Below are 205,712 nucleotides of genomic sequence, written 5' to 3'. Positions count from 1 at the left end.
AATCATTTCAGGGGAGCCTCCGGAGAAAATCCTTGCTTCTCCGATTCGACCGAAGAGCCCCTCGGGTCCAACGGATGTTCCGCAGACCTCTCTCTCCGGCTCCGACCAAAAGGTCGACCCTATAGAACGGTCAGCAGACTCGAAAGAGGGCAGTGATCCTAGCTCAGCATCGGACTAAGAGGCAGAAGGGAAACCAAGTTTTCTTCTTTTTCCTCACATATGGGAAAATCTAAGGCTGCAGGAATCCCAAGCAGGGACTTTGACTCTGGTATCCTCCTTTCTTTCCCCCCCTCCTCGGGACCCACCCGCCTCCACAGCTTCTTGCAAGCCTGGTGGCAGATTACCACCGACAAGTGGGTCTTGTCCATCATACAGGAGGGTTATGCAATAGAATTTGTTCAGCCCCCTTCATATCCCAGATTAGTGATCACACACCCTACAGCAGTTTTGCTGGAAGTAGTCCAAAATCTGCTCAGCAAGCGAGCGATAGAACCCGTTCCAAATCATCTCAAGGGCCAGGGGTTCTACTCCAGGTACTTCACGGTTCCCAAGCAGGACAGCGGACTTCGTCCGATCATGGATCTGAGGGGCCTGAACTAATTCATCGCTTATCAGAAGTTCAGAATGCTGACTCTGCAAAGTATCCTTCCACTCATCAACTAAGGAGATTGGATGGCTACCCTGGACTTGAAGGATGCCTACTTCCACATCAGCATCCTCCCCAGGAGGTTTCTTCGGTTTGCCATTGGATGCACCATTTTCAATATCAGGTGTTCCCTTTTAGGCTCTCTATGGCCCCCAGGGTCTTCACAAAGACCATGGTTGTTGTGGTGGCTTACCTTCGGCTCCAAGTATCATCCTTTTCCCCTACATAGATGATTGGTTGATGGTTGCTGTATCCGAAGCTTCTCTCAGAGCACATCTACAGGTGGTTCTCAGCCTCTTGAGTGCACTAGGACTTCTGGTGAATGAGAAGAAATCTCACCTGGTCCCAACGCAAAGAGTTCAGTTTATCGGAGCAATTTTGGACACCACCCAGCATCTGGCGTTTCTTCCGGATTCCCGGGCGTTGGATATCATCTCCCTGGTCCAGCTCCTTCAGACGGTGAGATGCGCTTCTGTTCTGCAGATCCAACGTCTCTTGGGCCTCATGGCAGCTACTACCAATGTTCTGTGCTTTGCGAGGCTGAGGATGCGAGTCCTCCAGCTCTGGTTCATCAGGAACTACAATCCGGTGAGAGATCATCCCGCCAAGATTCTGCAAGTTCCTTCGCTGGTGCTTCAATCTCTGGATTGGTGGAAGATGAAGTCCAATCTTTGTGGAGCAGCTCCATTTCATCTCTCTCTCCCCTCGCTCACGGTAACAACAGATGCCTCGCTGTGGGGGTGGGGAGCGGATCTCAGAGATCTCTTCATAGGTGGCCCATGGCCCCCATCGATGGCTCACCATCATATCAACTTTCTAGAGCTCATGGCAGTTCATCTGGCCTTGAGGTCATTTCTACCCCTAATCAGCGGTCAGACCATAGCTGTGATGTCAGACAACACGACAGCTGTCAGTTATATAAATCACCAAGGGGGGACTGTGTCCAGAAGGCTGTGTCCTCTGGCAATGCAGCTTTGGGAAACCTGCATAGCTTCGCAGACTTTCATTGTAGCCACCCACCTACCAGGGGAGCTAAATGTTCAAGCAGACTCCCTGAGCAGGGGAGAGGTCTCCCATCACGAATGGGAACTGAACTGGAGACACCTCAGGTTAAAACAATTTTACTGGTAACATATGGTAATAAATCTATATCTTACATCTTTTTTAAAAAAACTTCTTTTATCTACCCCATATATTACTTTCTACCCACCCCTCCCCCCGTTACTTGACCCCTGCCGGTGTTATTTACTTAAAATACAAATATTTAAAGGTACCCTTAACTATTAAAACAAAAATTTATATTCTTCTTCTTTTTAAAACTTAATCATTATCAAAGATTGTCCAATGTCCTTTTATTTTCCACTCTTTTTCTACATATCTTCTAAACTTTTTCCATTCTGTCTTAAAAACTTCTAAATCGTAGTCTCTTAATATTCTTGTTAATTTGTCCATTTCACTCCATGTCATAACTTTTATAATCCAATCCCATTTCTCTGGTATTTTTTCTTGCTTCCACAACTGTGCATACAATGTCCTAGCAGCTGAGAGCAAGTACCAGATTAAAGTTCTATCTTCTTTTGGAATTTTTTCCATTTGTAGTCCCAACAGAAAAGTCTCTGCAACTTTGTTAAACTCATATCCCATGATCTTAGAAATCTCTTGCTGAATCATCTGCCAAAACATTTTAGCTCTTTCACAAGTTCACCACATATGGTAGAAAGAACCTTCATGCTTTTTACATTTCCAACATCTGTCTGGCATCTTATTATTCATCTTTGTCAATTTTTTAGGAGTTATATACCATCTATACATCATCTTAAAACAGTTTTCTTTAATACTTGCCAGGGCCACTCCGTGCACATTCCACTAGGGCTATGGCTATGTCCACAGCGTTTCTGAAGGGTGCTTCCTTGGCGGACATCTGCTTGGCTGCAACCTGGGCATCTCCTGTTTTCATGCGACATTATGCCCTGAATGTCCGGAAGCGTCGCAGAGCACAGCTGGGTACCCTGGTCCTTCAAGCCGCTACTTCTGCATAACCGCCAGAGACCACGAAGAAGATAAACAGGTTTCCTACCTGTAACTGATTATCTTCGAGTGGTCATCTATGCATTCACACTACCCACCCTCTTTCCCCTCTGCTGCCGGTCATGGTACTCTTGATAGGTGGCAGCGGGAAGGAACTGGCGGGATATTCGCGCCTACCAGGTGGGCATGCACCCTGGGGCTGTCGCGCATGCCTACTGGGGTCGGGCAGAGAAAAATCCCGGATTTTGGAATTACTGCTCGGGGATCGGCGCTGCCACTTCATCCCATGAGTGTGAATGCACAGATGACCACTCGAAAATCATCAGTTACAGGTAGAATACCTGTTTTTTTCCCTCCAAAAACCTCTAATATAAAACCCAGTTTCCGCCCAAGAGCTGGTTTTCCCTTCTGCAGCCTTCTGGGAGACCAGCCTAAAAGACCCCTAGAAGGCCTCCTCAGAAGTGCTGCTACCAGACAAGAGGGGAGGGGGAAGGAGGAATAGACTAGGCCAAAGCCTTGCTTAGAGTTTAAGACTCCTCTAGCCAACACCCAGACAAGCACAGGCCTAAAATGGTGTTTCTCCACACCCTGCAAAATTAAAACTGCCTGTGACACTTTTTAAAACTGACAAACTCAGCCGTGTTGGTATGAAGCAATAGAACAAAGTTTTGAGTCCAGTAACATCTTTAAGTTTAACAAAGCTTAACAAAGCATCTGAAGAAGTGTGCGTGCACATGAAAGCTTATACTCAGAAGTAAACTTTGTTGGTCTTAAAGGTGCTGCTAGATTCAAACTTTATTCTATGACAAATACACACTTTTGGGAGGCAACAGTCTTATCAGAGGCATTCAGTGAAGAATGTAATGCTCTTTTTAATGCTTCAGGAAGAGTAACAAGACACCTATAACTATTGCACAGAAATAATTTACACCTCAATCCATTATGCACACCACTATTTCCAATAAATGTGCACAGGACTGCAGTCTGAGGTCAGGCATGCAGGACAATAATGAGGAATCATTATGGAAGTTCACCAGATCACCATTTGGAATGCCTTCTGGTGTGTAAAATGGAAAAATTAATTCACCTAACGTGTTTCAAGGTTGCTGTGGGGATAAAATGGAGAAGAAGAGAGCAAAGTAAGCCACCATGACCCCCCCCCCCAATTAAGGAGAGTGAAGTAAATAATTAAGCAGAGATGGTGGAACTTTTTTTGCATTGAGTTTTATTAGAAAGGAATATTCAAAGCTGGAATCCAGGTCTGCAATCTGAGTGATGCAGTCCATTATCTCCACATTATTTCTTAATTTCATTTAGTTTAATTTTATTTGATTTATATCCCACCCTAGCCCACCAAAGTGGACTCAGGGCGGCTCACAACATAAACTTTCTAACAATAAAATTCAAGAATTAAAATACAATAATAATTTACATAATTAAAACAACTAATATATCAATACATCAATCAGTCTCAGTGTGCTATCTTATAGTCTTCCGTCAGAATATTTCAATATTTCAATGCCGGTCAGTTATAAGCCAACCGGAAGAGGACTGTCTTACAGGCCCTGCGGAACTGTCCAATGTCCCACAGGGCCCTGACCTCTTCCGGTAACTGGTTCCACCAGCAGCATTTACAGTCCCAGAACACTGATTGTATAAATGGAACCTGTCTTTTCACTTGGGGGCTGTCATTCCAGTCTCAGAATGGTCATGCTATTTAGGGTTACCAGGTCCTCCCTACCCACTGGCAGGGGACAAGAGGCATAAGGTCACCAGATCTAGGTTGGGAAACCCATGGAGAAGGACTGGGACTTTAGTGGGGTACAATGCCATAGAGTCCATCCTCCAAAGCATCCGTTTTCTCCAGGGGAACTGATCTCTGGAGATGAGCTGTAATATCAGGGGATGCCCAGGCCCCACCTGAAGGCTGCCATCCCTAACAGGGGCCATCATTCCACCCTGGGAGCTGTTGTGGCAGTTGCAGAACACTCCTGCTACTCTCAGGGGCCATCATTCCACTATGGAAGCTGTCATTGCAGTCCTAGAACATTGACTCTGTACCTAGGGAGTGGGACTGTCATCCACTCTAGGAGCCATCATTCCAGTCCCTGAGCACTAGTTCTGTTCCTAGAGATTGTCATTTCAGAGCACTTCTGCTACTCCCTGGGGGCACTCATGTAGGGTTGCCAGATCTGTGTTGGAACATACCTGGAGACTTTGGGGGTAGAGCTGGGAGAGGGTGGGGTTTGGGAAGGGGAGGGGCCTCAGCATGGTACAATGCCATAGAGTCTCCCCTTCAAAGCAGCCATATTCTCCAGGGGAGCTGATCTCTGCCAGCTGGAGATGAGTTCTAAAAACAGGAGATCTCCAGGCCCCACCTGGAGGCTGGCAACCCTAGCTTGGAGAAGTGATTTTAAGAGAGAAATGCCTTCTACTCTACCCTCATGCCACTTGGGTGGCTGTCATTCAGTCTATCTGGGACGACCAAAGATCTTCATTCAGAATCCATACTGCATTTCAATTTCATCTTTTGTATGCTGCAACATTTAAATGGAATGGCATTCCATTTAAATGTTGGCATGTCTGGTTCTAAAAATATCCAGTGAGAATACCAGCATCTACCATTGTTCCCATTCCTTTTAGTACATACTCCTCACGCAGTCACATTCTCTGCAATCGAAACTTTTCTATTCCTCTTAGAGCCTTAGGGGCTGGCGGTAGTCATGCCACGGCAGAAAAGTACTCTTCACATGCTCAAGAGTAGTCTCTCTCGGCTTGGCTTCGCGAACGAAGATTTAAGAAGGGTGCAATAGTCCACGTTTGCTGCAGGCTCGCTGGTGGCTGACAAGACCAATGTGGGACAGGCAGGTCCGGCCACAGCGGCTGCAGGGAAAAGTCTGATTTAGGGTTGGTCCTGTAGCAGTGCGATTCTTCCTCAATCTCCTTTTGTCCTCAAGACCAGCTATGCGTGCGTTCTCAAAGGAAGAGACAGCCTGGTGGATGGTGTGCCTCCATGCTTTGCTCAAGAGTAGTACTAAAAGACAAATTATTAGAAATAGTCTTGTGGCACTTAAAAGACTTAACACAGTTTATTCTCGCCCAAAATTTCGTGGCCACGTCATATCTGGCATATGAAACAGTGTTTTTAGTCCACGAAAGCTTATAACTGACCCCTGTTATTCAAATCAATTAATATGGAATCGTCCTGTGCTGCGCAAGAGGGCGCCCGTGCTCTTTTTAGGTGATCGATTGTTCGGTTCGCATCTGCAACCAATTGCTAATTTGTGGTTGGGAGGCTGGGCTGTCGAGAGAGGCTGCGCAGTCGCTTTCGAGAACTTCGCCTTGTCAAAGAGAACCGGGAAGTGTCTGCAGGACTACGATTGCCGTGCCTCCCAGGTGCGTAATTTTTCCTGTTCCGCCCTTGATTTTTCGAACAAAATCGGGATCATCTCTCGCGCAGACTGGGGTTGCCAGCTGACCCCTTCTGTTCTTCTAGCAGGGCTCCTCTTCCAGTTTTACTTCCAGAATTTCGGCTTGTCGTTCAGTGGGGCTCCGGAGAGTAGCCTTGACGACCCGACTGGGAAAGCAAAAGAAAAGAGATTTCCTTTGGCATTACAGACGTTAACTAGTTAGTAGAACTAGGGAAATTGCCAATTGCCGCTAATGATATTTGTACTTTTAAAAATTACACTTGCATTTTACGTTTTGCAGACGTAATGTCATTTTCCTGGGAGTAAGCCGCATTTAAAAATATTGGACTTACTTCTGAGTAGGCCTGCTTAGAGTTGGTCGCTTAGTCACAGCCAAGTATTTCTGCATTTTATAGGCCCTGTGGTCCTGATGTTTGCAGCTTTTTCTCTTCCACAAACTCTCTGTGGGTGGATCTAAGTTTGAGTCCAGTGGCACCTTTAAGACCAACAGTTTTATTCAATGTATGAACTTTCCTGTGCATGCACACTTCCTCAGATACATTGAAATCAAAGTTACCACTCCACACATAGAAGTAGAGGTTGAGCAGCTAATTAGCAAACAACATCATGAAAATGTTTTAACAGATGCAAAAAAGAAATAACAAACTAAGTTTATACAGTCGCCATTTGTTTGACTTTAATTCCAGGTGAGGTGAAATGAAGCAAATAAGTACGTCACAATTGGAGACAGATGTGTAAATCCAAGGACATAAGATAAACCATGTTGGATCAGGGCAATGGCCCATCCAATCCAACACTCTGTGTCACAGTGTGGCCAAAACCCAGGAGCCACATTAGAAGTCCTCACAATGTTTCCCCTCCCAAGCACCAAGAATACAGAGCATCACTTGCTCCAGACAGAGTTCCAACAATATACTGTGGCTAATAGCCATTGATGGAATCAATGGCTATTAGTTAAGACTGAGACACTGTTGTTACATTACTTTCCAATATTGATTGCATTACATTACAATCAGTATTCAAAGGGATTTTTTTGAGCAGGAACACAGTTCTGGCTGGCTTGGTGTCAGGGTGTGTGGCTTAATATGCAAATGAGTTCCTGTGTGAAACAATGGTGACATCAGGGGTGTGGCCTAGTATACAAATGAGTTCCTGCTGGGATGTTTCTTCCAAAAAAGCCTTGACGATTCTAATTGTATCTGAGGATGGATCTGCCAAAACATATACTGGAATAAAAACTTGTTGCTAGTATTAGAAGTGTCATAACACTAAGCTGAGAGAAAGGAAATGGCCCTGGATTGCCCAGGGACCATCATGGATTTTAACTTCTTTCTCTCCATTATAAATTTTTCTATTCCCTTTTGGTTTTGCTTTGCTTTTTCTGTCACTTTATGACAGTAGAACCTGTTCTTCCCAAACCATGCTTGTCAAGCATTAAGACAAAAGACTTGAGGTTGTTTGATTCTTCACAATTTGTGATCTTCTTGCTACACCAGTCCTGTACATTGCCACTCCTGTAGTCCTGTTTTTAAAAGTGTGATTTTATAATCAAGGAAATGAACTCTTGTCTGGTTCCGCGTTGTTTATTTTAGGATCAGGAATGGCTGATGAGTCATTTCTTTCAGGCCTTTTGAGAGCTGATTCCATTATAAGGTTTGGCCTTCATGCAGTGACTTTTAAAGATGAAAAACAGCAAGAAAAGGATTTTCTGGGGGCATTTGATGAACAGGACCTTGTTGAGACTGCAATCCTGAAAACACATTCTTGGGAGTAAACCACATCAAATAAAATGGGACTCACCCTCTTGCTTCTTCAGTATAATGTTTTAAAAATCACATTTGGAAGAGTCCATATTACAAGAAAATCCATGTTGCAAGAGTCCATCTTCCTTTGGGCAAGCCCTGTGTCACATAGGAGCTTGTGCTATCTTCAGAGCTGAAATTTACCGTAGGTAGGTAGGTAGGTAGGTAGGTAGGTAGGTAGGTAGGTAGATAGATAGATAGATAGATAGATAGATAGATAGATAGATAGATAGATAGATAGATAGATAGATAGATAGATAGATAGATAGTGAAGGACCCGGATGTGAAGGGTCCTTTAAGATCATTTGTATCTTCCTTTTACATCCCATATTATACAGATCCACCAATGATCCAATTGCATAAATTACTATGGCTTAGATTCAGAAGCATTGTTTACAAATGCAGACATCAACACTGACCCCTCTGAATATACAAAACAGCATAGGTGAAATGTCACTGGGATGGCCAAATGCAAACAGGACAAAGCTCCTGTACTTTTAACAGTTCATTAATAGAGAACTTCAACAGGTGTACTTTTGTTGCCAGATGTGACAGTCAACACCTGCTAATCCCCTTGGCTATACATACAGAAACTCTTATTTCCCTTATATTTATATTCAGTGTATATTATTACATTTTATCCTGCCCTTTCCAACAAGGAACTCAGGTTTCCCCATTCCTCCATTTTATTTTTACAATAGCTCTTTCTGTTTCTTCCTTTCTATCATTTCTCCCAGAAAGAGGTGTATTATTAATTTAGGAAACATAACAATTAAAGATATATTAACGTTCTTTTGTCCAGTCCTGAACTCCATTCCAGCATCACCTCAGTTAAGGGAAAACCACAGGGATAGACGTATTCAGAGTGATCTGATGCCAGAGTCACAGCATGCAACCGTTTCAATTTGACATTTACCTTTGCAGGATGCCAGAGCCAATTTTCACCAACTGTGGGTTCTTCTTGAAACTGAAAAAAATAACTATTCAGGAGAAAAACAAGCTGAAGGACTGCATTAAAGGAAATGGTGGGCAGATAACATTTGCAATAAATGATAAGGTAAGTCTTGTATTGATTTCTGGACAGATCAGGTTGCTTTGGGTTGAGGGGGGATGGCTGTGTGTCTCAAAGACTCTTGTGGCATCTTCAGATCGTATTGTAGTGTTCATAGAAATGTATTGCGGTGTTAAGTTTTTATGTGTTAAAACTCAGGAAGGCTTCTGCAGTGGTAGATGTTAGTCTTTAAAATGCTACAAGACTGTTGAGTCTTTCAAACTGCAGTTGAAGGAGACAGAACTTAAATAGGAGCAGTTTGCACCTGTATGTGTTCTGTGTGCCTTGCAAACAAGAGTTCTACAAATGAGCAATTCTGCATTCTGAACTCCATATCCTAATGTAATTTCAGTGTACTCATGTTGTCACCGATGATGCTGATGCACTCAGTTCTGTCCACCTGAAAGCCATCAAGAAGAAACAGCTTCCCATTGTTGGGGTCAATTTCATATGGGACTCAGTCAAAGAAAACAGACTTTTACCACCTTCTAAATGGGAGCCCCTCAAGGCCTTGGAAAGTGCACCTGGTAAGAGAACTCTTTGTAGATTAGTAACCTCGATTTGACAAATATTTCCACTTAGAAATAAACATTTTTAAATATTTCTGAACAAAACAACAGGGACTGCAAACTTCTGACACCACAGATCATCTCTGTCCACTTATGAGTATGTGATATTAGCGTTTCATTGGAGGCTTTTAAATTATCATTGTCGTACTGAAGATTTCATGACCTTTGTGCATGCTACATTGTTTACATGCATTTTTAAAAATCTGTATTATGTATGCAAATGTTTATTATGTATCATCATTTATTTATTTAATTTATATCCTGCTCTCCCTGCCAAAGCAGGCTCAAGACGGCTTACAAAGCCAGTTGGCAGAACAGTAGGATTAAAACACTAAATGACTATAAACAATAAAACAATAGAGGCGCTATTAATACCATATTAATATTAATAAAGATGGAGTACAGCAGATCTTTTCATAGTTATCATTCCCAAGTGCTCCAAATGGAAATAGAACCACACTTCATTGTGTTCCGGATGGAAACAGGATCTAGGTCCACGCTTCAGGTGGTCAGTCGGTGTAGTCATTTACTGTTTGGGACCACAGTTGCTTAGCTTCAGTAGTTCTCTAGCATTTGGAGTTGTCCCACTATTCTCATGGTCCTTTTAAATCCTTTCAAAAAAATGCAAGAACAGTGCTGGGGTTGATTTCTTTAATATGTTAGACTTTTTCACACTGAGCTGTAAGCAGAATTTAAGTGGGGATTCCACACAGCACTTAAATTACGTCTGTATTCCTCTTAAAACTGTGGCATTGGCCATCCCCAAGGGCAAGATCCTGTAAATGTACTTGACGGTAAACCCCCTTCAGCAAATTACAGTTGTCCCTTTAAGCTCATATCTGTCCAGCTCCTGCTGCTCAGTTAGATTCCCCAGCATTCGTGAAATGGATCCATTACTTTATTGAGATGGAGAGGCTTAAATACTCTTGTTTTCCTTTGCATGGATTGTGATGGATCATTAATTTTTCATTGCCCTAATTCTGCAATTACCATATAATTATACACATTTCAAATGAGTATACTTCGCAGCAAAGATCAATGCAATAATCAACCCATCTCATCTCTTTGTCTTGTTAAAAGCCCTCTAAATCCTCCATTTGTGTCTGTTTGTTTAGAGCATTTTAGCCTTGCTTTCTCTGAAACCTGATGGAAAGAGGGCTACAGTGGTAATAGAAACAATATGCAAGTAAGAATCTTTACAGAAGTTAAGAACGTATAAAGTTAAAAATTAGGTGGCTGTGTCAAAAGGCCTCCTCGATAATTGTGCCTTATTCAACTTGTGGAATCTCTACAAAGGAGATGCTAACAAGTTCCGTAAAATAGCAGCAGCCACTGACAAAGCCCTAGATTTAACAGTGACCATCCTGAATACTGTAAGGAAGGAGCTAAGCAGAGATCTGAGGAGCATAGCTGCTACACAGAAGAAGTGGTCCTGCAAGTATATGGGTCTGAATAGCTTTAAAGGGAAAAACCTACACATTAAATCATTTAGGAATGCTTGGTATGAGCTGGTAAGTGGGCTGATTATTTCGTACAAGGTGAAATTTCCACATTGTCTGCAAGGGCACTCCCAATAGTGTTACAATAGTCTAGCTTGAAGGTTACTGTTGCATGGGTAAATGTGGTCAGATTCTTTGGAGGTAAAAACAATGGTCAAATATGGTAATTCTGTATTAAACCAATGAATGGAATCAATCAGGCTTGAAACAGTAGCCAAAAACATGAGCCTGTAAGTTACATGCTTAACCTGTTGGATACTGACAGCACCCTGTATCTATAGCCATCTCTTGTCTGGCTTTGTATACTTTTGTTTTTAAAACAAACATGCAGAAATGTAAAATGGGAATTGGCTAGGGAGGTTATACCCATCATGACTCCTGGGTTTCTCCTTGATTTTGTCGTTTTAAGTATGGATGTTGGTTGCTCTGCTTCTCTTTGGCAGAGGCAAAGTTAAAGAATTCAGAGGCAAGATTAATTGCAAAAATATTCTTAAGGTGCCCACCAGATGCATATCTGTGTTTTTGAAATAAGGTAGGGCTAGGCCTAGCCACTGCTTAGAAGATCTTGTGTATTCAGTCTGGTTTCCCAGAAAGTCCTGGTATAAATATAACAAAGGAATGCAGACTGCTGCCAGTACTCAGATTTTTCAAGTGTAGCAATCTTTTTGTGTGTGGTAAGCTGCATACAGTGCAATCCTGTGCTGAGTAACTGTAGTCTAAAGCCCATTGAAACAAGTGAGTTACAGTCAATTTTATATGCTATGTAGCCTACTTGCCTCTCGAGCTTGATCATTCGACATAATCTTGTTAGCATTTAGCTTTCCAAATTATGAGAAAACACCCAGTTCAGAGAACTCCAGAGTTTATTATAAGCTTATGCAGTATAATTTCTAATGCAGGACAGGCATTCTGTTGGCAGAATTTTGTTGTTGTTGTTAACATTCTGTTGCTAAAAGGATGGTGTACAGCATTCAAAATACAGTTTTAAATAGTTAAAAACAAATAGAATAACCATTTCTGATGGCATCTAAGATCAAATTATCCTAACCCCAAGGGGGAAATGAATAAGCCTGGCAGAGAACCTCTGCCTTTCAAGCCCTGTGGAACTGCACTAGAAGAAGAAGAATTGCAGATTTATACTCTGCCCTTCTCCCTGAATCAGAGACTCAGAGTAGTTTACAATATCCTATATCTTCTCCCCCCACAGCAGACATCCTGTGAGGTGGGTGGGGCTGAGAAAGCTTTAACAGCAGCTGCCCTTTCAAGGACAACTCCTGCGATAGCTATGGCTAACCCAAGGCCATTCCAGCAGGTGCAAGTGGAGGAGTGGGGAATCAAACTCAGTTCTCCCAGATAAGAGTCGGCACACTTAACCACGACACCAAACTGGCTTCACCAAACTGACACCAAACTAGGTCCTGCAGGGTATCAATGTCATTTGGCAGAGTATTCCCCCAGGTTGGGGTTGGGGCCAAAAAGGCCCTGGTTCTGGTTGAGGATAGCCAGATGTTTTTTAGGCCAGGGGTCTCCAGAAGTTTTTTCTCAGCTGAACGTAGTGCTCTTTGAGGGGTATACCTGGAGAGGCAGTCCCAAAGGCATGTTGGTCCCAGACCATTTAGGACATTGAAGGCGAGTACCAGAACCTTGAACCTGATCTGGTATTCAACCTGATAATATATAGACAACATATGTATTTACAGAATATAAAGCAGAAAACTTGAATGCTTTCTCTGTGCATTGCAAAGTAATGCGCATCGGGGCCAAAAATCCTAGCTATAAATACGTTGATGGGGTGTGAACTGGCAGAGACTGACCAAGAGAGAGATATTGGGGTTGTGGTAGATAACTCACTGAAAATTTTGAGAGAGTGTGCAATTGCAATAAAAAAGGCCAACGCCATGCTGGGAATTATTAGGAAAGGATTGAAAACAAATCAGCTAGTATCATAATGCCCCTGTATAAATTGATGGTGTGGCCTCATTTGGAGTACTGTGTACAATTCTGGTCCCCGCACCTCAAAAAAAGATATAGCATTGGAAAAAGTGCAGAAAAGGGCAAGTAGAATGATTAAAGGGTTGGAACTCTTTCCCTGTGAATAAAGGTTCAAATGCTTGGGGCTATTTAGCTTGGAGAAATATCAACTGAGGGGTGACATGATAGAGGTTTACAAGATTATGCATGGGATAGAGAAGGCAAAGAAAGAACTACTTTTCTCCCTTTCTCACAATACGAGAACTCATTGATATTCAATGAAATTGCTGAGCAGTCAGGTTAGAACTGATAAAAGGAAGTACTACTTCACCCAAAGGGTGATTAACATGTGGAATTCACTGCCACAGGAGGTGGTGGCGGCTACAAGCACAGACAGAGGGGATTGGATAAGTATATGGACAAGAGGTCCAGCAGTGGCTATTAGCTGCATCATATTGTTGGAACTCTCTGTCTGGGGCAGTGATGCTCTGTATTTTTGGTGCTTGGGTGTGGGGGGCACAGTGGAAGGTCTTCTAGCCCCCTGGTGGACCTCCTGATGGCACTTGGGTTTTTTGGCCACTGTGACACAGAGTGTTGGACTAGATGAGCCATTGGTCTGATCCAACATGGTTTCTCTTATGTTCTTATGCTTTTATATTCCAAACAGTTTTAACCATCAAGAAAATTAGTTTTTTCAAATACCAAATGTTCTTCTTGATATTGAGATTTACCAGTATGCAAATATGTGCATACCTAACTCTGTCAAACTTATGGGAAATATTTATTGTCATAACAATAGATGTGAAGGTTGTCTCTGTTTGCGAGGAGGACAGTCAGAAGGTAAATGTCTGTGCTAAAACCGGCCTGTCCTGCAAGACCAACCATGAGAGCGAGTCTGATGACAGCAACATTGACAAACTCAGGTAACTTGGCCGATCTATTTAAACAAAACAAAGCAATCTTTGGGGGAAGTGGACAGTGACTGGCTCAGCCACAGCTCCCAACTCAGCTGTGAATCCTACTGAGTGACACTGAGCCTATCGTCACCTCTCAGCCTAACTCACCTTAAAAGTAGGCTGTGACAAAGAGAAAAAATGTCCTGCCCCTTTGATAGCAGCTTAAGTTGTGAAAACATTTACTAAAATGGAGGTCTGATTTTCCCAGGAAAGTAGGAACAAAAAAATCCAGAGTGGAAGACCTCAAACAGTTTCCTACTGTTCTGGCCTCCTGTGCTCCCTTCTTCCTATTGCTCTTTCCTTCTACTTCCTTCCAACCCAAGTCTATACCTCTCTTTGTCTTTATTATTAAAAATGCCAGGTGCAAAGAGACTTTTGATTCCTGTCAGCTCTGATGATCTATGTGATGTTATGCATGAGAGCAGGAAAGCTCCTACCTAGCCTTTCCAGAGTCTGTCTGTAGACTGTGTTTTCAGAATTAAAAACCTTGACCTTGTGTGGTGGGGTTAAAAAACCCTTAGTATTGCCTCTAAATCTATATGTTACTTATTGTGCTACATGAAGTTGTCCTCATGGGACAAGTTAGATCCAAACAGTCATGCATAGATATTCTTGATCTGTAAACATCTTTAAGCAAAAATAAAATATGAATTCCATATTCCTTCCATGGAAACCAGTTGCAGCGTTGCCATTTCTCTTTATCCAGGCTTTTATACATCTTTTAAAGTGGGAGGGAGGACGGTTTATGGACCACTTTTGTCCATAGGGCTATGACAGTCACATTAAAAAGTTACAAAAAATGGATGTTTTTAATATTGACAATTTAATGATGGTTTTTATGGTTTTATTGTATTTGCTTTTTCTTTGTGATCTACCTTGAGCAGGTCTCTGAAGAGACAACATATGTATCTTCTAAATAAATGGGCTTTAGAAGAATGCATGGTAGTGTTGCCAACAACCTGGAGGAAAAAAATGGGTGGAAAGGGGCACTTCAAGTTTCCATGGCTCATTTAAAGGAACAGAACATTAAGATTCTATTAAAGGAACAGGACATTCTTTTCTCCAGGCTATAGGCAGCCCTAGTACATGATTAAAACTGAAGCTATATTGTTTCAGTTGGACCACTGGTTTTCATGCAATAGGTTTCTTTGCGTTCAGTAACAATGCAGTGGTTTTTTTATTGGTTTCAGGTGGTTTTCAAATAATGATAAGAATATCCCTTATTTTCCTGAAGATTTTGAGGTTGCAAAGTATGATGTCCTTGAAAAGGTAAGAACTTGGTTTTGTGGCTTTAACAGAAATCATGTCTGTGTTCAGCTTCAGCAGAGGCTCCACCAAACTGACCCTTAATAACATAGTCTCAGGGAACCTTAAATTCTTATTATTTACAAATTTATTATGACATAAGTTTATGGGAGACATAGTCTACTGCATGCTGACCTTCAATGCCAGGCCTTCTTGCAAAGTATTTCCCACAGTTCATAATTATCCCTGATATTATTCCATCAGTAAAGAAGCTGGTATTTAAATGACAAATAGATCTCTCACCAGTGTTACCTCTCACACTGTGTATCAAATGTCTCACGTTTCTCTGGAATGACATATGATACAGTAAAATGTTGTAAGCACAATGGTGATTGAAGTTTACACATGAGCATTGATGGTCCTTGGCAACTTTAGGGAAGGTTGGAAAATTCAAGGCCATATCAGATACACTTTGGTTAACATTCACAGCCACCTCAAGGTGATTGCCAGAATTAATTTGAGCATGTCCAAAAAGCTGGGAAATAACATTCATTCAGGACTTGAAGCATTCTCATGTGACAGTATTCACTGCATTCTCAACAATTACTGTGACATGTAATTAGTAGGGAAGGGGGGGGAAATCTATTTTTCTTAACCATGATATTTGGGGAAACTATTCAGCAAAGTTGATGATCGATCCCAAAAAATACCCAACCCTCCATATCAACTCCTTTGGTTGGTGATTGCATAGAAGCTCAATGTTCTATAATGGATGTTTCATTGTGTGAGGGGCATCTCATTAGGCCAAGTTTTATGTGATGGGCAGCTACGTATTGGAAACTAACAAAATCACCGTTTTTCCCAGGGTGAAGTATTTAAGGAATGTGTTGTTGTTGAACTACAGTGTGCTTTGCAGTGTTGTGATTATCCTTTCCGCATACGCACACACGGCATGTCTGAAGACGTCAAGGTAGGTCAGAATTAATGCCATAATCAGTTTCTTTCTTCACTGGCTTCGGTGCAATATTCAACACACTGTAGTTGTTGCTGTGTCTTTTTTTTTTTTTTGCATTAAAATTCCTAGCAGCAGTAAACAGAAAGATGACATAGTACTGTGTTAGGGCGTGAGCTGCCAATCACCATAAGGATGTGAACTGTAAATCGGAGCTTGTACATCATTTGTTATTAGCACTGTTCAGATATTTTAACTAGTTAGAATGGACATATGTGGGGGAGGGAGCAGTATTGGAGCAGCAATCTCCACTTCAGCTGTGTGTGCTTATTGAAACATATTTCTATAGCCTGTGTGGATACTTGTATGTGTGCATATGCTCAGTATGTACACCCCAGTGATGCCATGTAGGTCAGATAGTCAGGGTTTACCACTGTGATGCTGCTTCTCCACTCCAGCCATCAGAGTATCTTGTTAGAGTATATGAATAAGGACCATTGCATTCATTTGTATTCCGTTCACATATATCAAAATTTGACTGATAACCTATCCTCTATTTATACCAATTCAGCTGCAGCATGAACTGTATCACTGCAGCTGAAACAGCCTATTATTATGGCTGGTATACAAGATAAAACCAGAATGCTCTGACCCTGCTACTTCAGTGTACCCCTGTCTCAATTTCTATTTCAGTTGGGGACAGGCTTGTGCAAGGTCTACTGCTCTCATAGTACTAACACTCTTAGGATGCTCTGCTTGTATCATTCCTGACTCATAAGCTTGAAGAGGAGCCGTGCTTGGATCAGATCAGCATCCTGTTTCATGCTGAGCCAAATTGGTGTTCCAGGAGGGGCTACAGTAGGACACAGAGTCCCAACTCCTGTTTCCCCTCAGGAGTGTTATTCAGAGATTTATTGCCACTGACTAGTAACTGCTGTTTCATCTGCCCTATGTGGATTTTTATAATCTCCTTTTAAAGCTGTCTAAGTTAGTGGCCACAATTACATCCTGTTACAGTGAACTCCATGTTAATTACATAATAATTTGAAGAAGTACTTTCTTCTTTTAGTTCTGAATCAATCACCTGTCGATTTTAGTGGATGTCCCCAAATTCTAATATTATAGGAGAGGTAAAAAAAGTTCTCACTTCTCACTTTCTATACCATTTCATTTGTCTTCACAAGTGTTGCTCGAATTCCCTTTTATGACACTGTTTTAGAGAACATCAGTGCTGTGAAGTGGGCTGGGGCTATTTTCCTGCCTAGCTCTGTAGCCATGGTACTCTGTTGATGTAGTTAAGTTTGATCTTAAGCTTCAAAGCATGATTGTAGAGTGCATCCATAACTTATACACCTTCTCGCTAAGCTCATTAAAAGCTCAGTTGCTCAGAAGCATATCCAGATAATCTTAAACTGGCTTGAATCCAGCTGACATGACTTTCTTAAAAGAAATAAGGTAATTCGGTGAGTGTGCTCAATGTTATTGTTGAATGTCTCGAGATCTCTAACAGAGCTACATTTCTGAGGGTTTGCTGCATAAGAACTCTGACTGTTAAAGAGGGTTGGAGTGGGCTTACTTACCTTTCAAACCACAGCCAGTTACATCATAGCACAAGATGAACTAGAATTTCTGTGACCTGTTTGTTTTTGGTATTGTGTAAAAAGGTACAGTGGGCTCTAATTAAGACTTCTGAGGAGGCCCGAAGAGTCTATGAGCATTGTACTGAACAGCTGAAGAAAGCAGATTTTGAATTAAGCCATGATTTTCCATATTATGCAGAACATTTAGCTTCAACTAAGTTACAAGAGGTTAGTGTAATTCTTAACTCTTGTCCTGATAATTAATCTTTTTATCTGGAAATGTGAGTCCTCTCACATGTGAGAGCCAGTTTGGTGTAGTGGTTAAGTGTGTGGACTCTTATCTGGGAGAACCGGGTTTGATTCCCCACTCCTCCACTTGCACCTGCTGGAATGGCCTTGGGTTAGCCATAGCCCTGGCAGAGGTTGTCCTTGAAAGGGCAGCTGCTGTAAGAGCTCTCTTAGCCCCACCCACCTCACAGGGTGTCTGTTGTGGGGGAGGAAGGTAAAGGAGATTGTGAGCCGCTCTGAGACTCTTCGGAGTGGAGGGCGGGATATAAATCCAATATCTTATCTTATCTCTCTCTTCAACTGGAATTTCATTGGCACATGCCTCCCATGCACGATGCAGTCAAAGAAGATGTCTGTTTTGGTGACTCCATCTTTTTTGTTGACAGGAACAACTTGGGGTATCAGAGTCTTTAATCAGTCACATTCTAACTATCTGAAATGAGAATAGAAGTAGTTAATTAGGAAGAACTGCATGCAGAATATGCTAGGTATTTTTCAAGATGGAACATGCACTTTTTGTTTCCAAATGTATGTTTTACAAATGTTTTGAGAGAAAAGGGTGAGACGAACAAACTGCTTTTTTGTAGCATATCCACTTGATGATCAAGGCTGTAGAAAAATGCCCTTTTAAGAGAGACCTATGTATGGAAATGGGCAGTTGAAGCTTTTCTTGGCAAGAGAGTAAATAACATTAGCTGATCAATAATTTTCCGTTGTATGTGTTAATTGCCATCATGTCACTTCTCACTTATGGTAACCGTATTAATTAATGTCCTCCAAAACGTCCTATCCTTAACAGCCTTGCTCAGGTGTTGCGAACTGAAGGCCACGGCTTCCTTTATAGAGTCATTCCATTTTATGCTGGGTTTTCCTCTTTTCCTGATCTTTCAATTTTCCTAATCCTCTGTTAAAGGGGCAGGACATTTTTCTCCAGGCCTGTTAACGAACCCTAAATAGCTCCAAAAATATATTTTAACCACCTTAATTGACTGATGCTTCCCTATGATGGGATTGTTTGTAATACAAACTGCTGATTAACAATGATGACTTCATGGTGACTTGATCACTGTGGTGTATTTGCAGATACTTGTAGCAGAAGCCATCAGTTGCGGCAACTTGTCTGAAGAAGTTGGTGTTTTTGTGGAACTGCTCTGGGCTGAAGCTCTTGGGTTCTTGAAAGATCTGTTACATAAACCAGTGACCAGCATCAGCCTGAATGATGTAAGGACATTCCTCCTGAAAATATCTGATCCTTGGCAAACATGTATTCCATTGAATATTAACACCAATGCTATGTCAGGTGAATGCATTTTCCTTTTCTAGATGGCAGAGTCCAACTGGGCTGGGATGAAATGGAGCAATACTTTGCTTGCATAAAGAGCCCTGTTTTTCCTTTTCTGTTCTGGCTAAAGCCTTCTTCAAGTGTATGCAGTGCAGTGCTTCATAGGAGTGTGTTTTTGTGCTGTGATCCCATGAGGCTGTGGGATTTGTGAGATCACTACAATCAAATGGGCAGGGCTTGGTTGTATTGGTTTTTCTAACCCAGTGGTTGCACATCCAAGCAAAGTGCTGATTGGATGAAAGAAGAACAACAAATCACCTTCACCTGCATAGGTACCATATTCTTGCACATACTTGCAGCCACCTGGAATTGGGGCTTGGAGAAATGGCTGTCACCTGGAATGCCCCCTCAGAATTTCAGAAAAGATGAAAGGTCTACCTAAGGATGTGGCTTTCTTTTTTTTCAGGATGTGGTAAACTTGCTGGCTAATAAAACTGGAAAATCCTATGGTCTTACTGAGGTAGCATTAATGACACCAAAAATGTGTATTTTGGGGTTTTAAGTATAAACCAACTGTAAACCGAATACCTTTTTTTCTTAAAAGGTTACCAAAGCGGAGGGTGTTCTGCTTCGAGCCAAGGAGGCATTGTTTGAATCCCGCTTTCCAGAAGAGCTGAAAACAATGATAGCAGAGTTCTACACAATCATACCTCATAAAACCGGGATAGACTATAATGTTTGTGCAAAGCTGTTGTGTGACAAGCAGGATCTCTGCCAGGTAACATTTAGATAGGTGGCCAGCATTTGATCCCTATTTTCAGTACCTTTAGCTGTGAAGATTTGTTGTAATCATAATCACAAGTGCAGTGAGTTTCACAATACTGAATTATTCTTTCATTTTGGAGTACAAAAAAATTCCAACACTCAAGAATTTCCATGAACTTTGGCCAAAATCACCAATGTGAAAATACTGTCCGGGTGAACTACTTATTTCCTAATTGTGGTTTCACTGTGAGCACGTTTCATATGAGGCTGATTTCAAGAGTCAGTATATTCTGTATATTTAGACAGACTATTTCTCCATTTTGGGGAAGGGGGACAACCCTCACTGATTTTGCAACCCTGTTACTTTTTGATTGTCAGACTGATGTATTTCTCCTTTGAAACCAAGTGATATTCTTTACACTGTCAACATCATTCAGCTTGCTAGGAAGTGTCACATGGGAGTTCTTTCACATTTGCATAGATTATGTTTATTATGTCTCAGGCAACCAATAGTTGAGAACAGTTGAGAAATTTTTAAAATGCAGGTAATTACAATAACATACATACTTAAGATATGAAATTCAGCCAAACAGTTCAAGAAGACAGCTGCCATCATCCTTTTTTCTTTATTCAACTCCAAGGTCTTCCAAAACAAAAACATCTTCAGTTTGCTTTGAAAGGCCTGTAGGGAGGGCACTCATCTCCTTTCAGAGAGAGAGAGAATTTAAGTCTGTGTCCTTCCCAAATATTCTTTCACTGTAATATCTAAAGCTATTACTGCTTTTATATGCTCTCCAGACTATTGTTTTCTATCTTTTTCTGAGTTTTGTTAAAACACAAAAAATACCTTGTCACAGCTAATTTTAAATTGCACTCTCTGCATGGCAGGGATCTTTTAAAAATGATACATTAGTAATTTTTTTTGGATGATACATGCTAGTAACGTTTAGCCTAATTGTTAACTCTGTCTAGAAAATGAACATCTCTGTTATATTTATAGCTAATCAGGGACATGCTGAATGTACATGAAATAAGTATGTCGCATCCTAACCCATCATCCCTCTCCAAGTACCGGTCTTTGGGGTGCAAGATAGATGTTCTGGATGCAAATAGTGAAGAGTTTAGTAACATTAAACAGCAAGTTGTCCAAAATAACTCCAGGTAAGTTTTAATACTGAGACCTTGTTTCTAGTGTTGTAGTGCCCACATTCTAAGTCTTTTTTCGCCCAAGCCATAGTTTTATAAAATAAGTTCTGAAAGACTTGTAAGAACTATTTTTTAAAGAGCATATAAGAGGAGAATTCAGGAGTGATGACTTGCTTCACTCCTGGGTATTCCTTGTCTCGTAAGTCCTTCTGTCAGCATCTCTGCTCAGTACTTCTTGGCCAGAGCAGTCTCACACCCCTGGGTACCGATGTTAGGTGAGGCAGGATATTATATCACATATGTGTTTCTGTGTAGTTTACTGCAGTGGTTAGGAGCATGGACTCTCATCTAGGAGGACCGGGTTTGATTCCCCACTCCTCCACATGCAACTGCTAGCATTGGGTCAGTCAGAACTCTTTTAGAGCTGTTCTCTCAAGAGCAGTTCTCTGAGAGCTCTCTCAGCCCCACCTACCTCACAGGGTGTCTGTTGTGGGCAGAGGAAGGGAAAGAGATTGTAGCTCTGAGTGAAGGGCAGGGTATAAATCCAGTCTCCTCTTCTTTTTGTTGGCTTTGAAATTAAAATGTGTCTCCTGTAAAAATTCATACGATCTCTGTATCCCTTTTAAAATGTCTTTCAGCAAATGTTCCGTAGAAGTTCTGCAGATATATAAGGTCAGCCGAAAAACAGAAACAGCTGCTTTTGAGAGTTCTCTTGGCAATGTTCAGACCTTACTCCATGGTTCAACTCCTTCCAACTTCGTGGGCATCCTTTCTCGGTAGTGGCTTGAGTTATATTCTCCCTAAAATTATGTACCTGCTTTTGTGTTCTGTGTATTTCCAGCTGTGAACAGGAGAGTTCAGTGGCAACTATTTAGCCATTCATTAGAGAGAGATAAAAGTTTTTCTTAATTAATAGCCAAAACAATGTCAAGGTGACTTGCTGTTTAGGGTTCTTGGCAAGGGAGAGGTTGACCGTTGCCTCTTTCTCACAGCTGCAGTAGCAAGCAGCTGGGATGAGGAACAGCGGCCCTTTCTCCTTGTGGCCTGTTCAATCAATATGGGTATAAAAGTGGTAAGCTACAGGCTGAGAGGTGGGATGAGAGCTTTTTTCATGTCATGTAGTTCTTATTCATTGATGGTGGTGATGGTAGAGGCAGAGGTAGGGCATGAATCCTTCTTGCTCGCTTATCCTCACTGCACCCCCCATTCATGACAGTCCTGGTATAGAAGCTAGAGACCATGTATCTGTGCACCAGGATGCTTCACATTGTTAATACTTCTTTTGTAGGGGCCTCCTCCTGCCAAAGATGGTAGCTGAAGAACTCGGCATCCAAAGAACTGATTCTGGATACTTGGGCTGTGGCATTTATTTCAGCGATTCCATAAGGTCTGGAATATTTAATGATATTGATGTCTCTTTTTATGGTGGAAAACAAAATCATTCTGCTTCCTGCACTTTCAAGAGAGAGAAAAGTGATAAAATGTCCAAAAATATGTGACTTGGACTGAGGAGAGCTCAATTCAAATCCCTGCTCAGCCATAAATCTCTCTACATGGCTTTGGGCTAATCACTCACTCTCTCAGCTTAACCTCTTTCATTAATTTGTTGAGTAGATAAAATGAATTGGAAGAAGAATGGGATAAAAATCTAATTAAATAGGAAAGCCAGATGAAGAGCATATATATCTGTTCTGCAGAAAGAAATGTCTGTCTGAGAGCAAGTACAATACTGTGGTTGTGGGACTAGGGTATGGATGATCCAGGTTCGAATCCTCACTGTGCTGTGGAAGCTTGCTGGGTGACCTCAAACCTGTGACACCCTGTCAGCTTAACTTGCCAGTTTGTTAGAAGGATAAAATGGAAGAGAGAACAGTGTAAGTCTCTGTTGAGTCCCTGTTGAGGAGAAAGTTGTGATATAAATGAAGTAAAACAATAAATAAATGCTTGAGCCCAGTGGCACCTTTAAGACCTTTAAGTTTTGTTCACAGTATAAGCTTTCATGTGCATCCACGAAAGTTTGATCTCTGGATGTGAGAAGTGAGTGACTTAGAATGTGTAGTGAGATAAGAAGCCAATATCTCTGTTAAGTTCTGGGGGTTCCAATGTTTCTGAGTGTTCTAATAACTTGTAATTCTACGATCTCATGTTCCCTTCTGTTTCTGAAGTTCCTCAGTCACTCAGTTCTCATTTATACCCAGAAATCAAACTTTGTTAGTCTTAAAATTAATTCTCACATCTGTTAACTGCTTGATTATCATCTATATACCAATGTACTGCAATTTACATGTCTTACCTAATGTGTTATTCCAATCAGTTACTTATGCATCTTGACTCCAATTAGCTCTGCCTGGCAACTAACCCCCTCCCCCTTACCTATATGTAATATCTGAGGAACTCTGCTTCAATTAATCTTAAAGAGTGCACATACCAAGTCTCTCAGCTCTCGCTTGTAGTCAGAATTGAACTTTATTTGGCTTGTAGATACCACCAGACTCAACTCCTGGTTCCCACATCTGTTTGTTAACTCTTGTATTTATATGCATCTTGACTCTAAATAGACCTTGCTGACAACCACCCACCTGCTATCAGTAAAGGGTTGAAGAAATTCTGTTTTCACTTATATCTGAAGAAGTGTGTGTGCACATGAAAGCTTATATCATGAACAGTGTTTCCTCCAAGCTGAATTAGTGTGAAGTAACTAACAGATTTTTAGCATCTGGCTCACACATTTTTGTTTTAGCTCAGAAAGCAAGCCCAGACCAAACAAATTTATGCAGTAGTCAAATCGCTTGCTCACAACTTTAATGCTAGTAGCTCTCAAAGTAGAATTTTTGCTCACAAGACTCCACAGCTTAGAGGGAACATTGATCATGAATAAAACTTAGTCAGTCTTGAAGGTGCCACTGGACTGAAAGCTTGTTCTGCCGCTTCAGACCAACATGGCTACCCCATCTGAATAAATAAACATGTATGTTTGTCACATGGTACAGAATGGAAGGGTTGAAAATGGTCTTGCCTGAAACAGTCTTTGGTTCTGAAAGTGGCTGGTCCCAAAGATGGAGAGGCCTTGGGCGGAGTGGTTCAGATCTTGTATTATGGTGGAATAACTGTATTAATGCAGTGTGTTAAAGCAGAGTTAAAATGTTCTAATCCTGTTGTCTTCAGTGGACTTAAAGCAGTGTAACTCTGTTCAGGAGTGCACTCTTAAAATATGCAGTATTTTGTTGTTTTTTAATTTCATTCTGTTTTGGCTAATTAAAACTTTTAAACAAAAAATTAAAATATGCACCATGAGTGCCTTCTGTACCATCCTGCATTGCCCTTCTTCAGCAAAAAATGAAATCCCCTTTCACCACCTGTTTATACATGAATGGGGCAACCATGGCTATCCTGTCATGTACAGCTTGATCAGACCCCAGAGATCAGAGATCAGACCCCACACTCCCCCCATGGCTCACATGCAGACTCAAACTGTTTAAACCATGGGCTAAGGAATGCTACTTAAAAATTTTTAAACAGTACTCTTACAAATGTTTCAACAGTACAAGCATCAGGTTCTCTCAGCCTAATAAGATAGATGGAACGCGACTGCTGGTGATTTGTGACGTAGCACTTGGAAGGTGCTGGGATACTTATTATACAGATCCTTTCTTAACTGCTGCCCCATCTGGCTATGACAGCGTGCACGGAATCTGCAAGGCAAAAGACAAAGATTCAATTTTCCAGGTATAGAGCCAAATAAGCACACTGTTCTGCTGGTATGGAAAACAAAAAGAAGCACCTCCTCCCCCCCCCCCCTGAAAGAACCCAGTATGGGACTTATCACAGTGACATACTTTGCAGGGTATTTGCAAGGACTGCTGAAATCATGTGACTATAGATCACCATATATCAGGGGTGGCCAAACTATGGCTCTGGAGCCACATGTGGCTCTTTCACACATATTGTGTGGTTCTTGAAGACCCCATCACACCATCAGCCAGCGTAGAGAAGGCATTTCGCTCTTTAAATTACTTCGCTAAGCCAAGCCAGCTAGTGGCTTGGGGAATGCATTTAAAGTTGCTTTCCTCCCTCCCTCCCTCCTACATCTGACAGTCATGTCTTGGAGCTCTTATATTAAGCAAGTTTGGCCACCCCCGCTTGTTGGCGTATTCGCTAGTATGCTCTGGATTTGTGAGGCTTAATGATAGCACACTGACTTGTTCTAACTACATTTATTTACAAGTTTATAGTTGTTCTGGTATACACTTTAACAAAGTGCTTCGTCAGGCACACATTTGAGAGCAGAGAAAACACTGTACAGGCTTTTCCCAGTTATATACATATAGCTGTATACAAGCACCAATCAGTACACAGAGCTGAGTCATTCTGCATAGGCACAAGTACTCTGGACAGAACCAGCATGCACTTGCTAAGGGAAGCTGTCAGGAACTGTCACAGATCATGAACTGTCATTTGCATAAGACTCCAGCCTGAAGTCTTACTAGCAAGTATATGCTGACACTGCTATGTATTCTGGGAGAATGTTTATATATATGAAGTGCATTGAATACCATAAAGCACTCTATATACATTTATCTTGATGAGAGAGGTTCACTTTGTCAATATTTGCATTCAATTAATGCATTCCTATCCAGGGTATAGGAGGTTCAGACATCACAACATTGTGAAACACCTCATTTATGTTGGCACAGTGATTAAGTAGTTGTTAACCAGAGTAGTAAAATCTTCAACAGAAGTTAAGTAGACTTGTAGCGATTCCTCGTCCCTCTTACAGAGCGTCCAGCTAGGGTTGCCAACCTCCAGGTGGCACCTGGAGATCTGTTATTACATTTTATTTATTTTTATTTACATTTATGAATGACTTAATCCCTACTGTCATAGGGTCCTAAGCAATGTACAGTACTATAAAAAATTAAAAACCATAAAAAACAGTACAAACCATATCAATTAATTTGAAAAGTCAAGTGGCGAAATTTATAGTGTCTTCCCATTTCCGATTTGTGGACACCTCGGAGGTGGGGGAGAGAAAGTAAGTCAGTCTGAGGGGGCTGATCTCCAAACAACCAAGATCAGTTCTCTTGGTGAAAATAGCTGCTTTGGAGGGTGAACTCTATGGCCTTATACTCTGCTGAGATCCCTCTCCAGGCTCCATCCCCAAAATCTCCAGATATTTCCCAACCTAGATCTGGCAACCCTACTTCCAACTAAGGCATTGGTTCTTGTACCTCTTCTTGGTTCACCAGGTCACCTTGGCCCATTCTGGATCTCTCTCTCCTGCTGGCAATACTTTTGCCATGACCAGCTCTCAGCAGCTGCCTGAGTGAGACATTAGTGCAAAATGAGCTCATAAATTGGTTTATTGCTCTGGCAAAACTCTTAAAGTTTCCTTTCTGTTTTCTTCCACAAGGATGATGAGTTTGCGGTGTACAGAACAAGTCAGGTCAAAATCAGATATGTGGTGAAGTTTTGCCTCTCTGATGACAAAGTAAATGAATTCAATCCCACAATTCAGTCTGAGCTAGAAGACCAGGCACCTGTCCCAGAGCATCAGTCCAAGCCTGAAGGTGAGAAACATTTTCTGTAGGGGCCAATCCATGCATGTTCTAAAATGTAATGCCAGATAGCAGAGATATAGACTATATAGAGGACAGAGGCCAACACTATTAAAGATATCATTTTTTAAATTAAAATACGAACGTGCTTAAAACTCTTGCAATATTTTGTTTAAAATGGAAAGGTAGAATAGTGGGATTTTGCAATGCATTTTTAAAAATAAAAATCAAGAAAAAGTACAAGGATCACACAGCAGAAAACAAAAAATATAAAATGCTCTCAACCTGGGAAAACATGAAATGGCAGGGTATTTCAAGCTTCTTCTCCCCCCCCCCACCCCCCGGGTCTACTCAGATTAGCAATGACTCACCAGTGTAATATCCCCCTTTGGCTGTGCGTTGTGTCAGATCTGGCCCTCCTAACAAACAGGTTTGACACCCCTGTTTTAGAGAGCCTCGCTAAGGTTTATTTCTTTAAATACTGGGAAGCCACCCTGAACCTGATAGTTTACATTTAGTCTAATCTTTTCCTGAAAATTTTCTAATTTAGATTATAAAATACCAAGCCAAAAAATGCTGGATGATATAGCTGCTGGACTTCTGGACAGATCTGGAAACCCAATTCCTCTGAAAGATGTCCATATCAAGGGAAGAATAATAGACTTTGTAGCACAGGTAATACCTTATAGTATTGAAGATTTTGTTGGGTTAAAGTTTTGTTCATTTTAAAAAAGGACAATGTTCATTTTTAGAGGATATAGTTCAACTTTTTTTTAAAGATGTTGATTTTAGGAGGGAAAATACTTTTTTTCAAACTTAGCACCTGAGTGAAAGTACTTCCATTAGAAATCTTTTATTGGAAACCATACCTTTCTTTTGCTTTGATTTATACACACATACGCACACAAAAGTAATATCTATAATATCTATTCAATCCATCAAACGCAGATTACTAGACATCCAGTTGCAACGTCTAACTGAGGCAGCTCGGAAAACTTGCTCCCCAAGCTATCTGGGTCTATCCCAGACTCCTGGGCTTTTAGCTCCCTATTTCCTCTTTTTAACTGATCCTCACCAAAGAAGAGCACTCATGCTGGCTAGATTTAATGCACTACCATCGGCCATCCTCTCCGGAAGATACCACAGAATCCCCCGCAATCTTAGACGATGCCCTTGTAGCCAAGGAGTCATCGAAACGGTCCCTCATGTTCTTCTGGACTGCCCGTTCTATAGCAGCCCACGAGCAAAATACCTAGATGCTCTGCTCTCTGACCATCAAGGCCCTTCTGATAATGCCGAGGTCCGCTTTTTACTCCACGGGAAACACAACTTTGTCACTACTCACGTTGCTTGTTTTTTACAGGTTGCGATCCGAATCAGAGAGGCTTTTACTCATGCATAGCCCACAGCTATTTTATGCCATTTAACTTTTGCTGGTTTTTTTATTATATTATATTTTTATTATATTTTATGACATTTAACTTTTGCTGGTTTTATATTATATAATTTTTATTATATTCTATAGTGTCACTGCTGGTTTTAAAGTATACTGTATCCTTATATTAATGCCAATAAAGGTCTATGATGATGATGATGATGATATCTATAAACATTTCAGGTGGTAGTATTTCAGACCTATGAAAATACATCTGACAACCCCATTGAAGCCAAATACGTCTTTCCTTTGGATGACACAGCTGCTGTATGTGGATTTGAGGCTTTCATCAAAGGGAAACATATAATAGGAGAGGTAAGATAATGTGGAGGTAGAAGGTCATGGGGGTAGACTAGGCAGGGTTGGCTCCAGATTGTCCTGGATCCCGGCAAGCATCTTGCTTGAAACCTCTCCCAGGTAAAAGACTTCCTGTTCTTCCAGGAACAGCATATTGTTTGCTCACTTCCTCCATTCTCGCATCACTTCCTTGTCCTTAATTCTCACCCAGTAAACTTTCAAGTGCTAGGAAAGTACCACGGAGAGTAAGATCCTTAGTTTGATAGGCCATTCAGCCCTCCAAGGGCTCAGGCAGCAGCCCTGCTATCATGGGTGCTGATGCCAGTTATGAGGATAAGGGGAAGGAAGGCAACTTCCTGGATATGTATTATCTTTGCTGGTGCAAACTTAAAAACAAAACCTGTTCCAGAAATAAGGAGGTGTAACATCTAGATTGCAAGATGTCACAGTTCCACTGTACTCTGCATTGGCCAGGCCACACCTAGAGTATTGTGTGCAGTTCTGGAGGCCTCACTTCAAGAAGGATGTGGACAGAATAGAGTGGGGTGGAGGGGAGGACAATGAGGATGATCAGAGCCCTGGAGACAAAGCCCTGTGAGGAAACGCTGAGGGACTTGGAAATGTTCAATCTGGAGAAGAGGAAATTGAGGGGGGACGATTGCTCTCTGTAAGTATTAGAAGGGATCTCACTTAAAGGAGGGCAGGGAGCTGTTCCTATTGGCAGCAGAGGATAGGACTCGTAATAATGGGTTTAAATTAAAGGTGGGAAGGTATGGACTGGATATTAGGAAAAACTTTTTTACAGTAATAGTTGTTCAACAGTGGGATCAGCTATCTAGGAGCTCCACCTCACTGGCAATCTTTAAGCAGCAGCTGGACAAACACTGGTCAGGGATGCTGTAGGCTGATCCTGCATTGAGCAGGGGGTTGGACTAGATGGCCTGTCTGGCCGCAATCATAGTTCTATGATTCTCCCAGTAAAATAACTTGGTCTTTCCAGGGCCACTTTATTGCCAGAGTAACTGCTCGGGATGTCAATGGCTGGCTGGTGTTGACATGGGAGGAGTCAACAGATACAGCTTGTGTCCCTTGGTACCTCCTGCACTGGTGCCAATCCTGTCTGGGATCCCGGGGTGGGAATTATGGAGATGCTTTCTGAGCCCTGTGCCTTAGCTACTCTGGGGCAGCATGGGAGCAAAGACTTTGGGATACCCAAATAACTTGATCTGATTTTCTTGCCTTAAAGAACTACTGGCCCTTTAAGGTCAAAAGCTAAATACAGTCCATAATTGACCAAGTTAATTTACAACAAAGAACTTCTAATTATTTGGAAAGCTCGCTGCTTATATCACCTTGCCAAAAAGTGAGGACAGTTCTACCATACCTGTTTCTCCGGATTTCCTTCCAAATGCAGGCCTACAGTAAAAGTGACTTTTAAAAAATTTTTATCAGTTACACTGATTTTGAAATTATTTCTATAGGTGAAGGAAAAAGAAGTAGCTCACCGGGAATACAGAGATGCTGTCATTCGAGGTGATGGAGCTTATTTGATGGATCAGGATGCACCTGTAAGGAGAACAGGATGGTTTATCATACTTTATATTAGATCAGAATGCATGGAGCTCCATTCATTTCCTGAAATAATACAAGTATCTGATTTTAAAGCAGTAATGTGCAGATGCTCATACTCTGGGAGCCTCCAGTTGATTCTATGGATTTCTCTAATCCTATCTTGAATTAATAACATAAATAAAAGTTTCTGCATGGTAGCATCCTTTAAAATGAAGTTGACTCGCTTGTAAAAATGTATTTTGATTAGTATATTTTTCCCCATAGGACATTTTTACTGTTTCTGTTGGAAACCTGCCACCTTCAACCAGGGTTCTAATCAAAATCACCTACATTACGGAGCTGGCTTATGACCATGGCAGTCTTTCCTTCCTCCTTCCTGCAGCTGTGGCACCTTGGCAACAAGACAAAGCATTAAATGAAAATACACAGGTTGGTCTGTTTAAATTAGAAGCTCAGAACTCCTGAAATATTTCTAATCAAAATGTTTTCAAGTGGATGTCTCTGGGAGTCAGACCCTTTCTTCATAATAAATTATTACAAAGTTAATGTGTGTTTGTGGCACATTTTACGCAGGTAGCACAAAATATTATGTTTTCTCAACAGCAAGAAGGTTGGATTTCATGCCTGCTTGAGTATGACGGGTATATGGTGGATGTGTGTAGTAAAGTGACAATTCTTCTCTTTCCACTTTGCCACATTCAATATTTTCTCAAATGCTGTGCATCATTTCCTTTATGAAGTTGTTCTAAAGGTTCTCTGCATCTATGTGTATGTGAAAGAGAGTTGAGTGACTGATGATTTTAGTTTGTTTCACATGGTTGCTGCCAGCTTGTGTTGCCCAAACTCCATTTGGGGAGGTTGCAAAACTGGTATATGTCCAGGACTTTTTTTGTAGAAAAAGACTAGCAGGAACTCATTTGCATATTAGGCCACACCCTCTGATAATATCATTGCTTCACACGGGGCTTTTTTGTAGGAAAGAAACAGCAGGGAACTCATTTGCCTATTAGTCCACACCCCCTGATGCCAAGCCGGCTGGAATTGTGTTGCTGTGCATCGCACACAAAAAAGCTCTGTATATGCCTAAAAATGAGCAGATTCCTATAGTTCCATCCTTCTAGGTGGCAATCCTTTTCTGCTACTGGAAATGGAATCCAAAGATCTGTCTGCATTTACATGTTTGGCAGGGGAGAAAGCCAGGACTATAGTGAGAATGATCCACTCTTTCCTTACCCTTTATTTATTTCCATTGTGCCTGTAGAAACCAAGTACAGTGGGCTAAAAACAATTTTAAGTACTTACCTTATGGAAACAATAAGAGCACATTTGTCAGGAAACTGTAAGGAAGCTGTGGGAGTTTATTTCCCAGGGTCTTTGTAAAAGCATAAGATTGCACAAGTGCTCTCTTGTAGCACTTAGAAATCATTTGCAGTGCCCAGAAAAGCACTCCCAGTAGCATTTTATGCCACACAGAGAAAGCTCATTGTGGCAGGACCACTTCTTGAAAACATAATTGTGGGGTTTTGTTAATAGCAGAAATGCTTCCTGGGGTTTGCAGTTTTGCTTGCAGCAGTGACTCTGACCATGAAGGCTGTCAGTCAGCATCTCTGCTTGGAGTACAGTTGTGGGCTTCAGGACATGATTGTGCCACAGGGAGCCCTCTGTAAGTGGCAGAACTGCTGCTAGGTTTAGGATTCAAGGGAGATAGACATGGAAGATCTGCCTTACATTTACTTAAGGATACACTGCATGTCTCCTGTAAAGGCAAGAAAGCATGGTGGATAGATAAGGAAATGACTTGTGACAAAATATTGTAATTAATTAGGTAATTGATTAGGTTTACTATGGTTGAACCTGATGGTAATTACATTTCTGTAATTCAATATTACTTGCTTTTATATCTTATCTTCTAACTGATTTCTTTTTATGATGCTTTTAGTCTTTTTTAATCATTAAGTTCTTAATTTTGTATTGTGATGGCCTTTGGCTATAAACAATAAATATTTCTGCTCTGCTCTTGTGACAAAATAACATTTTTGGATCACATATGAGACTCTCCAGGCCTGGCATGATGATATAGCATATCAAACCAATCAGAAGCATGTCTGCTGAAAAGCTGTTTTTATGCTATTCTGTCTGCTTCCCTCCTACTTACTAATTAAGCATTAAAAGGGTATAAGTTTCCACCCATGTTTTTACAATGGAGCCCGCACAGATAATTTGATATGGGGACCAGAGAACAAATTCTTTCTCCAAGTCTGGTCTTTCTTTTAAAAAGGTAAAGGTAGTCCCCTGTGCAAGCACCAGTCGTTTCCGACTCTGGGTTGATGTTGCTTTCACAGCGTTTTCATGGCAGACTTTTAACAGGGTGGTTTGCCATTGCCTTCCCCAGTTATCTACACTTTCCCCCCAGCAAGCTGGGTACTCATTTTACCGACCTTGGAAGGATGGAAGGCTGAGTCAACCTCAAGCCGGCTACCTGAACCCAGCTTCCACCAGGATTGAACTCAGGTCGTGAGCAGAGCTTAGGACTGCAGTACTGCAGCTTTACCACTCTGCACCACAGGGCTCTTGTCTTTCTTTTAGGACAACATAAACAACTTGGTGGTGGTAGTTATGGAGAAATAGATCTTCCGACCGGACTAAAATATCACACAGTCTGGGACAGCATGCTTTTCTCCCATGCAAATACAACTGGGAGTTTAAGAGCTGTTTAAAAGGGGGGGTACCCTTTGCAGTACATTACAGGACTGACCTGTGTGATTTGCTGAACTGGCAAAATGTCGGTGCATTATGCTGTGAAGCATCAACAACACCAACTCTTGCAATATCTTGGAGACACAAATTAATGAAAGAAAGATATCTTTTACTAAGTGCTTTTTAACACATGCATACAGTTATTTCATTCCACTTTATTTCAATGTAATGATATATTTTTCCCTTAATAGGACACAGTAACTAAAGTTGCAGTTAAGCAAATAGGGACAAAACCAGGGTGAGTAGTTTTAATTATCTGTTGGCATGATACATTTTTTTTAAATGTTTCACTTTTAAAAAAATCCACAATATAAGCATAATAGGTTAAATGGACCTTTGCTGTGTTGACAAAAGAAGTGCAGAGTCTATAGCTGGTTCCACACTAACCATTTAGTCCACAATTGCCACTGTTCATTTATTCTTTACAAATTATTCAGATGTGGTCACCATGTTACATTCCAGCATTTTCTGGATTGTTTTCCTTTTTTTTTCCAGATACAATTTCTGGGAATGTTTGTTAAACTTCAGATATAGTTTCATTGCATGGCTGTGGCATGGGGATTTTCTTAAATGCTGTGCCCCTTTTAATCTCATTCTGTTTTATATTAAAGTGGAACATATCATGATTAATTCAGAATGTATAATAAAAAAGAAACATGACTGTCATTTTAAGGCACATATTTATGGTATATTATGAGGCTGAAGTTTTCCATCTAGCACCAGAATCATTTTACAGTAAAACTTGAGAAAATACCCCAAAACTTTTCTCATGGTATAATAATGGCAGCTGTTGAGTACATATGGTTTCTTTTTATCTAACAACAGTGGGTTCTCTTTGGAGATGTCGGTTGAAATGCCCTTTAAGATTGATTACATTGACAGCTGGACACATCAACTTAAAATAAAAGTATGTAAATCCTCCTGGTATCTGGTTTGTTTGTTTTTTTTGGGGGGGGGGGGGAGGCGTGTGGCAGTGGTAATTAAAGAATTTTAAAAGGAAATTTTCAAAGGATCTGGCAAAGGATTGTCAAATAAATGGTTCCAATTTGAGCTTGTAACCATATTCCTTTTCATTAACTTCTAACTTGTCCCTTCAAATAATCAGAGTGGCATGCAATAATGTTAAAATATATTTAATTGAAAAGCACTATATGGTACTGCATGGTTGTAAAAAATACTTTGGGTTGGATCCTGTGATGTCTTTCCACTGACTGGTTCTTATTACTCCCCCTTCAACCAAGACTTCCTTTAACGTATTTTTTTTTCATTGGAGGAAGCCTTTTTCCTTCCCAGGAAGTCATTCTGTGTTTGCAAAAGACTTAGTGGAAAAGAGTCATAGAATCCAACTTACCTGAAGGGTCCAAGCCTTTGTCTCCTGCCCAGCTAAATCACACACACACACACAAATCTCTTCTGTAATATGCACAATGCACAATGATCAGTTCTAGCCATTCTTACCAACTAAAAGGATTAGCTTTGACAGTTGTTTCAATGCCAATACTCATGTAGCTGATCTTGTATGTTCTTATGCCAGCCATTTCAAACTCAGGTGAAAATAAGTTGGGCTTTTCCATTGACACTAACAAACATCCCCTTCCCCACACACCAATTCAGAAAACAGACTGTAAAGCCGTGATCTGTACTGCAAAGGACAGTTCCTTGGATGTCACTGGATTTGCAATGGAAATTGGAATTGGTGATGCTCATTTGCCCAGAATGTGGATAGAGAAGCATCCAGACAAAGAGACTGAGGTAAGTCTGCTCTGATAAACTTAACCAGTGAGTATCAAAGCAACTCTTCAGTTGTAGTCTAATTTGATAACTAACTTCTACGGTTCCAAGGACACACAAGACTATTGGATCTTTTATGGTTGCCAGTCTCCAAGTGGTGGCTGGATATCTCCTGGGATTACAACTGATCTCCAGGTGACAGATTAGTTCACCTAAATAAAATGGCCACCACCGCTATGGCATCATTCCCTATTTAAGTGCCTCCCCTCCCCAAGCCTTGCCCTCCTCAGGCTCCACCTCCACAATCTCCTCCTCCAATCCCAACCCACGACTGGCAATCTTAAACTATATATAAAGTTTACTGACAACAACTACTGTGTAGTGGGAAAACAGCAGATCACACTTGTATTTGTGCAGTATTTGTGTGGGTTCAGATTTTCAGTGATTCTGTGCAAGGGTAGATGGCTTGGGCCAGTGAGAAGGGTTTGGACAATTCTGCCCCCCCCACCCCAGTTCTTTCACCATTTTCCGTATGCAGCAAATAACTCCTGGGTAGCCAGGCAAGCCTGATCTTGTCAAATCTCGGAAGCTAACCAGGGCCAGCCCTGGCTTGTATTTGGAAAGGTGACCTCCAAAGATTACCAGGGTCGTGATGCAGAGGCAGGCAGTGGTAAGCCACCTCTGAACATCCCTTTGCCTTCAAGCCCCACTAGGGGTCACCGGAAGTCAGCTTGACTTTGCATCAACAACAACAAAAAGCAGTTTAATTCCTTGTATTGGCTCATTCATTGCACTGTTGGCAGAGGTCAGGGCAAAAGCATCAGGTATCCATTCAAGGATGCACTCCAGCCACAGCTAAGCCTGTTCAGGTTGCATTGATTTTCTTGAGAGTTACGTCTGTGCCTTGTGTCTTCTCGAAATAAAAGCATCTTAATTTTGTCTGAACTGCACCCTGATTTAGTGAAAGAAACCCAAATGGTTTGACTGTGTAAACCATGGAAGATGTTACAAGAGAATATGAGGACAGGGAGTGGAAGAAACAACAAAGTCAATTAACTTCATTTTGGGTACCCTAACCTTTTGGGTACCCTACTTTGGTTTCTATTCCCTTTCCCACCCACTTGTTCTGTATATACTTAGGTTTATCTATTCCCTGTTGCCAACTCCAGATTTGGGGAGCCCTGAAACAAGATGGGTCCCTTTATATGTAAGGAACAGGGCCAACACCCACCTTGTTCTCTTAGTGAATCCACCTCTTCAAGTGATGAGGCCTCTAAGCCACTCCCAACATGCAGCAGCACATACAATTTTTCATGTGTTGAAAATGTTGTTACTGTTATCATTATTACTGAAATCATTGACTCCTGCTGCTGTCACCTCTCCCTTCTCTCTCATTGCGACCATCTACCTGGTTTCTCTAGCCATGTCTACTTAATCAGTGTTTTTCAATCTTCTTCCTTTAGGCTTGCATGCTTGTGTTTCAGCCACAGTTTGCTGCGCTGTATGAACCTTCCAGCTCCTGTGGAGAAATAATCATCTGCCTGGACTGCTCCAATTCCATGGCAGGTCCAGAAATGCAGCAAGCCAAGCAGATTGCATTATGTGCTCTGAACTCATGCCATGGTGCACCACGGCTAAGTGTTATAAAATTTGGCACAAGTAAGAAGTTCTCTCAATTTTTTGTGATGTTACTTATCCCTCCCCCAAAAAAATTATGTTTTTCTTTAACATTTTTCCATGGGGTCTGTTATTGGACTGGTGGGGGGACCAGCTCGTTTCTGAAATTCAGGGTTAGTCTGGTGAATAAGCAAGACAGTGGTGTTTTTGTTTCTTTGGTGGAATATAAACTATGATTATTATAAATTTATTATTTTCCATCTGGACTTTCACTGTTATAGTCGAATATGAACACAGTTTGAACTTTGACATATTTACCATTAGGGAGAAGGAAACAAGACATTCCAAGCTGTCACTAGCTCTACCTTTTTGACTGTTCTTTTTTGCTGGTGAGCAAAAAGAGACATAACTAGGGAGAAAAATATCCTCGGCAGCCATATTTCTTGTAAGAGTATATTATTGCATTGAATTAGATATTCTGTAACCTCAAAGGAATTGTACTTACTAACCCACTTCACAGTATTCCATGAGCACATCTTTAGTATGAATTTAGGTTGATTCTTGATTCATACATCATTAGCCGCATCTAAGGAGACAACATCATGATCAAGGAGAATGCTAACATTTGAGACTATCCTAGGTTTTCCATGCAGGTTTCCTGTGCTTGGATTTGGATCACCAGATTTCTCAATTCCAGAACTTCTATTTTCCTTTGATCTAAATACTTGGCTAGTAGATATAAACACATTTATTGTTTTTAGAGTTTCCATTAATAATATTATCATGTTGCCTAATCCCTGCAAAAGTCTGTTGTGGGTTTCCTAATTCTTATTTAATATAGATCCAGGTGGGTAGCTATGTTGGTCTGAAACAGTAGAGCAAAGTTGGAGTCCAGTGGCATCTTTGAGACTAATGAAGTTTTATTCAGGGTGTGAGCTTTTGTGTGCCACGCCCTGAATAAAACTTTGTTGATCTTAAAGGTGCCATTAGACTCCTAACTTTTTTCTTTTTTTTAATGTTGTTGTTCCTTCATCAGAAGATGACTAAAGATAGGTAGCAGGCTTTGTCCCAGAAGATCTATTTTTCCCCACTTCCTTCTCTATATCTATTTCAGTGTCTCTCAAAGGGTTATTTTTATCCATCTGCTGCAGGAGAGAGTGGTTTGAATTTTGATTATAACCTGTCCTCTGGTCTAAAGGGATTTCTAGATAAATTAATGGGGGCTCTACCGTCTTTTCTGCCTTTCTCTGTAAGGGTGATTGTTCTAGCTTTGATTTAATCAAGGACTTTCTTATTAGTTTGTTAAAAGCTCTTGTCAAGTGAATTCCAAAACTCCTTATATTGGAAAAGATCATAGAAGAGATTTTTGGTGAAACAAAGGTCAGAATATACTGTTCTCCATAAATGGGGCCCTGAATTTTTCCTATGTATTTCAGATTTATGTAGAGGACCCAGGACAGGCAGGCCCAACAAATAACAGAGAGGGTGCAAATTAGTTCTTTCCCCCCACCAATTTATCCATCTACCCTGATAGGGAAAGATCATAATCACCATTTTTGCTGGGATGTTTTCCATTGACTTCCTTGGAGTAGGGGGCACTTCCCCAAATTTTGAGCTGGATCATCCTGCTTCTTTATAGTTACTCAGTTATAAACTCTAATTTTTCATATATCAGTTTTAAAGTATCAGCTATAAGGATTGTCTGGCTAATAAATCAAGTTCATCTGTTTTTCTTTTCATTTGGGATTCCGTACCTAGGCGTAAGCAGAGAAGGCCTATCTTCTGGATCCTGATTTAAACTAAGCCCTCATTCATATCAGATCATTCTCCAAAACCTCAAACCAATTTTTTTTAGTGGCATGGAGAGCAGTTTATTTATTAAAAAGTTTTTCAATTTACTTGCTTAGTATTTATAAAAGGTTCACCATCAATCTGTTGTGCTCTTGTTTTACTCATTTTAAAAACTGAAAAGGAAGAGAACACACACACCCCTTCTTACCTAGGTAATAAACTAATCAAACTCACAGTCTTCAAGGAGGAGGGAGGAATGAGGAAATAACCAGAAAGGCCAAGGTGAGCTGCCTAGCTTAACCTCCCCCCCCACACAAAACACACTTTCAAACCACAAAGAATAATATAATAAAATACTAAATAGAACATAATAGAACTCTAATAAAATAAAAACAAACTAATAGGCCTGAACCAACTTAAACTAAATTCAATTTAAAAGAGTTAAAGTAAACCTGCACACAGCTGCAGTCTCCCTTCCCGACATTCCTTCACCTGGAAATAATGAGGGAGAAAACAAAAAAAGATTGTCAGAGTCTAAGCTAATAAATCTTCAAGGCCTTCTGGAAGGTCAAAATAGTCAGAAGACCACAAAAAGAAAAAAGATAAAATAACTAAAGCTAAAGAACAACTAGAAATGCCCCTGCCATTCTCTTCATGATTTAATCCAATAGGGAGTGAGACAAGGGAAACTATAACACAGAAAATAATCACCCTCAAAGCAGTCCACATAAAATGAGGAGGGGGAAGGGAGTGAAAAGAGCATCTAAAATAGACTTATAATGAACAGAAAGAAAAGATAACAGAAGCAAATAGAAACTGAAAATTAGAGATTAAAGCTCCTTGAGGCACAGCATAACCTGAATTGTCAACCAGACTACCACTAGAAACCAGAACTCTGCTTTCACTACCCTGGCTCTCATTAGCCCTGGGCTCAGGAAAGTTGTAGTCTGAAGGTAGATAAAAGAGCATCAATATTAAATTGTAACTGTAATGATAGCTTGAAAAAAAACAATTGTTCCCTAGTCAGGGGGTTCCATTTTTTAAAGGCCTTTTTGCAATTAAATAAACTCAGTACCAAAACCTCACTGGAAATGACTCTATGAGGATAAAGGGTGGGGGACCATAAGATGAGTTACAAATTAATAATTAATAAAATCTACAACTCCCTTTTAGAGGAAAAAGCCATTTTAAGGGTGTTTTAGTGAAAGGAAGTCATAGGATCCAGCCCTAAATGGTTAGTCCACTGATTCAACTTTGCAGCCCTAATAATTATAATATTGTCAATCTTTGGAGAGGCAGAAGGTATTTTCAAAAGTAATTTTTTCATTGTATAGGCTTTGTACATTTTCCTTTCAATCCTGAAAAGTGCACAACAGATCTCACTGCTCTGGAGGAGTTTGTTTTGGTAAGTAAATTTAATAATGTTCTATTCTGTTTGTTGCCTACCCCACACCATAAAGCATTGCCCAGATTCCCTGTCCCTATTTGGTGACATAGCCCTTTTCCAGGTCAAATCACCACACAAAAGGAAACAGGGATAGCAAGAAAAGAAGAAAGAAGCAAATTAAGACACTTGCAGTTAGATAATTTAGGGAGCAATCATAACCAGTTCTGTGGTCAGAAGGCAGGCTTGGTGCAGTCTGGCTGCACCTCTATTTTATCTGATGTTATTTGTTCCAGAGAGATTTGTCCAGCATACCACCATTAACCCACTTCACCACATACTCTGTGGTTGAAAGTTCAGATTATTGCTGCACAGTAACCACGGAGTGGGTGGTCAGGCAACACCTTTAAAAAAAAAAAATTGCCTTTCATGCATGTGCGGAGGCACTCATTGAAAGCAACCTTCCATTTTGACAGCTCCACAATCCCTTTGCCAATTACTGCAGCCCCTCTCAGCCTCCTCTGCTTTGCCTTTCTTTTGGGGAAAGTGCAGATGTACATGAGAGTAGCCCTGTTAACATCAGTGCATTTACTCTTATGTCAATCATGGGATGCTCTGAAGCAGACAACCTTTCTGCTAACACTGTTTGCTTGGGGGGAAGTGGAATGGGGAGTAGGGTTGCCTGGTCCAGGCAGGCAGCCTAACTAGGAACTATTTATATGGCTTTCCAACCCCAAGGAACAGGAGAGAGGGCTTTTGGGGGGAAATTTGTTGCTCAAAAACAACTCCTTGGGGACTCCTGAACCTATCAGAATGTTTGGGCACAGAAATGCACAAGCTATGATCCACAATCCTGGGATGAAGATCTGCTTATGTGCATATAGTTAACTGAATTTTTTAAAAATGGCGCTAATCTGGAAGTGTGACTGCCCAAATGACTTGAGAGCGCAATGGATTGATCAGGCATCTGGAAGTGCAGGGTGAAAATAGTGACACCCACTAAGACTGGACTTTCTCCAGGGTCAGATAACTCAAAGATGGGTGAGAATGGGATGCCAACAACAAGGGCTCTCTGGCCAATATTATTAATCTATCCTTGGAAACAGGGACTTTTCCGGCTAAACTTAAAGAGGCAGTGGTCTGTCCACTTTTGAAAAAGCCAGCTTTGGACCCAATGGTTCTGGCCAATTACTGCCCAGTTTCAAATTTACCATTCCTGGGCAAGGTAATTGAGAAAGCGGTGGCAGAGCAGTTTCAAGCTTACCTGGAAGATACCTCAACCCTTAATCCCTTCCAGACCGGCTTCCGTCCTGGTCATGAGACGGAGACTGCCTTGGTTGCCCTCACAGATGACCTTAGACGGCATCTGGATCAGGGTAAGTCAGCGCTGCTGGTGCTGTTAGATCTCTCAGCAGCGTTTGACCCACCTTGCCGACACTGGAGTTCAAGGGGTAGCCTTGCAGTGGCTGTTCTCCTTTCTCCATGGTCGGGGACAAAGGGTGGCAATTGGTGAGCAGACCTCTATACGACACCCACTTGAATGCGGTGTGCCACAGGGAGCTATTCTCTCACCAATGATGTTTAACATCTATATGTGCCCCCTTGCCCAGATTGCCCAAGGTTTTGGGCTGGGTTGTCACCATATGACACCCAGCTCTATCTGTTGATGGATGGCCAGCTGGACACCACCCCAGAACACCTGACCAGGGCCTTAGAAGCCATGGCTGGATGGCTGCAGTTAAGCCGGCTGAAGCTTAATCCAACTAAGACAGAGGTCCTGTACCTGGGTTGGAGGGGATTTGGATTGGGCGTCTGACTTCCCACCCTAGATGGTGCCCCTTTGGTGCCCCAGAGTCTGGGGGTGATACTGGATGCCTCCCTTTCCATGGAGGCCCAGGTCACTGCAGTTGTACGATCTGCCTTTCATCATCTTCGGCAGGCCAAACAGCTGGTGCCCTATCTGATGCCCCAGGACCTAGCTACAGTGATCCATGCAACAGTCACTTCCAGGTTGGACTACTGTAACTCGCTCTACGCAGGCTTGCCCAAGACTGATCCAGAAACTCCCAACGAGTGCAAGGCACAGCAGCACAGCTCCTGACTGGATTGCCTGTACAATCTAATATTGACATTCAGAGCCTTACGTGGCCTGCGACCAACATACCTGAGGGACTGCCTCTCCCCATATGAGCTCCGAAGGCAGTTACAATCTGCCAACCAACATCTTCTGGTTATCCCTGGCCCAAGGGACGTCCGTCTTGCCTTAACAAGGGCCAGGGCTTCTTCGGCCCTGGCCCCAACCTGGTGGAATCAGCTCCTGGTGGAGATATGGGCCCTACTGGATTTGTTACCTTTCCGGAGGGCCTGTAAGACGGAGCTGTTCCGCCAGGCGTTCAACTGAGGCGGGCGAATGCCTATTGCCTGTACCATTGGCTATCCTCCCCCACAGTGATCGGAACTATGGTATCTGGGCCGCTAACTATACCCTAATCTGTACTATGAGCCCACCGCCTATGTCATACTGTATTGGGCTGTGTCGTCGTTTTAACTGTATATTGATTTTATTGATTTTGTTGTACTGTATTTGTTTAATTTTACCTGTATGTGATCCGCCCTGAGCCCATTTGGGATAGGGTGGAGTATAAATCAACCAGATAATAAAATAAATAAATAAGATGTTGCTGTCTAAACCTGTGTTTTAAAACCATAGGACAAATAGCTACAACATAGGATCAAACAGCTCATCTGTTTGCAGCCCAGGTCTCCTATGAAATAATGCTGATTTTATTCAGTGGGGCTTACCACCAGGAAAGTGTTCTTACTTTCCCTCTAAAAGTAACAGTGCACTCAGATGAGAACCTCTGATATTAGATACAATCATTTACTTATTATATACAATACCAAAGTTAAAATACACATACAAAAAACATAAGAATAACAATTAAAAGAGGGTTGGGTCACTGAGGGAATTCCAGAGCGGTGAGGTGGAGGGGCATAAAGGCTAAACAGACCCATAGAGAAGTTCGTATTTTATGTATTCTGCTCCCAAGTTATTTAAAACTTTCAAAATAAGAACCAGCACTTTTAATTAGTCCTAGAAACAAAAGGAAAGCCAGCAGAGCTGTTTAAGAATCGGTAAGGTATATTCCCTGTAGTACAGCCATCTTGCTTTATTGTGGCATTCAGAACTAAATGGTATTTCCAGACCAGCTTCCAAGATAGATCTATACAGAATATAGATCCAGGAAGGCAGCTGTGTTGGTCTGAAGCAACAGAATAAAGTTAGAGTCCAGTAGCACCTTTAAGACCAACATAGTTTTATTAATGGTATAAGCTTTCTTCAGATACAATGAAATGAGAGAAAAGCATTCAGAATTAAAGACAAGACTGAGAAAAAACTGTTGACCCTGTGCACTTTGCTCGTCCCTGCTTTGTCTCAAAATGTCTGCGTCGTTATATGCTCATTTAGGGTTTTTTTCCTCAACCCTGTGTATAAGTTTGGATGCTTTTCTCCCATTTCATTGTATCTGAAGAAGTGTGTGCATGCACACACAGTCTTATACCTTGAATAAAGCTTTGTGGTCTTAAAGGTGCTACTGGTCTCTAACTTTATTCTTATGGAGTATGTTAGTCATCTTAAACTGAGGGGGCTAACCATCAGGTAGATAGCTGAGCTTATATTCAAAGTCTGTATGGTTTGATGTTGTGCGATTAGGTGGCAACCAGACAAACAAGGCCTCACTCAAGTATACTCAGGCTTCATAACCAGCAGATCAAAAGCCAGACAATTGTACTAGGTAGATCCAGGGTGGCCAGACTTGCTTAACATAAGAGCAACATAGAATAAACGTCAGATGTTTGAGAGCCACAAGACAGGAATGTTAGATGTTTGAGAGCTGCAAGACGAAGGAAGGCAAATAGATGGTGAAAGGTGGAAAGAAAGCAACTTTAACTGCATTCTCTAAGCCACTGGGCTGACTTGGCTTGGTGAAGTGATTTAAAGAGACAAATGCCTTCTCCAAACAAGTTGACAGGGCAGTGGGAATTTTGAGAGCCACACAATATGCGTGAAAGAGCCACATGTGGCTCCTGAGCCACAGTTTGGCCACCCCTGAGGTAGAGGATTTCAGCCATTTAATAATACCCCTTTATCATTATCACTTCTTTGTTTCCTAGTCTGCTACCCCTTCAATGGGAAACACGGACTTGTGGAAGACATTGCATTATCTGAGTCTGCTGTGCCCTTCTAAAGCCAAACGCAACATTCTTCTAATATCTGATGGACATATCGAGAACGAAGCCATGACCTTGCAGACTGTGAAGGAAAATGCCCAGCACACCAGAATATTCACATGTGGAGTTGGGCAAGTGCTTATTGGATAATCTACTGCAGGGTTTCCCAAACTTTTCTTTCCCGTGGCCCAGTTATTTTTATACTTCTCCTTCGTGGCCCACTAAAATTTGGGGGTGGAGCCAGGAGACTTTGGGGGTGGAGCCGGGAATTATGTCATTTCCTGTGGCGTCAAGGACCAAGTGATGTCACTTCCGGGGCACACTGAACCAAAACTCCACCTTTTCCTGTGATGTCACTTCCAGGGCACTCCCCCAAACCTGTCTCTTCTTTGGAAGTAAATTCATTTTCAGAAAAATCTCTCTGAAACTCATGCTGAGCCAAAATGGGGGTGGAAAGTGGGTGGTCTTCTCTTTCCACCCCCACATCTGCATGCACCTATCTGTTTGTGTGTTCTTCTCCAGCTTGCAAGCACTCCTAATGCCCATGTTCAATTGCCCGCACCACCTACACATCCCTTCCTCAACAGCACTGGCCAGTGTATGCAGTTGGGAGTGCTGTTGCCATTACCATCAGCTGCCAGCTGGGCCCTGGCAGCTGCTCTAACTCGAAATATGCTGACACATTTAGTAGGCCCTTCCTTCAGCTGCTACTACTGGAACCCTGCCTCAAGTTACAACCAAGCTTGCTTGGTTTCAAGAAAAAATTTTGACAGCTATTTTTCATACTTTTCTTTGGTTGAAATACGGGGAAATTGCTGTGAAAGGTAGCAGAAAATTGTATTGCAATTAATGAATTAATTTCAAGTTATATGAAGTTCATACAAGCTTTTCTGCAGTTATCCCAAAAGGGATATTTATGAGGGGCTTGCAGTTTTTTACTGGCTGGTGTTTCCCATGCCTTTAAAAGCAACCTGTTGTGCAGATACTTAGCCAGTGAACTACTTTCTTTCTTTTTAATATCTACAGGAGGAGTTTAATTTTGGTGTCAGATAAAAGTAGGACCAGTAAAATGGTGCCAAGTTCATAGTACCATCTCTTCCAGTGCTGTTGAGATATAAAGCAGTAATCTCCAATAATCTCTTTCTGCCCCACACCTCTTACTCTCACTCACACAGAAATCTCATAGAAGGCCACCTGGCTACAACTGGGGGTGCCAAGTTTTCATTGGCAGAGCTCTTATGTCAGCAACAACAGTATGATGAACAGAAAAGTTTCATCCAGTAAAAATGGAAGGAAGGAGGAAGGGAAGGAGAGAGAGAGAAAAGAAAGAAAAGACAGGGAAGACATGGAAAGGAAAGATATGGAAAGAAAAAAAACATAAACATAAGAGGAGCCATGTTGGATCAGGCCAGTGGACCATCCAGTCCAAAATTCCCTCATACAATGCCCAAAAAGCACCAGGGCACTAGAAGTCCTCCCACTGTTGCTTCCCCCCCTCCCAGCACCAAGAATACAGAAGGAAGGAAGGAAGGAAGGAAGGGAGGGAGGGCAAAGAAAAAAAAAAGCCTTCCTCATTATCAGATGATTCCAGCCAGCAAAAATTCTGCCCAGAGTTTGTTTGGTAAAAAAAAAATAGCTACTGGAATGTCCACTCCCCACCCTTCCTGGCTGAAAAAAACACACACACCCTTCTTTGCCACCCAGGCCTCCCGGGGAAAAGAACATACTGCAAGGCACATGAAAGCTCATACCTTGAAGAACACTTCATGGGTCTAAAATGCCAGTGGATGCTAGCTTTTCTCTCAAACACTGGGAGTGGGGGAGAAGGAAGGAGAGGCAGCCCATCTCCTCTCTGCACAACACAGAGATGGGGCGGGGCTAGCTTTGCTGTGGGTGGGGCTAGCTTTGGTTTTTCTTGTGACCTGGTAATGAGGCTTCCATGGCCCGGTACCAGGTCACGACCCTGTAAATGGGAAACACTGATCTACTACATTCACAAGAAACCACATGCAGTGAATAACATAGATGAATTCTGTAGTGCAGTCAAAGTGGCATAGCATTCCAGAATCAGACTGCAAGGAGATAGGCCTCCCACTCCAAGAAACATACAGTCTAGTATTTGAAACCAGGGAAGGCGGGGCTAGGGCTGCCAAGCCTCCGGGCCGGGTGGGGGTTCTTCCATCTTGGAGGTTCTCAACCTGCTGGCCCACATTGGGCCGGCAGGGGGAACCTCCCCAGACATCACCAGCACGATGACATCACCCAGAAGTGACATCATCATGCAGGTAACGTTGCTCACTGACCACTCTAGCTGTTTCCAGGAAAAGTCTATGTTTTTCCCAGATGCTGTAGCAATTTGGGAGGTAAAACTCTATGGTACAAAAGGCCAGGGGCTGCAGAGGACTTGGGAACCCTAGGCAGGGCTATGGTAGTGAGAATAAATAGGGGAGTATCACTGATCCATGCTACAATAATCTCCAGACTAGATCATCGAAACCCACCGCACATGGAAGTGCCATTGAAAACTGTTTGGCAGCCGTTTTGTTCAAAATTGTTTTTCAGTCTTTTAGTGACTGGTGCGGCTCTTCTATTTTCTCTACGCAACACGCAACCATACGAGGTTGTGCGCTTCACCCATGTTTTGGGAGGATTCTGGTTGAAAGCAGCTGAATCATAGAGTTGGAAGGGATCTCCAGGGTCATCTAGTCCAACCCCCGGCTGAGTGTGTGCTCATCAGTATGCATGTATATCATTTGGATTGCTCCTGCAGGTGCCACAGTATTTTGGCCATCCATGGCCAATTTCCACTGAATATTATGAGAACAGACTTGCCACTTTGGATCCAGGGACCAGCTGAAGTATGTCCAGGGCACACTAAGGAAAATACTAAACTGGGTTTGCTTGGGTTGCTTCTTTGTGGTGGTGGTGGTTGTTGTTTTTTAAGCAGTTAACTCTTTAAAAAAAATACTTGGCCATATATTTAAAGTTTTTCCTACTTTTGTATTAGCTATGCAGCAAATCGTCACATGCTGAGATCTTTGTCCCAATATGGAGCTGGAGCCTTTGAATATTTTGACATGAAATCAAAGTATAACTGGGAGAGAAAGGCAAGTACAATTTTGTACTGTTTCCCTTGAATCAATTGGAATTTTGACTTCTCACATTCAAGTGTTCATACAACCCAACAAAGGAAACAGGCAGTAGGAAAAACTACCCAATGAAAAGCTATACACAGAAGAATGTGTGTAAGAGTGTGTGTGTGTTTAATTGTATAATTCTGTTTTCTGATCTGCAGAAAGTGCAAAGTGGAACAAACATTAATTGTCTTTTTTTCGGTCTATGCATCCAGATACAATGTCAGACCTCCCGAATGTATTCACCAGGATGCAGCGCTGTTTCAGTTAAATGGCAGCAATTTGACGTGATTAAACCTGAGCTAATGTACACTCCTGCTCAAATACAGTCTTTATTTGATAATGAGCGCCTTCTTGTCTATGGATTTATCTCCCATTGTACTCAGGTAAGAAGACACACAAAGAAATTTGTTCTGTCCCTAGTGAGAAAGAGAGTTGTGATTAATCTGAAGGTCTTACATATGTCCAAGAATGATGTAGTTTGTGTCGCATAATAAAAATTACATGGATCCCATGGAATTATGTGTGTTAAATTTTGTAGAGAAGGAAAATGCCACACAGAGTTTACAGGAAAGATCCACCAACAGAGCAGTAGATAGATCCTGCTTGTTCCTTCTCCTGGGACTTTTTCTACAAAAACTGCATTTTGTGGAATTTATCCAAGAGTTGATGACTTTTGGGGCAGACTTGCCTAGGGCATTGAGTTGTTGGCCCAACCCATGACTGAATCTCCTGTGATGTGTAACAGCCCTGGAGAAACGGGTATGGCTAGCACAGTTCCTGGTCCAAAATCGAGAAGTCCATCCCTGCCTAAAAGAATGGATTTGACTGTATGGACGAGACCAAAAAACATGAACTAAATTGGGATTTAGCTTCTTGGGAAGGACACTATGCTTAACCTGTAAGTGATATCGTGTGTCCTGTTGCATTATGAGAGACTGTGAGAAAAATATATATATTTAAATATGCGAGCTCATTGATGCTTTGGTTGGCAGAGAGTCTGGCAAAGAAGAAGAAGAAGAATTGCAGATTTATGACCCACCTTTCTCTCTGAATCAGAGACCCAGAGCGGCTCACAATCTCCTTTATCTTCTCCCCCCACAACAGACACCCTGTGAGGTGGGTGGGGCTGAGAGGGCTTTCACAGCAGCTGCCCTTTCAAGGACAACCTCTGTTAGAGCTATGACTAACCCAAGGCCATTCCATAGCTATAGCAGAAGACACCATTGTAGCATAGAAGAATGAGGGGGGAGGTTAAAATAAGGGCATCACTTTCTTCATTCTTTCTTTCAGGCCACTTTAAATGCACTAATAGATAACCAAGAATTGCAAACAATGGTATCTACAACTGATCTGCAGAAGATAACAGGAACTGTGAGTAGGCCAGGGCTGTGGAGTTTCCGACTGTTTTACTGCAGGGATGTGAGGCCTGCAGTGGGATCACAGGATGTGGAAAGACAGTGTATGTGTGCAAGCAGAAACATATGGCTCCCTCTGTTGGCCCAGTAGTGGAGACATCTCCAAGCTCAGCTCATTAGGCTCCTGTAGAACAAAGAAACATGGCAGCACTGATTTGCAAAGGGGTAGCCATGTTAGTCTTTTATATCAAAACAAAAGTCTAAAGGTACCGTACCTTAAAGAATAGCAACATTTGTTTCAGTATGAACTTTCATGGGTCAAGGCAGACTTAGACAGATATGTGATGGAAACTTTTACTGAGGAATTTTTAGGAAGAGAGGGAAACACGGCCAGGGCACAGCAAGGGCCTCCTTTCCCCAGCTCTCCCCACCACAATCCATCAAAGTGATAACACAGTTTTCTAGACCATAAGGAAGACCACCATTTTGAAACCAGAGCTCTTGATATCTGCCTTATGCAGTCATAAGATCTACTAAATAAAAAATCTTAGATACATGTGATGATATTGACTTTGTCCCTTCTCTTCTGTTTACATAGATGCTCCACAAACTTGCAGCAAGAGCCTTCATTAGGGATTATGAACAAGGGATTCTTCATGAGGACAAAACAAAACATGAAGTATGTTACCAAAGAAAATGGGAAATGTGATCCATAAAACTGGGCTTGTAGTCCTAATTGGGTCATCACCTTGTCATGATTCAGTCCTGCCAGAGGGGTGAATTTGTTTATTTAAAAGTCGCTTGGAAGCTTGATTAATCTTTTGACTTTATGCAGGCAATTATCACTCAGTTTAGGGGCCTGAAGAGTGAACGAATCCAGCATATGGAATCCACGTGTATGCTGTATAATCTGCCGTGACTCACAGTGAGAAAGGCAGGTTATAGAATAAAGTAATTCAAATGAAACAAAGATTAGTATACATCTGATAAACTCAGGCATGCAGGCACTTCTCAACTAAATCTCCGGATAAAGATTTTCAAAGGGCTTCATTTATAGTGCTTCAAACAAAGAAAGGAAGGGAGCTCTTTGGAAAATCCAGATCTTCACCATAACTTTCTCTCTGACAGCTTTGCACCCCAAAAATGTATTTTATCCCCCCCCTTCCCATAACATTGGTATGTGTGGTTAGAGATGAAGGCCTGTTTCCCAAAGCTTAATTGTCCATAAATTCAGTTGCTTTGTTATGTTTTGAGACAAACACTCCTCCCTTAGACATCCAAAGATTCATTTGCAGTCCAGTGACAGATAACTACTTTAGAATGCAGCCTCTGACTAAATAGGAGGAGGACACCAAGTCGCTGACTTCTAATTAGACCATACATTGTTAGCGAAAGTTAGCACATATCAACTATGCTAACTTAGCTGAAGTTGTCATATATCAGTTATATATAAATAATATTTTGATTACATGGATAATTGAATATGAATACATATGTCCGTATATTAAAATTACATATGAAATATGATTAAATGAGATGTACCTGGTTAATGAGTCAGTTAAATCAGCATAAATTTGCATATGGACAAAACTGCAATTCTGAAAAAAAAATTAGATTCATGACTATCTCAGGAAGCATCATCTCGGTGGTGTCGTTTCCACTTGTATGAGAAAATCAGCCTGCCAATGCAAAGCTGGCACTTGTACTTTTTGGAAGTATTTTTATTAAAGATAATTAACTTTTTATTTTTTTAAAAATCTAATTAGCTGGAGCACCTTTTTAATCAGTGAAAACTTTTAACTAATAGCACAGACTGCAGTGGACGGAAGGCTACAGCCCTGTTCAGGATCGCACTACAAGCATTCCAACCTTAATTTATATGTTAAAAGCCTAGTTTATTAAGACAGTAATAACATCAGTGCACTTTTGCTTTTGAGAAAGAATTTCTTTATTATTGTTGTTCAAGACGTTTTATTATTTATTATTATTATTATTAATTTGATTTATATCCCGCCCTACCCCACCAAGGCGGGCTCAGGGCGGCTCACAATACAAAGATTCTAACATAAAATTCAATTTAAATATAATAACAATTTACATAATTAAGAAATTAAAACATTAAAAACATTAAAAGCAGTGCATCCGTCCAACAACGTGCAATCCAAGCACTTCCTTCAGTTTTTGGTACTTTAGTGGTTTGGTGCCGGTCAGTTATAGGCCAACCGGAAGAGGACTGTCTTACAGGCCCTGCGGAATTGTCCAATATCCCGCAGGGCCCTGACCTCTTCCGGTAACTGGTTCCACCAGCAAGGGGCTGTTATTGAGAAGGCCCTGTTCCTGGTTAACTTCAACCGGGCCTCTTTAGGTCCAGGGATTACGAGCAGATTTTGGGAGTCAGATCGCAGTACTCTCTGGGGAACATATGGGAAGAGACGGTCCCTAAGGTAGGCAGGTCCTACCTTGAGAAGGCCCTGTCCCTGGTTGACTTCAACCGGGCCTCCTTAGGTCCGAGGATTACGAGCAGATTTTGGGAGCCAGATCGCAGTACTCTCTGGGGAACATATGGGAAGAGACGGTCCCTAAGGTAGGCAGGTCCTAGACCATATAGGGCCTTAAAGGTAATAACCAGCACCTTGTACCGGACACCTTTTAATCTCAACCTCCCTCCAAGGAGTTCTTGTCATCTGCATTTCATTCTTACAACAATCCGTTGAGGTAGGTCAGGCTGAGACAGAGTGCCTGGCTTAATCTCACCCAAGATTTAACTGACTCATTAAGATATTGGATTTATATCCCACCCTCCACTCAGAGTCTCAGAGTGGCTCACAATCTCCTTTACCTTCCTCCCTCATAACAGACACCCTTTATGGGTAGGGCTGAGAGGACTCTCACAGCAGCTGCCCTTTCAAGGACAACCTCTGCCAGAGCTATGACTGACCCAAGGCCATTCTAAGCAGGTGCAAGTGGAGGAGTGGGGAATCAAACCCGGTTTTCCCAGATAAGAGTCTGCACACTTAAGCACTACACCAAACTGGCTCTCATATTTATTGCTACAGTGTAGCAATAAATACGTCAACATAGGAGACAGATGTGTAAAACAATATTTAAGTGTTTAAGGGTGTGATTCTACCTTTGCTTTCTGTGATTCCTCTCTAGACAGGATTTTATATTACCAACTCTAATGTTTGGTTTTGCTTTTGTTTGGACTTCAGGAGAGGGAGAATCTCCCCCCCCCTCCAAAAAAAAATCATTGGTGGTAGCAGGGGAAAGGGGGGAAATTAGGTTCATTTGGTCAAATTTAAAAACTCAAGCTTGGGATAAGCCTTTTGCTGCAGGGATTGGAATGTAACCAGGTTGACCATCCTTGGAAGTATTTTTTTTTTTAATGGGGCCCAGTGAATAGCCTTGGAAACCAAGTGCTGGGCTTTTGTTTAAAGCCAGGCTGGCCTGGACATGCTCTGGGAAGAGAACTTCACAGGCCCAAGTAAGAGCATCATAAATCAACATTTATGACCGAGGAAAGCATATGCAGAGCATAGTATAGTGTCTTCATATTTTAAGAAATGTATTTCTGCTTCAACAATCGTTTGAGCCATGTATACAGTGTTTTAAAATTCCATCTCCATCTCTCTCTCCCTTCCTCCCCCCTCCCACTTAGATGAAGAAACAACAGTTGAAATCCCTGATTATTCAACTCAGTCTGGAGAATTCCATTGTGACTCAGTTTACAAGTTTTGTGGCAATTGAGAGAAGGGTAGGTGTGTTTGATTAAAACATTCTGTGCATGCTAGCTGTCACTTAAAAGCCTTCTGGAAAATTAACTGCAGAGGTAAAGATTCCTGTTGCTTTTATTAATTTAATATGAATGGGTGCCTTTCTTGAAACTTATGCCACCAACATATAAAGTGCTACTCAAAACAGATAAGTGACCTAAATCATAGTGGGCTTTACAAACCAAAAGACTGATCCATTGAATCAACAATGCTGTCCTTTCTTTTTTCCCCTTTTCTAATTTTACTAGATATGTTTGCTGTGTTCATAACTATTTAATGCACCCTCTTCCTCTGTGCCATATAGATTATTCATTATCTAAAGCATAACATATCATGATGTTGACCACTTTGGCTGCTCTGCCTGTCTGTTGGAAAACAAATGTTCACCTGGTTTGGTCAGTTTTCAGTCAGCTACTTAGATATGTGTAAATGATGCAATGAATCCACCATGGAATGACTTCTTTAGGAGGCATGACTTTTAGAGAGGATGTTATGAGATATTACAGATGCTTAACGAGATTGAGACTTACTGTGTCATCGTTCAAGGAATATATCATAAATTTCCAGGTTGTGACCGACTCTGAATCTAAAGTAAACAGACACTCCTGAAGTATGAACTTGTCTATAAATACTCTTGGCACACATATTTTGTTTCCAAAATGAAACATCTATTTAGTTACCTCGGGTTACCTAGGGATTGAGGAAGCCACAGCCCTCCATTTTCAAGATCTGTGAAAGGGTGTAATTGGGAGTGTGTTTTGGAGGTCATTAATTCATAAGGTCACCATAAGCCAGAAGTGACTTAATGGCACTTACACACACACACACACACACCTGTTACCAAGGATGATGTTCCTTTTTGTGTAGCAGAAGAGCCCATGTTTCCTCTTCCTCTGTACCATGCAGATGATAAAACAAATCATCTCGTTGTTCCATGCCATTGTGTAAAAGAGCTGCTTGCATGATTTCTCCTTTCCCTGGGTGCTCCATGCGAGGTGTGGAATGTCCATGATCTACATGACCTCATCTGCATGGTGAGGGAGCATGCCCAGTTCTTCAAGTGAAGAGAAGTATTATTACACGTAATGTTTGAATTCAAGCTAACGAGAAATATAGTGTAGACAAACAAGGCAGCACATTAATTTTGTACAACCAATAATATGCTGACTCTTCATGTTTTTATCATTGGAAGAAGACAGGTGTTTTTTCTTAGGATTTCCCCACCTCAAATGAATTCCAGTCTTTATTCTCATATCTTGGAGCATACACATACTGCATTTATCTGACATTGCAATGTTAAACAAGCATATTTCCAATACTGAAATTCTGTGGCACTTTTCATTCAGGATGTGGATGAAGACCAGGTGGCTGACACTCTGAACATTTCAGAACTTGTAGCCAAGGAGGACGTAGACATCTTACCCTACATGCAATATCAAGTAGAAGAGCCCCATCCTGTTTTTGTAAATGCATACCACCCATGTATGGTAATCATTTTTGTTTTCTAAGGCTAAAGTATGCAATCTGTGATCAGATCTCTGAGTGTTATTATTTTAGCAATTAAATGCAGTCATGATGATGAAGGGGCACTTGGAATTGATGCCCTGGCATGAAGGGACTAAACGCACACTTTGTGTGGGAGGTAGGGGAAACTGTAAGTCCATGCAGAAGTGCTGAATAGAAATAGTCTAATATTTATGTGAAAGGCTTAATAAATTTAGACTTCAGTAAAATAAGCACCAAATGGCCATGTAGGAAACATCAATTGGTTTGACTGTATAATGTAGTGCCTGTCCCCGACCTTAGTAACATACAGATTGGATTATTGTAACATTGACACTGTGGGAAATGTGCCTGGAAACCTCAAAATGCTCAATAGTCTGGTAGCGGGTTACCTTTATTTTATTTGTTTCTCCTTGAGACTCAAGGTAGATTACAGAATATAAACCAATACAATCAGGCACCAAAAGACAATCATGGTCCAATGCAGTAGGGCTAGGAGTACAGCCTGAATCAGCCTGGACATTGAGATAACCTTTTTTTGTATCCCCCTGCTGTTTGAAGCAGGGACGCAGCAACCTTCCCTCTCTCTCACACACACACCCCTCTGAAAAAGTGGCCAGCTTTACACACAGACTTCAAAAGCAATCAGCTTGAAACAACTTGTTTGCAGTGTCCTTTTCATGCTGAGTCAAACATAAAACATAAGACAAGCCTGAGGATTTATTCCCGGTCTCTGCAAAACTCCAAGAACAGGTGCCTCAGAGACTTCCAGTGGTTACCAGCACCAGCACCAGTCACAGAGAAAGAAGTAGATTTTGAAGCACATCTCAGCAATGTTGTTAAGTAGACTGCCTGTGCCTTGGAAAGGAGGAGATATTCTCCACCTTCCCTGTCTGTGTTTTCTCCACTTTACTGACTTCTAGCCAAGTAAGCTGTCACTTCTGTGCCAAATAACAGAGGGATGTTCTGGAGTTATTCTGTTGCAATTACCTTCATTTTTGGTACTGCAACTCCCACCATCACCATTAAGTTGTTGGCCAACTTTGAGTCTCATTTTCGGATGAGTAATGCCAGTCACAGACAGGCAAACATTCCCATCCCATTGTTATTACAGTTGTCCAGGCTGGATGAAGAAACAGATCATTCTTCCACCAGTGTTGACAGCCAGGTAAGAGAGAACTTTCACCTTCCATAAACCATGTCTGTAGCGGCCTTGATATTTGTGAGATGGGAGCAAGAATTCTGCTTTTATAGGAGGGATTTCCATCGCGCCCCCGCCCCTGCCCTGTCAGCAGAATGCATGGGCTAATTTGCACTAACTTGTATGGGCTAATCTGGGCTAATTAGGACCACTACAGAGAGAGAAGCAGGGAGGTACCCAGATGAATCCTGGGAAGGCGGCAGAAGAAAGAAGCCTGAGAGCAGACTGCTCAGGTGGGGAATTCCTTTGATACAGTCTGTGATGTTGGCAGCTATTCCATTAGAACAGATTTAGGGGTGCAGAGAAAGGGGAGCCAAGCTAGACAGAGGCCAAGCATCTTTCTTCCCCCCCACAGGGAAACAGGGTGTTGGCAAGGGCAGATTCTCCACAGGATGTCTCCCCCCCATTAAAATGTTTTATTGTTTTCCCACATAAGATAGTAAATATAACAACAAACTCATTGTAACCTTGCCACTCACCCTCTCTCCCTCCTCCTCTCCAAGTCTAGAGTTGGGAAATTCCTGGAGATTTGTGCGTGGAGCCTGGAAAGGGAGAGATTTGGGAAGGGGAGGGACCTCAGTGGGGTATAATGCCATAGAGTCCACTTGTACAGCTGCCGTTTTCTCCAAGGGAGCAGATCTCTGTAATCTGAAGATGAGTAGTAATTCTAGGAGATCTCCAGGCTGTACCTGGAGAATGACAAGTCCATCCCCAACATAGCCCATCAGCAAAAGAATAGTGGAACTCCATACACTCAGGCAGCTAGAATAGAAATTAAGATGAAAGGAAAAGAGAGGCAGTAATATGGATCCAGGTAAGCAAGGAAGTGAAGATCTCAGGAGCTTCTCCTCTCTTGTATGTGATTGGCCCAGTCATCCACAGAGGGAGGAATGCAAGATTTCCAGCTCTGCAAGATAATTTGTTTGGCAAACAGCGCTGCCCTTTGAGTGATGTTTGGCCCTACCAGAAATGTCTTAACAGAATTCTGATTTTTAAAGTAAAAATCATGTTGAATCTTATTGTCCCTAATTTATATGCTTTTCTGAGCCATCCTCTACAGAGGCTTCTCTAGTTGTTTCCCACAAGCCTGGGAAATTCTGGGGAACTTTCTTACCAGGCATACAGGCCCCTTGTAGGCACATGATTCACGAGTCTGAGACGGGACATTTCCAGCTAACCTGTCCATTTTTGTGATTGGGGAAATACAGTAAACAGGATTTGTGAACCCAGACTGATCAATTCTCGCTCCTCAGGTATCTGTCAGTGATCTCAGAGGACAGAACTTTTTAAAAGCCACAGAGGTGTCTTTGGACCTCCTGAACCTCCGGGAGCAATATCCAGGATTACTCCCTCTTCCCACTGCTCGTATATCCAGGGAAACAGCTAAACAGTTCTCCATCTCATTCGACTCCGGCCCGTCAATTTCATCACCATCAACTATCCCAACCAGTTTGGGTACCGTGTTTGGTTTCAGTGATGCTGCGCCAGAAGTTCCTGACTTTCCTGTGCAGAGGATGAATTTGGAAGGTGGATATCCTACACCTCTTCAGGGTACCAGCCTATCATTGACTAGCGAGCAGATTTCACTGCCACTAAAAGCTACAGGCTTTGGTTCTGCTTTTACACCTGCTTCGGAAGACCTCCCTGGCACCTGTGAGCATGGGTTTGTTCTGCAAAGTGGTCCTCCTGGGGCCTTAAAAACATCATTTTCTGCACCATCATTACCACCAGCACCACCTTCCACGAGTGTTTCTGTTCCTGCTGCCACAAGTTTAGGCCCCATCTTCTCTATGCAAAGTGCAAGGATGAAAGATAGCCTTCCCATGCCTCTGCTAGATCAGCAGTTGCCACCATCTAGCCCGCAGTTATTGTTTTCCAGGCCCTTATTTGGCTCTCGTCCTGCGCCTGCAGCTGCACCACCCTTTTTACCAGCACCACCTTCCACAAGCGTTTCTGTTCCTGCTGTTGCAATTTCAGGCCCTGTCTTCCCTATGCAAAGGGCAAGGATGAAAGGTAGCCTTTCTGTGCCTCTGCAACATCAGCTGTCGCCACCGTCGGGCCCGCAGTTATTGCCTTCCAGGCCCTTAATTGGCTCTTGTCCTGTGTTTGCAGCTGCACCACCATTTTTACCAGCACCACCTTCCACGAAAGTTTCTGTTCCTGCTGCCGCAGGTTCAGCCCCCAGCTTCCCTATGCAAAGAGCAAGGATGAAAGATAGCATTCCTGTGCCTCTGCAATATCATCAGTCACCACCGTCTGGCCCGCAGTTATTGCCTTCCAGGCCCTGCTTTGGCTCTCGTCCTGCGCCTGCAGCTCCTCCACCAGTTGTCCAATTTGAGCCTGGGTCGGGGATACGCACAGCAGCTGACCGTGCTGTGCCTTTGCCAGAAGACCAATGGCCACTTCTCTCTCCAGCCAGTTCATTCAAGAAGAGACTTCCTGCTGCTTTTTACAGTCATTATCTTGAAAAGGCATTTACAGAACTGGAAAGCAAAGAATTGTTTAGAAAACAACCAGAGGAGACTGTACAGGTTTGTCATGAGATGACGTCTCCCTCCTTTGCATGCTGTTTGACAGCTAGATCTCTTATTTATGGATGACCAGTTTAATTTAAAAAAAAAAAGGTTATCCCGAAGCCTGCTGTCTTTGTGCCCTTATATTACCATTATTCTTTGTAAAAACGTGGGATGGGGTGGGGTTTGGGTCATAATTCTTACTAAGACTATAGTGGATGGTTGTTTGGGAGAGACCAAAGGTGACAGGATCCATCTTATGAATTCTGAGTGCCAGAACAGTGGCTGATGCTGGGATTCCTCTTCCTTTCCTCCACTGGCCCAAGAAGATCCTTTTTCTCTTTAAGTGGGCAGCTGTGCTCTTCCTGCTTCTCCGGCTTCAGTACTGCCGTGCAGTTGGGGCATTTAGCAAAGTGCTGCTGCCTACTGAAAGCACTGAATCTATGGATAGTTTTCTCTGATTTCTCTCTTTTTACACTACTCCACTTGTGAGAGCCAGTATGGTGTAGTGGCTAAGAGCAGCAGACTCTGATTTGGAGAGCCAGGTTTGATCCCCCACTTCTCCACATGAAGTCTGCTGGATGACCTTAGATCAATCACAGCTTCCTCAGAACTCTCTCAGCCCCACCTGTCTCACAAGGTGCCTGATGTGGGGAGAGGAAGGGAAAGTGATTGTAAGCCACTCCAAGTCTCCTTTGGGTAGAGAAAAGCAGGGTATACAAATGAACAACTAATAGTCCTATCTGATGAAGGGAATTTTGACTCTCAAAAGCATGTACCCTGAAACTCTAGTTGGTCTCTAAGGTGCTATGGGTCTTGAATCTAATGGTTCTCTCTCTCTCCAAAGAATATCATTGGGAAGAGGAAGTTTAAAAAGAAAGTCTGCAGGATGCGTGTTGCAGAACAACCACTGAGTGCTGTATCGTGGCCTCAGCTCTCTGAGCTGCAGCATCAGGTATAGAATCCTTTTTCTACAGCTGTTGCAAGAAAAGGCCAAGATGGTTTCACTTCCTGACCACAGAGACCAAAGAGGGATCGACCCAGTTGCTCTGCCACTGAAGGGAGGGAAGGATTTGTCAAATAGCAGCCTTTTTATTTTTGGTTTTAAAAACCCCCCTTGTGACAAGAAGTTAGCTAGCAGGATTTAGAGATTAGATGAATATCAGCCTAGGAGTGGGGAGACCCAGGTTTGAATCCCTAATTTGCTATGGAAACTTGCTGCATGGTCATGAGCCAGTCACTCTCTTTCTGCCCAGCCTACTTTACAGGGTAATTCTTGTGAGGCTGAAATAGAGGAGGCTTTAAGTTAATTTGGATCCCCTTCAAGAAAAAAAGTGGAGCCTAAATACCTAAGTAAATAAATTTCTAGCCAGCAAAAGATTGCTCATCAGGGAGCTGTAAAGTGACTCAAGAAAATTATGTTATAGAAATTAAAAACATTTCTTTCAAAATGTGCCAGTACCAGCACCTATAATAATTTGCATTTCTTTAAAATTCCATAGTTTTAATTGTGGAAGTATGCATATATTCAGTACACACCATAGACTAGAAAAACCCTTCTGTTTCCTTCTTCTTATAGGCCCAGTTTATGGTCCCAGATTAACCTTACAATCAATTAGATCCAAGAACCCATGAACAGGCCAAGTTCCTGGAGTGGATTATTTTCCCCACAACCTCCTGTATTTGAGGGCTGGAATAACTGCAGGACCAGACAAGGGATACATTGCGGGAGGGGGGCAGTACCAAGACAGGGAAATAGGCAGAAATTGCTGCTCCACACTTTTGCCAGAGCCTGTCACTCCTTTTGTGGAAGAGCTTGGGCAAAGATGATTTCTGCAGCTGTCAAAATGAATTGCATTGCCCCTGGAAAGGAAAAGGAGGTGTGATCCATTCCACAGACACTCCCCCCCCCCCCAAGGTTAATTGGATCTATCCATCATCAGGGCAGTGTGTAATTCCACTCCTACAGTCTTAAGTTCTAGTGCTGATTACAGAGTGGGGCTGTCTCTTCCTATCAAAGAATACAAGGCCTTTCTTGTCACTTTTGTTCTTGTTAAAAAGAATTTCTGGAAGTGGTGGAGAAGAGACTAAAATGGAGAAGAGACTAAAATGGGGTCCTCTTCCCAGGTCGCATGCCAGTGTGAAAACAGGGTTCCCTGCAGTTGACTTTGAGGGTTATCCCATAAATGTTTTTCTTTAAACAATTAAATCTATTTTGAAATAATTAAGATTCCATCAGCATTTTTAAAATGATTTAACCAACTGAATATCATTTCCAATTTAAACACCTGCACAAAATGATTTGTTCACCTTGCTTTCTTTTTTAGGATGCTGTTTTACTTTTACTTTTCTTCTACAGGATGGTTTTTGGCAGCTCACAGCTGAACTTGGGACCATTTTGGATCTAGATGTGAATGATTTAGTCAGCGTCTCACTAACAAAAAGAGGGATTCAATCTCTTGGTAAATCCATTTGTTCTTTCATTTATACAGCAGCTTTTACTTCAGAATATCTAGTACAGGAGTGTCAAGCATGTGGCCCGAGGGCTGAATCAGGCCGCTGGAGGGCTCCTATCAGCCCCCCCAAGCAAGTGGCTCTTGTCTGCTTCCTTCTCCCTCTCTCTTGCTGCCTTCTGCATCTCAGCTTGCTTTACAAGGCTTGCTGAATCGCACAGGAGCTACAGAGCAAAACCTCAATTTTCTCCATTGGTCCCCTGGGAAGGGGGGAAAGAGCCAGAGCTTTCTTTGCCCAGTTCCCTGGATCCCATGGGAGAAATACAAAGAAAGCACCTTTAAGACCAACAAGTGCTAATATTTTAAGCATGTTTTATTTTAAGTTTTTTTTTAAAAAAAATTTGTAGTCATGTTTGTCTGTGTCCTTTGAAAAGTTCATATCTCTGCTAGCTAATCTTAAATAAGTACACATATGGCCCGGCCCAACAAGGTCTCATTTATGTCAGATCCAGCCTTCATAACAAATGAGCTCAACACCCCTGATCTAGTATTTAAAAGCAAAGTGTTCGCAGGTGTTTCTGTTAAGGCATGGATCCGGCTTATACTTCAAATGTTTCCATGCTACCTGTTCAGTCTGGAATGGACATCATTTGTTTGTTTAGTTTCTGCAAAGAATCCAGACAACTTTGTTCAATGTTGATGTTTTCTGTGTTGTCTTCCCATCTTTTTTCAGACTCGATTTGTGCCTTTGTGTGTGCTTAAAATAAAATTATAGTACCAACTTGTTTTTAGGGCACTAGCAAAGTACCAGCTACTTGGAGAAGCTGGTATCCACCGCTACTGTCTATTTGATTTACCTTATTGCCCCTTTCTTTTAAATTAATATTTCTCCTTTGTTAATAGCATTCCTGAGTGAGCCCTTGATTAGTTCTTATTTATTTTCTATTTGCCTTATTTATAGTCCACCTTTCTCATTGAGACTCAAGGCAGATTACACATACATGTGTGTCACTGACTTCCTTGATGTAGTCATAGAAAGTTCTCATTTAAAAAAAAATCATTCATGACCTCAATTTCTGCAACTGAAAGCATAAAAAAGGGGGGGGGGAAGCTTCTCCCAGAACCTGTTGATTGTTTCAATGCAGTAAGAAGTCATAGCATCATCATCTTCTTACATATATTCAGGATTCCCTGGCATACCATTTTCATCACATCCAGCCTTATGTTTAATGCTTGCTTCCAGAATTGTTAAGAATCACACCATTCCATACGAAAGGTGCACAAGCCCTGACCTGGATAGCCCACGCAAGTTTGATCTCAATCACATCGTGGAAGCTAAACAAGGCCAACCCTGGCAAGTACTTGGATGGGAGGCCTCCAAGGAATACCAGGGTCAAGAAGCAGAGGCAGGCAGCAAGCCACCTCTCTAAATGCCCTTGCCTTCCAGCCCTGTCAGGGGTTGCCACACATCAGCCATGACTTCCAGGCACTCATACGCGCGCGCACACACACACACACACACACACACTATATATATATATATATATTTTTATATATGTATATATAAATAAAGTATAAATTATATATATAAATATTTTAAAGGAGTATGCACTGGAGTATAATATTTTGTCTAAACCTAAGAACACTTGAAATTTTGGCAACAGCAGTCTCAAACCTCAGCATCTTCTCTCCTTTATACTTCACATACTTAATGAGAATCAAATATTGATTTCTGACAAGACTTAATCCTAATGCCAATATAATGAGGGTTTGGAGGTTTTTTTTTTTTTAAAGCATTGGTTGTAAATACTTCCCATGATCAAAGGCCTTCGATATCTAACAGAGAGAGCTGCCACTGGACATCATATAGAGCACCAAGTAGAGTACTGGTGGTCACTACCGAATTTTCAGAACCGCCTGTATTGTATTAATACAGCACCATGAAATGGTTTTAAATAATTTTTAAAAATTAAATATGTAATTATGTTTTATATGTTTTATTGGTTTAATGGTAGTAATGTAATGTTGCGAGCCGCCCTGAGTCCGCTTGCGGAGAGGGCGGGATATAAGCTTAATGTAATAAATAAATAAAGGTCCTTGCATGCGAGACAGAACACTGCTGGTATTTCACAGGGCTTAATATACTGCTGATGACCTTCCACAGCTTTGGCTAACGATTCCACAGTAGGTATCGCTGCATGGCAACCCAAGGGAAATTGTGGTATTGAAGCCCTTGTGTAGGAAAACCAACTGTCAAGGCTGTTCCTTTGACTTACGGTTGGAGACAACCTATTCAAGTTCTGTATCTGAGCCTGAGTAAGCTATTAAAATAATTTAGGACAAAATGTTGTGATTCCCTGAAGTGCTGCTAGCTCAGGCCTACACCTGCTAGAAAGCTATGCCATTGATGGGGCATTGGGGCTTTCAGTGGGAAAACAGAGCACCCAGGCTTCCATCCATCATGTCTTGATCCCTCTCCAGGGATCACTTAAATTAAATGTTTGTTGTCATTTGTGTTTCCTCTGAGCTGCTTTGAGAGCCAACTGCAACTGAAAAATGAAGGGAAAATACAGCAGAATGCATGCAGGGATGACACCAGCACTCTGATAAGAAAATTTTGGATATTTAAAATAAGAATTCTTTTCTCAGTATATGCAATAGCAGAGCAATAACACTCCCTGTGCCATTAGCAATGAGCTTTTTAATGTAGAACACACACACAAAAAATGCTGGTTCTTTCCAATATTTGTTTCAATTTATTTAGGTCCCAAGGGGAAAGAAAAGCTGTTGCAATTGATTGCTACACTTCTGGTACTGCAGGTTATACGATTCAAGCAACTGGAAGGCATCACTTTCAAATCACTAATGAAACTGAATGACTCTCCCCCATCACGGTATGTTTGACAAGTAAAGTTTGAGGCCGTTTATGTACAGACAGGGGGAAAAAACATAAATCAGTTGCTCCCAGCTCACTGATTAGTTACAGCACTTCATGTGGACAAAGCAGGTAATGACTGAAGAAAAAGATGAGTAGTAACTACTGAATTTTGACATGTCCTTTATGGACATTAGACTGTGATTTTGGTTCCTTCCAAAAATTATTAAGCTTAGATTTTGCTTTTTATTCAAATCACTGTTGCAGGTTCCAATATTTATAGACAGATCTTCTGTTCAGGTTTGCAGCTTGGTTGATATTCCTTTTCTTCCTTCCCTATGCCTTAAGGTCCTCTAAAGCTAGCTTTTTCCAAATTGCTGTTTGCTGTAATTCTTTGGTGAACACTGTATAGTACCCATAATCCACTAGCAGTCCCCTGCATGATGACATTAAAACAAGCAGGACTTGGGAAAGAGCATGTAATGGGGTATTGGGGAGCAGTCTTTGTTCCAGTGAGGTCTGCAAAAGGGAAACTCCCAGTATCTAATAGCTACAAATGGCCCCCATTTGCAGATTATCTAAATGCACATATCAGGGCCACAAGAAAAGAAAAATTTCTGCCAACTTGTGGAATCCCCCCCCCAACACAGAAAAATCTGAAATCTTTAAAGAAGAAGAAGATGATATTGGATTTATATCCCGCCCTCCACTCCAAAGAGTCTCAGAGCGGCTCACAATCTCCTTTACCTTCCTCCCCCACAACAGACACCCAGTGAGGTGGGTGGGGCTGTAGAGGGCTCTCCCAGCAGCTGCCCTTTCAAGGACAACCTCTGCCAGAGCTATGGCTGACCCAAGGCCATGCCAGCAGGTGCAAGTGGAGGAGTAGGGAATCAAACCCGGTTCTCCCAGATAAGAGTCCGCACACCCACACCAAACTGGCTCTCCAGTTTGATTACATTGGGGGTGTAATTGCCCCCCCCCCCAAAGTTGTCTAGGCAAGTTTTTATGTTATCCACGCATGCCCAGACAACACTTTTTGTGTGGTCTGGGCATGCGTGGGTGACATAAAAACTTAACATCTCTTCACCTGGGAGCCTGGTGAGGCCCAGGGGTGGCAGCAGTAGCAAACCATGGCAGCCCAGCAACAGAGGCTGGGAGCCTCACTAGACCCAGGATCAGCAGTAGCAGCTGTTGGGGGGGGGGAGTGGCAGAGGCTGGGAGACTCACTGGGCCTTAGTTTAGCAGTTAGTGACAGTGGGGGGAAGGATGCTGCAGGAGGCCCAGCAGCAGAGGCCTGAAGGCTTGCTGGGCCCGGGACCAGCAGCAGCAATTGGGGGGGGGGGGGGGGGCAGCATTAGAAAACTGCAACAGCCCAGTGTGGGAGAACGATTAAAAGATGGAAGGGATCCCCCAAGAGTATCACAGGTCCCCACTTGTGTGGTTGAACATTTTAAAGTGGTACCCATGTTTGTTACAGCAAAATAAAAGTCCAGTAACACCGTAACAACATTTACTTCAGTATAGGCTTCTGAGAGTCACAGTTCACTTACTCAGACAATAAAGTGCCACTGGACTTTTGTTTAGTTTTCCTAGAGTTTGTAGGTGACTCTCTTGCTCCTTTAAAGCAAACAACAAAAGGAAACCAGCCGTTTGTTAAGATCAGGAGTGGCCAAACTTGCTTAACATAAGAGCCACATAGAATAAACAACATTCATGTGTTATGTTAGAAGTCTGAGAGCTGCAAGGAAGAAAGGAAGGCAAATAGATGGGGGGAGGGAGGTGTTTGGCTTGGCGAAGTGATTTAGAGAAATGCCTTCTGTAAGCAGGCCAACAGGGCCACTCAATATGTGTGAAAGAGCCACAATTTGGCCACCTCTGATTAAGATCAACCACAGTGTCACAGATGAGTGAACAAGCTTTCCTGGATCCCCAGAGTTGTCATCCAGCTGGATGCTGAGCAAAAGGGAAAAGCGTAGGTGGCTGTGATAAAAACACTCATCTGTCTGCCACTTCCTACAGATGGAGTGCACAAAACCTTGTTTAGACTTAATTAAGCCATGATAATTGTGGAGGGAGGGAGAGTTCTCAGGTTTAAAATAGTTTTGTGCTGTTTTTCCTTCCTTAAAGGGGCTTAAATCAGCTTACAAAATAATTAAAAGATACGTGCAGATTTAAACATAAAGAAAAACTATAAAAACATGCGACAGCCAGCCGGTCGACATCTTACTGTTATGACAGTAAGACAAAGATGCAGTGACTATTCTTCTTCTTAAGTGCAGTGGCATCTTAAAGGTTTTATTTCTGGGTATAAGCTTGCACACAAAAGCTTGTATGAGGAATAAAGCCTTATTAGTCTTAAAGGTGCCACTGGATTCAAACATCATTTTGCTGCTTCAGACCAACATGGCTACTCACCTGAATGTATTCTCCTTTTTGTATCTTTGAAGATGGTATCTCTGTGGTCAAGATAACTGTACTCAGATCTTTTCTGCTTCTACTGTTGTTCACAGGGCATTTGATGCAGTGAAGAAAGCAGTTGAATGGGCAAAAAGAACTAACCGACAATTCCCTTCTATCTGCCAGCGACTTGAACTTGGAAAAGACTGGGACTTTGCCACTAAGAAGCTATTGGGTATCAAAATAATGGGAACCCTTGCCAACAGTAAATAAAAGAATTCCTTCCTCAACCTCACAACCCATCTCTACAACAATGGGATTTTACTAGTGGGAAAAGATCCTGTAGTACATTTCTTTGATTACAATCACTAAATTACCTTAACTGATTAAGCTTTTCTTAACTATCAGCAGTACACATATCATTTAGCTTTGACATTCTACATTGTAACCACAAATACGTTATTGTAGCTGCTTCTTCCAGTGTAACACATCTCTGGGGTTTAGATTAAACTTCCATGAAACTAGACTGTGTGATCTCCCTCTACCAGAATACAACATTACCACTTGTTCAGTTGGTATGATATGGACATTTTATTAATGTTTGCCAAAAATTTACAAGACTTTACTTTTTTTCTCTTAAGTATAGGATGGACAATCATTGCACAGCATGCAAAGATCTTTAGGAGTTTAAGAATTAAAGAGTGGACTGGTATTACTGTGATTTAAAACTTTTTTTTATTCTAGGATCTTTCCACCCACCAGTGGGGTTTTCACAGAGTGAGGCACTGAATTTGATATGCCTGGCTTCTACCAGGCTCACCAGTCAATTTGATGAAACATGCGGCTCAGGGGCTGAATCAGGCCTCCAGAGGGCTCCTATCAGGCCCACAAGCAACTGGCTGTCTTCTTCCTTCTCCCTCTCTTGCTTCCTTCTGCATCACAGCTTGCTTTGCCAAACCCTCTCAATTGCACAGCTACTGAGACAAGCCTCTCTTCCTTCTATTGGCTGAGGCTCCTTCCCATCCTGGTCCCCTGGGGAAGGAAGGAAAGCGCCTGAGCTGCTTTTGCCCAGTTCCATGGATTGCACGGAAGAGATACGAAGACCAACAAGTGGTAATGTTTTAAGCATGCTTTATTTTACGGGGGGGGGGGGGTTATAAAAAAAAATCTCTGTGTTTGTCTGTGTCCTTTATAAAATTTATATCTCTGCTACCTGGCATTACATATTATGATACACATGGCTCAGCCCAGCAAGGTCTCATTTATGTGAGATCTGGCCATCATAACAAATGAGTTGGACACTGCTGACCTAGACAAAGAAAAAGGCAACTCATCTTTTTTACAGTCTTCAAACTTAAGACCCTCAAAATGTTATCCTACTTTTTGGTGTAAGAGTTCTTTCCCCCTAAAACATAAATATTTTCTCCAATCCCCTTAATGATTCCCAGTAGATACATGAGAGTGTACTACATCAGTATGACTTTTTCCTGTTTTAACTTCTTGGTGTCTTTTCTATTGAACCATCAGTTGAGTGAAATATAAAAGCACAGAAGATCTTAAAGGGGATTAGATCAATTCTAACAGACCCCTCCAGATACTAGCCATGATGAGTAAAGGGAACCTCCACACATTTACAGACAGAAAGCCTCTGAGCACCAATGCTAGGAAGCAACATCAGGGGAAGGCCTCTATGCTCTGTTGTTGGCTCTCCATAGTAAACACTTGTGTGAGACAGGATGCTGGATTAGATGGACCACTGGTTTGATCCAGCAGAGCTCTTCTTACATTCTTAAAACTTGCTAAAGAGTCATTCTCAGGCTTGTAACAAATTAATCAGACTGAACCATTTTGAGCTAAGAAAAATTAATAGGCTTAAATGTTCTAAAAACAGGAAAAGTAGAATAAAGAGGTACCGTCATTTTTTTTTTTTTGCACTAGTAGGCACATACATACTTATTCAGAATTCAGACATCCTCAGCAGCTTAAATTTAGTTCAGAAAGCATGAGTTGCTGAGACTATGGCTTATTACTCTGTTTATTTTCTGCCAAATGATGTTCACAGTGCCCTTAAGTGGCTTGGGAGTTAACAAAAACCTAGGAATCACAGTAACAGTCTTGCAAGACGAAAAAATAAACTGTGATTGGTAGCACAAAAAGTGAAGGATAAAGAACAAATAATTATCAAAAATATGTGTGCGTTATTAATAAATACAAGGGAAAGTGAAAAACATTTACAAACTAATAAACGTTCTACACAAGACCAGGGCTTCTTGGGAGCACGAATGCACAGGAATGCAGTTCTGGCTGGCTTGGTGTCAGGGGGTGTGGCCCAATATGCAAATGAGTTCCTGCTGGGCTTTTTCTGCAAAAAAAACATGACAAAGACAAGAAATATCACATATGTAAGTAATGTGACAACTGCACAAAATCTCAGTCCAAATCAAGTACAAAAAGTCCATGAGACCTTATAGTGGTCAAAAGTTCCAAGGCTTCTTGGATATTTAAATCCAAAAGTTAACGAACCTGGCAAGAAATGAGGAATCCAGAATTGCAGTCACTCATTTCAAAGATTTAAATATTTTTCCTCAGCACAGATAGGGCCTTTGATATGCAGAAAAAGTTAATGCAGGGCAAAAGCCTCCACGTTCTATTGAATTGGTGGTGGGGTGCTAAGCCAAACAACTCTGTTGTAGGATTTACTCTATTGTAAGATAAGTAAATTTTCAATGATTGTACAGAGATAGAGACCACTCATAAACATCATGCTCAGTATTTCTCAAACGTGGTCATCATCTCAGTGGTGCAGTGGGTACCAAAAGTATTCTGAATCACCAAAGCTGTGATGACAACTTAACCAACTATGCACTTGTTTCATGCAAGGTTTTCTTCCTGGTTGATACAGCTTCCCAAAACAACACTTATCATTACATTCCAAAAGGGAACCAATGTTTTTAATAACTAATCACCTGTAAATCTTCAAGCCATGCAAAAGCCTTTAAGTTTCTACACCACTGGCACAGGAAACCTGTGTTTGCCTTAACAAGTATCTCTGTAAATCTTCAAACCATGCAAAAGCTTTTAAGTCTCTACACCACTGTGTTTGCCTTAATATCTCTGGTTCCGTTCAATTTTCTTGCATGGTCAAAATAAGTAACTCCTTTCTTACTTTTGCATTCTTCCGTGGAAGTGTGGATTGATGAGAAACATCCCCACTTTAGGAAAAATGAGTATGTTTGGGGCATATTCAGTTGTAAGAAAAAAATGTCCCCCACAGTGGGTCAGATAGGATAAATTCTGGGCAAAGACTCTAGAAAATGAATACAAATACCTCCTTTGCAAGCAGTACAAATTGCTACTTGAATAACTGATGGAGTATCACACCACGTAGAAAGCTTCAGAGTTGTCTTGGCCCTGCAGGATTTAAGAAGTGCGATTATTTTTCTGCTAGAACTGAGTTTTATGCTTTTTTTGTACTAAATTAAGATTTCAAGGGTATGTTGTGTGATTTTATTGGCTTCTTGATAAAACATTCTATTCCTGTGTCTTGTAACAAGCTGTGTATTTGATTGTGGTCATGTTTTACTGAGAGATATCTCTGAGTTACTGTGAATGCAGGCTTTCAAATATCAATAAAGCTAAACAGTTTCCTCCCTATTTATTTACTTCGGGTTTAGCTTGGCTGTCTCACTGAAACCTAACGCAGATTACAAAATATTTAGAATATCAGAAGTAATGCAAGATAAAAGCATAGAAAATCAATTCCAAAGTAGAAGACAGGGAACCCCACCTCCCCATGAAGCTACCAGTATAGTTCTCTTAAAAGGGGAAGGTGATAGGGAGAAATGTCCTGTTTTCCCATGGTGTGCATGGGGTATCTCACAACCTGTTGTAACTCTGATGGGGAGAAAAATGCACCACAAAAGCTTTTTAAAATCATAATTATGCACAATTTGACCTTCTACTCTCAGTCCCTCTATAGCTTGTTTCTGAGGTGACCTGCTTGGAATTGAGCTACATTTAATAGGGTTGCCAGCTCTTGGATGGGAAACAGGGTTGCCAGCCTTCAGGTGGGGCCTGGAGATCTCTCACTGTTACAGCTGATCTCCAGCTGGCAGAGATCAACTCCCCTGGAGAAAATGGCTACTTTGAAGGGTGGACTTTATGGCATAGTACCATGTTGAGGCCTCTCCTCTCTCCAAACCCCATCCTCTCCCGGGTCCACCCGGAAAGTTCACAGGTATTTTCCAACACAGACCTGACAATCCTAGTAGGAAGCAGCTGGAAATGTTGGGGTGGAATCTGAGAGAACAGAGTCTTGTGAGGTACAATGTCATGGAGTCTACCTTCCAAAGTATTCACATTCTCCAAGGAAACTGATCTCTGGATATAAACTGTAATTCCAGGCCTCACTGGAGGCTGGGATCCCTAGCTAAAAACCTGCAGGAGTAGCTTCACACCACCTCACTGCAAACTAGGGCTTTTGCATTCATTCTTAGTAGCATTTAGCCTGGGCATTCTCCCCACCCCTTAGGAACAATTTAAACAACCCCTTTTATTTTTAATGATTTCTGAGCGGCTCCTAATAAAGCTGCTTATACCACCGGTGAGTTCGCCTTAAACAACCACCCTCTAATTCCTGCCCAGCGGTCAGACTTTTTCCCCACTACGAACACGCCCTACATCTGCATCCCCACCCCTTTCAAGAGGCTTCCGGAACGAGCTCCTCTTTCAGCCGCTGCCCTCCGATTGGTTTCTCAAGCACCCTGCTCTATTGGCTGCCTCTCCCCAGGACGGCTCTGATTGGTTATCGTTGACCTTGACGCCACGAGCTCGCGGGGAGCTGATTGGCCCCCGCGAGTCTGCGCCGCTAACCAAGCTATCCACTAGGCCGTTTGGCTTAGGTGACCCGGGTGTGTGTAGGGGGGAGGGGAGTGAATGTCGCAGCGGCTTTAGACTGTCGACGTTTGGGGGTGGTGGTGTTGGGGGGGAACTGGCCCTAACATGGCGGCAGCCGTGAGTGAGGCTGCGGCGGCGAAGGAGAAGGCAGAGGCCGCCGGTGAGAAGGGAGGCGACGACAGCGAGGAGGACGAGGATGATGTCTTCGAAGTGGAGAAGATCCTGGACGTGAAGACTGAAGGGGTGAGGCTGGAGGGGGGCGGGCCTGGCGAGGAAAAAGCGGACCGCGCAGGATCCTTTCCCTCCTGAGGAGGAGGACAGCGGCGTAGCGTTTCGCCTTCTTCCTGGGTGGGAGGGAGATGATAGCATGGGAGTGGGGAGAGCATAAACGGTGCACTGCGGGGAGGCAGCCGCTCAGTGATTTGTTCCTGTGGTTGTGAGGGAAATCGAGGGTCCGTTTTTTCAGAAGAGCTTTTCATACCTCTCAGATCCCTTACCACATGTGAAGTAATTAGAAGACGAAGAAGAACATCAAGGTTACCAGTGCAGTCGACTAAGCTGATGAAATGTGTACCGCTTATTCCAAAACTTGGGTGCTTGGGAGCAAATTCTTCAGTGTCCCACCTAATAAATAAGCGGAAATTTCCAAGTGGGTAGGCACACTTGTCTGTACCAGTAAAATTAAGCGTGAGTTTGGTGGCCCTTTCAAAATTAGCAACATTTGTTCAGACGTAAACTTCGCTCAGTTATCTCCCTTTCTGTCAGGTGCCTGAAGTGTTTATATGTGTATGTGCTTTATAAATATGTTTGCCTCACGAGCCCGATGAAGTAAGTCTGAGGTAAAAGCTTATGCTGAAATTTTAGATAGATTCATGGAGGATAGGTCTATCAGTATCTACTAGCCTTCTGTTTAATTTTAGCTGCAACAGACCAACATGGCAGCTCTGGAGTTATCTTGTTGAGTTTAAGTTAGTCATCCCATGGAAAATAGTAATTCCTCCTTTAGAAGAAATCCTTGGGCCTCTAGGACTTCTTTTTAAAATGAATAATTGCCCATTGTGTGAAACTGTTGCAATATTATATACATTACTTCCATTAGAAAATTAATATATACATTTGGCTGTAATGTTATTGCCAATGTTCTCTCTAAGCTGCAGTCTTGTGAACAAAAATTCTATTTTGTGAGCTACTGGCATTACAGTTGTGAGCTGCTGCATAAATTATTGTGCTCTGGGGTTATTCTTCCTGAGCTAAGACATGTGTGAGCTGGAGGCTAAAAATCTGTGAGCTAGCTCACACTAACTCAGCTTAGAGGGAACATTGGTTATTATCCCATTAAAAGATGTAAGGCTTGATCATGTTTTATTGCAGAGGCAAAGTTATTTCAGTCCAATCATTCCCCCCACACACACTAATTTGCCTCCACAAATAAATGAATTTGATTATACACTCCAGCTTCATTATTATTTCATTTTTCTTTCTCTGTCTTGCAGCCAACATGTCAATTTAAAATATTTAATGATCAACCAGTTCTGCATTTCCCAGTGTTTCATTGTTGCAATCTCTTGAGGGAGTAGTGTAATAGGAATTCCCTAACAGCATTCAGCAATCAAGTGGCACCTTTAAAACTAACCAAGTGTATTCCAGCATAAAATTTGATGAATCTAAAAGGTGCCATTTGATTTCACATCCCTCTTTCCCCCTCTTGCACTTGTAGGCAAAGTTGGTTGAGTCTTATCACTGAGATGTAAAAATCAGTAGTTGAAAATAGCACTGTCTTTGTGCTGGCTATCTGTTCCCAGAGATGCATACTGCTGTGTTATTGCTGCACAAACTAGATAGCACAAATACCTTCCACTTCTGCTCCAAATCTGCCTACTCCACTTACTAAAAGCTTTTCACTGTCCAGTGCCAACATTGCTCACAGCTGTGATCTGTGAATAAATGCCTACATTTGCCCTTGCTTTCCTGCTATTTTATTATAAAGTGGAGCCCCATGAGGAATTGTATATGTGTGTGGGGGGACCTAAATTATACTGGAATTTTGACCCTGTTATGCACACTCAGCTTTCTCCCTCTAGGATTCTTTGAGTCTCAGGGCAGCAATTTACCCTTCCCTCTACTTTTGTTTTTTTAACTGAATAATCAACTCTCAACATTACAGATTTCCTGGAGCTCAGTTGGTCCTCACTGGACTATTTGGGGTATTTTTCTCTCTGTTCATATATTTTTCAACATACCTGGAGAAACCCCCCAAGTATATGGAATCCTATATTTGGGTCATTTGGTGGTGGTGTGTTTTTGCTGTTGTGATTGGTTTGAGCCACCCAGTTTTACTATTAGACATTTAATTGTAATTCTGGAAGGATCTATTTTGTTGTTGAACAATTCCCCTTAATTGTATGTGTATATCACTGTCTTTGCTTAACAGGGCAAAATACTATACAAAGTGCGATGGAAAGGATATACATCAGATGATGATACATGGGAACCTGAGGTTCATTTAGAAGACTGTAAAGAAGTACTTCTTGAATTCCGAAAGAAAATAGTGGATACTAAGCCTAAACCCGTAAAAAAAGACACACAGGTACGTTTGATTTCATCTTTGATCATCCACTCTGATTTTTAGATTGGGTCTGTGGTTTAGTGATAGAGCACATACTTTACATAGGAAAGGTCTGAGATTCAGTCCCTCATGGGACATCTACAGTTAAAGGGACTGGGAAGCAGAGGATGTGAAAGGTTGATCCCATGGAGTGCTACTACCAGTCAGAGTATGGAGCACTGACCCTGATAGATCTCAGGTCTCTGTATAAAGTAGCTTCATGTTCACTCAGTAACTAATTTTTAGGTCTGTTTTCTGTGGTTACTGTTGGCAGCCATTTAACTGCACTCTGGTTGTATTAAGTCTGATTACTTCTGAGTTAGGCTGATGATCCAGGAGGTAATTTATTTTACTGTAAAATGCCTTCTTCTCTTTCTGTCTTCCCTGCAGAAGCTGCCTTTAAATGATGATTTATTTGAAGCAGATTCTGAAGCAGACAGTGACTGGCAAAGTGATGCAAAAGGAGACCTGTCTCCAAAGAAGAAAAAGAAAAAATCTAAAGAGAGGGAGGACAGAAACCAAGATGAGATAAGAAAGAAAAAATCTAAATCGCTAAAAGGCAAAGAGAGACCTGGACTAGAATGTGAAAATTCCTCTGACAGTTTGGCTTCAGATTCAAAACCAAAGAAAAGGACTTCGGAGGTGAAAGAGGAAGCAAAAGATTCCAAAAAACAGAGGCGAGAAGATTCAAAAGACAGCAGTAAAAAAAAAGAGTATAAAGACATAAAGAAAAAAATAAAAGACGATTCTAGAGAAAGTAAACACTTTCAAAAGGATAAATCCAGTGCCCTGCAGTTAAATATTGAACCCAGTACACCAGATGATTCTTTTTTTCGAGGCATTGATAATGAAACTCTGGGTTTTGACTCTGACAGCAGTGAGGAGAGGCAGAAAATATTTCCTGGAAAAGATCGGGCAGAAGGGGAAAGGGTGCCACGGGTTCTAGCTATTGAAAAGCAGCTGGACAGTTCAACAAGCACAGACAATAGTTCTGAAGTGATGAAGGTGAAGAGAAAGAAGAAGAAACACAAAAGGGCTGAGGAATCTGAGGACAATAGAAAAGTGGACACCAAAGACAAACACCTGGAGAAGAAAAGCATGCACAAAAAGCAGAAGCCACCAGAAAAAGCAAAATTGGCTGCTGAGTTGGAGAATAAGAGACCCATTACGCCTGCCCCAGTGCAGAAAGGCTCAAAATTGTCCACTGATGAGCGAGGGCGCAAATCTACGGACTCTGTAGGGGAGGCAAGCCATCACATGAAGCAGAAGAACAAAGAGGCAAAATTGGGCCAGCCCCATGCAAGGGATGTGCTACTGCAAAAGTCTGCCATTTCGGATGGCAAAGATAAAAGTATCAACTGGAGAGCTGATGAGGAGAAAATGAAAGAGAGGCATTCTGTAGGGGAGAGTCTGTTTGAAAAGTTTGTCCTTGATTCCGACTGCAGTAAAGGAGGGAGCAAAGTCAGCAAGAAGGGGCTCTCTAAAAATGATCTCAATGCAGAGGACATACCAAAAGACAGAAGCACGTTATCTAAGGTAACTGCAGTTACTTTCTTTTCTGGGTATCTCTTTCTACCCTGTATTCCTATTGTTAGGTAGGGGAGGATTTCAAATCATGTTACATCTATCATTTTTCCTCTTAAGTGTCTTCAGAAATTGTCCTAATTTTTTGAATGGTTTAAATTATTATAGTCAACATAAAATTGAAAATCTTGGTTGCTGCAGATCCTTTGATCCATGTTATTTCATTGAATGAAGAACTAACTGATAACACATTTCCAACATAATAAGCACCTAAAGGCTTTGTTTCAAAAAATATAGGAATTGCTTTTGTACCTCTTTTTAGATTTTTTATATGTATTCTCTTATACATATGTAAAGGAAACTGATCGGTCACTACTGTGTTAGAAAAGAAATTCATGGAAATTATTGTGAAAGCTAGAGGGCAAGAACTGCCTCGGAACCTTGCATTTTGAGTTACCATTGAAATTCTAAGCAGGGTGAGGATGTGAGAATTAATTAGAAATCTCCTTTGTGTAAATATTTGCAGAAAAATCTAAATGTGGTCAATACTATGAGTTCAGGCAATGAACGATAAGTACTGGTTGAAAGCTTTTGGTTTGGAGCTCATTTAAAATTTCTGCTGGGGTGAGGAGCTGATTTCCTCTGTCCTGTGGCAGGCCTCCAGCTCCTTCCCCCAAGATATGTGGCAGGTGGTGGATGTCTACTGTCTCCCAGAATCAGCATTTTGGGGTGTTTCAAGGCTGTAGCAGGAGGGGAGAGACATGGAAATTGCACTTCTGCTGATGGAGATCCTTCTGCCCACAGAAATTTTAGGTAGATTCGAAGCTATATTTAAAAGGTGATTAAGCTGCACCTTTTGCCAGAGGCTGAGCACATTTCAGAGAGCTCTGAGAGAGAGCAGATAAGAAGTGCTATAAGGGTGAGGTTTGGCTTTCTAAACAGCTGGGGGACTTGCTGAGAATTTCTGAGTTTGTGTGATTGCTGAAATTTCTGTGGTTGCTGGGGAACTGCTGTTTGTTTGGTTTGAGTGGGCTGAGGGTGATTGTTGCTGATTGATTAGGAGTGGCTGTGTTCCAGGGCAGACTGAGGCCCCACCCTCTTTGCATTATTAAGCTGCACCTTTTGCCAGAGGTGCGAGCCAAAGGGCTCTTGGCCTGTGGCTCTTAGCCTGGGGGCTGTGTAAGGACCAGGAACCCAGATCCCTATTTTCCTTGTGTTCCCAATAAGGTAAGTAGATCCTCCAGAAGGAGAGCCACATAAAAAAAACAGGATTTAAAAGTATATTTAAAAAAAAGCTATCATGAAGGTAGAATGCCAGCAGGGGGGGGGGCGGCTTTCCAGTGTTTTGCACTGAGTGTCACATGTATGACTATCTGGCCACAGGACAGAAGTCTTGGGTGTGTGCTCAATGCAAGGAGCTCCTGGTCCTCAGGGAACGAGTTCATACCTTTGAGGCCAAAGTGACTGACCTGCAGAAGCAGAGACAGTCAGTTAGGCACTGAAAGACTCTCGGGAATGTATTAGATGAGCCCCACACTGAACGTGGCAGCCACATTGCTGCCAAGGAGCATGACAGTCAAGAGGGAACAGGGCACCGTGCTGAGGATAAGGGGAATGCGCCCTCAATAGGAACCACCTCTTCTGTTGGTGAGCGAGTATCCTTTCACGCCAAGGAACCATCCCTGGGCAGGGAGGGGGGGGTCTTGGTAGTTGGTGATTCGATCTTTAGGCAAGTAGACAGCTGGGTGGCAAAACCGCATACTGACCTTATGGTGACTTGCCTGCCTGGTGTGAAGGTAGCGGACATGACACGTGTTGCAGATAGGCTGATAGACAGTGCTGGAGAGGAGCCAGTGGTCGTGGTGCATTTTGGCACCAATGATGTGGGGAAATGCAGTCATGAGATCCTGGAGGAAAAATTTAGGCTGCTAGGCAGGAGACTTAAGGCCAGGACCTCCAAGGTAGCCTTCTAAGAAGTGCTACCTGTTCCTGGAGAGACAGGCACAAATTAGAAGTCTCAATGTGTGAATGAAACGATGGTGTAGGGAGGAAGGGTTTAAGTTTGTTAGGCACTGGGATACTCTCTGGAACAAGCGAGAGCTGTACAAAAGAGACGGTCTCCACTTGTCCCCAGGTGGAAACAGCCTGTTGGTGCTTAAAATCAAAAAGGTGGCAGAGCAGTTTTTAAACTAAATCTTGGGGGAAAGCCGACAGGAGTTGAAATGTCTCTGGTTCGGAAGAACTCATCTCAAAGAGATGAAGGGCTAATTGTTACTTTTCTACCGGGTAATGGATCAGAGTTGTCCACTGAGATGGTGACAAACAGTACAGACTGTCTGCCAAAGTCTCAAGGCAGCAGGAGGAAGGTTGTGGGCCTAAATTGCCTGGGAAATTATAGATGTTTGTATATAAATGCTAGAAGTGTTCAAAGTAAAATTGGTAAGTTGGAATGTTTTGTGTTGGGAAAAAACATAGACATTGTGGGAATTTCAGAAACTTGTTGTAATAAGGAGAATCAGTGGGACACAGCGATTCCTGGAAGGATAGGGAGGGAAGGGTTGGAGGTGGGGTGGCTCTGTATGTCAGAGAGGGTATACAGTCCAATAAGACTGAGGTCAAAGAATTAGATTCCCTTCTAGAAATGCTTTGGGTCGAAACAGGGCCCAAAAGGAAATTTAACTATGGGAGTTTGTTATTGCCCACCAAACCAAAAGATAGAGGACGATTATAATATGATGGAAGGATTAAAGAGTGACTAAACGTAAAAACTGTGTCATAATAGGTGATTTTAACTACCCGCAGATTGATTGGTTCAATATGTGTTCTGGTCGAGAGAAAGAGATTTGCGTTTCTAGACGCTCTCAATGACTGTGCTATGGAGCAGATGGTCACAGAACCTACCAGGGGTGGGGGGATCCTGGATTTGGTCCTAAGTAATGCCCAAGACTTGGTGAGAGATGTAAAAGTGATTGCACCACTTGAGAGCAGTGACCATAACATTATTGATTTCACCATTTATATAAACAAGAAGTTGCCCCAAAAGACCAGCACAACCACTTTTAACTTTAAAAGGGGCAGATTCTCTGAGATAAGGAGGCATGTGAAGAGGAAACTGAAAATAAAGGTAAATACAGTCAAACTCCTTGGGGAAGCTTGGAGGCTATTTAAAACTACAATCCTAGAAGCTCAGATAAAATATATACCACAAGTTAGGAAAGGCACAAACAGACATAAGAAAAGGCCTGCATGGTTAACAAACAAAGTAATGGAAGCTGTAAAATGTAAGAAGGTCTCCTTTAAGCAGTGGAAAGCTAGTCCAAGTGAGATTAATAAAAGGGAACACAGGCTGTGGCAAATCAAATGCAAAACTATGATCAGGCAGGCAAAAAGAGACTATGAGGAGCATATTGCAAAAAACATAAAGATCAACAATAAAAATTTCTTCAAATATATTAGAAGCAGGAAACCAGCCAGGGAGGCAGTGGGGCCCTTGGATGACCAAGGGGTGAAAGGATTCCTGAAGGAAGATAGGGAAATGGCTGAGAAGCTGAATGCATTTTTTGCCTCCGTCTTCACTGTGGAAGATGAGAACTTTTTGCCCACTCCAGAACCACTAATTTTGGAAGGGGTGTTTAAAGACCTGAGTCAGATTGAGGTGACAAGAGAGGAGGTCCTACAACTGACTGATGAATTAAAAACTAATAAGTCACCAGGTCCGGATGGCATACATCCAAGAGTTCTGAAAGAACTCAAAGATGAACTTCTGGATCTCCTGACTAAAATATGTAATCTTTCATTGAAATCTGCCTCCGTTCCTGAGGACTGGAAGGTAGCAAATGTCACCCCCATATTTAAAAAGAGTTCCAGAGGAGATCCGGGAAACTACAGGCCAGTCAGTCTGATTTCAATACCGGGAAAGTTGGTAGAAACCATTATCAAGGACAGAATGAGTAGGCACATTGATGAACACAAGTTATTGAGGAAGTCTCAGCATGGGTTCTGTAAGGGAAGATCTTGCCTCACTAACCTATTACAGTTCTTTGAGGGGGTGAACAAACATGTGGACAAAGGGGACCCAATAGATGTTGTTTACCTTGACTTCCAGAAAGCTTTTGATAAAGTTCCTCATCAAAGTCTCCTTAGAAAGCTCGAGAGTCATGGAGTAAAAGGACAGGTCCTCTTGTGGATCAAAAACTGGCTAATTAATAGGAAGCAGAGAGTGAGTATAAATGGGCAGTCTTCGCAGTGGAGGACGGTAAGCAGTGGGGTGCCACAGGGCTCAGTACTGGGTCCCATGCTCTTTAACTTGTTCATTAATGATTTGGAGTTGGGAGTAAGCAGTGAAGTGGCCAAGTTTGCGGATGACACTAAATTGTTCAGGGTGGTAAGAACCAGAGAGGATTGTGAGGAACGCCAAAGGGATCTGTTGAGGCTGGGTGAGTGGGTGTCAACGTGGCAGATGAGGTTCAATGTGGCCAAGTGCAAAGTAATGCACATTGGGGCCAAAAATCCCAGCTAGAAATACAAGTTGATGGGTTGTGAACTGGCAGAGACTGACAAAGAGAATGATCTTGGGGTCATGGTAGATAACTCACTGAAAATGTCAAGACAGTGTGCGGTTGCAGTAAAAACGGCCAACACCATGCTGGGAATTATTAGGAAGGGAATTGAAAATAAATCAGCTGGTATCATAATGGTATAAATCGATGGTGCAGTCTCATTTGGAATACTGTGTACAATTTTGGTCACCGCACCTCAAAAAGGATATTCTAGCACTGGAAAAAGTGCAAAAAAGGGCAACTAGAATGATTAAAGGTTTGGAACACTTTCCCTATGAAGAAAGGTTAAAACGCTTGGGGCTCTTTAGCTTGGAGAAACGTCGACTGTGGGTTGACATGATAGAAGTTTACAAAATTATGCATGGGATGGAGAAAGTAGAGAAAGAAGTACTTTTCTCCCTTTCTCACAATACAAGAACTCACGGGCATTCAATGAAATTGCTGAGCAGTCAGGTTAAAATGGGTAAAAGGAAGTACTGCTTCACCCAAAGGGTGGTTAACATATGGCTACAAGCATAGACAGCTTCAAGAGGGGATTGGATAAAAATATGGAGCAGAGGTCCATCTGTGGCTATTAGGCACAGTATATTACTCGAACTGTCCGGGGCAGTGATGCTCTGTATTCTTGGTGCCTGGGGTGAGGCAAAATGGAAGGGCTTCTAGACCCACTTGTGAACCTTCTGACGGCACTTGGGGTTTTAATTTTGGCCGCTGTGATAGAGTGTTGGACTGAATGGGCCATTGGCCTGATCCAACATGACTTCTCTTAAGTTCTTGTGTTTATTGTTATAGAATGTGACTAATAAACTTGCTTTGTCCAATGTATTGTTTGCCTGCCTAGTCTACCTTTGTAATTCACAGGAGGTTTGTTTTTTCCAGTGCTCCCCAAGATTTCTGATTTTTTTTTATAGTGTAGTGGTTAGAGTGTCTGGCTAGCATCTGGGAGGTACGTTAAGCAATCAAGATCTCTAGAAAAGATGGATAGCTGTGTTATTTAGGAGGATGTATTGATACAGGTTGGTATGTGAGCCAAGATTTTTATAAAATGTACTAGGGTTAAGTTCCAACATTTAAAAAAAAATTTACAGGCAATTTTAATTGTTGCCTTGTATATTCTGTGATCTGTCTTGAGCCATCTGGCGGAAAGAAAGGAGGGATATAAATATTTTAACTAAAGCAACTGATTGCCTTCTAGAAGTCAAAACATAGCTATTTTCTATTCCTCAGTCATGTCCAAATCCTTCTGTGTACTTTAAAGTAGCTTTGAATCTTGGCCCAAATCTTTGAAGTTGTGATTTTATGTGTATTCTTTCATTAGCTGTCTGCTTCAGTTTGGAACAGGTGGGCTACATTTGTATTGGTTCGTAGACTATCTGCAAATTTGCATCCAAACTGTTAACATAAGAATAAGTACAATAGTGCTGAAGTTTGGAAGTTGTTTCAACATAACTGTTTAAGAATAGTGCTTTTGGCACAAGTCTGTGCAGAAAATAAATATGGTGCCAGGAAATGTTCTTTTCTCAAACCTCACCCCAAAAAGGGTGAGGTGGGATTTGGAAGGGGTGTCATCAAGTCACAGGTTCTGGTGCTGACCTTTAAGACCCTGAATGATCCAAGACCTACGTATCTTCAGCACTGCCTCTTCTGGTATACCCCCAGGAGGGCATTGCGCTCAACAGACCAAAATCTATTGGTGGTCCCCAGCTTGAGCGATACCCGGCTATCCTCAACCAGAGCCAGGGGGGTTTTTGCCTTAGCTCCAACCTGGTGGAACTTTTTGCTGAATAATGTGATGCAGTTCTACACAGTCTGTAAGGCATGTTCAGCCAGGTGTTTGGTTGAAGGCAGTGATGGTTCCATCTTCCTGGCACTCCCACCCCCCTGCCTTCCCATGAGGCAGTGGCAGCATTAGAATTTTTGGCACCGTCTTTATGCTGTGGCTGCTTTATGGATTTCAATCTGTTTTTTATTATGTGATATTGTGTTATGCACCATTCTGAAACCTGTCCTTCGGGGGGGGGGTGGAGTTCAGAAGCATACCTGTAGGGTTTTTAAGGGATTCAGAGGTGGCTTTCAATTGTCTGCTTCTGTGTAATGACCCTGGTATTCCTTGATGGTCCCCCATCCAAATATTGACCAGGGCTGAGTGTGCTTAGCTTCCAATCAGCCTAGCCTGGGCTATCCAGGTCAGGGTGGGAAAAGAATACTGTTTTTATATTTAGCTTTCATTTCCAGGACAAAGAATCCAAAAAAAGTGAAGTGAAAGACAAACCTCAAAAGAGACATGACTCTGAAAAGGAAGAAAAGAGCAGGAAAGAGCAGAAGGGAATCAAAAGTAAGTGTGCAACTCTTAAGGCATCTGCATGAACCATGTAACATTTCTAGAACCTTAATCTGCCTCCCACTGCTGTAATACAGGATGTAGTGTTTGTTTCTAGAGATATGGTGTATACCTCAAACATATTTAAACTCAGGTATAATATGTCCTAACATATTTAGTGCTAATATCTTAGGGAAGTGCTGGTCTAGCAAAGATTATTTTTGGTATTTGGCAGTGTTTTACTTTCTTCACATTCATTCTTCTTATAGCAACACTTGCACCATTTGGCTACTGAATAAATTGGGCCATACTGCAATATGCCATAAATGGATGATTTTAGGGAAATCTCAATCTCAGCAGCCTTCTTTAGGAGTGATCCCATGACCACCTTCTCCAGTGTAGCTTCCTCCTTAAAAAATTAAATTCCATTGTGGGTGTTCAGGAAGTCTTTCTCCAGCAATTGTTATAGACTGTGCTTTATGCCATCCATAGTAATTGTAATAATTCTCCATTCTAGGTTTGAAGGAGATAAAAAGTGCATTTGATGTGTTTAGCATCTCTTCAGAAGAAAAAAACGAATACTTGGAGAATCGAAAGAAGGAAGAATCTGTGCAGGACTATCGATCTACAGAGGAACTGAAATCAAGAGATAGGTATAAGGACAGTAGGAGCACAAGAGATGAGACAGATACCTGGGCTTACATTGCTGCAGAGGGTGACCGTGATGCCATTGAGGATTGTTCAGGTAATTGACATCGTTGCTGGGAGTAAGTGCTAGATGCAGCTAGGAATTTAGAATACTTAAGACTAGTACCTTTAAGAATTCCTACATACTTGAATCCCAAGCACTCAGTACAATATACTCCCCCCCCCCCCCCCGCTCACTCTTTTTATCTCTTTCTATCCCCAGACCCATAACAGCGCTGTACAGTCCTGCAGCCCATTTTTATCAGGAATGGCATGTGTTAGCCTTCCTGCATCTGCATTTCTAGGGGTGGTTAGACTAATCACTCAGAAGCCTTTTTTAATCTTGAACCGGCAGAACTTCTAAAGCCCAAAATTTAAGTGATGCTGCTGAATATTCTAGGGAGTCCATCAGGCTATGTGAAAATGGCTTCAGTTCCAAAAATGGGGTTCCAAGGGCATCTTGTATGAGCCAGAGGCGCTTCTGCACCCATGTGTTTCACAACGCTGTTTTAGAGCATCTTCTGAGCATGTTGAGGCACAGGGAGAAGCAGTAGTAGGTTTGCAGCTGGTAGGAGTTTCAGCCCAAATAAAAAGCTATGGCAAAAAAAAAAAAAGAGTTGGCTAAAAAACCCTGTTTGCTGTGAAATTATGCACACGATTAATTATCCATACTGAGGGGGTGGAAATCTGGTTTAAAAGGTACCACCACTGTTATATAGCAGTTATTTTGTTTGGCAGAACAGAACTCCCTGCGTGCAGTTTTCTATTCATCCCAACATCAGCAAAAGATGGTGACTTATTGATGAAAAAACTGATAAGGGTCTTCCTCCCCTTCTTTTCCTCCTGAAAATTCCAACTTGGTAGAGACAAAGCAGCAGACTGTGAATTTGGGGATGGACATGCAACTGGAGTGGCTGACACTAGAAGATTTTCAGAAGCACCTTGATGGAGAAGATGAGAACCATTTGCCAGTGGAAGCAGTATCCTCCAGTGAGTAAATGTTACAGAGATGGAGCAGCTTCATTCGGCTGCATTTGCAACTGGCTTATTTCTGTCAAACTTGCTCTCTTTTAGCTCAGCTGCGTGATGCTGTTAAAAATGGACATTATGCTACAGTAAAGATGGCACTTAATTCCAGTGAAGAATATAATCTCGATCAGGAGGTAACTAATTTTTTGTGTGTATGAAAATAAACATAGTGTACTTTGGGTAAAAATACAGCAGGGATTTAGAAATTTGAGCCAGTAAATGAAATAATGTACAAACCGCTGGCTGACTACATCATTCTTCTGTCCTGTTAAATTGAATGTGGCATGTAATATCCCCATTGGATCTGTGCTGTGGAAGTGAACTAGAATTATTGTTTAACCCTTTGGAGTGAGATCATCACTTATCCCCATTGACATTGCTATAGGATTAGTATTTGCTTCCATGATGGATTACTTGTCTCCGTGACATCTTTGAACCACATTGTGGTTTATTCATTGACTGAAGATGGGAATTTTTTTCTTTATCTGTGCTAACAGAAGCAGGAGTACAAACTTGGGCTGGCCTCTATTTTTTCCACAGCTAGTCATGCACATGACCTGTGTGAAAAATGTTAAGAGTTGGATAGCTCAGGCAAGCCTGATCTTGTCAGATCTTGGAAGCTAAGCAGGGTGAATTATACTTGGTGCTTGGATGGGAGACTTCCTTGAAATACCCAGTTGAGAAGACAGGGGCAGGCTGTATTCAGCCACCTCTCTGAATTTTTTTTTTTAAAAGGTTGCTAGCCAGTATGAACCTTCTGGGTAAGGCGGGTCATAAACAACATAAGATGAGCACTTCCACGCTGTACATGAAATATTTTCTTGAAGAATGGAAAAATTCCTTAACCACAATGACTGCCTAAAAAAAAAAGTTAAGTCTGGCTATATGGCTTCATGAATGACCCCTCAGCATCTAGGTTGTACCTCTTCTGTACCATAACAATCATAGCTGTAATACAGGAACATTTTTGACCTTGGAAACCAAACATTAATGGACCACTGTTGCAGGATTCTAGTGGAATGACTCTTGTGATGCTCGCTGCTGCAGGAGGTCATGATGACATCCTTCGACTTCTCATCCGGAAAGGAGCTAAAGTGAACTGTAGGCAGAAAAATGGAACGACTGCACTGATTCATGCTGCAGAAAAGGTTGGTTGCTTTTCTGCCTTTTCTTCCTCCAGAACTTCTGTTGGAACTTTTTCTCCCGGCTTGCTTGGAAGAAGGTGTTAAATAAAGTGGCAGCTGGCAGTCTGGTTAGCTGCTTGGATTGTGAAGCTTCCGAATCTTCACAATTTTACTTGTCGTAATAGATTATGGAAGCCTGAATAATCTGAATTTCTGATGCCTTATGGAACACGGTGCTTACAAGGGCCTGATTTTGACATCTAACTGAGGAAAAAGCGCTAATGTTGATAGCTTGTTATTTTCAGCATTGTCATTGCAGCGCTTTATGAGAGAGGACCAGCAGTCTATTTCATGTCAGATTCATTAGTGTTAATAGGCTGCTTTTCTTGAATGTGGAGTTAAAGATGTGGAATGCACCTGACCTATTTTAATGCAGATCTTATTACTCCAAGGGGCAGCAATGCAGTATTAGTATAAGCAGAGCTTTTTTCTTTAAAAAAAAGCCAGCAGGAACTCATTTATATAGTAGGCCACACCCTCTGATGTTACCATTGTTTCATATAGGGCTTTTCTGTAGAAAAAGCCCAGTGGGAATTAATTTGCTTATTAAGCCACATTTCTGATGCCAAGCCAGCCGGAACTACGTTCCTGTGCATTCCTGCTCAAAAAAAAAAGCCCTGAGTATAAGAGTATCAGGAATTGATTGAGATGGCACATTACTTTGATACAATTCAATGTTTATCTAGCTTTCTGTATTCTGTGCATATTTTAGAATATTTATATTTTAACATCATTGTTTGTGTTCTTGTAGAACTACCTAACAACAGTTGCCATCCTTTTGGAAGCTGGGGCATGTGTGAATTTGCAGCAGAATAGTGGGGAAACTGCTTTAATGAAGGTATGTGTCATTCTGTTGCTTATGTGACTTGTAAGCCCAAAGGACTGCAGTTAATCTGAGCATGTCTGTTCAGACAACATTCCTTCTGAAAACACCTTTACATGAATCACATCTCAAATGCAAACTTATCTGTAGTGCTGGAAGACTTCGGATCTGTTGCTAAAACCCATATCTCATTGTTGAATAACACACTGCTTTGTGTAAAGAAGTGTATCATGAATGAACTCATTAGATTTGAACTTGGCCCTCTCTTTGCTTCTGTTGATCCATGAAGTTAATGTTTGTTTTGCCAGGCTCAGACTAGGAAAGGAAGGTAGCAAGGAAGCAGGTCAGGAGAAGACAAGTACTTCTCTTTTTGCTTCTTCTGAGCCTGGTACTGATTTTATTTAAATACATTTATACCCCACCTTTCTTTCCAACAAGGATTAATAGTGGTTTACATAATTCTCTCTTTTGTTTTCTGGATAGATTATTCCCTGAACAGCTTGGCCATAGTTATCTGCCCATAAGGACTGGGTTCCAAAAATACAGCAATACAAACTATTGTGCACAAGCAAACACTCTAAACTGGTGTATATAAAGTTCTATTATAATGAAATGAACAGCCTACAACAGTGGGCATACATTCATACAGTATAAATAGAAAACAACAGTCTCAAAACAATATACCAAGGAGGACCCCACACAGTCACTGAGTTTTCCAAAATGAGTACACAGACTCAAAAATAATGTTCCTCAGGAGTCCCTCCGTTGTTTGTTGACTTCTGAAGGACAAATTCTAGCCTTCATGCAAACCCCGGATTTGATTGCGTTCCGCTGCTCCTGCAGCTTCCTCGTAAGTCAACTGAAAACTTCAGCCAAGTTCTTTCTCAAATGCCCATTTTGATATCTTAATTTTCCATTTGTAATCCCAACAGAAAAGTCTCTGCACCTTTCGTAAATTCATATCCCAAGATCTTAGTAATTTCTTGTTGAATCATCTGCCAATACTTTTTTCGCCCTTTCACAAGTCCACCACATATGGTAGAAAGAACCTTCATGCTTTTTACATTTCCAACATCTAACTGGCATCTTGTTATTCATCTTCGCCAATTTTTTAGGAGTCGTGTACCATCTGTATATCACTTTAAAACAGTTCTCTTTAATACTATGACACATCGAAAGCTTCATAGAATTTTTTCACAAGTGTTCCCAAGTTTCCATCTGTATTTCTTTATTTACATTAATTGCCCACTTAATAATTTGAGATTTCACTACTTCATCTTCCGTAGACCATTTTAACAGTAATTTATATATTTTTGAAATTAATTTTTCATTATCTCCAAGCAGAACTATTTCCATTTCCGTTTGTTCTTTTCTTATCCCTTCAGTTTTAATATCATTATCCACCAAGCTCTTAATTTGTTGCATTTGAAACCAATCATATTTATTGTTCAACTCTTCAGCAGTTTTCAATTCTACTTTGCCACTCTGTATTTTTAATAATTGATTATATGACAACCACTTTTCTTCACCTATTTCAGCCGCTATTTTAATTACTTCCGCCGGCACTATCCATAACGGTTTCCTCTCATCCCCATATTTCTTGTACTTCATCTATGTATTTAACAAGTTATTTCTTATATAATGGTGAGAGAAGAAACCGTCCATCTTTTTTCCATAATACAAATACGCGTGCCAGCCAAATTTGTTTCCGTGACCTTCCAACACTAAGAGTTTTTTGTTTAACAGTGTTATCCATTCTTTTATCCACACCAAACAAACTGCTTCTTGATATAATTTTAAATTTGGTAGTTGAAATCCACCTCTCTTTTGCATCTGTCAAAACTTTCATTTTAATCCTTGGTTTCTTCCCAGCCCCCACAAATTCTGAAATTTTCCTTCACCATTTATCAAATTGTTTACTTTCTTTCACAATGGGGATAGTTTGAAACAAATACATTATTCTTGGTAGAATATTCATTTTAATTGCAGCAATTCTACCCAGCAATGACAAATTAAGTTTGTTCCATTTTAACATATCTTCATTTTATGCCATAGCTTCTCATAATTATTTTTAAATAAATCAATATTCTTCATCGTTATCTCCACACCCAAATATTTTACTTTGGAGGTAACTTCATAACCCGTTAGTCTCTGTAATTCTTGTTGCTTATTTAATTGCATATTTTTGCATAGAAATTTTGATTTTTCTTTATTAATACAAAGTCCCGCCAACTCTCCATATTCTTGTATTTTAGCTAGGTGTAACTTCTATGGGGTTTTCATTTATAAACATTATGTCATCTGCAAATGATCTATATTTGTAAGTAAATCCTTTTATTTTTAATCCTTCTATTTCTTTGTCTTCTTGAATCTGCATCAGTAATATTTCAAGAGTCATTATAAACAACAATGGGGAAAGTGGACAACCTTGTCTTGTGCCTTTGCTAATTATCATATCTTCTGTAAGGTCTGCATTTATACATAGCCTTGCACGTTGTTCAGTATATATTGCTTTTATCATTCTAATAAAGCTTTCTCCCAATTCCATCTTCTCCATTACTGCAAACATAAAGTCCCAGTTTAAATTGTCAAACGCTTTCTCTGCATCCGCAAAGCATAATGCTACTTCCTTTTCTGGATGTCTTTCATAATATTCTACAATATTTACAACAGTTCTAATATTGTCTCTTATTTGCCTTTTGGGAAGAAACGCTGCTTGATCCTCCTTTATAAAATTTATCAAATGTTGTTTAAACCATTCTGCCAAGATTCTTGTATATATTTTATAGTCATTATTTAATAACGAAATTGGTCTATAATTTTTTACATTCGTGACATCTCTATCTTCCTTTGGTATCAACGAAATAACAGCTTCCTTTCATGTGTTTGGTATTTTCCCTTTTATTCTTACCATGTTCATCAATTTATGCAATTAACTCATCTTTAAAAGTTTTAAAATATTTATTATTATTATTATTACATTTTATTTGTATCCCGCCCTCCCCGCCTAGGCAGGCTCAGGGCAGCTGTATATCCTATATATATATATACTATATATTTAGCTGTATATCCATCTGACCCAGGTGCCTTTCCAATTTTCATTGCATTAATTGCAGCCTCAATTTCATTTTTTTCAATTGGATCATTCAAAACTTTTCGCATATTTTCTATTAAGGATTCTATTTTTATCTTTTGTAAATACTCGTCCATCTTTTCTTTATTTATTTTAACACCTTTAAACAACATGGCATAATACTTAAAAATTCTCTTTTTATTTCCTCTTGGTTAACCACCTCTCTTCCATCTACCACAATTTTATTAATTTTATTTTCTCTCCTTCAATTGCCAAGCCAAATATTTTCCAGGTTTGTTTGCACCCTCAAAAAATTTATGCAGCAATCTTTTCAAATTCCATTCCAATTCTTTATTTAACAAATGTCTCATTTGCGTTTGTAATATTGTAATTTCCCTTATAATTTTCTTTTTCCCTGGCCTTTTTTTCAACTCCCCTTCTTTTTTCTTTATTTCATTCTGAATGTCCAACAACTTTTTCTTTTGCTCTCTTATCTTTATTATTCAAAGTAATCAATAGTCCTCTCATTACTGCTTTATAGGCATCCCAGACCATCCGAAAATCTATATCCTCTTTTTCATTCACTTGAAAGAAAGCTTTAGTTTCATTTTCTAAAAATGTCATTATTTCTTTATTCTGTAGTAAATCTTCATTCAATCTCCATCTTCTCAACTTCTTGGATAATTTTGTAATCCACATTATTGGGCTATGATCAGCCCCAATTTTGGGTAAAATCTTTATTTTCCTTGTTATAAGACCTAAATCTTTAGTGCCCCACAACATGTCAATTCTGGAAAAAGTTTTATGTCTTGCTGAAAAAAAGGTATAATCCCGCACCTCAGGGTTAAATTTCCTCCATATATCCTCCAAATTTTCTTGTTTAACCAGTTCAAAAAAAGACTTTGGCAGTTTTCCTTCTTTGTTATTATTCCCCCCCCCCCCCCCGATCTATCCGGAGAGTTCTTAATTGTTCCATTAAAATCTCCCATTATCAAAACTTGGTCATACGTCAGTTCATCAAATTGTTGTGTAATGTCTTTTTAAAAAGCATCCTTTTCACCATTAGGTGCATACAATCCCAATAACGTTTTCTTTGCATTTAATATTATTTCTACTGCTACAAATCTTCCATCTTTGTCTTTAAACACTAATTTTGGCTCCAATTTTTGTTTAATATAAAAAATCACTCCCCTTTTCTTCTGTTCAGCCAATGAAAAAAATTCTAACCCCAGTTGTTTATTCCATAAAAATTTGTAATCCTTTTGTTTAATATGCACTTCTTGTAGACAAACCTATATTACAATTTTGTTTTTTAATCCAATGAAACGTTGCCCTTCTTTTTTGTGGTGAATTTAGTCCATTTACATTCCAAGACAATAATTTGTAATCCATCATGGTGCAGATTCTTTCTGTTTTTCATAAAAACTACGCAGTTCCTGTTCATTTGTGATTGTGATTCTTTTCCCCTGAAGTTCAAAACTCAAACCTTCAGGTATTATCCGCCTAAACTTCATTTCATTGTCCCGTAATTTTTCTGTCAGTTTTTTATATGTTCTTCTATCATTTATCACTTACCTTGGCAACTCCTTCATAATTCTTACTCTGCTGCCTCCCACTATCAATGTCTTTTCAAAGTTTTTACTCATGATCTTTCCCACCGTTTCTTTTGTCATATATCTTATAACAACATCTCTTGGTAGATTATTTTTCTTGGCATAAAGTGAGTTCACTCTATACATATAGTCATACATATTTTTAGTCCCTTCAGGATCTTCCTCTAAAAATTCTGCAATTATTTTTATTATATATTCTTTTAGGTCACCATCTTCCTTTTCAGGTAATTCTCTCAGACGTATCTGAGTCTCCATCAATTTTCAGTCATGGATTGTCACTTTTTCTTGCATTTTCAACCAGGTGGAATCATATATTTTCATTCTACCTTCTACGTCCTGCACTTTCTTAGATGCTTCCTCTGTTTCCTTTCTGAGATCTTCCATATCTTTTTTAATCTTTTCAATAATTTCTTTTTAGATTCATTTATCATCTCTCTCATACCTCTCATCATTCTGTCCTCCATTGCTTCTAATTGGTCCTGCATTTTTTCCAATGAAGTAGCCCTTGTACGGGGTTGCTTGTGTTCTGACATTTAAAAAACAGCGAAAATTTGGACCTCACCAATTTCAAATTCAACTATCAGATTCAAAAGAATAGGACTTGCGCTTTATAACAAGCCTAATTTCGCCGTCCTCAGAGCTCCCACAACCAAGATATTTATTTTTAATTTTTTTAAATCTTTCAAAATGGTGGTCGCAACTTTTTTCTGCTCCTTACATTTTTCCCCCTTTTAAAAACGTCTAAAGTCCACAGAAATAATATGTCCAATAGTACTTATCTTCTTGTCCTCTTCTCAATTAATTCCAACAATTTTTAATGTCCCGAACACTTTAAAAACTTTATTTTAATTTTGACCTCCAAGCAATGGCCGCTGCTATTTCTCAGTGGTGTTATATTCCTAAAGTAGGTTTTCCATCCGGTACTTCCTGCTTTACTTGCCACGAAGTCTCATTCACACTGGTAAGGAGATCTCACGATACTTGACGTACTTCCTGTATTGCTTGAATATGCTGCAGGTCTGTGACGATGGTGGTCTTTTTTCAAAACCGCAAGTAGACCAAACAATAAATTCCTTTCCACTTTTTAGCACTGTCCTTTATATTTACAAAGTCCAAATTTCACCTTTTCTTCCCTTCTTCTTCCAAACTTTTTAAATTTTCATTTCCCACTTTTGAAATTTACTCCATTAAACAGTAAATAGTCCCGGAGTGAAAGATCTGTACCTTCTCTTCCACTTATCCAAGTTCTCACCGGTCTTGTGTAGCTTTAGATATTTAGCAATGTCCAAGAAGGTTAGGATTCTGTCGAGCTTATGTCAAATAAATGACTCTGAAAACTTCTGCAGATGATGAAAATGCAACTCTTCCCGGAGACCCCTCAAAGGAGCCCCCCCCCCCCCCCCGGGACTCCCTTTTAGCCAAGGTAAATCTCCTCAAAGTTTCCTGTGCATATCTTGGACTAATCTCTGACTGAGAAAAATAGGCAGTGGGCATTTATTTGCCTTCCACTACCCCGAACAGAAGTTCCAGCCTGCTCCCGTTATGAGAAGTAGCTCAGCTCGACATTTTCCTCCCCCAGAAGTCAGCAAGGCTAGGTTTTTCTTTGCTAGGACAAGGGCATGCATGGGAAAGATCAGAGCGGCATCCTCCTATGTCCAGTGCTAGCCCATTCCCCAGGCTCTCTTAGAAAAGTACATGAGAAAACCATTCTTGAGGAATGGGAAAAAGGATTGAAGGTGTGGAGGCATGGCTGTTTCTGCTGCTCAGGCCACTGTTGTCTCCATGGTGGTTAAGCATCTCACAAGAGTCACTTTGGACTCCTTTTCATGGTAGTTTCTACTCCAATATGTTCATATCCAGCAAATATTTGAATGCCTTTTTGTATTTACCAGTTTGCTTCCTTAACTTTTGCATGTAGGCTTGTAAGAGAGGAAATTACGATATTGTCCGTCTTATGATTGAAAACGGAGCAGACTGCAACATTTCATCAAAGCATCAGAGCAATGCCCTTCATTTCGCTAAACAGTGTAATAACTTGCACGTGTATGAGCACCTAAGGAGTCACTTGGCTACGTAAGTACTTGTTTGAGGAGAGCGCCAAACTGTAGTTAAGCAGGCATTTTGTTTTCGGGGTGGGGGAGAGAAGGCAACAAACAGCTTTTGAACTCATTTCTTGCACAAGTTCAGGCAGTGCTTCCAGTGGAATATGGTCAGGAACTGTGATAAATTTAGAAGATTTGTTGCACCACCAACCCCGAACTAAAGTAGGGGTTACAAGCATCTGGACAAAGCTTCAGGTGCTGCTGGTGTCAGTCTCTCATAAGGGACACTGCCTATATTTATACGTTTTCCTCCTTCAGATGAGAAATGAGCCCTTCCTTTGTTATAGGAAGATTTTTTTTTTTAATTCAGTTGTGCAGTACACACAAACTGATACTGCATTTCTTCCAAAATCTCTGATCAGGCTGCTGCAGTCGGTGTTAAAAGTAAAAATCCATCCACACCTTTTGATGGGTTATTGTAATACATCTGAACTAGACATAGTTGCAAACAAAATCCTTAGAATGTGTATCTGCCCCTTACTAAGAACTGAACTAGCAAAATCTTCAGTTATGAAGGTTTGGATTTTTAGAATTGCCATAATTAGAAGTAGCAGCAACCTCTAAAATTCTAACAGGAGTTAATATTCCTTAATAACAAAGGATATTCTTCTACTGTTGAAAGAATGATTGGTTGAGGAGTACAAGTCCTTGGACCCGTTTTCCCTGGTTCCTCAGGACATTTCTGGGGGAGGAGGTAGACTTTAGAGACATGCATCCTCAGAGCCCAGTTCTCACTTTCCCATGGTCTTGGGTACAAAAGGACAATGCCCTACATAGCCGCAAAGAGGTAAGTCCTTCAGTGGCTTCAAGGAGTGAGTAGCAAGGAGAACTCTGAGAAAGCAGTGCCATATTTCAGGAACTCTTTCTGTTGAATGTGTGAACCAACTCAGTCAGTTTGTTCCCCTACATGCTTCCCTCAGCAGCAAGGAATATTCTGCATTGCACAAGAAAAATGCCCATGTGTAATCATCATCGTGACAGAGGTGGATTTACGGGGGTGGGGGGGCATCATAATAGCCCATGTGTCTCCATCACCCCAAACCGTTTTTCTACAACAGTGAAGGATATGCAGTGTGTAGATACTCTCACCTACACTGCAGAAATCCATGGATTTGTGGTGCCTATGTATTTCAGCTCTTGAGTTTCAACAAGAAGCTGAGGTTTTCTGTTTTTAGTAAGTCAGTTACAGGTCTGTGTAAGAATTAGCTTGCAGCAGGCACAGTAACGGTTAGTTGCTCAAAAAGTTGATAGTTTTCTGTTCTCTGTTTTAGGCTATCACGTGTAGCAGAAGAGACAATCAGGGAATACTTTGAAGCCCGCCTTAGTTTGATGGAACCCGTGTTTGATATTGCTTGCCATCGACTTTGTGAGGGACCAGATTATTCTTTGGATTTCACCTATAAGCCTCCACAGAATGTGCCAGAAGGTTGTATTTTGAATTCCGCCCCCGCCCTCCCCAAAAAACCCCTCTACATTGAAAATCTGAGTGTTAAACTTGTACAGATGTCTCTGATGTTGTCCATTGAGAGTGAGAAAAGAGCCGTGCCCAATGGTGACGTTTATTCTGTTGATGGCTGGAATGTTGATACAGTTCTTGTGGAAGTTGGGAGATGGGGCTGTGAGAGTATGGAAGTGTATCCAAAAATTACAGTGTAATTACTGGAATCAAAGCGTTGGATCCCACAGATCAGTTGCACTGATGGTCCTCCCCTCTGGCTCAGGGAGCCTTCTGAAGGTGCCAGAGGCTCTCCAACTAATGCCTAACACCACTCTTAGAGGGGATCCAACCCAAAATCTAGGAAGGGCAACTGCTTTTCAGAATAAGATGCCAGTATTTGGAAGCGTCTCTATATTTGAAACTTTATTTTCCAAGATTACTTCTAACGAACTGAATCTTCTAAAACAGTCTTGATTTAAGCTAAGAGAAAAGCAGGCAGTGGCCATCTCATCTCTGTGGCACTCACATTCTGTGAAGTTAGTAGAAGAGTTTTATAAACCGAGCTCTGTTGCTATGTTCCAGGATGCTGATGTTCCAGCTGTTGAAACAGTTGCAACCTAAAGGCAGCTTTTATGGATTTTTTCCATGAGGTCAAGTTTCCATGACTCATTGTTTTTGCTGTGCTTTCTAATAATGCTCTATTGATTCCGCTCCTCACAGGATCTGGAATTCTTTTATTCATTTTCCACGCAAACTTCTTTGGAAAAGACGTCGTTGCTCGGCTCTGTGGACCATGCAGTGTGCAAGCTGTGATTTTGAATGACATATTCCAGCTGCCTGTGTTCTTGGTAAATTCTGTTCTTTCTCTGTGTTCTTGGTAAATCCTGTTCTTTCTCTCACATCATAACTTCAAAAATGTAACTTTAGAAAAAAAAATTGGGTTTTATTTGAATCTCTGGCCCTGCCTGCCCACACAGCTGTTGGTCCCTGCAGGTCCCACAACTCTGGGAACAATCTTCCTAGGGATCAGAATGGATTGCAGAACCAGAGAGGAACATGGAAAGCAAGGTGTTCTGTGCCCAGAATAGCAGGATAGTGCCTCATTGTGCTAATTTAGCTTTTGGACCCATTTTTTAGAGGCTAACTTTAACCTGCAAAGCTCTAAAGGTTTTAATGGTGGTGGTATCTTTTTCCCAACGTGAGCTTCTTTTAATTAATATTTAAGAATGATTCAAATAATTTAATAGGAACGCACAGTTCTGACTGGCTGAATTCAGGCTGTGGCAACTCTGCCTCTTGGGATTTCCCCCCATGGTTACACCTGTGTGTGTATTTATCATCTAAGTATATGAGAAGTGCATTCAGCTTCCTGTTTGGAAGTGGTATCTCTGTAGGAAAGTCATCATACTTAGAGCAGCCTCCCTGAGAATGTAGATTTTGGAGTTCAGTGACAAGTAAATATTTTTCCAGTGACTTATTAAAATGGCAGGGGATGTGCATTTGGTATATTGTAGACATATTTGGGTACATTTACTGCACTGCTTAGCATTCAGATCTTGCCTAAATTATTTTAGTTATCAAATCAGCATTCCAGATATTGAAGGCAAGAGTGAATGAACTCAAGTAACATGTCTTATACTTCCTGCTAAGCCATATGATTGGTCAAGGTTTAGTTGATTGAGTTGTCATGGTGTTCTGCAGAAATATATTCCCAGTTTTAAAAGCTGAAACACAATTTACCGAGTTCATAAAATATCATGTGTCCTAGCAGGCAGCAGGACTCTTCTTTATGTATTTAAGTCTAGGATCTTATTCTGGAGAGAACCTTCAAGGTGCTAAAAGTGCTGTGACTTAGGGGAGCGATCTGCTTAAAGACAAGCAGCAATTTATCTGCTAGGAGTATGTTCTTGGTACCCTGGGCTACAAGTTATTGTTGGAGGGAGTTAGCATTTCCGATAAGTTGTTGTTGGAGGGAGTTAGCATTTACTTCCTATCCTTCAGGTCAATAACTAGATAAGCCAGGTTTCCCGTTATGTCCTTCTCATCCTCTCTGCTCCCTCCAAGCCCCGCAGACCCTGCCATTCTACCTGGACAGAGCAGCTCACCCAACGGATCTTCCAGGTGAGTGGATGATGCTAACCACTCCTGGCATCTGTGTCAGTCCTAGCCACTCTCATGACTTCCTTCTCTTTGGCTCGCTTTGTGAGGGTAGCTACAAAGGCACCCACTTCATTATGAGCCTCAGTCATTCTCCTTTGCTGTTTTTTGCCCATCAGAAGCCACAGGGAACCCCCAGTCCTTTGCTACTCTTATGTAGACTTACCCAGAAATGCCAAACTCGTTTGCTAGGAGGGCAAGATCTGACATAAATGTGACTTTATCAGGCTGGGCCATGAGTGCCATAAAGCGTAATGCCAGATACCAGAGAAGTAAACTTTTTAAAGGACTGCAGCTGGGAAGCTGCGAGTTGATGTGACCTCACTGCAAGGTCCTGTGGGTTGATGGGGTGCAGAGGTAAATCTGGGCAGTGCTGGGCAGACGCTCCAGTGCTTCCTGGAGTGGGGGGGGGGAGGGCAAACCCCTTCCCCAGCCCACTCCCACTGGCAATGCTGTGAACCTGGGTCCCAGGGAAAAACATGAAGCAGCTGGGTGTTATGAGCTTCCCCCCCTACCGCCAAGCCACCAGGGATTGGGAAAGACAAGTTGAACTAACACATCTGCCTGCGGAAGCAGGGGGGGGCCAAGACCACGTGTACGGCGGGACCCATGCCAAGCAAAGCCCAATAAGCTGGAGATGTCTGTGCAGTGGCAGCAGCCTCTGACCAAGGCTACTAGGTGATCCACGGTGAAGCCAGAGATAATTGGCAAGTTATGCAGACCCCTTGTGGCAGCAGTTGCCCCAGTCTAAGGCCACCAGATGGGGGAGTGAGTACTCCATGCACAAGGCCAAGCATATGGAGATGCTCAAGGCCACCCAGCAACCAGTATAACAAGCTCAGCAGCACTGACATCACACCAAGGCGGCAGCCATCTATGACTAAAGGCTGCCGGGTGGTCCATGGGTTAGGGAGGCCTGGCCCCCAAGTCGTGGCAGGACTAGGCCCGATGTGTGGAAGGAACTGTCAAAGAGCATCCCTCCATGAGCCAAAGTACAGTTGCTGCATGGGGAGGTGCACGAACATGGCAGTGGCACTGGCTGCCAACAAACCACAGCAGAGTATCATCTGCATATACACACCCCATGTGCAAACACCAATTCCCAGTCATCTGGGGCAACATCCCCAGAGCTGCAGGCTGAGTAGAGAGGTGTGCAACCTCACTTGAAAACCCCCGTCAGCATGAATGTGGCCCCCAGCTTAACAATGAGGCTGCCACAGAAGCGAAGGGATTCTGGCTTCACAGTTGCAGATGAAGTTGTTCTGCTGTTCTTAAGCTACAGTGACTCTGCCCACTCCCCCAGGCAGCCTCCTGTTCCCACCATTGCATGTTGCTTGTGGACCAGAGAAGAACCTTAAATGGGTCAGTTCTGGCCCCTGGGCCTTATGTTTGACACCCCTGAGTGTTACACAGTGAGTCTTCTCATCTTACTCACCTTAAGATGGCCATATTGGAATAATGTGCAGACTTATTCTCATCATATATGTGTATTATGGAATTAACTAAAATGGCTTTAAAAGAGAATCATGGAAGATATGTTTGCCAGGGGCTATTAACTATGATGACTAAATGGAACTTGTGTGTTTGGAGGTCATAACCCCTCTACATTTCAGTGCTGGGGGGTAGGGGTTGATCTTCATGCCCAGCTTGTAGGCATGTGGCTGGCCATTGTGTGAAACAAGATGCTGGATTAAATGGAGTGGCTGCTTTTATGATTCCATGAGTAGAACAGTAGTGTATTGATCTATACCAGGGGTGGGGAACCTTATTTCTGCCAAGGGCCATATGGATATTTATAACATCATTCTTGGGCCATAAAAAATTATCAACTTAAAAAAAAGTGCTCCACAGAGAGGGAATGATTCAGGCCAGCAAAATTAATACAAATAATTGTTTTTCTATTTGAAGTCATGTGAGGAGAGGCTGATCTGGTGCGCACACACACACACCGGGCCCATTGCCCTAGGCAAATGCATAGGTCCAGAGCTTTTTTTGTAGAAAAAGCCCAGCAGGAACTCAGTAGCATATTAGGTCACACACTCATTAGCATATTAGGCCGCACCATCTGGGATAATCAAGTGCAAACTGAACTGTGAGAGTAACTTTTCCATGCCCTGCAGCAATTCTGGCTGGCCAGCCAGGCCCCAGGGATTCTGCCGTACAGTACATCTGGGGCCTGTGATCCCTGCCTGGCCCTGGGGAGGCTGCCACATGGCTTGGTTCGGCCCAGCAATCCCTGAGGGCCACACCAAGTGACCTCACGGCCCTCGGGACGGAGGTTCCCCACCCCTGATCTACACAATTCAATTCAATATTTAGCAAATTAGTGGGACTGAAAATGAAGCCATGAAAGAGTGCTGGGGTGAGGGAAAGCAGGATGTTTGCAGTTGAACATGAGGACTTCTGCATTGTTGCTTGTTAAAACGCGTGGTTGACGAGTGGATTTGGGGGCTTATAGCCAAAACAACTTACTTGAATCCTATCCTCCCTCCCATTTCAACATGCTTGAGAACTATTGCTGCAAAGATGTCATAAAATACATGAAAAGTGCTTGGATATATCTGAGTGACCAGGAGCTTGCTAATGATACATTTGGGACATTCTTTTTTCTTTATTTTAGGATAGTCACTTTATTTACTCCTTCAGCCCTGTTTCTGGCCCTAACAAACTCTTCATACGGTTGGTAGAAGCTCCTACTGCCAAGGTGAGTAACCCAAGCATGTGATGTGTGCAGCTGCAGTCCTTTTTTGCAATGTGAAGTGCCTTTAAAGACTTAATCTTTGTGGGACAGAGTTAAGTGTTTTGGGGCAGGGGGGAGGTCTGCTATGATGTCCTGTGGTGACAAATGGCAGGAAGGGCTGAGGTTTGAGAGAGGCTTTCTCTTGACAAGGAGCCGCCCTATGAAATTTAAGGTCTACTTGGAAAACATGTTACATGTGTGACCATTGGCAGGCACTTGCTTTGAATTTGTATTGCCTAGGACAGGGATCCTCAACCTCCCGGACCACGGCCTGTTAGTAACCGGGCTGCCCAGCCTTGCCGCCTCCTCCTCCCTCCGTTTTCAGTGTTAAGGCTGGGGAAGGGGCTGCGAAATGCCTTCCAGACTCTGTAAAGGCCAACCCCCCCCCCCCCCGGCCAATCAGCTGATTCGGGAAAGCACGGCAAAACCATGGTGGCAGCCCGCTAAAAAAGCCGTGCTGCCCTTGCCTCCTTCCCACTTCCTTCCTGGGTGGGTGGGGGAAGTGGGAAGGAGGCAAGTGCAGCGCAGCTTTTTCAGCAGGCTGCTGGCCACTGTTGCCATGGTTTCATCGCTGTTTCCCCACCAATCAACTGATTAGCTGGGGGGTCGGTCAGTCCTTACAGAGCCTGGAAGGCACTTCATTGCAAAAACGGAGGAGGCACTGTGGGGGGACGGAATTCAGTGCCCCCACCCTGCCAGCTAGCCTGAGTGCCGGTCCCTGGTGCCAAAAAGGTTAGGAACCACTGGCCTAGGACAATCCTTGTGAACTTCTGAGGAATCCTAGCTTAATCGCCATTGAAGACAGCCAAGGTGGCTTTATTGAGAAACCATACACTTACTGTAGTGAGAAACTGATCAGAATCACATCAGTTGTATCAGGCATAATCAATGGAATTTTTTTTCCTTACAGGTTAAGCTGCTCATAGGTGCATACAGAGTACAGTTGCAGTGACCTCACAAAACTAATATTGATGCAATTCATTTATTGGAGTACTTTTTCAATTTTTTTATCAGTTTGAGTCTGATAAAGCAGTTTGGAACTCTTGTTGCATTCAGTACTCCAATAGCGTGCTTCAACCTTGGTTTCTCTTTCTTGGACTCCACTTACACGTGAACCTGCGTGCTAGCTAGCAGATCTGCTGCTCAAGAATACTGGGTTGGGATGATTTTATTTTGTGTAGGTATAGCTGTATTTGTGCCAATGACTGTAACTCCATTTTTAAGCTGTAACATCCAGACTGCGTATCTCAGCATTTCCACAATGTGGAATGGTGCAAAGACCTTAAGGTGACCTTTTTTAAAAAGCCAAGATCTTGATTATTTGTAAAAACTTAAATTTTGTTGTAACTACAGTGTTTATATTTAAGCTTCTATTCCCTTCTCCATGAACTCTACTTGCTGCTAATGTAAAGGTGGCAAGACAGGCGGCACTTCTGTTTGATACGACCGTGTTGCAAGCAAGCTATTGAGCAAAGGCAAAATGTGGGGGGAGGGGTCATTGATGGTGAGTTAGAAGGCATGAATTTATTGGGCATAATTGTAAAAAAGTTTCTAGCGCTCCTGATTTATAGTTAACAGTTGCAGGGGAGAAAACATAGTTTTGCAAATACTTTCCTGTTATTTTTGTAAGAACAGCCACCTTTATAGATACATTCTGATCTGCATCCATGTAATTTCCTCCCAAAATGTACACCTGTTGCCCTATACGAGACCCATTTTTATTGGCTGACAAGGGTTCTGTGCTAATAAAAATGTAAAACATCTGCATGGCTTATAGAAAACTACTTGTTTGTAACATTAAACATCGTGAAACAAACTTTTAAGATTGTGCCTTTTTGCTATGTTGAATGGCAGTTTCAGAACTGGCAGAATGTTTGCTACAGATTTTAAATGAATGTTCTGTACCTGCAGAAAAGAGCAAGAGTCCAATAGCCCTTAAAGACTAACAAACTTTGTGGCGGGGTGTGAGTTTTCATGAGTCACTGCTCACTTCTTTAGATACAGCTGGTATGCAAGTCCATATATTATTGGAAAGATTTCAGATCACTCCATTTTCCAATATACAGGACACACTGTTAGTCTTTAAGGTGCTACTGCAGACAGACTAACAGGGCTACTCATCTTGTTCTGTATCTAGTTTATAGATTTAAGGAAAGTAGTACCTTTTTTTGTCCTTCATGCTATAAAGCTGGAAGTAATCAAAAGCTCCGTGGAGCAGAACATCCTATTCTATGAAAGGGGATCACAGAAGGAAAAGAGCACCCTGGATTAGGTGATGCTTTCTAGCCATTGCAGAAGCAGTGTGACTCAGTGCCAGAGTACGTACTTTACAAGGAAATAGTCTCAGATTCAGTTCTCAGCATCTCCGAGTCATGGTGATGCAGTAGTCTCCTTCAGCTGAGGGCCTGCCAATTTCCTGTAGCATAATTCCAACTAACTGCCACGCCAACTGAGTATTTTCATTAGGGAAAGCATATTTAAACAACTTTATGCCTTAAATACACATTCAGCAGCAGGTACAAAAAAAATTTAGCTGGTTGTGCTATTTTGAAAACTTTCGGGTCTGCCTGTTGTGAACTACTAGATGAAATTATAATTTCCTTCCAACCAGAGCTCAGAAAGACATACTTTTGTTGCAGATATGACCTTGCTTTAGAAAGATGGAGGGTTCAGCAGTAACAATTGTAATATTAAGCAATATGTATTTTCATGTGCTGCAGAACTGTATGCACAGTTTGCAGGTTTTGTGAAGAGATGTATGAAGTATTATCTGAAGCACAGAGAATACAAAAAAGAGGTCAAAATTACAGCTAACTTTTGCTACCCCGTGGTGCAGAGCGGTAAAGCAGCAGTACTGCAGTATTGTGGTCTGAACTCTCTGTTCACGACCCGAGTTCGATTCCAGCAGAAGCTGGATTCAGGTAGCCGGCCCAAGGTTGACTCAGCCTTCCATCCTTCCGAGGTCGGTAAAATGAGGACCCAGCTTGCTGGGGGAAAGTGTAAAAGACGGGAAGGCAATGGCAAACCACCCCGTAAAAAGTCTGCTGTGAAAATGTCGTGAAAGCAACGTCACCCCAGAGTCAGAAATGACTGGTGCTTGCACAGGGGACCTTTCCTTTGCTAAAGATGGAAAATGCAAGGTGTACCTATCACTGCAGCATGACTAAATTAGGAAGATTCAGGTTTAATGTCCCACCTTGCCTTGGACTTGGCTAAGCACCTGCCACCTATAAAATAGGAATACTTACTGTGACATGTTAGAATAACAGTATCAGCATGCATACCAAATTTCAAGCTTGTAGGTCTTTGAGAAAAATCAATTTTACTTTACACACCTATTGTGTAATTTGTTGAAATGTTTATTGCACTTAAATATTCATAAGGGGGGTGGTTTACTACAAATGTAGGAACACAGGAATACAATTATCCGAATTAGGTTACAGCTTCATGAGCTATAAAAATTACACACCCAGCAAAAGGATCTTATTGAACCTTGAAGGCTACCAAAGTCTATTTGGCTGTTTAAAATTTAATTTACAATATTGCACCAAGAAGTACTGCATTTCTTCCACACTCCTGCCGGAATGCACAAACAAGTGCAAGTCTACTCAGAAGCTAAATGCCTGTATTCTATAGGGCATATTGCCAGCTAAACTGGCATACGATTGCTTTGTAAGAGAGCCCTATTGACTCAAATGGGCTTTACTACAGAGAAAGCACACAGAAACTGGAGGGGTTTGGTCTCACCAGGACAGCCTCTGCCACTCCACTTCTCTAAAGCAGAGATTAAGAAAGCAAATCATGGGAAAGAAGTCAAAGTTTACTTGGATTGCTCAAATCAGAGTAGAAAATAGTACTATACTCAAGTAATTAAACTGGAATTCACTGCCAGTGGAGGTAGAGATGGCTATGAACACAGATAGCCAATGATAGACTTCTCCATGAATCAATCTAACCTTTTAAAGCTACTAGCCACACGGAGCCTCCAAGAGACAGCAAACCTCTGAATAGCAGTGCTGGGTGGCAATACCACCAGGTAAGACATTGGTTTCTATATCCTCTCTGCTGGCCCTCCAGGGTAACTAGTTGGCCGCTATCAAGATCCAAACCTGGGTTCTCTTGAGCCATTGTCCCTCTCACATCTATGGAGCATTGAAGCTATGTGCACACAAAACCCGACCTTTTTCTTAAAAGAATGAGAAAAGGTTTATTAAATAACAAACAGGACAAAAAAGAAAAACCATTAGGCAATACAGTGATTGACTAAACTGCATAAAAACAATAAAAGTTAACTTTCTTTGTCCAGCACATTGATACCTCACAGTAGATGGCAGAGTCAAAGAGCTTCAGAGTCCAAAACGTGAGACTTAAGTGTTCTTCTATGGTGACAGTCCAAATTCCAGTTTAGGGAAAAACACAATCAGCTCACCCCCCCAACCCAAAAAACCCTCTAGCTCAGGGGTGGCCAACGGTAGCTCTCCTGATGTTTTTTGCCTACAACTCCCATCAGCCCCAGCCATTGGCCATGCTGGCTGGGGCTGATGGGAGTTGTAGGCAAAAAACATCGGGAGAGCTACCACTGGCCACCCCTGCTCTAGCTTCATTATACTTTTTAGTCCTCTGGTGTCAGGTGGTATCCCAGATCCTATCAGTGTCTGCATTCAGAGGAATTCTCTGGAAGATTGCCTCATCAGTCCTGCTCCCAGCTACCAAAATTACGGAAATTGCCACATTCTTGGCTCTGACCTTGGCAGAGAAAACAGCCTGTGGACAAGAGGGATTAATTACAGACATCTGTAAAGTTGGGTATATCTATCAAAATTCACATTAACTTCTGAGAGGAAGCAGGGCTTTGCTTCACAAACACCACATGAAGCAGTATGCTGGGCTAGATGGACCACTGGTATGATCCGGCAGACTCTTATGTTCATTTTTTACTATGTTTTTTCAAGAGAATTGTTCCAGAAACTGCTCAGAAGTGTTCCATGAAGGTTTCTTCGGAACAAAAGTTGAATCAACTTCTTTGTAATCCAACCTAAAAAAAAAACAAAAACAAGCATGATTAAATCACTGGCAAGTATATCTAAAGTCTTTCTTGTACCAAACTGAAAAACTTGACCATATTTCTAGAGAGGAACTGAACTTTCCACCATGTATAATTATTTTGTACTACTGCCTGGAGTCAAACAGGCTTGATAGTTTTTTTGGAAGGGAAATGCAGTCCCCTTCTGAGAAATGTGCTTATCAAAAGCTACTGTCCTTTCAAACTACCTTTAAAATTCTGAAAAATATGGGTTTTTTGTTAGTTTATATGCACATATAAAATGTACATTTGAAATGGGAAAGGTTATTCTTTCTTACATCAGGGGCTTGCCCTTGCTTGCTTCACTCACCAACTCCATAGGTTGCTGCACGAGCAATATTTAATAGTAATCTGAATTGTAAACAAGCAGTTCTGCCTGTTGTGAACTACTGCCAAAATTAGTTTTATAACTAATGTCACACTATCTTCTGAACTGAGACCCCAAAAGCCTTACATGATACTCTCTTCCATTTTATCATCACAACAGCCCTGTGATATATTTTAAGAATGTATAAGTGGTCAGCCAGCAACCTTCAGTGGCAGTGGAGATTCCAATGTGATCTTAATATGACATTCTATCCACTATACGACACTACCTCTGAAAGCTCAGAGAAGCTGTTAACCTCATTTTGCTTTATAAAGGAGAGAATATTCTCCACAGTTCCTGACTTTTCTGCCTCTACCTGCTTGGCTTCGCATGAGTAAACTTTTGCTTCCATTGAAAATTGCACCTAATGTGAATTGGGATGTTTCAACAGCCTTTACTTTTGGGCCCTGCAACTAGGAACTGCAGTGTTAAGTTGTAGAGACAAGGAAGGCCATGATTTTGTGGGTACCCTTTGCTGATGTACAGCTACTATGTAGCAGGGAAAACCACAAATTAGCAATGATTTGTAACTTAAAGAGCTCAAAAGCAACAACTGCAAGATGGCAGTGTATTAAGATATAGAACGTTCTCACTTCTAATGTAAAGCAACATGACAAAAGAGCATCAAGAATACTCAAGCCTCTGACATGTCCAACAGGCACTTCAACACAGCTGAGAGAATGTTTGGATTCTATGAGACACCAATAGCCATCCAACCAGCTTGTATAAAACGTCTCCAATCCAGAGGCAAGAAATGCACTTTTGCTCTCCTAAATGGATCATCAGAAAGGAAGGGAACCTTTCATGCAAGGAGTTCCTAGAAACACTTTAGGACAGGGATAGACAAACTGCAGCTCAGGAGCCATATATGGCTCTTTCACACATGCTGTGCCGCTCCCAGAGATTGAGGCTTACTCTCAAGTGTGCACAGCATCAGGACCTCAGTCAGCTTCTGAGTGCTGACACATAAGCAGGCAACTATTTCCATGTGTGAAATGGGGAAGGAGGTGAAGATAGGCAGGCTTGCAAGCTCTTCTCCTCCACCACCGAGGTCACCCGGACACCTCGAGCGGGGAAAGAGAACACATGAGCCAAGCGAGAAGAGTGAGCATGTAGGGGAAGGAAGCTGCTGGATGAACTACTGAGTTCAGTATTAAGAGTTTTAATAAAAATGTATGTGTAGTATTTGTTCCATGCATTGTAGCTCTCAAACATCTAACATTTGGAATGGGCAGGATATAAATTGAAGGTAAATAAATTTATTCCTTGTGGCTTTTACATTAAGCAACTTTGGCCACCCCTGCTTTAGAACATCCCTGCCCTGTCCTATTGGGATGAAATGCAGTCAGAAATAAGCCAAAAGGCAATTTAAGAATTACACTGTTTCTAAGAGGTGGGGGAAGCACTCTGGAAGAGCCAAACAATTCAAAGAAATCCAGCCCTTTTGTTAATTGTGTACAGCAAAAGGGGAAGAGGAGAAGGGTACCTGTAACTGCACTGGTGCAAACAACCGTCACTGCTATATTCCTAGGAAGCTTCCTGGTCATCGTATGTCTTCAACAGCACTTCAGCATCAGCATTTTAATAGTTTCCTAGAAACATGTAATGATGGTTTATTAAGTCAAAAGGAAGATAAATCTTGATCCTTCCTCTGAGAAATGCCATACTTCCCAGACATGTCCCCCCCCCATATCATTTTCAGAGAAGTGGCCATCTTAGCTTGATGCAGTCTTGTGACACTACACACACATTTTTGTTCCAGTACACTTTTCATGGGTTCTAGCTCATGTCTTCAGATGCAACAACTGGCTTCTCACTATGCAGTCATTTTATGTAGGGCTATTAAATCCAAGACAGCATGGACAAGTGGCCAACTGTACAAGGTCAACTTAAAGCAAATTCAAATCTAATTGGGAGTTATGCTTAGCCAGTTCACATCTGTAACAAATGCTAAGAGCTACCAGTAGTGAGCAAAAATAAAAAATCCCATGTTTGTTCCAGAAGGAGGGAGCAGGAAACTCCTTGAATGGGGACTCCTTAAAAGGTTTTCATAGCAAAACCTGTGAGTCAGCACCCATTACAGAAATTAACTAGATAAGCACTGACTGAGTGATTTCTATACCTTGATTAGATTGGAATTTCAGTTACATATTACCCTGTAGTACTTGTACTGCGTGGCTCCTTTGCCCTTTTATTTTTTATTGCCCCCAACATAAAATAACTGCATAGTGAGAATCCAATTCATAACATCTGAACAAGTGGGCATTATGTCAGCAATAACTTACAATATTGTGTTTTTAAACAGTTTATTTTCCCTGTATCATGTCTCAAAGAGCTAGAGGACAGGTCCCTCATCATTCTGCAGAACCCTGTCCTCTGGAGGTAATGAAATGATGCTCTTTTCCCTTTGCTTGGCAGCACCATACACCACAAGGGAGGCTTTACCACCACCCACCCCCTCCAAAGATACAATTTGCCTCATCTCCTCTCCAATATGATAGGGAATTCAGCACGAATAAGTAGAATAGAGAATTCTGCCCTACACTATCGGGGAGGCAGGGTCCTCTCTAACGTGCCCTTTGGGCCAGGAACCCCCTTCCCTTCCAAACGAGACACCCATAGTGCCCTGCTGGAGCTTTGATAGTGTCCATCATCTCTTTCTATTTGTCAGTCAAGGATCAGTACTATAAAAAATAGTCGGCATCTGCATTTGAATTGTATTGGTATTATTGCCTGTATGTTTTATGTAGATATTTAAGTATCTATGTTTTACCCACCTTGAGCCCATTTCGGAAAGGCGGGATATAAATACGAAATAATAAATAGTGACATCCACATTGTTTACATGTCTACCTGGTTCTTGTGAAAAGCATGAGGTCAATTTAAAAAGATACAGAGAAAAAGATGAAAAGAGCTCAACCCTCATGACTCAGTAATGAAGTCAGCTTTGCATACAGAAGGTCCCAAGATCAATCCCAGGCATCTCCACTTAGAAGTATCAAGTAATAGATGATCTGAAAGACCTCACCCCGAGATCCTGAAGCAGCACAGCCAGCTGGGATAGACAATACTGACCCAATATAAGACAGCTTTGTAATGTTCCTGCTATACTTTGCCACATTCTATTGTCTAAAGCATTTTTCTTCCAAGCCTGATTTTTTCTGGTATCAAGATATGGGATGGGATAAAAACATTTAAAACAACAGAGTGCAATGGGATAAGGAAGAGGAATGGGAATGATTTAATTTCACCCTGTTTTCTCTTTTAAAAAATTAGAAGTACTTGGTGTGATTGGTCAGACAGACTATATGGACCTCAGACCTGAAATACTGCAGACATTCTTGTTAAGGGATAGCCAGAAACAGGTAAGGTGTGTGGTAGCAAAATTCCATGTATTAGCTCTTAGGAAAAGGAACTGTGTGATTAGAATGTAATTGACTTAGAATTTATTTCTATGTACATTTACAGACCTGCTTTCTATTTGCTCCAAATTGGCTGGTCCTTGGACCGTAATAATAAATAAATGATTGATTGATTGATTGATTGGGCAGACAGGTCTATAATATCTGGTTAGTCCCCAAGCAGCTGGTACCCACTTTTCCCACTCCCGTATTGTATGAATGGCAAGACTGAGATGCCTTCTATTTCCTGGTTATAGAAAGACTAACCAAAACAATATACAGTCACACAAAAAACCTAAGTCACAAATACTCTCACCTTCTAGAAACACAACCAAATGGCCACAAAGAAAAAGGGTCATGGTTAATCAAGCTATTCTTAACTACAAAGTATTTTGGCTGAGTACAATAATTTGTTGTAAATTTCTGCATATTCTAAATCAGTTAATATGGAATTGCTACAGAATTCAGCAAACTGAGTTACTTAGTGCATAGCACTTTGCAAATATTTACGACTTACAAAATCAGACTTGTGTGAAATAAGCACACAAAGAATATGATTAATTTGTATTGTATACATATAGTCACTGAATACATTTAAAAAAAACACCAAGTATGGAATTAGTATACGATTTGCAAGGAAACAGTGTACACAATGCTCTGATCTCTCAACTACACCATTATGAATAGTGGTGTTTTTCCCATTTCACATTCAGCACAGAAGCATCCAAACATGTTGTTAAAAAGGTATTTGCATTCCAGTGTCCAGGATATGCAAGTGTTTATTCCAGTATCCCAGAGTTTCAGAATTTCTTTCCACATCAACACAAGTTTCTTCCTAGCTCTGTTCAGATAACATACGACGGTTGTTTTATTTTAACAATTCTCCATTTACAGAACCAGGATTCAGTTTGCATATGATCTAACTCTGGTTTGCATCAACAAATGATGAAACCAGCGTCTTCATTCTTTCCCTTGCAGAGACTTGGCTAACAGTCTCAGATCTGTATTGAGGCAAGACATGCACCATCGTGCAAACCAAAATATCTACAGTTGTAGGCCTTGCAAAATCATAGTTAATACCAACTGTGGTTAAAAGGCCAACTTCAACTCATATTTAAGATCTTGGTTTGATGTATCCTGCAGTGCCAAGCATAAGGCTGTCTACCATAGCAAATAAATTACTCACCTAGAACTGATGGTGGGATCAAGTTCTACCACCAGTGCAGAACTTGGGTTTGTTTTTTCGGGTTGAAATGAAGGATAAAGGGCCATCAAAAATTTCTTGTGTAAACTGCAAAATACCTCTGGAGTGTTCCTGCATCTCCAGCATCATGGTAATAATGCTGTACTGCTGATTCACAGCAGCCACGGAGCTTAGAGGGATGCAGCTGGAATGTAGGGCAGAGAAGCACAGTTCTAAATACACTGCCTAACCAATTATAAAGAGGCTGCTTCAGCTGATGTGGCATACAGAATTACTGTATGCCACATACAGAATTTTATGTAAAATTACAGAATTTTAATAAGACAATCACTTGCTTCAATATAGAATGTTCTGCTGCTAAATTGCCAGTATTGGTAAAAATATTCTTCATCTTGACAAATATCTGTCTATATGACCCCATTGTAACTTTTTCCCTAGGTTACACACCCACATCCCCATTCATATCCTAAATATTTTAGACTTTTACCAGGTGATATTCCATACCTAAAGCTCCCAAACCTTGACAAAAATATTTTTCTTAAAATCTAGGTGAAATTTGGCATATTAATACATTATACCAATAATGTACCTGAAATTTCTTAATCCCCACAATTTTTTCTTAACAGTACAGTCATGTGCATTTGTTCTTTTTGACTCAAATTTGACATGTTTTTACTAAATTTCATCTCTACCAACTGCCACAGGTAGACATCATAGCTGCAGATTGAACACACTGGGAAGTCCACAGTCGTCGTAACTTTGCTCTGTCAGAGGTATTAAATTTGCCATTTCAAAGACCCAGCTGCAACACTAGAATCTCACAGAATAACAATGGATATGAGAAATGAGAAGTACTGTGAAGTCCTCAATGTTCTATATAAGTGCTAGGTACTATTTTACTAACAATTAGGCCTAATACTTTGCAAAATTCCCCATATGTAGCAAAAAATCTTTCTAACTTTAATCCATTCCAAAACATACAAAAGGCTGAAGTCAGTGGAACATGTCCCTCCAATATCCATTCACAGTCTGTTATCTATTAAAATTATTACCTTTCATGTGTGGTATTTTCAAGCAACCATGCATCCCCATTATGTCCTTGCCAGTCCAGATTTCTCATCTTTATTTAGGATGATGTCATGTGTGATTAAGTCAAAAGTCTCGCTGAAAGAGAGATATAGTCTGTTGATTGTATTCCCTTTTCAATTGAAACAGTTTATTTTACAAAGAAAGGGAACAAATCTGGCAAATGAGGAACACCACATCTTCATTAATTCCATTTTACAAGTCTAGGCAACTACAGTAAATTTCTTGCCTTTCTTCAAGAAAAAGTACAAAAGGTTTGTTCACATTTTCAGAGAACCTGTCAAGTCTCAAGTCATCTACATAGACAAAATGGATCTCATCCTTCCGAGCCCAAAACAAGAAAAATGAAGCTATAAAACGGATACACAAAACCTGTCAATTTTTCTTCGGGTATCATTTACAATATCTATTAAGCACTTAACAGGGCACTTTGCACATTAACAGACCTTTGCTTTAGACTGGGGAGAATAACAAAATAGCCTGGTTCTCTCTGTACAACAGCAATTAACTTTGATTTAGCTTTGAATGATCAGTAGTTGTAAACGACATTCATCGCTTGGTGGTCTGGTGAATTACATCCAACTAAATCTGCTGTGCCTGACTTGGATAGCCAGGCTAGCCCAATCTTGTCAAATCTCAGAAGGTAAACAGGATCAGCCTTGGTTAATATTTGGATGGGACAGGGTTTTGATGCAGAGGCAGCCAGTAGCAAACCACCTCAAGATGTCTCTTACTTTGAAAAGCTCAAGGGGTTGCCATAAGTCAGATACAACTTGGAAAAAAAATTCTCCTTTGTACTTCATACATACTGATATTATAAAAAGCCACTGGGGATTTATAGAAGTTGTACTGGGCAAGAAGCGGTTCCAGATGCAAAAGGTCAGTGTTCAAGACAAGCTAATATAGATCCCTTCTCATCTCAAGAAATCTGTTTAATAGAGCACTATCTTGCACACAAATGTCTACCACTGCCACCATCTCCCCTCCTCAGAATCCCGAAACCTGCTTGGAAATTTCCTTCTTTATTTGAAGCAGCAATTTGCATACTCAAACACACACATATTTTTAAAAACAAAAATACAAGCATTTATGCTGCTTTCCTCAACCAGAAATAAAAATCATTAGCTAACTGTAAAAAGAACTTTGGTATTAAAAGGTATATTTAATATTTTCCCTATTTTGTCGCAATTCCTCCAGGATCAAAATGACATTTTCTCTTCCCTCTTAAAGTCTTCCTACTCTAGTCCCTTGTTCCATGGGATATTTGCTTGTTCTTCAATTCCAAAGATGCCCCATATATTATTGTTCTTGACATTATCTTCCCCCCTTCCTTCTCTAACATGGTTTGTCTCAGACTTAGTAAATTATCCTTTTAACATAAATTTAAAAAAATGAACTGCTGAATTTTGTTTCTGCTCCTGCCTTTTTTCCAAAACCTCCCTTTTGTTCTTGCTACTTTTTCTTCTCATTTGAGAATCTGTAGTGGTTTGCCATTCTTTGCTTTCTTGCAGTCTCTTGCCAAGACTACTTAAAGAGTTGTGCACAGACTTTCTCTTTATTGGGGGGGGGGGGGGGGCGCTAGATTTGGATTCCTTATTATCAGCATTAAAGACATGGGATTATGACTTATTACATTTGACTTTGACTTCCTTTGGTTTCCAAGGGAAATACACCCCTCCCCATTCCAGTACCCCCTAGAGACAGAGCTAAACTTTGCTCCCCTCATCTATACATTTAAGCTTTCTTAAAAACTGAACCAGTCTGTTCTTTACATGTGAACAGGTTTTCCATTTAACAGAGCTACTATCAGCTGGAGATGTGGAAGGAAATGATGAGTATTTGCATATGAAAGTGAAAAACTTATTTCTAATCTTTTCCCCACCATAGGCCTTCCCACCCACCCCACCCCCAACTCTACAGAGGCATGCTTGCCTTCCAGGGTTATAAGAAACATATCTGTCTTTTTCACCTGCAGGCATACTGCCTACTGGGGGGAAGAGATGTAAGTTCTACCTTTCTCTGTCTCCAATGAGAGTGCAAGTAAAATTTAAATTCTAGTGGACATTAAACTACAGCATCAAAATGCTTATGGGACAGGTTAGAGGGTCTGGTGAGGTTGTAGAATATTAAAAGCTCCTTGTTGCTACCACCAGCAGCTGCCAAAAGCATTTGTTCACAGAAAGTGAGACCAATGTAACAGAGAAGCACCTACTGGAAAAATATCTTCTTCAGTGGGAACACCAGCTAACTCTTCTGGTTGGAAGGCAACATTGTCAGTTTGCTGAGTTACTCTAGCCCCTTGCTGGCCCTCCTGCTCCCCTCACCTTGTGCAACTGTGAAAGGCAAACAGTAAGATGTCAAAACAATGATCAACTGCATGGATTAATAACTGTTGCTGGTTTTAGTGATCAGATAAACATATTAAAGAGAAAATTTGGTTTGGATTTTTTTTAGTTCATATCAGAGTGTGCCGTTCATAATCACTGTCTATTTTACTTTACTTAGAAAAAATTCTTGCTACCTTTCGGTGGGAATATCAAGGTAGATTCCAGATAAAGTATTTTTCAAAAGCAATTATTAAAAGGCAAAACAGAGAAAAACACCACCCAAATTCCTACCAAAATAAATACAATTTAAACTAACACTGGGGGAGAGAATTCCAACCTAGGGGCAGTTGCTGAGAAGGCCTCCAACAAGGTCTCCACCAACACAAGTTTAAAGTTAACCAAAAGCATACTGGAAGCCAATTTAATGGACATAATATTCATTTCAGCAAGCCTCACTGAGCATTGTGGCTACAGTGTTCTGAACTACATGAAGTTTCCAGACCATTTAGCGTGTTTCATCTGGATACCACCAAAGCATTTATTGAAGTGGCCTGGTCAGCTTTGTGCAGACCTTGCTGCAGCTGTTCAACCAAAGCTGGAAAAAGTTATTCCTCACTACTTTTGTCACCTGTTTATCCAGGGAGAAACAATTTCTCCATTGTCTTTAAATTCTTCAAGTTCCTTTTGCTAATCTATCAAATCATGTTACCTTCTTTTTACCACTTTCTTCATTGGCTTCCCTTTTCTTGTCTTCCAAGTTTTTTTGTACCTCCATTAGCCTGTTTCTCTCATACATCTTCTCTTCTTTGTGTGCGAGACAGAGAAACTCTCAGCCTCATTGTTCTAAACGAGGGGGAGGGGAAGAGTAGTTGTGAATTCCCTGTGTTGCGCAGCAGGCTGGACTAGATGATCCTTGAGGTCACTTCCAGGTCTATGTTTCTAGGTTTCAAAGATTACCTTTATTTCCCACCTACATTCCATCTTCCCTGGCGACTCCATACTAATAGAATGCTCTTCCATGTGACATTCAACTTCCTTTCTTTGCTTTGCTAGCTAAGCACTTCCTAACAGTCCATCAATTTATTGCTTTCCTTGACTCCTTTACAATGCGTATTGTTTTACAATTTGATTTTGATTTTAAGTCTGTAGACACAGTATACTTTGTTGTGCAGTCCACAGTTATTTTAATGCTTTATAATTAATTATCATTCTTCATAGTGACCTGCATTCATCTTCATTCCAGAAACTTAAAGAAACGTCAGTTTTATCATGAGGGAATGTTTTCCACTAATTTCCCCCCTCCCACTGTATACCCCCTCCCCATTATGCTGTTCCTGAGGGGCTGCTGACCCCCTGGGTATCCTGGGAACAAAATGTTGAGGAAATCAATAGACCACAATAAAAGCAGCAGAATAAGTAGAAGTCACCACCTTCCTCTTAAATAAATGTAAGACCACTTAAATCTTAACTGTATGGTTAGACACAGGTCAAGAGCGTATTTTTAAACTCTTATATCATCAATTTTCTGTTGTTTTCTGCTTACATTTTTAAAAGGGTATTCTGAAACCTACTTTTAAATTTACTGTTTTCAGAATACTAAGTAATTTAAGTGAAGTTTATCAAATTACAGCTTTGGTTTAATTAACATGTAAACATGACTACTGTAAAATCTAGTAAGGAAAGTTTTTGTGGTCATTTTTGCTAAGTCCTGTATTTTGAAATTCAATTATTTACAAAGTGACATGCCCATATTCTTAAGTTACTTTGTATTTCAAAAACACTCAGAACACATTGTATTATTGTACATTGTTTTACAGTGTACTGTTTCGATTGCTAGCAGCTCCCTAAAACAATAAAAACCAACTTAAATTATAACTGAAGCTATTCTTTATTAAGAAATACCACAGTGAGTTTGAGGGACAAAGAAATAGGTGTAAAGCAGAGCCACTTAATGCTTCAATATGTCTTTCAACTTGTTCTACAGGCTCAGGTCTTTTTAAAGCAATGCCTCACACAACAGCACGTTCAGTTAAAATACGCAGTTTCAAATCCCACCCACTCAATTCTCATAAGTTTTCATTTAAAAGCTACCCAGCACCACAAGTTGAGCATGTTCTGCTGATGTGGATTTTGTGACACTATGGGCCAGGATCACTTTACAACCAAAATGTTTCTCACTACTGTCTATAAAGTTGGGGGGGGGGGGCTTCATGCCTGATATGTATGTGTACTTCTCCTGGCTCAGTTTTTTTGGGGGGTGGGGGGTAGGAAGGGTTACAAGATTGAATATCCAAGGAAGATGATCCTCAGAGATGCAGTTCCTGATTGTATACTGGTCAGATCTTTTCCTAACAGAAGGTAACAGACAACAATAAGGACTGCAGACATCAAGGTAATAAAAAAGAGCACCACATTTTTAAAAGTACATTATGGGTAGTCAAAAGATGCATAGTTGCAACAGGAGGTTATGGCCTGCCTGGCTAGAAAAAGTGCCCATAGGCCTGTAGTGCAATCTTAGGCCTATACTCCTTCAGGTCTCTCTAGTGCAGTGCTGCTGTGTTTCCTGGCACAACAGTTAAGAAGGGTCTCCATTCCAAATGGCAAGGGGGAGGGGAGCTGATATAGCAAAACACAGAGTGTGCGCTCAGAACTTCACTTAAATACATTTGATTTTATTTATTTTTATATATATATTTATACCAACTTTTCTCCCTCAAAGGGATCCAAAGCAGTTTACAACACAGTTGTGAGGATAAAATGGAGGTGGGAAGAACTACCACTGTGTAAGATAGGGACAGGCAGAGAGAGTGACTAGATCATCCAGTGAGTTTCCATGGCAGAGTGAGAAGTTGAACCTGGGTCTCACAGATCCTAGTCCAACATTAACCACTACATTTGCCAAGAAGATTGCCCATCATTGTCTTCCATTCCCCTCTCCCCTTCAGACATATAAACTAAATTCAGTTGGAGCATGCACAAGACAAAAAGCAATTCAAATAATGGACATCTTCAGGGACCTGAAAGAACCGAAAAGAACTAGACTACACTTCAAATATCAAAAAGCAACATTTTTGGATTTTATGTACTATTTTGAAAACTTCCATAATGAGGCCCAAACTATATGAGGGAACTGATTCATCTTCCCAAGTAAGGTGGTACTGGAGGTGAGGAAGCAAGATGCCATTTTTCTGCCCCTGCAATCAGCATCCAATAATGCACAGAAGCAGAAATGTGATGGTATGTCACATTATCTGCCGATTACATATTAACTGAGATATAGATCAGCAGTACCCATGTACCTCTCTCCCAGAATGTGTCACTTCTCGGTCTTAACTGTGCATTTGCAAAGCAAGCTTTGTGAATTTCATCGAACAAATGAGCCAGTGTCAATGTAATATAGTTTATTTTCTATAAGAAGAAAACAGCTAATCTTGTCAAAGAGCAACTTCTATCTTAGCTTTGCTCAACTGCTATGCTTTGTAAGTTGCAGGAAATGTAAAGGTTTAAACACAATTCTATCTCAAACAATTTTAGTAGCAAGATTTTTTTTTTTAGAAGTCAACAGTTTTAAAATAAGTAGTGTCAATCTAATTCAGAACTTAGAATAGACAGTAAATATGTGGGCAAATACAAATAATTCTGAGAAGTCAAAAATCCTTTATATTCAAACTGCATGTCATCTTTTAAGGTCAAAATCTAAGCCTAATGAAGTTAATTAACAGATTATCTTTGTAAAAACAAACTGCTACTACTTACACTATATGATTTTCATTTCTACTAGACAAAGTAGTATCAATATTTTTATGATGGTTCCACAAATAGTTCTGATTTTCAAGCCTTCTAGAAATTTCTCAGATATGGCATATCTTTTCCCCCATGAAAGTTGATATCTATCTCCTTCCACCCCAAATTCCAGTCTCTCTTAAATCAGTATGGTTTCTCAAAATTAAGCTAATGCAGAGTTTGTGAAAAATGTCCACATATTATTTTGGAAAAACAACAACAATAGGAAAAGGGATCCCTTCATTTTAAAAAATTAGCAAAATGCAAACATTGGGAGTGAATGTTTTCTTTAAAAAAAATGTTTTCACAGGATTATAGCCTCAATATAAAAATGTGTATTTTGCCTAAAAATAACACAGTAAATGGATTGTTCTGCTGATACTGTGATGGTTACAAAGTATAGAACCAAGAAATTAATCTAGAGAAAGCACTCAACAAGGGAGAATGAACTTCAAATAAATGCTCACAGCTCCACCTCACATGCCCAGTATATTGTAGCAGCTACAGTAACCTCCCTCAAATCTTATTAAGAGGATATGTGCTTAAAATTCACACAAAATGCCATGGGTCCTGATGTGCTCAGGAGAAATGCAGGGAAAGCTGTACCACACAGCAGAATCCAGTAAATACAATGCATTTGAGGGAGGCAAGGCTGTATTGTTTTCTGAAAATTGTGAGCCGGGGTGTGTGTGTGTGTGTGTGTGTGTGAAAAAACCTACTTCAACTTCAGCATTATCTATACAGCATCCATCATTCGTTCTCCAATATCTCATGATGTCACTCCATATTCTCCCTACCCCCTTTCTGTGACTATTCCATCTTACCTTGCATCGTAGCAGTCACCAGTGTTCTAGTCCCATTTCCAAAAACAAATAGCAGGTCTGAACAGTCTTTCTGGAGCTATAACTTCTTAAGCCATGCCATGAATATGCAAGGATGACAGGGAAAGGAGAAGCTGTTTGCCACTGTAGAGTTTTATGGCTTATTGTTATTTCATACTCTCCTATATCTTATATCCATCTGTTCAAAAATACCTGAAGATCTAACAAGGATACATTTATGATTTAATACACAGACAGGCACATAACAAAAATGTACACTAATAGGACAATATTTAATCAAACTTGGTTGTGGCATGATAGCTGGACAAAGTCTGGAAAAGATGTTTGCTGCAATATTGGCCTAACAAAACAATATGTAAGGTAATCAGCTTCTTCCAGTAAATCAGGACCAAACAGCATCTCTCAGATAAATTTTAATTAGTGCGATCCACATTTTTGACATTTAAACTAACAATGGCCTTATTAAATAAAACCAAAACCTTATTGTGTTAACAACAATACATTGACCAACAGATTGCTGAAGTGTTGTACAGCCCACACTACAAAAACATCACAAAGGAAGATCGTTCCACGATGCATTTATTATCTTAACAGATGTTTATTCAAATCAGCTGAATTAGCAAAAGTTTGTCATGACAAATGTGTAACAACTCAAGAAAGCCATAATATAGGCTTCAGAGGGGTAAACAGCACAGAGAACGACAAGGGGTTCAGTTTTAAATACTCCATCTGATTGTTTGTGCAAAATATTCATGGTATTTCAGACTTCCAATAGCATGTTCTATGTCCTATGTCATGTATAAGTGAAGAGCTCCTGTACGCAAATTTCACACATGTCTAGCTCTGGTAAGGAAATCAATGGCCACACCCAATAAATGTATTGTGCCATCCTACAGGTTACAGCTCCACAATTACATTAAGTCTGTGCAAATTTTCAGCTACATATTCAGCATTTCAATTAATACCTTCAAACATACAATACTGCCTCTCCTCTTTGTTTTTACACTGAAATCAGAAGAACAGTATCTGTATATGGAGGAAAAATGTTTACAGCATATTTCAATACTACTTTAAACTTAAGTGGTCACAAGAGTGCACAAGGTCTTAAGAAAAAGGATATAAACAAACCTGGTATTTTTAGAGAGCAGTCATGCCCAACATCTCCTTTCTGAATCAAAATAGCACTTGATCAATACATTCAAAAGGTACAGGTCAGCCTATTACATCTTCCCTGTAAAAACTGATCATCTCTCCATGCTGGGACTCTGTATCATCTAAATACCCAGAAAAAGCATCACATGTTACTGGCCTCCCCCCATCATTCCATCCCTCATTCCATCCCAGCGCTACAAGATCTACTGGACCTGGACAATAGGTCACATCTGTGAGGCAGAATCTGCCATCTTAGTCTTTGTGATCTTAGATTTTTTAAATTGGTCTTTTACTGTTTTTGCTGTTCACTGTTTTTATGATGTAACCCGCCCTGAGCCAGTTCTACGGGAAGGCCGGGCTAAAAATAACAATCAAATAAATAAATAAAAGGCAATGTTGTTCTTAACCTTCAAGTACTGCAGCAACAAGTTTAAATAATGGTTTTTAAAATTAACAGTGCAATCCAGGGGGGAGCACACAATGAACTCATGAGGAGCTCTGTCAGTGTATCTCCAATATACACCAGTACAATGGAGCATACTCCCAGGGAAGCATACCTGTAAGAGCAGAGCTGCCTATGATGGGGGCAGGGACAGCAACTCTCAATCACCAGTTTTAAACAGGCACCTGGAGCATCCTACCAAGGGCAGATTTCTGACCAGCAAGTGCACCTCAATCACAGGCCCTTGGGTACAGCTTGCAAATGCACAGATGACCCTAAATACTAATCTCTACCCCCTTCCCACACACTCTGCTTGGCTGCTTTCGAATGGGCTGGTGGGTGGTCCAAGTTCAGTGGAACTATTCAATTTAGGTAAATATGTAGATATTTAAATACCTGATAAGTGATTAAACAATACAAATTCAACAAAATCAAAGCATGTCATATCATTGCAGCTGTTTGAAAAGTAGTGATTCTAGTTGTAAAAGTGAAGGTCTGAAAGTATAAATTCCTATTTCTCCAATATCATGCAGAACAGTATTTTTCAGATTTAGGCAAAAATTACAAACAGAACTATCATATAGTCAAATTGGTATATGAAATCAGTATTCACTCCTATAGAAATCAAGACAGGTCATGTAATACCTTTTATGACAATCACTGCTTCTTCCACTGTAGCTTTTTAAAAACCACAGTTATGCATTTTTCTTTTGTGAAGAGGCTTAAAATGTGAATACATGAGAGGTGGGGAAATTAAAAAACAGGAAACTTGGAAATTTCAGGAAACTTTGAAAAATTTTTAGAACTCACTTCTAGAATGCCTGAAATGCTTTTAAGACAAGGCATTACTCAAAACATTAAGTATGAAGGTTTTTTACATAATATTCTCAAGCATTAGATGATGATAATTCTTGTGTCTACTGCAGGCATAGGTGATATCTGAAGGATTTATTTATCCTTTCAATATGATTAATAGTGTCTACAATACAAGGGACATGATAGTAACTACTCAAAAGTTTAGCGTCCAATGTTTAATTATTCAAATATGCTGCTAGCTCAATTTTCATTAATATACAAGACCATTTCTTTTCAGCTTTTCTTTTCTTTAGAACAAATTCATATTTTCTATCTTAAACCTTCATTTTCACTCCCCCTTCTCATGTGGCAATTAGTAAGATATATATGCTAAGGGAGCTCTGTGATGTGCAGCTCTGTGATCTCTTCATTATGTATACACTTTAGATCACAGAAGATCAATAACAACATTTATGTTATTAAATCATATATTTTGTCAAAAATAGGTGGACCTGAATCAGTTAAAACCAATTTTTTTCCACACTGCTAATGTGTCTAACAAAAAAAAAACGCAATTCAAATTATGAGACTAAGCACACCTTGGAACATGACTGAAAAAAAGAAAAAATCTTACCGGGACTGAGAAACTAGATGGAGTAACCAAAGTCATTAGGATACTTGGACGTAACTTAGAAAGTTGAAACTAAGTTTAGTACATTTATGTTTCTGCTTATTCATTGTTGGATCCAAACCTAAGTTTTTCGAAACAGAGGGCAACACTTCAGTGCAGAGGAAGCCAGGCCATAGACAGAACTGATTGTTGAAGTTCTTGCTCACATTTCAACTATCCTTGGAAGGACTTCTAGTAGCAGCCTTGAATGTGGACATACACTTGCAGAATGTAAACTGAATTTATTACTAGTTTACTTTAAAAATCATTATCAGCGTTCATGTTGTCAAAATGAGGCCATTTAACTGAACGCAGAAAAGCATCCTGAAGAAACTGTTTCACAATTACCAGATGATGAGTTCTAAATATATCACTTTTGTGTTGCATACTACCTTCAAAGTTCTTTTGTAGAACAGATCTGCAATAACATAAACTCATCAAGAAATTAAACATATGTCATCCTCCCCTAGGCTTGGATTTTCTTAGTATAATTTCTAAAAATTCAGGAGGACCCGTTCTGATTAACTTCAATTGGCTGTTCTTAATATGCATAATAGTACCCTTTATAAAGGACAGTTAATTTTATGCTTCAGATAGCTTCCTTCTTAATTGTTTATCCTACTTAATTAAAGTGCATGAGAGAGGCTGGAACCTGACCCTTTCTTACCATGAATTATGAGTACCAATCTAATACGTTCCAGGCCCTTACACAAAAAAATCACACCTGAAAAATTTATGATGGGATTCAAAGCAAGCATCTCTCTCTGCCCCAGCTCCTCCCTTTCTCTTTCCTCTTCTGTAATTGTCCTTATAAAAATGTGGAACAGGATTTCATTTTCACAAAATATGCAGTGAGCGTTGAGTCACAAAAGCTCATGTTACAATAAATGTTTAGGTGCCACCAGACTTCTGTTTCATCTTGCTGCAATAGACTAGCATAGCTAACACTGATACTTTCAAAAACTAATATCACAACTCTTTAAATCTATGGAAGTTAGTTATAGTTAGGGTAAAATCACAAATCTAGCGAAGTTCAATGTAAAATCCAAATTGAATAGGCTAGTCAAATGCACCAGAAAACAGTATTTCCTTGCACTAACTTAAGACTCCTTTTACAACAAGGTTCTTAAAGAGTAGTTTCTAGAAGTTTATTAATGAAATATACTACTTGGAGATGCAACATTTTTAACGTCCATAGCAAAGTATAAGCAGACATCAGTGTTTATCACTAGGCTGTTAAGAAAACACTTATAATAGATATGTTCCGGAACAGGAGAATTTACAAGACTGTACTGAAAAAAGTTTATTTGAATTGCTCTAGAAGTTACATTATCTTAATACACCATATACTTTGACAGAGGAATATTAAGTTTTATTCAGAATTTTTATGTCCCAAAACAACAGGAATATTAGGCAGTGAAGATTACTAAGATGTAGGCTTAAATAGTATAAAAATGGAAACAGATCCCCATTCACAAATCCTGTCTCTGCACTTCAGCCAAAATGCTGAAGATACATCTTAGGGGCAACTTAGAAAGCCTATGTATTCAAAGAGTATTCTATAGTGTGTTTTTTTTAAAGACATAGCATAAGTAAGGGTGACTATACTCTTAGACTCTTACATTGCTTTTCAACAGCTGTTCGTAGAGCAGTTATAACAATAAGCAGCATAAAAGGTTTAAACACTGAACTGTAATATCTTTCCTTGAACTAGATTACCTTAAACGCCCAACAGGTTTTAAGCATAGGTCAGGCAATCGCAGAGATCAGTAGCTGAGCCCATGGCGGTCTACCCTTGAACAATTCCGGCAGTAGCCCACACAAACTCTTATCCTCCAACTCTATTTTGAATAAAAATATATTAGCAGTAAGCTTCAATATTCAAGTTTCCCCCTCTTGCTGAGCATCACAGGTTTTTTTCCTCCAATGAATAAGGAATAAGAATTCACTTGATGTGTTTGCATTACTAATTCTAGCCAGTTTTATTTTAGACTTAAGAAATCAATAATTTAATCGTTTTTACTTATTTATCCTTTTATACTGACACCTTCAGGTGACATCTTCCATTAAAGCAAAAACAAAGTCAGTTTCACAAAAATTTACAACATTGTACAAGATGACTTACCTGAACTTCATATCTAAAGTAATTCATTCAACTGCAATTTTGTAATGTGCCAACTCAAGTTGAAGCTTAAAATTATTTCCCTTAATTTAGAAGCAGACAAGCTCATAATTATATTTTAAGTTTATTATTTTCAATTAGTTGTACTACTGCTGAGTAAATTTAATGTAGAAGGCTGCAATCTAAGAAATTAAGTTCTGGCAGAAACAAGGAACTTTAATAGGGATAAAACTGGGACACTGGGTTGTCTTCATTGCTCCATTTGGTCTTTGCTCATCTGATCTCATATTCTCTTTCTGTTTAGTTTCAATACTGGATCCTTTGATTGATAAGCTTTTCAAATTCTATTGTACTCTCTGACCAACAAAGAAATAAAAATTGTGGGCACAATTTACTGACACGTGAATGAAAGCAAAGTGTTTAATAGCATGAAGTTGCCTGTGCAAGGCTCAGGAAACCCAGAATTTCATTTAGCAGGTTTTGCCATCACTCCATAGCAAAGCTTCTCTAAGCAATTCCCCATAAAATACAAAATTAAAAGAGATCATCATAACAATGCAGACTATTAAAAATCATCATTCAATGTTAAACTCAAGCATATTCTCGGATAAACTAATATCCCAACTACCACCTTTATTTTGTCTGTATTGCACTTCAGCTTACTGGCCCTCATCCAGCTCATTACCAAGTCTTCCAAGATGTGGGACAGGCAGTACTCTAGAAGAATCCAGTATAAACAAAAAACACTTTCCAGTTTTGTATAGTGGTTAAGTGTGCGGACTCTTATCTGGGAGAACCAGGTTTGATTCCACATCCCCACACCTCCACTTACAGCTGCTGGAATGGCCTTGGGTTAGCCATAGCTCTTGCAGGAGTTGTCCTTGAAAGGGCAGCTGCTGTGAGAGCCCTCTCAGCCCCACCTACCTCACAAGGGGTTTGTTGTGGGGGGAGAAGATAAGGAGACTGTAAGCCACTCTGAGTCTCTGATTCAGAGAGAAGGGCAGGGTATAGATCTGCAGTCGTCTTCTTTCCAGATTATGCTGTTTATGGAATGTTAAACATTTTTTTCTAAGAAAGCAAACACATTTTTAAAACACTCCCCCTCCTCCCCGTATTTACAGGGTATTCACTGGTGATATGTTCAAGCAAGAAAATGTTCTTAGTAATCATATAGAAGAAGTCTTAAGCAATTCTCTTGCAGTCCTGGCAAGGCAGACAGTATAAGTAAAATGATGCAAAAAGGTAATATATTTCTAGAGCAGCAAGTTACACCCAGTATAGTTTTTGCTAATTAACAATTAAAATTGCTAATTAAATAATTAAAAACAACAAAATGAAACACCAAATCAGCTCAGGTGGTTTAATACTTCAGAAATGTTCAAATGTAAAACATTCATTAAGAGCTGGTAAATGTCAAAGTTTTAACCAGGATATTACAAAGTACTTGTTCATAATGATCTCTTTAGTTGTAACATATCCATTTGATACTGTGTTTAATTATCGTATCCGATTTTATTTTATATTGTAATGCTTGTGTATCCATACTCCTTGAAATCTTGGTAAGACTGTTGATGTTCTATTTACTCTTGCCTACTTTAATTTAAAAATTGTTTAAAAAGGAAGTGCTAAATGTATACTGCATAAACAGATTCTTCCCAAAGATTTCTTCCTATGCACACAAGTTTTGTTCTAATGATTTGTTCCTATGCACACAAGTTTTGTGGCAATGAAGGTGAACTCACGACTGCACACAAAAGTAATGAAGTTCACCTAAACTCAGCCTTCCCACTACAATCCAAATTTAAGTAAAATGCAACCTCAGTCAGTACAATAAAGTCATTGTAGCTGAACTTAAATCACAGAAAAGTTTTTGTTCAGTATCAAATGTTCTCTGAAATTTACTTGGCTGAATTTACCAAAATTTCTATCTATTGCCTAAATCCACAATCAAATGAATAACAGATCTGAAATGGGATCTTCCACACTATGTCCCAAATGTTCTCAAGGGTTGAATAATATACTTTGTGATTCAGGTCCTCAAAAGAAAGATGCCTAGAACAAATTGCTGTGATTTTGGTCGCTGAAGAACTGGACACAGAACTCACTACTAAGAAGTTGCAGAGGTATCATCAGAAGGGCACACAGTATGTTCTCCATGCAAATGTGTTTCTTGAAATAGGACCTGTTTTGTGGATTATCATGAACTGTGAATATGAATGTCTCAATTCTGCTTTCACAAGATCAGTCCAAAATTTTTGAGTACAAAGCCAAGTGTCAATGCTGGCATTGCTTCTCCAGCACTTGCATTAAGAGGCAGTGAATATGACAGAATCAGCCAGGGATCCAGTTTTAGCCATGATGGTGCAGGTCAGCATTTGTGCCACAGGAACTTTTCAGGGTCCAGTTACTATGCATAGTTTTCTTCATTTTACCTCTAAGACATTCCACACTCTTACTACAACTGTGAAAATCTTATACAGCCCAGGGACACCCCAAATTCTGCTGGAATTAGTCTTCTAGGAACTACTCTCAGGGCTGGTATAATAAACCTGCCTTATCTGAGCACCAAAGCCTTTAAAGGTAGATAGTTCATATGCTTATTTTAAAGTGTTTACTGACCAGCTTTCCATAAAATGTAAAAAGCTTAGATGGCATGAGCTCCACTACCGGGGGTGAGGAACAAGTGTATTTTCATGAAGATCCCTTAGACAGATTGTCAGCTGTTCTCTGTCTTAGTATATGTAATAAAATATGTAATATCAGAATATGTAATAAAAACAGAGTAAATTTCATATGAAGAATACATGAAGTCTCATGACTTGATGAGCAATGAGTAAAAGTGAGCAATCCTTTTAACACACCTTGAATCAACTTTGATAGGTTCCTCAGTGTGGGAGAAGAGTGCTGTGGTGTCCCTCCAGGTCCACAAGCTATTAGCTGGACTCAGATGTACATTGTTAAGGAAATTTTGAGTCATTTCAACACTATAGTTGAATGCAGTAGTTCAGCACTATAGTTTGGTAACTACAAATATAGTTGCCAAATTGCATTTGGTTTTCACATTTTTTTATATGCTAACAAAGCAATCCAGAATAAATGAAGCAATGTCTGACTAAGGGTACTAGTAGCTGGACAACAGAAGGTAATGGTCGTGACCAGTGTTCCCTCTAAGCTGAGTTAGTGTTAGCTCACAGATTTTTAACCTCCAGCTCACACATTTTTGTCTTAGCTCAGGAAGGATGACCTCAGAGCAAAGTAATTTATGCAGTAGCTCACAACTTTAATGCCAGTAGCATTCAATTTTTGCTCACAAGACTCTGCAGCTTAGAGGGAACATCAGTCGGACCTATGCAGCCTGTTATACTTGGGGTCCCATACACTGCCTCCTTTCTTAACATCAACCAAAGATCCACTTCAGAATACTCAACCACAAACTAAAAGCATCAAACAACATCCAGGAATTCCCCAGTTCTACCTTAATAAAATTATGGCGTTATGGTGATCTGGATTAAGTGAGGGGTGTAATTTTACATATATTTCACAGAGTTTGTGAATCCTGAGTCCTGGAAATATTAGAACAAAGACAAATCAGTTATCTACCCATAAATATTATCCTGTACATGTTTACTTAGAAACAAATCCAATTGTGTTCAAACTAAGAAGTGTATGAAGGAACATGGTGTTAATCTGCTCTGACAATTGTCTGGGCAATAGATTTAAAACTTCATATGGTCCAAGCTGTGGTCCAAGAGATGGGTAATTATGCTAAGCATTCTAATTTAAGAGCCAAATAATTTAAGAGCTATCCATATCCTAAAGATAAAACCAAATCACCCTTAAATATATAACCAAAGATCTAAACTTGGACCTGTAAATGATTTGCTTTACAATTGGGTAGCAATATAAACAAGATGTATTCAGCCATATTATTCAATAAACTCTTCCAATTATGCCATTTTGTGATGTCACCACCTGCAAACATGTATATATAATTCTACAAAATTTCAGAAACATTACTCTTTCTGCTTTTAAAATACAAGATGAATGTATTAAAGTTTGTGAGGCAGGGAAGAAATGAGGTTTTATAAGAAACTAAAGCTATAGGCATTCAAAACATATATCTGAGTGCAAACTACAACACATCACTTTGAAACTGTGTCAAACTACGGTGATGCATCTACCCAAAATGGTACCATATTTCTCCAACTTTGTACACTCAAAAAGACACATGAGCATTTTTTTGGAATCAAGACTAATTTTTTCAAGATAAGTGTGAGTGCACTGAGGGAGGGGGGGAAACAATAAATTTGGTCTCACAACACAGCAAGCGAGTTCATGATTTAATTTAAGGTCTGCTTTCTGAAAGAGATGCACACACTTGGGTGAAATAGTCTATAATCATAAATAAGACTTTTAAAATTGTTTAACAGGCACTATTTATATGACAAGAAGTTAATTCTTCTTTGGCTAATCAGACTATCCCTGGAATTTTTAGTGGATCTTGGACATCACAAAATGGCTATGTAATATGACTACACCTGCAACCCATCACATGTTATAGTTTCCTATATATTTTATTTAGTACCAGGCAATTCATAAATAAGAACTTCTAAAATACTAAAAATGATTGCAAGTCAATCCTTAGAAGTGTATTACATGTATGACCAAGAATTCACTTGCATACAAAAGGGAAGCAATAGAAAAGCAGAATTCATCCAGTGTACTACGTAGAAAATAAATGTTTACTTACTGATATTTTCAAAGCTCCCTGTGAATGGACCTCCTACAACTAGCCCTTCTATTATGCTATTATGTCCACAAAATTATCCACTGTCTCAAACACATTGGTTACTAAGTTTTCTGCTTCACATTAAGACAACCAATGCTGTAAAATCCTACTTTCCATATCAGAATTTAAAGTTTAAGGAGTAAGACAAAACTGTAAAAGGAAACAGGAAAACAGATCATTCCACAAACTATACCTGAAAAAGCAGAGAATCACGTTTCGTTTCTGAAAGGATCAAACATGTTTGTTCTCTGAATGTTACCTTACTCCTACCTTCCTTATCTAGAAAGTTTAACTGTAAATGAGAGCAGAAGGAAACAATCTGCAGTTAATTCAGATGACTGAGTAGCAGTGTGTGAACAAGATCTTGAGGGTATAGGTGGATTGTGAGTTAAATATGAGCAGCTAGCAAGATGAAGTGACAAAAAAGGCTAAATGTGGTGTTATCAACAGAGGCATAACATACAAACTGCAAGATGTCATAGTCCTGCTGTACACTGCATTGGTCAGGCCACACTTGGGAGCATTGTGTGCAGTTCTGGAGGCCTCACTTCAAGAAGGATGTGGACAGAATGGAACAGGTATAGAGGAAAGCGACAAAGATGATCAGCAGTCTGGAGACCAAGCCCTATGAAGAAAGGCTGAGGGACTTGGGAATATTCAGTCTGGAGAAGAGGAGGCTGAGTGAGGGGACATGATGGTTCTCTTGAAGTATCTGAAGGGCAGCCTAAAGTAGACACAGTGTGCATATATATGTGAGTGTGTGTGTGTGTGTATAATTTTTTTGGCAACTGTGTGACACAGAGTGTTGGCCTGGATGGGCCATTGGCCTGATCTAACATGGTTTCTCTTATGTTCTTATGAGTAGGGCAGGAAGCTGCTCTTGTTAGCAGAAGAGGAGAGGACTCACAATAATGAGTCTAAATTAAGGGAGGAAAGGTACCAGCTGGATATTAAGGGAACCTTTTTTACATTAAGAGTTGTTCAACAGTGGAATCAGCTACCTAGGGAGATGGTGAACTCCACTTCACTGGCAGTCTTTAAACAACAGCTGGATAAGCACTTGTCAGGAATGCTCTAGGCTGATCCTGCATTGTGCAGGGGGTTGGACCAGCTGGACTGTATGGCCCATTCCAACTCTGTGATCCTATGATTAGCATATTTCCTTACTACCTTGCAATGTGGGACTCTGGTATCTGAAATAAGCAAAAACTCTGGTGAACACAGGCTTGTCTGTTTAACACAAGTAGAAAAGATATGCCCACATTTTAGTTTGGATATTACACAACAGTTCTGCACTCGTTATGGTTATTATAATTATTATGGTTGCTCATATGATAGGTGACTTTTCAGGAACTTTTTAATATGCAAAAAAATCTCCAATATTTACATGTATGAGAAACCGTTTATAGGATGGTTGCAATATACTTTACAGATCACAAAACCCATATACACTAGCACAGAAACTATGAAGAATAGGGAAAGCACATGTTTCTCTATCATGTCAGTTTCCTACACGTGAAAGTCCATTTATTTTTCTCTTGAGTATGAAATGTCACAATTGTATTAATAGTGCTGTGAAAAATTTCTGAAGGTGGAAGTCTTGAGAAATACTACCTCACACCCACTATGAACCTTACAAAAAGACAATACTACATGTATGAGGTCTTTAAATAAAAGTAGAATGGAGCATTTTAAAATACAAACACTCATCTATGAAACTAAACTAGATTGGAGTTTTCCTGCAAAAAGTTTTTACCATCTATGACTACAAAACCACAGGTGAATATTTATTCTTTGGAGAAGTTTCAAAATGCAAAGTGTTTATTTAAAAATTAAACACAGAATACATTCTGATGACAATCCCATTGCAAACTAAGTTTGTACACACTGGTGAGAATATTTCTTTACATATCTAAAATGACTTCAGATGTTCTATAGATAATAGCCTGAACAGTTTTTCTACTGTGTGCCACAAACTGCATCATCACATGTATACAATGGATAAAGCATTTTATTTTGAGAAAGTAAGCATTATAGAGGGAGAAAAAAATAATGTATGCTTACAATTAAAATTAAGGATAATATTCATAACAATGCTTCAAAGTGTTTCAACAGATTTGTTTTGTATTTTATTGTAAGCATGGAACTCCACAAATATCACAGCATGGTCACATTATATTCTGCTGGTCACAAACATCTGACGTACAAAATGAAGCACATCATTTCTGATCTACACTAAAGCCTACGACCGAATACAAAAAGTCTAACTCTTACAAAAAAATATTTTAATGACTACATTGACAATAAAACCGTTTAAGGTAATAGCTAAAATTATAAAGGCATAAACACCAGGTAATCAGTGATTTTTTTTTCTCAAGAGTAAGGAATGGAAATTTCAGTATCTGCGACGCTTGTTAGGTCCTTCAAAGCTGCCCCCTGGGTTTCCTCTACCAAAGCCACCGGGTCCACTATTGACGGCACCTACACCACCCATAGACGGCTGAGGAGTTTCAGAGCCTGTCCTACTAACCATTGGTGAACCCATTTGTGGAGGGCCTCCTGGAGGGAATCTCTCAGTGTGCTAACACAGACAGTATTAAGTCCATTTGGAATCAGTCAGCATTTAAAACAGCCATTAAAAACAGACAAAAAGTGGTGTTTCCATGAAGTTCAGCAGATAGTCCAGCAGAGTCAGATGACACATAGAAGGAAGAAAGGAGCAATTAAGTTAGTTATTACTTTTAAAGTATGCTGCAAAAGTAAGTTAACTAAGGTTGTGTCCACCAGTGTATTAAGATAAGAGCAAATAAAGTCCAAGTAAAGCAATGTATCTTTTTAATCCACTCAGGGCTTTCTCTAAAGGAAGAGTGGTATATAGATATATTTAAAAATTCTGAATTTTAGTTCTGCAGAAAACTAATTTGTGTATAAAAAATGCAAGATATCCAATATTAATTTATCAATATTAAACAAAACCAATCCCTCTAAGTTTTAGAAAACCTAAGACAGCGGACTAATGCAACATGAACCCAGTTTTACAGATCTACAAATGAAAATATATAGTTAGATGCCATTTTTCAACTGAGCATTCAACCACCAAATTTTGCATTCACTTTTTTTTAATACTAAATGCCAATCTAAAAAAGTATAAGGAGTATCTAAACTGAGATCCACTGTAATTTTTTTTTTAAAGGGCAACTTTTGAATTATGGCTTGAATCCAAAAGCACTGTTCTACCATCATAATGGTAGCTCGTCACATTAAACTACCCTGATTTAAGTTTCTGGATTCCCTTTTGAATTAACTGAATACTAAATGATTTTGAAAATCTGATTTCCTGCACTGTTGTGTTTTCAACAGCAAAACAGCTACAGTTTAGTCTTCCTGAGATCTACCTTGCCATCAAAAAGGATAGCAGTTTAAGCAGCTATGAGAATTAGAAATACCAGGTACAGGAACAAAACTTGTAAATTTGCTTTAAATAGACTCAATTTCACATTGTTTCATTCAGAATTCATTTTAGTATGCTCATTTCTTTTTTGCAAGAGGCTAGTCACATTAATAAAGGACTGTCTATCAATGCTTTACAGTGATGATGAACTCTCCGTGTTCAAAGGCAGTGTACTTCTGAAAACCAGCTGCCAGGGAACAAAAGGAAGGACACTATGGTTTCCCTACTCTCTCTGTAGGCATTCCAGAGTCAACTAGGTGACTAATATAGAAAATAGGATGCTATATCAGGAGCCTTTGGTCTGATCTATCAGAGCTCTTCTTATGTTCTTGGATTCATTGCTTATCAACTTGTATTTAAATTTATGAGGGAGTGTTCTGTTGGAGTTATGCACAGTGCAGATTCTACAATTAAGAATGTATAGAAGAATTCTTTTTTTTTTCCTTCCTTAGCAAGTATACACCTCATTTCAAGGAACAGATGCTGCACTCACGGTGTTTTTAGTGAAAGAGGCCACTTCATAGCTCACTTGCCTTATACTGGTCTAAAAATAAGTCCTTTTGTTATAAAGGAAAATGATAATATTTGAGAAATCAGCTTGGCTCTTGTGAAAATTGGTATAATTCCTGCTTCTGGTTCTCAAGCTAGAGTATGTCAACAAGACCAAACATTCATCTTCTGCAATGTGTCATGCGTCAGTTTCATTTTAATGTGCCTTGTTACACAGCCCAATTTCTCAAGGACTCGTAACAAGAAAGGATGAAGTGAGAAATCCACCTCCCTGTTTCAGTACTGTGATCAGAATACAATGGACCTACTATCTGTCTATTCATCTGAATACATCATTCCTCTAGGGCATGGATTTTTTTAAAAACTAGGCATAAGATGAAAGGTAGCATTAACAGAGCCAAGAAAGTTCAGTTCAAAATGCATATTTGAGTTTCAAATAACAAAAAGTCTTGCTTATACTGCCTATGGAATTAAGCCTTGCAAAGCAGGTGCTTCCCAGAGTTGTCTCACAAATGCCTTCATAATCATTCCCTTACTGCTATACAGAAAATCATGCAAACCAACTTGCTTAACCATTCATTTATCCAAAGATATCTTCACACTATTAATTTCAGAACTTATACACGTTTCAATTGCCCTTAAACATAGCAAAAATTATTTCAAATATTCCTCACTTAAATAACAAATCCTACGCTGCCATTTTGTTGTAAGAGAAAATAAATTTCCTGTGCATAAGAATTCAATGAGAAGTTGTAGTTTAATTGCAAAGCTCACTTGCAACTGGTCAAGTAGAAATGTTCAGCAAGTAGCATCTCTCTAACAATTGTATCATATTGCATTTTTTTAAAAAATGCAGTACCCAAGTTCTCTGGCAGACATATAACCAAGACCTTAACATGCTTTGCAACTGTGTTTATCTTAAAGTATCAATGGTATTAACCTCAACGTACTTTCTTGCTGAATATCAGTGTGAAGTTATCCTTGCTCGAAAAGATGTGCCCATGAAGAACTAAAAACAAAATTGAAAATTTTATGATACATTACCACAGCTCCATTATCAGGCATCATTGATGTCCCAATGTTTGCAGCTCCTTCTGGCCCCAAGGAAGGACCAGGACCCATTGCAGGGCCAGGCATTGTTCCTCTGTTGTTCATATTCATACCCATCATTGGAGGAGGAGGAGGAGGAGGACCTTGGTTTCCAGCAGGTGCTGGGCTAAAGGCATCTATGCAAAACAGTCTACACTTAGAGCTGTCCTAGCTGAATTTTAAATAATTTAAAATATACAACAAATAAAACTATACAAAACATCCATTATTTGAAACAAAATGATTTTTATTCTTTGAGACTGTACATTTACTTCTGCCTTGAAGCAAACATTACTGAAAGTTACTGTTGAAATGAAACTGAAAGCTTCATAATGGGTTGGATCCAGGCACCTTTTTCATTCAGGGTCATCCAATCCCCCTTTTTCTTTGGGCCATCAAAGGGGACCCCTCCTACTTTTTACACCAATGAAAAAGCTGGTTGGATCCAACTCACTGCCAATAAAAATGTACTGACTGTTACAGACTACTGCAGTAACCACAACAGTTCCTGTTCACAGTAACTTTTGAGAATGCCCTAATCTGGAGAGCTCAGGTGCTTACATACAGCTTTGCACTGGTATAATGTCCTTTTGGGGTTGGGGGTAGTATTACTTCCCTGGCAACCATCTTTGAGACAAGATACTGAACCTTGGGAGATTCAGAAAAAGTCTCACTGCATTTATCAAGATTAATTTGAAAGTGCTGCTCAGTTTGTTACAGTTTTTACATGATGAAGCTGAAGAATGCACTAAATAGTTGGAAAACAGAGCCATCTGGAATGACATACAAGATCAAATCAATTAAATTATGAGGCTTTCAATAAAATCAAATGTACAGAGGTAATAAAGCAGCTGAAAGAAGTAAAAAGCATTTATATTCAATAAACGAGTAATACTTCAATTTACTGATAAGAGCAATAAAACAACTTGGTATCATGGCAACCTAAGAATACATTTATTACATTTTTATACAAAATTCAAGTATAGCTCTCCTACTAGAAGGTAAAGTCTTGTACAATAATTGACAGGTAGTAATTAACTTCTAATCCACTTCTGCTCAATTTGTCATCTTTCTTACAGCATGTGCCATTTGAGCAACACTAATGCCATAAGGATGACTAGATGTAAAACAACATTACAACAGAAAAAAGCAAAAAGTTCTTACAATGCTAACACTGCTTGCCTTGCAATTAAGAAAACTGAATTCCTTACTTTTAGAACTGACCTTAATGCAAATGACCCCTTGCCCACTTTTAGGACTGACCTTGTTCACATATGGGGGAAGGGATCTGATTTTTTCCCTGAGAAAGGCAATACCAGGTTCACCTGGTGTGATAAAAGTGCAGGACACTATGGTGACAACGGATAGAGACTCTTTCATCCACTTTCATCTTATAAGGTAAAAACTGAGGGCTGTGTGCCACCACACACCCCCCCCCTTCGCTTTATATTTGAATGGGACACACATGGGAACAAACTTGTTGGTCACGTCTACTTTGTTTCCAAAAGCAATTTTAATTATATCAAAGCCAAGAAAAAAAGAGGAGTGTAGCTTTTTCATGCATTTGAGTTTGGACACCTATCCATTTGCCCATAAAATGATCACCAGCTACCATTTTAGGATGTTTCAAATACAATCATTTCTATAAATACAAGCTTTACTAGGTTGCATAAACAGTAAGAGGCAAACTTGAAATGTATCAGGAAGAGAGTAGGAAAACTAAATTATGCTTCATGAATAAAAAGGGAAAGGTAGTCCCCTGTCCAAGCATCAAGTCATTACCAACCCATGGGGTAACATCACATCATGACGTTTTCTTGGCAGCCTTTTTCGGGGTGGTTTGCTATTGCCTTCCTCAGTCATCTACACTTTACGCCCAACAAGCTGGGTACTCATTTTACCAAGCTTAGAAGGATAGAAGACTGAGTCAACCTTGAGCTGGCTATCAGAACCCAGCTTCTGCCAGGATCTAACTCAGATCGTGAGCAGAGCTCGGACTGCAGTACTGCAGCTTACCACTCCGTGCCACAAGGCTCCAAATGCTTCATAAATACATTGTTTTAAAAACAACTGCCATAATATATTAATTGAAATATGGCCTGGGTTCCACCCATAATTTCCATGAATGAAAAGGATTTCTGTTTATGGTGTGCCTTTTTTGTCACTATCTACTTCCTGATGCAGTACCTAATTCCACACTTTCCCTTGACCCAGTACTGTGCTTGGAGGCTGGGGACCACCCAAATCACATGAGGGAGTAATCAACAAAAAATGTGTTCCCTCACATTATAATTAATTGGCTGATTTAAGTGAAAAAATGTTTTAATTATTATAAACTCAACCCTTGGACATGAAAATTAGGAAAGGCAGAATTAGGAAAGGCAACTTGCACAACACCTCTCTTACTTTACCGAGATGGTTTCACTTAACCTCACCTAATCTACCAATCATTTTTCCTCAGAGTCAAGATCTGGTATTTCTTTCAATGTTTACATTTCAAAAAAAGTAAATAGCCAAGTGGAAATACTATGCCTCTATTTTACCATTATGAGTAGACCAAGAATATAAATTTCCACTATCCCTCACTTCAAGATCCTATGCTGTTATCATGCTCCTATGAATTAACTACAAAATCTTTTAAAAGCATCTAAGGTGTTAAAACAGAATTTATCTAGGCTTGTTGGTACACTATCACCTTGCCCTTCACTGAGCTGTTCACAGTAAGTGGCTTTGTTTTAATGTGATCTGTGGGGCAGGGTGGTACTGAATCGACAAATCATTAATACTGCTGAGAAGTCAAATATTCTCTTAATAAAATTTGAACAAACAAACCTAAGGGAGACAGGTGGAATTCAAGTGCGGTATGACCCACATCACCAGTTGATAAGCCGTATTTAGCAATCATGGAAAGTTGTGTCTTTGGAGACTGACAGCAGATTCCACTTCTGTAAATTCTAAACAAGCAATTCTAACTATATCCAAGGCATGTAATCATCACAATGATGATCACAGTGAATGTATTTTGTAGACTCATTAGGTCCAATCAGGAGGTTTTGACAGACAGGCTGTGCCTCTATTTTTTAAGATGCTTACATCAAACCGTACCTTGTGTTCAATAATTCCCCAGAATTAGGACTCTGATTCCAATAATCAGCAACACACAGTCAAGAATTTCCCATATCAAAGATTCCTGAAATTCAAAGTCTTTTTGTGCTAGACATAAATTAAATTTTGCTTCTTTTCTAAAATACTGTCAAGTATTTACGGCAATACAAATCCATGCTTTTCAAGTTCTATAGTTCACATTTATCATGTTCACTTGCATTTTTCCAATCTGTTAACTGAAATACTAATTCAAGATATCCCAGGTTTGTTGAGGGAATATTCAACATATTATACTCCTAAGTAAATGGTACAGTCTCAAAGAAGTTTTTTAAAACAACAAGAACCTTTTGCTTTGGATCCCTACCTCCCATGTTTATTGCTCCACGAGGACCCATATCACCCATTCTCATTTCCTGTTCTCTCTGAAAGTAAACATAATTTTCATCGTCAACCTACCACTTATTGCTTAAACATTCCCATTTTTTTCAAGAAATACCAAGCTTCAGTTATGCCATCACTTTAGCGGAACTAATTGTCCAGATTGCATAGATCTACAACAAAACCCCCACAAAAATAAAAGTCATTTTGGACCTGTTCATGTATTATTCTATGTATCCTTACAATGATAAGAAAAACAGTTGAAAAGAAAAGGGGAGGAAATTCATAACCCAAGACTTTCCAGACCTAGAACCCAGAGGATTCCAGGAAACACACTAGTAGTATCTACTCAGGTGGTTAGAAATGGTTCACATAGTTATATCAAACCTCCACAGAACTGCCTTAGGCTTGTTCATTCCTAGTCTCTATGTATGCATCCACAGCTGCATGGATAATGTTCTGGTCCACTGCAAGAATACCACTGCTTAATCTCAAACAATGGTTACTTCTACGCTGGGCCACTACTTGAAGTACATTGAGACTTCTATTCCATTCCATTCAATTTTCAGGAACACTGTATATGCATGTACACCATGGTATGTTTTCTCTCTATGATCCTGGGTGATTGCTGTTACAGGCATAAAAAAGGCTGAGGTAACCACATCAAAATCTAGGGTCAACTAAACAAGTGGCCACATGAAAAAACTTAGATTGCTTATTCTGTCTTAAACTATTAAAGAAATCAAACGTCAGCTTCATCGTTAAAAAAAAATCAGGTCCACAGGAAACTGTGAAAGAAAGAACAATGTTTACCAAATACCACAAGTCCTATCTTGCATTTAAGGCCAGGCACACAATAACACACACCCATTTAATAAAGCTAATTTAAAACTAAACAACCACTATTAAAATAAGTGGAGATATATTAACATTCTATAGAACCAAGTGCAGAGCACCCCATTAAACTCCCAACCATTTGTTTAAAAATACTAAGGGGGGAGGGAGAGGCTTCAAAGGGGAAAAAATTATAGTCATGAGCCCAGTGAGAAACACTGGGACACTTGCTGCATAAATATCAACTGTACAAATAGCATTATGTAAGTATAATCTATGAGGAAAGCTATTTTTATATCTTTTTAAAAAATATCAAGGTCCCTTGTTTCAAGGCAATACTGCATTTTCTTCATCGATACATTGTTTTCATGAATGAAGAACCTACACACTCATTTTGCTAGCATTTCAAAATACAGCACAAACGTGCAAAGAAGAATTCACAAGTACAAATAAAAGTTTATTATGCTGCCAAATATGGCAGAATACCCCAGATAGCCTACATGGATATGCTCAGTTTTACTTTGCAAACTATGGGAATTTGCAATGCCAATGATACAGAGGTAAAGTGTCACAAGAGCCAAAGATTTTGCCAGGACAGTACAAGTATGGATAGTTATAGCAGAAATGCAGGCAGAAGACAATTGGATAGAGGAACATATTCAAAAAGATTTAGTAGTTGATAGAAGAAGGTGCCATGATTCTGGGCAGAAGACAAAACTGAGGATACTTGTCTAAAGAAAATGCATGAAGGCTTTGTTAAAACAAAGCAGCACCTACCTGCCTGTCAAATATACCCAGTTCCCACCTTGGAGACCCTGTACTATCTTTATTTCTGTAACTTCACTGTAATAGCCCTGACTGGCCCAATCTCACCAGACCTTTGAAGCTGAGCAGAGCCGATATCTGATGGGGAACCACCAAGGAAGTGTTAGGCCAAACTGCAGAGAAGGCAACGGAAACTATTCAATTTTATAGTTCATTGTTTCAAATTGGGATTGTTTTTTCAAATTGGGATTGTTCTTTCAATTTTTAACAAATATCTTGTAAGCAGGTTCAAGTTATTTTCATTAAAACTCATACTGGGGAATTCAATATTCCTCAATATATGGATAAAGTTTTTCAATTTTCCAAGAACTGAAAGGAGCATTTCACCCAAAACAACATTTGAACATATAATTACTTGTTTGGCTACTCTTAAGTGATCATATCCCTACAATCACTATTAGACAACTCTGTTTTCTTGAGGCAAAAATGAAGCGATGAATTCTCAGTCATTCCTAGGTATCATTTCATACCACCTTTTACCGAAGTCAGAGTTTCCGCTGACTGCAGAAGTCCACAGTGCTTCACTTGCAGCAGGAGATTCCTAAAGTCTACTGCATGTTCTCCTGTCTCTCCAGTAACCCCTTCTGCAAGAGCAGCTTCACACAGACTCAAATGTTATTTCTGCAATATGTTTTCTAATATGCTAAGCCCCATAGACATCAAGCATCTGTCAGAATATCTTAAATAATTTTACAGAACATTGCAAAGTCAGTGGAAACTAGAACACAAACAGATTACTGAAATGAAAGTCCATGGCAAAGCACAAACCAACAAACAGGAGCTGGTCCAAAAATATTCTACCTCTGAAAGACATGAAAGCATTTAGAACAATTTTATGTCTGCGTTTTCAAAGGCATTTCTCATGCTTAAAGTATACAGACAGTTCTAGAGGGTACACAGTAAAGCTTCATCCACAACACACTGCATTTTGGATTATTGCAATAATTACACACTTCTCAAATAAAGAACAGTGGTAGTCTTATTTGCTGGGGCTCATGAGTCAATGGTGACGAATACAGAACAGAGCTCCTGCTCAGACCACCATTTTCTTTACTGCTACAAAGACTATCACTGGGAAGATGGGGAGTTTCCTACATGGCACGTTAAACTGTTCTGGGGCACAGAATGCACAGTTTGAGAGGTAGATCTTAACTGGAGAGTACAGGAGAAGATGGTCCTTTACATAACCTGGCCCAAAGCCTTAGAAACAAGAACCGCCACTTTGAATTGTGCCCAGAAATAAATAGGTGGCTAGTGAAGATCTTTTAGCACAAGGGTGATATGATCTCTGTAACCAATCCAACAGTAGCCTGGCTGCTTCACTTTGGACCAATTGAAGGTTCTACACCATTTTCAAAGGCAGCCCCATGTTTCTCTCATCTAAGATGGACAACTGGCCACATGAACTAAAGGAACAGAATGCCTTCTACTGGCCAGCTGCCGAGACCTACCATTACAGAAATTTACAGGCAGCTCACAAGCATGCTTGTTCTGCTATACTGCCAAATCCTTCCTTGTCCAGTCTGCTAGCAAATATCTCTAGCAGTGTAAATGCATATGCCAAGCTAACTGAAAACATCATTGCTTTTTGCAAGAGGAGACTGAGGCCTTAGACAGTAATAAGCCCTGTGCAGTATCATGAAAGAAAGCAGGGTTGCAGACTGTTTTTTAAAAACTCCACATGGGAGGCTGACAGAATGTAATGTTTCTCTACTAAAAATCAAAACATCCCGAAAACCAATATGCATATTTCAGAATGCCAGGACCAATATTTCCTCAGTAAGCACAATCCATCATTATGTTATTTAATCTTTTATATATCATTTATATAAACTAGCTGCCTTATCCTACCAGATATCTGAATCAAAGGCAAAAATTGAACATCTTCAATTAATAAAGAATTCCTCTTTTGAGTATGGGAGTAAAGAGAAGACGACTTCTTCGAAGGAGCTGCTTTAACAGAGGGAGAAGCAAAAGCTAAAAGAGTAAAAGTTATTACTTCAAGAAAAAAGAGGAACAGTGGAAAGACTATGGTGGAGGACAATAGAAAATGACTGCAGCATGGAACAGTGTGTTAGGGATAGCATGCATTGAATGAAAGGAATATACATATTCAAAGGGAACTTTTTCAAATGAATCATGCTAATCCTTTGAAATGTATTTTTCTTCTTTTCAAGAAGAAAAATAAACTCAAGAAGAATAAACAAACATCAAGAAGAATAAATTCAGCAGAATATAATCAAACATCTCAACTGCATCCAGTTACTTAGGGAACATGTCTGTCTCAAATTCCTTCTCAAATAACATATACATAACAAATTCTGGACTGCTATATTCATTACTGATGCAATGAAGTTATTCATCAGTGGACCAGTGGATATGTTAGCTTCTCAACCCTTAATTATAACAGATTGGGAATAGGCTGTGAGATCACATGTTCTTTCCCTCTACTACCTTCCTTCCAGTGGAAATTCCTCCAGAACCCCTAAAAGACATGAGGAGATAAAACTTAAGACAAGAAAGAAATATTGTAAGATTAAAGATAAGGCCAGTTGGAGATTACACTTACAACCTTGCCTGGGGATACTTTTGAATCCAGCACTTCACTTTCAAAAGCAAGTTGAGGAGGCATACAGGCATGGAGTTTTCCCCCAAACTAGCTTTATATGCCAGTTACAGCTGTTACTAGGAAGAATTAACCTGGTCACCATCATTCATGCCTTGGTAACATCTGAAACAGATTCTACAAATGCTTCCACTCTGTAATCTTTTTACACTGAAAGTTCTTTTCAGCATAACTTGTCTCCATGGATAGGACCCTACTATATGTCTACTTATATGTCTACTTGGAGAGCCAATCTGGTGTAGTGGTTAAGTGTGCAGACTCTTATCTGGGAGAACCGGGTTTGATTCCCCACTCCTTCACTTGCACCTGCTAGCATGGCCTTGGATCAGCCATAGCTCTAGAAGAGGTTGTTCTTGAAAGGGCAGCTGCGGTGAGGTCCAGCCTCACCCACCTCACAGGGTGTCTGCTATGCGGAAAGAAGGTAAAGGAGATTGTGAGCCACTCTGAGACTCTTCGGAGTGGAGGGTGGGATATAAATCCAGTATCTTCTTCGTCTTCTTAGATGTAAATCCCCCTGAGCAAAGGCTTATCTTCATGCATTATCCCTTTCTTTTCAACCTAAATACTTATTGTGCTGTCCAGCTGGCCAGTTACCCTAGGGCCCCCAAAGTGAGTTACAGCTTACAACTGATTCATGAATCCAGTGAATCAGTCAGCTTTAAAACACACAATCAGAAGTTTATTAAACTGGAAGAAGTGAGGAAAATTTCAAAGGACAGCAACACAGAGATAACTCAACAGTGCTTTGATTGTACTCATGATTGGCTGGCATTGCTAGTGATTGTGAAATTTCTGCAAATCAGATCTAAACAAAAACCTTAAAAGCATGGCATTTAAAAGGTTGCTATCTGGATTGTCCATCAAAACAGAGAGCATAACAATAATTTCAACTTACACTATTAGTATAGAACCACTCAATAAGGGGCTGTCTTTGAAAAAAAATCATCAGACCCCCCCAATGTGGATATAGAGACAAATGGTACTTGCTGCAGAGCCTAACCTAGTGTAAAGTCAACTTCTTTAAACTGCCAGTTTGTTTCCATGCCCAATTCAAACATTGTTTTTGATGCTTAATGGTCTAAGGACCATCATACTTGATTAATCTCAACCTGTTTTGAGTCTCTCCATGATCTAACATCAGCTTTCAGTGCCCCATTGTGCCCACCTGTATTAACATTGATTAGACTGGCAGATTTGCCCTTTTCACCACCACCAGATTCTGTTGCTGTCTACCCATTTTATGGCTGATTGTATTTCCTCTACTGCTTTGTAAAACTTAAATGTTGGGTATTTTACAATGGTTGTGTTTTAATTTCATGTTCTGAGCCCATTGCATGAGAGAAAGGCAAGACATAACTCTTCTAAAACAGGGTTTGCTGGTAGTACAGCAGATAAAACCATCTTTGGAATCTAGAGGAACATTAAGCTCATGCAAGGATTTCATGTTAGCCGAGTGCCAATTTTTATTATATTCCTTTGGCAGTTTTGAATATCAGTAAAAACCTCGGGCTCACAGAATAAGGGTTTTTTTTTCTGAATTCTAGCAATCTGTGCTAAGAGCAAGCCATGCTAGCATCAGCCACTGGTAACAGCAGGGTAGACATAATACCAAACAATGCCAAGACAGAAACAATTCACTCAAGGAAAGCATGGGATGCTGCAGCCCACGTTGAACCCATTAATGATTGTGGGTGGGTGAAGAGATTTCTGCCAATTCTTCACCCCTCTGTGGATCCCCACACTGCCCCCCATGCTGCCCATGAGAGTCTAAAAGTAACAGAATTGCATGGGGGGTTCAGTAGATTGTAGCAATGGAGGTCAAGGCAGGATCTGCAGTGTCACTAGAGTAACATACATTACACTTACATAAAACATTGGAGCACTCAAATTGTTTCTTGAACACTGTATCAGCAATCCATATACTACTTTTGTAAGGGTAAGCAAGAATTATCCAAATGACTCACCAAAGGTTACCGAGTTAGTGATCCAAGTAAAATCTGATCCAATGAATTCCCACTTCACAGTGTTAACCATTATTCTACACCAGCTCCCATATATTTTTCATGTCATAGCTGCTGAATATTTCTTCTGTAACATCTCCTATCACATGGCAGGTGAGTAATACGTAGCATGCTAAATTGTTAGCTTTTTGTCTTTAAACAGCAAATAACTCTCAGACATCAAAACAAAGGAATAAATTCAAATGCTCATCGTACACAAGGTGGGTTTGTCAAGTACATGAGAATTCAGAATACAGTACAGCTTTATAACACTTCCAATGACATTTTTAAAAGCAGAGTAAAAGAGTAAAAGAAATACATAAAAAGATAAATATTAATTATTTCATAAGTATGTTTGTAAATGAACAGCTACACTCATGAAGTCTTTAATCCAGCACAACAGAAAGATACTAAAAGTAGAAGAAATTTCTCCTTCAAATTTATAGACATTTTCAATGAAAATTCCCTCAGACTGTTCTCTGACATAAACTACATGTTAATCAATCACATAATATTCTATAAGATCTGACAATCCAAAACAAAAGGTATTAACCCTAAAGATGGAAATTAAATGTAGTTAATCATTAGTAGTCTTTATATTCACTGAATACATACTTTTAGTACATGTTTAATCATAAACAGCAGAAGAATCAACTTAGTTACACTCATCTTACTCATACATCCTTAAAAGACCCCCCACCCACCCACACACACACACACACACACAAAGTCTCCAGTCAAGCTTATGCAGGAACACCTAGGTTGCTGTTATCTTCTCAAGAGAAAGACTATTATCTTCACTAACCACAGAGGATCAGAATGGCAGAAATGAAACATAAGCATAAATCAAGCATTTCTCTGACTTTAACCTACTATGAAATACAAATGTCATACAACACATAAGGCCAAATGTTTTATGGTTTCACACTGATCTCCAACTAAATGTTCTTGCCTAAGTTGGCAATAAATGTAACGAACCTTACTTGAAGGGTCAGAATGTGTTTTATGCCCTATCCCCAACACAAGTAGATTCTTACAAGAGACCATACAAGATCCTGTTATATAAACAGCTGTATGTGTAAAATATATAATACATATAAATGCATGATGTCTTTCTCTGCCAAGTAATACAACAGCTGTTGTTACAAATGAGAGGAACGGTCAAAACACAGTATGAAAAATTCAGTTCTATGACTATGAAGAAGCAGAGAAAAGTCAGTGTGACTTACTGAACACTCAGAAGTAAGGATATGTTTGCTAGAATTTGAGCAGTAGGAAACAGTCCTAAGCTAATGACATAACATGAGGCATTTACTTGGTAAGAGGAAGCAGGAAAGGGAGCCTGAATTTTCCCATACTGATTCCAAATGCCAATTCATACCTCTGGCTATAGGTCTCCAGTTGTACCAATATTGCATGTGAAATTTAGAGCTAAATACTTTGTATGCCACAGCCTTGAACCTTAGACTTCTGTGGCTTTAAGAAAATTGATTTTACATTCCATTCTGCAATTCTGACTCCCCCAAACTGAATGAAACAGCCAGTGTAGGTATTTTCCTCGTTCAAAAACTGCATCCATGCTTTTAGTTAATGATATCCCAAAAGTATTATTTCACAGGCAAGTAATGTAAGCATTCAACTGTGAACACTGCTTACCTGTAAAGATTTTTCAAAAAGAAGCATACATCATATATTCAAACATTTGCTCTTAGGTCAAATTTTGAGGAGAACTACAATTTTAAGCATTACCGTAACTTACATCCCCATAATTTCCTTTTTATTTAGCAGAATATTAAGATTTTAGAACAATCACAGGGGACAATGACAACATGAACTGGCTTGCCTAAAATAACTTCAGGGTCTTCTTTAAATAATTCTGATATCTTCTCTTCATGTCTGTAAACCAAGACAGCTTATTTTAAAGGAAAAAGAGCAGAAGGCCTCTTCAGACATTCCAGTTCCCTGGGCAAGTGCCAGTGCTTCATAAGCCACCTTAGGGTCACTTGAGTGAAGAAACGAGCATCAAAATGCTTTAATAAACTGATGTCTAAAGTGTATATACCACGTGCAGCAAATATGAATATTATGATGCACATGTACTCTGAAGGAAGCAATAGACAATGATGAGAGAGACAAATCTGTTAAGTTCAGTACCACTCACTCTTAAATACTTGAACACTCACTACATGCTATTTACGTATTTAAAAGCATGTTGAGTTAAAAATTGTAAAAGACTTCCATAGGGATCTCCATAAAGAAGTTCCTAAAACCAAACTGTCCTGAGGAATCATTCAAGGAACTAAGCTTTTTATTTTAAGGTTGTACAGAATCAAATTAAATCCTCCACACTATGATAGCAGCACATCCATGTACAAAACAGCTGGCTTATTTTGTTATACCAGCTGTTTTTAGAGCCATAAACCACCTCAAGCAATCACTGCGGAGAGGCAGTTTACTAATATTTTAAATAAAAATAAAACACCACAATATTAAAAATGGAAGGGAATAGCCGTAATGAACCTCTACTTTGCTTAGTAAACTAAACAATTTAATACAATGACATCTTTACATTTTATTTTAGACAAAAATGTGGTTGCAGCTGCCAGGAAATAAAATGTAAAAAAAAAAATCACCTATTTATGTTTGCTGATTCATGATATGCAGCTTGTATTCCAGGTATTGTGAACAAAGCCAGGGTAGAACAGAAATATTGTAAATGTTCTAACAAGATTCAGTTTTTCTAACATATACATATAACCATTTATACTGCTTGATCAACATCCAGGGCTGACTACCGTGTAGAACAGAATGCTGGACTAGCTGGACCACTGATTCAATCCAGCAAGGCTCTCCATATGTTAATATGGACTGCGAGAATCCTTTCATTATTTGTACATAAATAAAATGCTGATAACATTTATCATAGGCAATTTCCTCCACCTCCCCCAGTCAAGGTCAAAACTGCACCAAAGATGCTCAAAGTAATTAACTCATCGCCCTCCCAATAAATCACCATATTGATGCCCACTTCATGGTATCAAGAAGTACTGCTTTCCCCCCCTCCCCACCAAAAAAACAACAACCCACATGTTGAATATTGTCCCCTGTTTGAATATTGGGGCAATGTAGGAATAGACCAGGAGCGAGGGTTTTATATTCCCAGGGCAGTTTTTCTGTTAAACAGTCACCCCTTTGGTTAAGAATGATTTAATGCTGAACTAGGTTGCCTGCTGGAGACAGCACTTTGTGTTCTGTGCTTGCCAAGACAGAGCAAATATTAAAGCACCAAAGTATCTAGTTTCAGTAACTTATCAGCTGTATAGCTGTACAGCCATAAAGAGACTAGCAACAGTCCCCCATCTTGTAACCAATTGTCATGGTTCGTCATGCCAGCTGAAATAAGCTTCTGCTGAAAATTCAACAGGCAAGTCAGTACCAGCCTAAGCAGTCTCTCCTCATTGCATTTCTTTCCCTGCCATCCACAGGCACAGGAGAATATGCCTTTTGCATTTGGTTTAGAAACTCCCTGGAAAGACTTACAGGTGTGAGAGATTATCGGCCTATCTCTGTTTTACAAACCTATGCCACCTGACTGTCCTTGGGAATGGCAATAAAGTAGCGCCGATGTGATGTTCTACTAACTTTCCAACTCACAAGCCAGATCTGTGGGATGCTATCCAGTTTGAAACTAAAAGGAATTAACAGCAGGTGCAAAGCTTCAAAAGGGAACCACAGCCAGGACTGTTCATTAGTGACATTTAGTCCAACAATTAAGCCCGAACAAATGGTAACCATATAAACTGACATTATTCCTGTTTGGTCCTTGAATCTATTAAACATCTCCATTATGCTGTATGCTAATTTACTGCTCACCCTCTACCTTATATGTATGGACTGGTAATTTCCATTTCACTGTATCTGAAGAAGTGTGCAGCATACAAAAGCTTATGCCATGAAAAAAAACTTTGTTGGTCTTAAAGGTGCCACTTGACTCAAACTTTGTTCTGCTTCAGACCAACATAGCTAAGCTGAGTTAGTGTAAGCTAACTCAGTTTTTTTAGCCTCCAGTTCATACATTTTTATCTTACCTGAGGAAGAATGCCCCCAAGAGCAAACTAATTTATGAAGCAGCCAAACTGCTCACTCAAAACTTTAATGCCAATAGCTCACAAAGTAGAATGTTGGCTCTTAAGATTCCACAGCTCAGAAGGAACATACCCACCTGAATTTAACAGATCAGGTTTTCCTCCATTCGGAGTTACATTAATAAAACTGATGGAAACAACTATTTCAGAACTATTTTAATGAGGGAAAAGAAAGCAGCTGGAAAAAGGTAAAAGTGCCTTGGCAAAACCTTCAGCGTATCATTAAATACCTACAAGTATTTAACAACATGAGTAAAGTATCAAGGCAAAGGATATAATACATTTTTTCTTTTAAATTCTACAGTTTTAAAGTTTCTTTTCATTTATTTCACACATGAACACTATGTTTTGTTCATTTTAAACAGTTCTCCAAAGAAAAGTCTTTTTATTACCCAAAATGAATGCTATCAAGGGACTGGTTCCCATTTTCCCCATCATCCTAGTACAGTAATCATTCAATTCATATCAAACTCTTTAAAGTGGCAGTGAGAAGACTTAGTTGTCTGAAACTTAACTAAGGCATAAACATGAGTTAATTATTTAAAACTATTAAGGGTGCCAACATTCAACTGCTTTGTAAAATCAATTAAACGAACCTCTGATTAATCAACAGAACCTGTGCTAGTGCAACTGACTACTAACATTTACAAAGTACTTGGTAATCACTGTCATAAAGAACTATTCTTCCTGCATTTAACACACCTCTCGTCCCCTCCTGCAGCCTCATTCATTCCCAGAGATTCAACTCACTCCCAGCAGCGCAAGGGATGATGAGCGTAGACCAACACTTCTCAAACTTTTGCAGTGGAAGCAGATCTTGATTATATCACAGGTTTTCCTGCAGATCATGCATATTCTCATATAGTGGTAATCTCATATCATTCTTTTATCTTTGAATATTAATTAAAGCAGCTACTGAAATACTATATTTATTGCCTTTTAAATTGAGGTTAAAGGTTTGGCCTTCTATTCTTGCTTAAGGAAAGGAAAGGTCCCCTGTGCAAGCACCAGTCGTTTCCGACTCCGGGGTGATGTTGCTTTCACAACGTTTTCACAGCAGACTTTTTACGGGGTGGTTTGCCATTGCCTTCCCCAGTCTTTTACACTACAAGCTGGGTCCCCATTTTACCGACCTCGGAAGGATGGAAGGCTGAGTCAACCTTGGGCTGGCTACCTGAATCCAGCTTCTGCTGAAATTGAACTCAGGTCGTGAGCAGAGAGTTCAGACCACAGTACTGCTGCTTTACCACTCTGCGCCACGGGGCGGCTATTCTTCCTTAAACAGATGGCCATATATCAGATGTATTTTTGATACTTGTTTGGTTCTTAATTATTAATGAAATGATAATAAAATTTCTCTTGATATTAGGTAAGAGTTTGCTTGTTGAGTTTACAGAAAAAATTCCTAAAAGCAGTTTAAAATTAATACTCTAACATCCGACTTGCCTCAAATTTTATTTAGTCAGACATGGTTGAGAATTGCTAGGGGATTTGATTTTATTGGCACTTGTATTTGCAGCAGCTACAGGGTTAATTTTCACCTTTTAAAAAACTTGTCTTTTATTTTTTTTTAAATAAAAGATAGTAACTTCCTGAAAGTTTTCTGCCTTGTTTGCTAGTGAGAGCTCAAAGGATAGAACTCACAATTAATAAATTTGTACTTATCAAAATTAAAGTCTGCAAACAACCTCGATCTTATAGATCCTGGAAATAACTGGAACTAAATAGTGTGAAGCAGGGGTCCCCAACCACCAGGCTGCAGACCAGTACTGGTCTGTGGCCTAGTAGCAACTGGGCCGCAGAGTGAGGTAGACCTCGCTACGAGGCAGCCTCAGATCGAGGCAGTGCAGCCCCGCCGCCTCTTTCATCCGCCCTGCTCCAAGGCTGGCAGAAGGGGCAGCACTGCTGTGACCTCAGCCTATTCCTCATTTATAGACCCTCATCAATCAGCTGATCAGCAGAGGTCTTTAAATGGGAGGGGGATGCAGATTGGGCTTCTGCCGCCTGGCCACCTAGCAGGGAGGAGGCAAAAACAGCCCCAGTCTCCCCCCCTCATTTAAAGACCCCCATGGGGGGGCAGCCTGAGGCGGCAAAAACCCCAGCGCCACCCCTCCACACCGGTCTGTGGAAAAACTGTCTTCCACAAAACCAGTTCCTGGTGCCAAAAAGATTGGGAGTCACTGGTTTAAAGAACAATTCTTTGGGAACTAACTGGTCTGGATTCTCTAAACTGGATGTGAGGACATATTGTTACAAAGTAGGACCCATTTTTAAACTTGCTACCGTTTTCGAGACTCCATGCTACTTTTCCTGTCCTCAGTAGAAGTAGCACTGTACAATTTCACTGTTCTTCATTCAAGTTTAGCATCTATAAACATTCAGCTTTAGTGAGCATCACACTGTATTTCTGGGCAATTTTGCACAGGAAGAAGAAAAACCCAAATTTGCTTCTGAGCTTCCCACAGCTTCTTCTCCAAGCTCACAGTTCTCTTCCTTCATGACCTTGGAACTTACAAAATAGTATGCCATAATCCACTTTTGGAAACTAATCAACAGTATGAGAGCAAATGGCATAACTGTTCAAAAACATGTGCAAGAGATGGCCTACAGCAATAATAAGATAGAGCAAGTTTAGAACTAGATCCCACTTTAAAATGCTTATGTCCTAATAAATTAAAACTCAAATTTGAATCAACTAAGATTTCTTTAATCCACTGACATCTCAAATTAAAATTTTAGTGCTACCATACCAGTTTTATAGAATTTCATAATACTCATGGCCAGAGTTACAAATTGAAATGAAAAGTACCAGAAGCAAAGAATCCACTGACATCTCGAACTGATTTCTCTTCCCCACCCCCACCCCCACCCCCGTATGGAGTTTGCGACTCCCACTTCTGTACTTTTCTTCTAGATTCTAAATTAACAGTTCATTTTTACCTGCCGTGCCAACAGCAAAGTATTCAGCTGACAAATTCTGTGCTCCTGATACTTCTCACCTCAATTTGTAACTCTAGCATGAGTATTGCAGAATTCTCTAAAACTGATATGGTAAAACTAAAATTCTAATTTTCAGACACTAAAGCAATAAATGTGTACAACATCCAAATGAAGAGGAAAATAACACAAGCTCTAATCAAGAATGGTGGTTTTTTGGGGAAAGACTCTACTTCTCTAGCATGCATTAACTTACTTTTTAAAAATTGCTTTAAATGTGTAAGTATCTAACCTATACAGAATTCTTTATTTTCAGAGTAGTTTTTCCCCACAACTGAAGTAAGCAATTGTGTTAAATGTATGAAATTCCTGAATTTCATGTCAGGAGGAGAAAAGTAGGATAGCGTTAGGTAACAGATAATCTCTTTTACCAACACTTTTACTTTGCAAAGACAGAGTCCAACCACTACTCGGAGCAAAAAATGTACTTTTACTATGAAAGGTCAAATGAATTTCAAAGCCAGTTACAGAAACAAAAAACCTTGGTGACTACACAGACCATACCATTAGCTGCCAAGAAGAATACAACAAATCTTTATTAGATATTTCACATTTAACAACAAAAACACAAGAGCAGCAAAAACAGGGAAAATAATACTGAGGAAAATATAATTTTGACAGTTTCATTTTATATGCAAATTTCAGTTGCTAATGACCCTCAGCAGTATCAGAGTATAGACTGCAATTTACAAAAAGTTACCGGGGGGGGGGGGTGATGTCAGTAAAGAAACTCCTGGAGTTACACCACTTTATTACACACACACACACACTTTTAGCAGTCAGTACAACTTGATTTCCAGACTAAGGTAGAATTAAATATCTTGTACTACAACTACCCTCACAATGGCTGTAAATTTCAATTTTCTGCCATACTAAAGTGTGAAGGCAAGTATCTATAAATAGTGAATTTGCTCCTAATAAGATGTTAACTTCTATTCTAAACAGAATGATGACTTTAATGATCACCTCTTGTTGCCATCTTCAAGAGTTACAAAAACCATTCTGTTATTCATATGAGTGTGATTGCTTTCAGAGGGAGATCACAGTGCTTCTTTAACTTAGAACTATATAAAGCAGCTGGAGCTTTGGTGGAAAAGCTGCCAAGAAAGGACAACTTCTGAAAAAATAGAATCCATATCCCAAAGTCATTATATTAATAGTCTTGCATCCATCCTCTGAATCACCTTTTTAATCTGGAGAAGTTTCAGCAGCATTTGAGGTTGCCAAGAAAATTATTAGAATTATTTTCTTGTAATATGCATCATTAAATCATTAGCATTACAACCCTCAATCCTGTCACTAAAATAGGGACTTTCGTCCTAAACTAAGGGAAATACACCAATTATATACACTGTGGACAAGTATCTACTGGGATTCAACATGGGATTCAATAGAAAGCACTTATCTAAATGACTGGAAATTCAATTAGTATTCTATGCTGTATGTTTCCAAAACCAAGTGAACAGCATTTTTGTGACCCACAGAAAGGATTTATAAACATATCCTAAACAAGAAAGCTTTGACCCTTCCGACAAATAAAGCAATATACTTACCATTTATATCCTTAAAACCAAATGATGAAAGAAGCTAATTACAAACTGACTTATTTCAAACCTTCTATAAAAGGGACAAAATAAACAATGAAAGTTACTGACAAGTGTATACAGAAAAGATCTTAACAAAATTGATCCTGCAGGTAAAAATATGCAATGAGCTACAAATCAAATCCTAGGTTAGCATTCAAACAGGAATCAGCTAATGGATCAAAGAAATGTTCATTCTGCATTTGTGTCACTGTCAAAACAAACTGACATAAAATGTTTGCTTACAATTAGTGAACCTAAGCTATGCTGATACTCAAAATTGGGGTAATGTAACTGGAGAAGTTCTACTACAGCTGCAATGAATGCTACCCGTGTTTCCCCCACTCCCGTCTCCCTATTTCACCTTAATTGCTCCATACATAAAGGCTCTCTCTAGATTCAGAGCCCCAGAATTGAGGCTGCATTATTCTACTCTGGGGCCGAATATGTAGCTCTCTTCCAGACTGAGGCTGGGCTCCAAGGCGGGGTGGGGGTGGGGGAGTATCATGTGCTGCTTACAAGGCAAAGCCTGTATTAACTACACTAGTGAGATTTTACACCTAGGTTTCTGATGTTGCAAGGGGAAAAAAACATGGCATTATTTTCAGGGAGGGATGGGGCTAATATATTTGAGCACAGAATATTTACTTCTTCCTTTGATCCAAAACATAATGAAAACATTAACTCTTTTATTAGAAGATAACAGTAGACCTAACACTCATTCAGTTGTGAAATGTTATGTGTTTTGTCAAAGATTTTCACAAATATTCAAATCCAGTGTAGTTCTTTATATTTTAGCAATCTGCTTAAAATTAGGTAAATTAAAAAGCAGTATGGGGTAGATAGAAATATTTTTCTACAAGGAAAAATTAGAAATTACACATTCCCCTAATTAGGGATAAGACTGATCAAGAACCCTGAGTGCCAGACTCAATAATAATACTGATAATTCAAGATGCGAGTGTGTGCCCTATGGCCTGTATCTTTCTAGACAACAAAGCAAATTTAAGTGAAAATCTGACCCTATATATACAGTTTCCAAGCCCCAAAGTGCTCCACAACCCACCCCTCATTTTTTTTTTAGTGAGAAAGAAACTGCTCTGCATACATAAGTAACTCACATTGTACACACCACAAACTTTCCTCTGGAGGAAAAAAAATGGCAGGCCCCTGGAGGAACAGGGGTCTCCATATGAAAGATGAGTTGAAGCCTCAGACATATATGAAAAGAAAAAATTATAAGTGTTATAGTTTCTGTAATTTTTAAAAGCTACAATTGTGAGCAAATGTCAACTGAATGATCCGGGAGGGGGGGAGAGGCGGGGATCATAAAACAAAGTAAGAATTCTATTTTGAGTATATTATTTTGAATACAAGATGCACATATGAAATTAGTTTCAACACCATGAACTTTACTTCATACCTACTCTAAAAATGTAGCCATAAAATATTTTTGCAGCAGGACCTCAGCCTCGGATTACTACAATCATTGCTACCAGCACAATGCAGTATCTTAAGTCTCTTAACATCTTGGAACGGCCTTCTTTCTCAAAATACCTTTAAAAACAAATTGTGGTTAAAATCGCAGAGTGAAAATTCTGCCTGTAATATTTTTCTGCTATCCATTCCACATTTTCCTTATCAGAATTCTATAGCCTATAAAATGATCAGGCCACCAACATTCAGACCTTAGTTCACAGTTCAAGGCTAAGGTGCAGATCTTCACATTATGGAATTAACCGTGAGTACAAATGAGACCATTCAACGATTAAATTACACAGTACACATTTGTGTATTTTCAGATTATTAGAAACTGAAATGCAGATTGAACAGATGTTCCTGCATTTCAAAACTTCTGCATCTCCACTAGGCTCTGGATGGGTAAAAAAGAAGTACATGATAGTAATATAGAATTAGAGCATATTAGAAACATTTATATCAGGTAGCATCAAATCTACATTACCCATTTCTTTCTTAATTAGTTTCTACCCTAAATAAACTTTATTTAATAGAGCAACATAGCTTCTTAGTCACACCAGCTCTCTCTTTCTGAGTTTATACATACACGTTCATTGCTAGCTTTAGTTTAACATCAGATGACCTGCATGTATGAATGAACAACCACAAATCAGTACTGAATTTTCATGTCTCCTCGTATCATCCTGAACACGTTTTTTTTCCAATGGAGGCCAGTTCACATGCAAATCATCAGATGATGCATAAGCGTATGTGAATCACCCCTAAGTTACATTAACAAGTTTTCAAGTCTCCTACAATGTAACAAGAAAAATCACATTATAATGACATTTAAAATTTAAGAACTAAAGATCTTTTGAGCTGAAGATTTTTTCCTAATCACACTAGGAAAAAACACTAACATGAGCAGAGTTAATTCAAGTCTATCTTGCTTTAATTATTCTGGGACAGAATGATGGTGCACCATAATTGGTATCAACTTCCATGGGTAAAAATTAAGCACAGAATTAGGCAGGAACACAGTATTTTATATCCCACCCTCTCCGCCAAGGCAGGCTCAGGGTGGCTCACAGATTAAGGGTCACACAATTAGATTAGTGTGACCAAACAATAAGAAAGGTGCAGCCTCAAGTGGGAAATATTCAGTTTAGAAATCCTCAGTTTTGCGTGTGCAGAAGGAACCCATTGAAGTGAACTATGAAGACACTGCAAAAGTCCAGCTGCTTCTTTTCAGCTGACTCCCTAAAGCATGAGTCTGCATCGGTACATGCTTTAAAAAGGGATCATAGAGAATCAAAATAATGAAGTTTACTCTATAGGGTCTTCAGGCAACCACACATCCTGAATGGAAAGTGACCCACAATGAGCTTCCCAGCCCTGTAATGATACATCAGAGGTGACAGAAAGCTGAGGCTTCCTTCCCCTAAATGATACCCCAGCTAGGAGGGTTATCATCAGACACTCAACCAGCCCAACTGCTTTACTATGGATATAGGTACTGGGAATGCATCGCAGGGCAGAATTTGCTTAAAAACCAATTCTGTAAAGGAGTACAGAAGGGCCCCAATAAAGGAAACTTTCTGAGAAGGTTGGAGGTGTGATTTCTTGCTGTTAATTACCAAACCCAATTTCTGGCACATCTGAATAATCAGGGAAACCTGAAATTCAGGAATATGCAGTAATGAGCCAGTCATCCAAATATGGGTAGCTAAAACAACCTTAGATCTTAGATGCACTACCACAACAGCAACACATTTAGAAAATACCTGTGGGGCGGTCACCAGTTCAAACAGAAGGGCCATGTGCTGGTATGAAATATTTAAATCACAGGCACCAGCGATAACAGAGGTGGATAGCTGAAGATCCTGAAGATCAAGTATGAAGACCAGCAATTTAATGTTAACAGTTGCAGAACCAACTCCAAAGACAACATTTTGAACTTTCTAACATTCAGGGAAAAAATCAGATAGTTCAGATCCAGGACTGCCTGAAAGCCTCCATCTTCCTTGGTGTGGCGGTATTTATTTTGGGTTGGCCCTCCTTATGATCCTAACCATATTCTTTATGGACTTAAACATACTCTTAAGCATACTCTTTATGAAATTGGCAACAAGAGTCCTAAGCTTTTCAGCAATATTAAGCGTTTCTATTTCTCTAAACAGCAATAATTGCTCCCAGCAGCTCCAAGCTGTTGATCTCTGATGCAGTTATAGCATTTGGCCACCAGAGGCTCTGTCTTTCAGAAACCTAGAACCAAGCTATTTAGATATTGGATTTATATCCCGCCCTCCACTCCGAAGAGTCTCAGAGCGGCTGACAATCTCCTTTACCTTCCTCCCCCACAACAGACACCCTGTGAGGTGGGTGGGGCTGGAGAGGGCTCTCACAGCAGTTGCCCTTTCAAGGACAACCTCTGCCAGAGCTATGGCTGACCCAAGGCCATGCTAGCAGGTGCAAGTGGAGGAGTGGGGAATCAAACCCAGTTCTCCCAGATAAGAGTCCGCACACTTAACCACTACACCAAACTGGCTCTCCAGTTTAAAAGCTTAAGTAGGTTACTGGGTACCAGTTCAACCACTATGGAAGCCATTGGCATCAACCCAGCAACTAGGTTTAGGGAACTGGTTCCCTGAGGCGTTCCCAGCCATTATTATTGTTTATTATTTATTTGGCTGAAAAATTATTTACTGCTGAATGACACAAGTAGCTGTGTGTATGAGGTCATAAAAGCCTACTTAAGCTGTGGATTTTTTGGCTCATGCTGCTGATCTGGACCAGAGGGTAGCAAGACTGCCTTCTGTGTCAGATTATGCCACACTAATTGGAACTTAGACTCTTGGACTGCTCTGCAGAGAGTTTCTTCTGCTGAACAGCCTAAGAAAGGAAACAGCCTTTGCTGATTTAAATCATCGTTTGAGATCTCAAACATAGAAAAAAGGTTCAGACTTAGAATCTAGAGCACAGCTCTGATAGAATGGGATTTGGGACTTAGATTTTAAATGAGAAAAAGTAGACGAATAAGGCTAAGTCCTATTGGGACTTATATTTTTCATTATTGCTTTATTGTATTTTATGCTTTATGCTCTGTGTAAATTGTTTTTTTGTTCTGCCTTTCTATCCATATATCTGAAGCCTTCTGTCTAAAGAAGAAACTGAAATGTACTAATGGTATCTAAACTGTATGCCTTCTGTCTAAAGAGAAACTTGGAGTCTAATAAACTGTTTTTGCTTTGAGAAGCCTAGATAAAGTTTATCTACGAGGTCTTAACACTTATTAGTGAGAATGTATTAGCCTTCTGATAACTGCAGGTTTTGATTTTGGTGTTTTATATTGTTGGGGATACAATAGAAATCCCCCAACACTTGGGTACCAGGAAAAACATGAATAGAAACTTGTGATGGGGTCCAATCAGGAACCCTCTGTACAGCCCCCTTTTGGATAAGGGACAACAACTCAGGCAAGGAGTTATTCAGAACCTGATCAGGATGTTGGAGGAGTGGACACTGCCAAAACTCTAATCTATAACCCAAACTAATGACTGACAAAACCCAAGTCTCAGAAATTACCTCCTGCCATTTGTCACTAAAAGTAGCTAACCTGTCCTTAAAGCTAACCTGGTCTAATAAGGCACTAGTCAAAAAAACCTTTTGGAGTCTGTTGCAGCTCTTTAGGAAGTGGCTGAATGTCTAGCTCTATGACTGAACCTGTGCCTGAATAGGGCCATTGTGTAGGATACTGTAACAAGTGAGGCTGCTGATGTAAGTGCCAGGAGTATGACAACAACTGGTAAAATCCATATGTCTACTGAGGCCTCTACAGAGTGGTGGGACCCTCTGTGATATCAAATAAATGAGCTGTTTGCTTGTTCTTCTTGATCTGGAATAAAAGATCGTCAAAGAAGCAAATAGTGTCATTCTCTCAAACACTCTGCTGGCTGTCAGGACAGAGCTAAGTTTCTAAATTTGATTGTATTTATATGGTTCAGTTGTCTCATATTATTTATTATTTGTAAATGTTTTTGGGTTATCTGCAATAAGTACAATGTGATCTTATACTACATCAGTTTTTCATCTCATTTCTGTATTCTATATATTATGTAAAATTACAATAAAACATATTTGAAAGGACAGAGAGCTAAGGAACACAGCCAAGCATGCCTTCTCAATATGAGTACTGAAGTGCCATGGCACTAGAGGAACCAGCAGCATATCTGCATGCATTAATCTGTTACATGGATAGGCACAATGTTGCTTCCACTTGAAGAAGTCTAGCCAGAGGCTTCTTGTCTTCAGGCAGAAGTCCTATATAAGCACCATTTTTTCCCAGTGAAACCACTAGTATCCTCCCATAATAGCACTATAGTTGACAATGCACAAGGTTGAGTGCAGCAAAAGAGTTAACTTTTCTACTAACTACATCAATTTTTCACCCCTCTCTTATTAGGTGGTGAAGAATGCATAACTATACATTTTTTCATTTGCATGTCCTCAACTACGAGGTATGAAACCAGAGGATGGCTAAATAAATAGGTACAACCTTCTTGCTGCATCTTGTATAAATTCTCCACCTTTTTGGAAGTGGCAGCCATGCTAGCTTGTTTTTGTCAAAGGGTCTTCAGGACAGGGAAGGCAATTATAGCAAGTGATTCTGCATACAGCTTGCCTAACATCTTATCTCAAGGTATGGGATTGTTAGAGGTCACCTCAGATCTTCATTAGGTGACACTGGATCAGGGTCATCAGGGGAAGGTCTGAAGGTAAGGCTGACTCCGGGCCAGAATGGGAGTTAGCCCTCAAAATCTGCTTTTCCTTGGAATCCAAATACCCCATAAGGGAGCAGGGAAAGATTGCAGGAGGATACCAAACCAGCAGACCTCCAGCGTCACTACCATGAGAAGGGGCACTTTTCGCTATTGCCAATCACCTCATTCTTGATGTCTAAGAAAAGGAAATTAATAAGGGTAGCCTTACCAAAGAAGTGGAGGCATTGAACTCTGCAACAGTGCTGGGGAGGATGCTTCCAATGATCAACTAGCTGCAGGAACCACTAGTGCACCCTGGCCAGGCTCTATTTCCCCTTCTGAGAATGAGCCAGGGAGGCATGTGGTGAAGGCATTTGTGGTGGGGAGACTTCCCTTCATTCCATCAGAACTGAAGACAACTATGGCTGGAACCGAAGAGTTAACTGATTCCAGGATCATCTTGGAACGGGAACAACGCTTCTCCCTATGTTTAGATTTTGTATCGGCTTTCTTAGGCAGGGGTTCTGATGTGAATGGCCAGGCGACTGGACCCAACACTTCCATTCTATCCCCTATACTGATGGAACCAAGACACACAACGGCGAACTCACAAGTTGGGTGGTTCTAACTGGGGATTTCAAAGACAAGGATTGATTGTACTCTGCAAAGGGCAGATGTTTTCACTGCCAGGCTATTAGAGCAAGAGACCACTTTATCCAATAAGTTTGTCCTTAAAAGTGCTGCTTGATCTGAGCAGGCTTTTGGGGCAAATAATCTTCTATGTAACTATATTATATGCCTCATCTAAACAGAAACAGCAGAGGTCATTTTTGTGCCAAACTGAGTACATTTTTTAAACAAAGCCTTCTGTGACATTTCTCAAAGAAGGGAGTTCCTAGGAAGCAAAGAAAACTCACAATGACCAGAGCTGAAAAAAACACATCCTCACAATGCGGCAAATGGAAGGACTGAGGGGGCTCTTCCCGCAAAGCATGTGACTGATAGGTAGGAAGATGGCTTCTAATGAGCTCTGCAGGGGAGTGGCTCCCCTGGGAGCATTTAAGAAATACCAGGGTAGCCGTAAGAGAGCCTCCGGTGGCTGTCCTACACAAGCATAGTTCCAAAGTAGGACTGCACAGAAGACTGAAGATGAACAGGAGGTATCCTGGACTGGGCCGGGAGTCTACCTGGGACTGTAGTGTATGACTTTAGACAAGCAGGGTTTGGGTGCTGTTCCTAAAAACAGGGAATTATATAAGCTATCTAGTTATTGTCTTTTGATTGTACACCTGAAAAAACCAACACTGCAGTCACTAAGCATAACGCGCCTCCAAGCTCTGGTCACTGTATCAACTATCATATTAAAGTCAAAAGGCATTACAGGTCAGGCTTACAAACTACCGTATTTTTCGGTCCATAAGACACTCCGGACCATAGGACGCACCTTCCTCCTGGGGGGGCAATCCACTGCCTCCGCCTTCGATCCCGCCGCTTCCCCCGCACTTGCCTGCCTGGCTCCAGCTTAAAGCAAGCGCCGGGATCGGAGTGCAGAGGGATCAATCCTGGCGCTTGCTGTAAGTGTCAGAGCTGGAGCCAGGCATGGAGGAAGCACGCTGCCCCCTCCGCAGCCGGAGCTCGCGAAGCGCTGGGTTTGCGGTGGGGGCAGCGTGGAGTGATCCCAGAGCTTGCTGTAAACAGAGCTGGAGCCAGGCAGGCAGGCGCAGGGAAGCACCGGGATCGGAGGCGGAGGCAGTGGATCCCCCCCCCCCCGGGAAGGTCCGTTCTATCGTCCCTTCACTCCATAAGACGCACACACTTTTCCCCCCACTTTTTTTTTGGGGGGGGGGGTTGCGTCTTATGGTTCGAAAAATACGGTAAATCAATTTATGTGTTTTGTTATATATGTGCGTCCCATGTCATCCTTATGTAACCCACTATACACTCTGTAGGACCAGAGAAAAGAGACCCTGATTTGTAGCTGATGTGCTCTCTGATACATAATTAAGGACTCGCATGTGTGTAAAATAAGATGCACTAATAAAAGAAATTCACTTTTCCCTCACATGCCAGAGCTGTGACAAGGACAAGGCAAGCGAGGCATTTGCCTTGGATGCACAAAAGTTATCACACGTTACGTGTTGACTTTTTCTTTTATCAAAAGAGTTACTATGAAAGTATAGGGGGCCTAATTTAATATTCTCACTTCACGTACAAAATTAGCTAATTATGGCTCTGTCACATATCAAAAGTTAACAGTGAACCTGATGTAATAACGTAACAGGAGAAGGATGTAACAACATAACAGCAGGTGGTGAGGTGGATCACAACTCTCCAGCCTGAGGGACCTGTTATTGGCAAAGTGGTGTAAAATAAGCCAACAAGAGAAAGGTCTAGATCAGGGTTCTAATAATGATATGATACAAATGCTACCACAATAAATAACTGCTAATTCTAGCCTAACTTCTTCCCACAAATATCTAGTATTTTCATTATTCTAAAAAAAAGTTAAAGAAAAAAACCTTTTGCCTACATTCAGATGTGGTCTCACCTTGCCATTAAGCTATGGTTATCTCATAGTCACTCTAATTTCAACAGCTACCTAGGTCACCACAGGAACTAGACATCACCGCCCTTCTGATCTGGAGGCTTCTTCTCCAACACTTCTCCTGCGAAGTCTGGTTTGCCTGCTAAAACCTGTGTCACATCCAGCTTTAGCATGCTCTGCCTGCCCTCCTGGGAGGCCTAGAGTGTCTTCCTTCTGGCATGGCTGGCACCACATCCCTTCCAAACCACATTCAGAGGATGTGGCTGTGCTGCAGTTCCTTCCACTACCAAAGGCTACTACAAGAAAACCATTGTCTTATTACTAGGAACCATGATTGACCTTCTAGGTGCCATAGTGCCCTCCCACCTGTGGTCTGTTGACATTGCCCAGTTCCTTTCCTTTCTGGAGACAAATTCAACCCACCAACAGTTCCAAATTTATAGAAGTAGATTCTACTCCTGAGGATTCCGAAATGCTGTTTACTTTCTGTACTATTTCCATTCATCTGTATTTGTCTTGTGCTTCTGATGCTGGTTATTTCATGCTTTGGATGCGAGTAGCATGCATCCTTTCAGCTATGTAGTTTGGAGATTTAACCAAAGCCTAAGAATTCTGCATTAGAAAAATTGTGTTTTTCCACTTTTACACTAACCATACCAAAGAGGAAAGCTCACATGGGGAGGGACGGTGGCTCAGTGGTAGAGCATCTGCTTGGGAAGCAGAAGGTCCCAGGTTCAATCCCTGGCATCTCCAACTAAAAAGGTTCCAGGCAAAGAGGTGTGAAAAACCTCAGCTTGAGACCCTGGAGAGCCGCTGCCAGTCTGAGAAGACAATACTGACTTTGATGGACCAAAGGTCTGATTCAGTATAAGGCAGCTTCATATGTTCATATGTGAAAAGATCAGTCCTGTTCATTCAAACTATTATGAACTGATCTCTCATAATCACATCATACATGTATTCAGAATCTTCCAAGTCATACAAGAGTTTAATATAGAACGCTGTATGAGCAACTTTAACACATTTTTAAAAGCAGGAATTTTTCAAGCAAGTGCTGAAACCCCCACCCCATACATATTCTGATGTGGTATAATCTCAAGAAGGGTATACTTAATGCTTTATATTTGAAAATGCAAACCTCTAAAGGCCTTCCAAACAACAGAATTATGGCACTTTTATTGGCAGCAATATTTAGAATCCAAGTCCTAAATAGTATAAGTTAGATATGACAATGAAAAAGAGAAATGTTATTGTCATTAGTTTAAAAGTCGTTAGTCTACAAGACATAAAGAGTTATCTCCATTATGGAACATTAATTCATTAGGATGAGTTCATCATACTGATTTCAGTTGTAATTTTTAAGGAAAATAATTTTGAACAGAAAAAATATAACCAGGGAAAAAAGTACCTCAAATTTTATTTGATGCTTACAGAGATAGGGGAACAGCTGTCTTTTTAAAAGAATTATGAAAGAATTTGCTTACATTGTCTATGAAATTTGGCTTAAATCCTCCCTCCTGCTGTCTCCTTAGTTCTTCCTGTTCTCTCTGACGCAGCATCTCTTCTTCACGTCGTCTATGCTCTTCTTCATGTCTAAAAGTTATATACAGAATACAAATTTGTAAAATACTACTCCTTCCATGTCAAAAACATTTCCAGTTCATGACTGTACAGCTAAAATCTTCATTGAGAGTCATTTACCTCAACTTCTTACTACATGTGTTACTGGTATCAAATGGTTGGTATTTAATACATGCCTCAATAGCCAGTCTGTTCTAAAATATGTTTTAAAGCAGGGGTGTCAACAAACATGCAACCCAGGTGCCAAATCATGTCCCCAAAGGGCTATCAGGCCCTCGAGCAACTGGCTGTCATCTGATTCCTTCTCCCTCTCTCTTGCTTCCTTCTGCATAGCAGCTTGTTTTGCAAGACTTGCTCAGTCACACAGGAGCTACAGAACAAAGCCTCTATTTTTTCCATTGGATAAGGCTCCTCCCTTGGGGAGGAAGCGGAGGAGGCAGAGCTTGCTTTTCCAGGCTCTCTCAATTGCACAGCAGAGCTACTGAACCAAGCCTCTCTTCCTTCTGTTGGCTGAGACTACTCCTCCTCCTGGTCCCCTGGGGAAGGAAAGAAAGAGCTTCCTTTGCCCAGTTCCCTGAATCCTATGGGAAAAATACAAAGAAAGCACCCTTAAGACCAACATTTTTAAAGCATGTTTTAAAGTGATTTTTTAAATCTTTAATTGTGTTTGTCTATGTTCTTTATAGTTTATATCTCTGCTACCTAATCTTAATTAGGTACACACATAGCCTTGCCCAACAAGGTCTCATTTATGTCAGATCCGGCCCTCATAACAAATGAGTTCGACACCCCTGTTTTTAAAGGATTTGAAATACTGAAATTGTAATAAGAAACAGACAGAAAGCACTGGAGGAAGAGACTGATAGCTATAAGTACCAGCTTATCAATCCTGGCATTCTACTGGTGGGGGGGGGGGGGTGCTCAACGACATTAAATAGAAAGTTACCAATAGGAAGTTTCTTAATTTATTTATAAGGCTGCACAGGACCAATGCTAATTTAAAGATGCAACCATCTTCCCTCCAGCATTATCTTTGCTTGAAAAATACCTCAATTGTATTTGCTTTCGTTTCTGTAGCTCCTGATTTCGAAGTTCTTCCAAACGTCTTAATTCTTCCTGACGCCTCATAAGATCTGTGAAAAATCAAAACAGCAGCTAGCAATTGCCTTTGAAACACAAAAGGTTGTATGTTTGTGGTAGCTGATATAATGAATACCAAAAAGAGATCTGAAGTATTGTCCACTAAATAAATAATTGTTCTTCTATTGTTTGGAAGTTATACTTTATGAGATGTATATTAATGAACTTCATGTGCTCATTGTCTCCCTGATCTCCTGAGAAAGGGCACAATACTTTTCTCAATAATATTAAAGAGGCTTCTGCCCTCACAGCATTTATAAATGTTACACTAGACCTCATCAGTGGATTTCCAATAATGAGACAGAAATGCCAAACTGTTTTCTTAGCAAGAGTAAACTACAATTTTAAAGCACATAAGGGAACTCCCAAATCATTAATGCTAAGGTCCCTATTTAACCCTTTAAAGCAAAGGCTAGCCATGTGTTTACCAAATGCTATGAACAATAAAGTGTTAAATAATGAACATCTAACCTCTGCTGAACTTACTTGCTCAACTTCTAATGGCACATGAAAATTTGGATGATATAGATTTAAAAATATTAGGACAATTAGATATTCTGCCACAATGAAAACAATTCAATACAAGATTTCTAGATATCTAGCCAGTGAAGTAGAAATCACCAACTATGCAATGGATTCCAGATCAAGTGCACCACTGATGATTGCCTGATTGAAATTTGAAAATGGAGTGGTGCACTCAGTGCCAGCCCAGGGCACATGGCACCCCAGGAAGATGCCCCTTGCCACTGCCCCACGCAGTGCTGCAACACAGCGCCACGCTCTGTCGCACCCCCTCAGGGCGCCACCCACCCACCGCCACTGCCCACCCCTCCTTTCCTTTCCCTCCCCCCCATGCACATGATCACAGTGCACCACGTCTGGGCTGTAGCAGCGGTCTTTGAAAGATAAGATGCACACCATGTTCCGGCTGGCAGGGCCCAGGCGTGGCATGCTGTGATCACGAGGGGGAGGCAACGGAAAGGAAGGAGGGGCGGGCAGGCACCGCGCTTGGGTGGGGAGCGACGGGAAGGGAAGAGAAAGGAGGGGTGGGGGAGGCAAGCAAACTAGGTGCTTGCCTGGGGCTCCAGGACCAGGGAGGGTAGCCCAATTCAGTGCCTCCACCCTCCCGGTGCCCTAGGCAACCACCTAGTTTGCCAAGCAAGCAAGCCAGCCCTGGATGCACTTGACCTGGAATTCTAATGTAAGAAAAATCCTGATGAAAATTGTTTGAAAACGGTAATGAAGCCAGCAACTATTCCCAGCTACTGCTTCATTACCCTAATCAGAAAGGAGAATATTTGAAAAGAGTTGAAGACTGGAAATGTTAACTGTTTCATTCACTCCATTTGAAAGAACTGCATATTGAACTTATAACTTTAGGGTTGTCTTCTACCGAAAAAAACTGAGATGTTATGTTATATATGTTACTCCTGAGGAGAAGAACCCAAGGACTTTGATATATATTTACAAGCTATGCTTATATGGATCAAAAAATTGCAGCTGTTATTTTTGTACTGGTTTCCCTACAGCCACCTACTAAGTACTTTGTATATAATACTATTCAGAAATACCTTGTCTCATCAACATTAACTGATGTTCATGTCGAGCTGCTTCCATTTCTGCCTCCAGTTTCTCCTTTGCTTCTCTGATGTTTCTATCAACTTGTTCACGCTGCTGCTTTTCCATTTCATCAAGGGCCTTCCACCGAGAAGCATACTCAAACTCAAAAGTTCCAGGCTGGGCAAAACGAGGTGGCTGTTCCCTCTCCCTGCAAAGCATAGTCCACAAGTACAGGTTTCATTCATGTAAATCTAACAGCAGAATATTAATCTTTGACATTTTTCTTTTTTTACTATCAAGTCACAGCTGACTTATGGCCACTCCATAGGGCTTTCAAGGCAAAAGATGTTCAGCAGTGGTTTGTCATTGTCTGTCTCTGTGTAGAGATTCTGGCATTCCTTAGTGATCTCCCATATAAATGTTGACCAAGGCCAACCTACTTAGCTTTCAAGATCTGATAAGGTCAAGATAGCCTGGGCTATCCAGATCAGGGCTAATCTTTGACATACTAAGAGGAATTATTTCTTCAAGCCTTCCTCATAAATTCCTAATACAAAAATCATTTATTTCATTCTCTGTAGCCAGCGTCAAACTATACACATAGTGTTTACATGTTTAAACAAGTAACTGTACTAATCACCAAGAAGAGATTCTAAAAACACACACACCAAAAAAGGGCACTTTCCTTCAGCAACTTATGTCCCTGCAAATGCATTTCTCCCAGATGAAAATACACAAACTTACTTATGATACTGTTGAGTTTTTTGCATTAATTTTTCAGGCAGCCCATCTTCATCATCAAATTGTTCCATAGGTTCTACAATAACAGGTCGAGGAGTTCTAGAAATAAAATAATCACATACACTTTAATGGATTAGCCAGAATCTATAAAAACCAAGCTGCAGCACAACACCAAAGTCAACAATAAATCACTCAAAAGAAGCCAAGTTTGCCTACAGTTGTTTGCTGAGAGAACCACCAAGGACTAAGCTTTTCTACTTCTTCAGCCCTACCCTCAGCCACGCAGGCCAGAAAACAACCAGTGGTACTTACCATGAGGGGTCATTCTCCTCTGAATACAGGAGGACATATTGAGTGTTTCCCACCACTGTGTCAGGGAGGCAGGAAATAGAATTTTTTCTTCTTCCTCTTCCTGTGCACTGAAACACTGATCCCTTCAGTTTTGGTAACTCCGAGAAGCAGTTCAACTTTAATAACTTTACTCATGAAAGAAACAACAACAGTAACGAAATAACTCATGGAATAAAAACAGATAGAACTGTATAGCAGCAGAGAGAAAAGTGAATTAGAACAGCAAGTGAAACATGAGAGCAATGAATAGCGGTGGGCAATATGTCCTCCTGTACTCAGAGGAGAATGACTTCTCAGGTAAGTACCACTGGTCATTCTCCCTCTGAGTTGGAGGACATATTGGGTTTTCCTATAGCAATAGTCTAACCATTGGGAGGGAACTCGCTCTCTTCTGAAAACATGTGCTGTAAGACTTCTCTGTCAAAAGCTGCTTCTGCTAAACTGTAGGCGTTAAGTTTGTAGTGTCATACAAATGTTGAGATAGAGGACTAAGTTGCAGCTTTGCACACTTCGTCTATTGAGGCATGACTGATGAACGTTGCGTTGGTTGCTGTGCTTCTAACTGAATGTTCATCAATCATCTTAGGCACCTCCATTTTCATTGCCTTTGGAAATGCATTGTCGAATAGCATAACTAATAGTAGAGGTTGACATTTGTAATCCAACTAATAGTAGAGGTTGACATTTGAGTACTATTGATAAACACGGAGTCTGTCTTTCTAATTGGCTGAGTCCTAATCAGGTAAGCTTTGAGGCAATGCCGGACATCCAAAGTGTGCCACACCCTTTCTCTGGGATGTTTTGGATTCCGACAAAATGAAGGTAATTGGATATCTTGGGACCTATGAAACCTCAATACTTATCTTGGGTTGAAAGGTAGGATCCATGCGAAGTACGACTTTATCTTTGTGAAAGATTCAAAGTTCTTTCTTTACAGAGAATGCATTAATCTCCAAAACTCTTCTGGCTGAAGTTATAGCTACTAGAAATACAGTTTTTAAACGCAACTGCTTCAGCGAAATCTCCTGAATGGGTTCAAATGGTGGTTTGGTAAGAGCCGATAGAACTGTGTGTAGACGCCATGTTGGAAATCTGTGCACCTGTGATGGACATTTATGAGACGCTCCCCTCAGGAAGCTCTGTATGTGAGCATACTTGGAAATGTCCACGTCTTGTACCAACCCAAACACCGAGGATAAAGCCGCAACCTGCCTGTGAAGTGTTGCGGGCTTCAAGCCAGAGAGTAGACCGTCCTGTAGAAATTCCAGAATGGATTTGATCGATGGAACCAGTGGATCTTTGGATTTTCTGCAACACCACCTGTGAAAAGCCTTCTATGTGGTGTTATATATCCTGGTCGTAGACGCCTTTCTATAAGTCAATAGTGTTTGTAATCTCAAGAGAATAACCCAACCTCAGGAAAGTAGTCCGTTCAATTTCCACACGGTCACTTGAAGCCATTCTGGATGAGGATGCCTGTGGGACCCTGTGACAGCATGTCTGGGGATATTTCCAGTTGGAGTGGCAGAGATACTGCCAGTCTCTGAATGGTAGAAAACCATGGACGACACGGCCACCAAGATGCTACTAGTAGAATCTGTGCTCCCTGATGTTGCACCTGATATAGGCATCTTGCTAATACTGGAATTGGCGCAAACGCATACTGTAGACCCTGAGGCCACTGCACTGACTGGGCATCTACCACTGATGCTTCTGGATGGAAGAACCTGGTGTAGAACTTGGGGAGTTGATGATTGATGTGTGATGCGAACAAGTTCATAACTGGTTGTCCGAACTCGTTGACTATTCATTGGAATAGCGATGTCTTCAGCTTCCATTCTCCTGGTTGAATAACCATTCTGCTGAGCCAGTCCGCTTGAACATTGGTAGCGCCCTTGATATGTTCTGCCCTGATGGATAGTATGTGATGTTCCCCCCAGCCAAACAGGATCTTTGCTTCTTTGGCTAGCGCTGACGATTTTGATCCCCCTTGGTGATTCAGGTAAGTTTTGGCAGCGACATTGTCTGTTCGAATCAGAATATGCTGTCTCCTCACCTGGCTGGAGAAAAACAGCAAGGTTAGATGTATGGCTCTCAACTCCAGTATGTTGATCAGGAGATGTGATTTTGATTGAGACCAGCGACCCTATGTTGGAATGTTGTCTAGACTGGCCCCCCAGCCCGACAGGCTGGCATCTGTAAATATCTGAACCTCTCTGGATAGTAGATCTTGTCACGTTCTCAGGGTGCAGGCAGGCAGGAGTCCAAAGCCAGTCCAAGGTCAAAGTCCAGGAAGTCAAGCAGGAGCCAAGTCACCAATGCAGAATCACAAACCGGAATCAGAAGTCAATGTCCAAAAGTCAAAAGGTCAGGGTGCCAAGGAAATCAAGCAGGTAAGGATCAGGAAGGAGCGTGGATGCAAGCCAGAGAACAGACTTGTTGCTTCCACAAGGTTACCAGGTCCTGGGTGGGAGCCATATGGGAGTCTCAATCAGCCTGCTCCCTGGGTGGCAGTGACTCTGCTAGAACACAGGGCTGAGAGATCTGAAGCCTCAGCGTGCCTCACGTCTTCACTCTGAAAGTTCTTTCTGGAGCCTGCTTCGATCTCTTGAGATGGGAGGAGGAGAGCCTGGAAGAGAATGATCGTCAATAGGTAACACTGGTGCCTGGAGAGTGATTGATGGGTTAGCTGCTGTTTGTTCATTTGGGGAACTGGCTGGCAACTCTTCCAGGTCTGTTAACCCTTCCAGCTCCTCCTCGTCAGGGCTCATGACACTATCCCCCCCCCGCAGGAACCCCCCCCCCCAACAGACAGGCCAGGCTGGTCAGGGTAGGCTGTGTGGAACTGCTGCACAAGGTCAGGAGCATGTAGGTTGGCTACGGGTTCCCATGAACGGTTCTCGGGACCATAGCCTTCCCAGTTCACGAGGTACTGGAGGTCTCTGCGGTGGATTTGGGAGTCCAGGAGCTGGTGGACCTCGTATTCCTCCTCGCCATCAACCAGGACAGGAGGAGGTGGCGGTCGGATGGGATCCGGTGGTGTAGCAGGAACAAGGAGGGACCAGTGGAAGACCAGGTGGATGCGGAGGGTGGCTGGCAGTTGTAACTGGAAAGCAACAGGGTTGATTTGGCCCATGATCAGGTATGGCCCCACAAAGCCAGAGTCCAGCTTGCGAGACTGGCCAGGCCGACACAGGTAATGGGTGGAGAGCCAGACGTGGTCCCCGGGCTTCAGTGGGGGCTCCACCTGTAGCTTTATGTCGGTGGCTGTCTTGGCCTGCCGGCAGACCTCACAGGTGCAGGGTCTTGTGTTGGCCGAAGTGCCCTACAGGAGGGGAGACGTGGGTCAGGCAGAGCATGTCGGCCCGGAGGGATCCTGGAGGCACATATAGGCACCCACGGTACAGGAGGAGACCTTGGCAGGTAGAGAGGTCCCCGACCGGGCCCTCTTGCACTTCAAGGAAGCGTTGCTGAGCCCAGGGGTCTTGGGCCTGGCTGGCCTGGATGTCTGCAGCCAAGGTCAGGCGTGTCGTAATGGCAGCGAAGACCGAGGGTGCAATGATGAGCCCAGTTTTCGGGAGAGGGCATCCACTTTCCAGTTCTGGTTCTGCGGGATGTAGGTCATCCGGAAGTCAAACCGGGAAAAGAAGAGGGACCACCAGATCTGACGCTGGGTGAGGCATCGAGCAGTCTGTAGATGCTCCAAGGTTTCGGTGGTCAGTCAGGACCTGGACGGGATGGCGGGCTGCTTCAAAGTGATGCCTCCAAACCTCGAAGGCGGTCTTGATGGCCAGGAGTTCCCGCTCCCAGATGGTATAGTTGCGCTCTGTGGGTGTCAGCTGCTGCTAGTAGTACGCACAGGGTTGTAGCGGCTGAGAGGGGTCATCCTGCTGGGATAGCACTGCACAGAGGGCCACGCTGGGGCGTCAGTCTTTACTGTGAACGGCAGCTGTGGGTCTGGGTAACACAGGAGCAGCTCAGTGGTGAAGGCATGGTCTGACTCTGGAGTCCAGTGAAATGGCTCTTTGGGCCGGAGGAGCTGGGTCAGAGGTGAGGTGAGGTTATGTCGGCATAGCCAGGGATGAACTGGCGGTAATAACTGGAAAAGCCAAGGAACCGCTGTGCGTCCTTGCGGTTCCGCAGCATCTACCAGGTCAGGACCGCCTTGATTTTGTTCGGGTCCATCCGAGTCCCATGAGGTGAAACGATGTGGCCAAGGAATTTGACTGCTGTTGCAGGTGAGCCACCATTTGAGTGAGGTGTTGTACCTGAGTGAGCAAGGCTGCTAACTGCCCAGAGCCTCCGCTTGCCTCCTTATCCATCTTGTGGAGTGAGTGTGTGGTGGAAGCAATCTGTCACGTTCTCAGGGTGCAGGCAGGCAGGAGTCCAAAGCCAGTCCAAGATCAAAGTCCAGGAACTCAAGCAGGAGCCAAGTCACCAATGCAGAATCACAAACCGGAATCAGAAGTCAATATCCAAAAGCCAAATGGTCAGGGTGCCAAAGAAATCAAGCAGGTCAGAACCAGGAATCAGGAAGGAGCATGGATGCAAGCCAGAGAATAGACGTTGCCTCCACAAGGTTACCAGGTCCTGGGTGGGAGCTATATGGGAGTCTCAATCAGCCTGCTCCCTGGGTGGCAGTGACTCTGCTAGAACACAGGGCTGAGAGATCTGAAGCCTCGGCATGCCTCACGTCTTCGCTCTGAAAGTTCTTTCTGGAGCCTGCTTCGAACTCTTGAGATGGGAGGAGGAAAACCTGGAGGAGATTGATCATCAACAGCTGACACTGGTTCCTGGAGAGTGATTGATGGGCCAGCTGCTGTTTGTTCAGTTGTGGAGCTGGTTGGCAACTCTTCCAGGTCTGTTAACCCTTCCAGCTCCACCTCGTCAGGGCTCATGACAGATCTTCCCTTGAAGAAGGTTGGTTTCTTTTGTCCACCACTTCAAGGAGTTTTTGGCTGCTAGGGGAACTCTGATCTGCAGATTTTGTTTCTGTATAATGTGAATTTGATAAGGTCTAAGTAGAAGCTGCAGCGGCCTGGAGTGTAGTCTGCCCCACTGCACCACATTGATATTTGAGATCAGTAGTCCCATCAATTTGGCCAACATCAGTAGAGGGGTGCGCTGTTTTTGAATGACTGACCTCGCTAATTGCTTGGTTTTCTGCACATTCTTGGGGGTGAGGAATAAAGAGTTCCTTCTGGTGTCTATAATCATCCTGAGATGTTCCAATCGTTGCGCTGGTTCTAGTAAGCTCTTGGGGAGATTGATGAGAAATCCATGTTTCTGAAGACACCAAATAGTTGTCTGGATGTCTGAGTAAGATCTCTGTTTCGAAAGTGACCGAATCAGTAGGTTGTCTAGATACGGATGTACATGGACTCCATGTTGTCTGAGATAAGCCACCACATTCACCATCACCTTCGTGAAGACTCTAGGGGCTGTGGCCAACCCAAATGGAAGTGCTCTGAACTGGAAATGGAAACTTCCTACACAGAAGCGGAGGAACCGACGATGAGATGGAAGGACTGGCACTTGTAGGTATGCTTCTGTTAAATCCAAGGGAGTGAGGAATTCCCCCGGCTGTAGTGCTTCTGTAATTGTCTTGAGAGTCTCCATACAAAAATGCCAAAGTTTTATGAACCTGCTTAGGAACTTGAGGTCGAGAATTGTTCTCCAGTCCCTGTTCTTCTCGGGCACGGTGAAGAAAATGGAGTACTCTCCTTGATCCTTCTGGTCCACTGGAACAGGTTCTATGGCCAGTATTTTGAGTAGGTGTTGTACCACTTTGTCCATAATCGCCCTTTTTGTAGCATTGTGATGGAGGAGGGACCTTGAAAAACGTTCCGGTGTTCTTTTGAATTCTATAGCGTAACCTTGTGAGACTATTTCTAATGTCCAGCAGTATGCCTTGGATTCCACCCATGCTCTTTGGAAATGCTGCAGATGTTCCCCCACCGGACTCAAAAGGTAGTCACGCCTTTTTGGACTTGGACTCCCTGTCCTGTTTGTCTGAACAGTCGGTGTTTTGTCTGGAGAACCTGGAACTGGCGAATCCTTTTCTGAAAGGGCTGTCTAGGCTGGTTCCAGGATGACTTTCTTGTCTTGGTCTGGCCAAGGTGTGGGAAGAATGAAAGAACTGCGAAGAAAAACCTCTCCTATCTGACCGTTGGAGGTTTTTTGGCATAGCTTTTTTCTTATGTTTTGTCTCTATTAGTATTTTATCTAATAGAGGGGAGGGGTGGCACTCCTCATACGAGAGGCTTACTCCTTTAGGGCTCTTCCAGCTCCAGAGATTCAAGGCATAGAATGTGTTGGCCTGATGTGGGATGTTGGGGAGGGATTGGCGATCTGGCTGGTGTACCGACCGCCTAACGCACCGGCCGGCGCCTTACCGTCCCTGGTGGAGGCCGCGGCGGGCTGGGCGTTGGAGCACCCAAGGCTTTTGGTCTTGGGTGACTTCAATGTCCATGCTGACGACGCGGCCTCCAGCCAGACGACGGACCTGGTGTCATCCATGGCGACACTAGGACTCTCCCAGGTTATTACAACGCCCACGCATCAGGCGGGACACATGTTGGACCTGGTCTTTGCGGCCGGAATATCAGTGACTGATATTGCAATGGAAGCAGTGCCATGGTCAGATCACTTTGCCCTTAAGGCTCGTATGGGGGTGTCACCCAAAACCTGTTTAGGTGGAGAGCGTATTTTAGCTCACCCACGGAGCCTGATGGACCCGGAACGGTTCCTAATGGCTCTTCGGGACACCTGGCCCACTGGCGATTCCCTGGATGATCTGGTAGAGTCCTGGAATGATGGGCTCTCCAGGGCCATCGAGGAGGTCGCACCCAAGCGCCCTCTGCGTCCCCGCTCGAAGCCATCGCCCTGGTTTAACCAGGAGCTGCAGCAACAAAAGCGGGGACTCAGACGACTGGAGAGGCAATGGCGGCGTACTCGAGACGAAGTGACCCGAACATCTTATAGAGAGAGTTTGAAGGCCTATGAGATGGCAATCAAAGCCGCAAAGAAAGCGTTCTTTGCGGCTAAGATTGCGTCCGCAACTTCGCGCCCGGCACAATTGTTTGACATAATTAGAGGACTTACAATGCTGCCGCAAGGCAGACTAAATTCTATTGAATTGGAAATAGGCTGCGAGGCTTTTGCGAATTTTTTTGTGGATAAAATCGCGTCACTCCGCCCCGACCCCCCTGCCAATTTTGAGACAGTTAGCGAAATCGAGGCCCCGAGCCTGTCTTCGGATTATACGCTGGATGGCTTCGGCCCCCTCAGCCTGGAGGAAGTTGACAGGATCCTCTTATCTGCTCGCCCAACAACTTGTAAATTGGACCCATGCCCTTCCTGGCTTATTAAATCTTGCCATGGTGATCTTAGATATCCTATACGGGATATCATAAATAGATCCCTGATGGAAGGGCACTTTCCAACGCCACTCAAAGAGGCTGTGGTTCGTCCCCTCTTAAAGAAACCATCTTTAGATCCGGCCCAATTGGCACACTATTGGCCGGTCTCAAATTTGCCCTTTTGGGGCAAACTTATTGAGAGGGCAGTGGCGATGCAGCTACAGACTTTCCTGGAGGATGCTTCCGTCCTTGACCCATTTCAGTCCGGCTTTCGCCCGGGACATGGGACGGAGACGGTGCTGGTCGCCCTGGATCGGGGCGGCTCGGCGGTGCTGATGCTGTTAGACCTGTCGGCTGCGTTCGACACGGTCGACTATCAGCTACTGAAGGGCCGCCTCGCCGACGCGGGGATTCAGGGGTTGGCCTTACAGTGGCTTTCCTCTTTCCTGGAAGGTCGGGGACAAAGGGTCGCAGTTGGGGGGGAGCTATCCCGGAGGTGCACACTCGATTGTGGTGTGCCCCAAGGGGCGGTTCTCTCCCCGATGTTATTTAACATCTATGTGCGGCCTCTTGCCCAGATTGCCCGAAGGAACGGGCTAGGGTGTCACCAGTACACTGATGACACCCAGCTCTATCTACTGATGGACGGCCAGCCGACCTGCGCCCCGGAAAACCTAGATCGGGCATTACGTGCCGTGGCTGAGTGGCTCAGACTGAGCGGGCTGAAGCTTAACCCTGCGAAGACAGAGGTCCTTTGCCTGGGTCGCCGCGGCCCGGGAAGGGGAATCCCCCTACCAGCCTTTGACGATGCGCCGCTGATAGCGGCAGACAGGGTCAGGAGCTTGGGAGTGCTATTGGAGCCTTCCCTAACGATGGAGGCTCAGATAGCAGCCGCTGCCAAGTCCGCGTTTTTTCACCTTAGGCGGGCAAGGCAGTTGGCCCCCTTCCTGGAGCGCGACGACCTAGCAACAGTGATCCATGCTACGGTCACCTCGAGGTTGGACTACTGTAATGCCCTCTACATGGGGCTGCCCCTGTCCCGAACTCGGAAATTACAGCTGGTGCAGAACGCCGCAGCCCGGCTGTTACTGGGTCTCCCAAAGTGGGGACACATTCAGCCGGGCCTTCGGACCCTGCACTGGCTTCCAGTGATGTACCGAGTCCGGTACAAGGTGCTGGTTATCACCTTTAAAGCCCTATATGGCTTGGGACCTGTCTACCTGAAGAACCGTCTTTCCCCGCTTGTTCCCCAGAGAGTACTGAGGTCGGGAACACAAAATCTCCTTACTGTCCCTGGGCCGAAAGAAGCCCGCTTGAAATCCACCAGAGAAAGGGCTTTCTCTGTTATGGCCCCTACATGGTGGAATCAGCTGCCGGAAGAGATGAGGGCCCTGCGGGACCTTGTCCAGTTCCACAGGGCCTGTAAGACGACCCTCTTCTGACTAGCCTATACCTAGCTTGAGAACTTAACGTACTTGCCAGATCTCTTTTATATACACATGGATTATTTATTAATTTTAAGGTTTTATCTGTTTTATCTGTTTTAAATGTTTAACCCTCTACATGCCTAAATATTGTTTAATTTTTATGTTGGATTCATTATTGGAAGCCGCCCTGAGCCATTCGTGGGAAGGGCGGGATATAAATTCTAAATAAATAAATAAAAAATAAAATCTAAGGAGCTGCCAAATAAATTTTCCCCTTGAAAAGGATAAGAAATCACTATATGTTTTGAATGGTTGTCACCAGGCCATGCTCTAAGCCACACCCCTCTTCTCGCTACAGCCCCAGAGGCCAGACCCCTGGAACAGAAAGTGAGTGCGTCTAGGGAGGAATCAGCAAAAAATTCTGCTGCCTTAAGTAATCTAGTGGTCCCATCCAGGAGTTTATTATTTTCCAGTAACAACTGTGTAAGCCTCCTGGCCCAAACATTCGCTGCCCTGGATACAATGGAAAATGCTGCACAGGCTTTTACTGCCATGGCCACTGCCTCATGTGATCATGCTGAATCAATTTTTCTATCCCAATTATCGTTGAGGGAACCATGACCAAGTTCAGACACTAACCCTATTGTCTGGAGGGCCGTCACTGGAGTGTCCACCACCGGTACCTGCAACATTTGCAAACCCGGTCAATCATATAACTTCTTAACAAACCCCAGGAACTGCCGGTTAGAATTAGGTTCCCCCCATTCAGCCTTAAGTTGCCTCTCAAAGAACTGGGGAAAAGGGAACACCTTCATTGAGGTAGATGAACCAGGGAAGAATTCTCTATCCCCGGTAGTCTTATTTCTAGGGTGAGTCCCTGAAATGGCAGCATCCTCCTCCTCAGAGGAGTCTTGAAGTGCTAAAGCTGCCATGACCCTAGTTAGTATAGTGGTGGTCCTCAGATTTTAAAAAATAGAACGGACTGCTCCGAAACACTGACATCTTCCACCTCCTCATCAGATATAAAATCGCCTTGATCTTTGGCCTGAGACTCAATCAGAAGCAGCATCCTCTGATTCCTCCCCTGTGGGCCTGTACCTTGGGACCTGCTTTCTGCCTGCCTTATTTGGCAAGATACCCTCGTTTGAAGACTGCAGCAAAGCGCACCGTGGGGGGGAAAGGAGGAGGAGGGGATGGTGATCTGGATCCCAGTGATTCTGCACTCAAGGTCTCATTACGGCAGACATTAAAAATTTCTGCTCTAATGCACTGCTGTAGCATGTGAATAAACTCCCTAGGAAAAGGCCCTCGAAAGTTTGGTATGTTACCAGACCATGGGACCTGTGCTGTGTCACTTGTGGAGGCTTGTCCGGCCAGGGGTTGCTCTCCTGTCGCACCTCCCGATTGAAGGTTGGAAATGAAGCTGCAGCCATGGCTTGGGAATCATGGCGCCCATTGGCAGAATTTCACGCTAAAAGATCGCTCCTAAAATGGCCGCCGTCTCTAGCAACCCGCTGTAGAGGAGGCTCTGTCGCAGCCAGCAAAGGGGCTGCACGCTTCTGCCCACGGTGACCTGAGTCACTTGAGTGGGACATATTGCCGGGAACCAATACAAGCCGAGCAGGCATGTTGGTGCCAGTTTCTTCCCCCACAGCCTCCATCTGAGGCTCGCAATCAGGTGCATCTTCCAGGAAGTCATCTCTGAAGTGATCCATTCGCATCTCTCTCGCTACGCGGCAAAGCAGCTGCTTTGAAGTAGCTGCAGCAATACTGTTTGCGATCAATACAGAGATTTGTAGCAGGTAAGCTCAGATTAAAAGTAGGAAAGAGTAAAGACAGATGTAAGGTATTCGAGTAAGGTGGAGTAAGGTGGAAGACGAAGGAAAATAGAGGTAATATTAAACAAATAGGAATAAAGCTATAGACTTATGCTCAAGTAATTGCTCTCCCTCTTGAGGCAGGAAAGAAACTGAAGGTTTTCCAGGTCACGGGAAAAGAAGAAAAAATTCTATTTCCTGCCTCCCTGACACAGTGGTGGGAAACACCCAATATGTCCTCCGACTCAGAGGGAGAAGGAGCTGCTTCCTGATTCTCTAGGACTGGTTCCCCAATGTGGTGCCTGCCAAAACCTTTCTAGTACTCACCAACTCTTTTCTGAAATGGGGCCAGGTGGGGCTCTTGCCAGTAGGGCTTCTGTGGCAATCATCCTTAAAAGTCCCAACTCTCCTCCATAGCTCTGAACTAATCTTTGTGATTTAGATCTCATGCAAATTCAAGTAACTGTCAGCCAGTTAAAGCCCATCAAACTCCAATGGATTGGGTGGGGGGGCTGTCAGCCAGCCTCAACTTAAGAAGAGTGAAGAAATATTTTTAACAACAGGTCAGTCAGGCTTTTATTTGGCTTTTTAGTTAAAAGTCTGGGGGTTGGCTGAGCGAAAAAAGCTTACTTTTCTGAGATAAATAAGCATCCTGTTATGGGTCCATCATTCCTAACTGTATGTATAAGTTCTGTGGTAAAGTGCTCTGTGAGAGAAAAGAGTGGTCTTGAAACTGCTGAGGTACCTTGTCCAGAGAAAGAGGAATCAAATCTCCTCTCAGGAGTTATTTGAATCAACTTTACTTTATATATCTAAGTTATCCACACATCAAATATATTTTATTAAATATTTTATTTTTTGATAAACCTTGTTCATCTCCATCCAAGTACTGTCAAGTCAAAAAATCTAAGAAGCAGTGGTCTCTATTTACCTCACACATAAGTGCAGCCAGTCCTGGCCAGTGTTCCCTCAATTAACAGATCTTTAGGAATACCACTCTTTATTACACAATACCAATCATTAAAGCTTGTGATCCCTTTTAGTTGACATTGGGTGAAGAATCTATAGGAGAGGCCAGAGTAAAGTAGTTTGGATATTCTTCAGTCCAGAATGCAGTTGCCTCAGAGCCTTCTCCTCTCACCCCATAGCACCACAGCTTCTCGTCTCTCCTACAGCTGGACTTCCTCTTGTGTGTGCGGTCTTGCCTCCTGTGGCAGATATCTTGTGGTTGTGCCCACCATTCTGTGTCAGAATTCCAAACATGACCACAGGCTCAGAAAGGTTGGGGACACCTGCTGTATGCCTTTCCCCAAGTCTATCTTGCAGAGATAAGAGTTGTGTATAGCCAAACTATATAGAAGTCCTCTGACAGTAGCAGAATTTTCCTTATTTGAAATATCTAGCAGGAAGGTATGATGTGGTAGTAGACGAGCTCTTTATATCTTATTGTTTTAATATGGCTTTAGATATACTTTGAGTTCTGCTTTGCAGGGGAAAAGCAGGATGATAAAATCCTTCAACAGATAAAGTGAGAACCTATGAAGTAGTCTTCTACTTGGTCCATCAAGATCAATACTGTGTATTCAGACTTGCAGCAGCTTTCCAGGGCCTCAGCTAGAGGTCTCACATTTCTCCTACTACCTGATCCTTCCATCATCATCACCCAAAACAAAGTTGCTGGGGATTGAACATGGGATGTTCTGCATACCAAGCAGATGCATGGCCTCTCTCCTAAATGAATGCAGACAGCACATGTAAAAATCTGAATCCATTTCACAACACTGCATACCACACCATGAAAATTTAGTACTTACCATAAAGTAGAAACGTATATTTTAGATGGAACATAACCTGAATCAATAGCTTTGGTGACAATTCTTGCATACATACTTACGAATTTCAACTATTTAGCTGCATGCAAGCTGCTAAAATTTCAATGCTTATCTATATTCCAAGTGTGTTTTATTTATTGTTTAAGAAATGATGCTTTCAGCACATACAATTTCAGGGCCTATTGTATCAGCACAGTACCAACAGAAACAGTGATAACCTACTGCTCAAAAACAATCACAACAGTAGTGGAAATGAATAGAGAAGGGTTTTTTACTGCAGCATGGAAAGGAATTGGATGAGACAAAATGAAAACGAAAAAGGCAGCTGTATTTGCTGACAAAAACATATTAAGGATTCAAAATGGCAAATCCATTCAAGTTTCAAAATTAATCACAACTGAAAAGTAACAAAAAGCCTTCATTAATTTGAGTAAGACTGAAGGTAACAAGCACTGAAGATAGATAGCAGCATTAATCTTAAAACTGCTTCCCTCTTAGAATTCAGAATTGCTTCCTTACACAGGTAATAAAAAGTCAGATTAGTCTAAGAACTATTTCAGGCAGTACTGCAGTAGTATTTGACTTCCAGACAGCTAATACAAATAAAAAGTCAGATTAGTCTAAGAACTATTTCAGGTAGTACTGCAGTGGTATTTGACTTCCAGCCAGCTAATACAAATACAAGTTGGTTACCAAGCACAGACACAATTTTGGGGCATCTATGTTCAGATATGCATCAGCATTCTTCTGTCAGTAACCAGGTATATTTTGTATTTTACACCAAACTGGTTTGATTGATTGTGTACAGGAGGGGTCGCCAACCCCCAGGCCGCAGACCAGTACTGGTCTGTGGCCTGTTAACAACTGGGCCATGGAGCGAGGCAGAGGCACAGCCCACCTGGGACCTGGGCAGATGAAAGAGACAGTGTGGTCTCACTCCAAGGCTCCACTTGCAGGGGAGGCAGTCTCAGAGCAAGACAGAACAGCCCCACTGCCCCTTCCATCCATGCAGGTCCCAGCGGACAAAAGAGGCAGTGCAGCCTTGCTCCAAAGCACCACTTCTTTCATCTGGACAGAAGGGGCAGCGTGGCAGTGACCTTTGCCTGCCCCTCATTTAAAGACCCCTATCGGGGGGGGGGGGAGCAAAAACCCCAGCACCACCACCCCACACACCGGTCCATGGAAAAGTTGTCTTCCACTAAACCGGCTTCTGGTGCCAAAAAAGCTGGGAGCCACTGGTGTACAGGACAAAGACTCTGCAACCATAACTTATACAAGCTGGACTGTGGAATTTCCTAATCTCATTAATGTATTTTAAACTTCATTCCAAATTCCTCAGGAGTTTTGCTGAATAGGAGCCTAAAAATTCCCTTTTAATTAGAAAGAATTCATTGGAATAGTGGATGAAGCATTAAGACTTTAGACCACTATCAGGTCAACTATATAATGCTGGGCAAGTCATAGTCCTCTACCTAATACTACCCTCAATACCAAGTACAGATATCTATTCAGATTTCCAAGTAAAACTTTTGTGCAGTGAAGTAGTTCTATCAAAGATGGTATTTCTACAAGATAGGGTAGTACTTTTCAGTAACATTTTTAGCTCACCACTGTTGTACAACAGAACGTGGCTTTAACTTGTAAGCTGTTTTCTATTTATATAAACCAACACTTAAAATCAACAAAGTACACTTACGTTGTCAGTAGGAATGCTCCATCACTGCACCTTTCTAGTGCTTTCCGAGCAGGAGGTTTTGCAGCAAATTCTACAAAGCCTTTTCCAGTTGCCCTGCCACGATCATCCACAACAGCAACAGCTCTTTCCACGGGGCCAAACTGAGAGAAAGCTTGTTCCAGAAGCTCATTGGAAACAACAGGTGAAAGATTCTTCACTGTTAAAGCAGCCCCATGAGTAGCAAATCGAATTCGCAGTGGTCTACTCTTCAGAATAGTTCCATCAAGCTCCGCCTTTGCAATTTCAGCCAGAGTCCGTGACTCCTTCGCAGAAAAAATACATAATTTGTATTATATGTAACTATGTCAACAATTTGCTTAAAGTTCCAAATATATGAGACCGCTTTTATTTGATTCACTTAACATTAATGAATTAATGAGTGCCTGTTGATGATGTACTCCCTACTGAGGCAGGAAATGAACTGGCTTGAGGGCGACTCCCAGTGGGAACAGGAAGGAAGTTTTTTCAAGTCCTGCCTCCCTTCAAGTAGGATGGGAATCACCCACAAGATGGCCTCCACCTCAGAGGGAGAAAATACATAATTTGTATTATATGTAACTATGACAACAATTTGCTTAAAGTTCCATATATATATGAGACCACTTTTATTTGATTCACTTAACATTAATGAATTCCACACCTAGACCACTAATACCAATTCCATCCTTCTGAATATAACCTGAAGGTTTACTGAAGCTGGAGTCAGTGCTTAGATGCTGCAGAAGTTAAGTCTATACTATTTAATTTTGGTTTTGCTGTCTCTAACCATATTCCCACTACAACAGGAAATGCCATAAACCTTTAAAATGAGGGAGAATGTGGCACGGTATAAGCTAATTTTGTAAGATCTGTACTGAGGCGGGGGTATCAAAGGAAGGTAATGGGAAATTACCTTTGGTTCTCACTTCCCTTTAAAACCCCTTGATAAAGTCCATTATAAGTTGATTGCAATTTGAGAAGACCCTACACATGCACATCAGATTTAAACTGAACAGGATATATTTATGGTCTGTAGGGTGTTTTAAAGAGCTGGGTACCAAGATTGGTGGATGAAAATGCCTTCTTTAACAAAAAGGAAGAAGGCATTTTCATCCACCAATCTTGGTACCCAGCTCTGCAAAACACCTTACAGACTATAAATTGCAGAAAGTCTCAGAACAACCAGCACATTCCACAGAACAATCTGCACAGTCAACAACCATCTTCCTTATCTTCACACCCCTTCCAACCCTCCCAGCAATTAACACAGAACAATGGTCACATTCAACAGCCAGTTTCCTTATCACTACCCTTCCAGGAAGCCCCCACCAAACAATGGGCACATCCACAAACCAATTGCCCTTTCACCACACCCCCTCCAGCCTAGAAATAGCAGCTCTCCAGCAGCCCTGACCTCACTCAATGCACAGCAGCCAAGAAGGTCAGAGCGCCTGCTCCGGCTGCAACGCCACTGAGGATGTTCTCTGCAGCTGAGAACGAAACGTCTGGAAGAAAAACTTTCTCCAGTAGAACACGGCACTTGAGCCCGAAAGATTCTACAAACCCTAATTGCTTGTATTATCCATAACATGCATAGTGAAATTTTTCCAAGGAGAACAGATCACAGTTCTTCAATTCTCCTGCTCAAGCAACGGCAATTTCTAGAAAGGATGGAACACACACACAGAGAATCACACCACAGACTGTCTCATGTACTAATGCTGCTCTTTCTTGGCTTAAGCAGCAGCATGGCTTGGATAAAATAAGAAACCATGGTTTGGCACGTAGTATATTTAGTGAATGAGCCCAGGAGAAGTTTGGGCTCCTATGTTCCCACCTCACCTTCTTCTCCTCAAATGTGACTCAGAAATTAAACAGTTATACAGCAAACCAGTTTGTTGTTTCATCCAAACTACCAACTGTGGTTTGTTCTTTTCTGTAAACCAGGATTCTGAATCTGGTGGTGCTCCTGGGTTGGTAGGAAGAAACAAACCATAGCTTGTAGTTATGATTAAGGAAGAATTGAGGATTCCTATGATTAAGGATGAATAAATTAACTTTCTGGGGAGAGGAGCCATGTCAGGAAACACATTTGCCTAACCATCATCCAAACTTGTTTATGGATTGTCACTGTTTCCTTGTATTGTATCATGTAACTATTTTGAGAGTTTTTCTGCTGAAGTTTTATCTGTTTGGTTTTTAGCTGTTTCAAGTGGTCTCATTATAAAGAATGTTTAAACATATGGGTTTGATAATGAGACAGGATTGTTGCAAAGGTCTACAACCAACAGGAAGAGAAATACGTAGTTGGTGCGCAGCAATCACTTTGTCTTCTATGAAGCTCAATTAACCCCATCTTCTCAAAATGATCCTGCAGTAGCATTTGTTTAAAGAAATTTCCTCTTCTCAGCAGTTCTTTAGGTTTGTTTCCTAAAGGTCCCTAGTGATTTGTATGGCCAAATGACATTTACCACTTGGCACTAATTAAATATGAATTTCCTGGCTGGGATAATGGCAACATATTTATTTATTTTATGACTTCTATCCCGCCCTTCCCAACAAGTGGCTCATATGCGGCAAGTGTGGTCAGACACCTAAGTTCAAGAGCCCTCAGATACTTTACGGAAGACAAGAATGCAGCAGGGTGTATTTGACTGCATTCTGATTCTAAAACCAGGAATATAACATGTAATGTGGATGTATGGCCTACATACATGTCTGAAGACTGAATTCTGGACACATTCAGCAGTGGTACATAAAGATGCCAGTATCTTTTTGATAAGGCTGCAACCTTTTATAAGAACATAAGAGAAGCCATGTTGGATCAGGTCAATGGCCAATCCAGTCCAACACTCTGTGTCACACAGTGGCAAAAAAAACAACAGGTGCCATCAGGAAGTTCACCAGTGGGGCCAGGACACTAGAATCCCTCCCACTATTGCCCTCTTCAAGCACCAAGAATACAGAGCATCACTGCCCCAGACAGAGAGTTCCAACAATACGCTGTGGCTAATAGCCACTGATGGACCTGCTTCATATGTTTATCCAAGCTCCTCTTGAAGCTGTCTATCCTTATAGCTGCCACCACCTCTTATGGCAGTGAATATCATGTGTTAATCAACCTTTGGGTGAAGTACTTCCTTTTATCCATTCTAACCTGACTGCTCAGCAATTTCATTGTCCACAAGTTTTTATATTGCGAGGAGGAGAGAACAGTACTTCTTTCTCTACCTTCTCTATCCCATGGATAATTCTGTAATCCTCTACCACGTCGCACCTCAGTTGACATTTCTCCAAGATAAAAGAGCCCCAAGCGTTTTAACCTTTCTTCATAGGGAAATGTGTTCCAACCCTTTAATCATTCTAGTTCCCTTTTCTGCACTTTTGCCAATGCTATAACTTTTTTGAGGTGTGATGACCAGAATTGTACACAGTACTTCAAATGAGGCCATCCATCGATTTATACATGGACAGTATGATATTGGCTGAATTGTTTTCAGTTCCCTTCCTAATAATTCCCAGCATAGCACTGGCCTTTTTTATTGCAGTCGCACACTGTTTCAAAATTTTCAGTGGTTTATCTACCATGACCCCAAGATCTCTCTTTTGGTCAGTCTCTGCCAGTTCACACCCCATCAACTTTTATTTTTAGTTAGGATTTTTGGCCCCAATGTGCCTTACTTTGCACTTGGCCACAATGAACTTAATTTGCCACCTCATTTATCAGTAACCTTTTGCCAAGGTTCCACATTATATTCTTGTTGACAAGTTGGTAAAATGTCATTTGGCTCCTATGACTGTTAGGTGGATTGTTAACTGGTTGACAGATCACACCAAAGCATGCTTGTTAATGGTTCCTCACCCCCTTGGAAAGGAGTGACAACTGGAGCACCTCAGGGATCTGTTCTGGGCTCTGTGTTGTTCAATATCATTATAAATGACTTACATGAGGGAATGGAGGGGATACTCATTAAATGTGCAGATGAAACTAAATTGGGAGAGGCAGCAAATACAGCAGAAGACAGAGTCAAGATTCAGAATAAACTCGACAGGCTGGAAAACTGGGCTAAACTTAACAAAATGAATTTCAACAAAGATAAATATAAAGTTCAGCATTCTAGTAGGAAACATCTAATGCATAACTATAGGATGGGGAAGATTTGTCTTGCCAATATTACACAAAAACAGGATCAAGCCGTCTTAGTGGGCCATACATTGATAAGTCAGGAGTGTGATGCAGTAGTTAAAAAGGCAAATGCATTTTTGGGCTGTATCAACATTAGTGCCCAGATCATCTGAACGATGGTATCACTTTACTCTGTTCTGGTTAGGCCTCACTTGAAGTACTGTGTTCAGTTTTGGGCACTGCAGTTTAAGAAGAATGTTGACAAGTTAGAACGTGTCCAGAGGAGGGCAATGAAGATGGTGAGGGGTCTGGAGACCAAGTCCTAAGAAGAAAGGTTGAAGAAGTTGGGTATGTTTAGCCTGGAGAAGAAATGACTGAGAAGTGATATGATAGTCATCTTCAAGTATTTGAAGGGCTGTAAAGAGGATGGTTGCAGAATTGTTTTGTTGCCCCAGAAGATTGGATCAGAACCCATGGATTGAAATTAAATCAACAATTTTCAGCTAAACATTAAGAAGAACTTCCTGAGTTAGGGCGGTTCTTTAGAGGCCCAGGCTTTCTTGAGAGGTGATGGACTCTCCTTCTTTGGAGGTTTTTAAGCAGAGACTAGATGGCCATCTGATAGTTTAGGGAGATCATGATAAGTAAGGCAGCAATGGATGAGCCAGCTCTGTTTTCATGGCTCTTTCTTACATGCCCAGGGTAATATTGTTTGCCACTTTAAGGTCAGGAAGGAATTTTTCTCTAGGCCAGATTGAATCAGGGATCCTGGAGGTTTTCTGCCTTCCTCCATGCATAGCTGGGATCATTGGGGGGGGGGGGGGGAGAACATGTAAATGGATTTCCTTCATTGTCCAGGGAGTTGGACTAGATGACCCTAGTTGAAGTCCCTTCCAGGAAAAACTTTTTTACAGTAAGAGTTGATCAACAGTGGAATCAGCTACCTAGGAAGGCGGTATGCTCTCCCTCACTGGCAGTCTTTAAGTAGCAGGATAAACACTTGTCAGGAATGCTCTCTGGAACAGGAGTGTCAAACATGCAGCCTAGGGGCCAAAATAGGCCTGCAGCAACTAGCTGTCATCTGCTTCCTTCTCCCTCTCTCTTGCTTCCTTCAGTATCACACCTTACTTTGCCAGGCTTGCTCAACTGCACAGAAGCTACAGAGCAAAGCCTCTGTTTTCTCCATTGGCTGAGGCTCCTCCTTTAGGAAGGAGGGACAGCTTGCTTTGCTAGGCTCTCTCAATCACACAGCAGAGCTAATGAGCCAAGCCTCTCTTCCTTCTATTGGCTAAGGCTCCCCGCCCCCGTCCTCTGGGGAAGGAAGGAAAGAGCCAGAGCTTCCTTTGCCCTGGATCACACAGGGGAGATACAAAGCTAATGTATTAATCACGTTTTAAGGGTTTTTAAAAAAAAATCTTTGTGTTTGTCTGTGTCCTTTGTAAAGTTTATATCTCTGCTACCTGACATTACATTACACACATCACCCGGCCCAACAAGGTCTCATTTATGTCAGATCCTACCCTCATGAGTTTGACACCACTGTTCTAGACTGTTTATGCACTGAGCAGGAGTTGGACTAGATAGCCTGCATAGCTTGTTTCAATTCTGTGATTCTATGTTTCTGTGTTCCAAGGTCTCCAAGCACCAAGGTTCTTAAAAGATTTACATTGATGTCAGGATGATGTTACCTGTAACAGTGCAAGGGAGTGAGTCTCCGGAATACAGTTACGGCTTGCGTGAGTTATAACAGCGTAAACAGTTCTTTCTAAAAATGAACAGTGCATGTCCCTTTCTAAAATGATAAATATATCAAATACACAATGCAAGTTTCTCCACTCTAATCCTATTAAAATTAATTAGTTTAGGAAGGATAATTCTGCACAGGACTGCACTGTTGGTGTATCCACTGAGACAGATTAAAGGCTCTATTCAGCTTTGAACAGTATGCTTTGTTTGGTCATAGCAATATTTGTGTATTTTATTTGGAAAACACAAAAATAATAAATAGCATTTTTTGTGATTTCAATCATATTATATGTTTCCTTGATTAGAATCTTCCTGTCTCCATCCAGAACAATTGTTTTCATGGCTAGTATGCCATCAATACTCTATTCACATCTAAAATTGATTCCTGGGATGTGCTTTATATGGGGATGCCTTTGAAAACTGGAAACACCAGTTCCTTACACCCTGGCATCTGTGAATCTTAAGTTTAGTTTCTTTGCTCTGCATTATTTTTATCTGCCACACATCTGCTAACTTTTGCTTTCTGCTTTTCACCTTTTCTGTTGTTTTATACAGCATTTTAAAGTTTATTGCAAATGCAATAATGGATGGAAATGAAAAATACAGGTAAAGAAACTGAAGTGCATTTGTATTATTTATGCCTTGCCTTTTCAGACAGCTAAACAAGAGAAAAGAATACATAAATGTTTAATAAAAAACATAATTGATTCATTTAATGGCCAACTAAGTGGCTGGGAATAGCAACAAAAAATATTTATGTGCACATCAATATGTTAACACTTCAACTTGATTTTTAGGGCTGCTCTGAAACAGCTAATACCTCTTAATTCTCCACTACTTTCTGTCTTCCTCCACCTTAACCAATCAGAAAATTTTGAAAGCCAATAATAAAAGCTCTCCAGGGAGGGGGGGAGAATCCTGTAATAACTGGCTAATGATACTGCAGAGTTGGTGTTCCCTAAAAACCCGAGTAAACAATAATTTAAATGTATATGATGACATATTAGGAACACTTGATCAAAATATGCTTTTAATAGTAATATAACATGCTTCTTCATTTAGTACAACACACTTAGGCTGTATTTTTTATTTCTGGACCAGACAGAAAGGAATTTAGGGCATTTACAACCAAGCTGACAGTCTGCATGGAAGACCATAAATGACCAACAGACTAATTACAATTTTATTCCAGACTTCAGTGCCCCATTACTCACAAGAAGCTAGGCACAGATTATAAGAAATAGGAGAGGCCAGTAAAACACATCAAGTGGCTAAATGTAAATTACAAAGCATAGGATAGACAAGTATAAGGGTGCACACTACACTAAGTTGGAACACGCATTTATAAATTAAAATTAATAACTTCAATATACGTATTTTCCTATATACACATTTCACTCATTCCAATCTATTTCATATGAGGGCAAACGTCTGCAGATGTTTTCATGCTATACATCAAGGAGGAAGAAAAACGAGGGCAGTGGCTAGGAGTGGCAGCAGGACACGTGAAGTGAGACGAAGCATTAACTATCTGAGGGGAACAAGAAGCGAGACAAAACAAAAGGGGGGGGGGGCGAATGGCCATTTGTGCACACGGCAACAGGGAAGCTACTTTCCCTCCCCCAAGATACAGACAGGTAAGTATTATGATTTTAGCAGCTCTTGTGTTTTACGACTGTTAGGAGCCCTGGGTGCCTCGATAAAGCAGAAAAGAACAAAAAAATGCCGAACTTTATCAGAGGGCTCTCGGCCCCCCCCCCCGCCGTTTGTTGGCGGGTTTTCTTCTTTTTCCTCGGTACTGTTCAGAGCATTTAACTTCCAGAAAAGCGAGTCCCCTCCCCCCTCTGTACCCAACTACATTTATTACCTGTGTGTGTGAAAGGGCAAAAATAAAAGCTAAAGAGAAGCGGAAAGCTCTTTAGTGAGGGGAGGGAGTCCACGCGGGGCGGTCACTCCAAGAACCCGGGCAGGGAAAAGGCGGGGGGGGGGGAGAAAAGCCCCCTCTCGCGCGTGCGCAAATAAGTATGGAGGAAATCGCCTCGAGTGGCGGGGGGTTGGGGGGAGGGTCTCCCGCCGTGCCTGCCGCAGAATCCCCCTCGGGGGAAGGGGCGGGGCAGAGAAATCTCCCCCCCCCGCCTCACCCCAAGGGAAAGGGGGGGAGGGGGCGACGGACAATTAACCAACAACGCTGTGGGAAGCGCGCATACACACACCCCCGTACAAACACAGGCACGATGAGCCCCGCAGAAATCCGGGGTTTCCCAGGGCGGCGGCTCCCTTACCAGGCGGATGAAGCCGAAGCCGCGGTCGCGATTGATGAAGACCTCGCTGGGCTCCCCGTAGCGCTCGAAAAGGCGCTTGAAATCCTCCTCGGTGATGTCGGTGGGCAGGTTCCCCACGAAGAGGCGGCAGCGCTGCGTGTAGCTCTTCTCGCCGGGCTTGAGGAAGCTCTTGATGTCGACGGTGAAGCCGCCGCCGCCGCAGCTCGGCTCGTCCTCTTTCGCCATCCCCATGGCGGCCGCCCCTTCGCTTTCAGGCGGCGGGGCCGGCGGCTGCTGCTCCAGACCCCGCAGCCCTTTCATGCTGCCGCCGCCCACCATGCTCATCGGAGGGGCAGCCGCCGGGGAGCTGTTTTCGATCCTCACTTGCTTGAGGTTCCTGTTGGCGGACATGTTCCGAGCTTAGGGGGTCGTGATTCGTCTGGGGTGGACGCTGGGAGCCGTGCGGATGGAGGTCTCTCAGCTCAGCTGCCCGTCACCTCTCTCGGCTACCAACGAGGGTAAAAAAAAAAAATCAAAATGGCGGAACGACCGCTGTCCACTGACGACTCATAACGTCGGTCTGTTCTGTTAGCCCTGCCCCCTTTTCGCTGGGTTCCTCAGTACGCAGGCGCATGAGGTTTGAATCGTTTACCGGGCAGTTAGTTTGGGTTATTTGGCGCAGTGCGCCTGCGTACTGTCCTAGGTAGGGGCGCTGGAAAAAAAGAACTTGTAATGGCTATCATGGGTCTGGATGGTTCTAGAAATTCTTCGGGCTGCAGCCTATATTTAAGCACAAAAGAGCTCCTGGGCCTCAGAGACGTAACACAAACATAGATTCGGTTTTAAAATAGTTCTTGAAAGCCTTGGGTGAGGATCTGTATATAATGCAGCAAAATCCCCCAGAATTAACTGATATATTTTCTCTCACCCATTCACGCTTCATTCATGAAAAATGCTCTTTTTGCTGCATTAAAAAAAAAATGATTTGCATTTTGTTCAGATTGTTATGGAACACCGCTAGCCTATATTATTTTGGCATGAGAGATCTTTCTACTCACTTTGTGAAATAAAAACCAAGCTATTTGGTTCGAAACTGATTTATACAGATCTCAAAGTATGTCTACACAAGTGTCCGTACTGCCCCCTAGTGGACACATTTGTGAATATAAAGCCTATCTATTCATCATCCTCTCTGTTCCTAATAGCAAATTTTCCATCACAAACTGAGAAGGGCAGCCAAGCCAACCCGCACCCAGTACAGGTAGGACTCCTCAGTATGCAGAAAACTGGAATACTGAGAATGCTGGGGAGTCATGATTTTGTGAAAAAACAAAATTAGCCTGTTTTAAGTTCTACACAAATTAGCGTGTATAAGACTCATCCCCCTGCCCAAAGAAGACATTTTTTAGTCCAACAAAAGTTTGTTCAAGGTATGAGCTTTCATTGCATTAACTTCTATTGCAAATGTATCTGAGGAAGAGTGCCTGCACATGAAAGTTCATACTTTGGATAAATTTTTGTTGGTGTTAAAGGTATCACTGGACTCAAACTTTGTTCTTCTGCTTCAGACCAATACAGCTGGCCACCTGGATCAACCCTCCGCCCAAAGTCACTCATACAGCACAGGGCACGGAAAGTAATATACGATATACTCCAGTTTAGGGCCAAAGATGGAGCTTTCTGTTAACTTGGCCCAAAATCTCAGCAGTGAGCACTCTATAGGGATTGCGTGGCTCAGGAACTGAACTATATTGCACTATGGAGAGGAATTGCGCACACACAACATTTTTACTGCTGGTGTCTGTTAGTAAAGCGTTCTGCCTGCACGCATTTCAGAGAGGATGACTATAAGACTAGGCTGTGACATTATAGCCTAAAAAAACATGCTTCCTAGTGTCCATATCTTTTCCAATTCTGTAACATGCAGCCTGAGGAAGAGTTCTTGTGAACTCAAAAGCTTTCACAATATTTTATGTCAATTAGAATCATAGAGTTGGAAGGGACCTCCAGGGTCATCTAGTCCAACCCCCTGCACGATGCAGAAAACCCACGAATACCTACCCCAAATTCACAGGATCTTCATCGCTTTCAGATGCCCATCTAGCCTCTGTTTAAAAACCTCCAAGGAAGGAGAGCCCACCACCTCCCAAGGAAGCCTGTTCCACTGAGGAATCGCTCTGATGGTCGGGAAGTTCTTCCTAAGTTGAGCCGGAAACTCTTTTGATTTAATTTCAACCCACTGGTTTTGGTCCTACCTTCTGGAGCCACAGAAAACAATTCCACACTATCCTCTATATGACAGCCCTTCAAGTACTTGAAGAAGGTGATCATATCACTTCTCAGCCGCCTCCTCTCCAAGCTAAACATCCCCAACTCCCATCAACCTCTCCTCATAGGACTTGGTCTCCAGACCCCTCAACATCTTTGTCACCCTCCTCTGGACCCGTTCCAGCTTATCTATATCCTTCTTAAAATGTGGTGCCCAAAACTGAACACAGTACTCCAGGTGAGGTCTTACCAGAGCAAAGTAAAGCGATACAATCACGTCACGTGATCTAGACACTATACTTCTGTTGATACAGCCCAAAATGGCATCTGCCATTTTAACCACCACATCACACTGTTTACTCATGTTCAGCGTATAATCCACTAAGACCCCTAGATGCTTTTCGCACATACTACTGCTAAGACAAGTCTCTCCCATCCTATAACTATGCATGGGATTTTTCCTACCGAATTGCAGAACTTTACATTTATTCCCGTTAAAATTCATTTTATTGGTTTTAGCCCAGTTTTCCAGCCTGTCAAGGTCATCCTGTATCCTGTTTCTGTCTTCTACTCTGTATTTGCAACCCCTCCCACTTAAGTTGGTCCTGTTAAAGACATTACATGGATGTTGTTATCCTTTTTTTATTTTTTGTGGTCTGCTTACAGCTTTGTATGGACTGCTTATTTTCCTTTATTTAGATATTCTATTTATAATCCGCCCTCCCCACAAGTGGGTTTGGGGTGGGTTGCTTACAACTTTTTTTTCTATTTCCACATTTCAACCAAGAAAGCAGGTGTTGTCAATAGAGTGAAAGCAAACCTGGGAAAAGACTTCACCAAACACAAGCCCCAATTTGGCTTTAATAGACTCTATACCTTGTGCATCACCTGAAATTTACAAGGTGCTTCCTTTTGCTGTCAGCCTTCAAGGCAGCTGTCTCTTTTGGCATTTTAAGAGGAACATGTGTGGACTATTGCTGTTTTTTGTATTTTAGTGGAGACATCATCAACTACTAAGCCCCTTCCCAAAGGCCATCCTGTATTCTAACATCAGCAATAAAGTTAAGCTTTGTGCCTGCATACAGTTCACAGAGAATGGTTGTAAGAACAGATCATCATCACAGCCTGAAAAATTGGCCTCCCGCCCCTTTATCTTTTTAATTTTTTATAACATGATCCAGCATAATTAAGACTTCTGGTAAGCTCAAAGGCTTACACAATGTTTTGTGTCCGTCTCTGTTTCTTCGGATCAAGTAAAATTACATGAATTTTGTTCTTGTTAGTGAAATCATATTACACCAATATTGAGGAAATTGCTCTGATTTCCTATAAGTTTTCCAGGCCAGAGTATCTTTAATGTCCTAAAGTGTATAGTTTATATATATCAAAGAATATGTACTCCAATATGACATATCATTTCTGAAGACTTATGATTAGTTGCAAAGAATCTGATCTTAGTTCTATAACCCGGGGAGAACTAGAGGTTAGAGTATGGGACTAGATCTGTAGAGATATAGGATCAAACTCCTACTTGGAACTCACTAGATATCTGGGTGCAGTCATTCTTTGCTCAATCAGTCTACCTCACAGGGTTGTTATGAAGGTGACAGAAGGTATGAAGGATGTGTTGTTTCTGTTTGGTTTCCTTTAATATCATATTTAATGGAACGTGATATTGTACCTCAGAATTCATTTTACAGAAAACTGATTTATTTTTGATTTGGAGTTATTTTGTATATTCTGCACAACTGACTTTTAGACCTTGTACTTTGTTTTCAACATTAGATTGATCTTGTCTATGTGAACTGTACAGACATGCCATGGCTGTAATTGTAAAGATTAAATAAAGTTTGTTTAAAAAAAAATTAAAAATGAAGGTGACAGAAGTGAGAACACTCTAAGGTACTTGGAGGAAGGGAGGAATGTAAAACAGTTTACTGTCTGAATATTGCAACAAACTGAAGCATGAATGTTCCAACCGGTGTTCCTGAGAGTTTCTCCTGTTTGTACTTTCCAAGAGAAGTAGATAAAGAAGAAGAAGAAAAAGAAGATGATGATGATACTGGATTTATATCCCGCCCTATACCCTGAATCTCAGAGTTTCAGAGCAGACACAATCTCCTTTACCTTCCTCACCCCCCACAACAGACACTCTGTGAGGTAGGTGGGGCTAAGAACTCTTACAGCAGCTGCCCTTTCAAGGACAACTCCTATGAGAGCTATGGCTGACCCAAGGCCATTCCAGCAGCTGCAAGTGGAGGAGTGGGGAATCAAACCTGGTTCTCTCAGATAGGAGTCCGCACACTTAACCACTACACCATACTGGGGTGAGGAGAATTCTTTGGGATATCAAAGAAGAACCAATCCTAGTTTTTTCCTTCTTTTGAGATTTCCAAATTTCTCTCTTATCTGAGCTAGGCAAACCAATTCAGGAAAAAGCTGACAGATTGAATGGACTCATAATAGATTTACTTTTGAGCAGTATCGGGAATCACACACACATACACAGGTATATACATAACCCTGCATGAGCTCCAGGGAGAAAGGCAAACTAAAAACAATGCAAATAAAATAAATTTGGATATCTAGAGCTGTCCTGAGCAGCTTTCCTTCCATTTCTCTCTGTCCTATAATGCTATGCCATAGGAGTAGTTGGAAAATAAGTTCAGGACAGAAAGAAGGAAATATTTCTTTACACAGTCAGTAATTAAACTGGGATTCACTGCCAGTGGACATAGTGATGGCCACAAGCATAGATAACTTTAAAAATGGGTTAGACGGGTTGATGGAGGAGAGGTTCATCAATAGATACAAGGTCAATAGAGTGAACTCCTGTATGCAGCAGCAGCAAGCAACAAGACAACATTAGGAGGAAGGCCTTGGCCCCTATGTCGTCCTTGTTGGGCCCTCCACGGCAACTAGTTGAACACCATGTTAAACACCATGCTGGATTAGACAGGCCACTGATATGATCTAGCAGGCACTACTTATGTTCTTAGATTTAGCACATTTTTCTTCAGTCTTACCTACATAATTGAAAATAAGAACAGTAAACATTGACCACTCACTGATTACATGTACTATAAGTCAAGACAGAAATTATGGCAAATACCTGCAAAGTATACTCACCAACTTAAATGAAGTATTTATTGGCTTTATTCCTGAAGGGCGTAAAGATTGATATATTTATTTCAGAAGAACACTGAAGACAGTTAAAAAATTACATAAAACTTCCTATTCTAAAACAATACAAAGCAGCAGCAGATCATCCATGCAAAATAAATAAAATAGCACTAAAACTGACATTAACGGTTCGAAATAACAACAATTATTTTAAAAGGAGGGGGGAACCAATGTTTTCAAGTTGTATCAGAAGTATTTCAAGGAAGTAATATTCTCCAGTCCTGGCAAAAGAGAATCCTGTAACTTAGGAGCAACATCTCTAAAGACTCACATTTCCCCACTTGTCATATCTCAGCTACTGGGCATGCCCATAACAAAGCCTCATTATCATGTTGTCATATAGATCAATGTTACTTGATATTATGTTATAATACATCAGAATATCATGGCACGTACCCAATAATCCGTGGCTTTACAGAATATGACTGTCCTATTATCCCTTTCCACTGCAGCTCATTAAGCCCCACCCATTTTGTTCCTAGACAGTCAGTTGACCCTCAGGAGCAAAGTAGGGATCTTTGGTAAGAGGGGAGACTCAGAGGAAATCTCTGCTCACTCTTCCAAAAACACTATCAGAACTGCATGGTTTGGCTGCACGCCAATTTCATGGTTGTCTTCAAGTACAAACATGAGAGTGAGTCACCGAAGAAAAATGAGCAAACATTCAAAAGTATGTGCCGCCTCAAAGTTGTACCCAAGTGCTGAGTTCCTTGCAGCTACTGAAGTAGTGATACTCAGTAGTTTGGAAGCCACATATGGATCTTTCACATGGCACCTGTGGCTTTTTCTGAGTAACATTCCTCAATTTGGCACAGCCTTTGCCCAGTGAGACTTAAGTTGAAAGATGGTTTCCACCTAGAAACAGCCGCTACCAATGTGGCAAGTGCAGGCCTCAAACCGGGTATTCAAGTAAATGTGACTTTTTTGGTTGATGGCACTTGCAAATGTGGGTCTCCACGAGCCACTGGGTACCACTGTATTATAAACATCTAAGCGCATATAACATCAAAGTAACCAATAATTTTGGATGTTGGATAAAATAATATAACCATATGGTGTTTACCCATGTTAATACTATGTGTGAGATTAATTTCTATGTTTTAATCTAGAGTTTTAAATGCATGTTGCTGTGATCTAAGATGTAGGTGTGTATGTAGAGTAAGAAGGGGCGGGGGCTGGATGGGTGAGTGATGTGTGTTATGATTAGATGGCAGCTGTAACCCAGGGGGTAGAGTTGACTGAATGGTTCAGAGGGAGGCTTTGTGTGAGAGTGATTAGCTCTGTGTGTGAGCATGTGCGAGAATGTGAAGGACATCTGTGTTCTGTGTGGAAATTATTAGCTTGTGTAGCAAGTTGAGAAGTTAAGCTTTGTGGGCATTACTGGTCTACATGGCCCCTAAGAAAACAAGCCTGTGTGGCTAGGTCTATTTGCTTATATACCTATCTGATCATTGCACTTATTATCTATACAGAAACCATTATGCTGTTGTACTTATAAATAAACACAATCAGCTTTTTTTGAGCAGGAACACACAGAAACACAGTTCCAGGTGGCTTGGTGTCACAGGGTGTGGCCTAACATGTTTGAAGAGGGGATTGGATAAACATATGGAGCAGAGGTCTATCAGAGGTCTATTAACCACAGCGTATTGTTGGAACTCTCTGTCTGGGGCACTGATGCACTGTATTCTTGGTGCTGCGAGGGGTGGGCACACTGGAAGGGCTTCTAGTGTCCTGGCCCCACTGATGGACCTCCTGATGGTGTCTGGGGTTTTTTTTGGCCACTGTGATTTTTTGGACACAGATTGGATGGGCCATTGGCCTGATCCAACATGGCTTCTCTTATGTTCTTATGTTAAGAAGATGCCTCCTTTACAGTGCAACCCTATGCAGAGTTACTGTAATCCAATTCAATTATTTATTTGTTTGTTTTATTCCATTTATATCCCACACTCCACATGAGCTGGTTCAGGGTAGCTAAAAAGCCAAACTGGCATCTTAAAAACACAGAGATCAAACATTAAGACAATAAAACATTAAAACAATAACATTGGTGCTACATCACAATTAGAACATAGAACATAAATCAATTTATTTAGGCCCTTTTCAGACAGCCTATGTATTCCATTTTAGTAATTACTTGCTAATGAATCATTATTCTGGAGTAATTCTGCATAGGATTACAACTTTTTGCTCATTCTCACCCAGTCACTCTTCTTATCAAAGCCCCTGCCCCGAATGACTTTTGTCCATGGAAGTCCCATGAACCCCAGCACAGCACTGTTCATGATCTTTTTTCATCAGCAGACAAAATTGGATCCAATCAATTTGTTTATTTATTTATTTTATTTATTTGTTTATTTATTTATTTTATCAAATTTATATCCCTTCCCTGACAGGCTCAGGGCAGCTAACAACAGTTAGAAACAACATAAAATTTAAAAACAGAATATGCAATAAAATCATTTCCATACATTTTACAGTCATTAAAAGTACAAGATGCACATTTATGTTCTGGTTATTCTGATGTTCTGGTTTCAATTATATTGGTTCAATTATATTTGTTCTTTGGTTTCAATTATATTGGTTCAATTATATTTGTTCTTTCCATTACAGATAATGCAGAAAGTGAAAATATATTTTCCTATGACATTACATTTGCAAATGAGTTCCTGCTGGGCTTTTCCTACAAAAAAAAAGCCCTGCCCATGACAAATAAAATGTAATGTTAATTTTACACTTTCCAGAAAGCTTTTAGTCTTCTCACAAATCATTATTTCCATGGTCAGTGATGAATTTATCTACCTTCAGTTATAAGGACATAAGAAAAGCCATGTTGTATCAGGCCAATGGCCCATCTAGTACAATACTCTGTATTACACGGTGGCCAAAACCCAGATGCCATCAAGAGACCCACCAGTGGGGCCAGAACTCCAGAAGCCCTCCCATAGTTGCCCCCAAGTCATTATCTTTGAACATGATAGTGGATTTGCCAACTAGACTTTTAATATTGTGACAATAATTGAGTGTACTATTAGCATTTTATATGAGCTGCACTGAAATCATAATTGAAGAAGGGGGATACTCATGTATTTATATTTTATATTTTACTACTTTCTATTTTCCTTTTTCCCTCTGTTTCATTATCTTTGAGTTTTATTATTCTTAAATTAAATAAAATTATTAGAAATTATAAAATTGTATGAATATTAATTCTCTAAAGGTGCATAAAGGTAAGTTCTCAATGGAATTTAAATAATTATGCTTCACTTTTTGATAAATATCTTTATCAAGAGAAGCACATGTAAACAACTCAAGTCTTTAAAGTTCTCATGACTATGTATCAAGTAGAAGAAGAAGATGATATTGGATTTATATCCCGCCCTCCACTCCGAAGAGTCTCAGAGCAGCTCACAATCTCCTTTACCTTCCTCCCCCACAACAAACACCCTGTGAGGTGGGTGGGGCTGGAGAGGGCTCTCACAGCAGCTGCCCTTTCAAGGACAACCCCTGCCAGAGCTATGGCTGACCCAAGGCCATGCCAGCAGGTGCAAGTGGAGGAGTGGGGAATCAAACCCGGTTCTCCCAGATAAGAGACCGCACACTTAACCACTACACCAAACTGGCTCTCCTAGTGCAAAATGTTGTTTAATGCTCTTTATCCGGAGCTTTGCAGCCTCTATAACATTAAGGACACAATGGTCTTCCACTCTTCCACTAGGGTAACAGCCATTTTTAAAAAATAAAAGCGGTTAGCAATGTGTGTAAGAGTGGATCACCACCCCAGATTCAATTATAAACACTTGAAAATTTAAGCACTCAGATTGTGATCGTGGATCAGGAGCATGGGGGGGGGGGTGTTCGGGAAGTTAATAACATTAAAAAGACCATGACTAATTAATTTTTTGGTGTTGAATGGTGGGTAGTTGGTAGGGTAGCTAGGTCTATGTTGAAAAATACCTGGAGGCAGGGCTTTTCTTATAGCAGGAACTCCTTTCCATATTAGGCCACGACTCTCTTATGTAGTCACTAAAATACAAAAAACAGCAATAGTCCACACATGTTTACAGGGCTCATTACAGAGACTACTTAAGCTCTTGGAGGATTGGCTACATCAGGGGTGCATGGTCGAATATGCAAAGGAGTTCCTGCTACAAAAAAAGCTCTGCCTGGAGACTTTGGGGTGGATCCAGGAGAGGATGGGGTTTGGAGAGGGGCCTCAGCATGGTACAGTGCCATAGAGTCCGCCCTTCAAAGTAGCCATTTTCTCCAGAGGAGCTGATCTCTGCCAGCTGGAGATCAATTTTAAAAACAGGAGATCCCTGGCAACCCTATTTGTGCTCCCATTTTGGTGGCTATTTTGAGCTGGAATTTTGCTTCCTCCTTGGATAAGGGCTAGTCTTTCCTGGTGTCAGTGCAGGAGCATGGTACATATTCTGATGCCAAGCAGGAGAACCACCCAAAGAATCTCTTTTGGATCAATTTTCATCCAAATCCTGATATGAGCTGAAATAGAGGCTGGATCACATGGGAAGTGGAGTGGTTCTTGGTGTGTGTGGAGGGGAGACTATGACTGTTTAAAATATAATTACTTCAGTTCCGTTGGCAGAGGGAGTGCAGAGCAGCTGAGCAGGAGCAGTGCTTTGGTTGTGCCCATAATGCATGTAAAAAGAAAAAAAATATTTTAAAAAATCAGCTGCCCAATCAGTGGTTGATGTGCAACAATAATCTGAATGGTCAACCAGGGGTTGAACACATGGTGGGTAGGATGTCTGATCAAAACTCCCAACAACAAATAAAACCCAATTAAATTATAGACACAGTCAGACCACACTAAGCCTGCTGTCTGACCACAGCCAGAGATTGGTCCCTTTAGACTGACGTGATAACTCCTTTTTTCACTTACCTTTTTTCTTAGCCATGCAGCTCCTTTTTCTTTGTTTCTCTCTGAGCTCCCTCAGACGTTTAAAAGGTGTACAGATATATTCTAACACAGCCTAGGATACTGAGGAATCAAAAAAATTGGTACATATCTGATTATGGCACATGAGAGGCTGATATTAATTTATAACACATATGTGTGTTTTATATCACTTTTACAGGGAAATGGTCAAGTCAGACTGTCAGATAGGGTTTAGGTTTAAACTGGTCAGATTAAAAGACAACAAGAATAAGGAAAACACCAACAGGTGTTTTTAAGTGTTTAACAGTGATCAGTTAGCTGTCACTCCTTAAAGAGGCATAAGTTTATTTATCACAAAATTATTAATGGAGGCAGGAATATACACACAGGTTCCAATTTTCCTTCTTTAACACATTATAGGAATAAGCTATTTCCCCCATGGAAGGATTCCTGGTTCCACTTCCCTCTTTCGGGATCCTCTTCAATCTTGAACTCTCCTCCTCCTTCTATCCCCTCAACTTACTTCTTAACTGACACTCTCAACTGCCATTCCCTCAGGTCAACAATAGAATTCTTTTTGAACTCCCTGTCAATCAAGATTCCTAGAACAGTATAATACATCTGCAGTTAGCTGTCTGTCACAACAGCATTCTCTGCTAAGAAACAAACATAATAAATGCCTTTCTGGGCCAGACCAGTGGTTCTTCTAGTCTGGCATTTCACACAACAGCCAAATCTCCCTTGATGACCAACAACAGGGCACATAGGCAAGGCCTTCCACTGACACTGTCCCCCACCCCCGTCGTGTTTGGAGGTTTGCTGTCTCTGTATATGGAAATTCCATTTAGTCTCCATGACTAGTAACCACTGATGGACCTGTCTTGTATTAATCTAATCCCCTCTCAAAGTAATCTGTGCTAATAAACATCGCTACATCTACTAGCCCTGAATTCCATAATGTAATTATTAATTAATTCATATTACCTTTTGTCTTTCCAGACCTGTGTCCATCAGCTTAATTGGATGCGCTCAAGTTCTAGTATTATGAGAGAGGGGGAAAGTTTCTCCAATCCATCCACTTCCATCACTCATACATAGTTTTATAATCTCTATCATGTATCTCCATAGTCACATTTTTTTTCTGAAAAGCCTGAGCCTCTTTTACTCTTCCTCACATCAAAATTGCTCCAACCCCTTAATAACTCTATCCTCTTCTGCATGTTTCCCAACTCTTCAATGTCCTCTTCGAAACATGGAGATCAGAACTATATGTAGTACTCCAGATCGGACTGTATAATTTCTCTGTACAAGGATATTAGAATATTAGCCATTTTATTTTCAGTTCCTTTCTTAATAAGGTCCATGTGTTTGGAATCCATTTATATCTTTTGTCAGTCCACACTCAACAATTTTCATCCTCTAGGAAGTTACAAAAAGATGCAATTTAATAAGCAATGCAGATATAATTGATAAAGCTGGTGAATATAGTTCAAAAACCTCTTGATAAAAATGTAAAACAAATGATACCAATGTAAATATATTAATTTATTTTTGTCTTATTTTTTCTCTTGATTTGACTGTATTTGACTTTTTGTTTCCCTCTTTGTTATGTTTTATTAATATAAAATTATGTGTATCTGTTGGGTGATTGTTGTGTATTGGTTATTTTGACTGCTGGTTTGTTATGCCTGTTAGTTGACCTTGAAGCAAACTTCATTGTCCTCCAGGACCTTGAGGCCTACATTTCAATTGACTGTTCTTTAGAACCAGCCAATCAGGACATGTCGCATTTCTCTCAAGAAATGGAAATGAAGGATCCTTGAGAGACCAATAGGGTGGATTGCTGGCCCCATAAGGGGGCATGTTTAACTCAGGCCAAATGTATATAAGGAGTGGTATTGCCTGATTGTGTTCAGTTTTGCTCTTGCTCAATAAACATTCCTGCTTACATGCTGACTGAACTCACTATATAATAGTGATTGAATCAAAAATAAAAATAAAAAAGTGAGCAATTGAGGCCCAAGCTAGATATTACACCTGGCATGAATTAGATTGGGGTTCCTCCAACCTGACCGTGTTCTGTTTACACTCAGGCATGACATTGTGGATCTCAGATTCCCAAACACACTGGGGCCAGTTTTGCTCAGGAGTGTGGTGCTGGGGCTTCAGACTTCCCTCCCATATCATTTTTCTGAGCTGAAATGTCTATGGGACAACCCAATTTGCCTGCCTGTGGGACTGCATGTCACTCATATGTTGTAACATCTAGTTTAGTCTTATTGGTGTCTCTTTATGATTAATTAATAACGCCTTCATTTTGGTTGTTGAATTTTGAGGAGGATACATTGAAATCATACAAAGAACTAAATTGTTATAGAAACTTATTTAATGTGTAAAAATTAATTATTTTGCTGACAAAAAATGCAAGCTTAGGGTATCTGAGCAATCTATATGTATACCCCATCTGGAGTTATTTAAGCTGAAGAAGGCTGCATGTGCAAGCAAAAATTGTTATTAATAAACGTGGATGAAACATAACAAAATTTAAGAGAGGCTTTGGCTCAGTGGTAGAGCATCTCCTTTGCATGCATCCTTTGCAAATTAAATCCCAGGAATCTCTGGATAGAAGTATCAGGTAGTATGCTAGGTGCTACAGGGAAAAAATCTCCACCAGTCAAAGTAGACAATACCATCCTTGATAAACGAATGGGCTGACTCTGCATTAAAAAAAAAAGTGTGTTTGCATTTTAATGCTGTAAAGCTCTGAAATTTTCAACTCAAAATAACATTGCTATGCTGCATCTGGAATTTCTCCAGATCATGATTAGTGAACTTCAAATGTGTTTTTTTAACTTCCTTTTTAATGTGTCTTGCTTGCTTAATCTGAAGTTACGCCTCACCAATACATCTGCTTAATGACAGCATTCTGTGTTCTGGATTGCGCAGGACAGGGGTGGCCAACAGTAGCTCTCCAGATGTTTTTGCCTACAACTCCCATCAGCTCCATCCAGGATGGCCAATGGCTGAGGCTGATGGGAGTTGTAGGCAAAAAACATCTGTAGAGCTACCGTTAGCCACCCCTGGCACAGGATGATTTATGTGTATGCAGGGTTTAATAGATGCATAAGATTGGAATGTGAAAATTTGTACATTTTTGCTTAACTGTTTGCCATAGCAACATATATAAAACATTTTCAACCACAAAAACTCAGAAGACACTGCCAATTTATTCATGTAGTTTTCCTCAAAGTTGTTATTGGGAAATAAAGAAAGCTGTAGAAGTAAAACCCTGTTTAAGAGGTTAAGGGAGTAAATAGTTGAGATCTGGATTCATTGAAGTGCATACATGATGGGGTTACTTATTTTTAAAATTCCATTTTTATCCCCCATATCCACCATGCAGCTCAGGATAAAACACATGGTTTGCACTTGTCTCTATTTCGTCCTCACAACAACTCTGTTAAAAAGGTTAGGCTGGGGGCGGGACATCACTTCAACATGGTGGGCACATTTTAAGAGAGCTCCGACCTCTTTTCCTCCTTACCTCTGCATAGATCGCTATGGATAGCTTCATTCTACGCAAAACGTGAGGAGAAGCTCACAGAAGACTCCTAGATTAGCAAAAAAGTCAGCAAAGTCGGTAGAAAGTGTTTTTCTCCTTCAAATAATAGAAAATCTTCGGTTGAAAGGGGTTCTTCACCGATAGCCAAAATGGCGCCCATCATTAATTCTCCCCGATCTGACACCAATACGGAGAATGATGATGCCCCTCTCACAAAAAGAGATCTAACCACTTTTAAGGAAGATCTTTGCATGTACTTTACAAATCCAATGACTAACTTACTTCAACTGGTAAATAACAAACTCGATTCCCTCGCAGCAGATCTGAAAGAAACCTCTAAGGTTGCAGAAAATGCCACAGAGATGCTGTACGCTGCTCAGGACGAGATTAAAGCCCTACAGAATTTCGAAACAAGGGCAACTTAGAGGCTTATGTCTTTCGAAAATAGATGGCGATAGCGGAATTTGAAGATAAGGGGGGTTGAAGAGAGCACGGAAGATGGGAAAACAATGACAAAACTTATGATAGACTGGCTTGACAATGAAAATTGATGGGATCTCAACTACCATCAATAAAGCCTAAAGATTAGGGTCAAAGGCACTTATAAGTAAAAACAGACCTAGAGATGTCCTTATTCAATTTAACTCTATGGAGTTACGTGACGCTGTATTGCAGGAAGCGCGAAAACGTGATCTTAAATTTAATGGAAGAAAAGTGCTTATTCTCACAGATCTGTCACCAGAAACATTTTAAAAAGTCGTCTCCTAAAGGTTGTATCAACAAAACTTTTTGAAAAGAAAATCCGTTTTCGCTGGAGCCCGGTATCGGAAATACTAGTATTCAAAAATGGTGCTCTTTTCCAAGCATCTGATGGCGTCACAGGCAAAGCTTTACTGGCAGCGCTCAACATTTCCATCACACAAGAAGAAGAAGAACTACTACTGTCTGTATCCCAAAATGAAAACCAGACTGGATAACTTTGTTTTTTCTTGAGTTCTGTGAGCTGGGGTATCTTAAGGAAGACTAGTTTATATGTCAATTTGCAATTGTTTCGTTTCAGTGACTTGCTTCTGGCAAAATATCGATCTGAAAAGGAATGGTTTTTTTTTTCCAGAGACTATTGGGGATACTCTGACAGAGATTCCCTAAGGACTGTGTTGGAACTCTCATCTTCTAAGAACATAATACTGGAATGTAGAATTGTTGCTTAAAATTACTAACGTGTATATAGTTAATAAGAAGTTCTTTAGTACTATAACTGTTTTTAAGTTTGATAAAATGAGGTACATATTATGAAATATAGCTTACTATGAAATTCTAATTTGTACATACAATAATTATTTACAACATAACTTACTGATTACCCCTATTATAGATGAAATTATATACAAGTTTAGATGAATTAATTCTGTATTTTTATAGTTAAAAAGTATATGATTTTAATATTGCAGCTAATCAATGCTTCATGACAAAAACAGATGTATCATTTCAGTGAATGGAATATAGCAAACTATTGTCCCTAAGAAGAACAGCTTTTCCCAATAAACCATTATTGATATGTTAGCAGAGTTTCCCTAGGGAAGTCTATTGAGCCCTCATTTCCTAAGATTATAAGACTACAAAGTGAAGTGAAGGCGTATAACTACTTATGTACATATAATTAGTAAGAAGGTATACGGGAGTATAACTGACCTTCCGTTTGAGATCATTGAGTGCATTTTGATCCTGTTTTAAAAGTTCTCTCTTTATTGCTTTTCAGTTCTTACATCTTCCTATGTAGAGGTAAATGATATACCTAACTATTGCTAAGGGAAATGAAATACAACTTACGATGAATTTCTTAACTGTATGTATAGTAATTCTATACAACAAAATTCATTGCTTAACTGTATTATGGGTGAATTTTTATACGAATATAGATGAATTAATTCTAGTAATTTGTTGTTAAATCCATGACTTTCATGTTAACGCTAATTAATTGTAATTGTTTTATAAGTTTAAAATGGTTGAATGACACTGATTATGTTAAATATATATATATTTATATATACTATATTTAAAGAGTTCAGCCAAGGAAGATTTCCTCAAATGTGAGTTCACGTATGTACAAAACTAAAGTTTTATAATCTATATAGTGAAAGTTATAGTTTTGACAACCAAATAAGTCTCTTTCTTTATTCTTTTATCTATTTAGGTCAACATGGAATTAAACAGCTTGGAAGAGACTAGTTAAAGAAACATAAAATAAATAATCAATACAACCAAAGAAGTTAAAACATACATTAGAGTTAGTAGCAAACATACCTATTATAGCTATTCATAGGAAATTACTAATTAATTTGGAGGGGGAAGTTGCTTAAGCAACTAATCTTGACTAATTAAAACTGCCCTCTTATCAGTTAATTTTATTAGTCTTAGCTTTGAGAATAGTTTCGGTTCCTTTAATGAGAGTATTTTAATTAATCTCTATTTGGCCTCTTTTTCTATAGAGGCGTGGAACAGTGTCCCACTATTTGAGGATTTTAAATAGTTAGAGTGTTCTTATAGTATAGTTGTTTGTTAAGTTTCATTTTGAAAGTTGTCCTGCTAAGTTTCACATATCTATTGTGACCTATAATGTCTAAACATATTAAAATTGCCACTTGGAACTGCAGAGGATTGGGCAACCCTATTAAGGTCAGATGAATTTCGAACCGAATGTATAAAGACAACATAAATATTCTTTGCCTGCAAGAAACTCATCTCAAAAGAACGTATTCACCTCTTTTGAAAACTAAATGCTTATCTCAGGGCTTTCAAGCCCCAGGTTCTTCCAAAAATACAAAAATACAAAATATTGTGCACAAACACTCTTAACTGGTGTATATAAAGTTCTATTATAATGAAATGAACAGCCTACAACAGTGGGCATACATTCATACAGTATAAATAGAAATAGAAAACAACAGTCTCAAAACAATATTCCAAGGAGGACCCCACACAGTCACAGAGTTTTCAAAATGAGTACAATGACTCAAAAATAAAGTTCCACAGGAGTCCCTCCGTTGTTTGTTGACTTCTGAAGGACAAATTCTAGCCTTCACGCAAACCCCGGATTTGATTGCGTTCCGCTGCTCCTGCAGCTTCCTCGTAAGTCAACTGAAAAATCCAGCCAAGTTCTTTCTCAAACGCCCATTTTGATATCTTAATTTGCAACTACAAATTATGTTTCAGCCTTACAATCTTTATTTTCCAAATTTGGCTTACAGGACGTTTGGAGACTGTTAAACCCAGGGGTTAGACAATATTCTTTTTTCTTGCCTGTCCATGACATATACTCACACATTGATTACTTGCTAGTATCTAACAACATTGTGCAGCAAATAGTCAAGGCTGATTTAGGAACCCAATCCATATCGGACCATTCTACTGTGACAGCCACCTTGGAATTAAGCAGTCCAGAAGACAGAAACCAAACATGGTCTTTAAATACTTTATTGTTAAATGATCAAATTTTTTTGATATGATTGCAAAACAGATAAAGGAATACTTTCTTTTAAATTCCTCTTGTGGTGTAAGCCAGGAAGTTATTTGGGATGCGTTTATAGCGGTTATAAGAGGCAACCTTCTTTCCTTGTCAGTACACTATAAGAAAGAAAAACAAAAGACAATAATGGAATTACAGAACAACATTAAACAATTAGAATTAAGGCATATGAGATTTAGAGGTAAGAAAATATTACGAAAACTAAATTTTGAATATAAGAAATTAATAATAATAATAAACTTTTATTTATATCCCGCCCTCCCTGCCAGGGCAGGCTCAGGGCGGCTCAATTAGCTATTCTTGAAACTACTCAAATTAGCTATTCTTGAAACTACTCAAATTAGCTATTCTTGAAACTACTCAAATTCAAAAACAGCTTCTTTATCTAAAATAGCGATATGTAACCAAATCCCCCAAATATCTAAAACTATTAAAACACAGGGTTCTACAAAAGAAGACTTCTTCTTTGATACATGTCATTAGATCACCACAGGGCACTCTTCATTCAAAAACACAATAAATTATTTCACAATTCTTAGAGTATTTTAAAAATTTATACTCCTCTAGCAGTCCTCAACAACAGTCTATTGAAGATTTCCTCAAGAAAATTGATTTTAAATCTGAAATCACAGAAGAGCATTTAAATTTCTTAGAAATGCCTATTAGTGGTACTGAAGTGCAAGGAATCATTAAAAATAGGAAAAATAGGAAAGCTCCAGGAAGCAATGGGCTGATGACAGAATTTTATAAAAAAATTTCTACCTAACATACTAAATCCACTCCTCGATACGTGCAATTCAGTTTTAATAAAAGGCACAATCCCGAAACCTTGGAAAGACTCAAGAGTAATCATACTGCCAAAACCCAATAAAGATAAATTAAATTTAGCTTCATATAGGCCAATTTCTATTAATCATGATTTAAAAAATTTTTCTTCAGTTTTAGCTGCACGTCTTAACAAGATTATACCAATATTCATAAGGATCAAGCTGGATTCATTCCAGAGAGGTCAATCACCAATAACATAAGAAAATCTCTCAACATCATTAATTATTGCAAAAATAATAGAGTCAATTAAGCTATCACTAGATGCCGAAAAGGCCTTTGACAAAGTAGAAATCCCTTTTCTTAAGTCAGTTCTTAACCACATGGGGTTTGGTCCAATTTTTTTGCATTCCATAGAAGCCATTTACAGAGAGCCTAAAGCTCATCTAACGATAAACAATTGTAATTCACAAACATGGACTTTGACTAGAGCCACCAGACAAGGGTGTCCTTTATCACCAATTCTTTTCACTTTATCCTTAGACCCATTAGCTCAGGCTATTCGGATTCCCTAATTACTGGTGTATCAATAGGTTCCCCCTCATTTTCTTATAAATTAAGCCTATTTACTGATGATGCTATTTTTTACTGTACTAACCCTGTGACAACATTATCTAAACTCATGGATTTAATTAATGAATTTGGACAGGTAGCTGGCTTTACAATAAATTACAAGAATTCGGAAATTTACCCTATTTTTCTTTCAGCAGAGGTGGAACATAAAATAAAAACCAACTTTCCCTTTAAATGGGTCACATCGTCACTAAGGCATCTAGGTATCATGATTCCTCTGAATTTGCAAGACTTATTCAAGGCAAATTTTGACCCCTTGCTCCATTAATTAAACTCTAACTTTAAAGAATGGGGGAAGTTATCATTAAGCTTATTAGAAAAAATTGAACAAATTAAAGTATTTATATTACCGAAATCCATATTTTGATTCCAAAACCTTCCAGTGCTAATAAAAGCTGATATTTTAAAAAAAATGGAAAACCTGGATATTAGACTATATGTGGGGAGGGAAGAAACACAGAGTTGCATACTCAGTGTTAACTAAACCTTTAACACAAGGAGGCTTGGCATTGCCAAATCTTGAAAATTATTATCTGGCTGCACAATTAAAATATATTATTCTATATTCTTCACCAAACAGGGAAAAGGCCTGGATTCAAATAGAGCAATCGTTTATTACCCTGGACCTACTCCATGAAACGATTTGGAACTTTCCTACACATCTTAATCCCAATATTCAATTCAATCCCTTTTTAGCACTCACCTTAGATTTGTGGAATATAAAACAGTTTTGGCACCTACTCCTTCTCCAGCGACGGTCTTCTTAGGACAGGATTGGTTCCCAGCTGCTAAATCTAAGGCAAATTTTCAAAATTGGAGACAAAAAGGAGTTTTTAGATTTAAGCATTTAAATCTTAATAACTTAATGAGAACGAATAGAAATCTAGAAAGAAAGTACCAGCTTACAGCCACTTGGATGCAATACAGCCAAGTTCACCACCTAATGCACAGCCCAAATATTTTATCCCGAATTAACAGGCCGTTAAATGCCTTTGAAGATGCATTGACAGCTTCAGAACCTAAACTTAAAGGTAAAACAGCAATAATATATAAAGCCCTTAGCCAAAGCAAGTTATTCAAAGAAACATCCCAACAAAAAGCTTGGAACAAAGACTGTGGTAAGCAAATTACAATAGAAAATTGGTCAAGCATTTGGTCATCAAAACTATACCATACTCCTTTACTGAACTTAAGGTTACAAAACTTTAAAATACTCTCAAAGTGGCATTTGACCCCCCTACAATTATTTCATGCTTAGAGTGCGATAAATGCAAAATGTTGGAGAGAATGTGATAATATTGGTTCT

At 40.9% G+C, this 205,712-nt stretch overlaps 3 protein-coding genes across 9 annotated transcripts; 2 read left to right on the top strand and 1 right to left on the bottom strand.

Moving 5' to 3' along the window:
- Positions 1 to 5,980: 5,980 nt before the first annotated feature.
- Positions 5,981 to 65,502, top strand: PARP4 (poly(ADP-ribose) polymerase family member 4). Its single transcript, XM_060235308.1, has 36 exons — positions 5,981 to 6,063; positions 8,824 to 8,964; positions 9,311 to 9,485; positions 13,797 to 13,920; positions 15,144 to 15,222; positions 16,064 to 16,168; positions 17,815 to 17,958; positions 19,102 to 19,239; positions 19,905 to 20,078; positions 21,066 to 21,226; positions 21,850 to 21,987; positions 22,500 to 22,598; positions 24,754 to 24,937; positions 26,622 to 26,778; positions 27,317 to 27,441; positions 28,385 to 28,516; positions 29,980 to 30,066; positions 30,335 to 30,499; positions 33,019 to 33,065; positions 33,653 to 33,734; positions 34,442 to 34,579; positions 36,022 to 36,217; positions 39,301 to 39,371; positions 43,527 to 43,714; positions 46,591 to 46,690; positions 46,933 to 47,103; positions 48,011 to 48,091; positions 48,674 to 48,754; positions 51,734 to 51,829; positions 53,195 to 53,335; positions 54,466 to 54,519; positions 55,806 to 57,083; positions 57,913 to 58,020; positions 59,425 to 59,527; positions 62,283 to 62,412; positions 64,904 to 65,502. The coding sequence occupies exons 2-36, from the start codon at positions 8,833 to 8,835 to the stop codon at positions 65,061 to 65,063; spliced, it is 5,544 nt and encodes a 1,847-aa protein (XP_060091291.1). The 5' UTR covers positions 5,981 to 6,063; positions 8,824 to 8,832; the 3' UTR covers positions 65,064 to 65,502.
- A 4,011-nt stretch (positions 65,503 to 69,513) lies between these two features.
- Positions 69,514 to 99,356, top strand: MPHOSPH8 (M-phase phosphoprotein 8). 4 transcript variants are annotated; one of them, XM_060234829.1, is made up of 15 exons: positions 69,514 to 69,929; positions 72,118 to 72,273; positions 72,685 to 73,827; positions 80,610 to 80,709; positions 81,212 to 81,439; positions 82,246 to 82,371; positions 82,456 to 82,544; positions 83,418 to 83,558; positions 84,346 to 84,432; positions 91,022 to 91,176; positions 92,477 to 92,631; positions 93,364 to 93,491; positions 94,708 to 94,764; positions 97,421 to 97,504; positions 98,451 to 99,356. In XM_060234829.1, the coding sequence occupies exons 1-15, from the start codon at positions 69,792 to 69,794 to the stop codon at positions 98,490 to 98,492; spliced, it is 2,829 nt and encodes a 942-aa protein (XP_060090812.1). In that variant the 5' UTR covers positions 69,514 to 69,791; the 3' UTR covers positions 98,493 to 99,356. The 4 variants fall into 4 exon arrangements, with proteins under 4 accessions (XP_060090812.1, XP_060090811.1, XP_060090814.1 ...); XM_060234828.1 differs by having other exon boundaries at positions 72,682 to 73,827; XM_060234831.1 differs by lacking the exon at positions 94,708 to 94,764.
- Positions 99,357 to 104,474: 5,118 nt separating this feature from the next.
- Positions 104,475 to 186,113, bottom strand: PSPC1 (paraspeckle component 1). Of its 4 annotated transcripts, none has more exons than XR_009555210.1 (9): positions 185,588 to 186,104; positions 177,416 to 177,717; positions 162,935 to 163,030; positions 162,202 to 162,398; positions 160,539 to 160,623; positions 159,394 to 159,502; positions 110,894 to 111,014; positions 108,648 to 108,759; positions 104,545 to 104,582 (listed from the first exon to the last, which is right to left on the bottom strand). XR_009555210.1 is itself a non-coding variant. In XM_060234825.1 (9 exons), exons 1-9 carry the CDS (start codon positions 185,975 to 185,977, stop codon positions 127,999 to 128,001), a joined length of 1,605 nt encoding a protein of 534 aa, XP_060090808.1. In that variant the 5' UTR covers positions 185,978 to 186,113; the 3' UTR covers positions 127,403 to 127,998. The 4 variants fall into 4 exon arrangements, 2 of the variants coding, with proteins under 2 accessions (XP_060090809.1, XP_060090808.1); XR_009555209.1 differs by lacking the exon at positions 104,545 to 104,582 and adding an exon at positions 107,580 to 107,779; XM_060234825.1 differs by lacking the exons at positions 104,545 to 104,582; positions 108,648 to 108,759; positions 110,894 to 111,014 and adding exons at positions 127,403 to 128,184; positions 130,609 to 130,790; positions 134,123 to 134,180 and having other exon boundaries at positions 185,588 to 186,113.
- Between the last annotated feature and the right edge of the window lie 19,599 nt (positions 186,114 to 205,712).

Source organism: Heteronotia binoei, chromosome 3, assembly GCF_032191835.1.
Source record: "Heteronotia binoei isolate CCM8104 ecotype False Entrance Well chromosome 3, APGP_CSIRO_Hbin_v1, whole genome shotgun sequence".
Taxonomy (NCBI): domain Eukaryota; kingdom Metazoa; phylum Chordata; class Lepidosauria; order Squamata; family Gekkonidae; genus Heteronotia; species Heteronotia binoei.
The sequence above is the reverse complement of the archived record's forward strand: the minus strand, read 5'-3'. Positions and strand labels throughout refer to the sequence as shown.

Excerpts from the sequence above, each read along its gene's own strand:
- PARP4 (XM_060235308.1), top strand. The coding sequence starts at position 8,833 with ATGCCAGAGCCAATTTTCACCAACTGTGGGTTCTTCTTGAAACTGAAA. Across the intron at positions 21,988-22,499 it reads TTCGTGGGCATCCTTTCTCG|GGGCCTCCTCCTGCCAAAGA; the intron begins GTAGTGGCTTGA and ends CTTCTTTTGTAG. Across the intron at positions 62,413-64,903 it reads AATGACTCTCCCCCATCACG|GGCATTTGATGCAGTGAAGA; the intron begins GTATGTTTGACA and ends TGTTGTTCACAG.
- MPHOSPH8 (XM_060234828.1), top strand. The coding sequence starts at position 69,792 with ATGGCGGCAGCCGTGAGTGAGGCTGCGGCGGCGAAGGAGAAGGCAGAG. Across the intron at positions 84,433-91,021 it reads GGGAAACTGCTTTAATGAAG|GCTTGTAAGAGAGGAAATTA; the intron begins GTATGTGTCATT and ends TTTTGCATGTAG. Across the intron at positions 92,632-93,363 it reads TCCACAGAATGTGCCAGAAG|GATCTGGAATTCTTTTATTC; the intron begins GTTGTATTTTGA and ends CGCTCCTCACAG.
- PSPC1 (XM_060234825.1), bottom strand. The coding sequence starts at position 185,977 with ATGTCCGCCAACAGGAACCTCAAGCAAGTGAGGATCGAAAACAGCTCC. Across the intron at positions 134,181-159,393 it reads AGCCAAATTTCATAGACAAT|AGAGAACAGGAAATGAGAAT; the intron begins GTAAGCAAATTC and ends GTTTACTTTCAG. Across the intron at positions 130,791-134,122 it reads TGGAGCAATAAACATGGGAG|ATGCCTTTAGCCCAGCACCT; the intron begins GTAGGGATCCAA and ends TGTTTTGCATAG.